The 282,592-nt window shown below is 43.3% G+C and overlaps 4 protein-coding genes across 5 annotated transcripts; 3 read left to right on the top strand and 1 right to left on the bottom strand.

The window, feature by feature from the left end:
• The first annotated feature begins 16,127 nt into the window (after window positions 1–16,127).
• LOC132589873 (vitamin D 25-hydroxylase) lies at window positions 16,128–34,963 on the top strand. Of its 2 annotated transcripts, XM_060262657.1 has the most exons (5): window positions 16,128–16,405; window positions 24,322–24,463; window positions 27,627–28,259; window positions 31,774–32,103; window positions 34,283–34,963. In XM_060262657.1, exons 1-5 carry the CDS (start codon window positions 16,172–16,174, stop codon window positions 34,459–34,461), a joined length of 1,518 nt encoding a protein of 505 aa, XP_060118640.1. In that variant the 5' UTR covers window positions 16,128–16,171; the 3' UTR covers window positions 34,462–34,963. The 2 variants fall into 2 exon arrangements, with proteins under 2 accessions (XP_060118640.1, XP_060118641.1); XM_060262658.1 differs by lacking the exon at window positions 16,128–16,405 and having other exon boundaries at window positions 24,387–24,464; window positions 28,037–28,259.
• Window positions 34,964–62,919: 27,956 nt separating this feature from the next.
• On the bottom strand, window positions 62,920–200,564 carry PDE3B (phosphodiesterase 3B). The gene is made up of 16 exons (XM_060261334.1): window positions 199,611–200,564; window positions 190,268–190,318; window positions 169,894–170,142; window positions 164,595–164,737; window positions 147,569–147,675; window positions 143,500–143,704; window positions 141,719–141,795; window positions 132,987–133,108; window positions 125,294–125,431; window positions 123,657–123,768; window positions 119,935–120,048; window positions 105,623–105,813; window positions 87,693–87,896; window positions 83,812–83,973; window positions 67,951–68,200; window positions 62,920–63,325 (listed from the first exon to the last, which is right to left on the bottom strand). Exons 1-16 carry the CDS (start codon window positions 200,562–200,564, stop codon window positions 63,105–63,107), a joined length of 3,300 nt encoding a protein of 1,099 aa, XP_060117317.1. The 3' UTR covers window positions 62,920–63,104.
• Window positions 200,565–237,158: 36,594 nt separating this feature from the next.
• Window positions 237,159–248,447, top strand: PSMA1 (proteasome 20S subunit alpha 1). The gene is made up of 10 exons (XM_060262947.1): window positions 237,159–237,387; window positions 239,476–239,520; window positions 241,649–241,750; window positions 242,399–242,502; window positions 243,551–243,639; window positions 244,477–244,547; window positions 244,857–244,986; window positions 245,375–245,454; window positions 246,739–246,843; window positions 248,092–248,447. The coding sequence occupies exons 1-10, from the start codon at window positions 237,385–237,387 to the stop codon at window positions 248,146–248,148; spliced, it is 786 nt and encodes a 261-aa protein (XP_060118930.1). The 5' UTR covers window positions 237,159–237,384; the 3' UTR covers window positions 248,149–248,447.
• Window positions 248,448–254,658: 6,211 nt separating this feature from the next.
• Window positions 254,659–278,192, top strand: COPB1 (COPI coat complex subunit beta 1). The gene is made up of 21 exons (XM_060261257.1): window positions 254,659–254,829; window positions 256,117–256,346; window positions 260,103–260,272; window positions 262,749–262,863; window positions 263,043–263,135; window positions 264,502–264,639; window positions 266,584–266,703; window positions 267,322–267,429; window positions 267,701–267,847; window positions 268,500–268,645; window positions 269,579–269,675; window positions 270,299–270,459; window positions 272,743–272,863; window positions 273,168–273,395; window positions 273,635–273,814; window positions 274,544–274,688; window positions 274,786–274,905; window positions 275,149–275,294; window positions 275,943–276,032; window positions 276,361–276,516; window positions 277,852–278,192. The coding sequence occupies exons 1-21, from the start codon at window positions 254,739–254,741 to the stop codon at window positions 277,909–277,911; spliced, it is 2,862 nt and encodes a 953-aa protein (XP_060117240.1). The 5' UTR covers window positions 254,659–254,738; the 3' UTR covers window positions 277,912–278,192.
• Window positions 278,193–282,592: the final 4,400 nt, after the last annotated feature.

Raw genomic sequence — 282,592 nt, 5'->3', positions numbered from 1 at the left:
GAGAGAGAGAGACAAGGCAGTATGCCTGGGCACCAATCAGAAAGGTAATCCCAACCTCTTTTCACAAAACCAAGTTATACTGATATATCAATCTAGTGATATTCCATTGCCCTGGTTTTTGTTTTTAACATGACATTTTTGAGAACTTCAATGGGATTATTGTATGGCAGGATGCTTTCACTGCTGTGAAGTTCCTTCATTTATTATGCTCAATGTACCATTGTGCAAATTGTGGATGGCTTTGGACATCTAGGCTTCCCTCACTGCATCAGTGCCATTGATAGAATATACCTCCTTATATGACTACAAGGAGGGAGGACAGATCAGTATGGGAACCACAAGCTATTTTGCTCCACCCTGCTACAGGGAGCAGGGCTTTTTTTGAGCAGGAACACACAGGAACGCAGTTCCAGATGACTTGGCATCTGGGGGTGTGGCCTAATAAGCAAATGAGTTCCTGCTGGGCTTTTTCTGTAAAAAAACAAACAAACCCTGCACAGGAGATTCATTAATGCAAAAGTAGGATGGAGTGAGAGAAATTATAATGCATTTGTGCTTTACAGTTCTTTAAGCTGCACTGCAATAGACACTGAGGTCTTTGTTCCAGGCAAACCTATGATAACGTGGGAAGGTGTGTCACTATCAACACTGATAGTTTCAGATAGTGCTACCGCACAACGCAGTGACTGTTTAAGCTCTTTGTGAAATCCAGGGACAAACACAAAAGAGTTTTTGATTATGCACTGTGTAGAGCAGGGGTGTCAAACTCATTTGCTATGAGGGCTGGATCTGGCATAAATGAGACCTTGTCAGGCCGGAACATGTGTGTCATAAAATGTAATGCCAGGTAGTGGAGATAAAAACTTTATAAAGAACACAAACAAACACAACTAAAGATTTTAAAATAAAATATGCTTTAAAATTAGCACTTTTGCAATATTTTGTTTATTAACAGTTTCTGATAACTGACACTTCTTGCTCTGAATTATTGCATCAAAATCTGGAGATAAAGTCTGTGCTGTAGCAGTCTTGAGTATGCTGTTCAGGTGTTGTTCAGGTGTGTGTCTGTAAGTTGCAAACCAACTTTTGATTTATTGACATTCATTACAGAAATCTCATGGTCAGTGCTTTGAGCCTAAGACCCAGAGGAAAACATGAAATGGCTGAGCATTGCAAGCTTTTGTACATAAGTTGCTTCATGTGCTGGTTAGCCAATGGAGAAAACAGTGGCTTTGCTCTGTAGCTCCTGTGCAATTAAGTAAGCCTGTCAAAGCAAGCTGTTATGCAGAAGGAAGCAAAAGAGAATGAGAAGGAAGCAGATGACAATGAGTTGCTTGTGGGCCTGATAGGAACCCTCTGGGGGCCTGATCCAGCCCTCAGGCCACATGTTTAACACCCCTGGTGAAGGGCCTGCAATGTAGAGGAGTGCGACTTTGGCAGGCCTAAGGCTCATTGGAGGTGCTCTTCAGCTAGGGTTTGGGATATATGTGGAGAAATGGAAAGGTATGGGTTTGCATTTGTTCATTGCAACCATAATCTATATAGCAAATTCAAACTAGCAATTTGCTGGAGATGGGAAGAACCTTTTTTTTGTGGGGGGGGGCCTCTCAATTTGCAGGAAAGGGCCAGGGCAGACTTAAACTGAAGTAAACATTCAAAAGCAGTTGGCTGGTTGTATAGGTTTCCGGGCTCATGCTTTAGGTTCATATAGCATTCAAAATGCCAACAAGAAGGAGAAGTAGTACTTTTTTGGCAACACAATGAAGTAACACTTTTATTAGAAATTATTTTGGAGATGGACCATGCAGAAGATCTGATAGCTAGCATCCATCTCGAAAAACCATTCAATGTACCAAAAGATGTCTGATTGGCTCTCTTGATGTGGTTTCAAGTAAACCCCAGAGGAGTGCCACTCAAAGCATTTATGGCTACTCTGGGAATCTGGCAAGGCATTCCTTGGGAGAGCAGAAGAACATTTCACCTCAACATGTCATGAATGCAAGGTACTCTACTTCATGTTATGTGTTCCCTGAAAACCTATACTGCTTTGTTGTTCTAGAAGTGAGTTCCTGCCCCCAGACCTTTATACAGCAGTCCATTTGCCTGTATCTTGACTATAATGCTAGTACTGTTGTGTTGTTTCTTTCTTACACTTTCAATACATGGTATATTTAAAAGCCTAAAACAGGGTGGGGAACCTCTGTCCCAAGGGCCATATATGGCCCTCAAGGTCACTTGGTGTGGCCTTCGGGGAATCCTGGACCGAACCAAGCCATGCGGCAGCCCCCCTGGGTCCTGGCTGGCCAGCGAGGATCATGGGGCCCAGCTTTGCTGTGCAGCAGCATTCCCAGGGCTAGGCAAGGATCACAGGGCCCAGATGTACTGTGCAGCAGCCTCCCTGGGGCCTGGCTGGCTGGCCAGAATTGCTGCAGGAATTGCTGGAAAAGTTATTATCACAGTTCAGCTTGCACTTGATTATCCCAGATGGTGTGGCCTGATATGCTAATGAGTATGTGACCTAATAAGCTAATATTAGGGGATGTGATCTAATATGCTACTGAGTTCCTGCTGGGCTTTTTCTACAAGAAAGCCCTGGACCTATGCATTTGCCTAGAGTGGCAGGCCATGTATGTGTGTGTGTGTGTGCGCGCGGGCGCGCGCCAGATTAGACTCTCCCCACATGACTTTAAACAGAAAAACAATTATTTGCATTAATTTTGCTGGCCTGAACCATTCTCCCTCGGCGGAGCACTGTTTTTTAAGTAGATAATTTTTTTATGGCCTGCAAATGATGTTATAAATATCCGTATGACCCTTGGCAGAAAAAAGGTTCCCCACCCTTGGCCTAAAACATTAAAACAGGAATATTGTCAGTTTAGTACTCTTGGATTCTAGCATATATGTTGTTCAAAGGCAAAATTTAAAGGAATATACATGATATATTGAATGCTATGAAACTGCTAAGAGATTGATGTTTTTCATATTGATAGCCTGCCCTGGTCTAACAGTTTTGTACTGGAGAGATTTTCCTCAGTTTCCTGTTTGTGCACAGGAAATGAAGACAAGTACTATTAGTCTCTAAACGGCATCAATATGTTGATGGCCATAGGAAGGAGCAACAGTGCTGTAGCAGGAAGAGGGAGGGGGTAGAGAAGGCATCTCCTTCAAGAGAGGAAATGGATGATCCTGGATCATCCAAAGAAATGAAAGAAGATCCTTCTGCTGTTGAACTTAGTAATGACACACAACCTGCAGTAAATCCTACTTACTTAAAGAGTAATAATGTTATTGAAACTAAGTTTTAAAATACGACATACAGGTCCTTCTTGGGCACTATCCTCCCCATCCAGTCCTCTCCCCTGAGAGTGTATAGCAGGCACCAGCAAAGATAACCGCTCCACTTGCTACTTCCACCATAACCAGGGAGCATCTTTTAAGTACTGTCCAGTTTGTGGAAGGAAAGAGGCCCAGTGACATGTAAGTACCCTGCTGTTGTGCCTTTCACAGCATAGCTAAGCATATTCAAATGCAGGACATCATGTAACTACATTTACCAGTTCCTTCTGCCAAAGTTAAAAAATTAATGAAAAACTATCATTAGGGAGCAGAGGAACTTGGGAAAACAAGAAGCCATGCGGAGAAGAATATGTGCCTTAGAAAAAGATGATAAAACATTGTGGGAGGGCATGAAAAGTGTTCCCTCATGTTCATAACCTGTGCTGAGAAACATAAGTAGATAGTTGTGGTCTGTTTGTTTAGTTGTGTTCTTTGTGTGTGTTCCAATTGTGTTGATGTGCTTGTTTTGTAAATATATATATTTAAATAAACAACTTTTTCTGGAAATACTAACTTATAATCATTGAAGTGAGCCAAAGGTTATCATGTCAGAAAGACAGAGTAGAAAAGTGTAAGAAGTGTATTTTAAAACCAGATAAACACTAGCAACTGAATTGTGCACATGTACATGAATTGTGCACATGTGCCTAAGGGAGGAAGTGCCCCCTTTTATGCCCCGCATTGGAATGTTTACATGCAACGGCTCTAGCAACTTTTTCTGGGTGGCACTATGGTTGCATGGGATGGCCATCTGTGATGCTTGTTCTTCATGATGTGGTGTGTTAATAGATTGGGATGTTTCTTATAAATTGCCTCATTGCTGCTTCCCCACCAATAAATCACAGTGTTTTCAGAGCATTGACGGCTCTTAGTATAACATTTATGATTTGCTGCACTGTTTCTTGAAATATTTGTCAGTCACGTCTGCCTTCCTCAAGCATCTCAGTGTGCAGCATTTTTCTTCTTCCATTATCTCTGCATGGCAGCAACTGGCTTCCTTGTGCTTGGCTGCACACTGTGTCAGCATTTGCTCAGTGACATCATGCAATACCGCAATGCATCTCTTCCTGTGTCTATCATTAGCCAACCATGTGGCAAGTGACAACTCAGCAACATTCTTCCCCTCATCAGTGCCTGGAAGTGCAGTTGGAAGCACACACACACACAATCCCACAATTATGCTTTTGGCAGTGTAGCTATAGTGCAGTAGCTACCAGACAGAAGTGCACATGGTGACATATCATCATTATGCTGTGATTTTTCAGAGTACCCAGAACAAATAAAGATTTAAGATGGGGTGAGGGATTTCTTGGAGGAATGATTCATCAATTGCTATACATGGTAAGTTCACAGAGCCTTTAAAGAAGAGGCTTGGCTTCTGAGAAACCCACTAGAAAGTACTGCAGTTGGGAGTTCGCTTCGATACTCCATTTGGCCTCCCTACCCACCACCGCTAGTACTTGCAGTCTGTGTGAGTCTGGGTGGGAAATCAATATTTTCATTAAATTTGAATGTGAAAACAGTGAAAATGCAATACCACATTATGTAATCAAGTGCTATGAAAAATCAATGTTAATCCTGGCGATTGCTTAATAGCGAAATATAGCAACAATGGTACACCTTTATAAGGCAAGTTTTAATCAACCATGTGAACATCTTAAATGGGGGGGGGGATACAAAAATTGCATGCTTACAAGAGTGGAGAGGAGGTGAAAATCAAGACAGAAAGAACAGAGTGAGCACTGTGCAATCTATGCCAAGTACAAGGAAACTGCTGGGGAAGTGCAGTGATCATCCCCTTGAGGGGGTAGACACTGCCCAGGCTCAATGCACCCCATGATTCTAGTCTCATACAAATATCTACAGGCACAGGGAAATAATTACTGCTTTTAACTCAGGGAAATAATTACTGCTTTTCTCAAAGGCTTCTGGAGGGTACAAATGTGAAGAAAGAAGAATACAGCAACACTTACCTATATCTGCAGGAATGGAACAATGGATATGGCCTGGCCTAGTGGTCAGTAAGTCATAGGAAAGCCTTGAAGAATGGACACATTATGGGGGAATGACCAGAGTAGTAGTTGTTGACTACCATACATTTATACTCCTGTCACAAAGTTTTGGTCACTCTTCACCAAGTACTTCACCACTGAACACTTGTGTCCACAACTTGCCACCTATTCTGTAATATCAAAGATTTCAGGTTTTCACGGCTGGTAACATCATTAGGGTTTGTAGAATCTTTCGGGATCAAGTGCTGTGTTCTACTGGAGAAAGTTTTCCTTCCAGACGTTTCGTTCTCAGCTGCGGAGAACATCCTCAGTGGCGTTGCAGCCGGAGCAGGCGCTCAGACCTTCTTGGCTGCTGTGCATTGAGTGCTGCTGCTCAATGCACAGCAGCCAAGAAGGTCTGAGCGCCTGCTCCGGCTGCAACGCCACTGAGGATGTTCTCCGCAGCTGAGAACGAAACGTCTGGAAGGAAAACTTTCTCCAGTAGAACACAGCACTTGATCCCGAAAGATTCTACAAACCCTATTCTGTAATACTTTCAAAAATGTTGTTGTTCCTGTGTGAATTTACCAGCATTTACTGAACATTCCCTTCACCTCAAAAAGAAAGGAGATCTTTGAACAGACATATCTGATCTAAGGTCTTCCCTTCACACCAGGATACACTGCGCACACGTTAGTCTTGTTCTATACTGACATTTTGCAGCTGCTCAGTCAGAAGGAAAAAAATGACAATTCTTGGCAGTGTACTAAAGGTGCTTTTCCTGTGTTCAGAGTTATGCTCACAACATGAGGTGTTTTGATTGGTTAGTACAGTTCATGCTTGCCAGAAATTGGTTGCATTGCCATGATGGTGATTATTTGATTGGCTGTAGAAATGAAAAATGTGCATGCATGATGACTGCTATTTGTCTCCACCAAAACCAGAAAGTAACAAGGGCATATGTGAGAACAGCCATTCAATCACACAAAATAGAAAATGATAAATAACAAATTCTGAATAAACCACAATAGGCATAATAATGAACATAATGTTTTAAAGAAAGGAGGGAGGGTTACTACCAGGCCCTCAGACACATCTCCTATCAATATACTGCACTATTGCCCGAATGGATGTGAACCGTTACCTGGTGTGACAAACTAATTTCCAGGGACTGATTAATAAGTTGCTTCATGTGCTGGTCAGCCAATGGAGAAAAGATAGGCTTTGCTCTGTAGCTCCTGTGCCCTGCATTGTGCAAGTTGGCATCTGTTCTGCCTGTGCATAAAGTAAGTTTATATTACCTAGTGGGTGCTGCCCCTGGTTGTGGCAGGGGTTCAGCTGGTAGGGGGAGTTAATGGATGCTGGGCATGGTGCTCATCAGCATTATGTGGTTCTCAGGCCACTGGGGGGCAATGGCTCTTGCGGGGCTAAGTCATGTGTTTGCTAGTGTAACCTTCCACTTGGTTTAGGGGGCATTCCCTAGGCTGGAGCAGTTTAGGGAACCAACTAACTGCAACCACACCGTGGGATTTTCTCCCTCCTCCACTGGTGCAGGAGGCTATGCAGCAGTGCTTTGGCAAGGGGCAACCATTGCCTTGCTGACAGTGAGTACTGGTGTAATGACACTGAGGTGCTGCACCAGCATATGTTCAAGTTATGCAGTGTTTCTCTGGGATATGGCTGTGTAGTAACTGGATGTCACCCTGAGTGCTGTTGCACTCCAGATTGTGGTATTGCTTTAAGCACGAATGCTTGAAATGTTTATCAGTTTAGAATTCAGATCATTAGCCTTTTTTTAGTATAACAGCTACAGTGGCAGGAATTGGGCCATAGTACAAAATAATATCTTAGAACATAATTGTATTATGCAATCTAAAATGAGCGACAAGTACATGCACTAGGTAAAAGTGTAACTTCATTCCCAATCCTACAGTGGAGCCTTGATATGTCATCTTTCTTTTACCCAGTCCTTCGTTTTCTGCCTTTTTCTTGTCTGTGTTTAGGCTAAAGATCTTTTGAAAAACAGCCTTTAGCTCTGTGAAAAGTGTAAGTCCATGCTGTTCTTACTGTATTCAAGTGGTCTGCAGCAATGTTCCCTCTAAGCCTTGGAGTCTTGTGAGCAAAAATTCTACTTTGTGAGCTACTGGCATTAAAGTTGTGAGCTACTGACATTAAAGTTGTGAGCTACTGCATAAATTATTGTGCTCTGGAGCCATTTTTCCTGAGCTATGACAAAAATGTGTTAGCTGGAGGCTAAAAATCTGTGAGCTAGCTCACACTAACTCAGCTTAGAGGGAACACTGGTCTTCAGTATATGACCACTTGCATGATCCCTGGAAATTGTTTTCTTCAATTTATATTAAAAACAACAACAAGAAATTGCGTGCAAAAAGCTAACCATCTCATGAAAAAAAAACTCTAGCAAATAACCCCTTAGGATTGTAAATCTTGCATCCAGAGTCCATTTCCACATGTTCCCAAAGTAGAAAGGCAATTAAAAGAAAGAAAATATGACACCAGTGTTTTGACAGCTACTGTTCACAAGTTCTGGCAATGACTGCCAAGAATTTTTAATTAAGAGAAATATTTCTGATAGTATCAGTGCATGTTATTTAATCTTCCAGATAAAATCTAGCTGTAATCTCATTTGGTAAAATATATTATTAAACAGTTTCTCATACAATGAATGAAAAATTAGCATGCTTTTAAAATGTAGTTTTCCCTTCAAAAAAGAAAAACTTTTCCAATTAGTACCATTTATTTTTCATTTCCCAGTACCTATGCACTGATATTTGTGCTTTTTATTTGTTAGATTTTATTTATTTATTAGATTTTTTTGTTTCTACAGACCAAAAGGGCAATTTAGAACATAAAAATAATTAAGGTAGAAACAACACAAAAACAAATAACAAAATATTAATATTAAAATATTAAACCATTAAAATATGTAGCTATCACCATACCACTAATAAAAACAGCACAAACATTGGAGGTTACCATCCAAAGGCCTGTCTAAACAATTTTGCCTTGCATGTCATATGTACACTAAGCAAGTCTGGCAGGGCACAGGTGCCATCCAAGAGTGCATTCTACAGGGTAGGGGCCACTAATGAGCTCCACCACCTATTTTTCTACAAAAACGACCCCTGATGATGATGATGATGATGATAATAATAATAATAATAATAATAATAATAATAATAATAATAATAATAATAATAATAATAATAATAATAATAATAATAATAATAGATTTTATTTCTACCCCGCCCTCCCCGCCGAGGCGGCTCAGGGCGGCTCACAACAATTCATACATTAACATAAATGATAAAACATTAAATTTAACAATTAAAATTAAACATATAAAAACCAGTTAGTTAAGTTAAAATACATAATTTAGTTATATTATATATATATCTGGCAGCAATAAAACTGTTCTGGCGCTGGTTCTGACAGTTAAGGTAATATTAAAGATGGCGGTTCTTTGTTCCTAGCAACTCAGCAGTCGGTATCGTTATAAGCTTGTCTAAAAAGGGCGGTCTTGCAGGCCCTGCGGAACTGGTCGAGGTTCCGCAGGGCCCGCACTTCCTCCGGAAGCTGGTTCCACAGTGCAGGTGCCGCAACTGAAAAGGCCCGTGCTCTGGTGTTTTGGAGTTTGACCTCTCTCAGCCCAGGGATCGTCATTTTATTTTTGCCCGTTGACCTCAGTGCCCTCTGGGGTTCATATGGGGAGAGACGGTCCCTTAGGTAGGCTGGTCCTTGGCCATATAGGGCTTTAAAGGTAATAACCAACACTTTGTACTGGACTCGGTAGGTAATTGGCAGCCAGTGCAGTCCGCGCAGCCCTGGCCGTATGTGCTCCCACTTCGAGAGCCCCAATAATAGCCTGGCCAACGTGTTCTGCACCAGCTGCAGCTTCCGGGTCCGGCACAGAGGTAGCCCCAAGTAGAGGGCATTACAGTAGTCCAATCTTGAGGTGACCGTTGCATGGATCACTGTTGCGAGGTCGCGGCGTTCCAGGAAGGGGGCCAACTGCCTTGCCCGCTTCAGATGGAAGAATGCTGACTTGGCAGTGGCTGCTATCTGGGCCTCCATAGATAATGAAGGCTCCAGTAAAACACCCAAACTCTTTACCTGGCGCGCTGATTTCAATGGTGCGCCATCGAAAGATGGGGGAGCTATTTCCCCTCCCAGGGCACCGCGACCCACACAAAGGACCTCAATCTTCGCTGGGTTCAACTTCAACCCACTCAATCTGAGCCACGTCACTACAGCCTGCAAGGCCCGATCTAGGTTCCCTGGGGCGGAGCCAGGCCGGCTGTCCATTAGTAAATAGAGCTGGGTGTCATCTGCATATTGATGGCAACCCAGCCCAAACCTCCGGGCAATCTGGGCAAGGGGGCGCATATAAATGTTAAACAGCATTGGGAAGAGAACTGCTCCCTGAGGCACCCCACAATCAAGTGTGTGCCTTTGGGATCGTTCACCCCCAATAGCCACCCTTTGTCCTCGATCAGAGAGGAAGGAGGAGAGCCATTGCAAGGCCAACCCCCCAACCCCTATGTCGGCGAGGCGGCGCTTTAGCAACTGATGGTCGACTGTGTCAAATGCCACAGACAGGTCTAATAACATCAGTACCGCAGCGCCGCCCCGATCCAGGTGCCGCTGGAGGTCATCCACCAAGGCGACCAGCACTGTCTCCGTCCCATGGCCCGGTCGAAATCCAGACTGGCACGGGTCAAGAATGGAAGCGTCATCTAGGAACCTCTGTAGCTGCAACGCCACTGCCCTCTCAATGATTTTACCTAAAAATGGTAAATTAGACACCGGACGGTAATTCGCCAATTCGGCCGGGTCTGCTGTACTTTTTTTTAAGAGAGGGCGAACCAACGCCTCTTTCAAAGGTGTTGGGAAATGCCCCTCTGCGAGGGATCTATTTATGATGTCCCGTAGAGGACATCTAAGCTCCCTCTGGCAAGATTTAATCAGCCAAGAGGGGCAAGGATCCAAATCACATGTTGTTGGGCCAGCAGCAGAGAGGATAAGAAGGCTGCTTGATGCTTACTTGGAGTGCTGTTGCTGAACAGCTCTGAAGACTTTCACAGCCTGAAGTGTTATTAGTCTGCCTCTTTATTTTGTTTCTCTTCCCAACCTTCAGTTTCAGCCCAGTTTGTTTGTAGGCTCACATTCTAGCCCAGGTTGTCTTTAGTGTTTGTAGAATTTTCTTAGTATTTTCACATTATTTAGATCTGCTTCCAGGATCTTCATGCACCAAACTTTTTTCTGATTTCACATCCCATCCTTCTGTGTTTTAGGACAATGTTTTGTTTTGGGTTTTTCCTGTTGTCTAGAGCACTTTCAACCTTTCTTTCTAGTATTTTGAGGAAAATCCTGAAATTGTTCTTTTGCCCTGTCTGTGTGGGCATTTTTTTAATCTGTATTTTCCAGTTTCAAGATCTTATTTTCTGGTACATTGTACTTCAGTTCTATGACTTTCCTGTTGCTCTGAGTAGGCAGAAGCAGTGTACTGCTACAAGTTACTAACAGTGGAAGTTGGGAACAGTTACATTTTTTTCAATTGAAGCCCCCCCCCCCCCCAAAAAAACCCCAGCATAATGTCCAAACACTTTGTTTGACCTATCCACCAGAGTTTCCTCCAAAAATGCACTAGCCATTTCAAAAGTGAGTGCCTAAAGGAGATCACACTTAAATGAATCCTTCTTACCTTTGACAGCTTCCATTAATTTGTTTTATTAAGCATGTAGGCCTTTTTCTATACTGATCTGTGCCTTTCCAAACCTGCAGTATATGTTATCTGAGCTTCTAGGATTGTAGTTTTAAATAGTCTCTAAGCTTCCCCAACAGTTTGACCCTTTTTACCTTTCCTTTTAGTTTCATCTTCACATGCCTCCTCATCTCAGAGAAGTTACCCCTCTTAAAGTTAAAAGTGGTTGTGTTGGTCCCTATTTATACAAATGCTGAATTCAATAACATTTTAGTCACTGTTTTGAAGTGGTGCAATCACTTTTACATCTCTCACCAGGTCTTGTGCATTACTTAGGAGTAGGACCAAGTCCAGGATCGCCTCTCCCCTGGTAGGTTCTGTGACCATCTTTGCATATCTAACAATAATATGTGGGGTCTGCATGTGAATTTGCTTTCTACCTGTTATGTATTGAACATAAGTTACCCGGCCACATGGCGATCGCTACTGAAGGCGACCCCCTGGGTCCCCGGATGGAGCTCGCCATTCGCCCCGCCCATCAAAATCTGTGGCGGGAAGTTTGACCGACCAGGATTGGCCTGGTCGAATGAGGGGGCTGTTCCGGGTACTGTATATAAGCAGGGCCCGGCCCACGTGTTCTCTCTCTTGTAATGTGCTACGGAATAAACTATGTTGCCTTCAAACCGTCTCGGTTCTCAGTACATTAAACTACCTTTCCAATATTTTCTCGACATTCACATATTTGACATAGAAAGACCACTCTGGTGATCTTTTGTGACAAGTATTTTCCTGTGTTGCACCATCTCTGAGGCCTCCTGTGGTAGCAGCAGGGCTGGCGCATCCATTAGGCGACCATAGGGGGTCATCTACGGGCACAGTCCTGGGGGGTGCTGAATTGGGTGCCCTCCTGAGAATGGGTGGTAGGAAAAAATGAGTGAGGAAGGGAGAGCCACTGCCCTTCCCACTGAAAAATAAAGGCTCCACCAATCAGCTGATCAGTGGGCCCTTCCGGCACCCTCCAGCATGTTTTAAATCATGCAGGAGGGAGGAGGCAGCAGAGGTGGAGCCAGAGCCAGGTGTCCAGACGTGCATGTGATCAGCATTCCAGCTGGTAGGGTGGTTGTGGTGACACTGGCTGGGTGCCTGGGGGGAAAGACCAGGGGTGGAGGTGTGCCTTGCTTTGTGGGGGGTGGGAGGGCACCTTGCCTGGGGGAACAGGCATGGTGGGGCACCCTAGTGCCAGCACTGGGTAGCAGTTGCTTTTTATTTGTTCCTTTCTTCTGAAAAATATGGTATTATCAACAGATCTAACAAGATCAACAGTGCTGGGAAGAGATTAGCCTCTTGAATCACTAACAATGAGCTCCCAATTGTTAATGGTTGCTCACAGGTCAACACCAAGAGGGATTTTACAAGTATTAATTAGTGTGGCTCCAGTGTTATTATTTTATTCTATGTGGCTCTTATATTAAGCAAGTTTGGCCACCCCTGTTTTATATACTGCACAATGCATTTCTTTTCAATCTGCTATCCTTCTTCAGTTAAGCCAGAATCCTAATAGACTTAGACCAGTGCATTGGAACAATGATATTACAAAGAACGTAAACTGCTTAAAAAGTCACCTTAAAGACTGTCAGCTTAAGGCTAAAGTTTTCACTTATTCTTCTCTGGAAAGGAAATGATTTTGTAATGAGTGAACTGATAAAACAGTTCCAACCATTATATACATCTTATGGCACAGTCAAGGATCTGCATAGCGTGGGGCGAGGTCAGACGCACATAAACTGACAAGATGGGCATGGATGAAAGCCAGATGCATGTCGGATTTTATGCAGTTGTCCAAACATCAGCATCTGGCAATGGTCGTTGGCTCGTTCGTGTCCCGAACTGCCACGACTGAGACGCGGACTTTTTTGATAGTACATTAAATCTGGAATAAGAATGCTTCTGATGACTCCCATGCGTACTTTCTATGTTTGAACGCTCCATTGTAGCCGACTCGTCACAAGCGACATCCGCTTCCCTGCGAAAGCCCACTCCAAATGATATCATTGCGCCAGCAATTGTTGACTCAGCCTTCCATCCTTCCGAGGTCGGTAAAATGAGTACCCAGCTTGCTGGGGGGGGGGGGAGTGTAATGACTGGGGAAGGCAATGGCAAACCACCCCATAAAAGGTCTGCCGTGAAAACTTTGTGAAAGCAGTGTCACCCCAGAGTCGAAAACGACTGGTGCTTGCACAGGGGACCTTTCCTAAATTGGGGGGGGGGGCAGATCACCCACATTTGCTGTCTCCCTGCCAGGGGAGGAGGATGACCCACCTTTGCCGTTTCTCCACCAGGTGGAGAGACAGCAAAGAGAGTTGCCGTGCGCCCCCCATTTAAACACCACAGCGGGGTGTTTAAATGGGGGGGGAGGAAGATCCTGCATCTTTGCTATCTCCCCGCCACGCGGAGAGACAGCAAAGAGAGTTGCCATGTGTCCCCCCCCCCATTTAAACACCACGGCGCGATGTTTTAATGGGGGGGGAAGGAAGATCCCTCACCTTTGCTATCTCCCTGCCAGGCGGAGAGATAGCAAAGAGAACTCCTGGGCTTCCCTTTCCTTTCCGGGTGTTTAAATGGGGGGGGGGGGGCAGATCACCCACCTTTTCTGGCACCTTTTTTTAAAAAAGCCAAGCACGATATCCCATGGTACTGTGCTTGTGCAAGTGTGAAATGCCATCTCAAAAAATGAGGTCCGGTTGAGCACTCTGATCGACCAGCGACGGGACCCACATGGGATAGAACGGTAGCCTTGCTGTTGTCTGATCGGGAAATTGGTTGTGCGGATTATAATAGAGGCGCGTTGCAGATGGATTTAATGGTGAGTGTGACCGCACCCCTGAGCAGGCAGGATGACTGGTTTGATACTGATTGTAGGGCATCTTAAAAAGCAATTCACTACAGACCTTGGCAGTTCAAATTATGCAATGCAAAAGGTGTTCTCAAACAGATATTCTTATTGAAAGGTGAATTGAACATATTTTTTTACTTAAAATACAAACATGCTTAAAACTCTTGTGATATTCTATTTAAAATGGAAGGTGGGGAATAATTGGATTTGGCAATGCAATTTTAAAAATAAAACATCAAGAAAAAGCACAAGGATCACAGCAGAAACTAAAAATATAAACTAAAGATATACAAGTATTTGAGTTTAGGAAAACGTGAAATGGCTGGACATTCTCCCCCCCCCCCCACACACACACCAGGTCTACTCAGAGTAGCAGTAGCTCTCCAGTGTGATGTCCCTCTTTGGCTGTGGGTTAGAGTACTCACTCAGGCATCCATTTTCAGGTCCATTCAACAGAGAAAAGCTGGCTCAAAATGTCAACTGTTGATTGACAAGGATACATCTCCAGCAAGCAGCAGCTTGAGCTCCACTCCACTGAAATACATTGTAGCACAAACAAAGTTGCAAAGTAAATGTAGAATGGGTTTTCCATTAAGGTATCTGAGCCCAGATACTCTGGGGCTGGAATGACAGTCCCCAAAGTGAAGTGACAGTCCCTGGGAGTAGCAGAAGAATTCTGGGATTGGAATGAGGGTCCCCAGAGAGGAGTTGTCCTTTTATTCTGTGTCATTCCAGTCTCAAAACACAGATTCTATTGCTAGGGACCATCATTCTTCTCTGGGATCTATCATTCCAGTCCCAGAGTACTGTTTCCATTGCTAGAAACAATCCCAGAGTAGTCTATCTGGGTTCAGAGACCTTAATGGAAAATCCATTCCACATTTTCTTTACAACTGTGCAAGCCCAGAAGAGTTTCCTGCTGAAGCAGGCAAAAACAAGGCCAAGGGAGCTGGGAACTTCGGCAGCCTAGAGCTTCAAAGGGTGAGGACAGGCAGGGAAGGAGGAGTGGAGGGAGAAAAAAAAGAGCTGCAGAATGGATTAAAACCATGGGCAGGCCATTTCTGGCCCATGGACCGTAAGTTTGACATCAGTTTCATCCTCACAACACCCCCATGGGATAGGTTGGGCTGAAAGCGTGCCTGGCCAAGGTCACCTAAATAAATTTGTGACAGTGTGGGAATTGCAATTTGATCTCCCAGATGTTAGTCAACCATAGTGACTTTTTAGGTTTGTAGGTTTATGCAATATACAATATGATTGCCCAGAACTGATGCCCAAAAATACATGCTGACAGAAAATGCTATAGTTTTGTCCTTTAGTCTAAACTGATGTCTCAGGATTGTGTATGTGCTAAACTCTGCATTAGAGGAAACAATTATCATCCACCTGTTCCAGTTTGGGGGTTGATTCAAATAAGTGTGTTCACACAAATGATTCACACATGGTTGCAGTATCAGTTGCTTAACTGTGACTACATTGACAGAACTTTCATATTATATTACCTCAAACACAGCTCACAAGTTCAGCTGCTAATAATCAAGTGTACAAATGTGTACAAGAACACGATGTAAATTCAAGGTCTGTAATAAGACATATTTCAAAACCAGGAACTTCTCCAAATTTTAAAAGTTTATTAATATTTTTGTTGTATTTTAAAGTTTGGTTTTAAACTTTTGCATAAACTTTATTGTGGAGCTGAAAGTGTTGGGGACGTCAGAAGAATTGAAAGATACTGATTTTTTTTAAATAGGGAATTTTCTAGACTTCTACATTCAAGCAAGATTTCAGAAATTCAAAGGAGTATCTCGATTTTTGATCAACATTTTCCCTTTCCTCCGCCCCATTCAAATGTTATGCAAGAGCCAAAGACTCACGTGGTTACTTATTGGGCAGGCTTGTGAGAAGTAAATAAGTTTGACTAGGGGTGGGGCTAGCTGGACGTGCCTCCCTAGACTAGAATAGACAGTTCAGTGCGAACTTAGGGCTAGCCGCGAAGTTTATTCAAAGACAAGTTCCCAGAACCACCATTAGCAAATTGGAACTGCGGCGCGAGAGGAGGAGGCGGAGAAAAGTGGCGGTCTGCCTGCACGCCTGACCAATCATCCTCTTTGCCAAATGACGGGCCTTGCCACCGTCCTATGAGGAGATGCCTGGTGATGGGCAAAGGAGGGTGGCAGGGCGAGGGCGGAGGTTGTGCCGGGAACTGGCGCTCAAGGTGAACCAGGGATGTGGTTCGAGAGCCAGGCGGGAGCAGGAACAGCGGCGGCCGTAGGGACAGGCGCCGTCGCTTTCCTGTTGCTGCTGGTGCTGTCACTGGTGGTAAAGCAGTTGCTGAAGCAGAGGCGGCCAGTTGGTTTCCCTCCTGGCCCAGCGAGGCTGCCGCTCATCGGTAATATCCATTCCTTGGCGTCGGAGCAGCCTCACGTTTACATGAAGAGACAGAGCGAGCTCCACGGGCAGGTATTTCAGCGTCTCGGAGGGACCACTGGGTAGGGGGCGTTGGAAAGAGGGCGGGGAAAAGCCAGCGCCGCACAGCAGCGAAAAAGGTTGAAGACTTGTCCCGGGGGAGCGGCTTCAGCTTTGCTGCTGCCAGACACGGAATCGTGGGGCGGCTTGACGCTGGCAAGGGTTTCTTGAGTAATGATTACATAGCTCGTTGTTGGAACAGCTCGAGGCTTGAAGCGGAATCTTTCCGGTCGTCTTGGTTTTGTACTTGGCTCTCGGTTCAAGTTCCACTGTCTGATGGTTTCGTCAGTGTTTCGGGCACAGGATGCCTAAGGCATGTAAAGTGGAAATAGTAAAGACCTATCTTATAGTGTTGATGTCAAGGCAACCTAGAATTTTTCCCATCCTTTATCCGTAAACTAGAGGTCACACGCCATCCTAGGCATCCTTAGTTAAGAATGTACTTCCTCTGAAGTGAGTAGGGTTTCTCAGGGAATCGTTTTAGAATTGAGGATGTTAAAGACTTACTACTTCAGACATGAATGTGAATTGTTTTCACTATTTCAGCATGAACTTTGCTATTTTGGCACATAATTCTTAAAATACATAGTACCTAAAATACAAACCTGATGGTTGCATAATAGTTACAAACTTGTGATCAATAAGAAATTTTTACCCAGCTCCTCTCTCAAAGCTCCTACCCTCTGTTGACAGCAGAGGATAGGACTCACAACAGTGGGTTTAAGTCAAGGGTGGGAAGGTACTGGCTGGATATTAGGAAAAAACATTTTTACAGTAAGACTGATTTAACAGTGGAATCAGCTATCTAGGGAGGTGATGAACTTCCCCTCATTAGCTGCCTTTAAGCAGCGGCTGGGCAAACACTTGTCAGGAGTGCTCTAGGCTGATTCTGTATTGAGCAAGGGGTTGGACTAGATGGCCTGTATGGCCCCTTCCAACTCTGGGATTCTATGATCTTTCCTTTCAGGCTTCTCTAGACTTTCTGGGATTTAAGCAATCTGGAAAGTAGGGGAGGAAAGACTTTATGTAAGGAGTTGGGTTAGCACTTTTTCCACTCTTAAAAGAGTGGATTTACTTCTCAGCCTAGGCAGGCTCGAATCATAAGATGAACACTAGGGGGCTGCAACTAGTTCTGTTTTGGATATTTGAGGGACACATGTCTATCTTTCACATTCTTAAGGTTGCCAGCACAGCAAATTAATGATATATTAATGGTAGTAAGCCATTTTTACAATAAATGTTTTAGAGGTATTCTGGGTATAAGCTTTCATGTGCATGTTGGCCTTAAAGTTACTTCTGGATTAAAACTTTGATCTCTTGATTAACAAATATACTACTGTATAGGCACTGTGTTTGGTACCACAGGCCCTTCTGTATATCCCCCAGAAGGGTAGCCACAAGAAATAGAACCTTTCTGGTGATTGTTTCCCAAATTTAGAATGCCCTCTCCCTTTCTCTTCACATAGTATCTTCTCTGGACATTTTTGACATCAGACAGACACTTTTCATTTCAATAGATTTTAGTTAATCTTTATCCATGTTAGATTTTATTTGCTGTTTTATGATTAATTTGATTTAGCTGTTCTTTAGGTTTGCTTTGTTCTATACTTGGTTCTGTCTGCTGTCATCTTTTATTGGTGCTGATTTACATTTTATTCTTTTTAAGTTTTTATATTGTGCTTATATTTTTAGTTGTTATAGATAGCTTCAGATGCTATTGAAAGTGAAGGGATCTATAAATATTTAAAATAAATCCAATCCAATCACACCTTTATTGGCATAATGAAAAGAGATATACAGAGACTTGTCAACCAGACAACAATCAGATTTGTCTGTCCAAAGCATAAAAGGCTAAACTAAGATTAAGGTCACAATAAAACCTGCTTAAAATAATTGTTAAAAATTTCAGCCAAGAATTTGGCAACAGCTTTTGTGATATCGATTATGTTGTAATTTAGTAGGAAACGGCAATCAAGCCTATTTTCTTGAATGTAGGATGGTAATGAAAGACTATCTAACAGAACCTTCCAGAGATTAGTATATAGTTGGCAGTTCAATAAAATATGCTGGATGGAATCCGGTGAACTTGACCCGCATAGACAATGTCTCTCACTAAAGGGGACTTGAAGAAATCTCCCATAGAGTACATTGGAGGGAAATGCATTCATCCTAGCCAGCATAAAAGCTCTCCGATGTTGCGGATTTTCTAGTTCAGATAAATATTTGGCCATTTTCCTGGCCGTCTGATCAAGTCCAAGTGAGGCAGGGGAGCAAGTATAAAATTGGACAGGACACAGTTTGAGATTCTAGATCTAAGATTCTCTGTTTGATAAATATAAAATTATAATATTCATCAGATGAAAATAGATCATCAGTTGCAATTCCCATGTGTTTAAAATAAATCAATAAATAATACAGTAATTTTGGAGGGGTTTATCTAGTGGATCAGTGATTTATCAGCAGTTTGATCCAGGTGGGTAACCGTGTTGATCTGAAGCAATGTGACAGAGTCCAATGGCACCTGTAAAACAAATAAAATTTTATTGAGGCTGTGAGCATTCATGTGCATGCATTCCATCTTGTTTGACGGTGTGCATGCACATGAAAGCTCGCAGCCTGAATAAAACTTTGTTGGACTTAAAGGTGCTATTGGACTCTAACTTTGTTAGCAGTTTTTGACAATTATTCACTGTGCAATAAGATTTTTGTATATGTAAAATTGATGACCCTGGAAGTAACTCTTTAAAAATTGTAAGGGTATGAGTTGTTGAAATTCAGTTTATCTTTAAAAAGTTAAAAGTAGTCCCCTATGCAAGCACCAGTCATTTCTGACTCTGGGGTGATGTCGCATCAAGATATTTTCACGTAGGCTTCCCAACCCTCCCGCCCTGGCTGGGGACTCCCGAATTTTCAGCCTCCTCCCCCGCTCTTAAAAAGTCTGGGGGCGGGGGAGAGAGAACATACCTGCAAGCATCATGTTTTACAGCTTGGGATCCATTTTTAAGGCTGCACAGGAAACAGGAACGGCCCCTCCCTTTCTTTTCCTGTGCAGCCTTACTTTCGTTTTCACAGCCAGCAAATTCTGCTGGAAGAAGACCAAGTAAGGTAAGTGTTTGTGTGTGTGAGAGAGAGAGAGGGAGGGGGCAGGGAGGGGGGAATTCCCTGGTGTGGAGGCCCACCCCCCCTTTAGAAAGCGTGGGGGGGGGGAAGGAAATGTCTACTAGGCACTCTATTATTCCCTATGGAGAACGATTCCCATAGAGAATAATAGGGAATTGATCCATGGGTATTGGGGGCTCTGGGGGGGGGCTATTTTTTGAGGTAGAGGCACCAGATTTTTAGTATAGCAGCTAGTGCCTCTCCCCAAAATACCCCCCAAGTTTCAAAAAGATTGGACCAGGGGGTCCAATTCTATGAGCCCCAAAAGATGGTGCCCCTATCCTTAATTATTTCCTATGGAAGAAAGGCATTTAAAAAGGCGTGCTGTCCCTTTAAATGTGATGGCCAGAACTCCCTTGTTCAATTATACTTGTCACATCCTTGTTCCTGGCTCCACCCCCAATGTCTCCTGGCTCCGCCCCCAAAGTCTCCTGGCTCCACCCCCAAATTCCCTAGATTTTTCTTTAATTGGACTTGGCAACCCTATTTTCACGGCAGACTTTTTACGGGGTGGTTTGCCATTGTCAATGTATCTTTAGAAGACTATAAAATCATGGCTAATATTGGTTTTATATTAGTTGATGAAGTTGTAGTTGATCATAGTTGTGTCTGCTTTACAGCAGTTTTTATTTTCTGCTAAGGATGGCTACAGATAGGTCAAAGTAGAAAAGTTAACTTTTAGCTAGAATACCAATATTTAACTACAACAGAAAAGTTTATTTTCAATTACAAGATTTCTTGCATTTTCCATGACTAATTTCCTTCATGCTGCAGAAGCTTTCTGCTTATTACACAATTTCCTATATAGAAATAAGTAAAAAATACAGAGAGCTGTAAGGGACCATATTATAGATCTAGTATGAAGAGCTGGGGGCTTGCGAAAAATTACAGGATGTAAGAACAATTTAGAGGCCCCCTATTCCCTAAATCTCCTCCTCTTGGGGTTCTGTGAGATCTTAGTGCCACTAAATCAACCACCTCTTGCTCTGTTCTTTTAGGTGACTGCTTTCAACTGCTTTCAGTATTTTCTAGACTTTATATTTTGGTTAATTTATAGAATCACATTTTCAGCACACCTAAGTAGGCCTCTGAGTATGTAGAGACTTTTCTGTGAGTGGCATAGTTTTGCTGCTCAAGGGAGCCAACCACTTTAGTATCAGACATAGTTCCCCACAGGACTAGTTCAACCTGTCTCACTGTGCCACCCCTCTCCATGGAGTTAAGCGGCATATGTCTCTTTCTGTGTTTGCATGGGCTCCAAGGGCATCTTGGAGCCTTGCAGTGGCAGCAGCAGTGAGGGAGACAGGCCTCCTGTCATATCATTCTTGCCAGGTCCAAGACAGGCTACAGCACCTCAGTTGTCTTTTTAGAACCCAGGCAGCAGTGGCACAGTTTTTCCTCCCCCTCTTCCTCTATTCAAGTCTAATTAGAAGAGGCTGTGTCTGATGTCTTTGGCAAGCATTGTCACTACTAACTGGGATAAGGCTGACCTTGCAATAAAGATCAAAGTTCTTTGAGTTATAGCTGAAGGGAGCAGAGAGAGAGGATGATCCGAGAAAGGTTAGGCAGGAAGACATTCCTAGTCTGCTTCAGCCATTTTTATCCCTCCAGCTGTAAGTGGCAGGACTTTGATTTCTTTGGCAAAGACTGTTGTTATCCCAGGTGTTGGGGGTGACAATTGCTGACGATATTGAAAACAGTCTGTTTGGATTGCAGTGAGAGGGAGACAGACAACCAGGGAAGGGACAAGCCAAGCAAACCAGTGAGCCACTGGGGCAAAAATACTATCCTCATTGGCATAGCCTTCAAATGGCTGCTTATGTCATGACCCACCCTGAGTACATAAGATTGTATATTAACATAGATTTATGCTCGCCTGCAAAGACTGATGGATCCCATTAGATTCCAAAATGCTCTGTGAGAACTGATGTCCTCCAGTGATTCCTTAGATGAGCGGATAGAGGACTTGAATTCCCAGTTCTCTGAAGCCATTGACGAAACTGCCCCCAACGTCCTCTTCATTCCTGGCAGAAAACATTACTCTGTTGTATGATGGAACTCAGGGGGATGAAACAGGAACTCAGACAACTGGAGTGAATTTGGCAATGAGTTAATGATGAAGCCACAAGAGCATCTTGTAGGATGCTTATGAAATCCTATAAGATGGTGGTGAAGGCCACTAAAAGAAATTTTTATGTGGCCTCCATCACCTCTGCTAGCTCTTGCCTGGCTCAGTTATTTAGGGTAATTTGGTCTCTTATGTCCCTCTCAGAGAGGACCCTGAAAAATAGTAATCTGATCATAAGCTTTGAGGCATTTGCAGGCTTTTTTACAGAAAAAACTAACGTTGATAAAATATGTGAACTGAAGGCCCTTTGACCATCTGTATTCAGTCTTTGATACCTGCAGCCAGCTCTCCCAAGCCAATGTTGACAGATTTGTGGGTGATGTTAGGCCAACCACATACATCCTTGATCCATGCCCCTCATGGCTGGTGAAAGCCAGTGGTGAGGGGCTATGAGGTCCCCTGGAAGATATTATCAACTTGTCCCTGGGCTCAGAAACCTTTCCAGGAGGGCTGAAGTAGGTGCTGGTTACCCTTTTCTTAATACAATCAAACTTAGATGCTATGGATCTGACCAATTACCACCCCAATTCTAATCTTCTGTTTCTGAGTAAGGTAACTGAGAGAGCAGTGACTGAACAGCTCCAGAACTTTCTGAATGACTCATTGGTGTTGGATCCATTCTAGTCTGGTTTTCACCCCAGCCACAGGACAGAAACAATGCTGATTGCCCTCACGGATGATCTCTGCAGGCAGCTGGATCAAGATGGGTCAGCAGTGTTGATACTGCTCAGCCTCACAGCAGCATTTAGACTAATCAACCATTAATTTTTGACTCACCGCCTTGCCAATGATGGGATTCATAGAGTAGCCCTGCAATGGCTTATCTCATTTCTCCATGGTCAGGGACAGAGGGTGGCGTTGGGAGAGTTAGTGTCTCTGAGGTCTCCACTAGAATGCAGGGTGCCCCAGGGTGCACTTCTCTCTCCAATGTTATTTAATGTCTATATGCACCCCTGTGCCCAGCTGGTGTGGAGCTTTGAGCTAGGATGTCACCAATATGCTGATGGCACCCAGCTATTTCTGTGGATGGGCAGCTGACCAGACACCGTTCCTGTGAATTTAGCCAAGGGTTTGGAGGTTGTGGTTGGATGGTTAAAGCAGAGTCAGCTGAAACTGAAGACGGAGGTTCTCTGGCTGGGGGGGCGGGGAGCTAAGGTTGGGTCGCCAACTCCTGACTCTTGATGATGTGACCCTGTCGTCAACTTCTACCATCAGAAACCTGGGCATGATCCTGGATGCCACCTTGTCTATCGAGGCCCATGTCACAAAAGTTGTTTTTTCAACTGTGCCAGGTTACACCTAAACCACCATAATCCACACATATGTCACCTCCAGGATAGATTACTGTAATTTGTTCTATGTGTGTCTACCCTTGTGCCTGACCTGGAAATTCCAACTGATCCAGAATGCAGCTGCATGGATCCTTACAGAGACCCCTTGGTCTGCACACATTCATCTTGTGTTGTGTGAACTGCACTAGTTCCCATTGGAGCACTGGTTCTGGTTCAAGGTTTTGGTTTTAGCCTTTGTCCTTAATAGCCAGGGACCCACACACCTTTAGGACTGCCTCTCTCAACATACTCCTGGAAGAGCGCTACACTCTAGAAATAAAAAACCTTTTGGTGGTCCCTAGCTCAAGAGAGGACTGACTGTCCTCAATTAGGGCTAGGGCCTTTTTAGCCCTAGCCCCCATTTGGTAGAACACATTGTCTGAGAACATCCATGCCCTACAGGAGTTGCTGTCTTTCCATAGGGCTTTCAAGGCAGAGATGTTCTGCCAGGCATTCGGTTGAGAACAGCAACTCTCATATCCCCCCACCTCCCTCTTTATTCTTCCATATCCCTGCCACCTAGTGGTTCATAGGTATAATCCCCCCCCCATCTAGATATTATACTGATTTACTGGCAATATTTAATTATTTTAATGTTGTTATTTTAACTCATTGTCAATTCTATATATTTATGATGTATGCTGGTCTGAACTTTATTTTTTAGGAAAGGGCAGCTAACAAATTGAATTTAATAAAATAATACATAAATAGCACTGTATCAGTGAATAAATACAAATCTTATTACCAGGTAATAATCTTTATATATCAGTGTGTTTCATGTGGTTTACCCAGTATTTGGGATAAATATGATTCAGCATTACAAAAAACAATATTGTATATGTACAACCCAAGAAACTAGGCAATGCAAGGGGCTACATATAGCAGCCACAGGGGGGCGCTGGCCAGGGCAGACTCTTGCAGGGAGGAACTGCCAGCTGGAAGAAGCCCAGCAGCACAGGAATCCTGGCTGGTTAAATCCAAGCAACAGCACCAGGGGCTGAGGAGTGAGTCAGGGAGTAGCATGACTTGACTTGTAAGGCAAGTGCCTGGAGTGCTGCAAGTGGGCAGCGGCAGGGGGGAGGAGGAAGGGACTGAGCGGGAGCAGCATGGCAGGCATGGGCGGGGGTGCCGAAAAACCTGGCACCACAACTGTGAACACTATGCAGTGTTATGTGGCACAGTGGACATACTGATGAGCTGAAGAAGAAACCATAGCATTTAGAATTATATATATCTTTATCTTAGCTTTATTCGTGTAACTGACATTAAAATATCATTTATTCTTTTTGAAGATCTTTAGTCTTGATCTTGGAGGTATATCAGCTATTGTCCTGAATGGCTATGATGCAGTAAAAGAATGCCTTGTTCAACAAAGCGACATTTTTGCAGACAGGCCACCTCTTCCTTTGTTCAAGAAGCTGACAAAAATGGGAGGTATGTACAGTTTTAACAGATGTGATTTATAGCTTATTGTTGCATTAGACCTTTACTGCAAAATATCTGTCTCTAAATTTCATATTTTGGGTTAAGGGAATAACCTTAAAATAACATTTTTTCTTTATCTGTGCTTCCTGACTTGGCCTTCCAAACTCTACTACTTTCAAGTGCAGAAGTGATAAATCAAGGATAACACTGTCTCTTCATATTGATGGAGACAAGTGGAAAGAATGGCTGTGTTCATATGTCACAACAAACCTGTGAGTTCACAACTGCCACAAATGTGCTTGTTTACTGTGTTTACATTCACCTTCCTTCTGGGCTTACATTCACCCTTCGTCACTTGCAGATTTTGAATGTAAGCTTCATTGTTTGGGAATCAAGCCCCAATCTACCATGATGTCTGACTGCATATGCCTGGGCAAATGGCTTAAACATATTTCAAAATCCTAGTTATTGGGAAATAGTCTGAAGTTTACTGAGGTGCCTGTGTTCAGATGTCCCTGCAAGTTGAAGTTTCATAAAAGGCTTTTCAAACTCATGCCTCTTTCATATTTTTATATGCCTACTTCAGTTTTTTCCCCTTTCTTGACTTGTATTTGTGATATAACATAATTTGAATCGCTTTGTCATTGCTTCCATTTGCAGGTAGTTTACATACTCTTTCAGGCATGTGCTTAGGTTCTGTGGGTCAGAGCTTAGCAAGCAAGAGATGAATCTAGCACTAGATGACAAAAAGTTGGCTTGTTTGTAGAGCTGTATTGAATGTGTTGTTTCCTTTGGAGACAAATACTGTGTCAAAGGCTATAGGGGCAAAAACCAAACAAATATTTTAGTCATATCCTCTGGGATTTTTTATTCTCTTTCTTTAAACATCACTTTTAAGACTATCACAAAAACAGCTTTCTGTGTAGGATGATGGATGAGGCATGTTGTTGTTTAAGAAACATGTACTAAAAGAAATTTTGGACATGTTTCTAAAGTCATTCTTTGTAGCTAACCTAATACTGTCTGCCTAGGTGTCTTCTCCAACTTATGTTTGTAAACAAAAAGTTACTGCAAAATAATATATATCTCCAGTGCTTTGTTCTGGAAGTTCAGGAAGGGATGGGATTTGCACTCTGCTGCGCAGGATGTATTTTTATTTGGTTTGAAACGGCTTTTAATCTCTTTTATCTCTTCTTATTGGCTTACAGTATCTTTACATTTGTTTCTTTGTATCGGTTCTTCAGTTTCAGAGGGTTTATTTCAGGGATTTTTTTTTAGCAGGAACGCACAGGAACACAGTTCCAGCTGGCTTGATGTCAGGGGGTGTGGCCTAATAGACAAATAAGTTCCTGCTGGGCCTTTTCTACAAAAAGCCGTGTGTAAAACAATGGTGGTGTCAGGGTGTGTGACCTAATATACAAATGAGTTCCTGCTGGGCTTTTTCTACAAAAAAAGCTCTGGTTTATTTTATGTATTTATCTATTTTATCAGACTATTGGTTGGGTTGGGTGGTATTCCAGCTGAGCATTAGGCTTGCCAATCCCCAGGTCTCAGTGGGGGTTCTTCCACTTTCCCAGGCTCCTTCCCGCCCCCAGTCAACTGGCCGGCGGGGGGAAGCCCCCCAGAGGACCATGTGCATTTCCACCTCTGGAGGCTTCAGTCTCCGATTGAAAGGCTTCCTCTTGGGATGATGTGTCTGTGTTACTTTGAAGAAGTTGGCAGCAACTCGTGAGTAGAGAGGCCAATCCCTCGCTTCAGAGTCGCCAGAAACGGGGGGGGGGGGAACGTCTGCTGAGCACTTCATTATTCCCTATGTGGAGATCGATTCTCATAGGGTATAATGGGGAATTGATCTGGAGGTTTAAGGGGCTCTGGGGGAGCTGTTTTTGAGGTAGAGGCACCAAATTTTAAGTATAGTATCTAGTGCCTCTCCCCAAAGCACCCCCCAAGTTTCAAAACGATTGGACCAGGGGGTCCAATTCTATGAGCTTCAAAAGAAGGTGCCCCTATCCATTATTTCCTGTGGGAGGAAGACATTTAAGAAGGTGTGCTGTCCCTTTAAATGTGATGACCAGAACTCCCTTGGAGTTCAATTATGCTTGTCACACCCTTGTTCCTGGCTCCGCCCCCAATGTCTCCTGTCTCCACCCCCAAAGTCCCCAGATATTTCTTGAATTGGACTTGGCAACCCTACTGAGCATAGTTGCTCTCTGTGGAGATGATTTAATGTTTAGTTTCAACTTACTCTTATTTGTTTTTGTTGTTTTTATCTTTTTGACAGGTCTTGGCAGCTTGATATTTAGCTTAGTTTAGTCTTAGCTTGTGTTGGTTGGGTGGGGTTGGTTGGTTAAGCTGCAAGCAGCTCCACTCTGAGGAGATTTAATTCTGTTGATTTGCTCTAACTTGTAAGCTCTTTCTCTTTTCTCTTTTTCTTTTCTTTCATCTTTCCAGTTGATTTATCTTGGCTGGGGTAAGGCTGACCTTGGCTAATTTAGCATAGATAGTCTTTCCCCCCATCTTCTTTTGAGAAAGCTGAGCTGTCTGGGCTTAGAGGGGTTGAAGTCGTTCCCTATTGTTTACATTTAATTTTAATTTCTTTTTGCGTGGCTCCTTTGGAGAGTGGGTGCAGTTTTGTTTAATAGTTTTTCTCCTCACTAGTTTTAACTGCATCTTAGATCATTTATTATCTGTTTATCTGCCTATTGCCAGCATGTTAATAAGCTTTGCTTAGTGGTTGACTGTATTCTTGAATGAAGGGAAACTCAGCCTTATGAGTTTTAATCTTAAAACAAACCATAAATAAATTATTATATTGGTATTTTATTTGTTAGGGTTTACCATATCTGTACTCCATGTTTTTCACCATATATTAGCTCTTGATTTCTTTCTTTCACATGAGTCAATATCTGTTTAATAAATTTATTAGAATCCAGGGCTTTTTTTGAGCAGGAACACAGTTCCAGCTAGCTTGGCATCAGGGGGTGTGGCCTAATATGCAGATGAGTTCCTGCTTATTTTTTAATTTAATTTAATTTCACTCTGACTCTTCTGAGGTAGATTAATTTTATCAACTTGACTTTGCATATAGGTATAGCTGCAAAAACACGGAACTATTATAAAGAGAAACTTAATGAAATCCGTCATTAAGCATGCTGATGCTTGTTTGTTTCAGGTTTATTAAACTCAAGATATGGCAGAGGTTGGACAGAGCATCGCAAATTAGCCGTTACCAGCTTTCGGATCTTTGGATATGGTCAAAAATCCTTTGAATCCAAAATATCAGAAGAATCAATTATTTTTCTTGAGGCAATAGATACCTATAAAGGCAAGCCTTTTGATCTTAAGCACTTGATAACAAGTGCAGTTTCAAATATTACCAATTTAATTATTTTTGGAGAACGATTTACATATGAAGACACTGAATTTCAACATATGATTGAAATATTTAGTGAAAACATTGAGTTGGCTGCTAGTGCTGCAGCTTTTTTGTATAATGCTTTTCCATGGATTGGTGCTTTCCCTTTTGGAAAACACCAGCAGCTTTTTAAAAATGCAGCTGAAGTCTATACATTTCTTCTTCATCTTATTCAACGTGCTTCACAGAACAGGAAACCTCAGTCACCTCAACATTTCATAGATGCATATTTAGATGAGATGGTTAGAAATAAAAATGATCCGGAGTCCACCTTTTCAACAGAAAACTTAATTTTCTCTGTTGGAGAAATCATGATTGCTGGAACAGAAACTACAACCAATGTTCTAAGATGGGCAGTATTATTCATGGCTCTTTATCCGAACATTCAAGGTAAGATTTTATATATTCATGGTGACATTTTTGTTTGTTTGAAGAAAGGTGGTTGTCAAGCAATGTTTTCTGAAACATATAAGATGTGATGGTGGTATACTGAAAATAATTTAATGCTGAAATGTTACACATTGATGGGGAGAGGCACTATGTGGTTGGAAAAATTAGACTCGGATGTTCAAGAAATAACTGATCCCTGCTTGAGTGATTTGGGTAGAAACAGAAAACCCTGATGATAATTTTTCTTGTTCTTATATGTAATGTGAAGCTTGGCTTACTTACCTTTATGTGAAACTCCTTAATATATTTGTACCTGGAGTGGAGACCAGCCAGGTGGGAAGGATAATAGAACACCAGAGTGGGGAAAGAAGGCAATAACTTTATTGATTACAGATTCCTCATGTTCTGGTGCAGCTGGTACCTCTGCCAGTTCAAGTGTTAACAGTGAACTCCCCAACCTGCCTAGAATGGTGATCAGGGAACAAGAACCATTATAGGACAAGCAGTGGTAGACACTGCTATTCAGGCCTGTTGGCAGCCTCTTCGGAGCATAAGTTGGCAAGCTGGCCATCAGGGCTTTTTTTGTAGTAGGAACTCCTTTGTATAGTAGGCCCTGTAAGACAAACCATGTAAGCTCTTGGAGCATTGGCTACATCAGGGGGGTGTAGCCTAATATGCAAAGTAATTCCTGCTACCAAAAAAAGCCCTGCTGGCCTCTGTGCCCCATGCTCCTGAGACCCTTGAGCGGGTCCCTTTTGGATTATGCAGGGAGCCCTCACTACATGCCTAAAGGCCATTCAACTGGTTGTGACGATAAAAGCTTATTTAACATTGCATTCTATAGATCTAGGCAGGGACACCGTTCCAGCTGGCTTGGTGTCAGGGTGTGTGGCCTGATATGCAAATGAATTCCTGCTGGGCTTTTTCTACAAAAAAAGCCCTGGACCTAGGTAAAATCTTCCTTTCAGGGTCCTTGGCCAATTGCAGCTCTGGATAAAATACTTTCCTGGCTCTGTCAGTAATAAGCTACTTAAAAGCAACAGCAATGACCATTAGAAATATTAGCAGCAAAATATTAAACCCAAGGGAGGACGGGTGGGATTGTGGCAAATATATTGAATTGACTTTACCTGTCCTTTTAGGGACTGGCATAGAACAAGGGGAAGCCTCCTGGCCCATCCCCTCCAGCATCCCACAGCCAGGGAGCAAAATGTGGGGTAGAGCCATTTATGGCAGCACAGGACCCTCAATTAAAAACTGCTGAATGTCCAGCATCCTCCTCCAGTTTGGTGTAGTGGTTAAGTGTGCGGACTCTTATCTGGGAGAACCGGGTTTGATTCCCCACTCCTCCACTTGCACCTGCTGAGATGGCCTTGGGTCAGCCATAGCTCTGGCAGAGGTTGTCCTTGAAAGGGCAGCTGCTGTGGGAGCCCTCTCCAGCCCCACCCACCTCACAGGGTGTCTGTTGTGGGGGAGAAAGGTAAAGGAGATTGTGAGCCGCTCTGAGACTCTTTGGAGTGGAGGGCGGGATATAAATCCAATATCTTCTTCTTCATCTTCTTCTTCCTCCTTTTCCCATTCTCCCTGTCCACCCATATGCAAGTGTCACTCCTGTCTAATGGCAGGAAATTAGATAAATTTCTTTCCATATATGTATCTTTGGCGCATATAGAAAAAGGTAACAGACAGATATTTATTGCACTCCACTTATAGCAGACGTTCAAAACAAGTTGTCCTTGTTGTATATGACACCAATAAGCTAGTTATAAATGCCCATAACAAGTTATAAAATAATGTAACATTTATTGGAAGCCCACATTCAAAGCCAGGTGATATATAAATCAGGGCAAAAATGATGTGAGTTTAATGGGTTTAGAAGGGTGTAAGGATGCACTGTTACTATGGTGCTGGGTTTGGCTGCCCAACTCATAGGGCAGATAATTACAATTGGCAGTGCTACAAAATATGTTGGAAATCTATGTCCTGGGCTGGGAGGAAATATTCAAGGATGCTCAAGGCTGTGTACAGTGTCCACAGTTGGACATAAACAGTTAGGCTGGGGAGACAAGTCATCTGTATGTATAGCTGAGGCACTGATCCAAAAAGTAAATTCAGGAAGACTGACAACAGTGTCTGATGCATGTAATACATCAGTGAAATGCTGCGACATGCAAGGTTAAGAGAAACATTTAAAGATTAAAACTGCAGAAACAAGAATAATAGAGGAAAGAAATGAAGCATCAAAATGTTATATATTGACTGTTGATTGTTATCGTATTAGATAATCTGATCTAATTCAAGGTTTATAGATTTAGACACACAAAGAGAATGGTCACAGCAGAATTATTTTGCCTTTTCTGAGAAGTCAGATTATATATATCCTCTATGAATAAGATTTTCCATTAACCTCTGTGTGCTATAAACACTATTTTCAGTGCTAGGGTTTTTTTTTATACATGTTGTGTTCACTGTTGGCCACTTCAGTTGCACACCTCTCCAACTGCAGGGGTAACAGCATGTTCACCTAATGTCAGAACTGACAACAATGGAGGAGAAGGCATTGAGGTGGGCCTGTGTGCTCTGAAAGACCTCCAAGTGGCTTTTTATTAGAAAAAAGATGCCTTCGTGGATTGATCAGATTAATCCCAAAGAAGTAGCCATGTGTCTCTTCTGCAGCAAAAACTAGAATAAGTTTTGTAATGCTTTCAAAATGAAAACATTTAGTGGATCCTTAAACTTAAATCGACCTGAGTTCGATCCCAGTGGAAGCTGGGTTCAGGTAGCCGGCTCCAGGTTGACTCAGCCTTCCATCCTTCCGAGGCCAGTAAAATGAGTACCCAGCTTGCTGGGGGGATAGTGTAGATGACTGGGGAAGGCAATGGCAAACCACCCCATAAAAAGTCCGCCGTGAAAACGTTGTGAAAGCAACGTCACCTCAGTCAGAAATGACTGGTGCTTGTACAGGGGACTACCTTTACCTACCTTAAACTTTGTGGAATTAAACTTATTTTGCCTGATGCAAAATAAGCTAATATAATATAGCTAATTTACTAGCTATAAATAAACATTGATGTGTATTCAGAGAAAAATTGTTGTACACGGTGTAGCCAAAATTCTAATAATGTACAAGCAGGGCCTTCTTGTAGAAAAAGCCCAGCAGGAACACATTTGCATATTAGGCCACACCCCCTCATGTCACCATTGTTTAACACAAGACTTTTTTGTAGAAAAAGCCCAAAAGAACTTACTTGCATATTGAGCCACACCCCTGATGCCAAGTCAGCCGGAACTCTGTTCCTGTATGTTCCTGCTAAAAAAAAAGCCCTGTGTATAAGAAATAGTGGCAGGGCTTTTTACACATCTAAGTAGAAGACAAATTAAAACAAGACATTAGGAAGGGCTTTGGTAATATTGTATACTGAGATTTCATATCTAAATTGTTTAGGCTAAATAATATAACCATACTTCTGTATGAATTGTTTTTCAATAAACTGAAAGCTTTTTTGTCTAACAGGGCAAGTTCATAAAGAAATTGATTTAGTCGTGGGGCCAAACAAAACTCCTTGCCTAGAAGAGAAGTGCAAAATGCCATACACAGAGGCAGTCATCCATGAAATTTTAAGATTCTGTAATATAGTACCACTAGGTATTTTTCATGCAACCTCTAAGGACACAGTTGTGCGTGGTTATTCTATCCCTGAAGGAACTACAGTAATTACTAATCTCTATTCTGTACACTTTGATGAAAAGTATTGGAGTAACCCTGAAGTTTTTTGGCCTGAGAGATTTTTGGACAGCTCAGGACAGTTTGTCAAGAGGGAAGCATTTGTTCCTTTTTCATTAGGTAAGAGTGCACACTTTTCTATTATGCTAGAAGCAATAAAAACTTGGTCACCGTGATATAACGTATCTAACACTAGATATTGTAAATATCCTGTTTGCATCAATTACACTACTTTTTTTTGTAATGGTAGTTATTTAACAAATTACGGCTCACTACAATAGTTTAAATTTTAATGTTCTTATTATTTTTCATATATCTTTCTCTAGAGGGGTATGAGTGAAATGAGGGAAAGAGGTGGGGGTGGCATTTCTCTGTTGGGAGACCTGCTTAGCATCGCCCTGGCTCCCACAGATACTTAGTAGAGCAGTGGGACCAAAATGCGGGAAGGAGTGGCAGGAGGAAACAGGACTGTGTTATACACATGCCATGGTGGTACTTCTGACACAACCTGGGAGTGATGTCATTGCATCAGGGCAGTGCTCTTGGATTCACCCTAAGTGTCACCTCAACACAGTGATGTCACTTCTGGGTTAATGCTGCAAGCACCACTGTGGCATCAATGTGATGCTGATTACATTGTCCCCTCCTCCCAGACTCTCCCACTGGTTGCCAACACTTGGCAACCCTAGAAAGAGGTTCTTTTTCTGAGAACAGCTAACTTGTTCTTTGCCACAGAACCTCAGTGCTTTTCACTACTTGCCCAATGCTTCCCTTGCCTATTTCAAAATAAATATCTGTTTATAAACATGTAAACTTAAAAGTCTATGAGCTACGTCAGTAGTATGTTTCCCTTGTCCCTTGACAAGATGCACAATTCTGAAAACTGCAGCCTTTCCAGTCTCTGTATATAGGTGTTAATAGGGGTGTGCACACAAAAAAACAAGATAGCTTTTTTTTTGTTCAGGTCCATTGGATCAGAAAAATATTGGTATTTCCCAATATTTCCAAATCTAAATATCAGCATGATATTGGGATTCAGATAAAAATTAAAAACCCAAATTTATTCAGCATTTTAAAATGTCTTCCTTCACTTGTGGTATTGTGCTACTTTGGCAGTATGCCTCTACAAGTGAAGGGAGGGCATTTAAAAATGCCTTCCCCTTACTTGTGGAAGCATGCAGCCAAGGTGGCACAACTCCAAGGAGTGAAGAGAAAGCATTTTAAAATGCCTTACCTTCACTTGTTGAGGCCTTCCACCTTGGTGGCACTGCACACCTCCACAAGTGAAAAGAATGGCTTCTCCAAGTTGTGCCGCTTGCAGGGTAGCAATGCAACTCAGCAGTATAGCTGGCCCAAATATAAGAAGATATTGGATTTATATCCCGCCCTCCACTCCGAAGAGTCCCAGAGCAGCTCACAATCTCCTTTACCTTCCTCCCCCACAACAGACATCCTGTGAGGTGGGTGGGGCTGGAGAGGGCTCTCACAGCAGCTGCCCTTTCAAGGACAACCTCTGCCAGAGCTATGGCTGACCCAAGGCCATTCCAGCAGTTGGAAGTGGAGGAGTGGGGAATCAAACCCGGTTATCCCAGATAAGAGTCGGCACACTTAATCACTACACCAAACTGGCTCTCCAAATAAGCCAAATAATATCAGCTTTTATTTGAGCCGGCTGTATCAGTAGCCAAATCAGATTGTCTAATCTGCACTTGGCTGAATAAATGCCCCAAAATACCAATAGGATATTTTTCGGGTATTTATTTGGTTGTTTATACCAAATGCACACCTTTTAGATTCTTAGAATCTTAACTGAGGGAAGGTTATTTAAATCTTCATTCAATGGATACATTTATTTGGAGAGGAATATCTGGATCCTGAACAGTCTCTGTTAGCATAGTGTGTCTAATCATCTCAATAATTTCATTACTTAATGTCTCAGTTTGGTATATGAAAAGTTTTTCCTAAAGTACTCTCTAAAGTACTCCAGATTAATGTACCTATTGTGGGAGAATCCAAATGCCCTTCTCTCAGCTAAGAATGGTAACATTTGTAGATATTCTTTTTATATATAAAAAAATAATAAAAAGCAAATGGAGAGTTCTTCTTGTTCTCATTACAGTGTTTTCCATTTTAGAATGTTATATAAACTTGAGAGAAATCAAAGGCAGATGATGGCTTACCAGCAATACACTTAGTTTTTTAAAATATGTCATAATTATGTCCTTGCTACACAAGCATTTTTGATGAGGGGCACATTGTTAAATATCATTTTCCTTTTTTTTCTTTTTTTATTCTTCAGGAAAAAGACACTGTTTAGGAGAACAGCTGGCCAGAATGGAAATGTTTTTATTTTTTACTTCATTACTTCAACGATTCCATTTGCACTTTCCTAGTGCTTTGATTCCAGACCTTAAGCCAAAATTAGGTATGACATTACAACCTCATCCATACCTTATTTGTGCAGAGAGACGATGCTGAATGCAAAATATCTAAATTTCTGGAATAGTGGCTAGTTATGCATAGGTACAGACAACCTGTTAATATTTATTAATGTTATTTATAAAATACATTGAAAGCTAAGCACTGAAATGAATGAGGTAATACAAACTCTTAACAAAACAAGTTCAAAATAAAAGTGCTAATAGTTTATTCACAATGTGATAATTTCTACCAGCTGATTAGTTTGTATATGTGCTGAAAATTTTCAGACCAGCTGCAGTTGTTCAGGGGCATGAGAGTATGTTGAGGTGATATATATAACCAGCACTCCAGTCCATGGCATTCAAGCTTCTTTCAGGAAAAAGTGAATCAAATCTTGTCATATGTCCTAGATAAATTTCCCAGAAGGTAAAGGAGTTAAGAATGCCGAGCATGGGCTAAAAGATGATCCATACCATTCTCAGGTTTGGTGAACAGGATGTTTTGTAATAGACAACTTTCTAAATCTCTTTAGAATGTGCAGTCCTCTGGAAAGTTCCACACAGTCTCCTAGTACCCAATAAAATTCACTCAGCTTTTGGTTTATTCATTTTCCTGGTCAGAAACTGGTCTCAGCATTGATCAGACTATTTGCTACTTTCCCCTTCTAATTTAATCAATTGAACAAATCCAGGCTGAATACACTACTTTCTATTAGGTTTAATTCTGGTTATGTTTGTGTGCATGCACACCAAAAGTTTATACCAGGAATTAAATTTTGTTGTTGTTAAAACAGGGGTGGCCAAACTGGAGCTTGGGAGCCAAAAGTGGCTTTTTCACAAATATTGTATAGCTCTTGAAGCACCCCACCGCACCCCATTGACTGGCTTGGAGAAGGCATTTCACTCTTCAAATCACTTCTCAAACCAACCAGCAGCTTGGAGAATGCATTTAAAGTTAACGTTGCTTTCTTTTCACCTCTCCCTCCTTTCCTTCCTTCCTTCCTTCCTTCCTTCCTTCCTTCCTTCCTTCCTTCCTTCCTTCCTTCCTTCCTTCCTTCCTTCCTTCCTTCCTTCCTTCCTTCCTTCCTTCCTCTGACATTCATGTCTTGTGAGTCATTTAGTCTGTTTGGGTCTTATGTTAAGTTTGGCCACCCCTGGTCTTAAAGATGCCACTGGACTCAAACTTGGTTATGTTGCTTCAGACCAACCAGCTACCCACCTGAATCTACTGTCCATTTGGTTTGGGGTTTCAGATAGTCCTTAACAGCAGTTGGAGCAGCTTAGACATTTGCTATATCTGAATACCTATAGATTCTGCCATGACATTGTGAAATCACTTTTAGACAATGTTCTGGATTGTGTTCTTGATTATGCTTTGCTTATCAGGCATTCCAGTATGTAGTTCTGCATTTTCCTTTTTAACAAAACTAGGTGAACCAATTGACATTTTGTCAAAGCTGCCTGGAGGTGCTAATTATTATCTGCATAAAGGCCAGTAAACTGAAGCTCAGGAGCCAGCCTGTTTTGGATAGGATTGTACTTTTCCAAACAAAAAGGTTCACACTTAGATCAACTGCTGTAAGTAAACATGCAGTGCAGTTCCTTTAGAGTGCAGTGCTAAGCAGAGTTATGCCTTTTAAAGTCTCTTGATCATGTTAAGTCATTTTACTAACTGCATTACTAGGTGTGCTTTGGGCATGGTCTTCATGCTGATTACTGCAGCATGCCTTACACTGGGTTGCCTTTGAAGACTATACAATTCATTAATGCAAGACTGCTTGTTTATATAGATGCATGGGAATTTATCTCCCCAGCTTTGAACGAGCCACATGGTTTCCAGTTTGCTTCTGAGTATAATTCAGAGTTCTGGTGCTTACTTTTAAGTCCTAAACAGATGTTAGCCAAATTGCCCTCTAAGAGGTTTTGGGGGCAACTAGGCTCTAGCGAGATCAAGATCTATGTATACAGAAGATGTCTCCTTTGGAAGTCACCCAATAATGAGGAGATGTTGGCTAATATAAAAAGGGGGTTTTATTATATAAAAATACATTCAAACATACATACACACCAGAACTAAGAGCGTTTTTGCACTCACCTTCAGCCGGCGCGACGCCCCTCTTCACCGCGCAGGATCTGCGCGGATTTCGCACTTAAAGCCTCGGAGCAGCCGAAAGAGCCGGAAACTCCCGGCGCAAAAGCCGCGCAAACGGAAACTGCTTTTTGGTGGTTTACGTTTGCGCCGCAAAAGCGCCGGGAGTTTCCGGCTCTTCCGGCTGCTCCGAGGCTTTACGTGCGAAATCCGCGCAGATCCTGCGCGGTGAAGAGGGGCGTCGCGCTGGCTGAAGGTGAGTGCGAAAACGCCCTAAGAAAAATAGAGATGAAACATGTAGGGACATTTAGGAATATTGCAGAGGGGAGGGGTGAGTTGATACAACCTGATCCATGGATCCTTTGAAGCAGAAGGCAGGATCGTGGAAAGTGGCCCAAATAGAGTTTGGGGGTGCATGTCTGTGGGATGGGGAAGATAAAAACCAGAGACAGCGAACTGCCATGTGCTTGGCCTTATATTACCTGAGTTGTGCCCTCAGGGAATGGGGTCATGGGGTCTGTGACCAGTAGGTCGTGTGACTAGTGACACTGTGATGTCAGAACATGTGACCAAAAGGGGTGGACAGGGGAAGGCTCCCAGTGTAACTATTGGACATGACATGGGATGAAGGGATTAACACAAGCTACACAAACTTATCTAAAGTGACAATAGAGGGCTGAATTGATATCTAAGGTGGCACCCGATTTACACAATAGCGATGGTTCCGGATTAAGTCTGGACTTCCTCTTCTGGTTGGCCTCATCTTTTGTGTAACGTTCTGTTAACCAAAGCTTGGGTTGTCTGGCAGGATACACGCCTAAGATAAGCATGATTGCCTTATGCAGATGTTGGAAGCAACCCCTGGATACATAGGGCTCCCACTTCTCCCTAGTGGCGTCTGGAAGTGCATGAAGATGATCACTGGTGGTGTTAGCTTTGATAATGGCTTCCATTGCAAGGGAACTGAAAGCCGCTTGACTGGACAGCTCATGGCAACACGATCTCTTTCACTGCAATAGCTGAGATGGTGCACGCAACAGGGAGGCTGGGTTACTTTACTCTGGCTAGTCCTCATATGAAGAAGGACTGCTGTAGAGATGAGGCTGATAGCATTCACACAAGGCCTGTAGTAAAATGGCAGGCCAAGACCTAAGTTTTAGCGCAGATGTGTGCAAGTTGAAACTCCAGGCGTTCTGGTAACCAAGTCAGTGATCACAATGTCCACATATAACATAAATAGGGGGTTCTTGCTCACACAGATTTTTTCAAGTATTTGAGGTTGGTATTGCCCCAAATTAAGTTACATTGCTTATAAATCCTGCCATTTTATCTGCTGTTTCAGGAATTTGTTTTATTTTTCTGCTGCTATTTTAAAATTGTAATTACCGAGGTTTTACTGTGTTGTACATTTTTTTCAGCTACCTGGTTGTGTTTTTTTAACTGATAATGATATTGCAGTGACTTTGCATTGTTGTATACTTCAAAAGCTTTAGGCTATGAGGTGGTATATAAATGATTAAATAATACACATATCTATTACTGTATCAGACTAATTTATGAACATACTGACAGTAGATATGTAATGTAGCTAGTACAGTGTTTATTATTAGTATATCAGATTATAAACGTCCCATTTTGAAACCACAGTTACACAAAAAAATTAAATTATCCTATAAAAGGTCTCCCTAGTCAGTATTTTCTAAACTTACTTCATAATTCTAGAGTGATGTAGATCATTCTCCTAAATAAGATTGCTGTTTTGAATTAATTCAAGAATACAATTCCAAGAGTATCTGGGTTTCCAGAGACTTTATGACCAGCATAAGATTCTCCCTGCTAGTTATGTACACTTTACACAATCCTGGTAAATCAACATAAATCCATAGCAAAATGGGAGCAAACCCTGGTTCTTCAAGTCACTTCCAGCAGCTGCAGCTAACTGGCAATACTGTGTCCAATACTTTGGCTTGGATACATAGTAGTATTTCTGCAGGTGCAAGAATTTTCACCCATGTAGTGTGATTTTTTTTCACCTCCTTTCTTTTGTGGTAGTCCTAACAGTTTGCTGAAGCCTGATCCTCAGAGACGGGGGTCACCCAAGAATGAGATTGTGGCATACATTTGCTGCTCAGGCAGAAATCCTTGTGTATGTAAAAAAGCTAATGAGTGCAAGTCATTAGATAGAGCTAAAAATTAAAGCTTGTTTAAGGCATTATTTAAGGTCCACTGTTCCTCCCAAATCAGGCCACAATGCAATATCACATCAGAAAATAATTATATCAAAAGTTCCAGAAGAAATGGTTTTGTGTACTTTCTGGAAAATTCGGCAACTTTAAAAAGCAGACTGTGCAGACTAGTGGGTATTCAGCTTGGTAGTATGTTTGTCTTATTTTGCAATCAGGATTTCAGAGCAAGCGATTTGTGGAATTTTGTTAAGCAGATTTTTTTTAAGTGTGCTCCCTCTGTTTTTTTCTTAGTTTTTCTCTCATGATAACATTAGGAAATGGCAGGTCTGGTGATGAGAGAAGGAACATTTTGGCTAACATCCAGACTATAATATTACTGTGCCAGCAGTTTTCCTTGAGAAAGCTGGACCCATTAAAATAATGGATCAAGCTAATAGAATAGAATTTAATTCATAGCTAACTATTTCCATGACCTATGCAAAAGATCTAGAGAAAGGATCCCCACCACCCACCATTCTTGGTGTTGTAAAGAAAACTACAGAATTTATCAAGCAGGGCTTCATGTTTGGTAGTAACTGTGCTCAAATAAAGCATTCCCTTCATATTAAACTTACATGAAAAAATTGGAATCTTACATTATCATTCATGAGCAGACAGATAATGTACCAAATGAATGCTTCCTATCCAATATTCTGTGGGAAACTGATAACCAGCTTCCTTGCCCAGCTGAGGACACTGCCCCAAGAAGGGACATCATACTTTGCTTTGTGGTTTCCTTCCTTGGAGGTTTTTAAACAGAGGCTGGATGGCCATCTGATAGCAATGAAGATCTTGTGAATTTAGGGGGTGGTATTTGTGAGTTTCCTTCATTGTGCAGGGAGTTGGGCTAGATGACCCTGGAGGTCCCTTCCAGCTCTATGATTCTATATGAATAATTACAACAGGGAAGACTAATTCATGAATGAAATTCTCTTTCTAAGGGCCCCTGTTCTCAGCTGCTCCAACAGTATAGCATTTTAGTCCAGAATCTCTTATATGGAATTAGGAAAAAGAAAAGAGGATTGGAAATAGATCCATACTTACAAACATTGGAACCTTGCTAGGCTTCCATCATCACTTCCTTAACAGTAAAGGGAAGACTTCATATGGCTTTGTGAGAACTCAAATAATCTGTTTACACAGTACCAGGAAGAATGTGTCTGATCTGTCCCATTTTGTGATGTACTCTCCCATGTTCTGATATTTGAGCCCTCTGCTACTTTCAGGTCTATATCTCGAAGCATGTGTACTTGACACAGCACGAATGATATTTTGTGCAAGGGGCCACTACCACAAAGGGTGAAACAATCCTGTAGATCAGGTGCATGCACAATTCATTCATTTATATGGTGTCATATGGCAAGCCCCATGATCTGGTTCCAGATATCACATGCCCAAAGCGATGCTGTAGGATTGAATGACTCAAGGAGGCCCTGCTTCAGGTATATTAAAGTAACCATCATAATCAAGGATATGCTGCAAAAAAATTTGTCGTCTCTTTTGAGGTGAGTTTAAACCATTAATGTTTATTGAAGTTATTTTCATTTGAGTTGCCATTATTGATGTTGTAGTCCACTCAATTCTTCCTTATTTATTTTCTTTTTCTTCTGAAGTCTTATCTCCATTTGAGTTGTTTCTTCCCCATTCTCTTCAGCATCCTGTTCTGAGTCTGTTGATTCTTCTGAAGTTTGATTTGTATTGTCTTTACTGTCGTTTCTAGGGGGATCTTTAGAATTCTTTCGACTTTTCCCATAGGGTGTAATGGAACTCAATAAATTCAGGTTTCCCGAATAATTAAAAAGGTAAAGGTAGTCCCCTGTGCAAGCACCAGTCATTTCTGACTCTGGGGTGACGTTGCTTTCACAAAGTTTTCATGGCAGACTTTTTACAGGGTGGTTTGCCCGAATAAAAATACAATACTAATATTTGGAAATATTCAGGAATACCAATATTTTGGGGATCCAATAGACTTGAATCAGTAAAAAAATGATTTTTTTTTTGCACACCTCTAGTTATGTTTGATATAGATCAGGGTCATAAGGAGGCTCCCAGGTGGAATCTTTATGCAGAGGCCCATGGTGTCTTTTAAGAACATAAGAGAAACCATGTTGGATCAGGCCAATGGCCCATCCAGTCCAATACTCTGTGTCACAGAGAGGCAAAAAAAAAAAAAACACAAACACATACACACACACACACACACACACACATATATATATACACACTGTGGCTAATAGCCACTGATGGAGCTCTGCTCCATATTTTTATCTAACCCCCTCTTGAAGCTGTCTATGCTTGTAGCCGCCGCCACCTCCTGTGGCAGTGAATTCCACATGTTAATCACCCTTTGGGTAAAGAAGTACTTCCTTTTAAACGTTTTAATCTGACTGCTCAGCAATTTCATCGAATGCCCACGAGTTCTTGTATCGTGAGAAAGGGAGAAAAGGACTTCTTTCTCTACTTTCTCCATCCCATACATTACCTTGTAAACCTCTATCATGTCACCCCGCAGTCGACGTTTCTCCAAGCTAAAGAGCCCCAAGCGTTTTAACCTTTCTTCATAGGGAAAGTGTTCCAACACTTTAATCATTCTAGTTGCCCTTTTCTGGACTTTTTCCAAAGCTATAATATTCTTTTTGAGGTGCGGCGACCGGAATTACACACAGTATTCCAAATGAGACCGCACCATCGATTTATACAGGGGCATTATGATACTGGCTGATTTGTTTTCAATTCCCTTCCTAATAATTCCCAGCATGGCGTTGGCCTTTTTTATTGCAATCACACACTGTCTTGACATTTTCAGTGAGTTATCTACCATGACCCCAAGATCTCTCTCTTGGTCAATCTCTGCCAGTTCACACCCCATCAACTTGTATTTGTAGCTGGGATTCTTGGCCCCAATGTGCATTACTTTGCACTTGGCCACATTGAACATCATCTGCCACGTTGATGCCCACTCACCCAGCCTCAACAGATCCCTTTGGAGTTCCTCACAATCCTCTCTGGTTCTCACCACCCTGAACAATTTAGTGTCATCTGCAAACTTGGTCACTTCACTGCTCACTCCCAACTCCAAATCATTTGTGAACAAGTTAAAGAGAATGGGACCCAGTACCGAGCCCTGTGGCACCCCACTACTTACCTTCTTCCACTGCGAAGACTGCCCATTTATACTCACTCTCTGCTTCCTATTAATCAGCCAGTTTTTGATACACAAGAGGACCTGTCCTTTTACTCCATGACTCTCGAGCAACAGGTTATTGAGGCAAGATCTTCCCTTACAGAACCCATGCTGAGTCTTCCTCAGTAACCCATGTTCATCAATGTGCCTACTCATTCTGTCTTCTTGGCAGCCATGGATATAGCAAATGTCACCCCCATCTTTATAAAGGGTTCCAAAGGAGATCCGGGAAATTACAGGCCAGTAAGTCTGACTTCAATACCAGGAAAGTTGGTAGAAACCATTATCAAGGACAGAATGAGTAGGCACATTGATGAACACGGGTTATTGAGGAAGACTCAGCATGGTTTCTAAGGGAAGATCTTGCCTCACTAACCTGTTGCATTTCTTTGAGGGGGTGAACAAACATGTGGGCAAAGGAGACCCAATAGATGTAACACGCACTATAGCAAACTCAACTTGAAAGAGCAAAATTTAGCATTTATAAAAGAAAACTTAGTGCTTATTAATACTACATTTGTTAAATTAAAAATAATGAACAAGAAAATAGTTGTACATACCAGTTCATTGACTGGTCTTCTATGCCAGCACACATTGGGACTGCATGCACAGGCCACGTTTGAACAGTGGGCACATTCCATTGAGAAAAGTGGTTGAAGAGAAACTGAATGACCCTTCCTAGGACCCCCTTTAGCAGACAAAGAGATGCAGATCTTTGTGGAATTCTTTTGTACACTCTAGATGCTCTTCTAAAATTTAAACTCTGGAACGTGTGGTCTGCTGCTGAGGATTGTGCAGGAAAGAAGACTGGTAGAATCTTGGAAAAGATGAATGCATTGGGTAGAAATTCCAAATTGGAACCACTTTATCCACATGAAAGTTAGTGAAAGGTAAAATGCCAAAACACAACACAGAGAGCAGTTTTTGCTTAAGAAACCACTATAACAACTTACTCAGCTTATTCTGTCATTTTCTCATAATATATTATATTTTTTCCTATTTTGTAAATCTTATCAATTATATAATAAAACACGCATAACTTTACAAAAAATTGTCTATTTTGACAACATTTTTGCTGGAAAAGAGGTTATCTTAAAGGAAAGGGAAGCTCTTACATGCAGCCAGTGGTTCCAACAGTTTATGCATCGATTTAGCAAAAACCAAGGGGCCTCCGCTGATGTTGCAATGGGAAATAGGGAAGGTAGATCTCAAATAATTTTATCTACCTTAAGGAGTTTCACCTGTGAAAAAGCAAACAAACCACTCACTCTGACATTAATTCCCAGTAGTACCTATATGCATCACAGATAATGAGAGCTGAAGAGGATCTGAACCATATAATGGATGTCAAGTTTTCCTTGGATGTGAGTAGAATACATCTATAACTGTCTACTTTTTGCCAACCATAGAGAGAGAAATTCTAAAGCTCTCCAGTGCGTTATATAGTGTGAGAAGCATTCCCCTGTCCTCAACTGTATGCTGGCTGTTTTCCACAAAACCTGCCATATGACCAAGGAAGGGGAGTTCTCCTTCCTTCAGTTCTTCCTTTGTCAGCGTGGAGAAAGGATCAACCTTCAGTTTGCTACCTTTGAGATGGGACATAGGTTGAAGGGGAGTGAGCATATCCATATCTCCGTCTTCCTGCTTGATGCTTTAGTGTGGTAGTAATTCACAGTATTTGGGACACCAACAGTGCAATTATAGCAAACTATTGACTTCAGTAGACTTAGAAGTGTACCAATATCCTTAGAATTGCACAGTAAGTTTTGTTTAGTGAAAGATATGTTTGTTTCCCACAAAATCCAGCATTATGAGATTACTGGTTACTATAGTGACTTAGAGTTAGAGAGAAAGAAACGTAAGTATGCTTCAACAAGAAAGAAGTTTTGTAAGATCAAATAAACCAACATTCTTCTCACTGGGGATTGACATCATAATGCAAATATTTTCTGAAACTACTGTTTACTGTTAATGTGCACGATATATGCAATTCACTAATATATCAGGAAGCTTAACAGTGGGAAATGCTCAACAGAGGGATAGGTCCCCTCCGTTGATAACTGAATGGCTGCATTTCTCCAACTGAAACATATCTTTCCCAAGTCTGAAAAAAGGAAATTAACTTGGTGATTCCAGTTTGAAATTCTTGTACAACTCACATTGATTCAGTCATATTTTAGGCTTCATCAGCCTTTCTGATGACAATGAAGCAGAGCAAATGTACTTCCTGATCTCATCTAGCACAGAGAGTGATTCTGAGGATAGTACTGATCAGAAGAGATGAGTCAAGAGTCTGAGTCACTCTGTCTCTTGGCAGAATCCTTGGAACATAGGGAAATCACAAGGTGAGAAGTAGGGGGACTTTCTAAAGTATACGTTGTACCACAGCATTGGAGTATGTTTGTTTTTTAAACCCTACTGGTCTAATGGCAAATGCAAACAATTATTCCCCTGACAAATTTTCATGATTAGGTAACGTTAAATATTGCCAATTGAATATTTAAATCTGTGATATGATTTCTCATGTACCTTTTGATACAGTATGCTAGAACTGTTGTCCAGTAAAGAAAGGAGCTAAATAAAACAGGGGAAAGTGTTTTTTTTAATGCATAGTTAATGCATAGACAGTTACTGTTTCATTCATGTTATCTACTTTTCTTAGACTGTGAAAAGAGATCAGCAACAGAACCCTCATTTTCTAAAGTATAATCAACTGACAGCTCTAGAGCTTCATGGTATCTATATCCAAAGGTGAAGTTAACACTGAAAGTACCTTCCTTATCTTTTATTGGGAGAATGAGGTGCATCTTGGGGTTCATTGCTTGTTCATTCGCTGTACTATCAGTGCTTCCTTGGGGGGGCTGTATAGGGTTGCCAATCCCCAGATGAGAACTGGGGATCCCCCAGTTTGGACGCCCTCCCTCCACTTCAGGGTTATCAGAAAGTAGGCAGGGAGTGGAGGCAAATTTCTGCTTGGTGCTGCATTATATCCTATGGAGACTGATACCCTTAGGCAGGGCTTTTTTTGTAGAAAAATCCCAGCAGGAACTCATTTGCATATTAGGTCACACCCCCTGACATCACCATTGTTTCACTCAGGACTTTTTTGTAGAAAAGCAGGAACTCATTTGCATATTAGGCTACACACCCCTAGTGCAAAGCCAGCCGGAACTGCGTTCCTGCTCAAAAAAAACCCCAACCCTGTCCTTAGGGTATAATGGAGAATTGATCCATGGGTATCTGGGGCTTTGGGGGAGGCTATTTTTGGAGGTAGTGGCATCAAATTTTCAGTATAGCATCTGGGTCCTCTCCTCAAAGCACCCCCCCCAGTTTCAAAAAGATTGGCTAGCGGGTCCAATTCTATGAGCCCCAAAAGAAGGTGCCCCTATCCTTTAAATGGAGGGAAGGCATGCAGTCCCTTTAAATGTGATGGCCAGAACATTCTTTGGACTTCAGTTGTGATTGCCACACCCTTGCTTCTGGCTCTATGCCTAAAGTCTCCAGATACTTCTTGAGCCAGACCTGGGAAACCCTAGCTGTGTGTCATTTTGTTTTAAATCTACATATGGTATGATTTCCTAGGCATTTACTTCACATAATTTTTTTCAACACTGTTTCAGCTCAGCTGGTTAATTTAAAGAGGAAAGAAAGTAAGAAGTTGATATTGGATTTATATCCCGTCCTATTCTCTGAGTCTCAGAGAGGTCACAATCTCCTTTTACCTCCCACCCCCAACAGACACCTTGTGAGGTAGGTGGGACTGAGAGAGCTCTTACAGCAGCTGTCCTTTCAAACACAACTCCTACGAGAGCTATGGCTGACCCAAGGCCATTCCAGCAGCTGCAAGTAAGAAGTTTTCCATTTGATATCTGCACTGCCCAAAAGTCTACATCTCCTAGCAACAAATGTTTGAGGAGATGGTTGGCACTTCACCTCAAATTGAGTCCATTTTGGCCTCTATCCTGTTGGATGGATGGTTTTAAAGGAATCAAATGAGACACAAAACCAGTAATGATTAATGCTTAGAAGAAATAGCTAGCAGGCTCAAACACTTGGAAGCCAGTATAAAATGCTCTCTCTCTCCCTCTACACATGGTACTTTTACAGGTCTCCTTGCCTTGGGAAAGTCTAAATGGTGGGCTGCATCTGTTCAAGGATATAAGGCAGCCATTGAGACAGTATTTCCCATCTCTTGCAGGGCATTGCATTGGAACTGCATTTGTGTTTTTGTTGGAGATGCTCGGTTCAGTGTGATCTTGCAAGGAGACAGGCATAATAAGAGTCATAGCAAAGACAGACAGTCATGCATACTTAAGTTATAAGATTCAGCTATTTTCCACTCTCTGTCAATAGGCAATAATAGCCAATGGTGGTTGTGGCAGAATGTGCCCACTCTGACCTACAAGCCCCATTCTGCCCTGCCATCCTTGGGGGTTCCCAACTTCCTGGATGGGCTTTTCCTTTTGAGTAGCTGCTACCACCACCTGATCAATATAGGGATTTCCAGCTGAGGTGACCAGGACCCTCAGCTTCCCTTCCCAGCTCAGAGGCCTCACCTCTATGTCTCCTGCTACCTAGCACCTGGGTCCATGGAGACAGTTTCATATCTTGAGTGTTCCTGGAGGAATAGCTGCTTGCCAACTCCTCTGGAGTCCTTTTAAAAATAGCATATTCAAAACAGTGGGGATCTATGTGGTACAGAAAACCACTCCTCACATCAAAAGTTTAAAATATTTATTAAACAGAAGAATGTTTACAAGCATACTTTTAGCACCACACCAGAATGAACCAAGGAAGAACAGAATAAATTGGTAAAATGCAAATTCTCTGTCCCTTCTCTAAACAGCCCTATCTGACGGTAAAATATAGGACAGGCTCTTTAACTTAGCTGTTCTAGTTTCTCTACACAGCTACCATTACCGCCAGGCTAGCTGCATGGTCAAAGATGGCTGCCTGCTAGGATTGTCAGTCCACAGGTCCTGGGAGGGATCCCCTGGTTTTGCAGACTTCTCAGCACCAGCTGGCAGCAGGGAAAGTCCCGCCCCAACAGCCAAGATATGCCTTTCCACCTCAGAAGGCTTAGAAGAAGCTTGGAAACTTGGAAGGGGGGTGTGTGTCTTTAGATCTCAGTAGGAGGAAGGCTGAATGGGGGTGGGACAACCTTTAGCAAGGTTATTAACCCAGTGTGTCCACCCACTTGACCCTGGTTTGCCTAGCACAAGGCTTCTTTTCCTATTGTCTCCAGGACTCTGCTTCCTGAAGACTATCTAGCATTTAAGACCTCCATGTCTATGTTCCCTGCTAGCAGGAGGGGGAGAAGGGGGAGTTTGAGCAGCTCATTGCCTCTTTGTTGTTGTTATTCAGTTGTACAATTGAGTCCAACTCTTTGTGACTCCGTGGACAAAGTCACGCCAGGCCCTCCTGTCTTCCACCATCATTGCCTCTAGCTAGTCTCATTAGCATTTCTATGAAGGTGAGTCTGAAAAGCCATTGATGCACTTCCTCCTTCCTAGAGAACAGAGGGAAAAAACTCTTTAAATGGAAAGAACGGGGGGGGGGGGGGACCTTTTAAAATGCCAAATGAAGGCTTGCTGCTTGCCAGCCTCCTTCCAAGAGAAAAGGCATTCATTCACAGAGCTTTTCAGCTGAATACTAGAACATCAGGCTTTGTGTGATTCTTGCCTTCTCTTAATTCCGTAAGTATCTTCAGATGCTTTGAGCCCCTTACGATCCCTATTCAGATGGCCTCTATCTAAGGAATGTTTCTTGATATCTCTGACACAAAGTTCCTTCCAATCAAGGGATGAGATTGAGTCAAGGCTATGTAAGAACCAACCAGCCTCTTAGCTCAGCATAGACAATGCAATCCATTTGTATGGCTTTTAAAATGTATTTTTATTTATTTATTTTTAAGTATATTTCTATTCTGCCCATTTCCCGTAGGGCTCAAGGTGGAGTACAGCATATGATAAAACAATAAAATACAATAAAAACATTTTAAAAACAGACAGCTCAACAGCAATCAGAGAAGTTTACCATATCACATATTGCCCAGCCTGGCCATCTCACATCATGATATCTCATAGAGATGGCAGCAACTTACAGGGGGGCTTTACTTGAATTTTCTGTAAATATGCATCTATTTTACTTTTCTCAACCTTTTGACCTTGAAATAGCATAGTATTTATAAAATTCCCTTTTAATTCCTTCTTGATTAACAATTTCTTTGCCTCCCGATACAATTTTATTGATAAATTTATTTTCCCTTTTTTTTTCATTTGCCAAGCCAAATATTTTCCAGGCTTATTTGCTCCTTCAAAGGATTTCTGTTGCAGTGTCTTAAGATTCCATTCTACCTCTTTATTTAACAAATGTCTCAGTTGATTCTGCAATATTGTAATCTCCCTTATTATCTTCTTTTTTCACGGTCTTTTTTAAAGTTCCTTTTCTTTTTTCTTGCAACTTACAGATGTGCACACCTGAACAAAACCTGAACAGCATGTTTAAAATTGGAATGGTACATTGGCTGCAGTTTTTGATGTAAAAATTCATAGCAAGAGGTGATATTTATCAGAGATTGTAAAACAAAATATTGCAAGCTTGCAAATGTTTTTTGCATATTTTTTTCTTAAAATAAAATATGCAAAAACATTTGCATGCTTGCAATATTTTGTTTTACAATCTCTGATAAATATCACTTCTTGCTATGAATTTTTACATCAAAAACTGCAGCCAATGTACCATTCCAATCTTAAACATGCTGCTCAGGTTTTGTTGAGGTGTGCACATCTGTAAGTTGCAAACTTACTTTGGATTTATTGACATTCATTGCAGAGATCTCATGGTCAATGCTTTAAGCCAGAGGCCCCCAACCTTCTTGGCACCAGGAATCAGTTTTGTGGAAAATAGTTTTTCCACGGACCGGTGGGGAGGCATGGCATCCCATCCATGGGGGGTCTTTAAATGGGGGGGGGAGACTGGGGCTGTTTCTGCCACCTCCCTGCTAGATGGCCAGACTGCATAAGTCCAATCTGCCTCCTCCTCTCATTTAAAGACCCCCACTGATCAGCTGATCAGCGGGGGCCTATAAATGAGGGGTAGGCTAAGGTCACAGCAGTGCTGACTCTTCTGCCAGCCCAGGACCCAGGTGGACAAAAGAGGTGGTGTGGCCTCGCTCTGTGGCCCGGTTGCTAGCAGACCATGGACCAGTACCAGTCCATGGACTGGTGGTTGGGGACCCCTGCTTTAAGCCTAAGACCCAGAGGAAAACATGAAGGAGCTGGCCATTGTGAGTTTTTGTGCATAAGTTGCTTCATGTACTGGTCAAGAATATGTGAAGGTGCCATGCACAGATTGATGGCTATGTGCTTGTCTACAAAATTATAGTCTTCCCCAGAAAAATAATTACAGTTCTTATGTGGCAGTGCAAGAACAGAGAGACAGCCATGTACAGTAGTCAGTATCAACCTACTATCTGAGAAGATCACCAATCAAAGGAAAATGTGAAAGAAAAATCAAGGGAAATTTGCTGAGCAAACTTGGGCTGGAAACATCCTGGCTTGTTATTGCTCTTCTACATAGTTCACTTGCTTTCCTACTGAGAAAGACTGGAGGGCATGAATACAGTGAAAGGGGGGAACCCAGTTGCACCCATAACAAATCCAACAAAACTCTCCTCTCTATCTGGGTAGCAAGGTAAAAAGTTCATACCTTAAAAGAGCTTTCTTTGTATCTCTTTGAAAGGAGCTCAGGTAGTCTGAAGAAGCAGTTTGGCAGTGCAGTTCTCAGAAAAGTCAAGATAAGCAGAGGGCAAAGGAAACCCTGTTGGCTCTTTCCCTCTTTCCCCAGGGGACAAGGAGAGGGAGGAGCTTCACCACTAGATGGAGGAAGAGCGACTTGGCTTAGTAGCTCTGTGGTGATTGATTGAGCCTGACAAACTTAATTGCCCAGCAGAGCTATAGAGCCAAGCTCTTGCATTGGCTGATGCTCCTCCTTCTCCTTCCTCCTCCTCCCTTTGGGAAAAGGGAGGGGGAAGAGGGAAGGAGAGGAGATGCTGATGTGAGAAACCTGTCAGGGTCAGCTTGGGAGGGTGACCATTAAGAATTTTTCCCCAGTCACCTTCCTTCAGTACCTCAGGCAGACAGACTGAGATCCAGTAAGAAATATATAAAATAGGCACCAAACGTTTTCAAAAACCAAAAAGAATATTTATTGGTTTACAAAAGGCAAGGAAGGGGGTAAAATAATATTGATTAGGTAATTTAAAGGCAAATCAGTTGATAGGCAATTCAAAATCCCTAATCATCAGAGGTTTGTCAGGCTGAGGTAATCTAAACAGGTAGGCTTTAGATAAATACAAAATGTTTTGGACAGGCAGGCCGTGCCTATTTGGCACTAGGAACGCTTTACAGAGATGATGGTATAGCCCTATGCTCAAGCTTCTCAAATAATAAAAATAATAAACTGTCACTCACTCTTTGCCACTCACACTGAGGACTCCTGACTTGTGCCAGATAAATTTTCCCTCACAGACACTAGCATACATGACTCACACCTTTGAGAGCTAATACCTGCCCCTTACTCCTGTGTGTCCCACCCAGCTAGTTTCCTAATCTGACTACTGGGATTCCTTTCTAGTCACAAGAATCCAGTCCTCCTTTCAGAGTGTTTGAGTGTTCTCAGTTTCACTAGAAGTCTGCCCTGTTGTACTGAGAGATCCTCCACAGAGAATTTCTCCTCACAGAAGGTGCCTGGTTTTTACCCCCTTCTGACTTAAAATCTCACATAGACAGAAGCTTAGCTTAGTTCTGTCCACTCAAGGAACTCAGCCACACTGGCTGTTCTCAGCTCCTTCTAGTTGCTTCACAACAATAACTGATTAGTTTCAGTACCCAGTCTTCACTCCACTGTTCAGTACTCAAGCTCCAACTCCCACTGAACTGAAAACTCCAACTCTGAGGCTTCCCCTCCCCTTCTCCAGGCCCCTTCAATTTGCTATATTCTCGTATCCATAGCTGTGGCCCAGCCAATTGTTGCAAGGCTGTTCCCAGCTTCCAGACTAACTTGTCTGAGACTGTTACAGCTGCTTTGCTGGCTGCTTAGTGCAGGGGAGAAACACAAAATGACAAGGAAGCAAGTGAGGGAGAAGGAAGCAGACAATGGCCAGTTGCTGGAGGGCCTGATTGGAGCCCTCTGGGGGCCGGATCCATCCCACGGCCCATATGTTTGACACCCCTGCTGTAGACACAGTTTATCTTGATTTTAGTAAGGCTTTTGATAAGGTTCCACATACTATTCTTGTTGGCAAGTTAGTAAAATGTGGTTTGGATCCTGTTACTGTTAGGTGGATCTGTAACTGGTTGACAGATTACATCCAAAGAGTGCTTGTTAATGGTTCCTCATCCTCTTGGAGAGGTGACATGGAATGTCTCAAGGATCTGTCCTGGGACCTGTTTTGTTCAATATCTTTATAAATTATTTGGATGAAAGAGCCAGACTTTCCTGTGGGTTACATTTTTCTACTTGCCTTCCTCCTATATTGGGTTCTCCTCCATTCATTGAGATATCTTTTCCATTTCCTCTTGTTGTCCTCTCAAGAGCGCTTCATGCATTCTATCTGAAATTCTCACCTTCCTTTATACACTGCTGTTGCTATTTTTGTTTTACAAATTTACCTCTCAAAAATGGCACAGTAGGCAAAGGGAAGGATTAAACAAAAGTTGATTTATTAAAACAAACTGGCAGGGAAGGGGGCTTATATATACATAGGTGTTTGGGCTTTAGCAGATGAAAACAGACAAAACTGCACACAGGTGACTGGCTATACATGTTACAGTGTTTCCCTGAAAGCTGCTTCACTTTCTCTAAAGGTTTCAAGTATCTTTCTGGTTTAACTTTTGATGACTGGACTGTATTTCTAGTTAATGTTTTCATTTCACAATTTCACACAAACTTGAGTGCCCTATGCTTTGTCCCAATGGATAAAAGACCAAGGTCTCTGCACTAGACCTTGTCCTGGTGGCATAATCATTACTATCTGCCCATTCAGACTAGTAACCTGGGCATTTGGCTCCTTTTAGGATCTTGTCGTGTCACCTCAAAATCCCTTTAACAAAGCCTGATCTGCCAGCCTGTCTTTCCTCTCCTTTGGACACTAAGCTTCCTAAAGGGACTGTTTCCCCCCTCAGGATGTGCTTATTTGATTGACAAATACAGAGGCTGTTCTTCACTTCTGAGAGCAGTCTCTCACCAGAGTCTCTAAGATTTAAAACTCCACTTCATGGACTCTGGATTAGACTCTGCCTTGTGATTTTTGCCACACTCTCAAGAGCAGGGCTTGAATTCATCAGAGGCCCACAGGAATGCAGCTCCTGAACCTTTCTGTGGGTTGCTCCTCCCCCTCCCCACTTACCTACCTTGTCCATTGAATAATAGATGCAGCTGCATAAATCCCTGGATGAGCGCCACTACCTATTTTTCTACAAAATGACCCCTGATCAAGAGCATCTCCAAAAGACCTCTGTTCTCTTCTCTAGTCAGTTTTCAACTCTCTTCATCTCCATAACTGACTTTTTCAACTGCCTAACTGCCACTCTCTTTTGACAGTTCAAAGCAGTCCACCAATGAGACTGAATTCTATCAGCTGTCACTCAGTGGTCCCTAGCATGCATATTAAAGAGAGAATTAGTACGCATATGGATGAACAAAAGCTATTGAGGAAGACTCAGCATGGGTTCTGTAAGGGATGATCTTGTCTCACTAACCTAGGATTTAAAAACCATAGAAAAATTGCGGCGGCCATTAAAGGAAGAAGAATGGGACTTTAAAAAATCAGTGGAGCCAGCAGATATTATGATTACAGAGTAAAACATTTTGGATTATATAATTGGAACTAATTTTGGTGGTCTTTTGGAGAAAAAGGGAAAAACTTCCAAAAGGGTCAGAAAAATCGCAGACGCCATTTTGTACATTTAAAAAAATTTAAAAATTAATATCTTGAGTTAGGAAGCCCTGAGAACAGCGATTTTGGGCTCATTGAAAAGAGCATCTCTTAATCTATAAGACCCTGTAGTTTAAGTTTAATTTGGAGAGATCAACTTAAAAGCCTATTTATGTAATGGGAAGACAGTAATGTCTGAACACAAGCTGGGACCGAAATTGACACAAGAAAGGACCAGCTCACTTGAGGAAGGGAAAATGTCTAAAATACAAAATCAACTGGATGCCATGGAGGCAAGACTGGTTAAAGTGATGAAAGACTTAATAACTGATAATGAAGCAATTAATTAAAGAATTAAAAAAAGATACAGAATCAAGTGCAGAAGTGGTGAAGACAGAAATCAAAAAAAAAAATGAGGATCTCAGAAAGGACTCACAAGCAACATTAAATAAAGTACATGTGGTTGAAAATAAAGTGAAAGATCAAGATTCCATTATTAATAAATTGCAGGAGAATAGTTCTGCAAAACTGTAAGTTAATGGAGAACCAGATATGTCTGAGGAGTACCTGAAAATGAAGGATCTGATTTAAGGACATATATAATAAGAATCATTGCTGAGTTTTTGGAGATGGACCCTGATGAATCTAACTATCTTTATGACTATATATATATAGTCAATTCACTGTTTGCCAAGAAAAATAAATTACCAAGAGATATGGTAATAAGGTTTATATCAAGAGATATGGTGGGAAAGATCTTAAGTAAACAATTTGAAAAAACACTGGAAGTTGATGAAAGCAGAGTAAGAATCATGAAAGATTTGCCAAGAAAGGTTATAAATGACAGAAGATTGTATAAAAAAACTAACTGACAAGCTGTGGGAGAATGAAGTGAGATGCAGATGGATATTGCCAGAAGGTCTAAATTTTGAATATGGAGGAAAGAGGATTACAATTACAAATGTACAAGAATTAAGGAGGTTTTTTGAAGAAAATAGGGGGTTTTGGGATGCAGACTAAAAGAAGAACCGCTATGGATTACAAATTAATATCTTGGAACGTAAATGGACTAAATTCACCGCAAAAAAGAAAGGCTACATTTCATTGGATTAAGAAATAAAATGTAGTATAATTTGTTTACAAGAAGTACATATTAAACAAGTGGATTACAAATTTTTATGTAACAAACTATTGGGTAAAGAATTTCTTTCATTGGCTAAGGAGAAAAAAAAAAGGAGCGATTTTCTGCATTAAACAAGAACTAGATCCAAAATTGATTTTTAAAGATGACGATGGAAGATATTTAGCTGTGGAAGTGATGTTGAATGACAAAAAGATGTTATTGGGATTGTATGCCCCTAATGGGGCAAAGGACTTCTTCTTTAAAGATATTGGGCAACAATTAGACCAAGTGACTTATGAACAAATAATGGTAATGGGAGACTTCAATGGAACAATTATAAATACTTTGGATAGATCAGGAAAAAGAAATAATGAGGGGAAATTACCAAAGTCATTTTTTGATTTAGTGAAACAAGAAAGCTTGGAAGATATATGGAGGAAATTTAATCCTAAGGTGTGTGACTATACTTTCTTTTCAGCTAGGCATAACTCTTTCTCAAGAATTGATATGCTATGGACTACAAAAGATCTTGGACTTATGATGAAAAAAAAAATAGAGATTCTTCCTAAAGTTGGGGCTGACCACAACCCATTGATGTGGTCCGCAAAAAATGTGAAAAAGACTAGGAGATGGAGAATAAGTGAAGATTTGCTACAGAAAACAGAAATAGTGGTGTCTCTAGAAAAAGAAACTAAAGCTTTCTTTCAGATAAATGAAAAGGAGGACATGCAATTTCAATGGGATGCATACAAAGCAGTAATGAGAGGCATTTTAATTACAATAAATAACAAAGATAAGAAAAACAAAGAGAAACAAATGCTGGACATTCAAAAAGAGATTGGGAAAAAAGAAAAGGAACTTTAAAAAAAGACCGTGAAAAAAGAAGATAATAAGGGAGATTACAATATTGCAGAATCAACTGAGACATTTGTTAAATAAAGAGGTAGAATGGAATCTTAAGAGACTGCAACAGAAATCCTTTGAAGGAGCAAATAAGCCTGGAAAATATTTGGCTTGGCAAATGAAAAAAAAAAAAGGGGGAAATAAATTTATCAATAACATTGTATCGGGAGGCAAAGAAATTGTTGATCAAGAAGGAATTAAAAGGAAATTTTATAAATACTATGCTATTTCAAGGTCAAAAGGTTGAGAAAAGTAAAATAGATGCATATTTACAGACAATTCAAGTAAAGCCCTTAACAGAAAATATGGAAAAGGTCTTAAATGAACCAGTTGAAAAAATTGAAGTTGAAGCTGCAATAAATTCAATGAAAACAGGAAAGGCACCGGGTCCAGATGGTTTTACAGCAAAATTTTACAAAGTCCTTGTAGAGACATTAGTACCAAAACTCCAGAAGCTGATGAATATTATAAGGATTGATGAGAGAATACCAAATACATGGAAGGAAGCAGTAATTTCATTGATACTGAAAGAAGATAGAGACACTACAAATGTTAAAAACTATAGACCAATTTCATTACTTAACAATGACTATAAAATATATGCTAGGATACTAGCAGAACAACTCAAACAGCATTTGAATACTTTCATCAAAGAGGAGCAAGCAGGATTTCTTCCCAGGAGACAAATTAGAGATTATATTAGAACTGTTATAGATATTGTTGAATATTACAAGAAACACCCTGAAAAAGAAGTAGCATTATTTTTTGCAGATGCACAGAAGGCTTTTGATAATGTGAATTGGGACTTTATGTTTGCAGTGATGGAGAAAATGGGATTAGGAGAAGATTTTATAAGAATGGTTAAGGCAATATATACTGAACAACAAGCAAGACTGTATAAATGCAGATTTGACTGAAAAAATGGTAGTTAGCAAAGGAACAAGACAAGGTTGCCCTCTATCTCCATTGATATTTATAATGACTTTAGATTTTGCTTATGCAAATACAAGAAGATAAGGAAATAGTGGGACTGAAATTAAAAGGTTTTTCTTACGAGTTCGGAGCATTTGCTGATGATGTAATGTTTATCAACAAAAATCCCATATATGTAACACCACTGCTGCTTCGTAAGATACAAGAATATGGGAAACTGGCTGGTTTCTATGTAAATAAAGAAAAATAAAAAAAAATATAAATATGACAAAGAGCCAACAGGAAGAATTACAAAGCGAAACAGAATGTGAAGTTGTGGCGAAAGTAAAATATTTAGGCATGGAAATTACCATGAAAAATATAGACTTGTATAAAAATAATTATGAAAAGCTTTGGCGTAAAATTGATGAAGATTTAATTAATTGGAATAAATTGAACTTGTCTATGCTGGGCAGAATTGCTGCAATCAAGATGAATGTTCTACCAAGAATTATGTTCTTATTTCAAACAATTCCAATTGTGAAGGATAATAAACAATTCAGTAAATGGCAAAGGAAGATCTCAGAATTCGCATGGGCCAAAAAAACCCCAAGAATTAAAATGAAAATTTTAACTGATGGAAAAGAAAGGGGAGGTTTTCAACTGCTGAATTTAAAATTGTACCATGATGCAGTATGTTTGGTGTGGATTAAAAAATGGATAACGTTATTAAATAAGAAATTATTGGTCTTAGGTGACGAAAATGTTTTTGGTTGGCATGCTTATATGTATTATGGGGAAAACAAGATGGATGGTTTTTTTCACATCACTATATAAGAAGAAACTTGTTAAATACCTGGTCAAAATATAAAAAATATGGAGATGAGAGGAAGCCACTATGGATTGTGCCAACGGAAGTAATAAAGTTATCATTAGATACTGAAGACGAGATGCGATTAACATTTAAACAATTATTAAAAATAAATGGAGGAAATGTGAAACTAAAATCGGCTGAAGAACTACAGTATAAATATAATTGGTTTCAAATGCAACAAATTAAAAGTTTGATAGAATAGGATATCAAAAATGAAGGTATAAGATTAGAACAAACAGAATTGGAAAGAATGCTGTTGGGGGACAATGAAAAGTTTATTTAGAAATTACAAATTATTATTGAAATGGTCTACAGAAGATGAAGTAGTGAAATCTCAAATGATAAAATGGGCAATTAACTTTAGCAAAGAAATAAAGATGGAATCATGGGAGTATCTATGGAAGAACTCTATGAGAATATCGACATGTTATAATATCAAAGAAAATTGCTTTAAAATACTATATAGGTGGTATATGACACCTATGAAATTGGCAAAAATGAATAATCAGGTGTCAGATAGATGTTGGAAATGTAAAAAATATGAAGGTTCTTTCTACCATATGTGGTGGATGTGAAAAGGCAAAACAATTTTGGCAAATGATTCAGAAAGAAATGTCAATAATTTTAGGCTATGACGTTAAAAGGTCTTCAGACATTTGCTTGTTGGGATTACAAATGGAAAATTTTCCGAAACATGACAGAACGATTATGTGGTACCTGCTTTCAGCTGCAAGTTATGTGCAGTTATGGAAGCAAGATAAAATACCAGAAAAATGAGATTGGATTTTGAAAGTTTTATCTTGACGTGAAATGGACAAACTCACAAGAATCTTAAAAGATTATTTATTTATTTATTTATTTATTTATTTATTTATTTATAGTTTGATTTATATCCCGCCCTTCCCACCGAGGTGGCTCAGGGCGGCTTACAACATATAAAACTTACATAGGTTTGGCTTAAAAACAATTACATGGCAACAGTTAAAACAATAAATTAATAAAACATAGGACATAAAAACCAGCGGTCTGTCAGAATGCACTCTAGCTCCATCCAAAAATTCTCAGTGTCAATTAGTTATAGGCCAGCCGGAAGAGGACTGTCTTGCAGGCCCTGCGGAACTGCCCTAGGTCCCGCAGGGCCCTCACCTCTTCCGGCAGCTGGTTCCACCAGTAAGGCGCCATTACCAAGAAGGCCCGAACCCTGGTGGATTTCAGACGGGCCTCCTTTGGCCCGGGGATTACTAGCAGGTTTTGCGAACCCGATCTCAGTACTCTCTGGGGAACGTGTGGGGAGAGACGGTCCCTAAGGTAGGCAGGTCCTAGGCCATATAGGGCTTTAAAGGTAATGACCAGCACCTTGTACCGGACTTGGAATATTATTGGCATCCAGTGCAGATCCCGAAGCCTCGGCCGAATGTGCTCCCATCTTGGGAGCCCTAATAACAGCCGGGCAGCAGCATTCTGCACTAACTGCAATTTCCAAGTTTGGCACAAGGGCAGCCCCATGTAGAGGGCATTACAGTAGTCCAACCTCGAGGTGATTGTAGCATGAATCACTGTTGCTAGGTCGTCGTGCTCCAGGAAAAGAGCCAGCTGCCTTGCCTGCCTAAGATGAAAAAATGCAGACTTGGCAGTGGCTGCTATCTGAGCCTCCATTGTCAGTGAAGGCTCCAATAGTACCCCCAGACTCTTGACCCTGTGCGCGGCTGTCAACGGCGCCCCGTCGAAGACTGGCAGGGGGATTTCCCCTCCCAGGCCACGACGACCCAAGCAAAGGACCTCTGTCTTCGCTGGATGCAGCTTCAGCCCACTCAGCCTAAGCCACCTAGCCACCACCTGTAACGCCCGGTCCAAGTTTTCTGGGCGCAGGCAGGCCGTCCGTCCATAAGTAGATAGAGCTGGGTGTCATCAGCATACTGATGACAACCCAACCCATACCTTCGGGCAATCTGGGCAAGGGGGCGCATATAGATGTTAAACATCGGGGAAAGCACCGCCCCTTGAGGCACTTCGCAATCAAGCGTGTGTCTCCGGGACAGTTCGTCCCCAATCACAACCCTTTGTCCCTGACCGTCAAGGAAAGAGGAAAGCCATTGTAAGGCCAGCCCCTGAATCCCCGCGTCGGCAAGGCGGCAAGCCAGCAACCGATGGTTGACCGTATCAAACGCTGCCGATAGGTCTAACAACATCAGCACCGCCGAGCCGCCTTGATCCAGATGCCAGATTATAATGTGGAGAAATGATCCAGATTATAATTTGGAGGAATTTAAAAGGGAATGGAAGAAATTTCAAATATATGTGGAAGCATACTGGAAGGTAAAGGGACATTTAGTGATTTTTGACAGTAGTTGAAATCCTGTGGACTAATGGACTAAAAATACAAAGGAACATTTTTTTTTGGGGGGGGGGGGTTCTTTTTACTATGTTATTTGTATTTTTTTATATATTCTTTGATAAGGGTTAAAAGATAAGAGTAAGGATGGACTATAATTATTTTATAGAGTTTGTTTTTTCCTTTAGTTTCTATTTCTTTCATGTTGGTTATAAGGTTTTCAATATGAAGATTCTAGGACTAGAATTACCTTGGTTTTTTTCAGCAAATTAAGTAAACACCGGCAGGGGTCTTGAAAGGATGGGAGGAGAGGAGGGAAAGGAAAATAATGTAATGTGTTGGTGTCAATTTCATACTAATTTTTAAGAGTATTGTAGCAATATATTGCAAAAATAAAATTGTTTTACACAAAACAGTGTGATGCGGTGGCTAAAAAGGCAAATGCAATTTTGGGCTGTGTTAACAGAAGTGTGGTGTCCAGATCACATGAAGTGATGGTATGGCTTTACTCTGCTCTGGTAAGAACTCACCTGGAGTATTATGTTGTTTTGGGCAACACATTTTTAAGAAGGATACAGATAAGCTAGAACAAGTTCAGAGGAGGGCAACGAAAATGGTTAGTGGTCTGGAGACCATCCTATAAAGAAAGGTTTAGGGGGCTGGGCATGTTTAGCCTGGAGAGGAGGCGGCTAAGAGGTGATATGATCACCATCTTCAAGTATTTGAAAGGCTGTCATCTAGAGGATGGTGTGGAATTGTTTTCTGTGGCCCCAGAAGGTGGGACCAGAACCAGTGGGTTGAAATTAAATCAGAAGAGTTTTCGGCTCGATATTAAGAACTTTCCTTTCAGAGCAGTTCCTCAGTGGAACAGGCTTCCTTGGGAGGTGGTGGGCTCTCCTTCCTTGGAGGCTTTTAAAGAGAGCCTAGATGGCCATCTGACAGCAATGTGGATCCTGTGAATTTAGGGGGAGGTATTTGTGAATTTCCTGTATTATGCAGGGGGTTGCACTTGATGACTTTGGAGGTCCCTTCCAACTTTATTATGCTATGATTCTGTGGTCTCTGCACCCACTTCTCATGTGCCATCTATGACCATGTGGCTGGTCTTGATTGCCACTTGAGATCTCTCCACTGCTGCCCAAGCTGTGGTGCCAAGGTCTGTGTGGGAGGAAGGAAAATAGGTGCTGGTGATAGTGGTGTGGGCCGTGATGCATCCTCCTGTTCTACAGTCAGAGATTTCCATTCATGAATCTCTATTGGTCCCCATTCCATTGATATACCCCCTCAATCATTCTAGAACCTAACTAGCCAGCAATTGTGCCTACAACCTGCCCAAACCATGGGCACGGGGGCATGTCTCCACTCTGCAGTGTGGAAGTACTTCCTTATGCTGCCCAATGATGCCTGTGTGGTGGAGTGCCAGGTGTATCAGGGGTGCATTTGGAGGGAGTGGGACCTGCAGTACTTGACCACCGCTGTTCTACAGAGGGACTTGAAAAGGTCGTACCCCAGTTTGCCTCTGCCAGAGGAAGGAGTACTGGAGTCTACCACCAGGTGCAGGGAGCAGACCCCTACTGGAGGGGGTGGGAGGAGGAATGGGCCACTCCAATGGGGACTCCTGCCGCTATTGTGGGGTCCCTGAGGCAAACTACCCTCCAAGAGATCATGCTCATGGAGTCCTCTCCAGTTCCAGGAAGGAGAATGAGGGGTCAGGCTCATGAGGCGATCACTCAACACAAGAGCAGCATCACTCTCTAAGACAAATACCTCACACAGTGGAAGCATGAACTCTGCAGAAAGGTGTGAAGGTTCAAGAGGTATGTGAGTCCTGATGCAATGGTAGGTGAAGAGAGGGAAGATGAAGAGGGGAGTAAAAACCAGGGGGCCAGGTCAAAAAGGAGGTGGGTGAGCATGAATCAGGAGTTCTGGTTGTCTGTTGTGAGGCCGGTCAGCAGCACTGCTGGTGGAGCCAGGTATGTGATGGTTGAGGATTCTGTGGATGTGGTCAGGGAGTTCCTAGCAAAGCCCCCAGAGCCCACCGATTCTCACCCACTTGTGTACTGGGCATGCAAGGTCACCATATGGCCTGACCTCACCTGTGTGGCCATAAATCTACTTCCTGCCCTCTAACTTGCCTCCAGAGCTAGCAGGTGTTTTCCCATCTGGGTGATACCCTCAGCCCACATAGATCCTGCAAAGACTCAGCCAGGGTGAGTGAACTGTCTTTTCTGAAGGTCAATCTCACCTGCTGGACCACCTGCTCTGAACTGGGTGGAGTGAGACCACATCTGTTTGTCTTCCCATATCTCCCCTTTTCCTCTCAGGATGACCCTGGTATGTGGCCCATTAGTTGTGCCCCAGGTGCTTGGGTGGGAGGATGGCTGCCTCGGCCAGATGTGGTTGGGTTTGCCCCACAGCAAACACCCATGACATTGACCATGCCTTGAAGAACTGCTATTCTCCTCCTCATGGAGTGTTCTCATTGAAACCATTGAATTGTGATGGATAAAGTAAATAAATACCTTCATAGCCTCAATTAAAACAATGCTTAACATACAGTCCCATGATAATCTGGCTTGGGTGTAGGGAGATTTTACCACTGTTTCTCTATATTGCTGACTGGAGTTCATTGACTTAGTGTCATGTATTTTAATGAGAACCATTAACTCAGGTATGACAAACTGTGGATGAAATCAGAGTCATAATTAAGGGACAAGCAAAACCTTACCACCTGCTACTCACCACTACAATGTGTATTTTATAAATTTAATCTGAAATAGGCAAAACAGTGTGGGACTTGTGACAGATTTAAAGGTGATATAGTAATGCATAATTTTTTTCAGTCTAAAAAAATGAAAGCCAGTGTAGTGTGAGAGTGAGCATGGAATAGTGAATTGAGTGTTGGACTAGGATGTAGGAAACAGGTTTGAATCTCCACGCTGCCACTGAAGCTTACTGGCTGACCTTGAGCAGTCAAATATTCTCAGCCTAGCCTGCCATACAGGGTTATTGTGAGAATAAAACAGAGAGGAGAACAAAATAGCTGCTTTGGGTCCTTGTTGGCATGGCAAACAAACAAACAAATACATACATACTGTCTGGGAAGTTACCACTATATGAATTTTTATATGCAGAATGTTTTGTGAAGAGAAGAAAAATGTGCTTGATTTTTTAAAAACAAGTCATTTACAGAAAATAATCTTTTAATTTTTTAAAAGTTTATGTACAAAGAGTAAATGGGTTATCTTTTTTTACATGAACTATCTAACATTAGCACAGTATTGGAAATACAAAATTCGTTGTCATGTTTCTAAACATGAATCCTGAGTAAGAACAGAACATGTCTATTATTATTACTAAAATAACAGAATCCCTTCATTATCAAAAAATGTTGAAATAGCTTTAATGTTATATTACAGAACAGGAAAAAGGCAACGTGAATACTTACCAGAAACCTGAACATTTTTAGAAAATAAAATGGCAGGTTATGCACAACAGTTAAAAGCATCAAACAGATGCACATGGGATTCAGTTTTAACCACAAAGCCCAGTTATTCTGGTCGCAGTCATCAAATGGTTAAATTAATTGAAGATAACTGCATTAAGACCAAACAAGTTTGAACTGCAACATTCATACTAATCGATAGGCACAGTGAATTTGAAATTCATATTGAAAGTAAAATACGAATTCCAGAACACTGAAGGTGTTTAACTACATAGCTCCATAAGCAAAATGTTCTGGTGACTTTGGTAGCTGAGGTCCCCCCAAACTCCCCCCCCTAAATACCACTAGTGATAAACAGCTGTTTTCAACAAGGCAACTAAACAGTATTTAAACATCAAGTTGTATATAAAATCTTTGCATTGTGGAACACAGTGTTCAGTAAATATATTTCTTTTTAATTTTTTTTAAAAAACATTCATTGAGTGTAAATTCCCAAATAAAGTTTTTGAATTCCATGTGATGGAAGTGCATAGGAGTGGAATACTGCCAGAGAAATAAATGTCTGCTCACAGTAATCAGATCTTTTTTTAGTTTTATCAACTGTGTCATTCTTTAGTCAGTGTTGTGAAAATATGTTCTTTCTGAAACCATCCTATATACCATTCTGAAAACGCCTCAGACTGTTTTTACTTCTTGGTGTCGCTCTTCTTCTTCATCTGCTTCCTCAATAACTTGAATTTCATCTGTATTGCAAAACAATGTGTTCTCTGACTGTTTACTCTCTCCAGATTTATTTAGCTCTTCTTCTTCAAGCGTTTTCTTCCATATTTTGTGATTTTCATTCAAATGGTACATTAGCTGACAAAATATTCGCTGTCTATTTTTAAATTGTGGTTCTGAAAAAAGGGAAGCAGAATATCAACTTTTAAAACCTAGTCCCAAATTTTAATAATTCTATTTCATGATGTGGTAAAATAATGTTCAGCATAAAACAAGTATTCCTTTTAATTTAAATCCAAACATCCACTAATGTGCTACTACTTAATCCATCTGAATGAGACTATGAATATGAATACACTTTCAGTTATTATTTTAGTTAAGTGGGAAACAGGATAGGCTAAGAAAAGGGAGGAACAGCCAATAAGTTTGAACTGAAAAATGATAAGCCTTCTGGTAAAGCTGGAATGAGAAAAATGAGGTTGCACTTACCTGTAACTGTTGTTCATCAAGTGGCTTTCTGTGCAGGTACACATAGGGAACTGCAAGATTGCAGGCCTGCTGTGGTGAAGAGCTTCCAAGCTTTTAAAGGAGTTTCTAGGCTCTAGGAATGCCACCTCCCTGTCTGCAGGGATCCCTTTTCTGCCCAAAATGTGACAGAGGGGGGCAGGGCCAGTGCCAGGGTTCCTGGTCCCTAGGCCCCACCTCCCAGGCAGATCTGGGAAGTCGAGGGCAGGGTGGGGCGTAGCCTGTGTGTTCCTCAGCCCACCAAAGGTGGGCTCTGAGGCGCATACACACCACCACCACACCGTTCTCACCTTCCTGGGTCTGTACAGACCCAGGAAAGTGAGAGCAGCGGGGTGGCACGTGCTCTCTAGGAGCCCACTTTTGCTTGCAAGGAAAGTGGGCTCCGAGGAGAACACATGCCACTGTGCCACTCTTGCCTTCCCAGGTCTGCACAGACCTGGGAAGGCAGCAGTGGCACAGTGGCATGTGCTCTCCTCGGAGCCCACTTTCCTTGCAAGCAAAAGTGAGCTCCAAGAGAGCACAGACCTGGGAAGGTGAGAGTGGCAGGGTGGGGGGAAGGGGACCCAGTGGCGCCCCTGTAGGCCAGGTGGCACCCTAGGCAGCCATCTATCTGGCCTACTCCCACACTGGCCCTGGAGGTGGGACAAGCACTCCTTCCTCAGTTCCCTTCACTGCCATGAGGAGACCTTTACTTGGTCGGCAGCCCACAGCAGGAAAAGGTGGGAGGGATGTGTTCCGGTTGCCTAAGCCAGTATTCTGGCTCAGCTTCTCAGATGGCTGGCAGGGCTTAGAGGGCTGAGCAGCATTTGTTGGGCAGCCTCCCAACGTCATGCGCACTGGCAAAACTCTGGGGACCCAGCCGCGTCTGCGCAGGGCATCCAAAGGTGTGCGCGCCTGCAGGACTCTGGGGGCCCAGCCCCGCTTGCGCGGGGGCCTCCCAATGTCGTGCACGCCGGCAGGACTCCACGGGGTTTCCTGAGAGTCAGCAGTTTTACAGGTGAGCTGCTCCCATTCTCTGTCTCTTTTTTTCTTTTCCATTTGTTCTCTTTTTTCTTCCTTTCCCCCCTCCTTTCTTTTACTTCTTCCCTCCCTTCTCCTTCCTTCCTATTTCATTTCTCTTTCTTTCTTTATCTCTATTTGTTTCCAACTCTCCCCCTTCTTTCTTCTTTCTTTTTCCCTGTCTATTTGCTTTATTTTCCACTCTCTCTCTCTTTTTCCAACTCTCTCCCCCCTTTCATTCATTTTTCTTTGTCAGACGTTCTTTTTCTCTGTCTATTCGTTTTATTTTCCACTCTCCCACTCTTTTTTTCTGTCAATATTTCTTTTTCCCTGCTTGTCTTTTCCTTTCTTTCTTTCTTTCTTTCTTTCTTTCTTTCTTTCTTTCTTTCTTTCTTTCTTTCTTTCTTTCTTTCTTTCTTTCTTTCTTTCCTGCATCATGCTGGCTCTTGTGACTGAGTATTGTCATACCACTGAGTACAGTCATACCAATTGTCATTGTCATACCACTGAAAGAGACAGTTCCATGCACACTGAAGGCTGTACACATAAAGTTGTCCTGTCATCACCCTGGCAGCCATGTTGGTCTGAAGCAGTAGAACAAATTTTGAGTCCATTGGCACCTTTTAAGACCAACACAGTTTTATTCAAGGTATGAGCTTTTGTGTGCACTTTGTTGGTCTTAAAGGTATCTTCATCATCCTGTCACCTCCTATTTTACCCTCTTTTACACCTGCAGTATCACTATTAATGGATCCATCTCCTTAACATTGTCCACCTTCAGCCTGTACTTGATAACATGCTACTTCTGTGGTCTTAACAGGACAAAAGGCAGACCCTCACAGAGCTGGAGTGGATTTGCACAGAGTTTCAGTCTTGAAACTAAAAAAAAAAAATTGTTGAAACACTAGGAAGTCTTAGCAGATGATGAAACAGAATCTGTTGGGAACCGTATCTCTTGTATAAAATCTGGCTGCATTTGTTCAACATACTGGCTGCATGGCAGTACACAGTACTACTCTGGTTACCACACCTCAAAAAAGATATTATAGCACTTTTGGTGATGTCAGAGGTGTGGCCTAATATGGTGATGGTGATGTCAGACGTGTGGCCTCACTTACTAATGAGTTCCTGCTGGGCTTTTTCTACAAAAAAGCCCTGGTTACAGGTAAGTGCTACCCTGTTTTCATCATCATGGCTTCTGTGCTATCCCACATCAGAGAACAGCAAGCTGACTTTGATGGCTCTCAATTCTAATAGATATGATGGGCAGACTCTTTCCTAGTCCATAACCCCTTTGCTATTAGTTCCTGAGGGTGTGGGCTGATCAATGAAACATCACCTGTAACACTGCCTTTCCACTGCAGCTTCATTTCTGCAGTCCATAACCATCAAATAGTGTTTGACAAATGTTGAAGGAGCGAACCATGCTGCTGCTTTGCAAATGTCCTCCTGAGCAAGTCTGGCTCAGAACACTGCAGAAGAAGCCTGTGCCTTTGTGGAGTGAGCTTTCAGAGGAATGGGGCAAGACACCTTAGCTTCAGCATAAGCTGTTCTGATTGCCAGAATCACCCATCTAGAGAGAGACTGTGTCAACATGGCTCTCCCTTTATTTGACCACCTGAAACATATAAGTTTCTCTTTCCTGTATTTCTGGTCCTTTTTAAATAAAAAAGTGCCCTCCACACATCTAAAGTATGTAATGTTTGTTCCGATGGGGACACTGGGGATGGGAGGAACACTGGAAGGTTGATGTCTTGGTTAAGGTCTTGCCAGTCCGATTGGTTATGTCTTGCCAGTCCGGCTTTCGTCCGGGTCATGGGACGGAGACAGTGCTGGTCGCCTTGGTAGATGACCTCCAGCGGCATCTGGACCGAGGCGGCATGGCGGTGCTGATGCTATTAGATCTGTCAGCCGCATTCGACATGGTCGACCATCAGCTACTGACCCGCCGCCTCGCCGACATAGGGGTTGGGGGGCTAGCCCTACAATGGCTTTCCTCCTTCCTCGAGGGTCGGGGACAAAGGGTGGCAATTGGGGGTGAGCTGTCCCAGAGGCACACACTTGATTGTGGGGTGCCGCAGGGAGCAGTTCTCTCCCCGATACTATTTAATATCTATATGTGCCCCCTTGACCAGATTGCCCGGAGGTATGGGCTTGGGTGTCACCAATATGCAGACGACACCCAGCTCTATCTGCTAATGGATGGCCGGCCTGACTGCGTTCCAGGGAATTTGGACCTGGCATTGCAGGCCGTGGCAACTTGGCTTAAGCTGAGTGGGCTGAAGCTGAACCCGACGAAGACAGAGGTCCTTTGAGTGGGTCGCGGCGCCTTGGGGAGGGAAATGCCTCTCCCAGTTTTTGACGGTGTGCCTCTGAAAGCGGCGCACTGGGTCAAGAGCTTGGGAGTTCTACTGGAGCCTTCACTATCAATAGAGGCCCAGATAGCAGCCACTGCTAAGTCGGCGTTTTTCCATCTGAAGCGGGCAAAGCAGTTGGCTCCCTTCCTGGAGCGCCGGGACCTAGCAACAGTGATCCATGCAATGGTCACCTCAAGATTGGATTATTGTAATGCCCTTTACATGGGGCTACCTCTGTGCCGAACCCGGAGGTTACAGCTGGTGCAGAACGCGGCGGCTAGGCTGATATTGGGGCTCCCGAAGTGGGAGCACATACAGCCGGGGCTACACGAACTGCACTGGTTGCCAGTTACCTACCGGGTTCGTTACAAAGTGCTGGCTATTACCTTTAAAGCCCTATATGGCCGAGGACCTGCCTACCTGAGGGACCTGCCTACCTGAGGGACCCAACCTGAAAAGATCTCAGGTTATCCCCTCTGGCTTAACAAAATCCCCCAAATCAAGCAATGAATTAATTACCAGACTATTTTGGGTAACAGCATAGAAGCCATAACGATGAACAGTGGTAGGGACAGTGGTAGTGGGAGAGGGGGAAATTTTCATAGAAATATTTTCTACAATGAGCAACTGCCAAACATACTCAAAATACTAACAGAAGCCAGTGTGGTGCAGTGCTAAGAGTAGATGGGAGGCATGGATTCAAATACCCACTTGTGCCATGGAAGCTTGCTAGGTGACCTTGGGCCAATCACACTCTCTCCACCTACCTTACTTCACAGGGTTGTTGTGAGGATAAAGCAGAGAACCATGCAAGCTGCTTTAGGTCACCATTGGAGAGAAAGGAAGGCTACAAATGAATTAAATAAACAAATATACAAGAAACTGAATCCAAATCTAGTTCAAACAAATATTCATCTTACTTGTGCCAATATCTTCTAGTTCATCATATTCACTATCTAATTCTTCTGCATCATAATATTCATCAGTGCTTTCCATGTTATCTTCTTTTTTGTCAATCCACTGGCCTGGGAGCAAGCCAGCTGCATGATAAGAATTACATAAGGGACCAACAATGTGAGTAATAAAAGATTCTTGCAATTTTGCCAGTTGAGGAGAATGGCGGTCCATAAAAGGGCTAATAGGTAACCCTAAGCTTGCTTCTTCATCTCCCTGTAGAACACACAGAAAAGTCTTTAAAATAACTAAAATTATTATTAGTTCTGTATGGCCTCATGTCAGCATAGATCAACAGAGATTTCCTTTCAAATCTGAATTGCTACTCAGTACTTTCCAAGAGACTGTGATTAAGTACAAAATGCTGATCTGCGCTACATTCACCATGTGGCATCTCGCTTGCCATGGGCTGCTTGCCATGGTCTGAAGCAGGCATACATTGAGCCACTACCCATTGAGTGGTTATGACAAAACACATCCATTATCTTTCATAGATAATCATTTCACAGGATGATCCAGTGTTGGTCGTGTTGGTCTGAAGCAGTAGAACAAAGATCGAGTCCAGTGGCATCTTTATATTACATTACATTACAGTGATTGTAAAAGGTATAGGTAGTCTCCTGTGCAAGCACCAGTCGTTTCCAACTCTGGGGTGACTGCATCATGTTTTCATGACAGACTTTTTGTGGGGTGGTTTGCCATTGCCTTCCCCAGTCATCTACACTTTCCCCCCAGCAAGCTGGGTACTTGTTTTTCTGACTTCAGAAGGATGGAAGGCTGAGTCAACCATGAGCCAGCTACCTGAACCCAGCTTCTGCTGGGATCGAACTCAGGTCATGAGCAGAGTTTGGACTGCAGTACTGCAACTTACCACTCTGCGCCTCAGGGCTCCTACGGTGATTGTAATGCAATGCAATTACTATTGGAATGGTATATTGGCATTTATCTGGTCTGGTAACAGAGGAGACATAACACTGCACTATAGATCACCCCACCTCAAAGAAAAAAATGCTATTAGTTATGTCCATGCCTCGCCGACATAGGGGTTGGGGGGTTGGCCCTACAATGGCTTTCCTCCTTCCTCTCTGATCGGGGACAAAGGGTGGCCATTGGGGGTGAGCGATCCCAGAGGCGCACACTTGATTGTGGGGTGCCTCAGGGAGCAGTTCTCTCCCCAATGTTGTTCAACATTTATATGCGCCCCCTTGCCCAGATTGTCCGGAGGTTCGGGCTGGGTTGCCATCAATATGCAGATGACACCCAGCTCTATCTACTAATGGATGGCCGGCCTGGCTCCGCCCCAGGGAACCTGGATCGGGCCTTACAGGCTGTGGCGACGTGGCTCAGATTGAGTGGGTTGAAGTTGAATCCAGCGAAGACAGAGGTCCTTTGTGTGGGTCGCGGTGCTCTGAGAGGGGAAATAGCTCTCCCAACTTTCGACGGCGCACCATTGGAACCAGCGCGCCAGGTAAAAAGTTTGGGTGTTTTACTGGAGCCTTCATTATCAATGGAGGCCCAGATAGCAGCCACTGCCAAGTCAGCATTCTTCCATCTGAAGCGGGCAAGGCAGTTGGCCCCCTTCCTGGAACGCCGCGACCTCGCAACAGTGATCCGTGCAACGGTCACCTCAAGATTGGACTACTGTAATGCCCTCTACTTGGGGCTACCTCTGTGCCGGACCCGGAAGTTACAGCTGGTGCAGAACGCGTCGGCCAGGCTACTATTGGGGCTCTCGAAATGGGAGCACATACGGCCGGGGCTGCGCGGACTGCACTGGCTACCAATTATCTACCGAGTCCAGTACAAAGTGTTGGTTATCACCTTTAAAGCCCTATATGGCCGAGGACCAGCCTACCTAAGGGACCGTCTCTCCTCATATGAACCCCAGAGGGCACTGAGGTCAGTGGGTAAAAACAAAATGACCATCCCTGGGCCGAGAGAGGCCAAACTCCAAAACACCAGAGTACAGGCCTTTTCAGTTGTGGCACCTGCACTGTGGAACCAGCTCCCGGAGGAAGTGCGGGCCCTGCAGAACCTCGACCAGTTCCGCAGGGCCTGCAAGACCGCCCTTTTTAGACAAGCCTATAATAACACTGACTGCTGAGTTGCCTGGTACAAAGAACCACCATCTATAAGATTATCTAAACTGGCAGAACCAGTGCCATAACAGTTTTATTGCTGCCAGATATATTTATATATATATAGTGTAACGTAAATTATGTATTTTAACTTAACTGACTGGTTTTTATATGCTTAATTTTAATTGTTAAATTCAAAGTTTTATTATTTATGTTAACGTGTAAGTTGTTGTTAGCCGCCCTGAGCCGCCTAGGCGGGGAGGGCGGGATAGAAATAAAAGTTATTATTATTATTATTATTAGAGGAGACAGATGGAACATAACAACAAGGTCTCAATCAATTACTCTTAGAACTCCACAATTAAGAATGATATATTTACACATCTATCTCCAATTCTGACATATTTATTTGCTTCACTTTTTCCCCTGGAATTAAATCCAAACACTGGTGACCTTATAAACTTAGCTTATTATTCCTGTTTGCATCTGTTAAAACATCTTCATTATGTGGTATGTTAATTTGCTGTTCAATCTTTGCCTTAAATGTATGGATTGCTAAATTCCATTTCGTTATATCTGAGGAAGTATGCATGGACATGAAAGCTCATATCATGAATAAAACTTTGTTGATCTTAAAGGTGCCACTGGATTCAAACTCCTTTTTTCAGGTTATATGTGATATATCTCTAACATATGAAGCTGCCTTATACTGAATCAGACCCTTGGTCAATAAAAGTCAGTATTGTCTACTCAGACTGGCAGCAACTCTCCAGGGTCTCAAGCTGAGGTTTTTCACACCTGTTTGCCTGGACCCTTTTTAGTTGGAGATGCCAGGGATTGAACCTGAGACCTTCTGCTTATCAAGCAGATGCTCTACCACTGAGCCACCATCCCTCCCCAAATTATGTTTGCTAAACATAATTTAGTAAACAAGGACATCTATACAGTGTAAACACATTACTTGAAAATAAAAAAAAAGTTTAAGACAAGCCTAATATTACTTCATATAGAATGCTATGGTTATAATAGTGCTGCTCCACACAGGACTAGTATTGAGAAACCATGAAAAACTAACGTTTCGCTCTTGCTCTGTGTGGGTTAGGAGTATCATGATGTTAATTGTATAAAAATTATATCAGGTTAAACATAGAGCCACAGCAAGACACTCAGGGAGACTGAAAATGAGGGCAGTCCATTTAACCAATTTAATATGTTCATTTATTCATTAGCATTAAGAAAATCCTGGAAGGTACAAATATTTACACTGGGAGAAAATTATATTCACAAAAGCATATGTTGTAGTCTGCTCTAGTTGTAAAAATATTCATAATGAAAATGTTTACCAGGATTGTTTTATATATATTGCTAGTATGCAATATATCACAAGAGGATCTTCCACCAGAGAAAGAAATCTTTAAATGTAATGGCCATAGAAGAGCCTCTTGTGTCAGAGCAAAGTGCCTTACACTGAAAGAACATTTCAGAGAGTTCTGAGAGAGAGCAGAGAATAAGTGATATAAGGTTTGGCTAAGCAGCTGGGGAAGTTTCTGAGAATTTCTGAGTTTGTGTGACTGCTGAAAATTCTGAGTTTGTGGTTGCTGGGGAACTGCTATCTGTTCGGTTTGAGTGGGCTGAAGGTGAAGGTGATTGAAGGTCATTGTTGCTGATTGATTAGGAGTGGCTGTGTTCCCCACCTTCTTTGCATTATTAAGCTGAGCCTTGCCAGAGGCGCAAGCCTTTGGTGCGAGCTAATGGGCTCTTGGCCTGTGGCTCTTAGCCTGGGGGCTGTGTAAGGACCAGGAACCCAGATCCCTAATTTCCTTGTGTTCCCAATAAGGTAAGTTGACCTTCCAGAAGGGGAGCCAAATAAGCAAACAGGATTTAAAGGGGTCTGTATATTTTTTTAAAAAGCTATCATGAAGGTAGAATGCCAGAAGGGGGGTGGGGGCTTTCCATTGTTTTGCACTGAGTGTCACATGTATGACTATCTGCCCACAGGACAGAAGTCTTGGGTGTGTTCTTGATACAAGGAGCTTCTGGTCCTCAGGGAACGAGTTCGTACCCTTGAGGCTGAGGTGACTGACCTGGATAAGCAGAGACAGTCAGTTAGGCACTCGGGGAAGACTCTCGGGGATGTATTAGATGAGCCCTGCTCTGAACGTGGCATCCCCGTTGCTGCCAGGGAGCATGAGGGTCGAGAGGGAACACAGCACCGTGCTGAGGATATGAGGAATGCGCCCTCAGAAGAAAACTCTTCTTCAGCTGGTGAGCGGGAATCCTTTCGCGCCAAGGAATCATCTCTGGGCAGGGAGGGAGGAGGGGGTCTTGGTAGTTGGTGATTCGATCCTTAGGCAAGTAGACAGCTGGGTGGCAAAACCGCGTACTGACCATATGGTTACTTGCCTGCCTGGAGCAAAGGTAGCAGACATTACGCGTGTAGTAGATAGGCTGATAGACAGTGCTGTGGAGAAGCCAGTGGTCATGGTGCATGTTGGCACCATCGATGTGGGGAAATGCAGTCGTGAGGTCCTGGAGGAAAAATTTAGGCTGCTAGGTGGGAGACTTAAGGCCAGGAACTCCAAGGTAGCCTTTTCAGAAGTGCTACCTGTTCCACGTGCAGGGCTGGAGAAACAGGCACAAATTAGAAGTCTTAATGTGTGGATGAGACGATGGTGTAAGGAAGAAGGGTTTAAGTTCGTTAGGCACTGGGATGCTTTCTGGAACAAGCGGGAGCTGTACAAAAGAGATGGTATTCACTTATCCCCAGACGGAACCAGGCTGCTGGCGCTTAAAATCAAAAAGGTGGCAGAGCAGTTTTTAAACTAAATCTTGGGGGAAAGCTGACAGGAGATGAAATGTCTCTGGTTTGGGAGGACTCAAAGGTTAGCTATTACTTTTCTACCGGGTAATGGATCAGAGTTGTCCACTGAGATGGTGACAAACAGTATGGAATGTTTGCCAAAGTCTCGAGGCGGCAGGAGGAAGGTTGCGGGCCTAGCTTGCCTGGGAAATTATAGATGTTTGTATACAAATGCTAGAAGTGTTCAAAGTAAAATTGGTGAGTTGGAATGTTTAGTGTTGAGGGAAAACATAGACATTGTGGGAGTTTCAGAAACTTGGTGGAATGAGGAGAATCAGTGGGACACGGTGATTCCTGGATATGTTATATCAGAAGGATAGGGAAGGAAGGATTGGTGGTGGGGTGGGTCTGTATGTCAGAGAGGGTATACAGTCCATTAAGACTGAGGAAAAAAAATTGGATTCCCTTCTAGAAATGCTTTGTGTCGAAATAGAAGGCCCAAAAGGAAATTCAACTATGGGAGTTTGTTATCGTCCACCAAATCAAAAGACAGAGGACGATTATAATATGATGGAAGGATTAAAGATAGCGGCTAAATGTAAAAACTGTGTCATAATAGGTGATTTTAACTACCTGCAGACTGATTGGGTCAATATGTGTTCAGGTCGAGAGAAAGAGATTGAGTTTCTAGATGCTCTCAATGACTGTGCTATGGAGCATATGGTCTCAGAACCTACCAGGGGTGGGGCGATCCTGGATTTGGTCCTAAGTCATGCCCAAGACTTGGTGAGAGATGTAAAAGTGATCGCACCACTTGGGAGCAGTGACCATAACGTTATTGATTTCACCATTTGTATAAATAGAGAGTTGCCCCAAAAGACTGCCACAACCACGTTTAACTTTAAAAGGGGTAAATTCTCTGAGATGGGGAAGCATGTAAAGAGGAAACTGAAAGGAAAGGTAAATACAGTCAAAACCCTTGGGGAAGCTTGGAGGCTATTTAAAACTACAATCCAAGAAGCTCAGATAAAATATATACCACAAGTTAGGAAAGGCACAAACAGGTATAAGAAAGGGCCTGCATGGTTAACAAACAAAGTAATGGAAGCTGTAAAAGGTAAGAAGGACTCCTTTAAGCGGTGGAAAGCTAGTCCAAGTGAGATTAATAAAAGGGAACACAGGCTGTTGCAAATCAAATGCGAGACTGTGATCAGGCAGGCAAAAAGGGACTATGAGGAGCATATTGCAAAAATCATAAAGACCAACAATAAACATTTCTTCAAATATATTAGAAGCAGGAAACCAGCCAGGGAGGCAGTGGGGCACTTGGATGACCAAGGCGTAAAAGGATTACTGAAGGAGGACAGGGAAATGGCTGAGAAGCTGAATGCATTTTTTGCCTCCATCTTCACTGTGGAAGATGAGAAGTGTTTGCCTGCTCCAGAACCGCTTATTTTGGAAGGGGTGTTGAAAGACCTGAGTCAGTTTATAAATTAATGGGTAAAACAAAAAAAGGATTAGCAGGCATCCTATACAGGAGCATGAATTTAGGTAACGAAGGAGCAATAAGCTACCTTCAACGGTCATGGAGTTTAGAAGGCCAAATAACGAAACGAACAGGGGAGAAGATAATGGAAGGTTTAAAAAAAGTTAAGATACATAAGGTTAGAGAAATGGAATTGAAATTTTTCACCTAATGGTATAGAACTCCGGCTACTTTAGCCAATATGTTTCCTGGGTTGAGCCCTAAGTGTTGGCACTGTAAGAAAGAAAAGGGATGGTATTCCCACATGTGGTGGGAGTGTCCTGAGGCCAAGAAAAAACAGGTTGCTTACCTGTAACTGATGATCTTCGAGTGGTCATCTGTGCAGTCACACACATGGGTCTTGCCGCAGGCAACGGATCCGTACCTCGGAGCTCCAATAGCTCGTTTATAACGTCTTTTGGCGCGCTTTCCTCCCGCCCTGGGGAGCAGGCAGCGACTGCGCATGCCTGGAGCGGGGGGAGAGCGCCTATTCCACTCAGTTTCTTCCAGCCGCCACTGGCAGAGAGACTAGAAAGGTAAGACAAGAAGTACCAAAAGCCAGCAGCGGGGAAGGCTGGGTGGGCGTGTGTGACTGCACAGATGACCACTCGAAGATCATCAGTTACAGGTAAGCAACCTGTTTATCTTCTTCGTGGTCTCTGTGCAGTCCCACACATGGGTGACTAGCCAGCTAAGTGTCCTGGAGGAGGGTGCTGGAGAAGAAAAAGGTTAGTCACATGGCCTAAGGCAAAGATTGTATGACATAGAGACATAAGCGGATACACTCACCCCATTTCAGTGAAAGATGGATCTGAGGACCGCTTGGCCGAAGGAGGCGTCACGTCTTGCACGAACGTCCAACGCATAATGGGAGACGAACGTGGAGGGAGAGGACCACGATGCAGCAGCACAGATGTCCTCTAGGGAGACGCCGTGCAAAAAAGCCGAAGACGTCGAGACCGCTCTGGTAGAGTGAGCCTTAAGGCCTTCGGGCAGAGGCTGCTTAGCCAGTTCGTAGCACAGCCTAATGGCGCTAACTACCCATTTAGATAGTCTCTGGGTAGAGATTTTGAGTCCCCTGCAGGGGTTTCCGTATGCCACAAATAGATTAGGGTCCTTACGGAAAGGCCGTGTACGATCAAGGTAGAAGGATAAAGCCCTTCTTGCATCCAGCGAATGCAGGGCCCGTTGTCCGTGATCTGTTGGGTTTGGAAAAAAGGTCGGCAGAGAGGTCGCAGTCGATAAGTGGAACTGGGAGACAACCTTAGGAAGGAACGCAGGGTCCGGTCTGAGGACAACCTTTTCCTTGTGAAAAATGGTGTAGGGAGGGTCGTGGCGGAAGGCGCATAAGTCACTTGCCCGTTTTCCAGAGGTAAGGGCAATCAGCAATGCTGTCTTCCAGGAGAGGAGACTGAGGTCTATGGTAGCCATAGGTTCAAATGGTGCTTTCATAAGCGAGGAAAGAACTAGGGATAAACTCCAAGTTGGGACAAGGGGTTTAACGGGTGGATTGAGGTGCAACATGCCCTTGAGAAAAGACTTGGACAAGGAATGAGAAAAAACTGTTTTGCCGTCTACCGGGTTGTGGAACGCAGAGATGGCAGAGAGATGAACTTTCAAGGATGAGTAACAGAGTCCTGATTTCTGTAGGGAAAGTAAATACTCCAGGATCATATTGAGAGGTACTGATTCTGGGAGTAGATGGTTAGCAGTCGCGAATGAACAGAAGCGTTTCCATTTCCTTTGGTACGAAAGCCTTGTGGAGGGCTTCCTAGCGTTTAGAATAACGTGGGCTACCTCTGCGGAGAGGTGGGAGGTCGAATTCTCCAGGCCGTTAGGGCCAGTACTTGAGGATTGTGGTGCAATATCTGACCATTGGCTTGGGACAAGAGGTCGCTCACGAGAGGAAGGCGACGGTAGGTGTGATGAGATAACTGGAGAAGTCTCGTGAACCATGGTTGCCGTGGCCACCAGGGGGCTACCAGGATGCAGTCCGTGCCGTCTCGTGTGATCTTCGTCAGAACCCGAGTCAGTAGGGGGGTTGGTGGGAAGATGTAGTGGAGGGGGCCCGTCCATCTGTGTAGGAAGGCGTCGTTCTCCCTTCTGGAGAAATAGCGTGGGCATTTGGCATTGTCCCGTGAAGCAAAGGCATCCACCTTGGGTGTTCCGAAGCATCTGAAAATGCGTCGGAGGTAGGTTGGATTGAGGGACCACTCGTGGTCGTCCAGACGAAACCTGCTCAGAGAGTCGGCCAGAACATTGTCTACGCCTGGGAGGTGAACGGCGGTCAAATGGATGTTGTGCTCCAGACACCATTCCCAGAGCACGATGGCTATACGGCAAAGTCTGAGAGACTTGGTTCCCCCTTGCTTGTTGATGTAATAGACAGTTGCCATGTTGTCCGTTGAGATCTGGACATGGCTCCCGTTGATCAGGGGAAGAAAGGATAAGAGGGCCCTGTGTACGGCAATCAGTTCTAAGCAGTTTATGTGCATGGCCCTCTCGGAGGGCGTCCAAAGGCCTCTGACGGTCTTGTCCTGTAAGTGGGCTCCCCATCCCCACTTTGAGGCATCTGTTGTCACAACAGCTACTGGAGGCATCGGTAGGAACGGCATGCCCGCGAGAAGATTGCTGGGTACCGTCCACCAGGTAAGGGATGAGAGAGCTCTCTGGGGAACCGTGAGTAGGGTGCTCTGCGGTTGCAACAGAGGATGGTAGGCTCTCACAAACCAGAGCTGTAGATGTCGCATCCGTAGCTTGGCAAAGTGGATGACAGAAGTCGTGGCGGCCATGAGGCCCAGCAGGCGTTGTATTGTGAATGCAGACTGGCAGGGCTGTCGTTGAATTGACCTGGCTAAGGTGATGATGGTGATTGCTCGATCCTCTGGAAGGAAAGCACGGTGGAGAGAGGTGCGAAGGAGAGCTCCTATAAACTTGATGTCCTGCGTGGGCTCGAGATGGGATTTGGATGTGTTCACACGAAGGCCCAGGGAATCGAGGAGGGAGAGCGTTGTGCTGATATTGGTCTGCAAACGATGCTGAGTCGGTGCTATGAGAAGCCAGTCGTCTATATATGGGAAGACTGTGATGTCTCGGAGTCTGAGAGCCGCTGCCACCACCGCCATACACTTGGTGAATACCCTTGGTGCGGTGGAGAGGCCAAAGGGCAGGGATACGTACTGGAAGTGGTCTTGCCCCATAGCGAATCTTAAATACTTCCGATGATGAGGTCGGATAGTCACGTGGAAGTAAGCGTCCTGAAGATCTAGGGAAGCCATCCAGGAGTTCCTGGGAATAAGAGGCAGGATGGTGTGTAGGGAGATCATTCTGAACTTCCTGCATTCGATGAAATTGTTCAGCTTCCGAAGATCTAGGATAGGGCGCTTTCCTCCATCGCGTTTGGGGACCAGGAAGTATCTTGAGTAGAATCCCGTGCCTCGATGTTGAGGAGGAACGGGTTCTATGGCATTCTTCTGGAGCAAGTCCAGAATTTCCTGCTGCAAGAGAGCAGATGGAGGTGTGGCTATGAAGTGGTGGTGGTGTGGTGGCGAAACGAACTCTATTGCGTAACCTAGACGCACGATGGTGAGGACCCAAGAGTCGGTGGTGATGGAACTCCAACTCGGGTAAAAAGGGGATAGTCTGGTATGCCTGATGGGAGAGTCAAAGAGACTGCTTGCCTGTCTGAGATTGTTTCTTAGAAGGTTGGGCCCGTGGCCTCTGATGAAAAGGTTGCTTTGGGAGAGGTTTCCTTTTCCAGAAATCTTGAGACTTGGGAGACCGCTGGCGGCGTTGGAAGGATGGCTTCCACGGTCTCTGCCTATTAGAGGGCAGTGAGGTTGGTTGTGTGACACCAAGTCGTTTGGCTCTTTTGCGGCCGTCATCGACGGATGCAAGGACCTCGTCCGTGGACGCATGGAAGAGTCCCAGACCGTCGAAGGGAAGGTCTTCTATACGCTGTTTGATGTCCGGCTGCAAGTTGGTAGAGCGCAGCCAGGCGTGGCGACGTAAAGCCACCGAAGTTGCAAAAATTCGAGAAGAACAGGAGACCGCATGGCGGATAGAGTTGATTTGTTGTTTATTGACACGGGAGAGCTCAGAGACGAGAGACGACACAGTCTTCTGAGATGAGTCAGGCATGGATGCAATATGAGGGGTAATCTGGTTAGCCAAGTTGAAGGAGTAAGCCGCAAAGTAGGCTAAATAATTGTTCAACTTGGAGTTGGTTGAAGAAAAACTGTAGATTTTCTTAGCCAGAGTGTCCAATTTTCGACCCTCCCGGTCCGGAGGAACGGGGTGGCGAGATTGTTTGGTCTTGGTGGCGGAATGAACAACGACAGAGTTGGGTGCCGGGTGAGATGCGAGGAATTTGCAGTCAGCTACGTGCACCCTATAAAGAGAATCCAGGCGGCGAGAAAGTGTAGGGATCGAAGCCGGCTTCTCCCAGGCTTCCTGGAGGCCTTCAAGGTGTACAGGGAGCATAGGAAGCGTGGAGCTATCTGGAAAATCTGCGCGGACTAGGTCGTGGACCACGTCCGAAACTTTTGGTGAGTCGGAGGACATAGGGATGTTTAGTGCGGAAGCCATGGTTGTAATGAGATTCAGGTAGGCCTTAGAACTGTCGGATGGTGAAAGCCTAGGAGGCTGGTCGGATGAGGGTGAGGCAGGGGCCTCCTCGGAGTCGGAATGATCAGAAGTGTCTCTATCCGAAGCCGAGAGGGGACGTTGTGGAGACTTGGGTTCAACAGGTGAAGGGTCCCGGGGACGCTTGAGTGGCGAAGCCGGTGGCTTGGAAACCGATGCGGATGCTGTTCTGGAAGAATCTCGGTTTCGAGGAATCACGGGAGGCTGCACAGGTGCAGTCTGGGAGTCGAAGACGTCTCGGGTCCGAAGGGCTGCCGCATCATCTCGGGTGCGAGGGTTTGGTTCTTCTCGGGGAGAGTAGTAGTGTTGGTAATCATCGTAGCAATCTGGTGACAGGTGGCGGTAATAAGGAGATCGTTGGTCGCGTGAACGGTAGTAGTCGCGGGTTCCGGGTGAATAATAATCCCTGAGTCGAGGCATATAAACATCTCTGGGGAGAGGCTCGGGATCGAAGTCGGAGAGATGCCTATAGCTGTGGTGCGATGGTGAACGCAGGTACCGATGGTAGCGCGAGTGAAGTCGAGGTGATGGAGACCGAGAAGGAGAACGGTCTCGTGGGTAGTCACGGTGGTAGTCACCATACCGGGACCGGGAGCGATCACGGCGAGGGTCCTGGTAGTCGTGACGACGCGGAGATCGATGCGGAGAGTAGGGACGATCTCTGAACGGAGATCTCGGACGAAGCGGAGACCGCGAGCGAGAGCGGGCCCGTGGGGATCCAGGTCGGAGCCGATGAGAGGAAACTTGTGTCGAGGACTCCTTTAGCAGTGGTGCTGCCGTGTCTTTAAGCAATGGAGTCGTAATGTCCTTCTGCACTGGCGTTGTGACGTCGAGGAAGGATTCGGGTCCGAGAAGTGGAGCCTCGGTGTCGAGGATATCATCAGGAGGAAGGCTGTGAACCGAGGGCGATCTCGAGCCAATCGGAATCACTTCGATAGAGGGTTGAGTGAGGCGAGGCATTTCCGAGATAACATCGGAAGGAGCCGAGAGTTCAATAGGTAGAATCGGATTCGATTGCGCGGAGGCCGTTTGGGCGGTCGATGCGGACGATTGCGCAGCCGTAGCAAAGGCGGAAGTATGCACGGAGGTAGAAGCCGACGGGTCGTGATGCTTCTTAGGCGCCGAAGTGGTCGGGCTGGAGGTTTTCGGGCCCGAGTGGTGTGGCTTCGACAGGCTCGATTCGCCGTGACGAGTCTGTTTGGGCGCCTTGTGACCCTCAGAGTGCTTAGAAGCCTTTTTATCGGACTTATGCTTCCTAGGTACGGTAGGAAGGGCCGAAGTTGCCGAATCTCCCGCTCTCAGTGGGGGAGGCGGCGGATCTGAAGTAGACACTGCGCGTAGAGAGGATTCCATGAGGAAACTACGAAGGCGGGCTGCTCTGTTCTTGCGCGCCTGCTTGCCGAAGCAAGCACAGTGGTGGCAGTTATCGGTTCTGTGGGATTCCCCCAAGCAAAAAAGGCAGAGTGAATGACCGTCCGAGGACGGAATTTTAGAACCACACTGCCTGCACCTTTTAAAGGTGATTTTCCCTTCCATTCGTTCCGGACAGGGGAAGGAGGGAAGGGAGAGACGAGAAGAGGGGGGGGGGTAGAAAGAAAAAAGGCTGAAGCGCAGAATCGGGTAACCTTTTTTTTTTTTTTTTTTTTTTATATTAATGGGACGAAGAAGGAAAAAATAGAGTAAATAGTGAAGAAAAGGGAGGAGTAGTACGATACCAAGAGACGAGCCAGAGGAGGAACGCAACGAGGTAGGTGTTGTCCGGGCGGCGGAAGGGAAGAAACTGAGTGGAATAGGCGCTCTCCCCCCGCTCCAGGCATGCGCAGTCGCTGCCTGCTCCCCAGGGCGGGAGGAAAGCGCGCCAAAAGACGTTATAAACGAGCTATTGGAGCTCCGAGGTACGGATCCGTTGCCTGCGGCAAGACCCATGTGTGGGACTGCACAGAGACCACGAAGAAGATCTATGGGATATGGTAGTGGGAATGATAAAGAAATTCTTTCAGGTAGAGCCGAGAATTAACTTTGAACTAATGCAGATGAGTTTATTAGGAAATGAAAAAATAGGGAAGAACAACCAACATTTACTAAAAGCAATGATATCAGCGGGTAAAGCGGTAATAGCGGCAGGATGGAAGGATAAAAGTAAATGGAAGGAAAGTACTTGGCATAACTACCTCTTTGATTTTGTCCAGTCAGATATAGCCGCTATAATGGTGCAAGAAGAATCATGGGAAGAAAGAAGATCAAGAATTAAAGAAAAGTGGCTGACGTATCTGAAATGGGCGAAGGAAGAAAGGAGAGTGGACATTCAGTGGAAGCTTCGAGTCCTTTGTCCCTGGCTGGAAGAAGAAAAGGATGCATAGACTAAGGGGGGTGGGTTGGGGGTAAATGTAAAATGGATATCAGAAACCATGTAGAGAAATGGATAATGTATTAATAATAAAAATATACATATTAAAAAAGAAAGACCTGAGTCAGATTGAGGTGACAAGAGAGGAGGTCCTACAACTAATAGACGAATTAAAAACTAATAAGTCACCACGTCCGGATGGCATACATCCTAGAGTTCTGAAAGAACTCAAAGTTGAACTTGTGGATCTTCTAACAAAAATCTGTAATCTTTCATTGAAATCTGCCTCCATTCCTGAGGACTGGAAGGTAGCAAATGTCACCCCCATCTTTAAAAAGGGTTCCAGAGGAGATCCGGGAAATTACAGGCCAGTCAGTCTGACTTCAATACCAGGAAAGTTGGTAGAAACCATAATCAAGGACAGAATGAGTAGGCACATTGATGATGAGTAGAACATGAGATTGAGGAAGACTCAGTATGGGTTCTGTAAGGGAAGATCTTACCTTACTAACCTGTTACATTTCTTTGAGGGGGTGAACAAACATGTGCACAAAGGAGACCCAATAGATGTTGTTTACCTTGACTTCCAGAAAGCTTTTGATAAAGTTCCTCATCAAAGGCTCCTTAGGAAGCTTGAGAGTAATGGAGTAAAAGGACAGGTCCTCTTGTGGATCAAAAACTGGCTAATTAATAGGAAGCAGAGAGTATAAATGGGCAGTCTTCACAGTGGAGGAAGGTAAGCAATGAGGTGCCCCAGGGCTCAGTACTGGCTCCCATGCTCTTTAACTTGTTCAAATGATTTGGAGTTAGGAGTAAGCAGTGAAGTGGTCAAGTTTGCAGATGACACTAAATTGTTCAGGGTGGTGAGAACCAGAGAGGATTGTGAGGCACTCCAAATGGATCTGTTGAGGCTGGGTGAGTGGGCGTCAACGTGGCAGATGAGGTTCAACGTGGCCAAGCCCAAAGTAATGCACATTGGGGCCAAAAATCCCAGCTACAAATACAAGTTGATGGGGTGTGAAATGGCAGAGATTGACCAAGAGAGAGATCTTGGGGTCGTGGTAGATAACTCACTTAAAATGTTAAGACAGTGTGCGATTGCAATAAAAAAGGCCAACGCCATGCTGGGAATTATTAGGAGGGAATTGAAAATAAATCAGCCAGTACTATAATGCCCCTGTATAAATCGATGGTGCGATCTAATTTGGAATACTGTGTACAATTCTGGTCACTGCACCTCAAAAAGGATATTATAGCATTGGAAAAAGTGCAGAAAAGGGCAACTAGAATGATTAAAGGGTTGGAACACTTTCCCTGTGAAGAAAGGTTAAAACGCTTGGGGCTCTTTAGCTTGGAGAAATGTCGAGGTGACATGATAGAGGTTTACAAGATTATGCATGGGATGAAGAAAGTAGAGAAAGAAGTCCTTTTCTCCCTTTCTCACAATACAAGAACTCATGGCCATTCAATGAAATTGCTGAGCAGTCGGGTTAAAACGGATAAAAGAAAGTACTTCTTCACCCAAAGGGTGATTAACATGTGGAATTCACTGCCACAGGAGATGGTGGCGGCTACAAGCATAGCCAGGTTCAAGAGGGGGTTAGATAAAAATATGGAGCAGAGCTATTAGCCACTATTAGCAAAAATATGGAGCAAAGCTATTAGTGGCTATTAGCCTGTGTGTGTGTGTTCAATGAAATTGCTGAGCAGTCGGGTTAAAACGGATAAAAGAAAGTACTTCTTCACCCAAAGGGTGATTAACATGTGGAATTCACTGCCACAGGAGATGGTGACGGCTACAAGCATAGCCAGGTTTTGGCCACTGTGTGACACAGAGTGTTGGACTGAATGGGCCATTGGCCTGATCCAACATGGCTTCTCTTATGTTCTTATGTTGTGTGGATCTTTTGTATAATGAATATATACTATTGTTTAGTACATACCAACAATGATGCTCCTCCTTTAGCAGTCTGAGTGACATTATGTCATTCCCCATTTCCATCATCTTTGTTGTTACATGTTTGGCAGGAAAAGAACCATCTTTAACAACATTCCTAAACAGCTGGAAGAATATTGGGCTGGATCTCACAGATACACTTGTGCAAAAAAGAGGGGGGCATTTTGTTTGCCCCTTCTTGCAGCAGCTACATGTGCTGCATGGTGTTTTGCTCATAATGGTCACCTGAACCCTAGGCAGTGGGGTTACTGGATCATAAAAGGGGCTTCTGAGAAAAGGAAAAGAGGGGGAAATTCTTTAATGAGCTCTTCATATTCTCACATCCATGGAATATAGCCATGGTCTTCTGAAAGAGTCTTGTAACTGTGGAGACACAGTAGGCTTGAAGCAAGAGCCTTGCCTTTCATGAAATAACTGGTTTCTTTATAAACAACTATAAATAGAGACTCTTTTAAGAGCTGATCTTCCAAGCCTACCTGCTCATAAAATTCATTAACAATGCCTTCTGTCCATTTCAAGTGCAAATCTCTTGCTTTTGCTGGGCCATTGATATCTGCCAGTTTGATGCACATCTGACACACTAATAGACGATCACTTTCATTGTTCCATTCAATACCATGATTGTTTAAATCACTGATCTGTTTGAAGGGAAAAACAGCTTTGAAAATTCTGGTGCATTCTACTATTATTTATTTTTCAAATATTAATCCTTGGCATTATTCCCTTAAAGCAGGGGTAGAATTCTGGTTGGGGCTGCTTTGCATATTAGGCCACACCTCCTTTGAGGCAGTCAATTCTCCAAGAGCTTACAAGGCTCTTTTTTGTAAGCTCTTGGAAGACTGGCTACATCAGGGGTGTGGCCTAATATGCAAAGGAGCTCCTGCTAGAATTCCACCCCCACCTTAAAGGCTAACAACATTAATTTCAATTTGAGTTTTCCTGTGTGAGGAAGTGAAATGTGATACAAAAACTCATATTGAAATAAATGTTAATCTATAAGGTGAAACTGGACTTTTGTTTTACTTTGCTATAACAGACTAACACCTTTGCTATAACAGACTAACACATTGTAATTATTTGTTTCTTAACATTAATAAACAGATTATAAAACATTTTAATCCCTACTTAGTAAAATAAAAATTTATTTAAAAGATATTTGTTTTCTTTTTCATATAATTAAAGGCTTTATCTTGGGGCTTCTGTTCCAATGGGAGCAATGGGGCATTCTAGAAATACATACAGTTGGCCACATCTCTCTGAAAGGGCAGGTAAGCCTAAGCACATTATGTTGAAAAGACTGCCATTTCCTTTTTACTTAGTTTTCAAATTTTGTACCATGCCAGCATCAGTCAATATAGCTAATTCTCAATATGGCCCATCTGTGGATACTTAAAATCAGATATTTGACCCTTGGACCAAGCCTGAGAAAGGCCCTAGGTTTGCAGAAAAAGCTGACTTTATAAAAAAAAAAAATGGGGGATATCTCCCCCAAATAATAAAAACAGCACCTATTGCTTTAAGAAGCTAATGCTTTCAGTAGTACTTGATAGCAGGGCTGGTGCCAGGCTTGTTGGCTCCCTATGTGAGGCTACCTATTTGTGTCCCACCCAACCAATGCTCAAGGCAGTCTCTTATGAGAAAAAATTACCCTTGACCCCATCAAAGCACAGAACAAGCAAAACCAGATACAGTGAAAATAATGCACAAAATATTACAAGGTGTGTTGATCATTTGGAGACTGCTTTTCATGATTAAAAAAAACCCCAAAAGAGATGAATCACAGAATGTTGGTTTACCTAGTGTGGTGCTACTTCCTTCTCCCCCACCTAAAAATTTTCTCCTCAGGCACCAAACTGTCTGGACACCCCACCCCCCTGCCTGCCCCAAGCTTGCAGCTGCCTTCACAACAGAACTGAGGGGAAAGTATCTCAGAAGGGCTGCCACCCAGCCTTGTCCCCAGGCAGCCTGCGGAAGGAGATTTCCCAGCAATGTCCAGGCCCCCGAGAGAGATTTCCCTAATATCAGAAAAGGAGTCAGCCTCTCCTTAACTGTTTTACATTTCTTGGTGCAGAAGGACTGAGGTGGGATTTATACCCAGACCCTGGCTCTGCCCTGGCTGGCTCCAAGCAGTCACAGGGGCCAGTGGTGGGGTGGTAGAGGCACCGCAGGAAGATGAGCTGCCTGGGGTAAGGCAGGTGAGCAGAGGAGGGCCGGGGAGGCTTTAGGCTGGGAGGGCAGGCTGGACCCAATGGGATATCACAGGAGCTGGTTGGCTCACTGGGGAACTGGTGGGGAGGGGGTAGCTGAGGTCCACATAGCGGGGGGGGGCATCTAGTCTGCCTGCAACAGCCAGCTGGCTCCTTTCCCCCACCACCCCTGCAGCTCTTTTGGGCACTGGTCCTGGCTGGGTCCCCTAAGGTGCTTCCCCCCTCAGCGCCGCCCACCCTGATAGCTGGCAGCACTTTTTGGATGATGGCAGTCCTCCCAAGGAGGAGGTCTGGATGGAGAGAGAGCCATGTGTGCCTCACAGCCACTCATGCCAGGCCAGCCCTAGCCTCACTGAATGTTGCCACCTGGCTGCCCATCCAGGGATTGGAGCTTGGTGGCAGCTGCTGCCTCTGCCTGCGCTTCCTCCTTCTGGCTTGCAGTACCCTCACCCTGCTAGCAGATGATACCCTAGGCAGCAACCTAATTGGCTGACTCCCTAACACTGGCCCTGCTTGCTAGGCAATCACAACAGTACTGCCAGCCTTGTTTTCTCTCAGTAAAAGGTAGGGGGAGTGGGCAAGGCCCTTTCAGGGCTACTTTGGCCTTATGAAGGAAGACTCGTCAAGGCCATACCTGGTAACAACCCTAAGCAACCTCCTACCATGTGACTTGCATGGCTTATCTAGGCTTGGCTGCTTGCTATTGTTCAACAGCAGTCATCCTTTGAAAGTCTGTGCGGTGTAGTAGTTACAGATTAAGATCTGGGAGACTCAGGTTTGAATCTTCAGTGTGCCATGGAAGCTTGCTGCATGACTTTGGGTTAGAATGGAGCACAGAATAATGATGCCCCTTGTGTCCCCGTTATTGAAAAAGTGGGATATAAATGAAGCAAATTAAATATAGTTGATCAAAAGGTTGATTGTTAGATGGAAAATAAAGACAAAACATGACAGGTAGAGAGAAATAGTGCAGACAGGGGAATACAGGAGAAAATAATGTGTTCCCCACAAGTTCTCACAGGTTCCCCACCATGGTGCCCAGCAGCTGGGCTGCCACTGTGCAACTGGACAAGACCTTTCCTGGGGAGAGTCTGCCAGGAAGATAGAAAGCTGAAGACAAAGCAGATGAAGGTAGGTGGAAAGGAGAGAAGGAAACAAGAAAAGGGGAGAGGTTATGGGGGCTTTCAGGGAATCAAAAGAAGAAATAGTGGTGTAAGGGAAAATGAGATCCTCTTGCAACTCTTTGGGCGTTTTCGCACTCACGTTCAGCCGGCGCGACCCCCCTCTTCGCACTAAATGCCGCGGAGCAGCCTTTTGTGCCAGAAACTCCCGGCACAAAAGCCGCTCAAATGTAAACCGCCAAAAAGCAGTTTCCGTTTGCGCGGCTTTTGCGACGGGAGTTTCCGGCTCTTCCGGCTGCTCCGCGGCATTTAGTGCGAAATCCACGCAGATCCTGCGTGGTGAAGAGGGGGGTTGCGCCGGCTGAACGTGAGTGCGAAAACGCCCTTTGTGTCTTTAAAAGATTGGTCCTGGACGCAATCCAGTCCCTGGGTTTTTTGGTAAATTGGGCTTACAGAACTAAAAATAATAAAGCAAACAACAATGAAACTTCAAGCAACAGTATCACAATAATAGTCCACCCTACAGATACCATCTGCCAGTCACCTCTTGGGTTAGCCACGCTTATTATAAACAAAGTGTTAACTAGAGTAGGATTATTTCAGAGAGCAGAAAGGCTCACAAGGGAGAAAGGATATCCTAAGCTGCTTCGGATCCGAGCTGTTTAGGGCTGTAAAGCAAAAAACAGTGCTTTAAGGATGTGTCTGGGAGCCAGTGAAGTTCTCTTGGCATGGTTGTATATGCCGCTTTTTGCATATGACAGGCATGAAAGCATAAAATGTTAAGTAATTTTTGAGAAAGGCAGTATGTTTAGAATATAAAGGAGTTCATTCTAACCTTATAAATGTAGTCTTTTAATATGTGTAGGGGCTTTTAAATCACATATGAGCACTCACACAAGATAGATTAGTACATATAAAGTAGGTTAACTAAAACTATTGTTTTAATAAAGTAAATGTCACCTGTTATCATTGAGAGATAATGCTAATATTATAATTCTTCAAATGCAGAGATAAATTTGTGCAACAAACCTTAGCATTAAATTCAGCAAGGAAGTCAAAATGTTTTTTGAGATCTGTGGCAAGGATTGCTTCAATCACTAAAAGTCTGAATCGTTTGAATTGTATATTATCCAGACAAGGCAGAAAGTTGTACTCTGGAAGAGATAAGAAAAGACTCCATGCAGAAGCAGAGTGATGGTTTTCTAGAACAGATCTGTCGTTGTACAGCACAGCCTACAGGACAATTAAACACAAAAGTTTTAAGACAAATCTCACAGAAATATGACTCTATAAAGTATTTTACTTTTAGCTAAATGTAAATTTACTTTACCTAAACATTTGAATATTGGTCTGCTTAACTAAGTATTAACTATTTTGTTTAGTAACAGCTCTCTATATTCTCAAGCAAAGTAAGATGTTTCTCAACACCTGCTACTAGATCCTCCTTACTGGAAAATGTCAGGGAATGAACCTGGGACCTTATAAATACAAAAGAGGTGCTTTGCCACTAAACCCTTTTGGATTTTGTGAACTCTGACATATCCATTTTCTGGCTTTAGTACAGAATTGGAAATAGTGTATGTCTCCTGTTTCAAGTATCATGTTGTTTTCTGTGTTAAGCACCTTACGGGTTGGATTCTGGCTAAATTGTCCATCTGTAGAATAAAACTTTCTTGTCTCCTCACTCCCATTGATATCCACTGCTGCTCCTGGGGGATAGGGGAGCCTGATATGAGGGTAGTGTGCAGTGGGAAGAGGAATTGGTGGGCATTTTCAATTTGGTCTAGGTCCAACTGTTGCCAATGACCATCATCCTGGATGTGTGCTGTTTGTCCTGACTACATCTTGACTAATTTCATCTTGGCAGTCATTTGTGGTGAGTCAAAAGGAGTCATCTGGACGTAAGGAAGCTGATGCAGCTTGTGGGGCAGGGGAGAAATCAGGCAGAGTCAGAGACCAAAACCTGGGTGAAGGAGAAGAAGGGCTGGCAGAGAAGAGCTGGTGGTGCGTAGCATCTGTCTGTCTTGGGGGGGGGGGGGGGCGATCTTGCACTTCCACTCTCTTGATTTGTGCCAAGTTTGCATTTGCTGGAAGGGATCATATCTTCTTTGGGGAGTTGGGAAGCACTAGTCTGATCTATGCAGCTAGTGGAACAAGGGGCACTTCCATGGGACCTGTTCTAAAATTCTGCTGCTCTTCCTTTGTCCAGCGTCCCTAGTGCTCCACAAGCCTGCTTATCTGTAACTAATGGTCTTTAAGTGGTCATCTGCTGCCCCGCTCCCCACAATGAGTGAAGCAATGGATGCATTTAAATAAAATAAACCCTCATGGACTTTATTTCTCCCCCTCCAGATCCAAATGCTTCCCAAACAGAGGCTCATGAACTTAACTTCTCCTCCTCCAGCCTTTGGTATAGGCTTGCTGTTACAGGACGTCTTCCTGCTTCTGCAGCTGATTGGCTGCAGAAGCAGAAAGACCTCCCATCCCCCGTGCCTCTCCGACAACCATGAGGTTCACAGTGAGGGTGAAGTAGGAGGAGGGCTGCCAACAGGCTCATCTTTCCACTTCCCAGGCTCTTGGTAGGGATCAGGAAGGAAAAAGGGGGACCTCTGAGGGAGGGAGAGTGGAGGCAGGGCAAATTTGAAAGGGGGCAGAGCCTCATGAGCCCCCCCTCCGCCACTGGCTACAGGCCTGCTGAGAACCACCCCCCCCCCCCAGCTCAGTCACAGCCAGGAAATAAACAGATTGCTTACCTGTAACTAATGATCTTCAAGGGATCATCTATGCCTTTACACATTTGGGTACTATGCCCACACAGAAGCTTACATTGGAGTTTGAAATGTTCCGATGCTGGATTTTTGGGGTGCTTTCCTTGGCTTTGGAGAGCAGGCAGTGAGTGTGCATGCTTGGAACTTAGGGAAAGTGCCATCCTGCTCAGTTCTGTCTGCCTGTGGTGGTAAGTCCCATCAACAAGGTTAGTAGATGAGAAATGCCAACAGTAGGGATGGCTGGGTGTGTGTGTGACTGCACTGATGACCACTTAAAAACCATTAGTTACAGATAAGCAACTTGTTTATCTTCTTTGTGATCTCTGTACAGTCCCACACCTGGGTGACTAGTGACCTAATGTAGACAGGATGGTGGATGCTGGTATATATAGTAAAGTAACCATGCACCAAGTTTATATCTACTGAAAAAGGCAGCAGATTCAAACATATTCATAGACCTGAATTGCAATGACAGTCAGTCAACAGAGTAACATACACAAATAAGAAAATAGTCAGGAAAATATGGATGGAACCACCACCTGTCCAAACAATGCAGCTTGGCATGCTCTCAGCTCAAAAGCATGGTGTGAGATGAAAGTCACTTGGAAGCACCATGTGGCAGCAGCACAGATGTCAGCAGTGGAAGTGTCACCAAAGAGAGTGGCCAATGTTGATATAGCCCTGGTGGGATGGGTGTTCAGGTAAGTGGGCAGAGATTGTTTTGCTAACTCATAACAGAGACAAGTAGTAGTAGTACTAGAAGAAGAAGATGGTGATTATTATTATATTGGATACCTCTCCCTACACTCTGAATCTCAGTGTCTCAGAATGGCTTACAATCTCACCCCCCCCCCCCACAATGGAGGTAGGTGGGGCTGAGAGGGTACTCGCAGAAGTTGCCCTTTCAAGGACAGCTCTGTGAGAGCTATGGCTGACCCAAGGACATTCCAGCAGCTGCAAATGGAGGAGTGAGGAATCAAACCCAGTTCTCCCAGATAAGAGTCCATGCACTTAACCACTACATCAAACTGGTTAGTGTCTGGGAGGAAATTTTGGAACTCTTGTTAGGTTTGCCATAGGCAATGAACATGTTAGTATCGCTGTGGAGGAATCATGTATGGTGACAAGGTAGAAAGACAAGGCTGTATGGATGTCCAAGGCATGAAGAGATTGTTGGGCATCATCCGTAGGTTCAGAAGGAACGTAGGCAGGACTGTAGATTGCAAAAGGAAGGTGCCACCTTTGGCAGGAAGTTGGCATTCAGGCAGAGCACTACCTTATCCTTCTATATATACTATATACAGAGGGCCAGCATGGAAGGCAGAAAAGTCACTGGCTCCTTAGCAAAAATGAGAGACACAAGAAAGGATGTCTTCCAGGATAGAAGATGAAGAGCTAACATGCCCATAGGTTCAAAGGGTTTTTCCATGAGTTTGGAAAGAATGAGAAGACGACTCCATGCAGGAACAATGGATTTAACTGGAGAGTGGACTTGTAGGAGGCTTTAAGCAAAGTCTTAGTCAATCTATGGGAGAAGAAAATGCCACGGTCCACTGGATTATGGAAGGCAGAAATTTCCACAAAGTGTACTTTCAGCGATGAAAAACCAAGTCCTGAACTCTGAAGAGAAACTGAGTAGGAGAAAATGAAGGGCAGAAAGGTAGCTTCCAGCAAAAGACCTTTACTGTGGGTGAAAATAGAAAACGGCTTCCAGTTACCCTCATATGTGCATCTGGTAGTCCAGTCAGCAGGTAGTAAGGAAGGAACTGATGTGGGGGTGGGGTTTCCCTTCGTTCCAGGCATACACAACCTATGCCTACTCCCCAGAGCTGAAGGAAAGCCTGCCAAATATCTAAAGTTCAGGGGTGTCGAACTCATTTGTTATGAGGGCAGGATTTGACATAAATGAGACCTTGTTGGGCCAGGCCATGTGTGTCATAAAATGTAGTGCCAGGTAGCGAACATATAAACTTCATAAAGGGCAGAGACAAATACAATTAAAGATTTTTTAAACGTAAAATAAAACATGCTTAGAACATTAGCACACTTGCAATATTTTGTTTTACAGTCTCTGATAAATGTCACCTCTTGCTATGAATTATTGCATCAAAAATGCAGGCAATGTCTGTGCTGTACCAATCTTGAATATGCTGTTCAGGTGTTGTTCAGGTGTGCACATCTGTAAATTGCAAATCCACTTTTGATTTATTGACATTCATTACAGAGATCTCATAGTCAATGCTTTGAGCCTAAGACCAGAGGAAAACATGAAGCAATTGGGCATTGTGAGCTTTTGTATATAAGTTGCTTCATGTGCTGGTCAAGAACATGTGAAAGCACTATGACACAGACTGAGGGCTATGTGCTTGTCTACAAAACTATAATCTTCCCCAGAAAAAATACAACTCCTATGTGGCAGTGCACAGAGACAGCCATGTACAGTGGTCAATATCAGCCTACTATCTGGGAAGCCTAAGTTCAAGATCCCCAATCAAAGGAAAATATGAAAGAAAATCAAGGGAAATTTGCTGAGTAAACCTGGGCTTGACACACTCTCATCCTAATCCTGGCTTGTTGTTATTGCTCTTCTAAATAGTTCACATGCTTTCCTATTGAGAAAGACAGGAAGGCATGAATACAGTGAAAAAGAGGAGGGAAATCCAGTTGCACCCATAACAAACCCAACCGAACTCTCTCTCTCTGCAGCAAGGCAAAAAGCTCATACCTTCAATAAAATGTCGCTATTCTTAAAAGTGCTTTCTTTGTATCTCTCCCAATAGTGGGGACTGGGTAAAGGAAGTTCTGGCTCCTTCCTTCCTTCCCCAAGGGACAATGAGAGGGAGGAGCTTCAGCCATTATAAGGAAGAGAGGCTTGGCTCAGTAGCTCTGTAGTGTAATTGATTGAGCCTGGCAAATTTAATCAACGCAGCAGAGCTATAGAGCCAAGCTACTTCATTGGCTGAAGCTCCTTCTCCCTTTGAGAAAAGGGAGGGGAAAGAGGGGAAGAGTGAGGAAAGGTTGCTTTGCTGGCTGGCTGCAGAATAGAAACACAAAATGGCGACCGAAAAAAGCAGGCATGGGAGAAGGAAGCAGACAATGGTCAGTTGCTGGTGGGCCTGATTGGAGCCCTCTGGAGACCAGATCAGGCCCGGGGACCATATGTTTGACACCCCTGCCTTAGGCTTATTGTTTATTCAGAAAGTCCCTGGACTTCACCAGTTATTTTAGTTCAAAAGCTGGATAATATAGTAAGATTTTATGTTGATTATCAAAGGTTAAACAAGGTCACAGTCCAAAATGTATCTTTTATACCAAGGGTAGATGAACTGGTAGAAACCATTGGGGCTCCACATTTCATTTCCACTATAGACTTAACAAAAGGATACTGGCAGGTGGTCATGGATCCTAAGGACCATCCGAAAACTGACTAGAAAGGGACTGTTAGAGGTCATGGTCTTAGCAAAGTTCCAGCCATGCTCAAAAGGCTGGTAGGTAAACTGTTAATGCAGTTAAAGGTTTTACTCTTGATTATATTGATGGATTGAGGTTCCTTGTGGCTGGTGAAGGCTAGTGGTCAGAGAATACGGGGCCCTCTAGTAAACATTATCAATCTGTCACTGGATTCAGGGGTCTATGAAAAGGAAACATGGGTGGAAGACAGTTTTAGACTGATGGATTTTAAAAAATTTTAATCTCCCTGCTTATAGAACACATTCTAAAGGTCGCCATAAAGCAGGCCTCGCTGCTTTGGTGAAATCCAACTTACCATTTAAGGTGGTCCTCTTGGATCCTTGCCCGCCATTTGCCCAGGCTTTATTGCTGTCCTCTCCAGCACTGACTCTAATCATGATTAATGTTTATTTAGCCCCTTCTAATGGAGAGCTGGAGTTTAATGCTGTCTGGGAGAAATTTTCTGATTATGTGATGTCTTTATCTAGGAAATTCCATACTGCTCAGCTCATGATTTTTGGTGCTTTTAATGCTCGGATAGGCAGTAATAATCAGAAACAGATCTCTCATTTTGGCTTTGAAGCGGCTGAATCCCTTCCACTACAATTATGTTTGCCCTGCTGTTCTAAAGATACTTTAACCAATAAGGCGGGTCTTAGATTAATTGAATTCTGCATAGCATACAATGCTATAATATTTAATGGTCTCTCCAAATTTCCGGCTGCAACTGAGTTTACTTTTTTTCCCCAAATGGGGTTGCAGTGTGATAGATTTTTGTTTGGGTTCATCCAACCTTCTGTCATCTATTGATAACTTTTACATTGATTCACGCATGGAAAGTGACCACTTGCCCCTAATTCTATCTTTAAGATTGGATCTGGAGGTTAATATGGTATCATCTTCCCAATCTGTGAAGGTCTCTGAGAATGTTCTAAAAAAAATCCAGTGGTCCCTGGCCCTAGAAAGGGAGTTTTCTTCCCTCTTTGGCTCTGAAGCACTGTGCAGATTAAGGGATTCAATCATAAATTCCAATTCAGATGATACAATCCTTTCAGGATTCTCATTATTAATTGATTACAGTAATACTAAAGCTAAACCTGTGATCTTGTCTAGGTCCAGTTTCTCTAGCTGGTTCGATACAGATTGTTTAGCTTGGAAACAAGAACTGAGAGCACTATTTAAAGAGGCCTGTCACTCCAAAGACCCAGCAAAAATTAAAGCCTATATTGCTTGTAAGACAGCCTTCCTGGAGCTTATTACATCCAAAAAGAAAGGGTTTTTTCAGAATAAATGGAACCAACTTTACCACGATAAAATCTAATGATAATATGGCTTTATGGAGAATCATTTTGGGTAATCTAAAAAACAATTATGTTACTGACCCAAATATTTCTGCGCAAACATGGGTTGATTACTTCTCTAACATTTTTGCTGCTCCATGTGTATCCCCTCCTATCTTAGCAAACCCCACAATTACTGATATGCCAGTCTGGCCTCCAGTAACTCTAGAGGAAATCAGTGACTTATTGAAGGATTTAAAAGCAGGTAAAGCACCAGGCCCTGATGGCCTTTCCGTTGAGGTATTCACGAAGTTTGCTGATTGGTGGCTCTTGCCCCTTGCAAAATTGTTCTCTTTCATTGATCTGCATGGCTCCATCCCAGACTCGGCTTGATTCTATAATTATCCCAATTTACAAAAAGGGGGGGTTGGAGTTACCAGAAAATTTCCACCCCATTAATTTATTATCTTGTCCCGCCCAGCCCGGGCGGGGACTGCACGGAGGAGACCCCCCGGCGCCTGCCAGCCGTTCTAAGCCCTCGTTGTCGCCCCAAGAGCCTTCCCCACCTCTCCAAGCCCCCGTGGCCCCACCCCTCACCTCGACTGACGGGGCGCCAGCAGTCACCCGAGCGACGCCTCCCAGATGACGAGCCCGGCTCCGAGTCCACGAAGTCTGGCCAGGGCAAGACGCCGGGGAGCAAGAGGGAGAAGCTGAGCCCAGCACCGGGCCAGGAGGAGGAGGAGAGCCGTTTGTCTCATCGCAGCGCGAGACGCCCCATCGCAGCACGCAGCCGAGGGCTAGGACGCCCGAGGCATGCCCAGTCAGCCCAGCCCTGGCTCGTCTGGGGCTTTGAAGGGGGGAGGAGCCAGAGAGGGGCAGGACCCGGGAAGGGGGAAGGTTGGGTCGGGAAGCATAAAAGGAGGGAGGGAGGAGGTCGCTGAGGAAGCTGGCTGACGCTCAAAGAGGCTGCCTCGCGAGAGAGAGGGACAGGAGCCACAGCACAGCCAGGAGGGGAACGGGGGCCTGCGGTGAAGTAACCCAGCGCCCACCCCCCTGTTTCTGAGACCTCCGGGGAACGCCCCAGAGTGCCCGGGAGGGGCAACGGCGATGCCGGGAGACCGAAGACCCGACATATCTATAGTGGGCAAATTGTATGCTAAACATTTAGAACTCTGATTAACTGACTGGATGCACCTAGGCAACATCATAGGTCCTGAACAAATTGGCTTCTCCAAAGGCAAATCTGCTATGGACCATTGCTGCACTCTGGCCTTCCTTGCTGAAAAATATATGCATATCGATACAAAAAAATTATATGCTGCTTTCATTGACATGAAGGGCGCATTTGATTCAATAGATAGCACCCAACTATGGATTAAGCTAGGTTACCTGGGAATGGACCCTCGTCTGCTGTTTCTCTTGAGAAAACTTCATTCTAATACTTTTTGCCAAGTGAAATTTTCTTCTAGTGGCAACTTGACTAGCAAAATCCCAGTGTTAAAGCTGGTTAAACAAGGTTGCGTGCTGGCCCCGCATCTTTTTAATTTATTTTTAACTGACCTGGTACATTTTTTGAACCCTATTAATGGTCATCTGATTAAATTGGCAGGCCGAGCGGTCCCCTTATTACTTTATGCCGATGATACTACCATCCTCTCTTGCACAAGTGTGGGCCTGCAAAGGTATTTGAATGCCTTCCATGACTACTGTAATTGTAATTCACTCTCTATCAATTATGCCAAATCTAAAGTAGTTTTCTTTGCAAATTGCTGGCGCCCACAGAGATGGTTTATTGGCAAAGCAACAATTGAGCAAACAAATTTTTTTAAATACTTGGGGATCACTTTTAATCACAAGTTAAGCTGGGTTTCACATCGTAACAACACTGTCAACTTGGCTAAATGTTCGGTTGCTCAAATTAAACAATTTTTCTTTACAAGGGGCAACCAATTAGTTGCGGCAGCAATTCAGGTGTTCAAAGGTAAAACGCTAGCCCAAATTCTCTATGGTATCCCTATATGGATCTCAGCATTTACCAGGAAAGTGGAGGGCATCCAAGCCTCATTCTTTAGACAAATTCTTGGTATGCCAAAATGTGTGTCCTACTTTGCTCTCTGCTCTGAAGTGGGTCAGTCTTTGGTGAAGACAAAAGCCTGGATTGCAGTGTTTAAATTCTGGCTCAAAATTCACTTTAGAACGGATCCTAACAGCCTTCTTGATTGTATGAAAAGAGACCCATATATTTCATCCTGGTCAGCAGTGCTTATGTCCAAACTTAACCAGTTGGCGTTAGAGGTTGATGATTTTTTTACTTCTGACGAGTCATATATCTTCAGATGTATTAAACTGAGATTGTTGAAGTTGGAGGAAACGAAACTACGTCCAACAGACTCTTATATTTGCTCCCCAGCTTCCTTAGGTCTTTATGCTTTCTGCAGCAAAATGCCCCATTATCTATCAGACTTAACCATTCCAAGTAATAACAGGGCATTTATGTTGGCTAGACTAAATGTGTTTCCCTCCAAAGTTTTACAAGGGAGATATCATCGAGTCCCTTTAGGTTACAGACTCTGTTCCTGTGGAGCGAATATTCCTGACTCAATTCAGCATATATTGCTTGATTGTTCCTTTTATCATAATCTCCGTAAAGATTTATTTTGCAAGCTTTTTTTCTCCCCAGATTTGTCTATTCTGCCAACCTGTTATCATTTATTGAATGATACTGAGGGGGAGGTTAGCGACGCTGTGGCAAAATTTTTGGCTGACATCCTTAAATTTAAATCTGACCATGTATGAATGCATCTGTAAGCTCAGTTTCATTTTGATTTTATCTCCAATGTTTAAATTTTTATATTTTGTGTATTTTTATTTGCAACTGTTATGCCATTAAAGGTTTGGTATGGTACAGAAAGCCTCCATGATTCGTAGAATCATAGAGTTGGAAGGGACCTCCAGGGTGAAGATTCCTTCTGTCCCTCTAATTGGGTGGCAAGGTTCTGGAGGGAAACTAGTCCAGAGAAGGGCAAGACCTTGGAGGAAAGCATAAAAGGGCCAAGCACAGTCAGGGTGTGTTCTTTCCTGAAGAGGCTGCAGGCAGGGAAGTTCTCTCTGGAAGGCTGAGCTGGAGGTATGTTGTAGTCTAGGGAGCCTACAGATGGGAAGAGATCCTTCACCCAAAGGAGGTGGTGAGTTTGGTATTAGTAGGAGGGAATGTCTAGTTAGTTGCACCAGGGCTTCTATTTATTTGCACCAACCTTTATTGTTTTCATATTCACTATAGCACTAAATCTTTATCACCTACTTATTGTTTTAGAGCACTAATAATAAACTTCTTTTTGTTGTTATACTGTTTGGGTCTTCATGTCTCCTTGGTCACAGTTAAGAGGCATTTGCTAATAAGGAAGACAGGGGTGGTTGGGTGCTCTGGGCCCTCCCATGAAGACCCTTACCAGCGTGGTGCCAGCCAGTAGAAGGCCCTCCTAGGTCCCTGCTGTGTGACAGGCCCTTAATGGTCTGTGACTTATGTATTTTTGGGACCCCCTCTCCTGGTATATTTCCTGGAGCGTACAATGATCTGCTGTTAAGAACTTAGTTGTGGTCCCCGGACTGAGAGATTTCCGGCTGTCCTCAACCAGGGCTTTTAGTGCCCTGGCCCCAACCTGGTGGAACTCTCTGCCAAGTAACATCAGTGCCCTGCAGGACTTGATGCAGTTCTGCAGCGCCTGTAAGGCAGACATGTTCCACCAGACATTTGGTTGAGGACTGTAACAGCGTCCATCTGGCTGTCACTTTTACCCCTCCCACCTGCAAGGTGTTAGTCTGACTGATACTGAAATTTTATTGTAATTTTAATGTTCTTAAGTAGTATAATATAGTTGTTTCTATCTATTGTTGTATACTGCCCTGAGCCCTGTTACACGGAATTGGGCAGTAAAAAAAATGAATTTAATAAATCATAAATAAATGACACTATGCACATAAAAGGGAAGGAGAACATCATTGTGGATGCACTATCCAGAACCACCTAAGGGAGAGGTTGTTGATGCATTTGAATGTTGTATGTATGTTGGTATAAGATGTTTAACTATTGATATTAAACAAAAATGTAATATGCACCCACATGCTTCACCCATTGTACAGAAGCTTGTGAGAGCCTCACCTGAAGCAATGAACTCAAAGGAGGGACATGTGATGAACTGCACTTTAAGAAGCTTAGAAGTGCTGTACAAACAACTAAAGGACTGTGAATGGTTATTTCTTCACAGAAACAAAAAGCTTTGAGTGAGAGGCTGCTCCAAGCAATCAGATCAGTTAGCATCAGTTGAGCAGAGAAGTCTTGAGACAGCTGCATGCTGAGAAGAGATTCAGTCAGATTAATGTCTTGACTGAATTGAGTACTGACAGAATGGTTTCAGTTTCAGCTGAGAGCAGTTTAAGACAGGCAGGAGAACTGGAAGAAAATTGACAAGGAAGTTTGAGAAGTACACAAAGCCATTCAGTTCAAGGAAAGGGACAGATCTTCTACCCAGTCAAACAGGGCGTTAGCTCTAAAGAGTGCAGAGATCCTAGGTCTGGTGTGGTTAGAAACTGCCTTTTGATATCTTAAGAGTCAGTGAAAAACTCAAGACGAGTACTAGTGTTTCAAGAGAAAGGGTTTGGGTACTAGAAATAGTCTACCAGCCTTCTAGAAACCAAAAGAGCCAGAGAATACTCAAAGAAAGTGTACTGGAGTGTTTGGGAAAACATTGAAACAAAAGTCTCTCAACATGAAGATTTAAGTAACTGTGAATAGCTTAAGAAACTCTCATGAGCCTGAAAATAAGAACTAAAGTCTATGCATGTACTGGCTTTATCTCAGAAATCTCAACCCCTTTCACCTGATCTTTTCCCTGTGTTAAATAAAACATTTTGTTATTTTTGAATTCCAAAATGCCTCAAATGTATTTTAAATTGTTTAAGAGGATTCCTGATTCTTCTCTCAAGATCCTAGGCTGAGCCAACAGCCAAAATATCATAATAAGGTAGAACAGCTAGAGTTCAGCAAAGAAAAATGGAGGGAAAATCTTGCCTCTGAGGGAAGGAAGCAGACAGGGCTGTCATAGCAAGCAAGCAAAGGGGGGAGGATGGGACCCACTTGTTATCTCATATTTTTGTCATCTGAATCCATATGTATATTTGTTGCTGTGTCAAACTACGTTGTATAGCTTTGACAGTAGTGGAAGCATCCACAGATAAAGGTATAATGAAGAGAAAGAATGCTGAAAGTTGCGTTGAAAGGAAAAATAGACAATATAATATGCTTATGATCCCAGGTTCTGTCAAAAGGCACTCAGTGTAGACGTGAGGAATGTTTACATTAACTAGCTGTTTGAGTATCAGCTGTTGAATGCTACAAATAAAAACAGGTTGCCTACCTGTAACTGATGATCTTCGAGTTGTCATCTGTGCATTCACACTCATGGGATGAAGCGCCAATGCCAATCCTCTATCGGTAGCTCCAAAGTCCGGGATTTTTCGCTGCCCGACCCCGGTAGACATACGCGACAGCCCCAGTGTGCATGTCCACCTGGTGGGCGTGAATATCCCTCCAGTTCCTTCCTGCCGCCACCTATCAAAAGTACCATGACTGGCAGCAGAGGAGAAGGAGGGCAGGTAGTGTGAATGCACAGATGACCACTCGAAGATCATCAGTTACAGGTAGGCAACCTGTTTATCTTCTTTGTGGTCTCTGTACTTCACACTCATGGGAGATTAGCAAGCTAGGCTTACCTGGAGGAGGGAGATGGCAGTTATGCAGAAGTAGCGGCTTGAAGGACCAGGGTACCCAGCTGTGCTCTGCGACGCTTCCGGACATCCAGAGCATAATGTCGCACGAAGACATAAGGAGATGCCCAGGTTGCAGCCAAACAGATGTCCACCAAGGAAGCACCCTTCAGAAACGCTGTGAACGTAGCCATAGCCCTAGTGGAATGCGCATGGAGCGGCCCTGGCAAGGGATGCTAAGCCAACAGGGAGCAGAGTTTAATGGCTTCTGTGATCCACCTGTGCAGAGATCTTGAAATCCAACCTAGGGGCCACATAGGAGACAAATAAATTGGGATCCTTCCTAAATGGCTTGGTGCGATGCACAAAAAACAATGCCCTCTTAACATCTAAGGCATGCAGACGTCTTTCTTCCGCAGAAGAAGGAGAAGGGTAAAAAGTAGGCAGAAACACTTCCAAATTGAGGTGGAAACCAGACACCACATTAGGGAGGAACGAGATGTCTGGGGCCAAGGACACCCCATCGTCCTGAAAAGAAATGTATGAAGCATCACACCGCAGAGCCACTAGCTCACCTGCCCTCCTGGCCGTAGTGATGGCCACTAAGAAGGCAGTCTTCCAGGCTAGAAGATGCAGCAGGCAGGTAGCCAAGGGTTCAAAGAGCTGCCTCGAGAGCCAGTCAAGGACCAGCGTCAGATCCCAAGCAGGAGGAAGAACCTTAGACGGCGGGTGAAGCCACAGAAGACCCTTCAAAAAACGTTTTGTATGCTGGTGTGTAAAAACCGATGCGCCATCCACAGGGTCGTGATGAGCCGAGATGGCAGCCAGATATATTCGAATCAAGGAATGATTAAGTCCAGCATCAACAAGAGATAGTAAAAACTCAAACACAAACTCAAGACCAGCAGAACGTGCATTAATACCCTTGTCCCGCAAAAAGGACAGGAACTTAGACCACTTTCCCGCATAGGAGTGGCGAGATGACAGCTTTCTTTTGTTCAACAAGACATGTTGCACTCTGTCAGAGAATTCTAGAAGCTGACCCTCCAAGCTGTCAATCTGAGGTGAGGGATGTCGTGGAGAAACAGGCGGCCGCCTTGAGCCAAAAGGAGGTCCAGTTCCGACGAAAACTTGTGGTGACAACCCCTGCCATGGCTAGGAGAACAGGAAACCAAGTCTGCCGAGGACACCCCGGAGCAACTAGGATGCCCTCCGGATGCTCCTGGGCCAATTTGTGAAGCACTCTGATGAGAAGAGGCAATGGTGGAAACAGATATAGGAACTTGCCCATCCACGGAAGTAGAAGACCGTTCCCTAGGGAGCTTGGATCCATCCCTCCTCTGGAGCAGAACTGTTTGCACTTCTGATTGTTTGCCTTGGCTAAGACGTCTATTCTGGGATGACCCCACTCCCGGAACAGAGGTTCGAGGTGTCTCCAGTTCATCTCCCATTTGTGATGGGAGATGTCTCCCCTGCTCAGGGAGTCCGCTTGAACATGGAGCTCCCCGGGCAGGTGAGTGGCTACAATGAAGGTCTGAGAAGCTATGCAGGTCTCCCAAAGCTGCATTGCCAACGCACACAGCCTTCTGGACACAGTCCCCCCTTGATTTATATAACTGACAGCTGTCATGTTGTCCGACATCACAGCTACGGTCTGACCGTAGATTAGGGGTAGAAACAACTGCAAGGCCAGATGGACTGCCATGAGCTCTAAGAAACTGATATGATGGTCAGCCATTGGCGGGGGCCATGGGCCGCCTATGCAGAGATCTCTGAGGTGCGCTCCCCATCCCCACAGCGAGGCATCTGTTGTTATTGTGAGCAAGGCGAGGGAGAGATGCAATGGAGCTCCTCTGCAAAGATTGGACTTCATCCTCCACCAATCCAGAGAGTGAAGCACCAGCAAAGGAACTTGCAGAATCTTGGACGGGAGGTCTCTCACCAGATTGTAATTCCTGATGAACCAGAGCTGAAGGATTCGCATCCTCAACCTTGTGAAGCGCAGAACATTGGTAGTAGCCGCCATGAGGCCCAAGACACGTTGGATCTGCAGAACAGAAGCGCATCTCACCGCCTGAAGGAGTTGAACCAGGGAGATGATATTCAACGCTCGGTAATCTGGAAGAAATGCTAGGTGCTGGCTGGTGTCCAAAATCGCTCCTATAAACTGAACTCTTTGCGCTGGGATCAGGTGAGACTTCTTCTCGTTCACCAGAAGTCCTAGTGCACTCAAAAGGTTGAGAACCACTTGCAGATGCGCTCTGAGAGAAGCTTCGGACACAGCAACCACCAACCAATCGTCTATGTAGGGAAGAAGGATGATACCCTGGAAACGAAGGGAAGCCATAAGAACAACCATGGTCTTTGTGAAGACCCTGGGGGCCGTAGAGAGCCCAAAAGGGAGCACTTGGTATTGAAAATGGTGCGTCCCAATGGCAAACTAAAGAAACCTCCTGTGACTGGGGAGGATGCTAATGTGGAAATAGGCATCCTTGAAGTCCAGGGTAGCCATCCAATCTCCCTTGTTGATGAGTGAAAGGATGCTTTGTAGAGTCAGCATTCTGAACTTCTGATAAGCGATGAATTCGTTCACGCCCCTCAGATCCATGATCGGACAAAGACCACCGTCCCGCTTGGGAACCGTGAAGTACCTGGAGTAGAACCCCTGACCCTTGAGATGATCGGGAACAGGTTCTATTGCTCGCTTGCTGAGCAGATTTTGAACTTCCTCCAGTAAAACCGCTGTAGGGTGTGTGATCACCAATCTGGGATAAGAAGGGGGCTGAACAAATTCTATTGCATAACCCTCCTGTATGATGGACAAGACCCACTTGTCAGTGGTGATCTGCCGCCATGATTGCAGAAATCTGTAGAGGCGGGTAGACCCAGAGGAGGGGGGGGAAGAAGGGGGGATGCCAAAGTCAAAGTCCCTGCTTGGGATTCCTGCCAGTCTTAGACTTTCCCATGCGAGAGGAAAAAGAAGAAAACTTGGTTTTCCCTCCTGCAGCGAAGGAACTCTTGGCCTCATGCTGTCCCATACATGGCTTCCACGAACTCTTAGGGGATTTGGTGTGGTAGGGCTTCTTAGGTCATTGCTTGGACCATGGACGAGACTTGCCAGGGTGAGAGGAAGATGAAGGTACTCCCAGATTACGAGACGTCTTAATGCTCTTGTCCATTTCTTGTAGGACTGCATCCGTAGTAGAGCTGAAGAGACCCTCACCTTCAAAAGGGAGATCCTCGACCCAGGATCTTGTGTCAAACTGGAGAGCGGAGGCCCAAAGCCAAGAATGACGATTCAACATAATGGCTGAGGTAAGTGTCTTAGCTGCAGTGTCCACCATATGTTTTGAAGCCTACAGCTGTTGTTTTGCCAGGAGCATTCCCTCCCTCTGGGTCTTTTTGGCCAAAGTGCACTTATCCTCAGGCAGAGGAGCTAGGAGCGGTGAGAGCTGTTCCTAGAGGGAATACTGGTATCTCGCCATGCAGGCAGAATAATTAGAAATTTTAATACCAAGAGTGCCCCCAGAATAAAAGAGCCTGCCAAAAGTATCAATCCTCTTCCCCTCTTTATCTGGAGGTGAGATGTGGGTCTTCTTAGCCTTGGATGAGGACGACACTACTACAGAGTTGGGGCATGGGTGGTTAAAGAGAAACTCTGCGCCCTGTTCCTGGCAAGCGTATGTGATCCATATGCTTGGACGAGGTAGGGGTTGAGGCAGGCTTGGACCAAGGATATTTGATGGCTTGCAAGATGACCTTAGTAATGGGAAGGGCTACTGCTGTCGAAGTGTCCTTCTGCATAATGTCAAAGACTGTGTCATCAATGACCGGTTGAGGCTGGACCACAGGCAAAGACAAGGAATGAACCATTCTTTTAATGAGCTCCCCATAGGACTTCAAATCTTCAGAAGGAGAGATTGGAAGATCCTCAGCTATTCTGGATTCTGGGAACGATCCCTCCTGCTGATGGCCCGACTGTTCTTCCCCATTGTCATCTGAGGTCAATGGCGATGAAGATACACTCTCAACCGATGGTAAACCTGGGGCGTCAATGGCAATCCTAGTTGAGGAGGTTTTCTCGACGTCGGGACCACTGGAGCGTGCTGGCTTCCTGACCAACTGCGAGGTCGAAGTCAGCCTCAACGAATCTCGGCGACCTGGTGGAGAGTGTGCCGAGACTCTAGAGTGGTGTGAGGCCTCCGAGTGTTGATCCTAGTCTGGGTTCTGAGGAGGGTACCAAGGGTATGGCGAATGATAGGGATAGCCCCCAAACGGATAAGCCCACGGTCGCGGGTCCCAGTTAGGCCGAGGATGAGGACATCTAAAAAGATCCGAAGGCTCCCCAAATCTCTCAGGCTGGATCAAGGGCATCTTTGGTGTCGAGCAATCCCTTGGCTGTGAAACTTCTAAGTCCGATGCCAAGCTAGGATCGCTGCCCTCCTTTGAGTCTGCCAACCGTTCTACAGGGTCAACCTCCTGGTCGGAGCTGAAAAGGGAGGTCTGCGGAACATCCGTCGGGCCCGAGGGGCTCTTCGGTCGAATCAGTGAAGCGAGGATTTTCTTCGAAGGCTCCCCCGAAATGATCGCCGGGTCCTTCGGTGGTGGAGAAGAGGTCTGCCTGTCAGCACTTCTTTTTCTCCTTATGCTTCCTGGGCTCAGCTGAGCGAGAGACCCGGGCCCCTTTGGCCTTCTTGGCCGGGGTCGATGGTTTCGACTGGAATGCAGAGCCCGCACACTTGTGGAGGCGGTCGGTTCCTTGGAATGGTTGGCTCGGTTGGCTTGGCAACGAGACCAGAACCGGTATTGATGCGGGGTGGTCACTGAAGTGCTGGTCGACGCCGATGTCGACATCTGCGGTGTGAGAGCCGATTTTACTAGCGCCGCTGAAAGTCTTTCCGCTTGGTTTTTCTTCATCTGCTTGGAAAATTTCGAGCAGTGATGACAGGGTTCCACCCGATGACTTTCCCCAAGGCACAGCAGACAAAGAGAATGTCCGTCCAGAGGAGGGATCTTGTTCTCACACTTAAAGCACCGCTTGAAACCCCCCCCCCCCCCAGCGCTTTTCCATGGACAGGGATGGCGGGAGAAGGGCGGGGGGAAAACCCCCAAAGGGTTGAAACAACTAATAGTCTCTAATTTTTTTAAAATAACAGGAATGAAGAAAAACAAAGAGAAACCCGGAGAAGGAAAAGGTAAATAACTACTGACTGGAGTGACGAAAAACAAGTCTATCCGACGCGGCAGTAAAGAAGGAACTGGCGGGATATTTGTGCCCACTGGGTGGGCATGCGCATTGCGGCTGTCACGCATGTCTACTGGGGTTGGGCAGCAAAAAATCCTGGACTTTGGAGTTACCGATCAGGGATCGGTGCTGGCGCTTCATCCCATGAGTGTGAAGTACAGAGACCACGAAGAAGATCTCCTGTTTCTATATTTCCATCATATACTAGAGACTGAAAAGGTGGGTGATGATTAAATTTCTTAAAAGTTAAGGTTTAAAGTTTCAGAATCCAATTGATTATGATTAAAATTTCTGAAATCTCAATTGTAGCTATGATGCAAAGCCCTCCCTACCTGTATACTTAGTCTATGGTTGCATGAAATATATATATATGCATATATCAAACACTTTTTTTGTCAAATAGAATAAATATACTAGGTGTACTGGAAGCATTGCAGTTGAGAAAAATCATACCTGAGGAGCATTTGTAGCTACCAGAAAAGCATTTGTACGACCAGGATGATCATAATCATGCATAGTGGCTGCTACATACAGAGCCATTAATTCTAAAGCTGGAATATTTGAGGCTAAGCATCCGTAATTTTCATCAACAATACAGCTCTTAGAGGAAACATAAGCAACTTGACTGGGCTGCCTATCTGCATCTAGGAGGAAAACATAAAATATTAATATTTAATAATTATTTAAGCAAGTATTTTCAAATTATATCCAATAACCACATTTTGTGCCTGAAATTAAGAAAGTAATTAGAAGTTAAGAAAGTAACTAAGAACAAAAAATACATTACCATTGCTGGATTTTCCTAAAGCCACAGCTTACACCAAGCAGCAAAACAAAGAATCGCATCTCCTCTTTCATTCTATTTTTAAACTGTAAAATAGGGTTTCATTTAACTGTCTGTTGTTCATTGATGTCTTCTGTGGAGATATACATTGGGATTGCGCCTGCACAGGTTGGCTTCAGAACACTTTTTTCTAGCATAAAAGCTCCTAAAGGGAGTGCCCTTTCCCCTTCTGGAGCTGATATGTGTGAGTTTTTCTGCACAAAGGATCACATGCTCTGGCAACAGATACCTCCTTCCCTAAGTTCCTGCAGGGCTGCCACAACCACCCACACAAGAAGGAATCATGAGAGTTCACAGCAGGGCAAGAGGGAGGAAATGTGTTGTCTGTACAAAAGACATTGATAAACAACAATTACAAGTAAGTGCAACCCTGTTTTCATCTTCCATCTTTGGCACAGCCCCACATTGGGACCATTAGCAAATTATTCACTAGAGGAGCTGGGGTGAAGCTCTCACTGAAACAGAGTTTGCATGACTGCTTTCCCCATGCCTGCATCCCTTCTGGCTTGTAGGTCCAAGGCATAGTGCTTTATTGCAGGTCTAAGGCACAGTGCTTCACAAATGTATCCTCTGCAGACCAGGTCACAGCCTTGCACGTGTCCACCAGGGGGACCCTCCCATGGAATATAGCTGATGACTCTTGCACATGAGTGGAGTCCACAGTCACCTCCAGTGGAAAAGATCCCTACCATCTCATAGCAGGAGCAGATGGTGGCAACTACCCACCGGGACAAGGACTGGGACGAGGCACCTTCCCCTTCTTAGGGCCCCAGTAGCACACAAAAAGTGTTCTATTCCAATGGAATGACTTGGTCCTGTCAATGTAGTATAGCAGAGACATCCTAACATCTAGTATATGAAGGGCTTTCTCAGCCTCAGACCCAGGGGATGGGAAGAAAACTGGAAGGGCAATTTCTTGTGCCAGGTGAAACCTGAAAACTTTCTTAGGGAGAATGTCTAATCTAGGATGAAGTACCAGTTTATGTCATTAAAAACCTTCAAAATAATAATAATAATAATTTTTTTATTTATACCCCACCCTCCCCGCTGAGGCATCTAAAAAGGGGGCATCTATTCTGAGGGCCGCCAGCTCTCTCACCCTCCTTGCTAAGGTAAATGCCACCAAAAAGACTTTCTCAAAAGCAATGCTAAAGGCAATGTGGCCAGGGGTTCAAACAGTAGTTTCATCAGCCTGGCCAGAACCAGTGGAAAAGATGACCAAAGAACAATTGGGAGGGGGAGGGAAAGAATTTGACAGCCCTTTAAGGAAACATGAGGAGTAGATGGTGGCTCCCTTTTTTCTGATGGTTCAAGCCATCAGAGAAAGGAAGCCAGCATCTACCCCCTTGTGAAACGCCAAGATGGCTGTGAAATGGATCTTAACCAAGGAGACAGCTAACCCTTCCTGTGCTAATACAAGCAAATATTTCAGAAAACAGGGCTTCACTTACCTGTAACTGCTACTCATCAAGTGGTCTTCTGTGCAAGCACACATGAAACTACAATTTTGCAGGCCTGCCCCAGAGAGGGTTAGTGGGCTATAAAAATGATTTTTTCCAGTCACCCCTCCCAGCTCAGTGTGGTTTTCTCACCCCAAAATCTCATGACCTGGGAGGGGAAAGCACTGTTCCCTCAGATCTCCACCGCCATGTAAGGCCTTTCTCTTGGCTTGGCTTCGCGAACGAAGATTTAAGAAGGGTGCAATAGTCCACGTCTGCTGCAGGCTCGCTGGTGGCTGACAAGACCAATGCGGGACAGGCAGGTCCGGCCACAGTGGCTGCAGGGAAAAGTCTGATTTAGGGTTGGTGCTGTAGCAGTGCGATTCTTCCTCAATCTCCTTTTGTCCTCAAGACCAGCTATGCGTGCGTTCTCAAAAGAAGAGACAGACTGGTGGATGGTGTGCCTCCATGCTTTGCGATCTGAGGCTAGGTCAGACCACTGGTGATGGTTGATGCGACAGGTGCCAAGGGATTTCTTCAAGGAGTCATGTAAGGCAATATGTAGTGAAATAGCCCACAGCAGGGAAAGGAGGGAGGAGTGTGCCTGCACAGAAGACCACTAGATGAACAACAGTTACAGGTTAAGGACAACCCTATTTTCATCTTTTGTGGCTTCTGTGCAGTCCCACATCAGAGAATCACTTACAGTGAGAGGAGGCAGGTGTGGACATAGTCAATGGAACACTGATTGCAGTACTGCCTTCCCCATAGCAGCCTTTTGCCAAGAACGGATGTCCACTGAGTTGTGTTTCATGAACATCGAGGGCACAGACCATGTCGCAGCTTTACAGATGTCTGAGGGACAGTCTAGCCATGAAAGCAGCTGAGGAATGTGCTGATATAGCTAGAGGACAATAATAGCCTGAGTCTTTGTAGGCTAATCTAATGGTCGCTACTATCCATCTGGATAGAGTTTGAGTGGAGGCTGATTTGCCTCTATTATGCTCTTGGTAACAAATAAATAAATTCCTGTCTTTTCTAAAATGTTGTTTAAAACTCAAGTAAAATAAAAGACCTGACACCTAAAGAATGTAGTTGTCATTCAGTGGGAGAATGAGGGTTTTGGGGAAAAGGTGGGCAGCATAATGTCCTCAGACATATGAAATTTGGGCAAAAAAAAAATCCAATTTGGGTCTCAGGACAACCTTGTCCATAAGAAATTTCAGAAAAGGGGGGGAGTCACGGTAAGAGCACTCAGTTCCCCCACCCATCTGGCGAAAGTGATGACCACAAGGAAAGCGGTCTTGAAAGACACACAGGTTCAAATGGTTTATGATTCAGTTTAGATAGAACAAGTGACAATGAGCACTGGGAATGGTGTGTACATGTGGGGATATAAATTACATAATCCCTTCAAAAATGCTTGGCTTCTGAATATGAAAACAGGGGAACATCATTTACAAGATTGTGGTTGAAAAAATGGCTGCCAAATAAACTTTAAAGGATGATAGGCTTAGCCCCTTACCCCTTAATTGGCAATCTTTTAGAATAGAGCAGGATTTGGGCTGGATGCCCTCAACAGAAGCCCAATCACAGAACCGAGTCCATTTAAGGCTGTAAGACTTTCTGGTAGTAGTGGTAGTAGTAGTAGTAGATGGGTTCTGTACTGCCTCTAAGACTTCTTGGACTCCCTGATCTAAATGTCTGGTGGAGCTATCCACCAGGCTGTGAGACAAAATGCCCAGAGATTCAGGTGTCTGGAGGTCCAGCCCATGGTCAGGAGGTCCAGTTCCAGCAGCAGAGGTCAGTGAACCCCTTGAGTCATTGTCCAAAGAAGAGGAAACCAAACCCTGTGGGGTAGTAGGCTAACATAATGCAAGTAGCCTTATTTACTCTTAACTTTGTGATCACCTTGTGCAAGAGGACAAAATGGGGGAAAGCATAAAAAAAGAATGGAAAACATTTCCAAGAGAGTGGTGTTCTATGCCAGCCTTGGAACAGTAATTTGCACATTTTTGTTGGTGTTGGAGGCAAACAGGTCTACATTGGAAACCCCCATTGCTGAAAAATGGGAATTAGGAACTGGTCCTTTATGGCCCATTTGTGACAACTTTCGTATGTTCCTGCTCAGGTGGCCCACTGATGAGTTTTATGCTGTACACAGCTGTAAGGCTTATGTCATGCTGTACTGCATACTGCCAGATGTTTATGGCCTTTGTGCATAACCTCATGGAGCCTGTGTCTCCTTGTTTGTTTACAAAATACATGGCTGTGATGCTGTCGGTAGTCAATAGCACTTTGTCCCTCCAGGTGGCCTGTAAAAGAACAAAGAGCATGCTTTATTGCCAATAGCTCCAGCAGGCTAATGTGAAGAGAAGGTTCGCTAGTGGACCAGAATCCTTGGGTGGTATGGGACCAGCAGTATGCTCCCCATCCTGTAAGAGAGGCATCCATGAAAAGCTGGGTGTCATAAGGATGTGTCCCCAAGCTTATCCCTACAGAGAGATGTGCTGTTGATGTCCACCAGGTCAGGGAGTGCATCACTGCTCTGGAAACAGAAAAATGTGTCCTTATAAAGTGTGTGTATGAATAGGCATGCATAGGGAGTTATAGCTGTTGTGGAGGCCATGTAACCAAGCAACCGCTGGATGTTCCTGACAGTATGGAACCTACAGGCTGAAAGTCTGGATGCTAGGGAAACCAGGCATTCTGCCCTGTGCAAAGGGAGGAACACCCTACTGCAGACAGAGTTCAAGAGAACCCCTATAAATTCAATGGATTGGGTGGGGACCAAATGAGATTTCTCTTTATTAATCAGCAGGCCCAAAGCTTCAGAAACTGATAGAGCAGTCAAAATTTTCCAAAAGTGCTGAAAAACCAAAAAAAAAAAGACATTATTTTCATTTTGTTATCTATTGCAAAAACTGAAATTGCCATAAAGTGAAAATACAAACATCCTCCATCTCTTCAATTTAGAAGAAAAGAATTTGGGACTATTTTATTTTAGCCAAATTGGCATACTCTTCTTCACAGGTCTCTCCACAAACTTGTTAAAAGATGGCTGAATTCTGATATCTGGTTATCACTTACTTTATTCAAGAAGACGTTTTACCACAGAATCCTGTGTATTCAAGTTTGATCTATTTCTTATTGTCTGAGATACAGCTGTACTGTTTGAATTGTTGTTTTTCAATACAAATTTTAAAAGGGAAAAAAATATTTTTCAAAAGAGTATCTGGAGAGTTGGCCACAAAGAGCCAGTCATCAAAAAATGGGTAGAGTACATAACTCCATAACCTTAAATAAGCAACCATTTCTGACATGCATTTAGTAAATATTCTGGGGCCTGATGCCAACTCGAAAGGTAAGACTATATATTCATACGACTTCTCATTATAACAGAATCTGAGATACTTCTGGCAAGATGCATGTATGGATACATGAAAATATTCATCTTTGGGCTTTATAATGGCAAGCCATATTCCTGGAGTAATGGAAGGATCTCTTATAAGGATAACATATGGAATTTTGGGACTCACAAGTGTTTATTTAGTCCCCTAAGGTCCAGGATGGGTCTTTTGCCTCCATCCTTTTTACCAATGGCAAAATATCTTGAGTAGAACTCTAGAGTTGTCATTAATGAGTACCTCTCTAATAGCACCTTTTTAAAACAAGGTCTGTATCTCCGTCAAGAGGAGTTCCGAAGCAAGGATTGAAATGTCAAATAATAAACTTTTATTACTGACAGAACCCAAGAACTGTTTGTAGCATGCAAAAAAGAAAGAACCTGTTCAGAAAAACAGGCAACCTTTCTAGTCAAAGGGCAGCCAAGAATTTAGGCAGCTGATCCCTCAGAGAAGAGCCAGCATTTTTGCCTCTGGATTTAGACTAGCACCTCTTCTGGCCTTGATTTTGGTATAAAGGCTTAGTACGCTCCTAGAGATTCTGAGAGACTTAGCTATTAACCTGTATTTCCTCAGTCTCTCGATGATGTCATCTGTTTGGTCACTAAACAATTCATTTCCCTCAAAGGGAAAGTCCTGCAGCTCTAAGCCAGGAATATTGTCTCATAAGGAGACCTGATGCCATCACCCTACCACAGCAGTCAATATCATGGCATGAGACACTGAGTTGTTGCTTCCCAAGCTTTTTCCCTTCAGAGACCAGGGCTTTAGCCAATGGCTTTTTGTCATCTGGAAGCACCTCTATAAACTGGACCAGAGGTATCAAACTCATTTGCTACAAGGACCAGATCTGACATAAATGTCACTTTGTTGGACCAGGCTGGGCCATGTGTGCCATAAATGCAACACCAGGTATCAGAGATATAAACTTGATAAAGGTGATTTCAGATACTGAATGGCAATAGCAGGTGATTGACAATAGCAGCTGGATTAGATTAGGTGTGATATGTAGAGGGGTAATAAACATGAAGATATCCGCATTAGTAATGAGACAGGAGGCAGTGGCAACCCCAGACAATCATAGAATCATAGAGTTGGAATTGACCTTCAGGGTAATCTAGTCCAGCCCCCTGCACAATACAGGAAATTCACAAATACCTCCCCCCCCCATTATCATTGCCCCTGCTCCATGCCCAGAAGATGGCAAAAAAACCTCCAGGATCCCTGGCCACAATGGCCTGGAGAAAATTGGTTCCTGACCCCAAAGTGGCAATCAGCATTTCCCTCGGTGTCTAGGAAAGGACTTCAAGAACCAAGTACTGATACAGAGAGAGAAGCAGGAGAGAATTTTACCCCACCCCACACTCAACCAAATGCAAATCTACTTGATTTCCTTTTATAGAAACCTAGTGTCATGACCCCAGTAACTCAAGTAACGCAAACAGTTCACTTTAGTAAACGGCAGTTTCATTCAGTCACCGATGCTACTGGTAGCAAAACGAGTTTTGCTAAGACTAGTGAGCTAGGGCAATAGCCCCCTTATATATACTTTAGAATAACAGTTACATTTTCAAAGCAAGGCAGGAAGTGAAGGGCGGGCAAACATAACCCCTCCCCAGTTGTCCAGTCCCTTCTTCAAACAGATACCATGTTATCAGTAGCTTGGCCTTGAGGTTCTTTCTCAGGTCAGGGGAAAGGAATCTTGTTACTTGTTACAGAGATAAAGAAGCAAAAGCGACGGTGCAAAGCATAGCATAATTAACAATTGATACTGAAGCATAATTATACAATTAGGAAGATGTAGCAGATTGAATAAAGCTGAGAAAGAAATTTAGAGTTTAAGAAGACCTCTAAAAATGATGACGTCTGCTTAAGAGCATACGAAAGCTTACATTCTGAATAAAACTTAGTTGGTCTTAAAGGTGACTTGTCTACTGCTTTGTTCTATTGCTTCAGACCAACACGGCTGCCTACTGGGATCTATCTAAAAATGGCTGTCACTGCTGGAGACGGCTTCTATATCTTATTTGTTGGTCTTCACCAAAAATGATTTAGACTATAAGGAAAAACAGTGAAGAAAATAAAGTATATAAAGGTAGTTATGAGGGAAAATATGTAAGTTTGAATAAAGCTAAGTAAGAAAAATCTAGAGTTTAAGAGTTAAATAAAGGCAAGGCCTGATCTAAGCTGTTCTCCCTATAGAGGCAGAAAAAGAACTGAAGGGGGTGGCTTCCACAGGCAAGAGACAGGAAGTTGAAAAAAACTGTTTCTGTCTCCCTGATTGGACAGTGGGAAACATCCATTAAGATGTCCTCAGCCTCAGAAAGACAACTAACCTAACGTGATCCCTCAAGAGGTCCCTACTGGGAGGTACAATAAGCCAATCAAGTAAGGGAAAATAGTACAATCTCTTGTGTTCTGGTAGGCTACTATTACAGCAATACATTTGGTAAAAATCCTTGGTGCAGTATCAAGGCCAAACAGGAGAGCAGCATATTGGAATACCTCAGGACCCTGTCTGAATCACAGACATTTCCTATGTGGGGAGTAAATTACCAGGTGAAAGTAAGTGTCCTTTAGTTCTAGGACAACAAACCGCAAACCAGGAGAAAGGAACTCAATAACAGAAGACAGAGAGACCATTCTAAACTTTGAAACTTTCAATAACTTATATAATTCTTTCAGGTCAAGGATGAGTCTATGCCCTCCAACCTTCTAGTTAACAAGGAAGAATCTCAAATGGAAACCATATGCCTGGAGGCCACCTAGGACCATCTCAACTGCCGCTTTCTGAAGAAGTTCACTGAGCTGAGCATGGAGATCAGAATATGGATTATCTACTGCAATAAAGGCAGGGCAACAAGGAGGAAAGGGACAGAAACTCTAGCTGGTAACATTCAAAAACTACAGATAAAACCCAAGCATCTGCACATATGGAATACCAAGTTTCAATGAACTGTACTAACCTATTTCTAAAACTGGAGTTATCTGAACTAACGAGGATGGATAGTCAAAACTTTGGGGTTTTGGTGACTGGCTCACCTGTGCTGTGCCACAAAAGGGGGAAGACTGGTAAGGATACGAATAGGGCACTTGAGCCTGCTGATGCTTCTATCCTTTATAGAGCAGGGTGGCAAATCCATGTTGCCTCTGGGTAAAATGCTGACGGAGCAGGAATAGATATGAAGACACTCAGGGATCTGGCTGATTACTCCTTTTCCATTGTGGAAAGGAATGCATCAGTGCTCTAGAAGAAAGCAGTTGGCCCTTCAAAGAGAAGGTCCTCCTCCTTACACCACATCTCCAACAGAAGAGCTGTAGTACAAAACCAGAAGTGCCTTCTGAGGACTATTGCAGAGGCCATAGATCTGGATGAGACATCTGCCTACTTTGATCTCCTGTTTGGATAGTTTGATCACTTCAGACTGGATCAGCTTGGCCAGAAAATTCAGACTTTTGGCGCAACATCTAAACACTGAGGGAAACTTGCCCAGAAGAACAGTTGATATCTACCCATAATAGTTTGGTAGTCCGTGACCTGGAAATTGAGGGCAGATGAAGAATAACATTTTTGAAACCTAGGTATTTAGCTGGCAACTCTCCCTATCCACTAGGGAGGAATGGTGGTCAGGTGTACCTGCATGCCTAAAGATGATGGAGGAGGATGCATGGTAAGGAACTCACAAGAGTCCTGCTTAACCCTATATAGATTTTTTTTATCTTGTGGGGAGTGGCTGGAACAGAGGCCAGTTTATGCCAAATTGGGACGATAAGATCTGTGAGGCCTTCCAGGACAGGAAACACTACTATGCCCAGGGAATCAGAGTAAAGGTGATTCAGGATTCTGTCTTTCGGTCTGTTGTCCAAAGCAATATCAATATTGAAAGCCTTGGCAATTCTCAACATTTGCTTTTCATAGAGATGCAGATCCTCTCTAGGAGATACTGGGTTGGATCCCCTACAGAATCATCATGTGATGGGGGCGATGCCCTCTCAGAGCTATAACAAGATGCTACTGAGAACTCTTCTTTGAGTATGTGGTATGGAGATTGGAATAGAGTGAAGCTAGAACAGGCTCCAGTAAATCTAAGATTGCTCAGGTCAGGCTCAGAACCTAGTGGATGAGGCTGGTGGGCTTTCCATCTCTTAAAATATGCATGTGACATGTAGTATTGGGGCATGCATGCCTGCTGCCATGACAGTGAAGGAGCTGGTTCTGATGTCAAGATCTGCCATGATGCTCAACTGATCCTCATCTACATCTGCAAGGGATCTACCAGGACAGACAAAGTGTGGTAACCGTGTGAGAGCACATCAGAATGATGTCTTGGTCATCAGTGGACCTCTTATGGGTTAATGATGTCTAGTATGCATTGCTAGCCCTATCCTTATGTTTGGACTTCTTCTTTTTCTTTACTGGAGGTTCTGACTGGGAATGTGCTGGAACCAATGCATCTGGAGAAGGCGACCAAGGCTGCTGAGATGCCAAAGCAGAAACTACAGAGTCCAGAATAGCCAGAAACAATCGAGCAGACAGTGGTCTGGAATGGGTCTCCAGTGTCAGATCAGAGGTTAGATGACTTGAAGTGGAAGGATCCAAGCTTGGAGCAGACTTTGGAGGAACTGAGGTGGACAACGCCTTCTCCCAGAGTGTGGCCTTCCGTTGGGAAGCTCTATCTGATTAAGCAGTAAAGCACTGGGAAATGGCACAAGCACCAACATTATGGGACTCTCCAAGACATATGAGACAAAGTTCATGCTCATTGCTGTGCATCATCTTGGTCCCACATTGAGAACACTTTTTGAACAGGGATCACAAGCAGTCGCACCAAAAGAAAACAATTCAAGGTAGGCCAGTTGGTATTGCCTCGTCCTGCGAAAAACATTTGCCAAAGCCACTCAGAAACACAATATGAGAAATCTTACAGATGATGACAAGAACTAGCCAGCAAGAAGAGCATGCTAGAAAAGTTTCCTATCCTTGTGGCAGCAAAAAAGGAACTGAGGGAAGGGGGTCCCTGTTGCTGCAGCACATGATGCTTTAGGCAGGAAAACCCATGTGCATTAACTCTGGAAGGGGTGGGGGTGCCCCTTAAGCTTTTATGCTAGAAAAAAGTGCTCTGCATTTGGCCTGCACAGGCAGAATCCCAATGTGGGGCTGCACTGAATATGGAAGATGAAAAAAATATTCTTATATTCTTGAAAGACTGCCTCCACTTATACAGTTCCAGCCCACCAGTGAAGATTCCTTTCTCAAGCCCTAGGTGGAGAGAGAGAGGGCTTTGTTTTGGTGATGTAGCCTTAACTTTGGTATGCCCTTTGAGGGTCACCTGGTTCTTAGGAGGTTGTGGTGGAAAATGCTGTCAAGTTGCAGCTAACGTATGGTGACACCATAGGGCAGGGGTGTCAAACTCATTTGTTAGGAGGGCTGGATCTGACATAAATGGGACTTTGTGGGGCCAAACCATGCGTGTCCTAAAATGTAATGCCAGATAGTAGAGATATAAACAAACGCAATTAAATATATTATTTTAACTTAAAATACAAACATACTTAAAACTCTTGCAATATTTTGTTTAAAATGGAAAGTGAGGGGAATAGTGGGATTTTGCAATGCAATTTTAAAAATAAAACATCAAGAAATAGCACAAGGATTACACAGCAGAAAACTAAAAATATAAAATGCTCTCAGCCTGGAAAAACATGGTATGTTTTCAAGCTTCTTCTCGGCCCCCTCCCCCGGGTCTGCTCAGATTAGCAATGGCTCTCCAGTGTAATATCCCCCTTGGCTGTGGGTTCCCAAGTTAAGAGTACTCACTAGGCATTAGTTCTTATGTCCACTGAGAAGAGACAAAGCTGGCTCAAAGCATCAGTGCTTGATTTTTAAGGACACAATTCCAGGAAGCTTCAGCTGGCCATAGGAACACTGAGAAGATAAGCTCAGCTCCACTCCAGTGAAACAAAGTTGCAAGGAAAATATGGAGTGGATTTTGAATTCTGGTCTGCTCTGCCTATAGGCCTGAACAGGAAATCCATTCTTTGCAGCTTTGTTTTGTGCTTTAGCCTCTGCAAAGAGAAGGCAGGAGCTGGCAACATTGTCACAACCTTGGAGCTTCACAGGGTGAGGACAGGAGGGGGGAGAAGGAAGAAGAGAGTTCGCGGGCTTGAGTAAAGCCCTCAAGGGATGGTGGTTTGGCTCGCGGGCTGGATGTTTGACACCCCCGCCATAGGGTTTTCAAGGCAAAAGGCATTCAGAAGTTATTTGCTACTGCCCGTCTCTGCATAGTAACCCTGGTCTTCCTTGGTGGTCTTCCATCCAAATACTAACCAGGGCCAACCCTGCTTAGTTTCTGAGATCTAACAACATCAGGCTAGCCTGGGTCATCCAGGTCAGGATTCCTTTAGATACCAGGCCAGAACATTTCTCATTACCCCAGGTTTTTAAATAAGGGGTTCCATCTTTTTAGTAGTTTTATGGTCTGATCTCGCCTGAGGGATGTTTTTATCAATATCATTTTTGACTGCTCTATTTGTTTTACAGCTTGTTTTACTGGGTTGAGTAGTTTTATTATCTTGTCATTATTGACAAGATTAGTTTTTATTATCTTGGTTGGTTAATGGATCAACTGCAGATTATGGTTTAACTAGCTATAGTAACTGTAATGGTTGGCATTTAGAAAATCTATTAAGTAGATTAGTTAAATTAAACCATGGTTTTGTATTACATCTGAACTGAGCCATCATATTTGTTCCATTGCTATATTTTAACTGAAAGTTTATCTTTTAATAGAGCGATTTTATTTTTGGTACTGTAACTATTGAATTCTTGGGAGGGAAGGCAACATGGTATAGCCCAGTCTCATCAGATCTCAGAAGCTAATCAGTGTCAGTAATGAGAAAGGAGACCACCAAGGAACACTCTGTAGAGGAAGGCAATGGCAAATCACCTCTGCTTCTCACTTGCCTTGAAAGCCCCTTTCTGGGATCACTAGAAGTCAGCTGTGACTTGATGGCACTTTACAAACAAAAATATTAAATTGCTCTTTTGTAACTCTCTTCACATATTTCTTTCAACAAAAAGTTGTTCACACTCAATAGATTAATATGCTTCATTTCCAGGTCATAAACAGGATGGTTGTTTATTTCTTGTCCTGTTTGCTGAAATTTATAGACATTCCAAGAAAGAAATGTGAACGTTTAAAGCATGCTTTTGCATTTGTGTAACCTCCAATACTTCAGTTAAAGATGATGCCGTATTGCTGTATTAGAAAGATATTACGTTCCAGAAAAACTAACACAGATCCACAGAAGTCTGACGGTGTCAATACCCATCCCATCTAAGAGAACAGCCTATGAGAGCTTTCCTTATGCCTTTTGATTGGCTCATCTAATGATAGTAATGAGCTTCAATTTCTAATACAAATTTAGCTAGTGGGATGCCATTGTACAAAACAATCTATAAAAAGAGACAGCAAAGATGTTGTCTTTTCTTGTGTTCCCAAATGCTGCTGAAAGACTGATGTGTGGACCTTGGTGTTCATCACACAAACTATAAAATATCTTAAATTGTTAGGTACTGTAAACTAGTTAGTTGATGTGTTCCACATTTTTATTCTTTTTTTTGTAGATTCCACCTGATATGGGATTGAATTCTAATTAGTTCTGTACAGGATTTTTTTTCTGGGGGCACATGGCAGGATGGAGTTCTGGAACCTTTTTGTAGAAACAAAATTTTCAAAAAATATTGTTTAAAAGTTCATGAAGGGCACTCATGTGTTTCTCCTTCATTCCACTTGTGAGAGTTCCAGCACCTTTCAGGAAAAAGGCCCTAGTGTGTGTTTATTCTACTCATTTCCCATTCTGTGTTTATTCTACTCATTTCCCATCCTTTCTTATTTGGTAAGCTGTAAACATTTTTTGTTTTATTTGTAATACATGGTATTACTTTCTTATTTTAAACTCAGCCATGGCTCACAGACTTTAAGCCTAAATGCCATAAAAATGTAATGAAAGAGTTAACCTTTTTCAGAGACAGTCATTTTCTTTTATTTTCTCAGCGTTCCACAGACCACTGACCAAGGTCTTGGAGGCAGATAATCTCATTCAAAGCAATTCCCCAGCTGGTGGCAGGAGCATCCTCTCCCCACCCCCCCACCCTCATTGGTTTCTGTGAGTTTCCAGCTCTTTTTACCCCAAAGCCCATAATGAGGGCAGATTTCCTAGGTCATCACAGAAGGTTTCAGAGTTGAAAGATAAAATGTATAGTTGATGTCATTTACAAGCACTGTGTATCTGGTTTTACCATAATTGACTGAATCATTGCTGACATGCTTGGCTTCCTAGCCCAGGAAACTGTTTAACTTAGATCTCTTTTCCAGAATGAGACTTATATCTTCCTGCAGTCATCAGCATATTTCTTGCAACTAAAATACATTAGGGTAATATTTCTTTATTTAATTAGGAAATGAAACCTCTCAGACTAAAAATACCTATGGTTAAACTATTTAACTTAATTAGAACTTTTCTTAATTATTCCAATGTAGAAGTGTAGTCCTGAACATTCATGATCTTGTCTTAATTAATATATACACATCTTAAAATGTTAAGTTTAGCCCACTACAACTTGTTTGAAATTGCTTAGGATTATATCCAAGGCATTCTTAAAGGGATTTGCAATGCCATTCTAAGTGAAGTTAGACCCTTCTAATTCCATTGAAGTCAATGCGCTTAGAAAACTAACTCTGTGCTTAGAGTGACACAGTAAAGCTGGAGTAGAAGTAAGGCTGAGTACTCACTTTCTTTTTTTTATCACTTACATTTTTAAAGAATAAAATCATCACGGTGCCCTTGTGATAAATCCCTATTTAACATGCAAGGTACCTGTATCTCTCCCACGAAGCCTTCCTGCAAATGACAGTGCTAGGTTTTTGGTTAAACAGGGAAATCATTTCATCTCAGTATTGGAGGAAAAGGAGTTTGGGGAGAGGTCAGCTTGTTAGCCCACCCTCAAATAAGAAAATAAATTCTAGAAGACTTCTCTATGTAAAAACTTTTCATGCGAAACAAAAAAATCCATACCAATGTCACTTCCTGCTGTAGGATTAGAATGCATTTGCTGAAATCCAGGAATCGGTCGTGTTGTAAGATACCACACAGCATGAAGAACATCTGTTGCATGTATTCGATTGTGATCTAAAAATAAGAATTATTGTATTTAAATATTACTATCTTACATATATTAAGATAAATAAGACTATCTGCGTGTTGTCCCATGTAAGTCACTGGCTGAGTGGCTTTGGTATCACAGAATGTTCCTGAACATTCATTCTGCTGTGGCAGAATGGCTGGTCATACAATGTTTACAAAAACTGTGGCTTCTATGAAGTGGCTGCATCTGTATGGATGCCATGATACCTGCAGGTACTTCCTTTAGCACCTGCTGAGCTTTTGAAGAAGTGAGGTGAAACCATCGTAAGGCAGGGAATGTTACTGGCTTCCCTCATTAAAAAAAAAAAGTTTTCCCCTGGAGAAATACGACTGGTAGAAAAATGGGCTTTCTTTAGTCAGTGTGCAGCTCTATTCTATTCCTCTTGAGGATTTCTTTTTTTTTCAAGAGGTATGAGAGAGGTATTTGGTTTGGCTCCACTTCCTGAGGCAGGCATTTTGAGTTTGGCTCCACTTTCTGTAGAAGCTTTTTTGGGGGTACCACTCATATACCCTGTCAAAATTTCTAAGGAGCCTACAGCCTCAAAAAGGTTGGGGATCCCTGGCCTAGAGCCTTAAAGAGATATGTACTGTTGACAGGATGGGATGAATAGAAGCAGAAAGATTTAAAAAGAGGAAACTGAGACTCACAAATGGCAAAATAGGCAGGGGTCAAAGAAGAGTGGATGAACAAGGAAAAGATACCAATTAAGAACTGGGCTGAGAAGCACACACTAAAGAAAGAAAGGGTAGAGGAAATAACTGAGTAGGAGAAAGTAACAGCACCAAAGCAAGTGAAGAAATCTGGAAACACTTTTACTGGATCTAGGGAGAGGAGTGACTGCATGTTGATCCTACCACACGGAGAGGAGAGCAACAGGGTTTGTTTTTTTGTTGTTGAGGGGGGGCTTGGCAAAGAACTCAAGCTCCTAGATATTTTACGCATTCGTCCTGTAACTCTTCCCGGTCTATGGTATTCTTGAGATAGTAGCAACCATAATTTACCTTGAGTGTCAGCAAGGAAGGTGGACAATAAAGAAACTATGCAATAGTACATATATGGGTATGGCACATTGTTTAGGTTCAAGGATCAGGATCTTTCCATTGTTCCCCCTTTCCCAAAAGTCCTTTCTGATCCTGGGAAAAAGGATTTCTGGCAGCCCAGGACTCACATGGACTAATAACAATGTGGGTCAGAATCTGTACTGAGGAGGAATACAGCTGTGCTGTTGGAAAAAGAATTAGATTAAGAGCCACATCCATTAGTGCCTTCTGCTAATGGGATCACTGGTTCCTACACATTGATTTATATGAAGACATTATAACATATATAACTATAACATTATAGCATTATGTACAGCGTTACTGATGTAACAAACACGAATTTGAGCAGACTTCGGAGGATGGTGGAAGACAGGAGGGCCTGGCGTGACTTTGTCCATGGGGTCGCAAAGAGTCGGACTCGACTGTGTGACTGAACAACAGCAACATTATAACATTAGCCATTTTGTTGTCATAGAATCATAGAGTTGGAAGAGACCTCTAGGGTCATCTAGTCCAACCCCTGCACAATGCAGGAAGCTCACAAACACCTCCCCCTAAATTCACAGGATCTTCACTGCTGTCAGACGGCCATCTAACCTCTGTTTAAAAACCTCCAAGGAAGAAGAGCCCACCACCTTCCAAGGAAGTCTGTTCCACTGAGGAATCGCTCTAACAGTCAGGAAGTTCTTCCTAATGTTGAGTCGGAAACTCTTTTGATTTAATTTCAACCCATTGGTTCTGGTCCTACTTTCCAGGGCCACAGAAAACAATTCCACACCATCGTCTATATGACAGCCCTTCAAGTACTTGAAGATGGTGATCATATCACCTCTCTCGCCTCCTCTCCAGGCTAAACATCCCCAGCTCCTTCAACCTTTCCTCATAGGACTTGGTCTCCTCATAGACTTGTCAACTAGTTTCCCACAAATTCTTAACAAAGAATCTGATTTTTACTCCCAAATTCCCCCTTGACAGACAGAAATTTATTCATGAAGGTGGTCAAGGCCAGCATTTAACATTTAAGGTACTACAAATCAATAAGTAGTAAAACAACTATAAGATGAAGGTAAAAAAAAATTCCTACATTAAAATGTATTTTAAAAATTCTTAAAAGGCAAACAATAATAAAATGGTTAGTATTTACCTAGCTGAGTTATTATAGATTTTCTAATTCTTAAAGCAAGCCATCCATATCTAGCCACTTGATATGTTACCTCTGACCGCCTATTCACAAGGAGGTTTTGCATAATACAAACTCTGTCTGCTAGTGGGAGGTAGAGACTTGCAGAGCAGAAGAGATTTACAGAGGTTATTATAGACCTTACAGTTGAACATGACATGTTCTAAGGTTTCAATGCCTTCGTTACAACAGGGACCTATTAATTCCTCAAATGGAATTTTCTTATACTTTCCCGCTATAGCTGCTAAAGGAAGAGCATCCCAACACATAAGAGTAAACTTTCTTCAATATTCATGATTTGAGAGATGGTAAAAGTAGGACATAGGATTTACCCTGTTGATGGGAACAAGAAAAGAATACCATATCTCTGTTCTACCTATATAATGTTGCCTGGCAATGTCCATAATCCTCTGGTTTGCCAGATCTCTAGCTTTGTCATAGGTAAGGGAACGCAGGTATTGTTTTGTGAAACCCAAGTAGGAGAGTTTCTCCTCTATGGCCTTAAGCCATGGTGTTACAAAGGTGTCTTGTGAGGGCAATCTGGCTGCGACATCTGTCACCCCACTGATTGCCAGGGTTCCCCCTTGACTTGTTTTCCTCACTCTGCCACACCCTGCAGTAATTTAAAATGATGACAGGCTGGTGCATGTTTGTACAAAATGAAGGGGGGAAAGGTGAGCTTCTAAAACACGTATCCATATATTTTAAAGGTACTGCAATCTAAGTATTCAACCTTATGGGAGCATATGAACTCTTGTACAAGAGCAATTCCACAAAGTATATTATCACATTAATGTTTCAAAAAGCTGCAACAATGTTGTAGACAAACATAATCAAATAGAGAATGGATGACAAAAGGAACCAGAACTTAGGTTTGAAAATTAAACTTGACTGAAACAGCAGAAGATTAACTGTAGTTTGTTGCAGATTCTCTTAGTGCTCCTCTGATTCACACACAGAACTAGTTCCAAGAACTCCTTGGTTAGAAAAAATAAGGCTAATTAAACCTGTGGTATGTTAAGATGCCGCAGAAGAAAGAAAAGTCAAAATTAGAATTAGGTTAAAAAATCACATTCAATACTATGAACTCTACAGATCTCATACATTTCTTTGTAATATATTTTCCAGGCTAGCAGTACTCTGTACAAACTTCATTTATTTGTTTTAACCAATTTACTAAGATTACTATTAGCATTTTAACTTTATTATTATTCCATAATGCATAAGAAACACCTTTACTAAAAGAAATACAATCTCCACTCATACAATACTGATTTGTCATAATAGTGCTTTGTAAATATATGATCAACAATATAAACATATATTGTGGCTCAGCAGAAGAAAGGGCCTAATATTATAAAACCATACTCACAGGGAATGTCTCGGTAACCATTTTCTAGAGCTTGAAAGTACTTCATGAATTGCCAAGTTGGAATTTTGAAAATTTCAAATAATCCAGTGTCTTGAAACAATGCATATGCAACCTAAATAAACAATGCATTTTTTCAATTTAAGGAGTATTAAAGCATAATAATTTATATTTTAATTGTTTCAAGATTCGTAATTCAAAACATATATTTCAACAATTTAAATCTAATGTATATTTGCTATTAATACATTATTAATGAGGTTTCTTGAATTTTCTTCTAACCCCAGAGACTTAATTATCAATTTATCAAATATGTTATCAATTTAGTCAAATATTTATTTAAGAGTTCAGTACAAAACCATATGTTTTATTTATTATGCCAATTTTAAAAGCACAAAGTTTTAAATATCGACTAAGTAGAATGTGCTTTTCATATACCATCTAAATAAAATGTACTAGTCAGAACCCCTAAATAAGCATATTTAAACCTTTCTATAAAATCACACCTAAATTTCACAACAGCTGCACTCCTCTGAAATACTACCTCTGGCGGTTAGAAGAACCATACAAACAGCATGAGGGGCAAAGTGGGCCTTTGCAGCAGGAAAGGGGAATCACTGAAAATTATCCCCAGATAATTTCTGCTGACAGAAAGCAGCAGTTGGATGCCACTAGTTATTAGCAAACTGGAAGCGAGCTTGGAGATATGTACGCCCTTCTCCCTTATATAATAATGCAAGTCTCATAGTTCCTTTCCTTGTTGGTCTTTAGAGCAGGGGTGGGGAACCTTTTTTCTGCCAAGGGCCATATGGATACTTATAACATCATTCGCGGGCCATAAAAAAATTAACTTAAAAAACAGTGCTCCGCTGAGGGAGAATGATTCAGGCCAGCAAAATTAATGCAAATAATTGTTTTTCTATTTGAAGTCATGTGGGGAGAGCCTAATCTGGCACACACACACACACGGTCCACTGCCCTAGGCAAATGCAAAGGTCCAACAAGAACTCAGTAGCATATTAGACCACATCCCCTAATATTAGCATATTAGGTCACACCCTCATTAGTATATTAGGCCACACCATCTGGGATAATCAAATGCAAACTGAACTGTGACAGTAACTTTTCCAGGTCCTGCAGCAATTCTGGCAGCCAGCCAGGCCCCAGGGAGGCTGCCACACAGTACATCCGGGCCCTGTGATCCCTGCCTGGCCTTGGGCAGGCTGCTGCACAGCATGGCTGGGCCCCACGATCCTTGCTGGCCAGCCAGGCCCCAGAGAGGCTGCCACATGGCTCAGTTCGGCCTAGTAATCCCCGAGGGCCACACCAAGTGACTGAGGTTCCCCACCCCTGCTTTAGAGGATAAATTATATCTGTTTCAGTAGTACCCATGATTCATGCTAACCAAGTTCACTCTTAATCAGCATTTAAAAGTCAATTTTAAACCTTACTACACCTTCAAAAATGGAAGTAATTAATACCAAAACAACATTTCCATAGTAAAAACTTTTCAACTTTTATAAATTAAGATATAACAGTGTTCAAACCATAACTGTATGTGTATCTCTAAACTGTTTGGCACAAGCTTACATGTGTTGAACATACACATTGAACATAATATATTCACAGGAACAACGAACCTGACTAAGGATTCTTCCAGATTTAGCTCCCATTTTTTGAACAAGATCAAATATTTGGAAGTTCCAGTTGGTCATTTTTTCCATTAATGAATCATAGTCTTCAATTACCATCAGGTCTAATGGAGGATCTTCCTCCAACTGTGTAAGTGAAAGTGTAATACATATATTAAAATAAATACAATATTTTGTATCTCTAATATAATAATTTCCATAGATGTAAGCATTATGGATGTGAATTTGGGTATAACCAAGCCAAAAACATACCCAAAGAGTACCAGGTATATTCTTGGGTATATTCAGCTCTCCCAACTATATCTATGATTTTTTGGGATATCAAAATATGGATGCCAAAAAATCCTGGAAGTATTTGGGATTAACCAGGAGCATCATAAACCAGCATTTCAGGCTCCCAGGATGATTTTCATCTCCCCCTCCTTTTCTTCCCCTATGTTTCCTCATGAGATTCTTGTGTTTCACATAGGTTGAAATTTGTGCATTTTACATAGTTGTAAATCTATCGGGTGTTACATAGTGCCAGAGCCTTGGTGTTACACTGGTTAGACTTGGCATAACAACAGCTTCAGCTGTGTTTTTATTGTGTGGGGGATTCCTGGGTTTTACATTTTTTGCAGGTTCTCCTCTCCAAAGGAAACAATAGATGGCCAGGTGCATCTGATTCAGGGTCCCATAGAATTGGAACCCTTGGTCTAATTCACTTGAAATTTGGGGTTATTTTAAAGGACAGGCATCAGCAGCTCCTCTGAAACTTTAGTGATAGTACCTTTAAAAACACTTCCCCAGCCCTCCCCAGAAAGATTTCCCATATGGAACAGTGAAGCTGAAATATATCAGAAACCTGAATCAAACTAGATTCGAATACCATAGTGCAGGGGTCCCCAACCCCCGGACCAGTACCAGTCCGTGGCATGTTGACAACCAGGCCACACAGCCCCTCCCTCTGCAGCGACATGCAGCCTTGTCGCCCCACCCGCCCCCGCGGCACCTCCTCTTCCCTCCGTCTGTAGACGTTTAAGGCAGGGGAAGGTGGTAGTGAAGCGCCTCCCCAGCTCTTTAAAGGCCGAAGCCTACCCCTGCCAATCAGGTGATCAGTAGGGAAACCGCAAAAGCAGCGTGAGCGACTGGCTGAAAAAGCTGTGCTGCCCTTGTGTCCTTCCCATGCCCAGGAAGGAAGTGGGAAGTAGGCAAGGGCAGTGTTGTTTTTCAGCAGGTCATTCGCACTGCTGCTACTGTTTCCCTGCCAATCACCTGATTGATGTGGGGGGGGAGGTGTCGGCCTTTAAAGAGCTGGGGAGGCACTTGGCGGGGGAGCCCGCCTTGGCGGGGGAGGGCGGGATATAAAAATAAAGTTTATTATTATTATTATTATTATTATTATTACTTCACCGCCGCCTTCCCGGCCTTAAACTTGTACAAACGAAGGGAGGAGGAGGAGGCGTCGTGGGGGGGCAGGGAGGCGGAGGCGCCAAAGGGGAGCAGGGAGGAGGAGGCACCATGGGGGGTGGGGAGGAGGAGGCGCCATGGGGGTCCAAATTCGGTGTCCCCACCCTGCCGGCCCTGGGGCCAAAAAGGTTGGGGACCACTGCCATAGTGGTATTCGTAACCCTTGAACCCGGGAATACCAGTATTTTTTTTTTTGTAACAATATAGCTGGATCTGAAAAATATGGCACTGACTTACCAATCACCATCAATTGCAAATCAGGAGAGGGGCGAAGAAGAGGAAGCATGGTAATGAGCCTCATGCTGCATGCAGGAACTATGCGCATGTCTGGCTACAAGGGCTGGAGGAACTGTCAGCAGAGGTGACCTGGAGTAGTGTAGGGATGCCCCCTTTGGTTATATAAGCCCTACACCACGGCCAGCTCATCCTCTGTCCTGCCTCACTGGCTTGAGTTGAAACATAACTAGATCTACACAAGGTGTGACCACATGCTCCAATTCATTGAAAGGGACAGAGAGCAATCTTCTTTTCAGAGCTTTGTAGCCAGGGGTCATTTTGTAGAAAAATAGGTGGTGGAGCTCATCCAGGGATTGTTATGCAGCTGTACCTACTATTCAATGGACAAGGGAGGGAGGGAGGAAGGGGGAACCCTCAAAAAGGTTCAGGAGCTGTGCTCCTGTGAGCTCCTGCTGAATTCAAGGCCTGTTTGTAGCTGCAGGAAGATCATCTTTGACCACAACTGAGATTTAAAGAGGACTAAAGCTGACTGGTAGGCCAAGTGCTTGTGTGTACCAGCTGTTCAACAGCAAGCTGGCTAGCCTTTTAAATCTAACAGAGCTCACTACTCCTGCCTATGGCCCAGCTTCATTGGTTTTCGGATATACAGCCTCATCTTCATTTCAGAGTCCAGTCTGGGGGAGTCTTCTGTCCTTTCATTGATGGGATTCCAGCAGTTGGGGAACCTGCATCAGCAGGGCCTGATGGGACTGGGGTTTCAGTGAGGGTTGCTGGGCCTGTGGGGTTAAGCTTCTTTCTGTTAACACTTATTGCTAGCAGATATTAGCTGCACATGGGCTGAGCCTGAAAGGCTTTTTTAGGTGAGCATACATCAGACTGAGGCACTGCACCTGCCAACTCTTGCTGTGGGATACCTCTAGCTTTTCTTTAATGCACCCCTGACAGGCAGCTGGTTTTTAAACAAAGTGCAGGACAGCTACACTCCCCCACCCTCAAACTGGCCAGCACCAAGTGGGTTTCCATGCCTGTTACATGGTTTTTAATTGCACTGTCAGAGTTATATGAAGTGTGTGTTATTTATTGTAATTTAGTAATTATGTTTGTTGGCGAGAAAGTAAGGGTTAAGTACTATTAATTGTTTGCATTAATACTATAAATGTGATTATATAGTGGTAGCTTTTGGTTGTGCAGTGATACAAAGCCAGCATTTTATCCAATGTTCATTTCTTTTGCTGTTATTTCATATATAGAAGTAGGGGTGTACTGCTATGGCTTTTCTTCAGTTTGCTACTACAGGTGCATTTGTGTCTCCACCATGCCTCCAAAGAAGTACACTGCTGCTGAGAAGGTCAAGGCTGGGTCCCAAACCCTGGGAGCCAAATGCAGGTATATCACAAATGCTGGTACAGTTATCAGAGAGGATTCACCACCTCACTGGAATTTCCCACTGCTCCTGCCCCCTAGGGGAGAAGGAAACCTTGTTCCCTAGCAAAGAACATTATTCTAGGTGCCAGTTCTGGGCTGGGGATCTCAGTAATCCAGGGCAGAGGGAGGTATGGTGGTGGGAGAAGGTCTTGGTATGGAAGGGGGTGGAGATATGGCTATGCTCGGTCCCCTTAGACAATGATGTTATGTAATGCCAGGATCATAAATAATAAGACCAAGACACTGCAGGACTATCTTGCAGCCCAGTCCATGGAGCTGGCTTGCGTGATTGAGACCTGGGTTCGGGAGGGTGAGACAGTCACCTTGGAAGAACTTGCCCCGCTAGGTTTCTTAGTCTTACAATCAGTCCCAAACTCGGGGGTGGGGGAGTGGCTTTGCTTATCTAGAGAGATGCAGGAGGGCTGTGGATCTCGCAGAGCATTCTGGAACCTGATAGGATCCATTAGACATGCCCTGCTGTTAGGTTTAAATGGCTAGCAGCCATTTAAGCCTAACAGTGGGGTGGATGTGCCCATGCACTGTTAGGCTGAAATGGCTGAGGCCCATTTCACACACACACACCTTTTGCAAGAATCTTCAGCCAACTTTGTCAAGAGGGAGACATACATGCTCTTTACAAAGTTTAGAAGTGGCTGGGATATAATAACTACAATTTTTTTGGTTCCAGTTTATTTGAGGATGTGCTATTGAAGGCTACACAGTCTGATGAAGAAATTTCACAATGAGAAAGTGACCTTGTCTTCTTGTCAGTGAACAGTATTTGGCACACATTCAATTTGTAATAAATGGAGCTGTACAGTGAATAGTACTTGGCACATATTCAACTTGTGATAAATGGAGTAATATGGACTTTGTATAATGTTATATATTTGATCATTGTAAAGTAGAGCTGATCAGTTTGTATGCATCAAACTCTCATTTTTTGTATGTCTGGTTTGGTGTTAAACATAATATATATATTGTATGTAAAGTGGTATTGATTTGCTATTGGAAATAAGTAAGACTGAAGAAAATACATACAAAAATTGTTTGAAATAAATAGTAATGATTTAGTAGCATACTTTCAAACATCAAACTCTCATTTTATGTATGTCTGGTTTGGTGTTAAACATAATATATATATTGTATGTAAAGTGGTATTGATTTGCTATTGGAAATAAGTAAGACTGAAGAAAATACATACAAAAATTGTTTGAAATAAATAGTAATGATTTAGTAGCATACTTTCAAACATAGGCATAACAGGCAAGCTAGACAGTATAGTTTTTCTGTCACAGTCTTATACTGTCTCTCCTGTTCTAGGTTTAAGTGGCTGGCAGCCATTTCAGCTTAATAGCAGGGTACATGTGTCTGTCCTCTGTTAGGTTGAAATGGATGATAGGCATTTCAGCAGTCTGTTTCACTTTGCTCAGCTTCCAAGTGGGGGGAACAAAATAGGAGTCGATTGCACCTTTAAGACCAACTTAGTTTTATTCAGAATGTAAGGTTTCATGTGCTCTTAAGCATACTTCATCAGACGAGGAATCCCCACCAGTGAAATGGCTGACAGCCATTTAAATCTAACAGGACAGCTGTAGTCCCAACCCACTCAGATGTTATGTTTAAATAACTTGAGCAGCTGAACCGGACAAAAGCCCAGTAAACATCTGAAGAAGGTGCCTAATGTTCAGGGGCTCCAAAATGAGCCAAATTTGTGCTAAATATTGGGTCATGAACTGCTTCATGCCCATCCCTAATTGGTGATAGAAAAGGGACACCCAGCATGATAACAGTCAAAACAAAAGCAAAAAACTGCTGTTTAATGGAATCTGATTTCACAAATATGTAAGGCACAGCTCAAAACGATTCCACTGTGATTTTGAACTGTGCCTTACATATTTGTGAAATCAGGTTCCATTAAACAGCCTTTATTGAGGAAGAGATGTTTTGAAATGCCAAGAAAGATACCCTTGAAGGGCATTTTTGGCTGCTACTATCTTGGGAATGTCCTCAGACATATACTACAAACTACTGAGGTCTTTTGGACACTGCCAATTGTAGAAGGAATTCCCCACTGATCTTATATCTTTATTCATATTTGTGGACTTTCTCACTTCTTGCACTAATGGAGACTTTATTGTGATACATTAGTGTCTGGTATTGTGATGACCAATCCAGTTACTGTATTGTATATCTGTACTTTGCAAATAATTTATTTATAAATATTAGAAAGAGCATTCACATTGTTGATGGTCAACACGTGCGTTTTTTACTTTTGTTTTGACTATCCCTAATTGGTAGCACTTCTTTCCCTGAAGGAAGCCTAAAGTTTGTAGAGTCTTTCGGGATCAAGTGCCGTGTTCTACTGGAGAAAGTTTTCCTTCCAGACGTTTCGTTCTCAGCTGCGGAGAACATCCTCAGTGGCGTTGCAGCCGGAGCAGGCGCTCAGACCTTCTTGACTGCTGTGCATTGAGTGGGGCCAGGGCTGCTAGAGAGCTGCTATTTCCAGGCTGGAGGGGGTGTGATGAAAGGGCAATTGGTTTGTGGATGTGCCCATTGTTTGGTGGGGCTTCCTGGAAGGGTAGTGATAAGAAAACTGGCTGTTGAACAGTGGCGTCACTGGGGTGGGTTGCACCCTGGGGCCAAGTGCGTGGGTTGCACCCTGGGGCCAAGTCGGTTGCACCCTGGGGCCAAGTGTGCCGGACTCGGAGGGAAGAGCAGCAGTCCTCGTGCGCTGCCCAGAGGTGCTAAATGCCTCGCGTTCGAACAAAGGAAGCCTCCGCCTGGAGAAGCCGAAAGATTTGGGGACGGTAACCGTCCCGAAACTTGAGGAGAGGCGCTGCTCGTCCTGCAAACTACTTCTTCCATCAGTCCGTCCCTCCCAAGGCGCTGGCGGCGGCGCGGGCTTGTGCAAGACCAGTTGCTAGCCGAGAGCGGCGGCTGGGGGAGCTCAGCGCACCTGGCGAGAACCAGCGAGAAAGAAGCCCGCTTCGGGTCCTCGTCGCCTGCCCCCTCCTCCCCCGCCGCCAGCAGCAGCGCCTGCGGTGCGGAGTCTTCAGCACTGGCGCTCATGCGCACTGCCGGCAATGCTCCTGCGCTACCCCTCACCCGCTCCTCCTCTTGCTGCTGCGAGCGCGGCCGATGCCGCCTGTTTTCCTCCTGCGTGAGGGACTCCCTCGCTCTCTGCCTGCCTGCCCCCTTCCCTTCCCTCCTGCGCCCCGCGCGTCTAAAGCCTCCTTTCCCTCGCTGGTTGGCTCGCAACGTCCTCCCTTCCCTGGTTTGCCTGCTCGCCCTCTGATGCCTGCCTGCGGAGAGCTGCGCTTTCCTCTTCCCTCCCGGCCTTCTCTCGCTTCGCCACTGCCTTGAAAGAGCCTCCCCGCGTCTCCCGCCAATAAAGACTGTGATTGCTTGCCGCCTGCTGCCTTCAAAGAGCCCTAGGGGGCCAATGAGAATGCTCTAGGGGGGGGGCCAATGGCCCCCTTGGCCCTGCCCTAGTGACGCCTCTGCTGTTGAATGTGACCATTGTTCTGTGTTAATTGCTGGGAGGGTTGGAAGGGGTTTGAAGATAAGGAAGATGGTTGTTGACTGCGCTGATTGTTCTGTGGAATTTGCTGGTTGTTCTGAGACTTTCTGCAATTTCTCACATTATCATACCCGCCTGAACAGAGAAGCTATTGAGATTTACAAACACCAGCACAATTTTAACAGAAAGGAAGAAGGCATTTTCATCCACCAATCTTGGTACCCAGCTCTGCAAAACACCCTACAGACTACTTTGGGTCTTCTTTTGGAGAAAGTTAGGGTAAAATAATACATCCATGGCTGTTCAAGAATCTGTGAATTGAATAGTCTATACCCTAGCTTTTATACCCTAGCTTTTTCCTCCTCCTTTCTTTTGCTCTATCTTCATGCTAATATTGCAAATCCAGACATCAGAGCTAAGTGAGGGAAAGCGCATATAATAATTCATTGTGTATATGTGATAATGCAATTAGTGATAATGTCAGAAAATCTGCATTGTTTATAGATGGTGAAAAAGTTGTGAGTGCAAAACTAATTAAAAAAACAGAAGAACCTGCCACTTTAGCAACATTCAGAAGAGTAGAAAGAAGCAGCAGTTACAACAGAATTTGCTAGCCTAACATATTATTTCTTAAGGTTGGATCCAGCAGTCCCTAGACTTTGCCAGCAGAAGAGGCTGGAAAGGCGGCTTTGTCTCCCTCCACCTCTACATTGCAGTTCCCAACACACATGGCTATTAATTAGCTTGACTATCAGAATAATCTTTCCTAGGGTTGGAAAGGACTGCTGGGGATGGGGAACATAGGAAATGTCTGCATTTGCTAGCACCTTGTGCTGAATGATTGGTGGATTTAACTTTGTTTTTCAGCTTAAATATAAAATTCCAAATATTTGTTACTCTTACTAATGTATCAGATACATTAGCAAAACTCATTGAAATATTACTCTGTCAGAATGTTCTGCAACAAACTAAACATGCATGCAACTTATGATTTACAATAAAATATGAAATACATCATTGTAGCTGTAATCACTGCAATATGCTTACATTAAGTTGTTTGTTTTCAGTCTGATCCAGTTGATGATTGTGAACTTCTAATTCTCCTGTTCCATCCTGTTTCTCTGTATGGTGAGTCAGGTCTTCTGGAATTTCATTATTTCCATCTTCACCTTAAAAGTTCAGATAAAGCTAACATTTTAAATCAAAACCTGTTTTCAAAACACTTGACAAGTATTTAAACAAAGAGCAGGAATATGGAAATTAGCTTAGGGGTCATGAATTTCCCTTCAATATATCTTGAAGCCACATTATCTTGTGTACTCATAACAAACACTATATTTGACTGTATCACTGATTTATAAGACATTTCTGATTAGAAAAAGAATGCCAAAACTGCATTTTATCCTTTGTTTTCTATATTCCTATAAACCCCCGCTAGCAATAACAGTGGCATGGCCCTTTTCCCATTACCATTTTAAATCAGACGTTATTCGCTGTTGGCCCTATTTTAATTAAAGTGATACAGGGATGGGGGTTTCATACGGCAAATTTCCTACCATTAATGAGCAGTCTCTGAAGCGTTACAGTCATTTCAAACATTGCCACTTTCCCCCCTCACCCTTTTTTGCTGCACAATCTTCCTTGGACTTTTTTTGTTATTTAAATTTTGAGTATTTTATTAATAGTATAGACATCAAACAATAAAGACAAACAAATAATACATACAAAGAAAAAATAATTACAATATTTACAATATAAATTGGAGAATAAGGGTTAGATTAGGTTAATTACAATATGTTTCACCATTATTCTTATTCCATATTCTAATTTATTGTAATCCTACTTCATATTATTACCATCTCTTTCCTATTTCCTATTACAATTCATCTCTGTTTTTTAAACTATTGTAACATTTTCAGCCAATCATATAAAGGTTGACATGTGTCTTTACATTCTTGTATGTTTCCTTCTTTCAGTTCCACTGAAAGAAAATCCATTTCTGCTGTTTCAAACAGTTTTTGAATTAACTCTTCTGTCTAGGTATCTGTTTTGTTTTCCAATATCTTGCATAAGTTATTCTTGCTGCCGTTACTGCATGTACTAGAAATCTTGGCTTAGGAAGAGGACTCTGACATATATTTAATAAATACATCTCGGGTAAATGCTTTATATTTATTTTTAATACTTTTTGAAGCCAACTGTAAATTTGGCCCCAATATGCTTTTGTTTTAGGACATTGCTACCAAATATGATAAAAAGAACCATTTACCCTCTGACACTTCCAACACCTATTAGGAGTGTTCTGATATATCTTTGACAATTTCTCTGGCAAAACATACCATCTATACACCATCTTATATAAGTTCTCCTTAAAGGTGGATGATCTTGTAATTTTTATGTTTCCTCTCCACAATCTTTCCCAATTGGAGAATTCTATAACATGCCCAATATTTTGCATCCGTTTAATCATGCTTTCTTTAATAATTCCATTTTGCATTTTCATCTCTAACAATAGATTATAAAATGTTTTAATAAGTTTCTCATCAGTGCCAGTCAAAATAGCATCCAATTCATTCATCTTTTTAGCAAACCCTAACTCCTTATCTTTCCTAAACCTAGACTTTACTTGCATCTTAGTCCACCAATGTAGTTGGATATTTTCTTCAGTCTTAAAGTTCCCTTGATATCTAGCAAAGTCTCATAAGTATTTCCTCCCATTTAATAGATTGAGGAGTACTGATGTTTCTACTGGTGACAACCACTTTGGTGTATACTTGTATATTTGTGGTCTGATCCAAACCCAAGTTCTATAAATTGCCTTTCTGATTTCATGCCCTACCATTAATGAGCAGTCTCTGAAGTGCTATAGTCATTTCAAACACTGCCACTTTTTCCCATCACCCTTTTTTGCTGCACAATCTTCCTTGGACTTTTTTTGAATGTTTTGAATAAGAACATTCAAAAAAAGTTCAAGGAAGATTACTCAGCAAAAATGGGCAAGGGAAAAAGCAGCATTGTAGGAGGTGCTATGGGCATTTTAAATAGTACACCACAATGATTCAGAAGCACAACAAAGGAGTTGAAAATGGGAAAAGACAGTTTCCCTCAAAAGCAGCTCAGCCATGCTCTTTACTAACCTAACATCAACGGCTTTGGATGAACAGGTAAATAAATTCTGCTAGCAGCTGCTAACTGAAATGGGTCTGTCTGAAATGACAGAAAAAATCCATTAGCAACCAGTTACTAAAACAATACAAAAACATTTGAAAGGGGTCACCATCTCATCACACTTGTACAACTGTACTGCAGATAACAACACAACAACGGATTGGTTATTTGGGGAAATAACTTCATGGTCCCAAATATTATATTTTCAATACTAAGAGTATGAGATTTTAGCAAATCAGAAATACAGTCTTAAGAGTATAAAATGGGTTACAACAAATTCAGTAAGAACTGCACACTTATTGTGCAAAGAACTGATTGTGTAGAAAGGCCATAATTCTGTGTTCCCTAGGCAGGGAACATGTGACTTCTGTATACTACTTAACACACTGTAAGAGCCTTGTGCTCTTCAGACCGATATCATCTGGCAATTGCCGGTCCAAAACATACTTGCCTTACCTCAACCAGGGCCAAGGCCTTTTCAGTCCTCGTGTCAGCCTGCTAGAACATGCTCCCAATTTAGATCAGGGTCATGTGGGATTTCTTCCAATTCCATAGGGCCTGAAAAATTGAGCTGTTCTGCCAGGTCTTTGGTTGAGGCAGCAGACATTAATTAACATCTGACCTCCCCTGCTGAACCAACCAGAGCTCTACTTATATCTTGGGTGCCTGGTCTCAGTGATCTGTTTAGTTAGAACGCACCCTGCCATCCTTGGCAAGAAGACAGCAGATTTATACCCTGCTAGGCTTGCCAACCCCCAGGTGGGGGCGGGAGATCTCCTGGGTTGGAGGCCCTCCCCCCACTTCAAGGTCATCAGAAAGCAGGGGGGAGGGAAATGTCTGCTGGGCACCCCATTAGTCCCTAGGGAGACCAGTTCCCGTAGGGTATAATAGAGAATTGATCCGTGGGTATCTGGAGCTGTTGGGGGGGGGTCTGTTTTTTTGAAGTAGAGGCACCAAATTTTCAGCATAGCATCTGGTGCCTCTCCTCAAAACACCCTCCAAGTTTCAAAAGGATTGGACCAGGGGGAACAATTCTGTGAGCCCCCAAAGATGGTGCCTCTATCCTTCATGATTTCCAGTGGAGGGAAGGCACTGAAAAGGTGTGCAGTGGTCCCTTTCAATGGGATGGGCAGTACTCCCCCTTTGGAGTTCAGTTCTGCTTGTTACAACCTTGCTCCTGGCTCCACCCCCAGAGTCTCCTGGCTCCACCCCCAGTCTCCTGGCTCCACCCCAAAAGTCTGCTGGCTCCACCCACAAAGTCCCCAGATATTTCTTGAATTAGACTTGGCAACCTTATACCCTGCCCTTCTCTCTGAATCAGAGACTCAGAGCGGTTTACAATCTCCTATATCTTCTCCCCCACAACAGACACCCTATGAGGTGGGTGGGGCTGAGAGGGCTCTCACAGCAGCTGCCCTTTCAGGGACAACTCCTGAGATCGCTATAGCTAACCCAAGGCCATTCCAGCAGCTGTAAGTGAAGGAGTGGGTAATCAAACCCGATTCTCCCAGAGTCTGCACACTTAACCACTACACCAAACTGAATTCAGCAGACATTGAAGAAGAAGAAATTACACACTGTGCTGTTTTGTAGCTACTGAAATTAGTTGAGTAAAGTTTGGTTGTTTGTATTCATGTTTTAATTAGCTACTTTAGTAATGACTGAATGATTGTATTTGACTATATGTTGTAAGCTGCCTTGAGCCTACTTGTGGGATAGGGTGGAATATAAGTCCCAAAAACAAATAAATAAATGTAGCGATAGTGATAGATAGAGATACAGATACAGTTGATGTATCACACAGATACAGTTGATGATTCTGAAGTACATATAACTTTTTCAAATTTAACACAGCCCTCATATTCACATGCCCTGAACCTCAGTGCAAAACTCAGCTCATTAAAAGTGCTCATTAGTAGTTTTTTAAGTGACATGTAATTTCTGATTAAATTACTAGTGTAAGTCTGGAGAGGTTTTGTCTTCAGCACTAAATAATGCCAACAAATTAGGCATGGGCACTAACCGGCTCACAAGCCAAAGTTCACCATGAACTTGACCCAGTTCATAGCTCCCGAACCAATGTTCAGGGAGGGTGCCTTCCCTGAACATTTTCCAAACTTTTGTCCAATTCAGCTGTTTGAGCCATTTAAACCTAACAGCAGACAGGTGCACTGCACTCCGCTTCACTTCCTCCTGCTTGGAAGCGGGGGGAAACGAAACAGATGGGTTAAATGGGTGCCGACCATTTATCCCTTCCTTCGTGATCCTCCCTTTCTCCTGGCTGCACCTTGCTGCTGCCAGGAGAAAAGGAAATTCAAACTGGCCATTTCAGTTTGGGAATTTTTTGCCTGGTTGAGGTTTGGTATGGGAGCCACCCCAAACCCTGAATCAAACCATAATTTTTAGGTTCATGCCCATCCTTATTACAGACAGAGAATATCTACATTAAATACTCATACTACTAAATAAAATTTGCAAACATATACATGGCAAAATTCCTACTCCCCCAAATAGGCCCAAAAGGGGAAATGGAATACTGCACACAGCTTTTTTTGGTTTTACACCAAAATTCTTGGCTTGATTGTGACGATTATATATACAAATATCTAATTTTTACATTTTCCCAATAAACAGAGTTTCTGAACGATGTAACTAATTATACTTAATGCTGAAGTACCTAAATTAATTGGGGGTACATTTCAACCTTCCACACTCATTTCAAGGAGGGATATATACAGCAAACTTGTGGTTGTTTTTTAAATACTTTTATGACACCTTCGTTCTGAACAAGGTCTCAGTACTGCAGCCTTGCTGAAGTTAAGAAGATATAGATCTGTACAGGAGATCTCCCGTGTAAACCATCTTGAGCTCCTTGATGGAACAAGATCAGGTATAAAAATAATAAATATTTCCCTTCAAATTTCTCAGTATCTTGATCTTACACTGAATTTTACCTTGCTGGGGGCAAGATCTATCAATACTATTTTGAAGATGTTTCATTGCATCCTTTCATAGGTATATTAATGTTGGGTTTTCAGATTTTCCATTAATCAACAATTTAGGAATATTCAAATTCCAGAATATCAAATTTAAGAATATTACATTCTTAGTCTTGTTAAAGTACAGTAACAATGATAATGGTCCCCATACACACATTTATATGCAATACAGAAAATATGGACAAACTGAAAACATGAACAAGGGATTTCAAAAACTACCTGAACTATATGCATAGCAGAATGTGAGCTACTAGATATTGTCATCAATCAGATAACCAGCCAGTCCATCTACATATTCTCTGCTTAGACACCATGTACTTATAAGGCAGCATATTTCCTATTTGTAAAACAGGGTTGACTTTACCTATAGCTATTGCCCATCAAGTGGTCTGTCAGGCACAAATTGGGACTGTGCATGTGCAGACCAGCCATGGAAAAGATTCTCAGAGCTTTCTAGAACAGTGGCCCCCAACTTTTTTGGCCCCAGGGACCGGCCCCAAAGTCGGCAGGGTGGGGGCACCCAATTGCTCAATCACACAGGAGCAAAGTCTCTATTTTCTCTATTGGCTGAGACTCCTCCCTTGGGGGGAGGGAGAGCTTGCTTTGCCAGGCTCTCTCAACTACACAGCAGAGCTACTGAGCCAAGCCTCTCTTCCTTCTATTGGCGGAGGCTCCTCCCCTCCTGGTCCCCTGGGTAAGGAAGCAAAGAGCCAGAGCTTCCTTTGCCCAGTTCCCTGGATCCCATGGGAGAAATACAATGGATCCCATGGGGAAAATACAAAGAAAGTACCTTTAAGATCAACTAATGTTTTAAGCATACTTTAGATTTTTAAAAAAATCTTTTATTGTGTTTGTGTCCTTTATAAAGTTTGTATCTCGGCTACCTAATCTTAAATAGGAACACACACGACCCAGACCAACATGGCCCGGCCCAACAAGGTCTCATTTATGTCAGATTCGGCCCTCATAACAAAATGAGTTTGACACCCCTGGTCTAGGAGGATGGGATGATTATGAGATGCCATATAGATCATCTTCCACCTTACACAGAGAGTCAGGAAGCCCTAGATGCTCCTGCAGCATTACTAGGGCAGACTAAGTTCCTGAATGCTGAAGAGTAGTAGAGAAAATGATATACCTGAGATGGATTCTTCCACAGACATCATAGCTGAAATTATATCAGAGTCCCCATGATGGTTGTGAATTCTCTGTGTGATGGCCCTCAATTTTCTGACCCTGCAACAGATCCAGTACTATCTATAACACTGATATCAAGTGCTGCTTTCACCCTGCAGATCAACAAGACTCAGGAAATGACTTGTGAGAATGGACCTGTAGATAGTACTGGCCTGGGAAGCCTGGGCAGAATAATGGCATCACTTGTTGATCACTGACATCAGACAATCTACCCCCGGGGTGTCAAACATAAAGCCCAGGGGCTGAAGCAGACCCCCGGAGGGCTCCTATCAGGCCCCCGGGGAAACTGGCTGTCATCTGCTTCCTTCTTCCTCTCTCTTGCTTCCTTCTGCATCACAGATTACTTTGCAAGGCTTGCTCAATCATGCAGGAGCTACAGAGCAAAACCTCTATTTTCTCCATTGGCTGAGGTTCCTCCCTTGGGCAGAGCTTGTTTTTCTAGGCGCTCTCAATCACACTGCAGAGCTAGTGAGCCAAGCCTCTCTTTCTTCTATTGGCTTAGGCTCCTCTCCCTCTCCCCCTGGGGAAGGAAGACAAGAGCAAGAGCTTTCTTTGCCCAAGTCCCTGGATCCCATGAGAGAAATACAAAGAAATATATATATATAATTGTGTCTGTCTGTGTCCTTTATAAAGTTTATATCTCTCTGCTACCTAATCTTAAATAGGTACACACATGGCCTGGCCCAACCCGACATGGCCCGGCCCAACAAGGTCTCATTTATGTCCGATCTGGCCCTCATAAGAAATGAGTTCGACACCCCTGGTCTACCCTGTACCTCTAGTTAGTTGTTCATTTTCTTTTTTCAAATAATTTGACTTACTGATAGAAGAGAAGATTTTTATATGCTGCTTTTCTCTACCCTAAGCTTACGACCACATTTTTTCCCTCTCCCCACAACAGGCACATTATGTGATAGGTGAGGCCAAGAGAGTTCTGAGAAAACTATTACTGGCCCTGGGTCACTTAGCAGGATTCACGTGAAGTAGGGAATCAAACCTGGTTCTCCATATTAGAGTCTGCCGCCCTTAACACTATACCATGCTGGCTCTCAGACAGACCTTGGAGGGGGGGCGGGATGTAGTAACATAAAGGAAATGTACTAGACTGTTGAAGGCAGGGTTAAAACATTATTAAAACATAAAACTTGGTTCCTTTCAGAAGTTGTCTAGTATCTGTTCTAGATATTGTAAGCTAGGCCCAGTTTACAACATTGAATTTTCCTATAACTTTTCACAAATATAGTTATAGATCAAAAGAAAGAATGGTAAAAACCTGGCAAAATTTTGGCACTTCCCATGTTCTGTGTAAATATATCGGTATTCGAGATGGACACACAAAAAAGTTATGTACCACAATTCATACACGAATTAGGCTGATTCATGATCCATTCCAAACTGATTCAGTGATTGTGCCATTCCTGAACTGAAAAAAGAACCACCTTTTTCTTTTGGTGTTTCATTTGGTTCATTTTTGCAGTTTGTTTTCCCATACAGCCTGGTACTGATTCAATCAATTCCAAAGCAACACTGAGGGATGGACTTCTAGGAGCTTTAGAAATACCCATAGCAGTTGTCCATAGCTTGATTGGCAACTCTGGAAGACAATCATGAAGCTCCCATTCTGCTCTATGGGAGCAGACACCCTGATGCCACTGCTTCCACTTTGCAGCACAAAGACAGGAGTTAACTGTTATAAGAGCTGAAGCTGAGTTTTCCTGGGGGCACCTACTTGGGGGGGTCTGTAACTCGGACATTCCAAATCCAATCTTCGCCAAATTTAGAGGGCGGCTCTCAAACATCTGAAGTTTATTCTATGTGGCTCTTACATTAAGCAAGTTTGGCCACCTCTGAGCTAGACTCACCTTTCTGCATGGCTGAAGCAAACTTGCCTAACCAATCATGCTAAATCCACAGCATTGGAGCAAGACAAGCCAGCACGGCTGACAACTACAACAGTAATTAGCAGCCTTCAGCCTGCTAACATAATCATTGTCCCCAACAGTCTAGAATTTTCTTCTTCCTTTCCTTGCATCCAGCTCAACTGAATCTTGCAGAGTTGTAGTTAGTGTGTTGCAGCAAGATTAAGCAGCTTTCCCCTCTCTTTTTCTTCTCTCCTTCTTTTCCATTTCTCTTTCCCAATTTTGAGTCTCCTAGCTTTATTCTCTGATGAATTATGCCAGTCAGAAATGGACAAATGGACAGAGAGGTCAATTTTTTATTACTACAGATTCATGGTAACTGCAAGCAAAATGATTTTTAAAATTATGTTTGGTTTGGGTCAGGGCTGGTGTGGGGTGTGTGTGTGGTGGAATCTTTGTCCAGGGGCCCGTGGTGGGTCTCAGTAGCCCTATATTCAGTTTCAATCTGGTTACCAAAGCAAAGGATTTCAGATATTTATGCAGTTCAAAATCCTACCTGATTTTTTGCTATGATATTTTGAAGCAGATTCAGATAATGAGGCTGTAGCAGGCTTGAATATCTGACGTCCACAACTTATCAAAAACAAAACAAGATACAATAGTCATTTATCTTAATTCAAACTTTTAAAAATAAAGGTTATAGCAGTAACAACAGGGGCATATCACTATATAACTCCTATTCACATTTTCCATGATCATGCAATTTTAGTTGCACCCAAGTAAGAGTCTACAACAGGGCTGGTGAGTGGTAGCTCTCCAGATGTTTTTTGCCTACAACTCCCATCAGCCCCAGCCATTGGCCATGCTGGCTGGGGCTGATGGGACTTGTAGGCAAAAAAACATCTGGAGAGCTACTGTTCGCCACCCCTGATCTACAAGCAAGGCCGGAGAAGAATGTGGTTTTACACCATGGAGCCAGTTCAAGCAAAGTTTGCTAAAGGGGTGTGTGTGCGTGAATCATGTCCCTTTAATAGAGGCTTAATGTGTGGAAATGATCAGCTAGAACTTTCATGAAGTGGAGATAAATAATGTCACTTGGTACTTGCTGCAAATCAATTAAAGGGTCAGAAAGAGTCCACTTTCAAAGCTGACCACCCTTGTTCCAGGAGAACTGTTCCTGGGAATAGTTGATGGAGCACAGCTTTCCCCATCTTCCCTTTTCCTGAACAGTCTGCTGTTTGTTCCAAAATCCTTTCTAAGGGTTAAAGGGACTTTGCCAACAAAATGCACCACAGGACAGTGTATTTCAGCTAAGGTTACCATATTTTGAAAAGCAAAAAAGAGGACATATTTCTCAACTGACTACTTCAAATAAGTGATCACTATATCAAATCTCATTTTAAATTAGTGATGACATAGCTTGTGTGTAATGCCATTGCATCTGGGATGTCCCTGCCCCCTCCTAGTCCACCTCCAAAGCCCCCCATTGATGAGCAGTAAGGACCAGGCAACCCTATAGGACACTGACTACTGGACCTTTGGTTTGGGCAGGGAAAGGAGTTTGGGGGTAGGGAGTGCCATACCTTGTATGCGGGGCTCTTTTAGAGCAGAAACACACAGGAATGCAGTTCCGGCTTGGTGTTGGGGTGGGTGGCCTAATATGCAAACGAGTTCCTGCTGGTTTTTTTCTACCAAAAAAACCCTGCGCAAAAGCATGATGATGTCAAGGGTGTGTGGCCTAATATTCAAATGAGTTCCTGCTGGGCTTTTCCTACAAAAAAGTCCTGCTTGTATGCAAAATTGCATTTTCCCTGTTGTAATAGTTACTTTGCCTAAGACAAGGTGTGTGAATGGGAAGGCATCTTTAAGAAAAAAGGCCTTACGCCTTGAACTTTCTCTTATTTCCAACACTTGGGTTACACTTGAAAAAAACTTTGTTGGTTTTAAAGGTGCCACTAGACTCAAACTTTGTTCTCCGTGGGGATTTTTGTGAAAAATTGTAAACTGCTTGGGAAAGACTAAGAAAAACCCACTCTGCTAACTCCTGCAAGCATTTCCATTGTACCCAATCCAATTTTATGTGATAAGAGTCACATACTATTTGCAGGACCTTCCAATAAAGAAAAGAATATTTTCTGATGGTATGATAGTTTACTGCTAGAATACAGAATCCATAAAATGGAGCAAAAGGAAAAGCCACAGAACACTATGCAAACCAAGTTGTAAAGTAAGATGAACACTGAAAAAGTGGGCAGAGGAGGGAGGTGTCTACTCCTAGTCTCCAGGAGAATATTAAAATATTATTAAAATGTTAGATTGAAATAAAAAGAACATTACCTACTACATGTATAATATGAAGATGTTCTAAATGGTTGCTGAGAATCTGAAGAATTAAACGTGCATCCCAGAGGTTTATGTAAAGTAACACTTGGTTTAGTAAGGAAGTCTGCAGTATCAGGAAATTCTACAGGTGACCGGTGGAGCTCACTGGATATAAATCCATTAGTAGGTGAACTCACATGACTTAAATTTGAGGAAGTACCTAAAGGAAAAAAGTCAAAGAAATAAAACTTTAGAAACTCACCATGTAAAGCACCCTCATTGATACCATATGTTCACAAATCAAATAAAATGCATACAAGAGATGATAAACTCAAGGATATGCCTAGGAAAAAAATCATGCCTGTTCTGGAGTTTTGGAAACTTCAACTAGTTCAAAATGTGGTAGCCAGACTATTGCCAGGGACTAGTTACAGAGTTCATGTCACCCTTTTTTGAATGATCTGCACTGATTACCCATCTGTTTCCTGGCACAACTCCTAAATGCTGGTTCTTACTTTTTGGGCTCTAAATAGCTTGAAGCCAGGGTACCTGAAGAACAGTTTTCCAGATTATCCAGCCAACCAGTTAAGATCTGCCTCTTAAGCCCTGCTCTCTGTGTCTTCTCCTTCAGAGGTGAGGTGGGTAGTGACTAAAGCCAGGGTATTGACTATGGGTATTGACTAAAGCCAGGGGATTGACTAAAGACTGGTAGTGACTAAAGACAGGTGTTGTCACCCCCTGGAACACCTTCCCCCTTGAGGCTCACTTGGCACATACTTTACTGTCTTTGGCACCAGGCCAAAAGATACCTTTTTACTCAGGACTTTTACCTTATTTTATCTTTTTCTGTTTATGAATATTTTTATGCTGTTTATATCCAATGGTGCTTGCACAGGGGACTACCTTTACCTTGTTATTTTTATATTGCTATGTGTTTTAAATTGTAAACCATCTCAAGCAGAACTCTGAATAGGAGGCAAAGAAATATCCTAAATAAATACGTGCATCACAAGATGACTGAAGATCTGAGTAACTAGCTCAGCGTATGATGTTTAGCAGAAAAGCATCTTGCTTTAGAAATGTGTGTGAGTTCCAAAATGCATACAGTTCAAAGTTTTCACTGAAATACAACCCTTCAACAGTAGTTTTTAGCAGAGCTCTTTTTCTAGCAGGAGCAACTCTGCATATTAGGCCACGCCCCCCCCCCGATGTAGCCAATCCTCCAAGAGCTTAGAGGGCTCTTAGTATAGGGCCTACTGTAGGCTCCAGGAGGATTGGCTACATCAGAGGGGCGTGGCCTAATAAGCAGAGGAGCTCCTGCTAAGAGCCCTGGTTTATAGGATTATGTGATGAAAGTGTCTGGTTGGACAAATATTTCAGAGAATTTTTTTTTGAAAAATCAAACAGAATTTTTGACATATTGAAGAAAATGAGTATGAAATATATTGTTTGTAAGTATCTCTATTACACTGTTTTGTACATTTTTCACTCTACTGCATGTTTTATATCAGGAGTGGCCAACGGTAGCTCTCCAGATGTTTTTTGCCTACAACTCCCATCAGCCCCAGCCATTGGCCATGCTGGCTGGGGCTGATGGGAGTTGTAGGCAAAAAAACATCTTGAGAACTACCGTTGGCCACCTGTTTTATATTATTATTGTTATTATTTGTATAACAAAGAAAAATATATTGTTTGAGAACTTTGGTCCCTTTCACAGAGATATAGCTTACAAGATAAATGGATGTTTCAATCTATAGTATACATACATCCTTATTTATAAATTATTTGTGTGCAAACTAAGACTGGCATATACTTAAATCCCATATATTTTGGCCACAGTTCAGAGACTTCTTTATGCTCACATCTTCAGTTGGAATCTTGCTCTTTCTCTCCTTTTAAAAGTACGCTCCTAGTGGTATCAAAATAGCTTTCAGCCTCTGCTGGTTTCCAAAGCACCTTGTATATATAATTGACAATTGCTGTGGGGAACAGAAAGGTGGGAGGACTGTGTGCCATGCAAAGTTAATCACAAAGTTCTCTGGATGACAGACATACAGTATGTCACAGAAGTGAGTACACCCCCTCATATTTGTAAATATTTAAGTATATCTTTTCATGTGACAACAATGAAGAAATGACACTTGGCTACAATGTAAAGTAGCGAGGCTACAGCTTGTATAACAGTGTAAATGTGCTGTCCCCTCAAAATTACGCAACACACAGTCATTAATGTCTAAACTGCTGGCAACAAAAGTGAGTACAGCCCTAAGTGATAATGTCCAAATGGGGCCCAAAGTGTCAATATTTTGTGTGGCCACCATTATTTTCCAGCACTGCCTTAACCCTCTTGGGCACAGAGTTCACCAGAGCTTCACAGGTTGCCACTGGAGACCTCTTCCACTCCTTCATGACGATGTCACATAGCTGGTGGATATTAGAGACCTTGCGCACCTCCACCTTCCATTTCAGGATGCCCCACAGATGCTCAATAGGGTTTAGGTCTGGAGACATGTTTGGCCAGTCCAAAATTTACCATCAGCTTCTTTAGCAAGGCAGTGGTCGTTTTGGAGGTGTGTTTGGGGTCATTATCATGTTGGAATACTGCCCAGTCTGCCTGCCTGCGGCCCAGTCTCCAAAGGCAGGGGATAATGCTCTGCTTCAGTATGTCACAGTACATGTTGGCATTCATGGTTCCCTCAATGAGCTGTAGCTCCCCAGTGCCGGCAGCATTCATGCAGCCCCAGACCATGACATTCCCACCACCATGCTTGACTGTAGGCAAGACACACTTGTCTTTGTACTCCTCACCTGGTTGCCGCCACACACGCTTGACACCATCTGAACCAAATAAGTTTATCTTGGTCTCATTGGACCACAGGATAGGGTTCCAGAAATCCATGTCCCTAGTTTGCTTGTCTGCAGCAAAGCGTTTGCCGGCTTTCTTGTGCATCATCTTTAAAAGAGGCTTCCTTCTGGGACGACAGCCCTGCAGACCAATTTGATGCAGTGTGCGGTGTGTGGTCTGAGCACTGACAGGCTGACACCCCCACCCCTTCAACCTCTGTAGCAATGCTGGAAGCACTCATATGTCTATTTCCCAAAGTCAACCTCGGGATGTGACGCTGAGCACGGGCACTCAGCTTCTTTGGTCAACCATGGCGAAGCCTGTTCTGAGTGGAACCTGTCCTGTTAAGCCACTGTATGGTCTTGGCCACTGTGCTGCAGCTCAGTTTCAGAGTCTTGGCAATCTTCTTATAGCCTAGGCCATCTTTATGTAGAGCAACAATCCGTTTTTTCAGATCCTCAGAGAGTTCACTGCCATGAGGTGCCATGTGGAACTTCCAGTGACCAGTATGAGGGAGTGAGAGGATAACCTGCTCCCCCTTCACACCTGATACCTTGTACCACTAACGAGTCACATGACACCAGGGAGGGAAAACGGCTACTTGGGCCCCATTTGGACATTATCACTTAGGGGTGTACTCACTTTTGTTGCCAGCAGTTTAGACATTAATGGCTGTGTGTTGCGTAATTTTGAGGGGACAACACATTTACACTGTTATACAAGCTGTAGACTCACTACTTTACATTGTAGCCAAGTGTCATTTCTTCAGTGTTGTCACATGAAAAGATATACTTAAATATTTACAAAAATGTGAGGGAGTGTACTCACTTCTGTGACATACTGTAACATTTATAGTGCACTATCAGTCCAACCCACCAATTGTATATAACTTTTCTATTGATTGATTGATTGATTTCCTTTTGTTGAAGAAGCAGGGGATGCTCCTACAATACAAATATCAAGCAGAGACCAAATCACATTGGAAACCAGGGGCTTAGATTACTCTATTGTTTCTTAACAAACTATGTCTCATTTTGTTTTTTGTGTTACAATGCAACAGAGTTTTTCAGTTTTCTAAGAATTCTACAATTTTATATTTTATAGACAACAACAAATAGTCAGCTGTGAAAGTCTCAACAAGTGCAAAAATAATTCAATTTGCTATACTATGCTTGTATAAAAATACCACTGAATAAATACTTCTACAGCCAAGTTATTAAAAAGTGACACATATCCTACCAGCTTGTCTGGGGCCTATATTATGAGCCAAGGTCACTGAAGATGATCTTTGTTTTGGTATTGTCAACAGGTTTGTGTTAAAAGGCCCATTTGGATAGGATCCTTGACTAAATGTAAGACATGAAAGAAAAAGGGTTGTTCATCTTATATTATTCTACTAAACAGAATATAATACAGATAAGATCATTTTAATCTTATGGATAAAGATAAACAATCAAAATGGAACCATGATAACTGCTAAAAATGTATCCTATTTACAAATGTATCTTGGCATAAACACATAATTAATAGAAAGAAAAATTACTGATAAAGTTGCACACAATTCCATAGTTCTTTTACCAGCTTTTCCCATTTTTACACAATACAGTTTCTGACACTATGATGTGACGGAAGACGTGGTCACAGAAGGAGATGGCTATTTATCTATTCTGGGGATAATAAGGCTGCACTTTTCAGTCATAAAACGGGGCAAAAAAAGCATTAAGTACTGTTATTTCCCCACAGTTTCCCACTTCGAACCACAGTTTCAGTGACATTTTATATTTTTAAAAGTCAGCAAGAAACAAGGAGTCATGGAAATGAAAATATCATGTAGTTTTGCTCTTTGAATCAACATTATAATATGCCCATTGGCCACAGACCAGACTTATTTTCCCTTGTTCCACATAAGAGGCGATATAAAGCACTATGTTCTGTACTTTATTCTGTACCAGTAAACACTCATTGTACCATTTAAATGGAAAACAGGAATCACAATAGAGCATTTGTACCATTTTGTTTAGTTCACTGCTCAAATAGATAGCAAGTCTTCTGTGATCACTATAGTCAGATTACATTTATTTTTTTATTTTATTTATTGATATCCTTCCTTTCTCCCCAGTAGGAACCCAAAGCAGCTTATATAATTCTCTTCTCCTCCATTTTATCTTACAAAAACCAGTGAGGCAGGTCAGGATGGAGTGACTGGCCAAAGGACATCCTTGCAAGCTTCCATGGCAGAGTCGAGATTCAAACCTGGATTTTCCAGATCGGAGTTATCCACAGTTACTTTAAAACACTTTCAAATAATCTCTGACTTCACCTGTTATGTCACTAATAACATAGTTATGTTATTCATTACTTACTAATAATATATTATTCATTAATAACTACCAGGCCTTTCTTTGTAGAAAAAGTCCAGCAGGAACTTATTTGCATATTAAGCCATACCCCTGACATCACCATTGTTTCCCATAGGGCTTTTTGTAAAAAAGGCTCAACAGGACCTCACTTGCATATTAGGCCACACCCCCTGGCACCAAGCCAGCCAGAACTGTGTTCCTGTGCATTCCTGCTAAAAAAAAAAAAGCCCTGATAACTACTAACAATGAAGGTTGAAAAGATAAAGTCCTTTCCTTACTTTTTATTTAAAACAGATTGGTTTTACTTGAAATGCTTAATTATAATCACACCTGCTTCCAGAACTTGTGTTTCAGTGCCAACAGTTAATCCTCAGGACATTTGAAATATCTCTGGATGACAGAAATTAATTTTACACTGGCTGCTGGCTGCTTACAATGCTACTGTTGTGAGGCAATTTAACTGTAAAAATTATTTATGAAAATATTTGTACTCTGCATTTCTTTTGTTGCTCAAATTGGCTTACAATTCCAAAATTAAAACTGTACAAAATACAGCAAAAACCTATAAGCCCCCCACAAGAATATGTGTACAATTTAAACTCCATTAAAAGCCCTTGCAGCATCTTGTAAACGCTTCTAAAGTTGGTGCCCATTCATTTCCTCAAGACATCTTGATCCACAAGGAGGAAAGCACTATTGCTGATGGCAACTGGAAAAGTGTAATTGGTCTATGAGGGTACTTGGGAGGGAGGCATTTCTTTAGATATATGGAACCTGGGCCATAACCAGATCCTTGAATTGAGCTCTGAAACAAACTGGCCAATGTAACGGTTTAAAAATAGATTAGATGTATTACTGTCACCTAGCTCTTGTAAATAATTGGGTTGCCACTTTCTGAATGAGTTGTAAATTTGGGGGGTTTTTTCATGAAGTGTGTTATAGCAATCTAAGTATGAGGTTACAAAAAGCAGATTAGTATGGCCAGTTCAGTTAAGTCTAAGAAAGGGGTGAGTTGCTGAAATACTCATGGTTTACAGAAGGCACTCTTGGCTATTACACCAACAGTGAAACATAAACACTCCTAGGCTCTTAAACCTGTTTTACAAATGCCAACTCCACTCTATTTAAAAACAGTAGATCCAGCTCCTTCTCAGCCCCAAAGTACTGGTTCAGAGCCCAATCAAATGAATGTAGAATGCATGTCTGCCTAAATTAGGGAGGTGAGGCCAGGAGACTTTGGTGGTAGAGTCAGAAGCAAGGTTGTGACAAGCACAATTGAACTCCAGAGGAAGTTCTGGCCAACACATTTAAAGGGACCGCACTTCTTTTCTGTTCAATCGTGCTTGCCACAACCTTGCTTCTGACTCTACCACCAAAGTCTCCTGTCCTCACCTTCCTAATTTAGGCAGACATGCATTCCACATCTCAGAGAGGTCTGAGGGAGAGCAGAGCAGAACAGCTCTGAGATAAGCTGAGACAGCTGAGTTGTCGTAGCTGGGGAACTGCTGTTTGTTTGGTTGAGTGGGCTGAAGGTGAAGGTGATTGAAAGTGATTGTTGCTGATTGCTGCTGATTGCGTAGGAGTGGCAGTGCTCCCCACCCTCTTTGCATTTTAAGCTGCGCGTTGCCAAAGGCGCGAGTCGAAGGGCGAGAGCTAAAGGGCTCTTGGCCTGGGGGCTTTGTAAGGACCAGGAACCCAGATCCCTAATTTCCTTGTTCTTCCAATAAGGTAAGTTGACCCTCCAGAAGGGGAGCCACTTAAACAAACAGGATTTAAAGAGGACTGTATAATAATAATAATTTAAAAAAGCTATCATGAAGGTAGAATGCCAGCAGGGGGGTGGGGGCTTTCCAGTGTTTTGCATTGAGTGTCACATATATGACTATCTGCCCACAGGACAGAAGTCTTCGGTGTGTGCTTGATGCAAGGAGCTCCTGGTCCTCAGGGAACGAGTTCGTACCCTTGAGGCTGAGGTGACTGCCCTGGAGAAGCAGAGACGGACACTTAGGCACTCGGGGAAGACTCTCGGGAGCGTATTAGATGAGCCCCGATCTGAACGTGGCAGCCCCATTGCTGCCAGGGAGACTGAGGGTCGAGAGGGAACAGGGCACTATGCTGAGGATAAGGGGAATGCGCCCTCAGAAGGGACGTCTTCTTCAGTTGGTGAGCGGGAATCCTTTTGCGTCAAGGAACCATCCCTGGGCAGGGAGAGAGGGGGGGTCTTGGTAGTTGGTGATTCGATCCTTAGGCAAGTAGACAGCTGGATGGCAAAACCGCGTACTGACCGTATGGTGACTTGCCTGCCTGGTGTGAAGGTAGCGGACATTACGCGTGTAGTAGATAAGCTGATAGACAGTGCTGGGGTGGAGCCAATGGTTGTTGGCACCAACGATGTGGGGAAATGCAGTCATGAGGTCCTGGAGGAAAAATTTAGGCTGCTAAGCGGGAGACTTATGGCCAGGACCTCCAAGGTAGACTTCTCAGAAGTGCTACCTGTTCCGCTTGCAGAGCAGGAGAGACAGGCACAAATCAGAAGTCTCAATGTGTGGATGAGACGATGGTGTAAGGAGGAAGGGTTTAAGTTTGTTAGGCACTGGGATGCTTTCTGGAACAAGCAGGAGTTGTACAAAAGAGACGGTCTCCACTTGTCCCCAGATGGAAACAGGCTGCAGGCACTTAAGGGAGCTTGAATGTCCTTTACGGGACATCATAAATAGATCCCTCTCGGAGGGGCGCTTTCCATCATCTCTAAAAGAGGCTTTGGTCCGTCCCCTCTTGAAAAAAAGTACAGCGGATCTGGCCGAATTGGCAAACTACCGACCGGTCTCTAATTTACCATTTTTAGGTAAAATTATAGAGAGGGCAGTGGCGTCACAGTTGCAGAGCTTTCTGGATGACGCTTCCATCCTAGACCCTTGCCAGTCCGGCTTTCGCCCGGGTTACGGGACGGAGACAGTACTGTTCGCCCTGGTAGATGATCTCCAACGGCACCTGGATCGGGGCGGTGTGGCGGTGCTGATGTTGTTGGACCTGTCGGCTGCGTTCGACACGGTCGACCATCGGCTACTGACCCGCCGCCTCGCCGATGTAGGGGTGAGGGGGTCTGCCTTACAATGGCTTGCCTCCTTCCTCGAGGATCGGGGACAAAGGGTGGCAATTGGGGGCGAGCTGTCCCAGAGGCGCACACTGGATTGTGGAGTGCCTCAGGGGGCAGTTCTCTCACCAATGCTATTTAATATCTACATGCGCCCCCTTGCCCAGATTGCCAGGAGACATGGACTTGGGTGCCATCAATATGCAGATGACACCCAACTCTATCTGCTAATGGACGGCCGGCCTGACTGCGTCCCAGAGAATTTAGACCGGGCCCTGCAGGATTTGGCAACCTGGTTGAGGAAGAGCGGGCTGAAACTGAATCCAGCGAAGACAGAAGTCCTTTGTCTGGGTCGGGGCGCTCGGGGAGGGGAAATACCTCTCCCGGTCTTCGACGGGGCGCCGTTGAAAGCGGCGCACCGAGTTAAGAGCCTGGGAGTTTTACTGGAGCCTGCATTATCAATGGAGGCCCAGATTGCAGCCACTGCCAAGTCAGCCTTTTTCCATCTAAGGCGGGCAAAGCAGTTGGCTCCCTTCCTAGAGCGCCAAGATCTGGCAATGGTGCTTCATGCAACGGTCACCTCGAGACTGGATTACTGTAATGCCCTCTACATGGGGCTGCCTCTGTGCCGAACCCGGAAGCTGCAGCTGGTGCAGAACGCAGCGGCTAGACTGTTGCTGGGACTCCCTAAATGGGAGCACATACAGCCTGGGCTGCGCGAACTGCACTGGCTGCCAGTTACATACCGGGTTCGTTACAAAGTGCTGGTCATTACCTTTAAAGCCCTATATGGTCGAGGACCTGTCTACCTTAGGGACCGTCTCTCCTCATATGAACCCCAGAGAGCACTGAGGTCAGCCGGGAAAAACCTGCTGACTATCCCCGGACCGAGAGAGGTGAAGCTGCAAAGCACCCGTAACCGGGCCTTCTCCTCTATAGCCCCGAGCCTATGGAACCAACTTCCAGAGGAAATGCGGGCCCTGCGGGACCTAGAACAGTTCCGCAGGGCCTGCAAGACCTTCCTCTTCAGACTGGCCTTCCCTGATGAAAATGGAAATTGCGAAGGAAACCGCCATCAGAAAAAGTAAACATAGCACTAGCACTTTTAAAAATTAACTAATTTAATTTTAAAGCTTAACCAGATTTTAACTAAATGCTGATAATGTTTAATGTAGTTTTATTTACTTGTATAATTTAACTCTGAACCATGTTGTTAGCCGCCCTGAGCCTGCTCCGGCGGGGAGGGCGGGATACAAATAAAATTTGTTGTTGTTGTTGTTGTTGTTAAAATCAGAAAGGTGGCAGAGCAGTTTTTAAACCAAATCTTGGGGGAAAGCCGACAGGAGATGAAATGTCTCTGGTTTGGGAGGACTCATCTCAAAGAGATGAAGGGTTAGGTGTTACTTTTCTACCGGGTAATGGATCAGAGTTCTCCACTGTGATGGTGACAAACAGTATGGACTGTCTGCCAAAGTCTCAAGGCGGCAGGAGGAAGGTGGCGGACCTAGCTTGCCTGGGAAATTATAGATGCAAATGCTAGAAGTGTTCAAAGTAAAATTGGTGAATTGGAATGTTTAGTGTTGGGAGAAAATATAGACATTGTGAGAATTTCAGAAACTTGGTGGAATGAGGAGAATCAGTGGGACACGGTGATTCCTGGATATAAGTTATATTGGAAGGATAGGGAGGGAAGGGTTGTAGGTGGGGTGGCTCTGTATGTCAGAGAGAATATACAGTCCGGTAAGACTGAGGTCAGAGAATTAGATTCCCTTCTAGAAATGCTTTGGGTTGAAATAGAGGGCCCAAAAGAAAATTTAACTATGGGAGTAAGTTATCGCCTACCAAATCAAAAGATAGAGGATGTTTATAATATGATGGAATTATTAAAGATAGCGGCTAAATGTAAAAACTGTGTCGTAATAGGTGATTTTAACTACCTGCAGATTGATTGGGTCAATATGTGTTCTGGTCGAGAGAAAGAGATTGAGTTTCTTGATGCTCTCAATCACTGTGCTATGGAGCAGATGGTCTCAGAACCTACCAGCGGTGGGGCGATCCTGGATTTGGTCCTAAGTAATGCCCAAAACTTGGTGAGAGATGTAAAAGTGATTGCACCGCTTGGGAGCAGTGACCATAACGTTATTGATTTCACCATTTGTATAAATAGGGAGTTGCCCCAAAAGACCGCAACAACCACATTTAACTTTAAAAGGAATAAATTCTCTGAGATGAGGAGGCATGTGAAGAGGAAACTGAAAGGAAAAGTAAATACAGTCAAAACCCCTGGGGAAGCTTGGAGGCTATTTAAAACTACAATCCTAGCTCAGATAAAATATATACCACAAGTTAGGAAAGGCACAAACAGGTATAAGAAAAGGCCTGCATGGTTAACAAACAAAGTAATGGAAGCTGTAGAAAGGTCTCACATTATCATACCCACCTGAACAGAGAAGCTATTGAGATTTACAAACACCAGCACAATTTTAACAGAAAGGAAGAAGGCATTTTCATCCACCAATCTTGGTACCCAGCTCTGCAAAACACCCTACAGACTATAAATTGCAGAAAGTCTCAGAACAACCAGCAAATTCCACAGAACAATCAGCACAGTCAACAACCATCTTCCTTATCTTCACACCCCTTCCAACCCTCCCAGCAATTAACACAGAACAATGGTCACATTCAACAGCCGGTTTCCTTATCACTACCCTTCCAGGAAGCCCCACCAAACAATGGACACATCCACAAACCAATTGCCCTTTCACCACACCCCCTCCAGCCTAGAAATAGCAGCTCTCCAGCAGCCCTGGCCCCACTCAATGCACAGCAGCCAAGAAGGTCAGAGCGCCTGCTCCGGCTGCAACGCCACTGAGGATGTTCTCCGCAGCTGAGAATGAAACGTCTGGAAGAAAAACTTTCTCCAGTAGAACATGGCACTTGAGCCCGAAAGATTCTACAAACCCTAAAGTCCTGCTGTTAACAACACCCTGTCAAGAGAGGGGAACTGGCAAGCTGTTCCAACACCCCCACTCCCACCCCACGCAGCCATAGGACCTTCATCTTTCTTGGATTAGTTGCAGCCTGCTCTGTTTTAACCAATCAACCATGGCCGCTAAACCAGGGCCAGATGTTCTGGGGTGGCCTCCAACCAGCCACTCAACAACAGATAGAGCTGGGTGTTATCAGCATATTTGTGGCACCTCAGTCCATGATTTTTGTGCCAGCTGGGCAAGTGGGCTCATAAAGATGTTGAATAACATTGAAGAGAGGATAGCCCCTTGGGGACTCCATACAGCAATGGGTATAATTGTGAAATCCTCTCCCCTAGCACCACCCACTGTCCCCAACCTTGGAGAAAGTAGGTAAATCACTTGAAGACTGTCCACCAAATCCCCATGTTGATGAGACAGTGAGTCAAAACATCATAGTCAACCATGTCAAACACTGCTGATAAGCCAAGCAATATCAGTAGCTCTGACCCACCTTGATCCAGCTGCCTTCAGAGATCATCTGTGAGAGTGATTTGTTATTGTAAAGGGTCACATGGGATGCCACTGGTATTTGTTTGCTTGATCAGGAGTGAGGCTGGTCTTGCACACACACACACACCCCTTCCCAATCATAATACAACTAGGGTAGGCCCAAGCAGAATGGCACAGCAGACAGGCTACAGGAATGGCTCCTAAGAAATAATCTACCTAGTGTCTTAACTGGGGCTGAGTCTCTAAAATAAGAAGCAACCCTGCAGGCAATTGGTGTGGAAAGCATCTGGCATAAAGCCAGATACATGGAAGTAAGGAGGAACCTTCCCAGGGCATTGAGAACATTGAGAATACAAGGTTGGAATGGCACTGGTAAAGAGAGCATGGCATCCCAATGGTAATTTAAAGAGAGCCCAGAACCAGCCCAAAGATTTTGTAGCTGACCTTCTGGGAGTGCTGAGGAGCAGAGGTTAGTGAAGAAAAGGAAGATCAATGTTGCAAGCCCATTCCTTCTCCTCACTGAGGCCTAGCAGGACCTCTAGCAGAAACAGCAGTTGCAACGGGAGGCAAGCAGTGGACCAGAGGAACCCACATATGAAATATTTGTTGTCATATTTACAAGAAAAAGGCACAAATTATTTTTAAAATCTCTTTTTTTCTTACTTGTAAAACTCTAAAATGTAATTTACCTAGTTTGTTCCTAAATCTAATTCAATTTTTCGTTTTTGGTAACAGTAAACAGGCAGCTATATTGCTAAACCATGCCATCTGCTGGTTGAAAGTTTGAAAATATATACACAGCTCAAATTTTAATATACATGTTACAGCATCCCAGGTTTTCTTAAAAATCAGGTGTTTTATTTTCTAGGTTAAGAAAACAAATGTTAACATACATAATAAGCTAATATTTAAAATCCCTAAATTTATTTATTTATTTGGAATTTAAGGCTGCCCTTCCCTGCAACCAGGGCTCAGGACGGCTCACATCAGAATAAAACCACAATAACGTAAATCAAATTAAATTATCAATATCAAACACACTATAGTTCCAATAAAAACACAATTACAATGTGGCAAATAATTTTAGTTAAAAATTGAAACTCTCCAAGTGTTTTCCAACATCACACTACCCCTGTGTAGTCAAATACCTACAGTATATTATACAAGGAACCCAGAAAAAACAGAGAACCCCTGCTCTCAGAAAGAAAGAAAAAACTTGCAGGGAAACAACACAGCACAATGATCCATCTGAACCTGGAAAGATCTTTAGCAAATTGTCCATATATGGAAGCTGCCCCATGACAAAGAGTGGGTATGACTGACCCACTCTAGGACCATGAGAAAGAAGCTTCACAGTAAGTGAAAACAAAGCTTCTGTTCTCTGATGGTCCTGGTAGTGGGTCAGTCCTCACTACTAGGACATAACAAACCAATGCACCCAGGGTGGGTTTAGCAGCTTTCCCTGGTTAGACGGAATGCTGCAGAACCCTCATACTGAAAGCAACCTCTGCTTAAGCCAGCTCATTTATCCTGTAATACCTGGTAAAGGAATGAATTGATTTCCAGGTGGCTGCTTTAAAAATAACTTCCAGTGAAGGAAAAGAGTTATAGACTGCTGAAGTGGCTCTCCCCTCAAAGGGTGAGCTTTAATACTTTGGGGAGGACCTAAACTTTCAACTTTATAGGCCTCAAAGATAAAGCCCCTCAACCACCGATGTAAAGTGGAAGTAAAAAACTACTTTCCTAAAGATGCCCTCCTACAGGAAACAAACAAGGCATCAGTGGATCTGAGTAGTTTAGTTCTGTCTAGGTAGAAACATAGAGCCCCACTGACATCCAAACAGTGATGGTCTTTCTTCCTGTCATGTTTTGGGTTAGAACTGAATAAAGGTAAAATGATGTCTTCTAATTTATGAAAAAGAGAACTAACTTTAGGAATAAATGCCACATCTGGACGTAACACAACCTTGTCATTATGAAAAAGATATAATTTCTTGTTCTCAGACAAGGCCCTCAGCTCCAAAATCTCCTAGCTGACTTAATTCCCAGTAGAAAGATTGTTTTTATATGTCAGGTCCTTCAGACCACAAGAAGCATCAGTTCAAAGGGCTTCTTACGCAGAGCTTTTAGTACCACATTTCGATTCCAAGTGGGAAACTGATGTGCTTGTGGGGAATTAAAAAGTGCTGCCTGTGACGGAACCGGCCCGATTCTGCCTTCAGGCCCGGTCCCGTCAGCTCCCTATTGAGTCGCCAACTCCTGGAGGGAGCTATTTCTCCTCCTGCCCCTTGGGCGCGCTGCCACCACCTGCTCAGTCCCGGGGTTCAGATTGAGAGGAACAGGACTCCCAATCCCCCTCTCCAGCTGTGAGGCTAGGCCTCCAGGTCCTCTGCCACCCTGTACTTGGGTTTCACAGAGACCTCAGCACTTCTTTGGGGCACCCCTGGAGGATTGGCACCTTATCCAACAGCATGCCTTCCCCCTTTCCTGGGGCCCCCTTCCTAAAAACAGCGTGGTCTAAAGCGGTCTGGGGATCTATGTGGTACAGAGATTGACTGCCAGCATTTAAACAGTAAAAATATATTTATTTAAAAAGAGAAACAGATAGGAAAAGAAAAACAAAACAAAAACAGTTGCATTTAAAAAGTTAGCACAGCACAGCACACGCACAGCAAACAGCCTGACAAACAAAATGTGTTATAAACGCGTCCTGCTGGCCCTGATCTAAACTTGCCCTGTCTTGTGAATTACTTACTTTGTCTTACTGCCTGGAGGCCTCATTCTCTTTTGAATAGGCCGCATGCACAGGCAGGAGCTCTCCCACTGGCAACCTCTTCCTTCGAGCTGCAGCTGAGAACTGAACTCTCTTCCTGCCTAACACATGGCAAGAACAAAAGCACTTCCTGCCTCTCTAGGAGATTTTCCCCCTAGCGTTGTTGGTTTGGTTCTGGAAGGGAGGGGGGAGAGTGAGAGGAAGGCTACAAAGCCTGCTGAGGGATTTACTGATCCCTGCCAATGAAGCACCAACACTCTAAGATGGTGTTTCTCCACACTGCCCATCTAAGGAACCTCTTAACCTGTGGGTGTAAGACCAAGGACTTTCCTTTCTTCATCTCACTGAGAGCTGAAATATCCACCACCTGTCTTATCAGGGGTACTGGTACAAATGCCTTTCTCTAGGCCTGTCTAAAAAAAGACCACCACATAACCCATGGTGCTGTCAGTGGATCTAACCTTTTAATCTGCACACCATGGCTGAAAAACTGTTTGCAGAGACTCTGTGGGGGGCTAACATAGGTGTACTACCACTTGCTGGTAACCAATGATATCTAGTTGTCACCTCTCAATCTCCAGGTAGTGCGGTTGAACATTTCTGGCCGGGGATGATACACTGCCCCCTGCACTAGCGGCTCTCCCTCATCAGGAGTCTCCAAGGATCTATAAAGATGGCCTTTTAGTTTCTGAATCATGTCCATCTTAGCAAGAAGGGGCCAATTACCATGATCTCTGCTCCCTGTTCTATTATCTTCTGGAGGAGTTTCTGGATAATCTGAAGTGGTAGGAAAGCATACAGAAGACCCCTTGACCAGTCTTCATTTAACGCTTCTGTGCTATTGCTTTTTGATTTTCCAGTCTGGACATAAATAGTGTCAGGTGATGATCATCCTTTGTAACCAAAATGTCCACTTTCACCTTCTCAAGTCTCTGACACACCCATAGGAAGAGTTCCCTATTGAACAACCATTCTGTTTAATTGACTGTTACCAAGTTGTTTTGACCTGCCACATGGATAGCTTTTAGGGACTGAAGGTGATTCTCTGCCCATCAGATCAGTGGCCCCATTTCCTTGTGTAAAGTCTGGAAACAAGTTCCCCTCTGCTTGTTGATATAAGCTTTGGCCATAATATTGTCCATCTGGACCAAAACATGATGACCCTTCAGGATGTCCTTGAACTGCATCAAGTGTCAGCCTGATAGCTCTCAGTTCCAGGAAGTTTATGCTTTTCTGCAACTCCAGGGGAGACTAGATCTCCTTATTTATCTGACCTTGGGAATGCACTCCTCAACCCAACAGACTTGCATCCATTGTCACCACCAGCCTCTTTGGACTTTCAGTGGTTGCCTCTTGAGGAAAACAACATGAATTATTGTTGTCTATCTTGTGAAATGAAGCCTTTGTCCTAAGCAATGTCAATCTGAACCTCTAGGTGAACAGTCAACTGGGTTGGAATCAGAGTACTTTTATTCATGTTGGGCTCTCAGGACCCCCATAGCTCACCTGTAAGGATTTCAGAATCAGATCCTTGGAGCTTGCCTTGACTAGGATGTTGTTGAGAATAAACAGATCCACTCCCTGCAGCCTCAGAAAAGCTACCTGAGAAACTAGAGACTTAGTGAAAAAAATTCCCATGGGGAGGACTGAAGGAAATTTGTGATGGCCCAGAGTTATAGGAATGTGGGGAATTCCTCAGATAGATCTATGGAGGCCATGAAGTCCCCCTGCTGGAAAGCAGCCATGATGGACTTCACGGTCTCCATTATGAATTTCTTCATGACCATTCCTTGTTGGTCCATTTTAAATCCAGGATGACCCTTTTGGGAACTATGAAGAACACTGAATACATGCCTTGTGTCTGTTCCTGAAACGACACAGGCTCTATACCTCTCCTATGTCCAGTGGATGTAGGAAGACCATCTGGACCACCTGTCAGTGACAGACTTGCACCACCAGAATGCAAACCTCTGCCAGTAACCTCCAATTCCAATGCTGTGTGTGGTTGTGACACAGTAATGCTGAATTTTGTTTCTTAGTTCCTTTGGAAGCTTGACCCAGTTTGCCAGAGAAGGAAGACAACCCGTTCTCTTTGGATTTGAATCGCCACTTTTGTTACAAACTCATTTGTTATGAGGGCCGAATCTGACATAAATGAGACCTTGTCAGACCGGGCCATGTGTGTCATAAAAGGTAATGCCAGGTAGCAGAGATATAAACTGATTCAGCCCCTGGGCTGCAGGTCTGACATCCCTGCTTTAAAGGGTTTGTTGCAGCCTGGCTTGGGATCACATCAAAAAGGCATGAAACATTTCTTATTCTTGATATCCCTCTTTTTTGATGGCAATGCTTTCTTCTTATCTTTATCTTTGATAAGGTACCTGTCAAGACTTTCACCAAAAGGGTTAGCACTATTGAAAAGGACTGCTGCCACTTTAGCTCTTGCTGATGAGTCCGCATCCCAGTTTCTTAACCGTATGTTCCGTCTTGCCGAAATGCTAGAAGCCATGGCTCTAGCTGACTTCAAGGTGGTGTCTGCAGCCAAAGCAGTGGTCAATGCAATCTTCTTTAGCTCATCTTTCAGTTCCTTTCAGATGGTGCTGTCTGCCATGGCCAGGTCAGAAGTCCAGGAGCAGGCCTCTAACTACAGTGGGACCCAGAGGGGGGCCAGGCCACTCCATTCAACCCTTCCCCTTCCATCTGTGTGGCCCCTCCATTGGAGGGCCTCCAATCTGCCCCAGTTACTCACTGCCACTCGCTGCCACTCTGAACAAGTGCAGCATTGCTACTGTAGCATAGCTGCCAGTCTCCTCTCTGCCACGTCACTTGAAAAAGCAGAAGCAGCCACTGCTGTTGCTCCGATTGAGCAGCATTTTCTTCCTGGCTTCCACGCTGGACATGCTCCGACCAGGCCCCTGTGGCTGCTGTAGCACTCATGCCCCAGGGATGGGACTCACTCCTAGAATCACCTTGCCATGCTGGCACAAAAGAATGCCGGGAAAGAGAGAGACCCTCCAAGTGCTGGGGTGCTGAGGGAGGAAGCCTTCCTTGGAACAGAAACAAGCCCCTGCTAGCTGAATCCTCAGTGGCCAGAGACAGTGGGGGCCTTGGAATCTGAGGGGGAGCAGTTTCCTCTGGGAGGGCGGGATGGAGGCTTTGCTTTTGTCTGGCCAGAGAGACCAGCAGGGAGGGGCTTCAGATTGGCATCAGGGGTGGGGAAGCCTACTTACAGTCAGATCCCCCTGGAATGTTTACTGAGTTAGACAAATGGGTGGGAACTGTCAAGAAGCAGAGAAAGTGTTTAGGGCTAAATCAGGTTGCCCCCTGTCCACCCCAACAAAAATGCTTCTGTGGGCCCCCTCAAAAGAACTCCTGGCTATGGCCCTGCCAAGGAGTAGGCTGCTCTAATGAAGGGAAAACCTGTAACCAAAGCTCTAAGGGAATTGGCAGAGGCCTCAAGGTCCCTCTGAAAGGCCCGTTCAGTGCGTATATCACTGTTGTCCTTTGGCATATCATCTGCATCCGTGGGGAGCACTGAAGGGGATGCTAAACAACTGATATGATCATCCACTGCTGGAAGTCTGAAACTCTTGGGAGCTTCGGGTATGAGAAAATAAAACTTAGCAAAATTAGAAGACTTAGCCTTAAGTTTCACAGGCTGTTCCCATTTGGCTTTCATCACTGCGTAAAAACCCAGCTGGTAAAGGAACAAAGGTGGGTTTAGTCCTTGACTTTGGCAATGATTTTATCAGAGCCTTTGGGAAATTCAGTGTCCCCATCTATTCTGGGTATAAGAGAGTCCAGAGTTCCCAAGACTTTTGGTAAGAATCTAATATGGAGCTCCTAGGGAAACAGCCTGGCTAGGCTAGTAGGTACAATCGCTGCCTCTTCCTTAACAGAAGAAGAGGCTGAGAATCTCCTTCTTCATCACTTAACAGAGGAATGTGATCCCTGGGGAACTTATAGTCTGTTTGTTCTAATTTTTTTAATTTAAAATGGTTTAAAGGATTTAGTCACACCCTCGTCTCTGCCCCATTTCTTGGACTTAACATATCTATCTCTGTCTTGGAGCTCTCTTTACAAAGGTCTCTCTCTACACTCCTTCCTGATTGCAGCCTACAGCCATGAAAATATATTGGCTTTGGCATCTTCTCCTGAAAGACCCATCCATGATTTCACTCTCAGACTGAGTGTTATTATTGGATGAAGGGGAATTTGGAAGTTTGAATGAACATGTTGAGTCTTCCATGTTGAATCCCTGGTCTGCCAATGAAATAGAAAGTAGTCACTCAGCATATTGTAGTTAATCCCTCTAGAACCCAGGGTCTGATTCAGTATAAGCGGGGCTTTTTTTGAGCATGAACGCAGTTCCAGCTGGTTTGGTGTCAGAGGATGTGGTCTAATATGCAAATGAGTTCCTGCTGGGCCTTTTCTACAATAAAGCCCTTTGTGAAACAATGGTGCTGTCAGGGTGTGTGGCCTAATATGCAAATGAATTCCTGCTGGGCTTTTTCTACAAAAAGCTCTTTGTGAAACAATGGTGATTTCAGGGGGTGTGGCCTAATATGCAAATGGACTTTTTCTTTAAAAAAAAAAAAGCCCTGAGTATAAGCCAGCTCCTAAGATGGCCACCCTTCCCACTCTTTTCTGGCCTGAAGGCCTTCTAGCCTGAGGGAAACAAAGGGGCTTTACTACCCAAGGTAAGTAGAAGTCTCTGACTCCCAGCCACACCAGAGGGAAGGGAGGGGGGAATTTTTCTGGCTGTTTATCCACCAGGTTTCCTTTACAAATGAGTAAAAACCAGGGCCAAGTTAGAAGGAAATGAAAAACACTGGACGGGTGCCCAGCCACACAACCCTACCTTACCCGCAGGGTGCAACCAGCTCGGACCTCCACCGGCTTCAAAGAAACTGTCTACACTGGGAGTGAAGAGGTCCTCAGTCTTCTGGGCTACTACCTAGGCAGTGCTGCTCCAGAGACTGCTGTCAACTCTACCGCTGCCCTAGGAGTCTCTGCAAGTATAGGATCACAAAGGAACCAGCTGGGAGGGATGTTGGCAGTGAGAGCAGGAGTTGGCAAAGCCCCAAGACTGCCCAGGAATCAGCCTGCGGTCTCAGCAGCAAAGGGACCATGTGGCCAGCCACCACAGTGAAAAGAGAGATACCAGAGAGGTGTAGGTAGCTAGCTACCATCCTCTGTTTGGTTCCCTGGTCGCCTCAACATCTTTCATATTATCAGTATCTTCATGCTCAGAAAAGCTCAAGCCAACTCATCCTGCTTCAAGGGCAGGGCCAGTAAGGCTGGGAAACAAGGGGATAAGCCCCTCTACTCCAGGATCAAGTCTAAGCTGGCCCTGTCCTCAGAGAAGAGAGCAATGTTCCCAATAGTGAGGACTGACCCACTACCAGGATCACTGGAGAATAACGCAAAACCAGTCTCAGAAAACAAAAAATCACAACAAACTGAGACTTCTGCATGTTAGCTGTTGATTGTAAGGGGCTATTTTGTAGAAAAAGAGATGCTGGAGCTCATTAGCACAACTCATTTGCATAACTCATTTGCCACAAACCCCTGACATCACTGGAAGATGTACTGAATTATATCAGCTCAGCATCTACCTTAAATGCTTTTTGAATTATAATTGTCATAATAAAACCTTATTCCCATCATACTTTTTAAATTACTTTCTCCTATGAGGCCAAAGTGACATGATGAAGATTTCCATTTGTCTGCTTTATATGCTTTGGATATTCCCCTTTTTGCTAGGGAAAATATTAGAAAGCTTGTCAAATCATAAAGAGTTCAACAAAATTCTCACAGAGGGTTGAACAATGGAGCCCAGAAACTGTCGGGGGGGGGGGAGGGGAGAGAAAGAATGAGCACAGTAAAATTTAGAGGTTCCGGAGCTCCACTCCTGTGAGCTCCTGCCCAAAATGAGGCCTGATTGTAATCATGGGCAATGTCACTCAGTCCTTGAAAGAAAAATGTTCTTATCTCTTAGCTTCTTCTCTGCTGGACTTTCTGTGTTCAGATGAACAATGATTGCTTATAGTGTAGCCAATGCCACTACATAATATGGTTCCATAGTAGGTCTTCTTAAACAATTCTGACTTCATAATATACTTTCATTTAATCAATAAGTCAATGATTAGAATTTTCTCTATTAATCCCACTATTGATAAATTCTGCAGAGTAATATTTTACTTATAATTGAAAAGACGCACCTAGCTGAGTGTGCTCACTGATGCTGGACTTACCTCGTAAGTACTGACTATAATGAGAACGATTTACAATCTTAATAACAATTTCCTTCAAAATTTGTGATTCATTATTAATGACAGACACAATTAAGATTTTCTATCATTATTCATTACATTATTTCTATCATTATTCATTACATAACAAAGTATCACATTCTGGATGTACAAAGGTACATATACATTAGTGATCAATTCATCTGAAAACACATCATCTAAAATAATTTCACCAAATAATTTCACCTAAAATAAATTCAATCTTTAATTTGGGTGGAATACCATTCTGTTAAGATATTTACCTTGAAGAATTATATTCATGATGTGGTCTTTTGCCATTATGGCGTTCCCATCGAGAGGATGACTGCTCAACGGGAGGAAAACCTGAGGTGCCTGAACTCCGCCTTAACTGTGGAGTTGGTAAGCTATTTCGGCTATTTAGTCCCTGTTGAACAAATTAATAGCAGTTATATAGTTTTCCTAGATGCCTAAAATAAGATACAGTCTTTCTTGATATTTGTATTATTTACTTCAAATTATATTCACTAACCTATATTAAAAGTGTCTAATCTTATTAACCTTAAGCAGATATATCAACTCAAAAGCCTTTACTGGCGTATATCAGATTATAAAGAAACAAATAAACAGCTAGAGAAATAACAAAAACAGTCATATGCAGCTATACATTGGACAATCAATCCTTGATTACCAGACTCAAGAATAAAGCAACCTTTTCAGTTATTTCAGATGACAAATCATTCAGAAGACAGCAAACCTTTACAGCATCTGAGCAGCCTGTCATATTGAACAGAACTGGATCTAGAAACCTAAGGTGTATAGTATCATAAAGGGAACAATAGAGAAGAATATGGGACAACGAGTCAACTTGTTTTAAATTACATATACAAAGTCTTAATGAAAGTGGGATTTCATAATATCTACCATAGGTAACTGCTGATGGGATGTACTGTATCTGGCAAGGGTAAATGCTCTACGCAATTTTGGAACATGGAGAGTAGATAAATAAGAAGGCAAATGACCAATAGTTGGGGAAATCCCAAAATTCAGAGGAGAACAAGATTTATTCACAGCACTCAGTTTTTGTAATTCAATATCTAAAATCCTGCATTTAATTACATAATATGCATTTGTAAGAGGAAGCATATAAAGAGAGTCCATAGACAAACCTAAGGTGATTATTTTCCTCTCTATGCAGGAAATCCATTTGGACGAGGAGGATTCAGACAGCATTTGATATAAATAACTCCCACAGTTAGCGGAATAGTGCACACGCAGTCAGTATTTGATTGATATAAGCCATGCTCTAGTTTCTAACATATTGAGGCCTGTTTCTAGACAAAGAGTGGCATATGAGACACAGCATGCATGGTAAGCCCATGATTTTCCTAACAAATTTGGACTGAACTCTTTCGATAGCGGACTCAAAGGCACTAATCCAAGTTGGAATACCATACAATAACTGAGGAATTACTTTGGCCTTATAGATTTTTTAAGCCGCTGGAACAAACTGGTTGCCTCTATTAAAGAAAAACCGGGAAATGGCTGATGCAGTAATGGCTGCTAAATTAACTAGATTTATGGTGACATGACCAGGACATATTGTAACTAAAATGGAGACTTAGGTATTTAAAATGCCTGACCTGTTCGATTTCTTTCCCATCGAATAACCATTTGTGGATGTTACAAGACTTAGCAAAAACAAGAATCTTAGATTTTTCATAGTTCAGATGCAATTTGTTTTCTTGACAAAAACTGAGACATCTATTCAACAGTCGTCTGAGCCCAACCTTTGTACGAGAAAGGAGTACTGTGTCATCTGCATATAACAAGATGGGTACACGCATAGAGCCCAATTCTGTTAGTACAGGAGCCTTAAGCAGATATATAAATAAACATATGGAACTTTCAGCTATTTATAATGGTGCACTAAGCTGTTTACGGGCATGACATAAAGATAATAATAAATCTACATTGTCTTATACCTGTGATGTTAAAGTCTCTGAAACTGATCAGCTAAAGTGTTGTGTGGGCATAGATTGTTCAGATTCTCAAGGAAGTGAACAGATTGAAGCTGTCCTGTATTCTGTTGTCAGTTCTCCTTGAACGGTACCAGACCCTTGACCCTCTAGGACTGGCTAGGCCAGGGAAGCTGGAAACAGTTTATGCCTGGTGGGCTGGTTGATCCAAAAAGCTTCTCCTTCTCAGCTGGAGAAGCAGCAACTGGGACATCTATGGGCATTGACTATGCAGGGGTCTCCTGGACCTCCAGGCCATGTTTCTGGCTTCTCCTCTAAGGCTTCTGAGTCACAGTCCAGAGCCAGCTCAGTGGGAGTCATCACAGCAGCATAGCTTCTATGAAGCAAAGGAAGTTGCTTGTTTGGCTGAGATTAAAAACTCATTCTGAGGCAGGATGATCATTGAGTAAAGGTCCTGGCATATGAGAAAGTTAAGAGACCAGGGGCACAGAGGCAAAGAGGGTGAAGAGAAGGGTGCAAATTAGACAACAGTAAAAGGAACAGAAACTGGTAAAAACTGTTGGAGGAAGAAGGCAAAAGAGCCCGGGAATTGATACAAGAAGGGATTAATCAGAGAGGTGACTATGAAGATGCTTCACAATGTATAGAGACCGGCAGTTATAGAAGAAAGAGCTAGATCAGCTAGTCAAGAGTTAGGTTCACTGAATAACGGGGAAACTAGGGGTCCCAACCCTCCCGCCCTGGCGGGGGACCCCAGGATTTCCACCCTCTTCCCCCGCTCCCCCAAAAAACAGAAGCGGGGGGAGGGGGGAAAATGGCGAGCTGCTGCCACCCCCTCCCCGCCCAGTGAACCCGTAGGCGGCGGGCCCGCCGGCGCCCAGCAGCAGGAGGAGGTGGCGGCAGCGGAGGAGCTGTCGGCCGAGGGCCTCGCTGTCGGCGTTGGCGCAGCAGAGGGGCAGCAGGAGCGCGGCGAGGAGATCGGGCGCGCAGGAGCAGCGGAGGCGGCGGAGCCAGGCGCGGCCCAGGGCGGTGAGGGAGCTCTTGAAGGGGTGCAGCACAGCCCCGCCAGCACCAGTGCGGCAGCGCCGGAGGCCGAGGAGGAGGCCCCGAGCCCCTGGCCCTGCTCTCCATGCCTGCACCACCACCCTGCTTCACCCAGGCCTCGAGCCTCAGGCGGCCGCAGAGGGGCGGGGAGGATGAGCGGGAGGAGGAGGGAGGGACAGCTGCTAGTGCGGCGCTTGTCACAGCCTTGATATTGGCTCCACCCCTAACATCTCCTGGCTCCACCCCCAAAGTCCCCAGCTATTTCTTTAATTGGACTTGGCAACCCTAGGGGAAACCATTCATTGAACCACTAAACAGCCAAGGAGAAAGTAAAACTGGAGCATATCTGGAAAGTATTAATTAAGACGTGTGCCTTTAGGAAGTAGGGAAGCAAAGGAAGTTTGCACAACTGAGGAACGAGGGAGTCCAGAGCTGACAAAGAAAATCTGCCATATGTGGGTTTTGCAGTCACTGCAACATTGTGGCCTGGAAACCATAAGAAAGCAACAAGGATAAAAAAGCAGAAGTATCAGGATAAAGCTCACATACTGATTTGAATTAACAAGCCAATGATGAAGTTGCAAACTTCTAAATATTAAATTGAGAGAGAAAAAGATTACACTGTAATTTATGGCAGGTCAGGATTACATGATAGCTGACAGTGAGATCCTAGGAACACTTTCCTGGGAGTAAGCCATATTGAATAGACCTGAGTAGGACTGTCAGTACACCTGCTTAGGATGGTATTGAAAGTGTGTATACATTAATTATACCAACAATTTCTGGAAGCTTTGTAGGATGTTTTATACCTGTACCATCTTTTTAAAAAGTGTAAAACTGTACATTTCAAACATATGAAGTCAGCACAATTGCAAAAAAAAAAGATAATTATGTCAATATGTACATGTGTGCATAGATTACACTTATTTTTTAAAGTCTCGGGACCTACTGTTATAAAAAAATACTTTCAAATATTTTCAAAAATTGTCAAATACAGAACATCACATATTTTGTGTATATTCTCACCAGCATAGTGCTCCTCAAACAAAACTTCTGTATCCCTTTGCTCTTCTGTTCTCAAATTCTCTCTCAGGCTTTGAAAACATGCAAATTACTAAGCAATAACTAAAGTAACAAGATTGTTCCAGCTTGTAAAACCTTTCATACTTCAATTTTTATGAAGTTCAGTCAGAAATTGAAATTAGAAACACATTGTAGAAAGCTACAGATGTTCCAAATATTGCTTCTGATTTACTGAATTATGTCATTTTCAAAGAAATACTGTAATGAGTAGAGCAAATTATAAATGCATTACATATTTTACACTGCTAAAATAAGTTTAGGTTTGACAAGCAGGGAACCCACAATTACTTGTGGAGAGCATCTCATTTTTTCCCTCCACCACTGTTTCTTCTTTCCCTTTCCTGAAAACTCCAAGACGGGTTTCCTTGAAAACCATGTTCCTGCATCTTTCTCTCCTTCCCCCCCAAAACCAAGTTATATTTATCTTTGTCCCACTTTCTTCAGCTTCTCCCCCTTTCCCTCCTGCTGACAACCTCTCTACTCGTCAAGTTGCACAGTGCCAGCTGAGCCTGGCCAGTTGCATGATGGGGAACCTAGCAGGGGATGCCTCATCTTCCCCCGTGTCCTTCACACACTATTTCTTCTTTCCTTCTACCTGGCAAACTCTTTCTCTGTGTCCTTCTCACAGTCCTTATGCCCCAAGCAGAAGTTAAACTCCCTTACTGGGGTATTCAGTAATATTTTGTGCCAAAACGACAGGTGTGTAAGAGAACATGCATTTATTGGCGATAAGCAACTATTATCCCAGGTGTTCAATCCAATCCAATCTCTAAAATAATACTTAATCCAATTATGTGCCTTGGTTACTTTCTCCTACCTACCTCTACACATTAAAGAACTAACTTTTAAAATCATCTCTCTGGAATGAACAACAGAAGCCCTATCCAAATTTTTCCCTATGATAGTGGCCAACTCCTGTTCACATACCAAGACACAGGCAAACGGAAACAAGAAGCTCACATGAATAAGAGGGATGGGACAGAGCTCTAAGATTAACAGTTACAGAAGCAGTGAGATAACCATCTTAATAACATTTTTTAAAAAGCTCCGTAACATACCAGGAAGTAATGGAATTATGTACACACATGTATATTAAAATTATACAGTCCTAAATTCTATTCCTAATCCAAGAACCTGCAGAAGACTGCACACATAGCATAGCATTTGAAGCAGACATCAAGGCAGGTACACAAGTTAGAAGGATGCTTCCTTCAATCTGTACTATGTAGGAGGGTAGCAGAAGGGCCAACTTTCCATATTTCTTTCTGCCAGTCAACTCCTCATAATAGTCACAGGATGGTACTGAATAGCATGCAATATATATACAATTCTGCTTTTGTTAATTTTTGCCTTTTATCCTAACCAGAAATATGTGAAAAAGTACAAATATAGGAAAAACATAGCAGCTACAAATATCAAAATATTCTTGAAGATATTTTAATGTGTGCCGCATTTCTTATAATTATAATATTTTGACCTTGTGTGGCTTATGATCTCCTTTGTCAGATGAGGCCTCCACTTCTAGACACGGATAAAAGCCCGGAAATGGTGTAAACAGGTTAGCTTTTTGCCTGCATGATCCTGAGAAAGCACTCATCAAGCTATTAATGCTCTGAAGGGAAGAAATCACATGAGGGGGAAGGCCTGGCTCATTCAGGAGGTCAGACACAATGTTGCGGGTTTCATTTAGCACAGAAAGATCAATTCCAGTTCCACTGCAAGCATTCTGAAAGACAGAAAAATATTGTTAGCTAACAATTATATTTGTTACAGAAAACATATCGCCCACATTTCTATTCAATCAATGCACAAAGTGGTTACAAAGTAAAAATGCAGCACTAATTAAAAATAGTGACTAATCCTCTGTGGGGAGAAAAGCAGAACAGAAATACTAAATAAAATCACAACAAAAACATAATTCAGTCATAAACTTCAGGCAGGAAATAAAACACGTACAAATACTGTCCAAAGCTTTCTGGAATAAACATATCCTTAATTTTCTTTAGAAAGGCCCACAGGAATTAAGATAAATGCATCTCCTTCATGAAGGCATCCCACAACTTAAAAGAAGCAGCAGAGAAAATTCTTCAGCAAGTCCCCACCAATTAAACCTCTGAAAAATCAAGTTACAGCAGGTCACCCACCACCATATTACCCAAACTAGCATACATGTGAACATCCTGTAATAAGCAAAGATATCACTTTGCTAGCATGTAAAAAACAAATGTATTCTGGGTACTTTATTTCTATATGGCACAAACCGAATTACAAACTGAAATTCATCACGAATAGGGCCCGGTTCATAGTTCATGAACCAGAGATGGCTCAACAACACAGCTGCAGGAGTAGGGTTGCCAAGTCCAAATCAAGAAATATCTGGGGACTTTGGGGGTGAAGCCAGGAGATGTTGGGGGCGGAGCCAGGAACAAGGGTGTGACAAGCATAATTGAAGTCCAAGGGAGTTCTGGCCATCACATTTAAAGGGACAGCACACCTTTTTAAACGCCTTCCTTCCACAGGAAATAATGAAGGATAGGGACACCTTCTTTTGGGGCTCATAGAATTGGACCCCCTGGTCCAATCCTTTTGAAACTTGGATGGTATTTTGGGGAGAGGCACTAGATGCTATACTGAAAATTTGGCACCTCTATCTCAAAAAACAGCCCCCCTAGAGCCCCCGATACCCATGGATCAATTCCCCATCATTTCCTATGGGAATCGTTCATGGAGGTGCATGATCGCTGTGGGGGAAGGGGCTTCCCCCGCCAGCCAGCTGGCTGGGGGAGGCGGGGAGTCTGTAAAACCGGGGGATCCCCCTCTGGGACCTGGGGATTGGGAAGCCTATGCAGGAGGCTGGACCTCTGACAGACAAAGGGATGGGAAGAATTAGGCCTGGCCCAATGGAGGGAGTCCTAGGATGATGGGCAGAGACCTCACCATCAAGGTAAACAGGAGGTGGGTCAAGCTGAGAGATGGAGGGGATACGAGGAAGCTCTGAGAACGAGGCAAAGAAGGAAAAAGCCACAGCCAGGAAGTACAGGTAGTGTAACAAGTGACAGTCCAGCTGGGAGGGGGAGGACTGGGTAAGTCTAACCCCCTCCCCTTCACTTTCTGAGGCCTCAGGAGCATCCCAGTGAACAGGTCAAAACAGCGGAGGGAGGCATGCCCCCAGGTGTGCAAGTGGGGCATGACTGTACACTAGGTGGCCACATTTGTATTAGGTGAAATTTCTGAATTGTCTCCAAAAATGGTTCCACATAGAGCATTTAGCAGTAACAGAATCTGGTTGCTATCAAAGCAAGAATGGCATTATGCAGAAAAGACCACAGATGACAAATCAACCTAGTAAAAAGCACACCAAGCCAATTCCATTGCTTGTTTGTTGAGACAGAAATTGCCACTAAATGACAAACCTGATCTTTCAGGGAGAATACAGTGCCATCCAGAACAGGATCAACAATTACGGTATTTCTATAATCCTACATTCTCCCAGTTCTCAACACTTCCCTCTAGTCTGGATTAAGTTCCAGTTTGTTTGCCACGATCCAAGCCATTATGGCATCCAAGCATGAGTTCAGCACTTCCACCACTTGTTTGAATGTAGATAGAAAGGAAAAATGAAACAAAAAGCACTAGAGACTTCTTAAAAATAAAAGCTGGCAATTCAGAGAACTTGGAATATTGTTATAATTTTGTGACACTATAACAATAGGTTAATTACCATTTAAAGGAAACAAAAAAAGCTTCCTGGTGGCATGGGAGAATAGTTTTAGCAGGGGACTGGAGAAGGAAAATGCTGGGAAGCCTGCCATGCAGAAGTCCCATTGTTGCTGCATTGTACTGGCAGCTGCAACAACAACAAGGAAACAAAAGCCTTTACCGTGTGGAAAATATTCTTCTTATAGAAGGAATGTATAGTAATAGGTGGGATGTAAACTGCTTTGTGAGGAAGTTTAGTTTACATATACTGGAAAATAGAATAAAAGCATGTATTGTTGAGTAGAATAAAATCTTTGTCCTATTACTGACACTTAGTCTTCCTTGATGAGTCAACACAAGCAAGGAGGGCTTGGAGAGGAGACGAAGACAGGGAAACAGGTTTTGTCCTGAGAAAGCACCATTCATAACTGAATGCAGATGGAAAGGTTAGGGTTTTCTGCTGTACTGTTTTTTATGAGAGATGCTGAATGGGGCAGGGCTACTGAACGTCTTAGAATTTCTGCATTCAAAAGTACTGACAGACAGTAATACAAATTACAGTTAACAACCAGTGGCTTAGAATCCCAACCAGCCATTTAAAAATCAGAGTTTCTTGGGCACTTATTCTCAGTCATCATGACAGCAATTTACAGCTGGATTCTGTTGTAACATCTGAAAACTGCACTTTTTGGATATGTCCACAACACTTTTTGGATATGTCCACAAGGTCACCATATGTCTCTTAATCTGTATTTCTAAATACATGGGCAAATTCCTGGCTCCTCTTCCCTTCATGCCCTTGTAAACATAGATAAAGAGAAACAAATCAGTTTGTACAGACAAACCCCAAAATTAGGGAAGGCAAAATTTTGATTTTACTGAGCATAGTTATTGATTATAAGGAAACATGTTAAGAAAGCACATTTCTATTAGAAGCAACTGACAAAAGAAATAAATAAAACTATAGAAAAAAACACTGATTTTCCCTGATCTCAAATTTACCCCTACAGATGGAAAAATCAGAGATAAGAATTTTTGGGTTATAGAAGCATATACTCTCAGCTACTGAAATCTCAAGAAAAATGTAAGAAAAACAGGTTGCTTACCTGTAACTGATGATCTCTGAGTGGTCATCTGTGCATTCACACCCTTGGGATATTGACAGTGCCTGTGCCAACTTCATTGGTGATTGCAAGCTCCTGAAAGGTCTTTTCTGTGCCCAGTATCTGGGCATGCTTGGGAACTCCTCCACACATGCCCAGAGGAGGGCACCAGAACCCTGCCAGTTTCCTTCTGGCTGCCGAGCAAGTGACAAATATAGCAACTATGGTGACAACAGAGGGGAAGGATGGGTGGGTGGTGAGGATGCACAAATGACCACTTGAGGATCATCAGTTACAGGTAAGCAATCTGTTTATATTCTTTGTGGTCTCCGTGCTTCACACTCTTGGGGAATTAATAAGTCCTACCTGGAAGTGGGGGTTGGCAAGAATTAATTGCAGGCAGAGTTCCAACAGACACTCTGTCTCTCTCTTATGTCTAGTGCATAGTGCTTGACAAATGTGCTAGGAGTGGCCCATGTAGCAGTCCAACAGATGTCCTGGAGCGGGACGCCTTTCAGGAAGGCCATAGACATGGCCATCACTCTAGTAGAGTGAGCTTTTACTGAACCTGGGAGAGGACGTTTAGCCAGCATGTAGCATAGTTTGATGGTCTCTACCAGCTGCTTAGATAATCTTTGCAACGACAATGCTGAGCTTAGCTTATGACCAGCATAGGAGACAAACAGGTGAGGAGTTGAGCGAAATGCGCATGTTCTGTCAGTATAGAACAACAGGGCTCATCTTACATCTAGCAGATGCCACCTGCATTCATCATTCGAAGTGAGGTTAGGTAAGAAAGCAGGCAAGAACAGATTAGATTGGGTACAGAACTCAGAGACAACCTTCGGAAGGAAATTAATGTCTGAAGTTAAAGTGACCCCTTTGGTGTGAAAGTGAAGAAAGGGAAAGTTGCATCTCAGAGCCCTCAGATCACTGACACGTTTTGCCAAGGTGATAGAGACTAAGAAAGTCATCTTCCATGGAGCTCACACTTTGCTAACGGTTCGAACAGCCTCCTCATAAGGGAGGCCAGCATAAGTTGTACGTCCCAAACAGGTACTGGTGCTTTTGTTAGGAGATGTCTGTGAAGAAGACTCTTGAGAAGGCATTTGTTGTCTGGGTGAGAGAAGGCAGAAAACTACCAATCAATTGGTGAGATCACAATGAGGTAGATTTATAGTGATGAATGACACATACCAGCATCCAAGAGTGATAAAAGAAATGAGAAAACAGAAGAGAGAGGTGAGGTGTGTGCCTGCACTCCCAATTCTGCTACAAATGCCACAAATTTATCCCACTTGTAAAGAGTAGGCATATCTGGTGGAAAGCTTCCTGCTGTTCTCCCAAGACTTCTCGTGCCTGAGGGGAAAATGAGTCTAATTTGAGGGTGTCAAACTCATTTGTTATAAGGGACAGATGTGACATAAATGGAACTTTGTCAGGCTTGGCCACCAGGGAAAAACATGAAAGGGCTGGGCACTGTGAACTCTGCAAACCCGCACAACCTCTCTGAAAAAACAGGTTGCTTACCTGTAACTAACAATCTTCGAGTGGTCATCTGTGCAGTTACATTGTTGGAATATACGGTGCCTGCACCAACTCCAACGATGCTTCTTAAAGCTTCAGCAAGGATCTTCATGCCCTTCCACTGGACATGCCCAGGAACCCCACTGGGGCGCCCAGATCACGCCAGTTCCTTCTGACCGCTGAACAACCCAGCAAAGTTCATAGGTTGTCAGCAGTGGGGAAGGAGGGCGGGTAGTGTGACTGCACAGATGACCTCTCAAAGATCATCAGTTACAGGTAAGCAACCTGTTTATCTTCTTCATGGTCTCTGTGCATCACACTGTTGGGAGATTAACAGGCTCAGTCTTACCTGGAGGAGGGTGCTGCATGACCTCAATTCTGACTTGATCGCAGAACCGTCTATCCCACTCTGGCACAGTCACGCTGCTGCACATCAGGGGCATAGTGCTTCATGAAGGTGAGCAGGGAAGCCCAGGTAACAGCTCTGCAAATATCTGACAAGGGCACCCCTTTGAGAAACACGGTGGACATAGCCATGGCCCTTGTGGAGTGGGCACGTATGGGTCCAGAAAGAGGTCTCTTGGTTAGCATGTAGCAGAGCAGTATGGTCTCCACAATCCATCTCGAAAGCCTCTGAGAGGAGAGTTTAAGCCCCCTGCTATGTTCAACATAAGCAACAAAAAGGTGTGGGGACTTGCGGAACACACATGAATGGTGTCAGTAGAATGAGAGAGCTATACGTACATCTAAAGAGTGTAGACGGCGTTCCTCATCCAACGTTGGGTTCAGGAGGAAAGTGGGTAGGAACACCACTGAGTGGATATGGAACTCAGAGATTACCTTGGGCAAAAAGGAGATGTCAGGACTCCCTCCGTAGAGAATGTAGTATATGAAGGGTTCGCTCAGAGTGCAACCAGTTCACTTGGAATGTGGATGTAACGGCCACTAGGAAGGCTGTTTTCCAGGACAATAACTTGAGTTTGCATTTCGCCATGGGTTCGAAAGGTTTCCTCGTCAACGTGTTCAGAACTAACTGCAGATCCCAGGCCGATGCAGGGTCTCTGGCATAGAGACATAGATGTTTGAGGCCCCTTAGAAACCTTTTGCTGTCTCTAAGTGAAAAAACAGAGACTCCTTGTATGTCATCATGGAAGGCTGAGATTGCTGCCAAGTAGACCTTTAGGGAGGAGTAGCTCAGGCCCCTGTCCCGCAAAGTAAGAAGAAACAAGAAAACAGTCTCCAAGGGAGCAGATTCTTGGGGGGGGGGGGGGTGACCCTGCCAGGAAAATGCAGAATTTTACCCACTTTAACGCATAGGAGTGTCTGGTAGAGGGTTTCCTGCTATTGTCCATGACTTCCTGGATTCTTACTGGGAATCGTCCTATGTGAGTAGCCATGCTGTCAGTTTCAAATGCGGAACATCATGGTATAGAATCGAACCCTCATGATAGACCAGGAGATCTCAAGCTGGTGGGAAATGGTGGAATCTGTGTCGGCTGAGGAGCAGAAGCATTGAAAGCCATGGTTGGGGGGAGTGGCTTTGACCAACATCCGGTCAAGAGCCTTTGCCTAACGCTCACCCAGCTAGCTCCAAAGTTATATTCTTTTTACCCCTTCAACTATATTTTTTGAATCTTTGAGTGATGTCTCCAAAAGGGGTGAAGAAAGCTAAACAAAAGGAAAAAAGTGTTCAGCTTTTAACTGACTTCTTGAAATTACCATCCACCTCCCACACAAGGTTGGAGAGATACGAGGAACCAGCAGGAGAATGTCCTCTCACATTGAATTTATTGACGCAGGAAATGTCTAAATTAAGACAAGAAATACGAGAGGACAACCTATGTTACAACCATTGTGTCAGCGTCTGGATGAACTAGAGGATTCTCATAAACAAGTTACCCAGACAGCACAAGAAGCTTTAAAAAGAGCTCAAGAGTGTGAAGGGAGAATATCTGAAATAACATCAGTTGCATGGACGAGGGAACGGGTTTTAACAAAGGACTTTCGTAACCGGGAGCGGTGTTCAAAGTTTAGAGGTTTTAAATCTGATGTGGAAGCTGAAATGGACTTATATGTATTTATGGCAAATTGGCTTGCTGAAGCAACTCACCTGGAGGCCGAAGTTCTCCCACTCATTCAAAAAGTATATCTTGTTGGCAAGGTATGTGAAGACAATTTGTCTTATACTAGAGATATTTTGGTGCAGTTTAAGGACTATCGAATGAGGCAAAGAGTCTTTGCAGAAGCCAGGGAGAGGGAAGGCTTGAACTATCAGGGGTTAAAGATTCAGGTCTTTCTGTATCTCGCTCCTGAATTTTTAAGAATCAGAAGAGACCTCAAGGATACAACTGCCAAACTGCGGGACTTAAAAATTAAATATAAATGGCTACAATCAGGCAAATTATACGTCCAAAAAGGCTCCACTTCATATACACCATATGACACAGCCTCCGGTGAATTATTACTCTCCAAGTTAATTCCCTCCTCCCCTGCATCGAGAGTAAACAAGAGAAAGGAATGCTCTCCTCTCGTCTCTTTAAGAACCCATGCTTGTACTGAGGAAGTTCATATAAACTTGGAAGAAAGTATGGATTCTATCTAAAAAGAAACTGAAGCAACAAGAAAATGGAAAAGTTGACAAAATGTATAATTTATATCTAAAGACTTTTCTTTCGGAATTTATGGTTGAGTGGGGTCAGCTGGCGCGAGCATTTGGGTAATTTCCCTCCATAAGCTAATTCAGTCCAGGTGGAAGGAGGGAAGTATCTCTTCTAGACCTTAACCCTTGAGGTCCCCAGGGACTGAGATATTTTGTTAGAATTTAATTTTATTGATTTTTTTTTGAGAGTAGAAGGAATAATGAAGTTATAAAAGAAGAAGGAAATATTGAATTGATTATGGTATTAAACTTTTAAAATGTGTTAGGGAAGATAGTATTGTTAAGCTTAATTATTCCTCTACTAAAAAAAATAATAACAAATATAAATAGACATACATATATACATATTAAGAAGTGTGGAATGGTAACATATGAAGTAATCTCCAAAGAGATAGATCAACTTTAGTTTATGTTAACTCAGGTGAGATATTATTGTGTTGTTTTTTATTTGTTATTGTTGTACACTTTTCTGTTGGAATAGGTATGAATTATAATGAGTCTATAATAAAAAAAAAAGAAAACCATGGTTGATGGGGCCACCAAGGAGTTATCAGTATGCAGGTGGGTCCTTCCCGTCACAGTTTGATGAGGACCCTCAGTATCAGGGGTATCGGGGGGAAGGTGCAGATGAACTGGTTCAACCAGTTGAGTAGCAGATCATCCCCCAGAGACTGTTTGTCCATTCCTCCTCGACAACAGAATAGCGGGCATTTCCTGTTGAGTCGGGTCGCGAAAACATCTATCGAAGGTTGGCCCCATAGCTGGAAAACTGGTGTGAGAAAGGTTTCGTTGATTTTCCACTCATGGAGGACTGCTCCCCCTCTGCACCAATCCCACAGAGCGGTGGCTAACTGACAAAGACTGCAAGATGTGATGCCCCCTTGTTAATGTATGCCAGTGTGGTGGTGTTGTCATGATGATTACCGCCTTGCCCCGAAGTAGCAGACAGAACGACTGTAGGGCGAAGTAGATTGCTTTCAGCTCCAACACACTGATGTGACGCTGGCAATGGGAATGGTCCCACCTGGCCCCCATGGACAGATCTCTGAGATGCGCTCCCCACCCCCACAGGGAGGCATCTGTAGTGAGAGTCTCTGACGGTGCTGGAGTGTTGAATGGGGATCCTCCTGTCAGGTGTTGATTTACTGTCCACCACAACAGGGTTTGAGCAACGTGGTCCGGGAGCCTCAGCAACTTGCTTTGCGGGTGACACATTGGGTAGAAACAGGTAAAGAACCATAACTGTAAGAGGTGCATTCTCAGCTTTGCTAAACGAATGACAGATGTTGTGGCTGCCATGAGTCCTAGCAAACGCTGGATCGTGAATGCAGAAGTTAGGCGATCTCGCTGAACGTTTTGTGCCAGCTGCTTGATGGTGAGTGCCCTGTCCAGAGGGAGGAAGGCTCTGGTTTGGACAGAGTCCAGAACCGCCCTATGAACTGGACCTTTTGTAACGGTTGTAGGTTCGACTTACGAAGGTTTACTTGGAGACCCAGCTCCTTTAGTAGTGACAGGGTTGTGTGAATGTCCTGATTGAGTCTGGATTCAGAGTTGGCCACCAGGAGCCAGTTGTCTATGTACTGGAAGATTATAATGTTCTGGAGCCTGAGGTATGCCGCCGCCGCCACCACCACCATGGTCTTGGTGAACACTCTGGGGGCAGTGAAAATGCCGAATGGCAGTACCTTGTATTGGTAATGCTGTTGTCCCACCACAAATCTCAGGAAGGGCCTGTGGTCTTCCCTGATGGTTAGGTGGAAGTATGCATCCTGAAGGTCCAGTGTCGCCATCCAACAAGACTGTTGTAGTAGGGGTAGGATCTGTGCTAGTGTAGTCATGCAGAATTTCCTGTATGGGATGTATGCGTTTAGGCCTCTGAGGTCCATGATGTATTGGGTATTCTGAAATTTGGACTTGGAGGTGTATGAGGACCTCTGCGAACTGTTGTCACTAACTATCTAAACTAACAAACTACCTAACAAGAACAATTTTTTTTTTTTAAGCTTAGGATGAAGAAAAAGGGAAATTACCGACCGGAGCGATGATGGAGAACTTCCTCTCATGAGCACGGTCAGAAGAGAACTGGCAGGATCCGGGCGCCCCCCCTCTGGACATGCACAGTGGGGTTCCTGGGCGTGTCCAGTGGAAGGCGCAAAGATCCTCACTGAAACTTAAAGAAACACCGTCGGAGTCAGCGCAGGCGCCATATATCCCAACAGTGTGATGCACAGAGACCATGAAGAAGATCAAAAACTTGCTTTTCCTTCCAGCCAGGGCTCTGGCAGCCAATGCCAGCCAGGTGGGGTGTTTGGAATCAGCTGGAAAGCACAGGTGCCATTCCAGCTATAGAGCACAGATTCTGTTTCCAGGAGCTCTCATTCCATTATAGGGGCCTGTCATTTCAGTCCCAGAATCCTTCTGCTACTCTCAAAGACTGCCATTCCACTCCCAGAGCACAGATTTTCTTCCTAGGGACTGTCATTCCAGTCTCAGAATGCTTCTGTTACTCTCAGGGATTGTCATTCCACTCTATGACCTGCCATTCTAGTCCCAAAGCAAAGAGCATGGCTTTAGGGGACAGACAGACAGACACACACAAACACACAATGCAGCCCAAATGAAACAATTAATCCCAGCTACAAAAGCCCAAACAACTTCTCTGAAATGGGAGGGACAGTGGCTCAGTGGTAGAGCATCTGCTTGGTAAGCAGAAGGTCCCAGGTTCAATCCCTGGCATCTCCAACTAAAAAGGGTCCAGGCAAATAGGCATGAAAAACCTCAGCTTGAGACCCTAAAGAGCTGCTGCCAGTCTGAGTAGACGATACTGACTTTGATGGACTGAGGGTCTGCTTTAGTATAAGGCAGCTTCATATGTTCAACAAATGCCTGCTTTCCCTTCCATCTGGGGCTCTGGCAGCCCCACTGAGATACAAACTTAGAGCCAATACAGACATGCAAAAATACAGGCATGCAAAAACCTGACAATCAGAAAGCGGGGACAGGGCCATAGCCAGGATTAGTAAATTCAGGGGCAGGGGCTCAATTTTTCAGGGGGCCCCCAATGGAAGGGGGGAGGAGACAGCAGCCGTGGCTCTTAAGCAGCCATTCTCTCGGCTGCTGTCCCCTCTGCTGCACCCTCCCCCATGATTCATATCATGCAGGAAGGGCGGTGGAGCCGCCCCTCGTACACGATTTCAATTGCAGGGGAAGGCTGTTGCAGCCGCCGCCGGTGTCCTGCGCTATTTAAAGGGGCCGCCGATCAGCTGATCAATGGGAGCACGGGAGGCCGATGGCTGCTCCACTGCCCTTCCCATGCGATTTCAATCACAGGGAAGGAGAATGGGGAAGTTTGCAGTGGACCAGGAAAAGACCACCATGGTACTCCAACCACAGCAGCAGCAGCCAGAGTCAGGGGACAGGGCCCCTACAGGCCCCCCTTGTGGCTGTGGGCTAGGGTGGGGAGTGTTTGGAATCCACTGGAAAGCACAGGCATCAGTATGCTCAGCACCTCCAGCCACCTGCAGCCAGCAGCAAGAGGCAAATAGAGGCACTTTCCAGAGCATGCAGAAGAGGAGCAACTAGGTGGGCAGGCAGGCAGCCTCTGACTGATACTGAAAGAGAGTGGGGAGAGGCAAGTGTCTGAGTCTCCCTCAGAAAAGTTTCCCAAGAAGCCAGTTAATGATAAAACACAGAAGGGAGGCAGCAGGGCTGAGATTAAAGATGTGTGCCTGGCTGGGCAGGAAAGCGACTTTTCTGTCTTCCTGGTGTGTGTGCGCGCACACATACACAGAACGAACCATGTGGCTCCGAGCCTATTCACTCCCTCCACCTCCGCACCACTCTCAATACATAAATTACCTGGCTATACAGTTCACTGTATCGTCATTTCTTCCACTACTGCAGAACAAAGTGATTGCAAGTTTCATGGACAACACTACTGCAGTCAGCTATACCAATAGCCAAGGTGGTGGTGGGGAGACTGTCTCCAAAAGGCTGTGCAACCTAGCCATCACACTTTGGGACTGGTGCATCCTGCATGGCATTACCCTGATCGCCTCCCACCTGGGGGAACTGAATTTCCAGGCAGACTTTCTCAGTCCCCACAAATGGGAACTCAACAATCTTTACCTGAATCCAGTCTTCTTCAAATGGGGTCACCTTAGCAGATGTCTTTGTAACCAGGGGGAAACAAGAAATGCAAGGGTTGTTGCTCAAGGAACGGCATGGACCCCTTTTACCTCGGAGACAGCCTTCTACTTCTGTGCTCAAACCTGTTCCTCTACATGTTCCCACCAATACCTCTTCTCACAAATGTACTGCACAAGATCCTCCAGGACTCCCCATGCTGCACTCTTGTGACCCTCTCATGGCCAAGGCAGTCTTGGTTCCCTATTGCTCTCTCTGTGCAGAAAATGTTTCCATCACTTCCCAGTGGCACTGGATCTGCTACAAGTTCACAGGGGATCAGTATTTTACCACAATATTCTTCATCTGAAACTCACAGCTTGGACGATCAATTAGACCAGAGGTATCAAATATATGACCTGCAGGCCAGAACCACCCTGCTGAGGACTTTAATCCAGCCCATCAGGGGGGAGCAGCAGGTGTGGAGTCACATGGCTCTTCCTGGTGTGTGGGTATGTGTAGCAGTGAGCAAGAGCAGCTGCCTTACCGGTAGGGCCTAGTAGAGCCGGCACACTTCAACGTGACCCTCACAACTTGTCCTCACCACCTCGTCCTCGAGATCCACCTCTAACACCAAGATCTGATCTGTATGGACCACAGTACCTATCGATGCCTGATCCAACCTACCAATGGCCATCTCATCTCAGAGTTCTACCATGGGACCAGAGACAATGGCATTATTTGTACAGCAATACTCCCTCGAAGCTGTGGAGACTTGTAACCTGCCCAGCCACGTATGCCTTTTAATCTTGGCACTGCTGCCTCCCACCTGTGAGATTAATCAATTTTGTGGGAGCCTTTTTGGAGGGAGACTCAGGCACATGTCCTTCCCCCTCTCTTTTGGTATCTGTCGGAGGCTGCCTGCCTAATTGCCCCTCTTCTGTCTGCTCTTGGAAGTTCTTCTTTTTTGCCCCTTGCTCCTGGCTGTATGAGACCGGAGGTGCTTAGCGCCTACTGGTGCTTTCCAGCAATTTCCAAACATCACCCCACCCACCTCTAGCTCACAATTTTTTAGCCTCCAGCTCACACATTTTTGTCTTAACTCAGGAGCAAACTAATTCATGCAGTATTATTCATTTATTTCTTATCAGTTCAATTTATACCCTGCCCTTCCCATCAAGTCAAGCTCAAGGAGGCTTACAAGAACTGAACCAGCATAGGCATAGCTCACAACTTTAGGTAGTAGCTCACAAAGTAGGTCTTTTGCTGACAAGCCTCCACAGCTTTGAGGGAGTATTGCTGTACAAATAATGTCATGTCTCTGGTCCCATGGTAGAACTCTGAGATGAGATGGCCATTGGTAGGTTGGATCAGGCATTGGCAGGTACTGTGATCCATACAGATCAGGTCTTGGTGTCAGAGGTGGATCTTGAGGATGAGGTGGTGAGGACAAGTTGTAAGGGTCACGCTGAGGTGTGCTGGCTCTACTCGCCTTCCCTTCTGCCACTCTTCCCCACCCCAGCTCACCATGATGATGCTAGGCTCCACCGGTGAGGCAGCCATACATTTCTTGGGCAGCGCTGCAGGAGGCTTCTCCCAACTCCTTTCCAGAACCAGAAATGAGGGGGAGTGAAGCGTCCTGCAGTGCTGCCTTCAAAAAACATGCGACTGCCTCACCGGTAGGGTCTAGCATTGTCGTGGTCAGCTGGGGTGGGGAAGAGCGGCGGAAGGGAAGGGTGGGGGCTGGCGGCAGTGGGAGGGAAGGTAGGCAGGCAGGGTCCAGCATTGTCACAGCAAGTGGGGGGGAGGAGGAGGAGGGCAGCGGCCAAGGGAGGCATGCGTGCGAGATGGAGTGGGGTGGGGGGTGCCGGGCAGGAAGCCTGCCTTGGGTGCCATGTGCCCTAGAGCCAGCACTGTCTGGGAGGACCATTTTTCTGCATTATATGCAGCAGAAAAAAAAACATAACCACTTTTAAAACCACTTTACAGATTCACGCAATAAAACCTTCCATAATCAGATTATGTTTAGTTTTCTTATTTTTTAATTCATATCAATATTCTCATATATCCAAAGTGAAACAAAAAAAAGGTATACAAAAATCCCAAATAGCAAATTATCTGAAATCTACAAGTATGTTGGTCTCACTCCTGCAAAATATCCTCTTCAATCAATATCTATACTTCCAAAGTTCCTTAAGGAGACCATTGTTCATACAAGGTTCCAAAAGACAAAAGTTGATGCATTTCCAGGTATTGTATCGTGTTTCAATTGAATCTTTATCCACATTATATTGGCTTCTAAGTGGGACCCCATTCTCAACAGCATTTCAATTAGACAAAAGTTCATGACCTAAGGTGAGAGGTCCTAGTGAATGAAATATGTGCCAAGCTGTCAGTTTGAAAAACAGGTTGTGATGCAGTATCTTTCCATCCTGCTGAGACAGTAAGTCTTTGGACAGGGGTGGGGGACACAATGAAATGTCCCTCTGGATAGTTGAAAAAAATAGCGGGAAGCAAAGTTGATGTGTCCATCATGGTGTTATTAGAATGGCCAAGGTATTATCCTGACAGATTTTGTGAAGGACTCCTGCTATGAGAGAGTAACATGTAGTGGAGGGCCCCTGACCAGGTCTGAAGGAAAGCATCCCCTGAGGAATCCTTCATCAGACGGGCCCTTGTGTAAAATAAAGGGCATTTGGTATTCGCTTCTATGGCAAAGTCATCTATCATAGGTGTGCAATCAACAGAATACAGGATGCAGTTAGGTTGGGTTTATTGACCACTTGTGCTCTACCAGACATCCTGCTGAGATCATTTGCCTTGGATTTTTCTACACCAGATATGTGTATCCCTATTTGTGATACACTGTAGCAGATACACCACTTCCAGAGAAGCACTGCCAACTTGCATAGTTTGTGAGAAGCGGTTCCATTCTGCTTGTTCACATAGTACATGGTTGCCACATTGTCTGTGGCAACCTGTACTACCTTGTCCCGCAGAATGAACTGGAAGGAGGTGAACATGTTCTGAACTGCCAAGAGTTCCAGGGAACTGATATGCATGCATTGCTGTACTGGAGTTCAATGCCCTTGGACATGGAGGTCCCCATAGTGGGCTCCCCAACCTCACATTGAGGCATTCGTGTATATGGTGAAATCTGGTAGAGATGCAAATGGTAGACCCTTGGTAAGATTGTCTATACAAACACACCACTCTGTGGGCTGAAGGACATCCATCGATAGTTCAAATCTGGTGGATTGAGGTTGAGGGGGATGGTTGAAACTCCGTAAGAACCACAGCTGGGGTTGTCTCATTCTGAGCTGTGCAAATGGTGTCACCATTGTAGTAGAGACCATAAGGCCTAGCAGTCTCTGAACTGAGTGAGCTGTCTGAGTATAGCATGCTATGAAACGCAGAGAGAGAGGTCTATCAGTGTGAGGACTGTCCAAAGGAAGAAATGCTCTCTGTTGGATTGTGTTCAACTGTGCTTCAATGAACTGAAGAACCTGTGTTGGAACAAGTTCAGAATTTATACACAGACATAGATCTTACAACAGAGCAATCGTAGTTTGAGCATTGCCCACAAATTGGTTCTGGAATTGTGCCACTAGAAGCCAGTTGTCTATGTATGGGAAAACCTGAACAACTAGAGTTCATAGATGGGCTATCACTAATGCCATACATTTTGTGAATGCATGGGATGCCATGGACAATCCAATGGGGAGGAGCCGGTACTGATAGCTCATTATCCCAACAGTAAAATAAAGATATCTGTGATGTTGTGATTTGGAGTTGGGAGTAAGCAGTGAAGTGGTCAAGCTTGCAGATGACACTAAATTGTTCAGGGTGGTGAGAACCAGAGAGGATTGTGAGGCACTCCAAAGGGATCTGTTGAGGCTGGGTGAGTGGGCATCAACGTGGCAGATGAGGTTCAATGTGGCCAAGTGTAAAGTAATGCACATTGGGGCAAAAAATCCCAGCTACAAATACAAGTTCATGGGGTATGAACTGGCAGAGACTGACCAAGAGAGAGATCTTGGGGTCGTGGTAGATAACTCACTGAAAATGTCAAGACAGTGTGCGATTGCAATAAAAAAGGCCAATGCCATGCTGGGAATTATTAGGAAGGGAAGTGAAAACAAATCAGCCAGTATAATAATGCCCATCTATAAATCAATGGTGCGGTCTCATTTGGAATACTGTGTACAATTCTTGTCACCGCACCTCAAAAAGGATATTATTGTCAGTATTTGAGTCTGTATAAGGTATGATGCAATGCTTAGATTGTGAGCATCTGAGAGTGACAGTCCGTGACAGATGAGATCATGTTAACTGAGTCAGGTGTGCAGTTTTTTTCTCCTTTGTACAAGGACATGTGGGAGTGGATAAATGACTTGACACTATGTTACTATTGGCTGGCTGTAGTATAAATGCACATAGGTGACTTAGTGTTCTTCCCTTGGGATTTATCTGATGCTTGGTGAAGCACTTTGGCACTCTGAGCAAGCTCTTGTATATATTCACCTTGTAAATACTTGTAGAACACACACTACTTTATTTCAAGTCTTTCTGTGTGTTTTCTTGCTGAGTCTACCTGAACAATCAGTTGCGAGCATAACTCAGCCACAGACCAAGAGGGTTATGGGCCCAGCTTTGGTAGCTACTTCTGACTGGTGAGACTCGGAGCAAGTGAGACCAGCTGTGGCGGAGGAGCTTGAGGCTGTTGACGGTGCTGGCATTGCGCAGCTGAGTGAACAGTTTTGGCATTCGTCTGCGAGTGATTCAGAGTCTGACGGTGAGGACGTGCTCCAAGGCGCAGTTGGTGTCGAGGTCATGGCACAGACGACCACGCTTCTGGTGGAGAAATTAACCTCTGGTAACTATGCCATGTGGGCGCTAAGCAAGGAACATTTTCTCAAGTGGGAGGGCTTGTGGAAGTATGTTGACTCCGCCCCGGCTGCTCCTACTCCAAATGACGCTGTGCAGGAGCAGAAAGCCCTTGCAGCGACAGTGCTGAGTTTGGGAGATGACCAGCTGTTGTATGTCCAGGGAAAGGCTACTTCTAAGGAGGCGTGGAATGCGCTCAAAGGAATTTATGTGCAGAGCCCTGCCGGCTCTCTAATGGCGCTGACGAGAAAGATGTATAGGACCCTTTTATTACCAAGCGGGTCCATGAGAGCTCATCTGGACTGTTTGACAAGCTGTTTCCAGGAACTACAGTCCAGGGGCAAGGATGTCTCTCAGGAGGACCAGGTTTATACTTTGCCGAGCTCTCTTCCCCCCAGATTATAATTTTTTGATAACGTCGTTGGAGTCAGCTCCCCCTGCTTCACTAACTCTGGCTTACATCACTACGAGGCTTCTTGACCGAGGAAAGGAGATTGCTGGCTGATAGAAAGGAAGCTGTTGCCTCTAGGAGCGGTGTCAAGTGGCAGGCTGCCAGAGGCTTTTCTACGGAGACCGGTCGTAAAGCTGTCATCTGTAGAGAAGAGAATGTCCAGTCGTTCGCTTTGCATCTCCGGAAGTGTTTCTTTTGTGGCTCTCAAGCGAATTTGAAGAAATCTTGCCCGGAGTTAAGAAGAGGAAAAGCAAGAAGGCTTCATCCCAGCAGCCTGCTGGGAACGAGCAGGCAAGACTTGTCACAACTGTGGCCCCACAGAGGGCTATTTCATGGCTGCTTGACTCAGGGGCTTCATCTCATATATGTAACCAGAAAGCCCTGCTGGAGGACACCAAGCAGTGCAGCCTGCAGCATGTGCATCTGGCAGATGGTTCTGCATCTGAAATTCTGTGCGAGGGGAATGTTAATGTTCCTGTGTTGGGTTGTGCGTTACCACATGTACTCTGCATTCCCTCTCTTTCTCAGAATTTGCTTAGTGTAAGTGCTCTCACAAAAGAGGGCTACATTGTGTCATTTAATGACAAGGAGTGCAATGTGGCCAAGCAGGGGAAGATTTTGGCTACTGGTAAATGCGTAAAAAATGTCTATGTGCTGGAGAGTATGTCAGCTCAGGTTAGCAAGGTAACAAATGTGTGTCCTCATAAGGATTGTGTACATCTCCTGCACAGGATGCTGGCTCATGTGAGCTTCAATACCATCAGCAAGACCTTGGCACTTTTGTCTAAAGAGAAGGTAAAGCAATGTATTTGTTTCCTTGATTGTCAGGTTTGTAAAAAGGTTAAAAGCAAGGCTTATCCTGTGGCTAAAGAGAGTGATAGGATGTCAGAGCGGCCCTTGGCTCTGATACATGCTGATGTGATTGGCCCTCATCCTAACAGCCATTCAGGTTCTAGAGTTGCTCTCACCTTGACCGAAGACCATTCACGATATGGATGGGTATTTCCCCTTAAGCACAAGTCCCAGGTGTTCCAAACATTCAAACAATGGGCCAAACGTACTCAAAAGCAGTTAGGGGTACAGAGTCTCGCTGTTCAAACTGATCAAGGGGGCGAGTTCATGTCTGATGCTTTTGAAGGTTGGTACAGAAGTAATGGGGTGGAACACAGGGTGGCGAATACATGTGTGCCAGAGGAGAACGGGGTTGCTGAGAGACACAATGGGGTACTCCAAACCATGGTACATGCTATGCTAGAGGATGCTGGGTTGCCAATGTCCTACTGGGCAGAAGGGATCTGTGTTGCCTCCTTCCTAGTCAATAGGATCTGGAGCAGATCTATTGACAACATACCCTATCGTGTGCTCTTTAAGAGAGATCCTAGCTTTGGGTTCCTAAGGGTATTTGGGACCAAGGCCTGGGTCAATGTGCCTCTAAAACAGAGGAAAAAAGGTGCTGCCAGGTCTAAAAAGTTGGTGTTCCTGGGTTACCAAACAAACATGAAGGCCTACAGGTTTGCTGACGAGGGTAAGAAGCTGACATACAGCAGATCAGCCAGCTTCAGTGAGCATGCCAACTGCCCAAAACTTCATGGCACTGAATCTGATCCTCAGGTGGTGCTGCATTTTGAAAATGGTGGTCAATAGTCTGGTTCACCAGAACCTCAAGTGGTTAAACAGGAGGCTAGTACGCCTGAAGGTCGTAGCTCAGCCAGCACACACAGTCCTGAACAAGGTGTAAGGGTGTCTGCTAGGCTGAACAAGGGGGTGCCTCCAGTGAGACTTGGGTTTGAGCAAGGGGTGCACCTTGTCTATGCAACTGAGCCAGAGAGCTATGCTCAGGTAATGGCTTTGGGTGGCACAGAAAAAGAGGCTTGGTTAAAAGCTATGGATCAGGAGTACCAGTCTTTGGTCAAGAACGAGGTTTTCTCTGAAACTAAAGTACCTGCAGGAAGAAATGTGGGGTCTTGCAGGTGGGTATACAAGATCAAACATTTGCCTGATGGAACTCTGCAGAGAAAAGCCAGGCTGGTGGCCAGGGGTTTCTCACAGGTACCTGGAACGGGCTATGACCAAACATTTGCTCCAACAATGAGAGCTGAGACTTTCAGGGTAGCCTTGTGCAAGGGTGGTATGGAAAATAGAAGGGTTCACCATTATGATTTTCAGACAGCATATCTCAATGCAAAATTGTCTGAAGAGCTGTATATGTGTGAGGTGCCAGGCTATGAAAGCAACAAAGAAAATGTTGTTTTAAGACTAAATAAATCGCTTTACGGTTTGAAACAGTCAGCGCGCTGTTGGTATGAACGTTTAAGCAAAGCTTTGCTGGATAAAGGGTTCAGGCAAGGAATTGCACCCTTGTTTGCTAAACAAGTGGGTGGGTCTGAAATCCAGGTGGTGGTGTTTGTCGATGACATGCTAGTCACGTTCCATTCTGACTCACAACTGGAGTGGTTTCATGCTACTGTGCAAAAACTATTTGTTGTACAACACCTAGGGCCCATCAAACACTACTTGGGTATTGACATCACCAGAAATTCAGAGGGTCAGTATGAACTGTGCCAAAAGAAAAAAATAGTCAAACTGCTGGAAAGGTTTGGGATGACAAATGCAAACTATGTCTCAATACCTATGGTCTCTGGCTACATCAAAGAGCCAGAAGATGTGCTGTTTAAGAAGGTGTCCTTGTATCAATCCTTAGTAGGCTCCCTGCCGTACTTAGCATGCCGGGTAAGGCCAGATATTTGCTTTGCTGTGCACATGCTTTGTCAGAAAAATGCAAAACCTTACCAGAAGGATTGGATCGCAGCAAAGAGAATATTAAGGTTTCTGAAGGGCACAGCTGAATACAAGCTGGTACTGAAGGTTGACAATGAGCCACAAATAAAGATCTTTTGTGATGCAAGTTGGGGTGATAGACCAGATGGCAGGTCAACAACTGGTTTTGTGCTGTACATTGCAAGTGCCTTGGTCATGTGGAAGGCTGTAAAACAAGTCGCTGGTGGCAATGAGCACTTGCGAGGCTGAATTCAGTGCTCTAAGCCAGTGCATTGTAGGTGTGGAATGGTTTTGCCAACTGATTAAAGACATGGGCATTGAGTGCAAATTACCTGTGCCAATCTTCTGTGATAAACAAGCTGCCCAGCAGCTAGCTGACAGTGTTGGTGGTAGAGCCAGAAGTAAACATGTACTTATCAGGTACCAAAATGTTAAACAGTCTGTATGTAGTGGATTAATACGGTTGTTCAGATGTACCACTGCTGATAACATTGCAGATATGTTTACAAAGTGTCTTTACACTGAGAGGTTTAAATCTCTGAGAGAAAAACTTAGCATCAATCCTTTTAGTAACATTATTGAATCTGTTTCTTCTTTTGCTTGAGATTTAAGACATACTGACCTGATAATGAGGTTTATACCATTGTTTTAAGTCCCAGTCCCAAAGAATCATCTGTAAGACAACAAAATACAGTAAGCAAATACTGAATAATTCTGAAGTCTTAGTGAATAGTCATGAATTAGATCTATACAAGTTTTCTAACTGCACTCATTATGAAAATAAAAATCTTTTACTGCACTAAATTCAATAGCCAAAATTACACACCAATTAAATTTTAATTTAAAATAAAACAGATCATATCATTACCAAATTCTTATAAAATGGCCTTGTTACTATAATAATCTGCCCTGCCTTGGATAGCCCAGGCTAGCCTGATCTCATCAAATCTCTGAACCAATGGAGTAACTGCAGAATAGGGCAGGCCCATGTAGAATACACTGCAGTAGTCTAGCTTCAAGGTAATTGTGGCATGGCTTCATGTCACCAGATTGGCTGTGTCGAGACTATTATGAATATGGAAGAAAACATTATCTGCAGCTGCATTCTCTAGCAATAATATTAACCCTAAGTTTTTTACTGACTTGGCAAAGTCATATTATTGTTGTTAACCACTGAGCCACGTCTGACTCTTGTTGATCCTATGGGCCAGCTCTCTCCATGTTTTCCAATCTTGTACTGTTTCTTTGAGTTGTTCCATGTTCAGGCTGGTGTCAACTTTTATGGTGTCTAGCCACTGTGTTCTCTGGCAGCCTGGTTTCCTTTTGCCGCTAACCCATCCAATCATAATTATCAAATGAGGGAAGCACAGTAACCTTTAATGCCTGAGTTCCAAAACCAGTATCATCTCCAACTTGTACACTCTTAGCCACTTAATGGAAGTCAGGCAAAGGAAGTGGCTCAGGACTTTTACAGCGTCAGCATATTATGATAGCTAACACCAAAACTATGAATGATTTCTCCTAAGGGCTTTATATAGAAATATAGAAAGGGGGATAAGACTGAGCCTTGTGGAACACAGTAAATCCAATGCTCATGACAACTGGTCTTCTTTACCCTTTGAGTCTTGACCATAAGGACCAATTTACATCAATCCAAAGCATAATACCTAGGGCTACCCCTTGTCACTTCCAATAAGAACATGAGGCTGCCTTTTTAAAAGATCTCCCATGAAGCTGCACCCCACAACCTTCCCCAATCCTAAGGGAGGTATCCATTTAGTATCTTATTATATATTTATTAATTTTTTTAAAAAAAATGGTTGTGCCATCTCTCCAGGAACCTGCCCAAGGCAGCTTACAAAATAAAGAATAATTTAAAAGATTAAAAATTATTAATTATAATACAGCATTAAAAACCTAGCCCAGCATAAAAACACAGACCATAAAGACAGATCACTGAAGTCTAAAGTAGTTTCCAAATTATGACAGAGCCTTGTGTAATTATTTCTTAAGATATATTGTCATCATAAAAAAGGTTTTGAAATTCTGATACATTATAGTTTACCCACAGAGAGGAACTTCCAAGTTCTCCATCATTAAAATTCCTAACCATCACAGCTAAGGGAGATATACCAGTACTGAGCATTCTCTTACATGAGATAATGATAACTAAATAGGGATTAATTTAATATTTAAGTTACTTCTTCTATTCCTGTTCAGCTAGATAAACTTTTATTCCTGCAGCCCCATCTCAAATAACTGATATAACTGAACTCTTTCATCATAATATATAACACACCCACTAAAAATGACCGATGGGTATATACCATGATGGGTCCTTCTCCTCTGAGGACAGGAGGACATCTTGTGGCTGATTCCTAACCTTCTTGCAGGGAGGCAGGACTTGAAGTTTTTTTGTAGTTCCTGTTCCGGTTAGGAGTCACTCAGTTCAGGTACTCCCAGAAGCAGTAAATTATTGGAAAAAACTTGTATAAAATTATTAATAACACCCATCAGGTAAAGAAATATTCCAGAACAGGAAAAAAGAAACAGAACAGCTTCACAAGGAACCTGAAAGAATCCAATAATTGTTATTAGCAGGACATTTTTTGAGCAGGAACGCAGTTCCGGCTGGCTTGGTGTCAGGGGTATGGCCTAATATGCAAATGAGTTCCTGTTGTGCTTTTTCTACCAAACAGCCTGTGTGAAACCATGGTGATGTTAGGGGTGTGGCCTAATATGCAAATGAATCCCTGCTGGGCTTTTTCTACAAAAAAAAGCCCTGGTTATTAGTACTATGCTATCCCTGGACTAAGGGTACCCAACACTAGCATTACGAAAACTAGTTATAAAGTCAAATTTTGGAATCCCCCCGCGCTCTGCTGTCTATATATATCATCTTAAACGGAGTGAAAAAACAGAGACATTTGGTACAGATAACTGGAGGAGGAAAACAAACTCTGGGTGGGCCAAAATGTCCTCCTGTCCTCAGAGGAGAAGGAACCCTCAAGGTAAGTACCCAATGGTTGTTCTCCCTCTGAGGCAGGAGGACATCTTGTGGGACATCCCAAAGCAGTACCAACTTAGGGTGTGGAATTGTTGTCCTCCTCCTCTAGTATCTGTTGCAGCACTCCGTGGCCAAAGGCTGCATCCACTGATGAGTAGGTATTTATCTTATAATGTTTTATGAATGTGAACAGGGACAACCAGGTGGCAGTCCTACAGACTTCTTGTACAGAAGCTCTTCTAGCAAAAGCAGCATTGGTGGCTGTGCTATGAATAGAGTGAGCTATTATACCCCAGGGAACTGGGACATTCTGGATTTTATATGCTTCAGTAATGCAAAGTCTGATAGTTTTACTGATAGTGGCATTAGACATCTTCTTCCCCATGTAAGGTGGTGGAGCTCATCCAGGGATTATTATGCAGCTGCACATACTATTCAATGGACAAGGAGGTGGAACTCTCAGAAAGGTTCAGGAGTTGTGCTCCTGTGAGCTCCCACTGAATCTGAGACCTGCTAACACTAAATATATTCAAATTGTTTACTCAGTATATCCTTGAATCCTGAGACTTGTCTGAAAATGGAATCAGTGGTGCACAATTGTATTTCATTCCTTTAGATAGTATTGTAAACACAAGAAGTAGGAAACAAATACTATATATACCAACTTGGATATGAGTATATATATGACTAATATCGGCCTCTGTAGTGGAGGACTGGAAGTTGCAAATGTTGCAGTAATTTTTTAAAAAAGAGGTCCAGAGGGGATGCAGGAAATTACAGATCAATTTGATTTATCTCTCTTCTGGGTAATTTAGTAGAGACTGTTGGGTTCTGAACCGGCCAAGACTGGGAGGGAAATAGATCTTGAGGTTATAGTTGACAACTCCATTGAAGTGTCGATTCCGTATGTGACAGTGGTTGGTGGGGGGGGGGAGTAAAATTCTATGCTTTGGAAAGGGACTGAAAATATATTGGCCAATATTGTAATACCACTTGTGTATAAATGTACTCCATTTTGGGCTACATCATGTGGGGTAGTATCCCTTCCTGGGAGGGACAGCAAGATAATTGACTCACTATAGAGCAGGAAGACAGAGGTGTTAAATTCAGCAGACACGAGGGGAATGAGATCCATTTTGGAGGGTTAATTTGTTGAGGTCTGTCTTAGGTGATTCCATCTTAATGGTCACCATTACCACATAGAGCTAACAAAGGGCAAACTGCCCCCCCAAAGACTCAGGGTAATGGTGAGTGATAGAAAGCTGTAACTTTAAGAATAATGACCCTGTTCTATAATAACAACAGTCAAGATATGTTTGGAGAAGGGATAGTGGAATTAGGTATGCCAGTCTCCAGGTCCTGGTGGGGGATTCCCTGGTTTTCAGGATCCTCACTACTGCCAGCCAGATGGCTGGTGGGAGGAAGCCCTGCCTCAACAACCACCATGCACCTTTAGATCTCAGGTTCAAAAGCTTGCAACTGCTTCTGTTTCAGAAGGTGTGTGTGTGTGTGTGCTTTTAAATCTCAGTGAAACTGAAGCTGCGGGGGTGGGGGGAAGCAGGAAGAGCCAGGTGGGTGAGAGAGGAAGCTAGAGAGTCAATTCCTCTGTTCATTTTGCATTACTTTCCGAAGCCATTTTAGTTGTAAAAGGAATAGTAAAGAGTTAGTTAGAACCTTAGTATGAGTGCAAAAAAGAGGAGGATGAAGTGAAGACTTTATTCAGGGGAACTGCACTGTTGTATTTTTATTTCTTTTTAGGGAATTGAAAAGTCTCCTAGATCCACCCCCAAGTCCCCAGATATTCCTGAGTTGCACCTGGCAACACTACGTGGAATGTGTGTTCACCTTTACTTTGTAGCTTTCTTGATCTAATGCTATTTAGAGTATGTGTTGTGGACATTTTTTAAAAAATGATTAAAAATATATTTTTATTAAACCCTTCAAACATATGCAACAAAAATAAAACAGTTCAAAACAAGTCCAATTCACTACATTCCCTCTAGTAACTATGATACAATTACAAAAGTGCTATAAATTTACTGATTCTATTGTTTTCATATCAATTTGAATTCTCTGGATCAATGCATTTTTCTAAAAAGGGTGTCATTTCTACAGGTAGTCGGAATTAGCCAAACGGTTTTCAGATCTTCAAATACCTTCTGTTATTTTATCCATTATAGCATAATCTCAAACTTTAACAAATCACAAATCTATTGAAGGGAGAGTTGACGCTTTCCAATACATTGCAATTACATTTTTTTGCAGCTAATACAAGTATAGAAATGAGCTCACAGCATATTTTGGGAATATTCAGGTCTTGCCAAAGGTTTAATAAAACTGATTGAGGGTTTTCTGGTATTATATAAACTATTATAGTTTTATATGTGCTAAAACTTGCTTCCCAATACGTTTGAATTTTTTTACAGGTCCACCAACAGTGGATATATGAACTGGTCTCACTTAGCAATGGTTTCAAGCTCATTTGTTATGAGGGCCGGATCTGACATAAATGAGACCTTGTCGGCCCAGGCAATGTGTGTACGTGTACCTATTTAAGATTCGGTAGCAACCAACAGAAGGAAGAAAGGCTTGGCTCAGTAGCTCTGCTGTGCGATTGAGAGATCCTGGCAAAGCAAACTCTGCTTCCCCACTTCCTCCCCAAGGGTGGAGCCTCAGCCAATGGAGAAAATAGAGACTTTGCTCTGTAGTTCCTGTGTGATTGAGCAAGCCTAGCAAAGCAAGCTGTGATGCAGAAGGAAGCAAGACAGAGGGAGAAGGGATCAGATGACAACCAGTTTTTCGGGGCCTGATAGGAAACCTCTGGGGGCCTGATTCAGCCCCCAGGCTGCATGTTTGACACCCCTGCACTACAGGTTTTCCAGCATAATGGTGAATAATCAGAATTTACGTGATGTAGTTTTGCTGGAGTTATATATCATCATGCTACAAATTCAAATGACTATAAAAAGTTTTAAGGAATTAGACATAAACATGGAAGGGTGCCAGGTATAACTACATTGGTCTTCTGAAAAATCAGTTTGACAACCTGCACGCCAGGTTTTTATATATGATAGGTGTCTACGATGTGTTTCAGAAAGTACCATATATTAGAAATTAGTCCTTTATTGGACTAATTATTCTTTTTTTCAGTAGTGTTCAGAAACAGTTTTTCATAATCTGAATATGCCCTGTCATATTCTTTTTAACATAGGTGAAGAACACAAATGTTTTCGCTGAAAATATTTGAACCATATCAATCGATGGTGAGTTAGGTTCTCTAGGTCAGATTTACTCTTAATTTGTCCTTTTTTCAGTGTATCACAAAATCTAGTTAATTTGGCATTTTTCCAATTTTTAAAAAGATGTTTTAGCAAAGGCTGTTGGGAACCAGTATTGTCCTGCAAAGTTTGTAATAGGGGAAATTAGAGTGGAATTTTTAATTATTATTATTCCAAATGCTTAATGTATGTGTGAGGAAAGGATTATTTTGGATGTTCTTGGGTTGATCACTTGATTTATGCCAAATTAATTCTTGAAAATTCTTTTGAATAATTTTTGTGTTGTTTTGAAAACTGGAAGTTTGTTCTCTGTAACCATCATAAACCTCATTCAAACATGTTACAGAAAAGGTGTCAGGGAAAGGGAGGCAGTTGATCAGTAGATCTCAGTGCAATAAGCTGGGTCTGTGAAGTCTAGTCAGAATGAGAGCAGAAGATGCAGGCAGTAGGCAGAGCTTGTGAACAGCAACATGGATGGAGTTAGGAGTGCTGGCCCTCTAACTGGTGGGAGCAGTGGTACCAGAGAGAACCAAGGAACCCCCCTGGAAGTTGGGTGGGCTGGGGAGAGTGGTTCATCACCAGGCGGAGATCAAAGACAGCTGCTGATTGTCTTCACTTCTCAGAGTACATGAAGCAGAATGGCTCTTGCAGGCTAGCAGGGTGTTTTGTGACACGCTTCCCCCCCAATAAATTCACGTTGTGGCCTCATTTGGAACAATATGTATAAGTCTGGTTGCCAATTCGGGGGGAAAAATTACAGAGCTGGAAAAACTTCAGAACAGCACTACCAAGATGTTGGGGCACATTTCTTGTGATGAAAGGTTAAGGAGTCTAGGACTTTTCTGTTTAGAAAAAAGATGGTTATACATGGGTTGGAGAAAGTAGCTGGCAAATTTTCTCTCCCTCTCCCATAATATTTGGACCCAGGAGTACACATTGAAGTTGATGGGACCCAGGGGGGCGGCGCAGCGGCCCGCTGAAGCAGCTTGTCGGTCACTTCCGGGTTCCTGTCCTGCATCTTGACCTGTGTTATTAGTGACAGGCTGCTTCGGTGGGTCGCTGCGCCGCCCCCCTGGGTCCCACAACGATGGGACCGATGCCACAGGGACAGGCTCGAAACACTCTATAACCCCTCAAAAGAACAGCAGTCTAGCTCGCTTCCCCCGAGCCCTGCCGCCATAAGCCTCAAGGGGGCTCATTTTGCGGCATCTCCCGGCGGGAGGGTGGCACCCGCACGGGACACATATCAAATGAAAGAGGGGGCGCAGGGCTATCAGAAACAGCCGGCGGAGGGTGTCGAGAGCCCACCCCACTGGGGGATCCACACCCCGAAAGTGATGAAGGTGGCGCAGATAGAGCCAACAGAGCCAACAGGACAAAATAAATAGGCTGCATTATGCAGCACAGTTGAGAAAGTGCCTTATCCCATATACTGATGAAGTATATACAGGATTTGAGAACAAAATTGTTTCCGGCGGTGATATTTGGGGGATTTTTGGGGATGTCACAGGAAGTGCTGTGAAGTCACTTCCTGTTTCCGGCAGTGGCATTTGGGGGAAATGATGTCATTTGGGGGAAGTGATGCCACAGGAAGTGATGTCACTTCCTGCTTCCGGCAGGTGGCGCGGGGGGGGGAATGATGTCACAGGAAGCGATGTCACTTCCCGTTTCCGGCAGGTGGCGCGGGGGAAAATGATGTCACAGGAAGTGATGTCACTTCCTGTTTCCGGCGGTGGCATGACGTCACTTGAAGTGACGTCACTTCCTGTTTCCGGCGGCGTGCACGCACGTAGGGGGGCCCACATAAATCTTGGGCCCCGGGCCCCGAAAGCCCTAACTACGCCCCTGTATACCAGAATGCAGTTTGTGTCAAAAGAAGGGCAATCTACTGTGATTTCTATGTGGATATTAGCACATAAGAACATAAGAGAAGCCATGTTGGATCAGGCCAATGGCCCATCCAGTCCAACCCTCTGTGTCACACAGTGGCAAAAAACAACAACAACAACAAGTGCCATCAGAAGGTTCTCAAGTGGGTCTAGAAGCCCTTCCACTTTGCCCCTCCCCCAAGCACCAAGAATACAGAGCATCACTGCCCCAGATAGTTCCAATAATATACTGTGGCTAATAGCCACTGATGGACCTCTGCTCCATATTTTTATCCGATCTCCTCTTGAAGCTGTCTAGCTAACCCTTGAGATGAGTCCTCCCGAACCAGAGACATTTCATCTCCTGTCAGCTTTCCCCCAAGATTTAGTTTAAAAACTGCTCTGCCACCTTTTTGATTTTAAGCACCAGCAGCCTAGTTCCATCTGGGGACACTTCAGCTTCTGGAAATTCTGGAGATTAAAACTGCCAGTTGTCCCTATGTAACTCAAAAATCCACAAACAGTAACAAAAAGCAGCTCATTCCACTATTTTTGAATTATTTTATTATATAAATGGGAACTCTAATATTAATGTTCTGTTATTATTACAAAGTTAATAGTATGTTGATATTTTTTGTCTCTGAGTGATCAGACACAGAAGGTGGAACCAGGACTGTAGTCACAGGGTTCCAACAAAGGGGGCCTTTGAGGGGGGTCTGCTCCCTAACTTCTTGTCAGGGTGCCCCTATTTAGGGCCCCCGACCTTTCCTCCCTCCCCCTGCCACTCCTGAGATCACTTGAGGGACCACAGGGTGAAAATTGTGCAGAAGGGTGTGCAGAAGCAGTCACTGCCCTTCCTGTGCCATTTAAAAGGCCAACTGATCAGCTGATTGGTGGAGCCTTTAAATCCTGCCAGAGGCCAGCAGCTGCTCCTGCCACCCCTCCAGCACAAGAGGGTGAGGGCCACCTCCTCCCTCCTGTGTGATTTAAATTGCATGGGTGGGATAACCAGAAGCAGCCTCCAGTCTCCTATGTGATTTAAAGGGCCTGCTGATCAGCTGATTGGTGGGGCCTTTAAGTGGTGTAGGAGGGGCAGTGGCTGCTCCTGGGCACTCCTCCCACACAATTTAAATTGCAGGTGAGGGAGAAGGTGGGCCCCACCCACTCAGCTTTCACCCCCATGGCCCCTCAGGAGGAGGCAGGGACCATGGTGCCAACACTGGCGGCGGGGTGGGGGGGCTTTTTCAATACCACAGGGTGGCAGGAGCAGCTGCCTGCCCCCAGCGCCACTTAAACAAGGGGAAGAATGTGTGCTCTGAATAGCACACCCTGAGTCAGAGATGGCGGCAGCAGGGAGCAGCAGCAGTGGGCAGCCTGATAAGTGCTCCCAACTATTCTTCATGAACCCTGATCTTGGAAATCCTGGCTATAGGCCTAGTTGGAACAGGCAGTTTGGAAAAGCTATGCTAAAGTAACATATCAGGAAACACTCCAGGAGTTTGGTAGCATGATACAGACCCATCTCTGTGGCTTCAGTATGCTGTTACTACATCTATGGGTTACATTTAGAAAGTACACAGCAAAGAACTAATGAAATGTATACAACACCTGCTCAGTTCAAAGAAGATCCTCAATAACTGTAGGAATAAAATTTAAATATAAATATAAGCATTTGCTGGCTACATATAAACACACATAAATTGTGGAATATATCTAATACTATACCAGTTTTTCACGAAGCTCTAGAGGGGTACATGCAAGAGCATCGCTTGTTGGTGTTACCTTTTGACACCCTGGCCAAAGAAGTCTTACCTGTTCTTTGGAAATGCAAGGCAAAGACGGTCTCCTGAACATTTTAAAGCTGCCATAGTAGCTGGTTGAAGTCTCTCCCAAGGACACGCAGCTGGATCTCCTCCTGAGTCTAATCACAGGTACTTTTTCCTCTGCGTTGCTGGGCAGTCTGGGGTGACTGTGGTGGGGGCGTCGCTGCGGCCCTCGGCCCGGCGAGTCACAAGAGGAGAAGATGCCCCGCTCTGCGCCCAGCAGCGCCAGCAGGCAGCCAGTCACCCCGACCAAACCAGAGAGTAGCGGCCGAAGGGCCGGGGGCAGAGATCCCAGGCTGGTGAGCGACACTAGCCACATCAGGCTCGAGAAGACCAAAACCAGGAGGCTCCTGCTCAGCTTGAGGCTGCGTTGCAAGAGGGTGAGCCCCGCCACGGCGCTCAGCGCGGTCAGCAGCCGCCCTGCCACCATCTGCAGTTCAGCCGGCGCAGCCTGGGAGGCGCCCTCCTTCGCTAGGTCCGGGCAGGGCAGCAGCAGCCACTGCAGCGCCACCCAGTCCCCGGAATAGCAGCACAGCGGCAGCGCCAGGAGCCACCCGAGGCCGCCGGGCTCGTCCCGAGCCAGGTAGCAGGTGAGGAAGAAGAAGGCGCAGGCGAGGCTGAAGAGGGGGCTGAGGCTGCGGCACAGCCCGAGCAGCAGCAGCCCCGCCTCGCCCTCCTGCCAGCGGAGCCCGCAGAGCAGAGCGACAGCAACCGCGGCGCCCACCGTGCAGAGAGCCCGCCGAGAAGCAGCCGGCAGAAGCCAGAGGAGACCCAGCGGGGGGCTCTGAGGCAAAGCGGTCGCGCAGCCCTTCACGTAGCCGTTCCTCGGGCTGCTGGCGAGGGGAGGGCCACTATCCGGAGGGGGCAGGCTGGCAAGTCGGTGGTGTCCCCGGGGAAGGGCGGAGGCGCAGAGGGCAGCAGCACCTTCTTTCCTGTCCCTCATGGTGGTCGCGCGGAGCGAGAGAGGGAGTTCGTCACCTCCTCCCGCCCACGTCCCTCATCTTACCCGAGGGGAAACAGGCCCTTGGCCACTCGTGGCGCTCTCCGTGGAGCGGCGGTGGTGAAGAGTCCGCTCTCGGAGCATGGTGGGTAAACGGGGGGAGAGAGAGGGAGGGGAGAACGAGAAAGGTAGCTCCTGTCTTGGTCTGCCGTTCAGCTCCCGCAGAGGACTCGCTGTCGCCTCCCAGAGCTCAACGACTGCAACGGCCTTTCCCGCGCTCAGGCACAAGGGGCGGCGGGGGGGGGGGGGGGCACGCAGCATGCAGGGAAGGACCGGCAGTCATTGAAATCCGGTTGGATTCCAACGGTCGCCGTGTAGTGGGCGCTGGGAGTGAAGGGAAAGAAAGAAAGAGTTAAATGCTCGGGTGGGGAGGGGAGTTCTGAAACGGAGCCTCGTTATCACTGGGAAGTGGGCATGGCATGGGGGAAAGGACGGACAGATCCGTGGGTTGTCAAGCTCTTCTGTGTCACCGGGAGGGTCTTCACAACCTTTCGCAAGTCCCCTGGTGTCTGTCTGGCCAGAACATCGCAGCCGCTTCTCTCATTTAAAAGTCATAGCAAAAGTACCTTTGGTTACTTACCTGCTCAGATTAGTTTCTGAGTTTCTTCCTAGAAACTTTTTAAAAGTAATCTCCCATTGCAACTTCATTTCTATTGAAATAGCAATTGATACATATAAAACTGATCCTAGAGTTTTGTTTTGTTTTTTGCAAACAAATATTAAAAGAACTAAAACTTCTTGTTAATAGAAATGGATGTTATTTTTATACACCACTAAAACAACACATTTGCCATAACAAATAAGAAACTCTTACTTTCATTAACCAAATCTATCTCTGTAGCTGATTCAAAGATTTAGAATGCCTTAGAATGGGTCATACCTAAGTGCCATTTGCAAGATGCTTTATGAACACAATATTATACCTCTCCAAACTGTACAATCCACTGTCACGGACAATTGTGTTTTATTAAGTAAGTGGCTGAGCATATAACAGCAGCCTCACTTGTGTTTCTAGATTCTTCCCTTTTATTTATTTAAAACATCTCTCCTGTACTTAGATTGTGAGCCAACTTTTAAAAATTTAATATGAGCAGCAATGTAGTTTATTTTCTGTAGTAGGCAAATAGTGTGAGCAACCCAGTCCAATTCTGTTGCACAATCCTTGAGGATCTTGGTGGAAAAAACTGCCACTGAAGCACCAGGCACAACCTAACTTTGTCATAGGGAGCTGCAAATTTTCTACAAGCAGCAACTTGCCACAGAATTCCTCTTCAGAACCTCCAGTTAATTGCCACAGGAGACCATGCAGTAACTCTCCAACAACTCAAGAATCCTGTGACTTGACTCAAAGGCCAGGTAAGGAAAAACTAATAGGAAACTATCCAAAAGACATTAAAAATGTTTTCATTAAGTGTAAATGTTAGCCAACTACTAAAAAAAAGTGTGATAATAAGATCTGAGTTTTTGCTCAGCATTGGACCTAGGGCGCCACCTCGCTGTGGGAGTGGGCGCCCCGTCCCCACTGGTGCTGACCCTGATACCCTGTGGCATTCTTTCTTTGCTCTGATCACCCAGAATGAAGAAAGAACAATGCAGCCTCTGCTCAGCTCCCTACAAAGTGGGAGAGGGCTGGGTAGAGGGCGTGTGGAGTGTACTTTCTTCACTCCGAGCAATCGCGATCGGAGCGTAGAAAGAAGGATGCAGCCCTTGTTCAGCTTCTTCTGAAGCGGTAGAGGGCTGGGCAGGGGCGCTCGGAGCATTCTTTCTTTGCTTCAATTGCTCAGAGTGGATGCAGCCTTTGTTCAGCTCCCTCCAAAGTGGGAGAGGATTGGGCAAGGGCACGCAGCATTCTTTCTTCACTTCGATTGCTTGGAGTGAAGAAAGGATGCAGCCCCTGCTCAGCTCCTCTCAGAGGGCTGGGCAGGGGGTGTGCCACGTACTGGCCCAATGATGTCACTTCCCTCTTCCTCAAGCACAGCGACCTGGCAACTGCGATCCATGCTACAGTTACCTCAAGACAGGACTACAGTAATGCCTTTGGGAACCTTTCCCAAATACATGGGGCTGCCCTTGTCTCAAATCCAGAAGCTGCAGTTGGTGCAGAATGTGGCAGCTCGACTGCTGCTAGGATTCTCCATGCGGGAGCATATACTACCTGCACTGGCTGCCTGTTGCTTACTGGATTCACTACAAGATGCTGGTTATTACCTTTAAAGCCCTATATGGCCCGGGACCTGTCTACCATAGGGACCGCCTTTCTCCACATGTTCCCCAGAGGGTACGGTGTTCAGGAACCCCCAAGGTTTCAAAAAGTTTGGACTGTGGAGTCCAGTTTTATGAGCCCAAAAAGAAGGTGCCCCTATCCATCATTTCCAATGAAGGGAAGGCACTGAAAAGGTGTGCAGTCCCTTTAAATGTGATGGCCAGAACTCCCTTTGGAGCTCAATTGTGTTTGTCACAACCTTGCTTCTGGCTTCATCACAATGTCTTCTGGCTCCACTCCAAAGTCTCCTGGCTCCACCCCCAAAGTCCCCAGATATTTCCTGAACTGGACTTGGCAACCCTATCTAGGTAGCTACAACTAAAATGAACTGGTTCCTTATCATATAACAATATTATTGTGGCTTACTTTACATGGTGGTTTTTTTTAATATAAAGTTATAAAACACTTTGACAAATTTGAAAGGCTATTATAGCAATTTAAAAGCTGCAGGGATTACATGATTAACATGGCACCTGCAAGTGAATGTCCAGGGAAACTTATAAAATGTTCCCCTAAAGCTTTTCTGTATTTCCTTTTACTGTCAAATTTGTGACCGTTGGTTTGTCCTATGCACATGATATGTATATTTGCAGATCTTAAAGTGACTATTCTAAAAGTGAATTTCAAAAATAGGACACAGCAAGAGACCTCTGAGATACCACTATAACCACTGGCAAACTCCCACCTTTTCCTGTATTGGCCCAGTCCATGGGCATTGTTGGGGGGTGCTCCCTAAATTTATGGGGAGGGAGCTTCTCTATAAATTCATAGGTAGTGATAATGGAGGCCCCTCCCTGTTATGTCACTGGCTCCTCCCTATGATGTCACTGGATCAAATGCCTCTGGTTGGGCCCCAGCCAACCCCCCCCCCCCGGGAAATTGAAAAGTCTACGCCCCTGACTGGTGTTGCAAGCTGTGGTAGGATGGCTTAGGCTGAGTTGACTGAAGCTGAAGCTGACAAAGACAGAGGTCCTTTGCTTGAGTTGCGGCGGTCCAGGTAAGGAAATCCCCAGTGATATACCGGATTCTCTGCAAGGTGCTGGTCATTACCTTTAAAGCCCTATATGGCTAAGGACCTGTCTCCCTTAGGGACAGTCTCTCCCCACGTCTTCCCCAGAGGGTACTTAGATCTGGAATGCAAAATCTTCTATCGATCCCCAGGAGAAGGGAGGCAAGATTGAAAACTACTAGGGAAAGAGCCTTCTCAGTTGCCACCCCTCATTGGTGGAACCAACTGCTGGAGGAGGTTAGAGCCATGTGGGATCTTGCCCAGTTCCACAAAGCCTGCAAGACAACATTATTTTGGCTAGTTTATAACTGAATTGCTGATACAGTAGCATAAAAGGATACCTAAGAGTATGGAAACTAAATGATATTAGCACCAAATTATTTTAACTGTTTAATTGTTGAACTGATGCATTGTTTAAATGCTTAATTAATGTTTGATTGAATTGAACTGTTTTATTTGTAATGTATTGCTTTTATTGTTTGTGAGTTGCCCTGAGCTTGCTTCGGCAGGGAGGGTGGGATATAATCCAATAAATCAAATCAAATCCCTTGCGGAGGAAGGGGGGGAGGCAGAGCTTGCTTTGCCACACTCTTTCAATCACACAGCAGAGCTACTGAGCCAAGCCTCTCTTCCTTCTATTGGCTGTGACTCCTCCCCCTCCTGGTCCCTTCAGGAACGAAGGAAAGAGCCAGAGCTTCCTTTTCCCAGTTGCCTGGATCCTATGGGAGAAATACAAAGAAAGCACCTTTAAGACCAACAAGTGCTAATGTTTTAAGCATGCCTTAAGTGTTTTTTTTAATCTTTGTGTTTGTCTGTGTCCTTTATAAAGTTTATATCTCTGCTACATAATCTTAAATAGGTACACGCATGGTCTGGCCCGACAATGTCAGATCCGGCCTTCATAACAAATGAATTCAACACCTCTGATTTAACCATCTCTGATAACTGACACATCTTGCTTTGAATTATTGCATCAGAAACTGAAGACAATGTCTGTGATGTAGCAATCTTGAGTATACTGTTCAGGTGTTTATCTGTAAACTGCAAACTTACTTTTGATTTATTGACATTAATTACAGAAATATGGTCAATGCTTTGAGCCTTAGGAAAAGATGAAATGGGTGGACATTGTGAGCTTTTGTACATAAATTGCTTTTTGTGCTGGTCAAGAACATATGAAGGCACCATGTCAGAGACTGAGGACTATTGGTTTCTCTACAAAACTATGGTCTTCACCAGAGAAATAACTACAACTCCTACAAGGCAGTTCAAGAATAGAGAGACAGCCATGTATAGTGGTCATTATCAGCCTACAATCTGGGAAGTCTAAGTTCAAAATCCCCAGTCTGTTAAGGAAATGTGCTGAGTGAACTTGGTATGGACACACACTCTCAGCCTAAGCCGCCTCACTGGTTTGTGGTTATTCCTCATCTAAATAGTTCACATTGCTTTCCTATTGAGAAAGACTGGATCATGAGGGTATGAATACAGTGAAAAAGAGAACTGGAACCCAATTCATCCCAGGAGAGCCCTGGGATAGCAGCCCCAAAAACTACTTCTCTCTCCCTCTCTCTGTAGCAAGGCAAAAAGCTCATAGCTTGAATAAAACTTAATTGGTCTTAAAGATGCTTTCTTTGTCTCTCTTCCATTCGACTGAGGGAACTGGGCAAAGTAAGCTCTCCCTCTTTCCCTCTCTCCTCAGGGGAGAAGGAGAAGCCTCAGCCAATGGAGGGCAGAGAGACTTGGCTCAGTAGCTCTGCTGTGCAGCTGAAAGAGCCTGACAAAACAAGCACTCTTGCTCTGTAAATCCGGTGTAATGGAGAGAGGCTGGCCAAGCAAGCTGTGATGAAAGCAAGAGAGAGGGAGAGGGAAGCAGATGACATTGAGTTGCTTGCGGGCCACATACAAGACCTGTGGAGGCCAGGTATGTCCTGCGGACCACATGTTTGAACAGAAAGCAGGGGTTTAACTGGGAGCCATTCAACTACCTGCTTTTTGCGCACTGCCACTTTCAGTGGGGAACAGAAAGTGGAGGGTTAAAAGGCTCAAAGCAATTTAAACTTCTACTTTCTGCTGTCTGTGAAAAGAAGTCGGTAGCAGTAAGCAAGGGTCATTAACTGATACAAATCAATTCAGTTCATGAACCAACTGCCCAGTTTGTAGGTCAGTTTGTGCCTCAGCCATGAACTGAACTGCAAAAATGTGGTTCATGCCCATCCCTAAATAAGTCTCTGAGAAACCTGCCTGGTAGAACTCTCTGCTGTAGATTATCCATGCCCTGCAGGATTTATTACCTTCTGCAGGGCCTATAAGAAAATATGTTTCGCCAGGCCTTTGGGTGAGGAGAGCAAAAGGACAGTAAGCAGTCCGGCATTCTCAGGTTTTCCACCCTCCCTCACCTACCCTTTTAGAGATCTTGAAGAGTTTCAGTTTTTAACTCCAATTATTTGCCACCTTGGAACTGTGTTTTTATTGCAACTGTACTATGTTTTGATATTTTTAATTTAATTTAGATTATTGTGCTTTTATTCTGTTTTAAGATGCCCTGAGCCCTGCTTGCAGGGAAGGGTGGTCTAAAAGACAAAATAAAAAAATAACTTGGCTTGTTTAATTTATTTCTCATTGCTTTCAATAGGATGTATAGTGCAATCTTATGCAGTGCTTAAATTAAAGAGGGGGTAAATGGGGTTGCCAATTATCTGGAGAGAAAAAATGTCCAGCCTCTTTAACAGATACTTTGATGGGATGTTATTTACCATGTTGTTTACTTCCATGCCATGAAAAGCTTCATCTGCCTCTGTTAAAGGAGCAAAACATCAGGCCTCTTGGCAACCTAGGGGTAAGGAAATTCAGGCCCTCTCTCTTGTGTTGAACCCACGGCCTTTTGTTTCAAAAGGCTGCAAGGAGTTGTGATCTAGGTTCCACTGTCACAAATACTAACTGCAGGAACTTTCCAACCAAGTGAAAAGTGACTTATTGCATAAAAACTTCTTAAAAACTGGTTAATTTGAGCAATAATCCAGAATGTCATTGTTAAATACTGAGTTCAGTGGTAAGGATGAGAATGCTAAGCAGGGGCGTAGACTTTTCAATTTCGGGGGGGGGGGGAGGGCTGGGGCCCAACCAGAGACATTTGATCCAGTGACATCATAAGGAGGAGCCAGTGACATAACAGGGAGGGGCCTCCATTATCACTACCTATGAATTTATGGAGAAGCTCCCTCCCCATAAATTTAGGGAGCACCCCCCCAACAATGCCCATGGACCGGGCCAAACCCAGAAAAATGTGGGAGTTGGCCAGTGGTTGGTTATAGTGGTATCTCAGAGGTCTCTTGCTATGTCCTGTTTTTGAATTTCACTTTTAGAATAGTCACTTTAAGATCTGCAAATATACATATCATGCGCATAGGACAAACTAATGGTCACAAATTTAACAGTAAAAGGCAATACAGAAAAGCTTTAGGGGAACATTTCCCTTCCCCCCGCTGTTTTCTGATGACCCTGAAGCACAATCTCCTTTACCTCCCCCCCACAGACACCCTGTGAGGTAGGTTGGGCTAAGAGAGCTCTTACAGCAGCTGCCCTTTCAAGGACAACTCCTACAAAAGTGATGATTGATCCAAGGCCATTCCAGCAGCTGCAAGTGGAGGAGTGGGGAAACAAACCCGGTTCTCCCAGATAAGAGTCCGCACACTTAACCACTACACCAAACTGGCTGTCATCAACTATATGTTGGGTTCAGTATATGCTACAGTTTACAGCTGCTGCTGATACCGGGGCTTGACATCTAAATCATTCAGTTTTCACATACTCAGAAATCAAACTTTCATTTCATTTCATGTATTCAACATATCCTGCCCTACCCACAAAATGGGCTCAGGATGGCTCACATCATAAAACCAACAGCAGCAAAACAATAAATAAGATCAGTAATTAATAGCAAAAAAAAGGCTCATGTCAGATAAAATAAGTGTGTGTGCAATCTAAATAAAACAGTGTACATGCACACAAAAGCTGATGCCCAGAATAAAACTTGGTTATTAAAGGTGCCACTGGCCTCAAATTTTGTTCTTAAAGGTCTCTGATCTTCATGGCCACACTCAATCTCACTTTCCCCCCAAATGTAAATTGGAACCAAGCAAGTATTTTGAATCCACCAAATAAAGCCTGTAGTCTGACTGTTGGTGCATTAAAAGTGGAGGGGGAAGAAGTGTCACTATTATCTTGACAATTGCTGCCCTATCCAAGGCTGATTGGTTCATCGTCTTTTCCACCTCATGAGACTTTCAAGGCAAGAAACAAGCAGAAGTGGTTTCCCACTGTCTTCCTCTGCACAGCAACCTCAGTTTTTCTCCATGCACTAACCATGGCCATTCCTGTGTAGGTTCCAAACTGATGAGATCTCGCTAGTTTGGGATATGAGGGCTGTGACTTCTTTTTTGTACTGAAGGATGTCTGTAGCTTGATTGACACCTAGCCTCTGATGTGGGGGAAGCTCAATTAGCATTTCCAAGGAGCTGAGCTTGGGTTAGTCATTAAGACATTCATAAAGTCATTCACGGACTTTGAAGCTCAGAGGGAAAATCACACACAGCCTTTACCACCCCATTCATGCCTTTGAAGCCCCAAGTCCTATACGAACATAAGACAAACCATGTTGGATCAGGCCAATGGCCAATCCAGTCCAACACTCTATGTCACACAGTGGCCACGATATGTGTGCATATGTACGTATGTGTGTGTACATATATACACACATACATACACACACACACACTATGGTTAATAGCCACTGATAGACCTCTGCTCCATATTTTTATCCAATCCCCTCTTAAAGCTGGCTATACTTGTAGCCGCCACCACCTCCTGTGGCAGTGAATTCCACATGTTAATCACCCTTTGAGTAAAAAGTACTTCCTTTTATCCATTTTAACCTGACTGCTCAGCAATTTCATTGAATGCCCATGAGTTCTTCTATTGTGAGAAACGGAGAAAAGTACTTCTTTCTCTACTTTCTCCATCCCATGCATAATCTTGTAAACCTCTTATCATGTCACCCCGCAGTCGACGTTTCTCCAAGCTAAAGAGCCCCAAGAGTTTTAACCTTTCTTCACAGGGAAAGTGTTCCAAACCTTTTAACCATTCTAGTTGCCCTTTTCTGCATTTTTTCCAATGCTATAATATCCTTATTGAGGTGTGGTGACCAGAATTGTCCACAGTATTCCAAATGAGACCGCACCATCGATTTATACAGGGGCATTATGATACTGGTTGATTTGTTTTCAATTCCCTTCCTAATAATTCCCAGCATGGTGTTGGCCTTTTTTATTGCAATTGCACACTGTCTTGACATTTTCAGTGAGTTATGTACCACGACCCCAAGATCTCTCTCTTAGTCAGTTTCTGCCAGTTCACAACCCATCAACTTGTATTTGTAGCTGAGTTTCTTGGCCCCAATGTGCATTACTTTGCACTTGGCCACATTGAACCTCATCTGCCACATTGACGCCCACTCACCCAGCCTCAACAGATCCCTTTGGAGTTCCTCACAATCCTCTCTGGTTCTCACCACCCTGAACAATTTAGTGTCATCCACAAACTTGACCACTTCACTGCTTACTCCCAACTCCAAGTCATTTATGAACAAGTTAAAGAGCATGGGACCCAGTACTGAGCCCTGTGGCACCCCACTGCTTACCATCCTCCATTGTGAAGACTGCCCATTTATACTCACTCTCTGGTTCCTATTAATTAGCCAGTTTTTGATCCACTAGAGGACCTGTCCTTTTAATCCATGACTCTCGAGCTTACTAAGGAGCCTTTGATGAGGAACTTTATCAAAAGCTTTCTGGAAGTCAAGGTAAACAACATCTATTGGGTCCCCTTTGTCCACATGTTTGTTCACCCCCTCAAAGAACTCTAACAGGTTAGTGAGGCAAGATCTTCCCTTACAGAACCCATGCTGAGTCTTCCTCGATAACTTGTGTTCATCCATGTGCCTACTCATTCTGTTCTTGATAATGCTTTCTACCAACTTTCCCGGTATTGAAGTCAGACTGACTGGCCTGTAATTTCCTGGATCTCCTCTGGAACCCTTTTTAAAGATGTGGTGACATTTGCTACCTTCCTCAGGAATGGAGGCAGATTTCAATGAAAGATTACATATTTTTGTCAGGAGATCCACAAGTTCAACTTTGAGTTCTTTCAGAACTTATATCCAGGAATCACCGTGTCCCACTGATTCTCCTCATTCCACCAAGTTTCTGAAATTCCCACAATGTCTACGTTTTCCCCCAACACTCAACATTCCAACTCACCAATTTTACTTCGAACACTTCTAGCATTTGTATACAAACATCTATAATTTTCCTGGCAAGTTAGGCCCGCCACCTTCCTCCTGCTGCTTCGAGACTTTGGCAGACATTCCATACTGTTTGTCACCATCTCAGTGGACAACTCTGATCCATTACCCGGTAGAAAAGTAACACCTAACCCTTCATCTCTTTGAGATGAGTCCTTCTGAACCAGAGACATTTCATCTCCTGTCGGCTTTCCCCCAAGATTTAGTTTAAAAATTGCTCTGCCACCCTTTGATTTTAAGCGCCAGCAGCTTGGTTCCATCTGGGGACAAGTGGAGACCGTCTCTTTTGTACAGCTCCCGCTTGTTCCAGAAAGCATCCCAGTCCCTAACAAACTTAAACCCTTCCTCCTTACACCATCATCTCATCCACACATTGAGACTTCTAATTTGCGCCTGTCTCTCTAGCCCTGCACGTGGAACAGGTAGCACTTCTGAGAAGGCTACCTTGGAGGTCCCGGCCTTAAGTCTCCTGCCTAGCAGCCTAAATTTTTCCTCCAGGACCTCACGACTGCATTTCGCCATATCGTTGGTGCCAACATGCACCACGACCACTGGCTTCTCCCCAGCACTATCAGCAACACGCGTAATGGCCGCTACCTTTGCACCAGGAAGGCAAGTCACCATACGGCCAGTACGCAGTTTTGCCACCCAGCTGTCTACTTGCCTAAGGATCGAATCACCAACTACCAAGACCCCCCCCTCCCTGCCCAGGGATGGTTCCTTGGCGCGAAAGAATACCCGCTCACCAACTGAAGAAGAGGTCCCTTCTGAGGGCGCATTCCCCTTATCCTCAGCACCGTGCCCTGTTCCTTCTTGACCCTCATGCTCCCTCGCAGCGACATTCAGAGTGGGGCTCTGAATGCCACGTTCAGAGTGGGGCTCACGTAATACGTCCCCGAGAGTTTTCTCCGAGTGCCTAACGGACTGTCTCTGCTTCTCCAGGTCAGTCACCTCGGCCCCAAGGGTACGAACTCATTCCCTGAGCACCAGGAGCTCCTTGCATCGAGCACACACTCAAGACTTCTGTCCTGTGGGCAGATAGTCATACATGTGACACTAAGAGCAAAACACTTGAAAGCCCCCACTCCCCCTGCTGGCATTCTACCTTCATGATAGCTTTTTTAAAATATACAGTCCCCTTTTAAATCCTGTTTATATATGTGGCTCTCCTTCTGGAGGGTCTACTTACCTTATTGGGAACACAAGGAAAATAGGGATCTGGGTTCCTGGTCCTTACACAGCCTCCAGGCTAAGAGCCACAGGCCAAAAGCCCTTTAGCTCTCGCCATTCGGCTTGTGCCTCTCGCAAGGCGCAGCTTAATAATGCAAAGAGGGTGGGGCCTCAGTCTGCCCCAGGAAGACAGCCACTCCTAATCAATCAGCAACAATCACCTTCAGCCCACTCAAACCAAACAAACAGCAGTTCCCCAGCGACCACAAACTCAGAATTTTCAGCAACCACACAGTCACACAAACTCAGAAATTCTCAGCAACTCCGCCAGCTGTTTAGAAAGCCAAACCTCACCCTTATAGCACTTCCTATCTGCTCTCTCTCACAGCTCTCTGAAATGTGTTGATTGCCCGGAAGGGGCTTAGCCCCAGATGGGAAAATCAGCCCCCCAGCCCCCACGTACTTTACTCCTATGATGGCAAGCATAGTGATCAGCTCATTTTATTGTGATTCCAGCAAAACTAACTTGGAACACACAGGCCTTAGCCTGGTTATATACACTAAAACTCCACCCACTCCCCAAACTATTGGAAGGTTTAAACTTACCCCAAGTACCCTAATGGCTGCCTGTAGCAGCCTGTCCAATCAGCCTGCAGATTCCACAATCCTGGTGGTCTACTGCTCTAAACTCCAAGCTCCCACTGGGCTTTGGAGAACAAGTCCAGGCCTGCCCGCACGCCCCCCCGGTCAATAGCTATTCAGCAAGGTATAAGAAAACAAGCCCAGACTTAACAGTCATACACCATCACCTGTTATTCTACATTGGCTTTCCATGACCTGCAAATTTTCAATAATCTGGTCGAGACTTTAAAAAGACTTACAATCAGTATCCCTAGTTAGAATTACCTACTAAATAAATATATACTTCATTGGATGGGCTTCTAGATCTGCCTTCTCCCGTATTAAACGGGGCGTCCACATGATTGTGATGGTGGGATGATTTTCTTTTCATCTCCAAGAGAGAAGTGGAAATAGAAACTCCCCACTCAGGCCTATAATCAATCACCTCAACTCCAGTCTGTGGATTATTTAGGACGGTTTTATGGATGCTCTGTATTGTCACTGACCACCTCACTCCCAGGAGAGTCCCCTAAGTAATTTTGATATGATTTCATGCCTCTGCTTCATTCACCCCAAGATGCTAACATAACTTTCTTATTTTCTACTCAGGGTTGTCAATAGGCTTCCCAACCCTCCCGCCCTGGCGGGGGACCCTCTTCCCCCGCTCCCCCAAAAAACAGAAGTGGGGGGAGGGGGGAAACGGCACTGGGGAACATGGCGAGCCGCCCCATCCCGGAGCGGGCAAGGCCGCCGCTGCCGCCCCCTCCCCGCCCACCGCAGCTGCTCCTCCGAGATGGTCCCAGGCTCAGCCCATCTCGGAGGAGCAGCCAAGAGGCGGCAGCAGCTCAGGCAAAACCAGAGAATGGAAGGGCAGAGGCAGGCCAGGAGCATGGCGAGCCGCGAATCCGGGCCCTTCTAGGACCCGGACTCGCGGCTCACCACGCCCCCAGCCCGCCTCCACCCCCACCCTCTGATTCCACCCCAGAGGCGGAGCGGGCAAGGCCGCCACGCCGCTTCCGCCCCCCCCCCCGCCCCACCGCAGCTGCTCCTCCGAGATGGGCTCAGCCTGAGCCCATCTCGGAGGAGCAGCCATGGCAAGCGGAGAAGAGGCGGCAGCTGCGCAGCGGCGTCGCCCGCTCCGAGACAGAGCAGCTCGCCACCTCTCCGGCGCCGTTTCCCCCCTCCCCCTAGCTCCACCCCAGTGTTTCCTGGCTCCACCCCCAAAGTCCCCAGATATTTCTGGGATTGGACTTGGCAACCCTAGGTGTCAAACATGCAGCCTGGGGGCCGAATCAGGCCCCTGGAGATCTCCTATCAGGCCCTAAAGCAACTGGCTGTCATCTGCTTCCTTCTCGTTTCCTTTTGCATAACAGCTTGCTTTGCAAGGCTTCCTGGATTGCATAGGAGCTACAGAGCAAAGCCTCTACCATACCATACCATACCAAACCTTTAATGGCATAATAGATTCAGATAAAAATACACAGAATATAAAAATTTAAACATTGGAGATAAAATCAAAATAAAACCGAGCTTACAGATACATTCAAACATGCTCAGAATTAAATTTAAGGATGTCAGCCAGAAATTTTGCCACAGCCTCACTAACCACCCCCTCAGTATCACTCAATAAATAATAACAGGGTGGCAGAATAGACAAATCTGGAGAAAAAGAAAGCTTGCCAAATAAATCTTTACGGAGGTTATGGTAAAAAGAACAATCAAGCAATATATGCTGGATTGAGTCAGGGGTATTCGCTCCACAGGAGCAAAGTCTGTCGGCTAAAGGGACTCGCTGATATCTCCCTTGTAAAACTTTGGAGGGAAACGCGTTTAGTCTGGCCAACATAAATGCCCTGCGATGACTTGGAGTGGTTAGGTCTGATAGATAATTGGGCATTTTGCCACAAAAAGCATAAAGACCTAAGGAAGCTGGAGAGCAAGTATAAGGGAGAGTTGGCCGTAATTTCGTTTCCTCCAATTCCCACAGTCTCAGTTTAATACATCTGAAGATATATGACTCTTCAGAGGTAGAAAAATCATCTACCTCTAACCCCAATTGATTGAGTTTAGACAGAAGCACTGCTGTCCAGGACGAAATATATGGGTCTCTTTTCATACAATCAAGAAGGCTGTTGGGATCTGTTCTAAAATGAATTTTGAGCCAGAATTTAAACACTGCAATCCAGGCTTTTGTCTCCACCAAAGACTGACCCACTTCAGAGCAGAGAGCAAAGTAGGACACACATTTTGGCAAACCAAGAATTTGTCTAAAGAATGAGGCTTGAATGCCCTCCACTTTCCTGGTAAAAGCTGAGATCCATATAGGGATACCATAGAGGATTTGGGCAAGCGTTTTGGCTTTGAATACTTTAATAGCTGCTGGAACTAATTGGTTGCCCCTTGCAAAGAAAAACTGTTTAATTTGAGCAGCTGAACACTTAGCCAAGTTGATGGTGTTGTTACGATGTGAAACCCAGCTTAACTTGTGGTTAAAAGTGATCCCCAAGTATTTAAAATTTTTTGTTTGCTCGATTGTTGAATTGCCAATAAACCATCTCTGTGGGCCCCAGCAATTTGAAAAGACAACTACTTTAGATTTGGTATAATTGATAGTAAGTGAATTACAATTACAGTAGTCATAAAAGGCGTTCAAATACCTTTGCAGGCCCACTCTTGTACAAGAGAGGATGGTAGTGTCATCGGCATAAAGTAATAAGGGGACCGCTCGGCCTGCAAGTTTAGGCGGATGACCATTGATAGGGGTCAAAAATTGTGCCAGGTCAGTTAAAAATAAATTAAAAAGATGTGGGGCCAGCACACAACCTTGTTTTACCCCCTTTAACACTGGGATTTTACTAGTCAAGTCACCGCTAGAAGAAAATTTCACTTGGCAAAAGGTATTAGAATGAAGTTTCCTCAAGAGAAACAGCAAACGAGGGTCCATTCCCAGGTAACCAAGCTTGATCCATAGTTGGGCTCTATCTATTGAATCAAAAGCACCCTTCAAATCGATGAAGGCAGCATATAATTTTTTTGACCCGGTATGCATATATTTTTCAGCAAGGAAGGCCAGAGTGCAGCAGTGATCCATAGCAGATTTGCCTTTGGAGAAGCCAATCTGTTCAGGACCTATGATGTTGCCTAGGCGCATCCAGTCAGTTAATCGGAGTTCTAAATGTTTTGCATACAATTTGCCCACTATAGATAATAAACTAATGGGGCGGAAGTTTTCTGGTAACTCCAACCCCCCCTTTTTGTATATTGGGATAATTATAGAGTCAAGCCAAGAGTCAGCAAAGCCTCTAGTTTTCTGCATTGGCTGAGGCTCCTCCCTTGGGGAGGAAGGGGGGAGGCAGAGGTTTCTTTGCCAGGTTCTTTCAATCACACAGCAGAGCTGCTGAGCCAAGCCTCTCTTCCTTCTATTGGTTGAGGCTGCTCCCTCTCCTGGTTCTCTGGGGAAGGAAGGAAAGAGCCAGAGCTTCCTTTGCCCAGTTCCCTGGATCACATGGGAGAAATTCAAAGAAAGTACCTTTAAGGCCAAGTGATAATGTTTTAAGGATGTCTTTAAGAAAAAATATTTTTAAACTTTCTGCTTGTCTGTATCCTTTATAAAGTTTATATCTCTGCTACATAATCTTAAATAGGTGCACACATGGCCTGACCCGACAAAGTCTCATTTATGACACATCCAGCCCTCATAACAAATAAGTTCGACACCCCTGACTTGAGTATTCCATGGAACTTGTTTTCCAATAAAAACACATAAGAGCTACCCATATGCTTCCCCATAGTTCTGACTGAGACTGTACTTGGTAAATTGGCATATATTCCCAAACAAGTTATTCAGGCTAGAGACCACCAAGCCAGGCAGAGGTACTGTTCCTTTTTTTTGTAACTCCAAGCCAGAGAAATAAACCACCAAGAGCAGCAGCAGGAATCTTTGAAGAGTTTACAAGGAAGGAGCTTTTCACTGCTTTAACATTTTAGACTTGCTATTTCATCTGTGTTACTGAACACCATTTGTTAGGACTTGCCTTTGTTCAAAGTACTCTTTCTGAAGAGCACTAATGATCCTGTCTTTGCAAATCTTGCTGAGTTCATAGTAATTATGATTCATTTATACATGTGATTGTAAAGTTGCTGAGTGTATGGTAAATCTTTGCTATTTGAAAGCTTTAATGCCATGAATGTTTTCATTCATTTTTCATCCATTCATTTATTACCTTAAATGTTTTCATAGCTGTTTGTCAAGCCACAAGGATGCTGTCATTTATTGATCTGAATTCCACTCCCCACCCCTGGGTTTGGAAAAGATAATTTAGGAGAGGAATCTTTGTAGCCACGGTTCTTCTGGTTCACATTTAAATTACTGCACTATAGTTTGCTTAACCAACATAATAGTCTGATATGGCATTTTATGCAAGGATAGGGTCTTTTCAGTGCTGCCATTGCTTATTCTGCTACTAAGTGTGAATTACAGCTTTAATTATTATTTACTTAATGCAGTATTTTAATTATACCTTTGCTTAATGTATATGCAATAGGCAGCCCTGGCCAGAAAGTAATCTTTTCTGTCTTTCATATCTTGTTTGCTAGTTATGTTTACTCATCCATTTTCCCTTTAGTTGTCAAGCAACAACCACCCAAACTCTATCCTTTGTACCAGCAACCATCTAAGAAGGGACAACAGATGGTCTAGCTTTTGAAACAAAGAGTTGCTTTCAGTCTTCATTTTGTTTCCTCAGCCCTTTTAATTCGAAAACTCTGTAATGGAACATTTGACCTTTACAAAGACCAAAAGTAAATAAGGTTCTTTACATAGTCCTCTTAACTCTTATTATTTAGCTTTAAAATGGCTGCTGAAATCCTTTTTTACTTTTAAAAAGTTTTTTTCCTGCCAAAATATCTTTTGTGTTTTCTTTCAGGATCTTTTATTATATATTTTGTTCAGAACACAGAAAAAAGGGGGGGGGGGAAGGAAATAGAATAGAAAGAGAAAAGTCTCAATACAAAACTGGCTGGCTGAGCTTAACCATATTGAAAGCACAGACTAACTTGTTAGTTTAACAATATCATTAAAATAAGCATATAAAATTCATGTCTTTATCCTTAACAAGTAGGGTGGCCAGACCGTCCCGGTCTCCCGGGACTTTCCCGGTTCTGGCCACCAATTCCCGCATCCCGCCCTGGCTATACCGGGACCATTAAAAAGTCCCGGTTTAGCCGGCGGGCCGTTGGCCGGCCGCGCGGGCGGGCGGGGAAGGCGGGGAGTGAGGGACCCAGCGTCCCTGCACATGCGCACAGCGGTGTGGCGGGCTCTGCGCATGCGTAGGGCCCGCCACACAGCCGTGCGCGCGGCGCCGAGGCCCTCCCTCCCCTTCCCCCGGCTCACCTTCTGGGTCGCTGGGCTGGCGCGGCGCCGGCCCAGCGATCCCAGGCCCTCCCCCCCCCTTCCCGGCTCACCTTCTGGGTCGCTGGGCTGGCGCGGCGCCGGCCCAGCGATCCCAGGCCCTCCCTCCCCTTCCCCCGGCTCACCTTCTGGGTCGCTGGGCTGGCGCGGCGCCGGCCCAGCGATCCCAGGCCCTCCCCCCCTTCCCCCGGCTCACCCCCCCTTCCCCCGGCTCACCTTCTGGGTCGCTGGGCTGGCGCGGCGCCGGCCCAGCGATCCCAGGCCCTCCCCCCTTCCCCCGGCTCACCTTCTGGGTCGCTGGGCTGGCGCGGCGCCGGCCCAGCGATCCCAGGCCCTCCCCCCCGTTCCCGGTTCACCTTCTGGGTCGCTGGGCTGGCGCGGCGCCGGCCCAGCGATCCCAGGCCCTCCCCCCCCTTCCCCCGGCTCACCCCCCCTTCCCCCGGCTCACCTTCTGGGTCGCTGGGCTGGCGCGGCGCCGGCCCAGCGATCCCAGGCCCTCCCCCCTTCCCCCGGCTCACCTTGTGGGTCGCTGGGCTGGCGCGGCGCCGGCCCAGCGATCCCAGGCCCTCCCTCCCCTTCCCCCGGCTCACCTTGTGGGTCGCTGGGCTGGCGCGGCGCCGGCCCAGCGATCCCAGGCCCTCCCCCCCTTCCCGGTTCACCTTCTGGGTCGCTGGGCTGGCGCGGCGCCGGCCCAGCGATCCCAGGCCCTCCCCCCCCTTCCCCCGGCTCACCCCCCCTTCCCCCGGCTCACCTTCTGGGTCGCTGGGCTGGCGCGGCGCTGGCCCAGCGATCCCAGGCCCTCCCCCCCTTCCCCCGGCTCACCTTGTGGGTCGCTGGGCTGGCGCGGCGCCGGCCCAGCGATCCCAGGCCCTCCCCCCCTTCCCCCGGCTCACCCCCCCTTCCCCCGGCTCACCTTGTGGGTCGCTGGGCTGGCGCGGCGCCGGCCCAGCGATCCCAGGCCCTCCCCCCCCCTTCCCGGTTCACCTTCTGGGTCGCTGGGCTGGCGCGGCGCCGGCCCAGCGATCCCAGGCCCTCCCCCCCCTTCCCCCGGCTCACCCCCCCTTCCCCCGGCTCACCTTGTGGGTCGCTGGGCTGGCGCGGCGCCGGCCCAGCGATCCCAGGCCCTCCCCCCCCCTTCCCGGTTCACCTTCTGGGTCGCTGGGCTGGCGCGGCGCCGGCCCAGCGATCCCAGGCCCTCCCCCCCCTTCCCCCGGCTCACCCCCCCTTCCCCCGGCTCACCTTGTGGGTCGCTGGGCTGGCGCGGCGCCGGCCCAGCGATCCCAGGCCCTCCCCCCCTTCCCCCGGCTCACCTTGTGGGTCGCTGGGCTGGCGCGGCGCCGGCCCAGCGATCCCAGGCCCTCCCCCCCCTTCCCCCGGCTCACCCCCCCTTCCCCCGGCTCACCTTGTGGGTCGCTGGGCTGGCGCGGCGCCGGCCCAGCGATCCCAGGCCCTCCCCCCCCCTTCCCCCGGCTCACCCCCCCTTCCCCCGGCTCACCTTGTGGGTCGCTGGGCTGGCGCGGCGCCGGCCCAGCGATCCCAGGCCCTCCCCCCCCCTTCCCGGTTCACCTTCTGGGTCGCTGCCCGCCCCTGTCCCACTCACCTGCTCGGTGGCTGAGCCCTCTGGCCCTGGCACCGAGCAAGCCCGCCGGAGCTGGCCTGGCTGCGCTGCCCGCCCGGCCCCGCTTCCTGCTGGGTGGCTGGGCGTGGCGGCGCTGGGCCCGGCGGCGCAGGCCGCCCAGCGATCCCCGGCCTGGCCTGGCTGCGTTCCCCGCGCTGCCCTGCTCACCTGCTGGGACCTTCCATTGAGCCAGCCACACATCAAATAGGTAAGTCTTGCTTCTTATTATGTTCTTATTATGGGACACAGAGTGTTGGACTGGAGGGGCCACTGGCCTGATCCAACAGGGCTTCTCTTATGTTCTTATGTGACAGAGTGTTGGACTGGATGGGCCACTGGCCTGATCCAACAGGGCTTCTCTTATGTTCTTATGTGACACAGAGTGTTGGACTGGATGGGCCACTGGCCTGATCCAACAGGGCTTCTCTTATGTTCTTATGTGACACAGAGTGTTGGACTGGATGGGCCACTGGCCTGATCCAACAGGGCTTCTCTTATGTTCTTATGTGACACAGAGTGTTGGACTGGAAGGGCCACTGGCCTGATCCAACAGGGCTTCTCTTATGTTCTTATGGGACACAGAGTGTTGGACTGGATGGGCCACTGGCCTGATCCAACAGGGCTTCTCTTATGTTCTTATGTGACACAGAGTGTTGGACTGGATGGGCCACTGGCCTGATCCAACAGGGCTTCTCTTATGTTCTTATGTGACACAGAGTGTTGGACTGGAAGGGCCACTGGCCTGATCCAACAGGGCTTCTCTTATGTTCTTATGTGACACAGAGTGTTGGACTGGATGGGCCACTGGCCTGATCCAACAGGGCTTCTCTTATGTTCTTATGGGACACAGAGTGTTGGACTGGATGGGCCATTGGCCTGATCCAACAGGGCTTCTCTTATGTTCTTATGGGACACAGAGTGTTGGACTGGAAGGGCCACTGGCCTGATCCAACAGGGCTTCTCTTATGTTCTTATGTGACACAGAGTGTTGGACTGGATGGGCCACTGGCCTGATCCAACAGGGCTTCTCTTATGTTCTTATGTGACACAGAGTGTTGGACTGGAAGGGCCACTGGCCTGATCCAACAGGGCTTCTCTTATGTTCTTATGTGACACAGAGTGTTGGACTGGATGGGCCACTGGCCTGATCCAACAGGGCTTCTCTTATGTTCTTATGGGACACAGAGTGTTGGACTGGATGGGCCATTGGCCTGATCCAACAGGGCTTCTCTTATGTTCTTATGGGACACAGAGTGTTGGACTGGATGGGCCACTGGCCTGATCCAACAGGGCTTCTCTTATGTTCTTATGTGACACAGAGTGTTGGACTGGATGGGCCACTGGCCTGATCCAACAGGGCTTCTCTTATGTTCTTATGTGACAATATTGACTTTGGTGGACCCAAGCACTGATTCAGTGTAAGGGAGCTTTGTGTTTGTGTCTTCTGGTGCAATTTTGTTCTCAGATCCTGTATTTACTTCATCAGTATATGGGATAAGGCACTTTCTCAACTGTGCTGCATAATGCAGCCTATTTATTTTGTCCTGTTTGCTCTGTTGGCTCTATCTGCGCCACCTTCATCACTTTCGGGGTGTGGATCCCCCAGTGGGGTGGTCTCCCGACTCCCTCCGCCGGCAGTTTCTGATAGCCCTGCGCCCCCTCTTTCATTTGATATGTGTCCCGTGCAGATGCCACCCTCCCGCCGGGAGATGCCGCAAAATGAGCCCCCTTGAGGCTTATGGCGGCAGGGCTCGGGGGAAGCGAGCTAGACTGCTGTTCTTTTGAGGGGTCATAGAGTGTTTCGAGCCCGTCCCTGTGGCATCGGTACCATCGTTGTGGGGCCCAGGGGGCCGGCGCAGCGGCACGCTGAAGCAGCCTGTCGGTCACTTCCAGGTTCCTGTCCTGCATCTCGACCTGTGACAGGCTGCTTCGGTGTGCTGCTGCGCCGCCCCCCTGGGTCCCACAACGATGGGACTGATGCCACAGGGACGGGCTCGAAACACTCTATAACCCTTCAAAAGAACAGCAGTCTAGCTCGCTTCCCCCGAGCCCTGCCGCCATAAGCCTCAAGGGGGCTCATTTTGCGGCATCTCCTGGCGGGAGGGTGGCACCCGCACGGGACACATATCAAATGAAAGAGGGCGCGCAGGGCTATGAGAAACAGCCGGCGGAGGGAGTCGGGAGACCACCCCACTGGGGGATCCACACCCCGAAAGTGATGAAGGTGGCGCAGATAGAGCCAACAGAGCAAACAGGACAAAATAAATAGGCTGCATTATGCAGCACAGTTGAGAAAGTGCCTTATCCCATATACTGATGAAGTATATACAGGATTTGAGAACAAAATTGTTTCCGGCGGTGATATTTGGGGGATTTTTGGGGACGTCACAGGAAGTGCTGTGACATCACTTCCTGTTTCCGGCAGTGGCATTTGGGGGAAATGATGTCATTTGGGGGAAGTGATGTCACAGGAAGTGATGTCACTTCCCGTTTCCGGCAGGTGACGCGGGGGAAATGATGTCACAGGAAGTGGTGTCACTTCCTGTTTCCGGCAGTGGCATGACATCACCGGAAGTGACGTCACTTCCTGATTCCGGCGGCGCGCGCGCACTTCGCGCGCGCGCACACCCCTACCTTCCCCCCCCCCCCAAGGTGTCCCTGGCTGGCCTTCAGACATTATGGTCACCCTATTAACAAGCTACAAAAAATACAACATAGTAATTTCTCTCAGTATAGACAGTTTCTCCAGAGAAGCGTACTAAAAGCAGATCTGCCAGATTACAAAGTAATTGTGCCGTCTGCCTTCTTAACAATTGATCCAACTCTTATATCCCTGTTGCTCTAGGAAAGCAACTTAATATAACCCAAAAATCTCACTTAGCCTTTAAAAGTCACATATCAGTTCTTATTAAGAGTTCCATATCCAACTACCCACAAAGAGAGAGAGAGACAATTTAAAAACCTTTCTTCCTGAAAAAATTTTATCTCCTAATTTATGGCTAAGATGCACCTTCTCTCTCCTTAATACAATCTAAGACAAATATTTTTATCCTTACCAAGCTAAAAAAAGAACACAATAATTTATCTATTATAGACAATTTCTCCAAATAAACATACTAGAAGCAGATCTACTAAATTACAAAATAATTGTGGTGTCTGCCTTAACAATTGATCCAAATTAACTATATATTTATATAACATTTTTGTAAAACTTTTCCATCTTTAAAATGTCTCTTACCCTTTTGAAGTCGCATATCAGTTCTTATTAATAAATTTTGTATCTAATTGTGTACAGTGGGAATAACAATTCAAAAATCTTTCTTCCTCAAAGATTTCCACATCTTAGTTTTGCTGCTTAATTCAACCATATTAAAAATACAGACTAGCTTGTTAGTTTCCCCATATCGTCATTATAATAAGCATAAGAAGCAAATATCTTTATCTATTAAAAGCAAGTTTACCAAATTACAAAATAATTATGCTGTCTGCCTTCTTAAAAGTTAATCTAAATTAACTATTTTTACATAAAATTCTTTCCAAAACTTTTCAGTCCTTTAGCTTTTATGTCCATATTACTCTAGGCAAAACAACTTACTATAGCCCAAAAAAATCTCACTTTGCCTTTTAATAACGCATATCAGTTCTTATTACAAGTTCCATATCTGAGTATCCATGGAGAGAGAGCTAGTTTAAAAACCTTTCTTCCTGAAAAATTTCCACATCATGATTTTCTGGCTGAAATGCACCTTCTTTCTCCTTAATACAATCATCCCTCTCAGAAAAAGTGGGAAAAATTCCACAGCCTTTGTTCCTCTCGACATAACAGTCAGTCTCCATTTCTGGTTTTCCTTTTTAATTGCAACGTAGGGTTCCATTTTGGTTTTCTTTTGTTCATTTTCCAACGGATCACTCTCCCTTTTCAATTCCACAGATGTCACCAGGTTCTCTTTAACACTCTGCTCGTATAGATTTGAGATTTCGCTAGCTTTCAGCACAAAAGCTCCCATTTGTTTCTTAATCAACTCTGTTAATGAACCAAGATCCTGCTTCAGAAAATTTAAACTGCTCAAAATGTCTTTTTTATAAAAAGATTTCACTTGGCAAAGCCATTTTTCTCTGTCAACAATTCAGTCTATTAATCCAAGTTGAAAAGTAGCTCAGAGATCCAGATAGCCCGTCCTTCCTAATCTCCTCCAGCTGGAATTTTGAGTGTTAGCATTTCAATTTCAATCAGACGACAAAGAGAAATCTCTCTAAAATATATCTCGTTTTGTTCAGACCATATTACAGCCAAATAATAGTCTCTTTAACAAATATCCAATTATAGTCCAGGTCAATTTAAGTATCTATATTCAGATTAATTCAGATTATTTCCAATATTTAAAAGTGTTCTTTAATTTTTTGAAGCCTCATTTACAGGAAAAGTGGAGATGCAATCGGCCTCTTTCCTTTCCTTTGAACTGTCCCACTTGTTGTTATGCAAAATGACCCATTAGCCAGTGGTATTGAAAGCACACTTACTTGCCATGTAGAATTGTCATGCTTGAGGTAGAGAAGTGATAGATCAGAAGCTTATTGAAAGAAAGAGAAGCAAGCAGTTGGGCGTTCACCTCTTTCTGCTGTACTGGCTATCAAGGCGGGGGGAGCTTCGGGGCATACAAAAAGAACAGGAACAGCCACTGCTGCGCCCCTGTCTTGCTGTAAAAGTCTCATGCTGAAAGAAGACCCCTTCAGGGTCTCTTTGGGGATGTCACATTCGTGGCACCCCTCCACCAGCCTGATTCAGAGGGGCCACAGGCAAGACAACCTGTGGACCCTGCTGAGCTCAAAGTGACATAACCCAGAAAAACCTAAACATTCTCTCATAGGGTCCCATTCCCAGGCGGGGGTTCCTCCGATTTCAGGGCCTCTAACCCACCAACATGAATAGGGTTGCCAAGTCTAATTCAAGAAATATCTGGGGACTTTGGGGGTGGCGCCAATAGCAAGGTTGTGACAGGCATAATTGTACTCCAAAGGGAGTTCAAGTAGGGTTGCTAAGTCTGTCTCAGAAAATATCTGCGGACTTTGGGGGCGGAGCCAGGAGACTTTCACATTCCCTAAAATAAATAAGTAAAAAAAAAATCAGTGCAGTTCCCCAGAATACAGTGTTCATTTCCTCACCCAAAATCAGCTGCAACCCCTCTCTCTCTCACACACACACAGTGAGAGAGAAAGAGAGAGCGAGCACAGCCAAAATAAACAGTTTGCAATTCCACACTTGTGTGGTCTCACTAGGTCAATTTCCTCATGAGTTACTGAAGTTCCAAGTTCTAAAGAATAACCCAAGGAAACGAAAGATTCTAGTTTACCCTTTCTTGTGCAACGGCCTCTGTGACGATTATAAAAAAAAAGCAGTTTCTGGACTCCTTCCCTTCCACCAGGCACGTTGTTCTGCAGGCTTGCCCCGCCTGCAGCCTGGTCTAAGATTTAAAGGCACAAAGCACCTTTCTAGGAAAAAAGCTATTCCCAGGGTCTTCTTAAGCCTTCAAGGTTTGAAGGCACATGGGGGCTGTTGGGGCGGGGCTTCCCCCCACTGGCCAGCTGGCTGGGGGCAGGAAGGAGCCTGCAAAAGAGGGGGAACCTCCACTGGGATCTGGGGACTGGCAAGCCTAGACATGAAGATTGTAAGTGCCCACCCCCAAAGAGCTCCATCGTCACTCAATGTGCCCAGAAGGGACATCATTGCGCTGGGCACATTGCACAGGGGACACACTAGCATTTCGGTAAAAAAACTCTATGATGCCACTGGCGGGCAGGTAAGACCTGGTAACCCTATTCTCAATATACATGTATCACACTGTGTTATTTGTAAGGTAGTATTTAGAAGCAAAATGATAAAAATATACTGTATATATCCACAGCAATTAGACTACAAGAGTTATTTGTGATGATGGCAATTAATACTTAGAATGCAATCCTAAATACACTTTACTGGGTATAGGCCCTATTGAATTAGACCATAGCAGGATTCTGGGTACATCTGCCTAGGATTGCTCTCTTAGAATGCAACACACCCAAGCTACTACACTGATATTTCTAGGACTTTTCCAGAGTTGTAAAATAGTAAGTGAGATGCAGTTAATAAAATAAACTGTGGATACATTGAATATAATCTCAAAACTCATAAAAAAATAGGCAAGAAGTACAGTGATCAGCCCATCGTTTCTAAATACTAAAATGATTTTGAAAGCATTTGCAGACTTAGGGTTGCCAACAGCTTGCAGAAAAAAATGTTATGCCCTGTATAATAGCGACTAGGGATGGGCACAGACAAAACCTCAAACCTCAGTTCAGGAGAACTTGCCTCCCATAAACCCTCTCCAAATGCCATGAACCTCCATTGAGGTACGGGCTTCAAAGGCATTTAAATACCTTTGGAGCCTGACCAGAAGTGAGCTCCAAAAGTAATTTAAATGCCATCAGAGCCTACCACCAGCCCTGTGGCCCAATCTGAGTGAGGTTCAAAGGCATTTAAAGGGAGTAACTCCAAGTTGGGCCAGCCAGCTGAGTTCCAAGAATGAGCTCTGAAGGCCTTTAAAAGTTTCAGAACTCACTTTTGAAGCTCAGTCAAGTCAGCTGGCCTGACTCGACTGAGCTCTCAGAGTTACCTCTGAAGGCTTTATTGGCTTTCAGAGTTCACCTCTGGGTGGAGTCTGCCAATATAAGGGCATATAAGGCCTATAAAAGCCTTCAGAATTCACTTCAGCCTTCGGAGCTCACTCGGGGCCAAACTGGATAAACTACAAACCAGTTTGCCCAATGGAAAAGTTTGCTGGAGGTTCGGGATTCGTAAAAACCCTGAACTCTGAACATCCAGCAAACCTCCATTTTCCTGGTTCGTGCCCATCTGTAATAGAAATTTAATGGAATGTTATTTACCAAGTAAAATAATCCATGCTGTTACCTCCCTCAAAGATACCTGAAGTAAGCTTACTCTCCCCATGACATGGTAGGACCTAGCAACCAGAAAGGCAGTAAGACCAGGCCTCCCATCTCACAGTGGTCTGTCAAAGTCAGGCTATGTGGAGCCAGCACAGACTCCATCTTTGAACTACCCTAACAGACCCAAGGGAAGGTGAGCCAGAAAGGACTATTGAAAGCAAGAACACACACAGGATCCCACGACTGATGAAATCAACAGAGGTAGCCAGCCTTGTCTCTTTACTAATCCATAATCCCATCACCTCTGACTCTAGCAAACCGTACTGTCTCCTTTGAATTAATTTCAGAGGTCTAGCACCTCTTCCCACTCAACATTGAGTCACTGACACACAGAAACACAAACATTGGCTAAGTTCCTGAATTCAGAAGCTCAAGCCAAGCATCCTACACATACCCAGTTTTAATCCGGCTACTCATTACACCTGGGCCAGCCCACCCCTGGCTCCCCTGGATATACTTAAACTGGCACTCTGTATCCTAAATTTTGTACATCTCTTGAGGCGCCCACAAGAGTGTACCCTCAGACTCTGTCTGAGCCTTTGATATGAACCACTGGTTGGTCATGTCTACCCCCCCCCCTCGATGTGGATTCCAGATTTCAGGGTCAGGTAAATATCTCCCTAACCTAAACCAACCCCTTCTTGTCACTATCAATCATCCTTTATTGCTTAGTTCCGAGTTTGATTCTCTATTTTTATTATTTTCTTGAATGCTGTTTGTGTGCTTACTTCTATACCCAATAAAGATACCATTGATTTTATTCAAATGCCTCTTGCCTTCCCGCTAGTAAGCTCTCTGACAAGCTCTTACTGCTAGTAAGCTCTCTGACATAGCAGTAAAGGAACTTTATCTACACACAGGGTGGAATTCTAGCAGGAGCTCCTTTGCATATTAGGTCACATACCCCTGATGTAGCCAATGCTCCAAGAGCTTACAAAAAAGAGCCTTGTAAGGTCTTGGAGGAATGGCTACATCAGGGAGGTGTGACCTAATATGCAATGGAGCTCCTGCTAGAATTCCACCCTGACTACACGGGTGCTCCTTGCATGTCTTGCAGCAGGCAGCGATATTTTGGGTAACAACGCCATGAAAAGCTTAACCTGCTCATTTTCCCATATTAGTTTTCTATTAATCAATATATTTATTACGATCATAGAACAGAATAAAACAAAGAGGTCAATCAAGAGAGATAATATAAAACTAGATAAAAATTCTATTTTGCCCTAAAATAAAACAACACAACTTATTGCTGTGGATCTCTGGTGTATTCTATAAGCAGCTGCGAAGAATTTTGCAGTTAATAGTTGTTTGAGAGTTAGTTCCTTTCAAAAGACTCTGTGATTTCTTTACCTGAATGTCCGGAGTAAGATTGAGGCAAAGGGGCAATGAACTTCACACCGATATCCACGTAAGGATTACAGTGTAATAGGATATGCTCAACTGATTCAATCACATTAGATCCACAGATACATAGTCTTTGTTCCAAGGGAATCTTTTTGAATTTTCCATCAAGGACTGCAGAAGGAAGAACCTGTCATCTTGCCCATTTTAAAGTTTTATTAAGTTTCATACAAACAGAAATAAGGGGCAAAGAGAAAAGATGGGTATGGAAAACAAACAATACACAGATAATCAGAAAGCAGCCCATTCTGCACGACAATGTATCATTCATCATACAAAAGGCCATAACATTTTCATATTTTCAACATAAAAATCTCACTGTTCATTGTTATATAGGTATCATTGATACTCACTCAAACTTTCCTAATTTGGATCCTAGTATCAAAATACATGCAATGATGAATAGCAATGATAGGTAAAAAAATAGTTAGATTTCACATCAGTCACTCTTAGTCAGAAAGTTACCTAAGAGTGTCAAACCAAACGTATAATGGTTCCAAGATTTTTCTTGCTTCTGCTTCAATAATAATAAGTTTTATTTATATCCCACCTTCCCCGCCGGAGCAGGCTCAGGGCGGCTAACAGGACATGGTATATACCATGATCAGTTATACAATTCATAAAATATACAGTTAAAATACAGTTTAAAAGTTACATAAAAATTATAAAACCATAGTAAATTAAAGGTGCTACATTCAGTGGGATGTCTATCCAGATGGCTAGATGTCACATTCAGAGTTCCCTATAAGCTTGTTGGAAGAGGGTAGTTTTGCAAGCCCTGCGGAATTGGTTAAGGTCCCGCAGGGCTCGCACTTCCTCCGGTAGCTGATTCCACCAGTGGGGAGCCATTACTGAGAAGGCCTGCTCCCTCGTTACTTTCGGTGTGGCCTCCTTTGGTCCAGAGATTTTTAGAAGACTTTGGGAGCTGGATCTCAGTGCTCTCTGGGGAACATATGGAGAGAGGCGGTCTTTAAAGGTAATAACCAGCACCTTGTAGCAGACTCGGAATACAATTGGCAGCCAGTGCAGTTCCCTCAGCCTAGGCCGCGCGTGTTCCCACCGGGGCAGTCCCACTAGCAGCCTGGCCGCCGCGTTCTGCACTAGCTGCAGTTTCCGAGTTCGGCACAAGGGCAGCCCCATGTAGAGGGCATTACAGTAGTCTAATCTCGAGGTGACCGTTGCATGGATCACTGTTGCTAGGTCGCTACGTTCTAGGAAGGGAGCCAACTGTCTCGCCCTTCTGAGGTGGAAGAAGGCGGATTTAGCAGTGGCTGCTATTGTGCCTCCATTGTCAGGGAGGACTCCAGTAGCACCCCCAGGCTTTTGACTGTGCACACTGGTATCAGTGATGCACCGTCAAAGGCCGGTAGGGAGATCTCCCCCCCCCCAGCTCGCCGCGACCCACGCAAAGGACCTCTGTCTTCGCTGGATTCAGCTTCAGCCCACTCAGCTTAATCCAGTCCGCCACGGCTTGCAACGCCCGGTCCAAATCTATAGGGGTGTCGGCGGCCCGGCCGCCCATCAATAGATAGAGCTGGGTGTCATCAGCGTACTGATGGCAACCCAGCCCATGTCTCCGAGCGATCTGGGCAAGGGGGCGCATAAAGATGTTAAACAACATTGGGGAGAGAACTGCCCCTTGAGGCACCCCACAATTAAGTGGGTGTCTCTGGGACATCTCTCCTCCAACCGCCACCCTTTGTCCCCGACCCTCAAGGAAGGAGGAAAGCCATTGTAAGGCTAGCCCCCGAATTCCTGCGTCGGCGAGGCGGCGGGTCAGCAGCCGCTGATCGACCATATCGAACGCGGCCGATAGGTCTAACAGCAGCAGTACTGCCGAGCCGCCTCGATCCAGATGTTTGCCACCTAATATTGAAGATAAATAATCCATCTCAGCTGTCTCTGATATTTTCCCAATTAGCTCTTGCTTTGTAGGCATTTGTTGTAATTTCCATTTCTGTGCAAAGAGAATTCTGGCAGTTGTATTAAAATGTGCCATGTAATGCTTTAGGGTCCTCCTAAACCATTGGTAAGTTTGATCTCAGGGTGCGTAAAGTTTGGGCCAAAGCCTTTGGTGATCTAAGTTGTAACTCAGACCTAAGGATCTGGAGACTCAGTGGTTATGTAACTAAAGAGTTGGTATGCAATTGTGGCAAGACGGGTCAGCTGTGGGTAGGTATCATGAAGAGAGAGCCTCTTAATTAGGAGAGAACATTCCACAGCTGGAGGGGCGAAGAATTGTGGCTATTCTAAATCACTCCTTAATTTAGGGAGTGGCTGAACATCCCAGGTGGAATTGATTGCAAGGGCCTGGCAGTTAATGTGACCTGGCTATAAAATGTGGCTATGCCAAGCCCAATTGGAGTCTGACTCCTCTCAGACTTCCTCCACATCTTGTTGCTGATCTGATCCACTTAGAGCTGTGGCTGTACCTTTGTAACCTTGGTGTGCCTAACTGAACCTGAAGAACCTACAGTCCTGTCTGACTGAAGTTGTGGGTAATTATACTAAGTTTTAATAAGGCCGGTTATGCCTAGGTCTGTTGTTTTCATCTCTTCCTATAACTGTTAAATTTTATTCTTTTTCTTTTTACACACAATAAAATATTTCTTATCAGTTACTCTTGTGTGGAATCTTGGTTGCCAAGTCCCAAAGGCTAATTCAGTGTCTTAGACCAGGGCTACCTATTAAGACAAAGAAGTCATTTACTGTTCTTAAAGTTTGCTTGATTGGGTGGTTGCTGTTCTGTAAGTTTACCTTGCAGGGTGGTTGCTAATTTCCTGGGAAAGGCTAGATACTCCTCAACTCCAGTTCTTAAGAGACCAGTGGGGTGGTGGCAGCAATAGAGACGTGGGCTGGACTCCTGGGGCTTGTAAGGGACCTGGAGCACTGCAGCCTGGCCCTAATTGGGACTCCTGGCCAGTCAGTAGTGGGAGTTGGCTGCTGTCTGCGGTGGGGTTCCATTACATGCCATTAAATGTCTTGTCTCTTTTGTATATTCATTGGAGTATATGTTCAATAAAAATAGTTCTGGTTTAAATTGGATCTGTATTTTCAATATGCTCTGTAATAGTTCGTGCACCATCTTCCAATATGGGTCAAACATTTCCAACACTTATTTGACATATTAACATACATTTTTACTCATTTTTTTAGGGGTTACATACCATTTATAAAACATTTTATACATGTTTTCTTTAAAGGCAGTTGCCTTAGTCAGTTTGATATTAAATTTCCATACTGCCTCCAATTTGTCTAAAGTAGGGTTGCCAAGCTCCAATTCAAGAAATATCTGGGGACTTTGGGGGTGGAGCCAGGAGACATTACGGGCGGAGTCAGGAACAAGGGTGTGACAAGCATAACTGAACTCCAAGGGAGTTCTGGCCATCACATTTAAAGGGACAGCATACCTTTTAAAATGTCTTCCTTCCATAGGAAATAATGAAGGATAGGGGCACCTTCTTTTGGGGCTCATAGAATTGGACCCCTTGGTCCAATCATTTTGAAACTTGGGGGGTATTTTGGGGAGAGGTACTAGATACTATACTGAAAATTTGGTGCCTCTACCTCAAAAAACAGCTCCCCCAGAGCCCCTGAACCCTCCAGATAAATTCCCCATTATACCCTATGAGAATCGATCTCCACATAGGGAATAATGAAGTGCTCAGCTGACATTACCCCACCCCACCCCCATTTCTGGTGACTCTGAAGCGAGGGATTGGCCTCTCTACTCACGAGTTGCTGCAAACTTCTTCAAAGTAACACAGATACACCATCCCAAGAGGAAGCCTTTCCAATCGGGGACTGACGCCTCTGGAGGTGGAAAGGCACATTGTCCTCTGGGGGTGGGACTTCTCCCCGCCGGCCAGCTGACTGGGGGTGGGAAGGAGCCTGGGAAAGAGAAGAAGAAGATATTGGATTTATATCCCGCCCTCCACTCCGAAGAGTCTCGGAGCGGCTCACAATCTCCTTTACCTTCCTCCCCCACAACAGACACCCTGTGAGGTGGGTGGGGCTGGAGAGGGCTCTCACAGCAGCTGCCCTTTCAAGGGCAACCTCTGTCAGAGCTATGGCTGACCCAAGGCCATGCTAGCAGGTGAAAGTGGAGGAGTGGGGAATCAAACCCGGTTCTCCCAGATAAGAGTCCGCACACTTAACCACTACACCAAACTGGCTCTCCTGGAAGAACCCCTGCTGGGACCTGGGGATTGGCAAGCCTAGTTTAAAGTAATATTACAACCAATATTCTTAGCCCATTGTATCATACAATCTTTTACAGTCTCATCTTCATCTGCAGTAAGTATGAGTATAGTTTCGCAATCAATTTCTCCTGGGGTCCCAGAAGAATTTTGTCAGATGCATATTGTTGCACACTTAAGCCTATTGCCAATGTATAGGCTCTTTTATATTTGCGTACCACCAAGGGGTCGTTTTGCAAAGAAAGAGGTGGTGGAGCTCATTAGCATAACTCATTAGCATATGCCCCCCAACCAAAAGCAACCCCATGCAAGAAAGGAGAGCCCCAAGCGAGCAAGTCCTGCATGGGATGACAAGAGATCCAGCCAGCCCAAGCAGACCTCGCTCACCTGGGGCTGTCCTTGGCTGCCTCCCCCAGTCAAAATGCCAGCAAGCCACCTGCCACCCAAAATCACATAAGAAGTGGAGAAAGGGGCTGCTGGGGGTATGGCAAAGCTCCTGGTGGCTGGCTGACTGCTTGCCCGCTCTCCTAATCCAGGGATTGTTATGCAGCTGCACCTACTATTCAAAAGACAAGATAGGTGGGGAGGAAGAGGGGGAACCCTCAAAAAGGTTCAAGAGCTGTGCTCCTGTGAGCTCCTGCTGAATCTGAGGCTTGGGTACCACCAATAAGGTCCTAACATAGAGCCATAGAGCAATTGTGGCAGAACGTTTGCCTTATAAAGGCAAAGGGGTGCTGGAAGAAAATGGCCACCATTAGTATGATAAAATTTGAGGATACCTTGAGTAGATTTCTGTCCTACTGTGGCCACATACTCATGGTGCGTTGTACTCTTTCCAGAGGCATGAAACATTACCCCAGGTACTTGGTACAGGAAACTTGCTCTAATTTGTGGCCCTCTAGTTTCCAAGACCTAATTTTCCTGTTGTTGCCAAAAGAAATAATCTTGGTTTTATCTAAATTGATCATGAGACTATTAGTAACACAGTATTGATCAAAAGTCCTAAGAGCCCTCTTCAGGCCCACTGGAGTCCTGAACAGCAATACAGTGCCATCAGCAAATAGAAGAGCTAGAATACACCTATCAGCCAGTTGAGGTGGATGAAGATCTGTGGAACTTAGATGTTCAATCAAATTGTTGACATAGAGATTAAAAAGAGTTGGAGCCAAAACACAACCCTGTTTGACTCCTTTTGCTGGAGAGCCAGTTTGGTGTAGCGGTTAAGTGTGTGGACTCTTATCTGGGAGAACTGGGTTTGATTCCCCACTCCTCCACTTGCACCAGCTAGCATGGCCTTGGGTCAGCCATAGCTCTGGCAGAGGTTGTCCTTGAAAGGGCAGCTGCTGTGAGAGCCCTCTGCAGCCCCACCCACCTCACAGGGTGTCTATTGTGGGGGAGGAAGGTAAAGGAGATTGTGAGCCGCTCTGAGACTCTTCTGAGTGGAGGGCGGGATATAAATCCAGTATCTTCATCTTCTTCTTCTGTCTGAATTATGTTGGAAAGATGACCAGCTTGGTTACATCTAACTCTCAAGGAGGTATTAGTTCAAAGGGTTTGAACTAAGAAGAGAAGTCTGGCATCTATATTCATAGCTTTCAACTTGTTTCATAGTAATTCTCTAGATATGGAATCAAATGCAGATCTTAAGTCCAAGAAGGGAGCATATAGTGAAACTGGCCCTTTTGATTTATATTTCTGTAGTAGATGGTATAGTATAATGATTAATCATAGACATGCCTTCTCTGAAGCCAGCTTGTTCCATGACAAGGATCTCTTCTTGTAAAACTCAGGTTGTCAATTTATCTAAGAGATGACTGGCATACAACTTACCAATTACACTAAGAAGTTGATGGGATGGTAATTGGCAGGGTCATCTCTCTCTCCTCTCTTGTAAAAGGGTACAATTATTGCTTGGCTCCAGTCTTCTGGTATATGACCCGTGGAGTCTATGTAGATAAATAAAGAAGCTAAGGGTGGTGCCCACCAATCTACGTTGTTAAAAGGATCACAATATTTTCCTCCAAACCGGAGAAGTGCATCCTCTGAAAATAAGTGAAGGTTCTAACAGTTGGCATATAAAAGGGATTCCTATTCAGTTTTTTATAAACACAGCCAAAACTCCACTTATTTTGATTTTCTTGCTCATTCTGATCCAGACCTATAATTTACTTAACTTTTTCCATTCCCCTCTCTTTCCCTTCCTCTACCGCAGGGGTCCCCAACTTTTTTGATCCAGTAGGCCACTTTTGAAATCTGACACAAGGTAATGAGCTCAACCACAAAATGGCCCCCTTAGGGGGCAGAGCCAACCACAAAATGACAGTAGAAAAGAGCAAGAGTTAAGTAGCACCTCAAATACTAACAAAATTTGCTCATACCCTGCCACAAATTTTGTTAGTCTTTAAGATGATACTGGACTCTTGCTCTTTTCTACTGCTACAGACAGACCAACTATATTACCCATCTTGATCTATCACAAAATGACAGAGAGTGAGATTATACATAACTGGTTGTAGCTTTTCATCATTTCAGGCACAAATTTTGTTTAAAAGGATGCTTTTAAAAACATATTGTTCAGAAATATTTTCTTGCATACATGCAAATATAAATATTGAGCTAGCTAAGAAACTGTCATCTGGCAGTATCATTAAGCTCTCCAATGGCCAATCAGAAGCTCTGCTGGCCCCATCCACTTTCTAAAAGCATGTGGCAGGCACCAGGAAAGGTGTCACTGGGCACCATAGCACCCACTGGCACCCTATTGGGAACCCCTGCCCTACCATATCAACAGTGTCATCCTAAGCAGAATTCCACTGTTCTAAATCAACTGATGCCAATGGGCTTAAAAGTGTGTAATCTGCTTAGGTTTTCACTGTAAAATGTGTTTCCTTGATTTTCACATGTAATTAATTATCAAAGAATAATTTGAATGATTCCATGGTAAGTGGATAAAGTGAGGTGAAGCAGTAAAGGCATAAATCATCCTTGCCTTTAACCCAGTATTACCTTCTTATTAAGCAACAAAACCAGCCACAATTATTCTGAGACTGGGTTAAAGTCTATTCCTGGAGCTGCCAAAGGACAAGTGTTATATAATAATTATTCTGAAACAGGATTAAAATCCATTCCGTCCTAACAAGACAGAATGCAAAACATCCAGGAAGGCTTGCATCCCAGCTACAAGAATACAACTTCAATATAATCCATCCAGAGTAAATTTTGCTCCATACTGACCAGTATCTAGGTAAGCGGTGGCCAAAGTTGCTTAATGTAAGAGCCACATAGAACAAGTATCAGATGTTTGAGAGCCACAAGACGTGAACATCAGATATTTGAGAGAGGAAGGAAGGAAAACAAATGGAGGTGGAGGAAGTAGAAAGAAAGCAACTTTAACTTAAAATGCATTCTCCAAGCCTCTGGCTGGCTTGGGTTGGAGAAGTGATTTAAAGAGATAAATGCCTTCTCCAAGTTGGCCAACATGGCGGTGAGGCTTGGAGAGCCACACAATGCGTGTGAAAGAGCCACATGTGGCCCCCCAAACCACAGTTTGGCCACTGCTGATCTAGGTAAACAGGGCCTATAAAACATCCTTATATCTATGTCAGCTGCTCAGAAACTGGAATCCCTGTGACATAAGAACATAAGAGAAGCCATGTTAGATCAGGCCAATGGCTCATCCAGTTCAACACTCTGTGTCACATAGTGGCAAAAAATTTATATATATATATATATATATATATATATATATATACATACACACACACACATACACACACTGTGGCTAATAGCCACTGATGGACCTCTGCACCATATTTTTATCTAAACCCCTCTTGAAGGTGGCTATGCTTGTGGTCGCCACCACCTCCTGTGGCAGTGAATTCCACATGTTAATCACCCTTTGGGTGAAGAAGTACTTCCTTTTATCCGTTTTAACCTGTCTGCTCAGCAATTTCATCGAATGCCCACGAGTTCTTGTATTGTGAGAAAGGGAGAAAAGTACTTCATGGGCAGCTCCAGCCCCCTCCTTGAAGCCTTAAAGGACCACATATATATCACTAGTTTCTGAGATCAGAGCTCCATAGGCAGACAAACAAGAGGGGAGGGGGTGGATTTTGTATTGGGTACAAAAATTGTATTAGGGTACCAGCTCTCATCACACACCAGTATTTGGGGTGGCCACAAATGCTTTGCTTCTCAACAATTTCTGCAGTATTTATTCATTTCTACTCAAGATAGTTGACTGCAGAGTGAAGGGTGAGGAGCCTTGGAGTGATCCTGGATGCTTCACTTTTGATGAAAGTCCAATTCGGCTGTTGCCAGATGGCCTTTTTATCACTTTTGGGTGGTCAGGCAACTGGTTCCCTATCTCACCTCCTTGGACTTACCTACACTGATCCATGCAATGGTCACTTCCAGGATTGCCCTTGAATCTGATCTGGAAACTGCAGCTACTGCAGAATGCTGATGGCAATATGTGTGGGTGTGCATTCAGCCAGTGCTACACCAACTGCACTGGCTGCCAATTGAGTACCAGATCCGGTTCAAGGTAATGGTGTTGACCTTTAAAGCCCTATGTGGCCTGAGACCAGTGTACTTATGGGATCATGTCTCCCCATAAGTGCCCCGCAGAGCCTCCCCCTCTGCTGATCAACTACTGGTAGTCCCTGGCCTGAAAATTGTCTGCTTAGCCTCAACCAGGCCTTTCTCTATCCTTGTCCCAGCCTGGTGGAACACACTCCCATTTGAGACTTGTTAACAGTTTCACAAAGCCTGTTAACGGAGCTGTTCCATCAGACCTTTGGCTGAGGTGGCGGACATTCAATCCATGTAGGCCTCCATTAATTACAGAAATACATTATCTGACTAGCATCTTGTGGGAGGCACAATGGACTGCTCTGGGAGCTGTCATCTTTGTTTTCTGCCATCTTTTCTTGATCTGTTTTATATTTGTTGTGAGCTGCCCTGAGCCCATTTTGGGATAGGGCAGGATATAAGCTTAATAAATAAATATTAAAATATTACCCTCTGCTTCTTAAAGTTTGCAGAATCACTGAAGTTAAATTAAATTGCTGCCTTGTTCCCTGCTGTTTCCAAACTGAAAATCAGTAGCTTTCTCTTATTGTCACACGCTGTTTTAAAATCCTTTTCAAATTGAAGGAACGGTTCAGGCGGGTAGCAGTGTTGGCGTCAGCCAGAACAAAGTTTGAGTCCAGTGGCACCTTTAAGACCAACGAAGTTTTATGCAAGGTATAAGCTGTTGTGTGCGCACTTTTTGACAGTATATGAAGAAGTGTGCTTCTGGTGATGCACTTCTTGACAGGATCTGAAAAAGTGTGCACAGACTTTACGAAAGTTTATACTTTGAATAAAAAACTGTGTTGGTCTTAAAGATGCCACTTGACCAGCTGCACTATGCGTCTGATTCAACACGGCTCTTCTTACTATCACTCCGCCGCAAAGTCTTCTACGAAAGCCGTTAAAACCCCAATACGCATGCGCGTGTGGGTGGTTCTATTGGGTGGAGCGTCACTTGCGATTTTTGCGTGGCCATCCCTTTGTCAGCGAACGTCGCTTATCTCGCCAAGTTTCAATCAGCGACTCGGGAATCGGCTTCGTTGCCTTAGCAGGGTCAGAAGGAAGTGTCCAAGTCCAAACTCAGTGCTTGCCGAACTATTCTTTTCTCGTTCGGTGGTCGGGCGTTCACGCCGGTGTTGGAGAGTCGCCGACATGGTGAGGGCAATGAAAATCGGGGGCGAGTAGACAGAGGGAGAACTAGAGGGAGCGGGAGGAGGGGGGTGGGGCTCTGCTCCTTCCTACCCGGAGTGGCGGAGGTGAGTCAGCACATGTCGGCTGCTCGTCTGCGGCCCAAGCAGCGCTGCTTCTGCTACCTAAAGACTTACTGCTTCTGAATGGTTTTGCACCTTCCGAATCTCCCAAGACGCTCTTTGTAAAACCACGCCGCCTTTTCATGCGCACTGTTTCTTCTTCCGAAAAATCTGGCGTGTTTACTAATACAGAGGAATTTTGTGTTTTTTGCTGTTTTGCCAAATAGCAGCTGACTCATCAAATACAGTTTTGTAGTAGGCGAAGCTCCCCCCCCCTCCGAGTTTTTGTTGTTCCTGATCCTGAACCAAAATCTCTTAAATTCTCTCATTTTCATTCCCCACCGTATTAAATCCAACTGTCTGATTTATATATGAACCTAATCTCTCCCCAGTCCTTAACTGTTCTGCTTCCTACCCCACTGTTTGCTCCACCACTTTTGGGAAAAGGGGGAAAAAAGCACCTGATTTCTTTTAGTGTAGGAGTCTAATAATGTATAGATGTATCAAACAACTTTTGAATACTGGTGATGCAAGTTTAAAAACCTTTAAAATAGTGTTATTCTGAATTAAATGTAACTAGTCCGGTTTTTATGAAACTATTTAAGTAAGAAATAAAATGTTTAAAATGTAGAGGTGCCTTAATTTCTTACAACCTATTTGAAGCTAAGATCCAATGAAATGAAAAGGACTTACTTATGAGTAATTGTTATTTGGGTTGTACTGTTAAACCTTGTTATTTAGTCACACGGTTGAGTCTGAATCTTTGCGACCCCATTGACAAAGTCACGCTAGGCCCTCCTGTCTTCCGTCATCCTTCAAAGTCTGCTATTAAACCTTGTACCCTGAATTAATTATTTATTTTGCCATTCTCTAGCTCAGGGGTGTCAAACATGCAGTTCGGGGGCCAAATCAGGCCCCCGGAAGGCTCCTATCAGACCCGCAAGCAACTCACTGTCATCTGCTTTCTTCTCCCCCTCTCTTGCTTCCTTCTACATAACATCATGCGTTGCAAGGCTTGGTCAATTGCACAGAGGCTACAGTGCAAACCACTTTTCTCCACTGGCTGAAGCTTCTCTCTCCCCCCCCCCCCAGCCCCAGTCCCCTGGGGAAGGAAGGAAAGAGCCAGAGCTTCCTTTGCGCAGTTCTCTGGATCCCATGGGAGAAATACAAAGAAAGCATCCTTAAGACTAATGAGTGCTAATGTTTTAAGCATGTTTTGAGTTTTTTAAAAAATATATATTTGTGTTTGCCTGTGTTCTTTATAAAATGTCTATCTCTGCTACCTAATCTTAAATAGGTACACACATAGCCTGGCCTGACATGGCTTGGCCCGACCCGACATGGCCTGGGTCAACAAGGTCTCATTTTATGTCAGATTCGGCCCTCATAACAAACTAGTTCGACACCTCTGCTCTAGCTGATTCATTCTTACACTTTTATCCTGATCAGTCAATATAGGTAGTTAGAAAGAAATCTTGTTCCAGTTAAAACTGAAAGCAGAACTCCTCTTGAATTTCAATAAAGGCGGCTTGCCAGGTTTAAAGCCTCAATACTCAGACTGGAAATAAATCCCAGAGAGTTCAGCGGGACATGTTTCTGGGTCAACCTGCTTAGGATATGTAGATTGAAGGGCATACTGAAGCTCTTTTCCTCAAAACTCATAATAATTTTGATACATAATAATGCAACTCAGTGAGTTTTCATATTAGTGCATTTATATACCATGTATAGTTTGGTGATTCTGTGCATCTTAGCACAGGAGTTGTCTTAATCATAAAACTTTTTGTAATCACTGACATAAAAGAAACTACCTTATTTTTAAAATAAAATCCTTGCACCTGTGTTTTTATATAAATGCTCTTTAAAGCCTCAAGCATTTAGGAGTAGCTTTGGGGAGATTATATTAATATAAATATTTATTGTAAAGACAGTACTTTGGTTTTTCCTTCTGAATGTGCTGTTCTCATTAATGGTGTCCTTTTATTCACTTTAGTTTCGCAACCAGTATGATAATGATGTGACCGTTTGGAGCCCACAGGTATTTCTGGATTTTGTCAGTTTTGTTATATATTTCACTTTTACTTATCTCATTGCTGTAATAAGAAAGGTTTGTACCTAGTTCTTTTTTTGGGGGGGGAGCGGTAAGAGGAATGTGTCATGTAGCAAAAGAAGAAGAGGAGACTGGATTTATACCCCACCCTTCAGTAACCAAAGGAGTCTTAGAGCAGCTTACAATCTTCTTCCCCTCCCCACAACAAACACCCTGTGACTGGGCTGAGAGAGCTCTGGCAGAAATTGCTCTTGAGAGGAATGCCTCTGAGAGAGTTGTGACTGACCCAAAGTCAGTCAGCAGGTGTATGTGGAGGAGTGGGGAATCAAACTCGGTTCTCCCAAATAAGAATCACTACACTAAACTGGCTCTTTTAATAATAACACAATAATGCAACTCAGTAATGTTTCATACATTACTCTGATCAAATATAAAAGTTGTTGTGGAAATGCTATAGGTGTGGTAAAGATAAAAAGTCCATTGACAGCATAAAGACCCCCCCCTCATCAAGTCACAGCTGACTTAGGGGAACCTCATAGGGTTTTCAAGGCAAGGGACATTCAGAGGTAGTTTGCCATTGTATGCTGCCACATCACAACCCTGGTATTCCTTGGAAATACTTGCCAGGGTCAACAGCTGCTTAGCTTCCAGGGTCTAATGAGATTGGGCTAGCCTGGCCTATCCAGGTTGGGGCTTACTTAAAGGCTAAAACTAACAATATTTAGTTCAAGAGGAGTTTTTTTGAGTTTCACAACCAGTGTGGTAATGATGTGACCGTTTGGAGCCCAGAGGTATTTCTGGCTTCCAGCCATGAAGAGAAGAAATAGTTTTGGGAATATTTATAGGGAATATTACAGAAGGGGGAAAAGAGGAGCTGAGGCACAAAGAGACTGATATAGCTTTCATGTTTAAAAGAAAAGTATGTGCCTGTAGTGTAATGTAAAACAGTGGTGGCTTTGTATGCAGGTAGGATATGAACTAAAGGTATTCATCTCAAAAAACAACTTTTCATTTGCAAATATATCTTTATCAGTCTTTGAGTTAGTTGGGAATATGCAGTTCAAAGGATTAGCATAGGATGGCTATGATAGCATAGGGTAATCGGTATAATATGACGCTAAAATGCTTAACCTGAGATAAAGAGGAATGGCTTGCCTTGAATTATAATACAGTGTTCATGATATTATGGGATGTACTGTTTTGGAATAATAAGAGGCACCTACTTAGAATTAAGATTTCTGGCAACTCAGAATGGAATGACCTGGGGAAACTGTAATGGTGAGAGAAGCTGAATGCAAACCAGTCTGCAGTAATGGGCCATTATCAGTTGGAGCTTCTTAAACTTTTATGAAGAAAACAGTGTTGTTAGTAGATTGCATATGGTCACATCTGTTAGCATTGCAGAAAAAAAGCTAGCAAAGGGTTTTGGTGTTAATAATTGGTGGTAATAATTTTGCACATTGGATTTTTGTGTGTGATAATAAAAATGGAGAATTTGTTATTAGATAAATATATAGGGAAAGGAGTAAGGGACAAACATTGTAGCAACTGATCCTCAGCTGCCATTACTTAGTACCTAATCTAAGACCAAGCTGCTTCACCTACTTCAGGCCAGGGAAAAGATCAGCAGACCTGCAATGGAAGAGAATAAGAAGCATACTGCCCAGCAATTGACCTTCCAGCTGTTAGCAGTCAGGGGAGTGAGACAGGATGAAAGAGGATGGGAACAATCAGAATGGCTTAATGAGAACTGGGAACCAGCTTGCCTCCCCAGAACTTTGCTATGTCAGATGAAGTAGACATATTGCCAAATTAATTTTGTATTCTAATTCTGTGGAAGCCAGCATTGGGATTCTTTTGGAAAATGATTTAAAATATTTGGCAGCAAGATACATTAGTTGCTGTTGGGATCACAGCAAATAAAATTAAAAGGTAACTTCCGATGGAGGAGTTCTGTTTCAAATAAACACTACAAAAACAGCAAGAGATTGGTTTTATTAATTCGAAAAGTCCTGTTCTTCAGCATTCTGCCAGAGTTGACTCAGGTTGCGCAGATCTCTTACAGAGAGTGCATGCTTATAAGGCTATACATTTTAAACTATATTCTGTTATTTAGGGCCGAATTCATCAAATTGAATATGCAATGGAGGCTGTCAAGCAAGGCTCAGCAACTGTTGGGCTGAAATCAAAAGTCCATGCTGTTTTGGTTGCTTTGAAGGTAAACTTTGGAGTAAAATTTGAAATGACTTCTTTGTGTTAATGGAAACACAATATAGAATGCTTTTATAATGCGATGTCAGATGGTAAAAGCAATAGTGTAGTCTGGTGGATAAATTATTTTGCACAGTATTTGTAAGCACATAGGATTTTTGCATGTGATAATAAAAATGGATAATTTGTTCTTAGATTTGATACTGTTGTTAATTTTAAAATGCTTAGAATGCATTATGTACACTAGAAATAATCATGTCATCTCTTGTGCCAACTAAATTGCTGGCCATTATCTATAACTTGAGCTTCATCCATGGGATGAAAATTCAGAAAAATTGTATAGAAGTTATTCAACTGAATATGAATTTTAATAAAATACTACCTGAGATGCCAGTGACTGGACCTGGTATTTGCCTGCATGTCACACACATGTTCAACCACTGGTCTCTTCCCCACATTTGTCTTTATCACTGTAAACTTAGTTGATGATAGTACTGATTAGGCTATCCTTTTGTTTGCAATACTTAAATGTACTCTATTCCCCCTGCAGACACTTTTAGTTCCTTTGTGAATCTATGCTAAACTTTTATTGTAGAAGTTTACAGATTTGTGAATTAACTATATTTCTCATAAATGTTCTTTTTTGTATGTGTAGAGGGCACAGTCTGAGCTGGCTGCCCATCAGAAAAAAATCCTGTATGTTGACAACCATATTGGTATTTCTATTGCTGGACTTACAGCTGATGCGAGACTTCTATGGTAAATTGGCATGCTGATTTGTAATATCATGCATATGGCACTAGGGTATTGATTTACACACAGTTTTAATTTATGCAACAACTGGAATGTGGCATTATAGCTAATTAGGAGAATGTCCGTGGACTAGTTCAACATCTTGATTCCTTGAGCAGATACTATGAGGAATATACATTACTGTTGTTAACATTAGTATGTATTTTCTGCTGCCTATTGTGCCAGGTGGTATATAGAATCCAAAGTAACACACTTTTAAGAGTTCACTGAAGTTCTAAATTCACAAGAGGTAGGTCCTACTGAATTTAATGAGGTTTACCTTTGAGTAAATATGTTTGGGATCATGCAGTGAGCCCTTTTACACTTAGTGTGTTCCCAGAATCTGTAATTAGTATATTAAATTAGATATGCTGTTTGCAGTATTCCACTGAGATAGACAAGTCAGGATTTATTGGTCTTGTACATGGCCAAGAAGGATAGATAAAGCTGCAAAACATATACAATTGTACTGGGCCATTTATCTCAGATTCATATCAGATACAGTTTGCTTTTTAATTGTTTCTCAAAATGCATTTTCCAAGACTTCAGATATTTGTTTGATTTTTCAACCACCCACGCTGGCAAAACCAGGCTGAGGGCAGTGCACAAGATATCATATAAAACATCAATTTGACATCTCTAAAGCAAATTTTCATCTTCAACGCACTTTATACACATTATCTCAGTGGTCCGATATTATAAATTGGGTGTTTATGTGTGTCTATATGCTAAGAGTAAGGTAATAGTAATAGGGAAGGCCATCAGGGTCTTGCAGTGTAATTCTATGAAGAGTACGTTTGCAGTGTTAGTAGCTGAAGTCGTATTTTAACAAGGAACTATTTGGCTGACAACCCTAGCTATTATATCATACCAGCTCAATAGTAGTATTTAAATTGTATGGTCATGGTTCTTCTTCTTCATAAACAATAGGCCTAGACAGGACTGAAGCAATAAATGAAAGGAAACCCATACGTAACAGGCCACATTCTGCCTCTTTTGTGTTTTAACCTTACAGTAACTTCATGCGTCAGGAGTGTCTGGATTCAAGATTTGTATTTGATAGGCCTCTTCCAGTATCTCGATTAGTATCTCTAATTGGAAGCAGTATCCTTTTTCTCTTGTTATCTTGGAACATTCAAGAGCATTAATGTGATGTCACATTGTCAGGTCTTACTTTTCTTTGTTTTATTTAGAATATTTCTGGGTGATCTTTTCAGTCCTGCTTGAAGTGGCTTGTCATTTTAAAAGAAAAACCAGCAGCATAAAAACTATAAATAAAACACAAGCAGACGATTAAAAAGCTGAAAGGCTAAATGCCTAATTAAAAGCTTGGGTAAAAAGATACGGTTTAGTCTAACACCAACAAGAGTGTAAAATAGGTACCAGGCAATCCTCAATGGGGTGTTCATAAAAAGGTGAGGTGCCATCCCAGAAAACCTCCTCTCTCGTTGCCTCCCACCTCATATCTGAAGACCGGTGTACAGAAAGCAGCACAGCTTGAGAGGCAGATTTCTACTGGTGAGCTATTGTGGGCCAGGGTAAAAATTGTACTTTGATACTTTGCTCTTAACAGAAGTAAACTAGGAGTATCCCTTTACTCTGTAAGTGAAGATTTCAGACCTATTGATTGGGGGGTGGGGGCAGTAATAGTAACTACAAAATAGAATGCAAATTCACTAGTAGATTTTGGATGTTTTAAAAGTTTCTGTATTTTAAAGAAAAACAATCTGCTTTCTCTTTGCATTCAAAAGTGTATGTTTATTACTTAACATTGAGTGATAATTTGCCTGAACAAACAGCTATTGCTAATCAAATATAAGACAATTTGTGTATTGCTTGACAGTCTGAAACATTTTCTGCAGCAAGTCACTAAATGAAGAAATGTTACATATTTACATGTATGAGCCAGCAATTTGAGATGCATTCCTTAGCACATTCAAGAAACACAAATACCAACACAGCGTTATGGAAGAAGACCGTATGGTGTTGGACTTCTCATTGCAGGCTACGATGTAAGTGCATTGGGTGTTTTTAAATTGTAAAAAAAAAATGTACCGATGTGTCATTTATCCCTGGAGATCATACTATTTGTAATCTTTTGAGAAATTTCCTTTCCTGAAATATGCATGACAATTCACTTGACTCCAAAGCAAAGTGGTTAAAATACTAGTCTAGGTCATTCAGTACATGTACAATTATAGATTAATTGCTGATTTTATCTGTGTAATATAAACACAAAAAATAAACATTGAAGATTCTTATGTGTTCTCTGATGATTTGTTTCCTTTGAAAATGAAACAAATTACCCTTTGTTTTGTTAGGACATGGGTCCACATATCTTCCAGACCTGTCCTTCTGCAAATTATTTTGATTGCAAAGCAATGTCTATTGGTGCAAGATCCCAGTCAGCTCGAACTTACTTGGAACGACACATGACCGAATTTGCTGACTGTAAGTGCAGAGGTTCTTCTATCTGGTTTTATTTTGCTAATATATTTATATTGCTGTATCCCTTTTTCTCTTGCATGTGGGGTGACTTTCTTGGTTTATTGAGAATTATATGGTCACCGAATCTACATGTTTTTTGAGGGGGGGCAAAATTTAAAAATGACGCCCCCTTATGGGCCATTCTATCTTATGGTCCCATAGAATACAATGGACTCCATACCCAATTTGGCGCCCCCCCTGTTGGCGCCCGAGGCAAGCACCCCTCCCCCCCCCCGATCTGGCCCTGCAGTTATGTGTTTGGGGAAAGTAGTTCATTTTAAATATCTCCACTTCAGGAAACAGCTCTAGAAATACTGTTTCTAAACAGGTTTTAAGTGTATATGTTTTGCAGGTAATCTGAATGAACTGGTAAAACATGGGCTGCGTGCTTTAAGAGAGACACTTCCTGCAGAACAAGACCTGACCACTAAGGCAAGTACAATTTCTTATTTGAGGTTTGTCCCATGATTGTGGAACAGGATGATAGGATGTCCAAGCCAAAATTCACAGTCAATCATTTTCAGAATAATGAAGGTAAACCAGGAAATGCATGAATGAATGAATTCTAGAGGCATGCCACCTTGGACAGGGCAGACACAGAGCCCTAAAAAAGAAGGCTCAAACCCTCTCTGCTGTCAAGCTGGATAAAATACCAACCTAGGCTGTACTCTTGTGCACTGTTGCTTTGCAGTAATTTGGTGGCCTCATTCCTAAATAGGCTTACTCAGAAGTAAGTAGACTTGCACTGGCTTAATAGTGCAACCAGAATTCCTACTTTCTGCAGTAGTGCAATTAATTTTTGTGGCCTATCTAAATACACAGTTGCCAAGATTGAAAACAGCCACAGATAAGAATGTTAAGAAGAGCTTGTTGGATCAGACTAATGATCCATCTGGTCCAATGTACTGTTACACACAGCAGCCAACCAATTGCCCTGGAGAGCAAAACAAACAACGCAGAATATAAAGGCCAAAGCTGCCTACTAGCCGTGGTATTTAGCACCTTGCTACCTCTGCAGGTGGAGACTCCCTTTAGTCACCATTGCTAGTAACTATTAATGGACCTCTCCTCTATGTTTAGCCCCCTATTAAAACTCTATATTCTGGTAGCCATCACTACTAGCCTGGCAGTGAATTCCACAGTTTAATCAGTTGAGTAAAGCAATATTTTCTTTAATCTGTCCTGAATTTATTTTCCAACACTTTCATTTTAAGTTTTAGTATTATGGGAGAAGGAGACAAAGCTCCCATTATCCAGTTATCCACTTTCTCTATGCCAAGCATAATTTTACAAACCTCTGATCATGTCTCCCCTTAGCTGTCTTTCTTGTAGACTGAAAATATTGAAAGAATCTAATTTCATCCTTTCGGCCAACATAATCTCTTGGTTCCTAGAAAATTCGTAAAAGCATTTTGTTTCCACAGTTCAGTTGAATGATCTTTGTCCAGATTATTGTCTGCGACTTTGTACTTCCTTTTGTATTTGTTTTTGAAGCATATTTATTCTTAAGCCACTTGGAGTAATGTTCTTTATGAATTGATTCTGGGATCTAGAAAGTATAGTGATATTTTTTACATGAATTGACCTAGTCTAATTCCTCCTTACTGCTGTTTGAAAGATGCACAGTCCTGTATGTAATCTGTATCATTTTCTTGGCAGTTATACTATTGAATACAACTAGACATTGAGAATCTAATTTAAATTATTATTTAACAGAATGTTTCCATTGGGATTGTTGGTAAAGATATGGAATTCACTATTTATGATGATGATGATGTAGCATCATTTCTGGAAGGTCTTGAAGAAAGACCACAGAGAAAGGTATGCAAGTGTAATAAGAGACAGTTGTGTTTTGTTAGAATGTCTGATTTGCTGTGACTATAGACTGTTTCAGAAGCAAAATAGAAGTCCAGTGGTACCTTAAAGATCAAGAACATTGATTTGAGCATGAGCATTTGTTTTTCAGAGCTTACTTTTTCATAAGAAATAAATCTGAAGGAGTTTCAGTTTTGCTCATGCAACCCTTTTTCTCTGCATGCACCATCAGCTAATTAGTCACTTCTGTAACAAACCATAGCTTGCTGTTGCATCCAGATTGGCAAAGTGCGGTTTGTGCTTTTTCTACGAACCAGGATTGTGAATAGGAAACAAATCACAATTTGCAATCCTTGTTTGCAGTAGAAGTGCCAGTTGCATTGGTCACAGATAGAAAGGCAAACTGGTTTGACATGAAAGCAGTAGTTGCTAATCAGCTTAAGGGGAGGAAGGACTGCATAAGCCTCCTCATTTAAGGCTTGTTCACATAGTCCTGGCTAAGGTCTGAATCAAACTGTAGTTTCATTTTGATTGTTTTCCTTCAAATCAAAAGTCTTTGAATTATTATTTTGAGTTATAAATTACATATTAAAGTAAACCAGTAAGAAATTAATCTGGGCTGCCTACAGTGGATTTTTTAATGCACAAAAACATACCTCTCTGTCTGAAGTTTCTTGAAGACAAGTAACTATATAAAAGTTCTGGTACCAGTTACTTTATAAAATTAAGCTTTCATGGTTGTAAGGGAAAGAAGGAAAAGACAATGGCTGAGATCCAGAGAGCTACTTTAGGTGTGCCCAAGGGCTTGTGTGTGCCTAGTGGGATTTTTAATTGGATTTCCATTAAACAACAGACTCTGTTCCCATATCACAAATTGATTTTGAAGGTCGTCTCAGTTTCATCATTCCTTTGCAGTGTGTCATGGGAAGCTGGTTTGAGAAATATGCTCCTTAGGTGGAACTATTTTAATGGTTCTTTGAATCTTGGCCAGTGTGACACTGATCCTTGGGCTTGGTAACTAGATATAAAATACATAAAAGTAAGAGATACATTGGGGTAAAATACTTCAGAGCATCCTTTTGCTTTAATGACAATTATTAGCATGAAAAGTTAAATATTTGAATATCACATATTGTACTTCTGTATCCTCTAAATTAAATATTGGTGGGGTTGTATGTTTCTTTCTAGAACTTTGCTCTATAATTTTTCCTCACTTGCAAGAATCTACTTAAGACTTTCTTTTTTCTTTTCAAGCCTGCTCAACCAGCTGAGGATTCTGCAGAAAAGGCAGATGAACCAATGGAGCACTAAGTACTATACATGAACAAATGCATAGGTTACTTAATATGCAATAATGCTGGAGCATTCATCTGTATCCTGGTAATTAAATTGTAAACTAAATGCATATAGTAATGATACATCTTGGTGAGTCAGTCTTTAAAACACATGGCAAAAAAATAGTGCTGCCAGCAGAACTCATCATAACTGACCACTTCTTTTGAGAAGATGTTTTCTAAACAAGAAAACTATGGAATTCCATTTTATATGAGAAATGTGTTACTTTTATCTCAAAAAAGCATCTGTGAAATAAACTAATTTCTTTCTTGAAACCACTTGCTCAGACTTATTTTTACCTTGTCAAAGTGTTTGATTCTGCTATTCTACTTGCTCAGATGCTTGCTACAGGTTTTTTTTTATACTGTAAATGCTTTGTTATCCAGCACCTGTACCCAAGACCCAAAGTTATCTGGCGTTGTTCAGAGGACAAGCTCCTTCCCTCAACCACCACGTTCAGGCATTCATGCCCCCGTCTCCAGCTGTAGTACAAGTCAGAACCACTGTGTAACACAGTAACAAATCGTTTGTATTAGAGGTATCATAACAATTTATCAGCAACCGTTAAAGGTACAGTACATATCAACCAGACAAATTCACTGATAAAAATTACTACTCAAGTTCTTGAACATAAGTCTCTAAAGTTCCAAACGTAATTCTACAAGGTAGTCCTCACAAAGCGTCAGTCACCAGAGAAAAGCCTCAGACAGAACAGAGACTGGTTTCGGCTGTGCGCCTTTATCAATCATGATTCTTTTAGCAATTGAATGCTTCACGGCTCCTCCTAACGCAACATAAGATGAACTAATAAATCAAGCAATAATTATCACACATCACTCTTGTTTCTTTTCTATGACATCAGTAACCCAAAATGCTACTCAGTTTTTCAATAGCAGAGATTATCATAATTTGGTTTTTTGCATATGTGAAGACAACTTTTTGAGGAGAGAGATCCAGCCTGAGCTATGGGACCAGCTGCTCTGACTGCCCTCCACTGTTTCTGAGATACTGGGAAAAACCTCTGCCTGGGGAAAGGAATTGTGATTACCCCTCCTGAGATGTTACCTGAGAGATACTTGGAGTTCTATTGTACTACTGTTTAGTGAGACTTTTATTGTACCCTAGGACATGCCCTGCAAGAGAAATGTACAGTAAAGGCATTTAGCAGATGATTAAATAATAACAAAATCAAATGGGATGGTTAACTCTGAACTTTTTAAGAAAGTCTGCAAATCTGAGATTCAAGAGTTGGCAGAAATCTATACTTTGGCCTTGAGGATTTTTAAAGCCCGGTTATGTGCCATGTTTTGCTATGAGATAACTGCTACTGGAGTACCTATGAGAGCACATAGGCCCGGGAAATAGCATTCTTCTCTGTTCTGCCATTTAATGTCCCTTTGCTGTGAAAGCCTACCTGTCAGGTGATTGGTGGCTTGGGACTGAAAGTAGGTCCCATGTGCAAGCCCCTGGTAAAGACTCCACTTGCCAGTTTACTGGAGGTGTAGGGTTGAAAGACACAGGATGTGCTCAACTCAAGCTGCTGCCACCACATCCCCTCCTGCTGTGAGTTTGAATTCAACCAAGTTGCTAGCTTCCCTGCCCTTGCCAACCCACCTAATCCCTGTGAGGCCCTTTATGTGGGTTCTCCCATTACTCCTGCCATGTAACCAGTGAGTTACCTGATTTCACACATCTTCACTCATCGAGGCAGGTTCCCCTGATACCCCCTTCCCCTGCTGCCTTTTGTAGAGCACCCTGAGCTGCTTGGGGTACCCACTGAGATTTCTGGGTGGGGGTGAAGATTAACCCCTAATTTTTTTTTAAAGGCTCAGCTCCCACTTCCAAAAAACCCTACAGGTTCTTCCAGGTTTGCAGAAGTATATGCCACAGCCAGTCCTAAACATATTCAGGCAAGAGACCCTTCACATTCACAAAGGGTTTAGTTCCTAGTGACTAATGTAGGCTTGAGCCTTTAATTTTAGAGTGAATTCCGTTAAGCTGCTAAGGACTTCATAGTCGACAGATCTGGGAACTCAAAGTGCCTACAACACACACAATTTATAGATGCACTTAATGTACATTAATTTGGAAATAAATCCCATTGTTTATAATGTTGCGTGCGACTAAGCATCACGGACCACAGCCCATCAAAAGTAAATGTATATCTGGGATGCGATTGGTTCATACATTTCATAATTAACGGGAAAGCCAACAGACGCTGTATTGGTTTAAATCTATACCAGGGGTGACAACGGTAGCTCTCCAGAAGTTTTTTGCCTACAACTTCCATCAGCCCCAGCCATTGGCCATGCTGGCTGGGGCTGACGGGAGTTGTAGGCAAAAAACCTCTGGAGAGCTACCATTGGCCATCCCTGATCTATACACATTTGAGGGAAGCGGGGAGGTGCACGAGGCTGCAGCGTCAAAGGTTCTTTTCATTCATTGTGGGCGGGTGGCGGAAGAGGCCGAACTTTCTCTCTTACGGAAGACTCAGTCCTACGTACAGCGGAAGCTTGTCTCGACAGGGCCACCGTACTATCGATGTGGCCTGTGCTCGGAGTGCTTCCACGTCAGCTGCAGTGAACGAACAGGAGCAGGAAGGGGGGAGACCCGCTACGGTGCGCTTAAGGGGCGGCTACGCGGACCGTTTCCTGGTGAGGTAGGAGCGCTTGCAATCCACTTGCGCGCAAGGTTCTTTCGGGATAGGGAACAAAGTGGGGCCCAGTAGACGCTGGGTGAGGAGGGAATGGCCGAGCTTGTTCTCGGGGTTTCTCTTGGATGAGAGGCCCTGGGTCCCGGATGACAGTGAGGTGTGAAGGAGCTCTAGCCGTGACTTGTATCAAACAGTGTCTCTTGACCCAGCTCAGATTCAAGATGTCGTAGCAGGAAATAAAAAACGAGGGGTTTTGTGGCACCTTAACGCAGCTTTTCTGAAGTAAAGCCCACTTCGTCAGATGTTGTGCAGGGATCTTCAGTGTACGGTCATGGGGCGGGGAGGCGGGGCGCAAGCAGAGTCAAGGAGCCACGACGTGCAGGACGAAATGTAATTAAGAAAACTACAGAGACCATTCATTAGTTTTTCTAAATTAGCTAGCGTCTGGGGAACCCATGGTTTGCCAAGATGCATAACAGCTATAGTGGGTTAGAAATCTGAAATCCTTTGGTGTGAGGGAGGGGGCAGAACAGTGCTTCCACGCTTTGTGTTGCAGAAGAATTGTAATTTTTAGGTCACCAACAGACTATTTAGCTTAAGGACTGACTAGTCTGCCCTGTATACAGAGCAGAAGGATGTTGTTGACACGTGGTGGCATTTATCACATTGAAGTTTTAAGTTAATGGATGGGCCCAAGATGCTAATGTTATTGAGTCCTGTAATAGTATTGTGTAAACATATACACAAAAAAGTTTGGTTTGTTGCATGGTCTTGTGTCAAAGTCTCTCTTTAGCCCAATATTGGTGGTGAGGAGCTGTTTAAAATTAGGAGGCCTTCTGTAGGCAAGGAAAGTCTACCACTCATGGCATCTGTGAGAGAAATATAAATATCCAGGGTGGGCATTAGTGGATTCAGGAGCATGGATGAGGTATTGAACTATTTTGAGCTGGGAGATGTAGGTGACAACAACTATCTGCAGTCGTTTTGTAGTAGACTGTGTACCAGTCTAGCTTCATCAGTCTGTTTCTTCCCTTCATTGAGTTGATACTGTAATCTCAGGAATTACTGTTATAAATCCTCCCGATGTGGAGTCCCTGAATAAAGAGCTGTGTGAGAGGCAGTTTATAGCAGGTACAGAAGATACATGTTGCAGTCAGTGGATTTTCAATATAAGGTTGTACTTATGTGACAACAGCATCCAAAAACTTGACTTGTTGCAGGAACTGATCAGACTCAGGTTGAGCTTTATTGCTGTAGCCTACTTCATGAGATGTATGAAGTGAAACTTTGATCAAAGATGTCCTGGTTTTATTGATCCTGTATTGATCCTCAATAACATTAGCATTATGAAAAATCTGTTCGTTGTTAAGGTGCCACAAGACTGTTTGCTGTGTTTGCTGCAATATGGATTTTTTGCTGCTATTGAATTTTTTAAACATGGAGTAGCTATCTTCTAATAGCCATCAACCACTTTGTTGTGGTGGAATTGTATGGCTGTGTTGGAATAGGCATTTAATAGGTATGCATTTGTCAGTCCTTTATGATATGCTTATTCAGCTCTACTTTGGTTTAGGCAGGATGGGTACATAGATACTGGTAAGATAATGACTGCCATTTAAAATAAAGTGTAAGATTTCCACTGTTCAATTAAGTGTCTGACTAGGAGGGGAGGGGGAGGGACCTAAGTGCAAAGCTCCATTTGGGCATTAAGCTAACTGAGGGACTTTAGGCTAATCAGTCTCTCCCCACTTTCTCAGCCTAACCTAGATTGCTGTGAGAATAAACTGGAAGAGTGGAGAACCATATACTCTAGCCTCAGCATTTTTGAGGATGAGTGGGATAAAAATTAGCATTTGTGCAGGAGAGAGAAATGTATGTATATAAAAATTTGTATGTCCTACCACCTTTCTGTAAGTGCTCAATGCTGCTTATGTAAAAATACCCTTAATATAGGGAATTTTCTTAGATTATGAGTCTTAGATTAGACTTTGAACACCACCTTGGCATCTGAAGTATAAAGTTGGTGATGCTAAGGCAGGCCTCCCTGGAGAGGGTATTCCAGAGATGAAATGCTGCCCCCCAGAATGGTTTACTTCAGTCAACACTTCCCTCCCCTGAAGACAGTGTCTAAGCAGAGTCTACAATGATGATCTAAGTGGATGGTTCATATATTGTAAATATGTTGAATTGGAGCAAATAAGTCTGAGAAAAACTCTTCTTCAAACATTTATTTTTAATCTCTTTCTGGGTATCTATACTGAAAAAATGGATAGGTTGGAAGTTTGATTTAAAACCGGTCCAGTAAATTGCCGCTCATGCCTCATTTCCTATTCTGGTATAAATTGGGTTGCATTAATAATATGTGAAAATGACTTTAATATTAGGAACTACATGTATTATTTTACTGGTTCCAGTATTTGCTGTCTAAATGGACAGAAGGGTAAACTCACATTGATTTCATGCCTCATGCAATTGACAGGGACCAGCGCAAGCTGTAATGTTTCCCTAGCTGACTGCCAGTGGTATATGTAAGAGGAATATGTTTACACATTTCCCATGGTCTTTGTTGTATACTCAGTATCCAGCTAAGATTGTGAAAAATAACAGACTAGGTGTGTCCCAATATTCTGTTCTCCATATTGTTCTTGCAGTAGGAGCCCTACAGTTAATACATCAAGTTGGTAGAGAAAGTCCACAGTATTGATATGGATTTATCTTGGTATTAGTGGATTTTGAAGTCTTACTGGGCCATATGGGAAAGGAAAAGAAGGAAAATATAAAGGAAATCTGACTTGTGTTCATGGACATCAATTGGTTACTATTGCATTGGATGCATTGTCTTGTTGATTACTTGGATCAACAAGTGTGAATACTTAACACTGACACTGTATCATTAACTTTGTGTTTTAAGAGTACAGAGGGTATAAGCTCACACAACTGCTCTCTTTTGTTTTATTATCTTTTGAGATAAACTTTATGTATAAATATATTCTTCTACCATGTCTTCTGCCCACATTGGGACCCCTGTATTAGAACATAATTCCAAGTAAATACTTCCAGGATAAGGACAGATTTTTAATTTTGACTCCATCCTTATCTTGAAGGGATTTATTTAGAGTTATGCTCTAAAATACAGAGGTCTCCAATGTGATGCATGTGTGCACCATGGTACTTGCTGAGACCTTACATGGTGCCCACCAGCTGTTTTCAGAAAGTGGGCTAAGCCAAGTGGGGCACTTGCCCAGCATATCTCCTGATCAACCACTGAATATCTGATTGGCTGTTCAAATAAAAGTAATGTTGCCTCAGTGGCAGCTACCATTTCCTCCTTTTTCCTAGTGTTACATCAATTACTGTGTCAGATTTCCGAAGGAACCCACAGGCTCAAAATGTGGAGAACCCCTGCTGTAATATACATGAAACTGTCAAGCATTTAAAGTGAAATGTGTACACTCTCATTTGAATCTCCCATTGAGATCATTGAGTCTTAAAATGATTAACTGTAGCTGACCATACTGATTTATTTCAGGGAGGAATGTAGACAGGTGTGTCTGCTTAGGCCATACACCCCCAGATGTAGCCAATTCTCCAAGAACTTACAAGGCTCTTATTATAGGGCCTACTGTAAACTCTTGGAGGATTGGCTACATCTAGGGTGAGTGGCCTAAAATGCAAAGGAGTTCCTGCTACAAAAAAAGTTCTGCTTGTTGGTAAGGTTTATATGTGTTTGTGAGCCCTTCAGACAATCCTACAGAAAAATTGTTTGCTTTTTTGTCACCAGTTTTGGAAGTTACTCTTAGTTTCCAAGTAAAAGCATGGTTATGAATTGTCTCTGTTAACCAAATATTTTCTAGAGTTCCTGTTGTGTTTTGGAGAAATTCTTCCACTCTTGAAACTCTTAAGAGGAAACACAATGACAGCTGCAGAAAATGTATGTTATACATTAATTAATGTTCCAATGGACTCGGAACCACCATCTGAAATTAGCTTAAAAAATGACTTGGGTAAGTAAAAGTCTCAGATTTCTTTTTTTCTACTTATGTATAGATTTCTAGTATTTTATGCACTATCAACATGATGTTCAGAATGTATGTGAAAAGATGGTGAAGTAACCTGAAAAATAAGTATATAAAATACTTAAAATATTAAGATAAAAAATTATACAATTGCAGCTAAAAAAACATTAAGTTCAGTATACAGTTAATCAAAGCAAAGCCTCTTTCAAAACTAAAGTCAGCACTGGTTACAAAGAATGTTTAAGAGAGATCCAAATAGATGTCCCAAGGAAGTACATTTACAATTGCCGAGTCTTTACCCCTTACAGAGTTGTCTTCAGTAATCATTATGTCAAGTGACGTGAAGGGTGTGCAATTCAAACAGTGCCTGCTCACTATCCAGTGATTTTGGATTGAATTGGGGACACCCAAATGATGCCAAAACTCCCAAAATTTTAGGACTAATGAAAATTGATCTCCTGGAATCTTGGGAGTGTTTGGGGAGGTTCAGGAGTGATGAGAAAGAGAGGAAGCCAGCCTGGAAAACAGTCAGGAAAAGAGACACTGACTAATGGTCTGGCCTCTAATCATGGCCCTTTTAATTTTAAAAGGGATGAGAATGAACTGATCCCAGATATATCATGCCGGCATTGTCTCTTTTGAAAGCTACTCCTGTCTATCATCATTGGAGGTAGCAGAACCTACCTCTGCAGCTGGAAAATAGCGTGCAGGCTGGCTCCTAGACTTCCATGAGGCTTGGATGTTGCAGTGAATGTTTCCTCCACTGCCATAAGAGGATTATTATTTTTAATAGGCAATTCAATAGTGTTGTATCATTATAACAGTACAGCAATATATGTACTGGATCCTCTGCATTTCCAGGTTTCATTTAAAAAAATTAAGTCTATCTCCTTTTGTTACAGAGGTACACTTTTTTGTGTCTGCAATGAAAGGAGCTAGATAATTGCTTTTTAAAAATGAAAGCTGGGGATTCAGAGAACCTGTTACCCATATTGCCATACTTTTATATTGATTTTTGAAGTGTCCATCCCTATCAGCAACACTTTCACTTTCCTTTCATTCTGTAGCATATGTACCCAGTATATCTGCATTAGAATGCAGAAGAAACTCAGCTTTAGTTTGAAGCCTTTCAAGGAACCTTCCACATAGTAATAATAATGTAAGTGATTGTGGTGGACTTCAAAAAGTAAGGAAGTTGGAACAGTGGTCTGCAATGCTGCAAAGTTTTGATATATGTGCTTCATCTTATATTGAGCTGCTGCTTTTCTTTAACAGAAAAAGGTGATGTGAAGTCCAAGACTGAGGCCTTGAAGAAAGTAATCATAATGATTTTAAATGGTGAAAAGCTGCCTGGACTTCTGATGACTATTATTCGGTTTGTGCTGCCACTTCAAGACCACACCATCAAAAAACTGCTTTTAGTTTTTTGGGAGATAGTTCCCAAGACTACTCCAGATGGAAGACTGTTGCAAGAAATGATCCTTGTTTGTGATGCTTACAGAAAGGTTAATCTCTTACTTGCGTATTCATATCATAAAATATGTGACAAAACACTATCATACCTAAAATTTCATGATGCAAAAAGAAGTTTACACTTGAACAGGCTAGTATTTGTATGTGTAAGTGGGAGTTGTTAGGCAGAAGACCAGTTGTCAAATATTACCTATATTTTCAGTCAACAAAATCATATATTTGTATGTTACATGCTTCTTAGAATACATTTTGGAGATTCTTATTGTAAAGGTAGCCACTTTCTGAGTTATGCAGTCTTTTCTCACAGTCACATTATTACCACTGTACTGAATTGATATGATCAGAATGTTAAGAGCTCCTGTCTGGAACAGGCACTTGGACTTAGATTTTTTCCCCAAAAATTGGGAAATAAATATGTATGAGTAGAACTGCGTATTCAATGAATGTAGATCCAAAATTAGTTACTCCCCACTCCTCCACTTGCACCTGCTGGAATGGCCTTGGGTCAGCCATAGCTTTTGTAGGAGTTGTCCTTAAAAGGGCAGCTTCTGAGAGAGCTCTCTCAGCCCAACCTACCTCACAGGGTGTCTTTTGTGGGGGGAGCAGGTAAAGGAGATTTTGACGGCTCTGAGATTCAGAGTATAGGACGGGATATAAATCAATACCATCATCTTCTTATAAGGTGCTTTAGGTGGTGTACACGGTTTCTTTCCTATCACCTTTTAACTTCACAACAATCCTGAGTTAGGTTAAACTGAAAGGCATTGTCCTAAAGTTGCTTAGTGACCTTGATGACACAGTGAAGTTTTAAACCCTGGTTTAACAGCTATACTATATTAGCTCTGATTAAATGCGATATAAGCTAAGGTAGTTCCATATTTTGCCTCATAATCCAGCAGACATCAGCAGAATCCATACTGGCAGTCATATTCACAAAGGACCAACTGGCAAACAGCTGTAGCCTTAGCAACTGATCAGATTTCTTTAAAAATTCCTTCCCCATGTGCTTTTGAGAACTCTGACTGTAGAATATCTATGCTTTCCACATGCTATTGAGTTATATTGGTTTAATTATTTTCTTATTTCAATGGATTAATATGTTTTAATTGTCCACTAGTTCCCTGGGTCTTTGAATACCAAATGAATTTTAAGCTTCAGAATTTCTCATTTCTTGTACCTGTGGGCTGTTTACAATAAAACTTGCTTTGAGGTGAATGCTGTCCATATATATCTGGGCTACTGAGTTGCACATGGTCTTGTAAAGAAGTCTCATGCAGGATACAGTTTTAACATTCCCACTAAAAAGTCTTAACTGGGCTTGAGTTCAATTATCTGTGACTCAAAATAGCATCAGACAAAACTGTTTTGAGAGCTATGGTGATCCAGTGGTTAGAGCATTGGATTTGGATTCTAATACAAAAGATTGGATCCAACTTCATTCCTCCCCCCCCCCCCGAGGCACTGTTCCAGAGTGTGCTTTTATTGCTATTAGTTGCACCATGATGGTTGTAGTTAGGCTGTAGTTTTTATGTGGAACTATTAGGATTTCAGCCCAAGTTCTTGAAAGAAAGGATTCTGATCCATCCAAGACATCATATTTATTTATTTATTTAATTTATATCCCGCCCTCTCCACCAAAGGCAGGCTCAGGGAAGCTCACAAGGGTCGACACTAACACATTAGTGTGACCGATACAATAAACAACAATAAAAACATAAAAACAATTTAAAACATTTGCATGTGCTACTATCATAATTTCAGGCAGCGATTTAAATTCTGGTGGTTAGCTATACTCAGAGGTCTCAGGATCGCCATAGCGTAGTGCAGTAGGCCATTGGTGGTCTTATGGGCCAGTCCCATATTGTCTTGATTTGTTTTATTTTTGCTTAAAAGGCAGAAAACTCATGTGTATAATAAATATCCTATCAGCTATGAGCAAATCACTTTCTCAGATACATTTTGTAAAATGGAGCCATATAATAAACTGCTTCACAGGGTATGTCATAATACAAGACATTAACTTGGATCCAAAAATCCCTCTACACAAGTGATTTCTCCGGGGTGGGGGGGATCACTGCCCTTCTCCTAGGGTTGCATTACTTGCTGCTCTGGAGGATTCCCTGATACTGTCAAACAGCTTTCATAGCTAGTTGCAGCCTGGAAATAAACTAAGGACCAACCTGCCTCTGCAAGTGGATCCAAACCTGTAAATGAGATTATGGCAATTCACACAAAAAGTGCTAAATAATATCTGTGGTGTGATGGTGAAGAGATGGACTAGGATCTGGGAGACTCCGGTTGAAATCCTTGCTCTGTAATAAAACTTAGTTGAGGAGTTTGGGCACTGTCTCTCAGCCTAACCTACTTTATGGGGTTGTTGACAGGGCAGGATGAGGAAGGAGAACCATATATGCTGCCTTGAGTTCCTTGATGGAAGGGTGGGATAAAAATGTAACATGAATAATTACATAGAGAGCCAGCATAGGATAGTGGTTAGTATGTTTGTTTGGGATCTGGGAGGTCCAGGTTCAAATCTCCAGTCTGCCATAGAGTTGACCTTTGGCTGGTTCTCTCTCTCAGCCAAACCTACTTCACAGGGTTGTTGTGAGGATAAAAATGGAAGGAGGGGGAAATGATGTTGTAAGCCACTTTGGGTCTCCATTGGAGAGAAAACCAGGGTACTGATAATTATATTGACTACGGCTTTTTGGAATTGTTAGAGACACTGTGTAAAATATAAGGACTAGGGATAGGCACAAACCAAACCACAAATCATAATTAGTGCTAAAAATGGCTGATTCGTGGTTCATTCCAAACTGGTTCATATGATCCTGCCACACCCAAACACAAAATAGACTGGTTGTTTTTCATGGCTTGCTGTTTGGTTCATATTTGCTTCATTTCTCCAGACAGCCTGGCACCGGCATGATTCCCCAGCACTTCTTAGATTCCAGTGAAACTGACTAGATGCCACAGCTTTGCTCTCCCGCCTACTATTCTTTTGGTGAGCTTCCACTGAAACTGATTAGATGCTGCAGCTTTGCTCTCCTCAGCCCCCTGCAGCTTCTAGTGAGTTTCACTGAAAACTGAACAGAAGTGCAACGGCCTGGAGATCGGCGCTGCAGTGTCCAGTCAGTTTCCAAGCTTCCTGGGGGTGAAAGCAACTGGAAGCTGCAGGGTGACTTTCTTTTCTTTCCCCAACTTGATATATTCTCCGAGAACAGTTTATGGAGGACACCTGCTTTGGGGGTCTATAGATCAGCCCCCCAAAATCCATTTTGCACCAAACTTGGAAAGCAAGTAGAGGAGAGTCCACTGAAGAGTTTGCTACATGTTTGGCATCTCTAGCCCATTCAGGGACCGTTCTACACCTTCCCAAACTGAATGAACCATGAATTGTTTGGGAAATTGAAAAGAATATAAAACAGAATGAACCACCAATTCAGGCAAACCAACAGATCACAAAACAAACCAACATTTTTGCGTTCTGTTCCCATCCCTAATAAGAATTTTTATTCTCATCCTAATACACAAATCCAAGCTTCTTGAATGTTCTGTTGCATAAAAGGAAGCCAAGAGAGGAGGGTACAGATTTTCCCTAGCCACAACATCTGCATCCTCCTCCTGAAAAACTGCTGTTTTGATCTGTCATATATTTGTTGTAATAAGGGGTGTTAATTTTAGATTGTGTTGTCTCTTCAAATTAGGAGGGTTAATAGCTTTAGCAAAAGTGAAATGCGGTAACATTTAATTTCTGGAAAAACTAAGATGTTGGTTTTGTTGGCCAGGATCTTCAACATCCAAATGAATTTATTCGAGGCTCTACTCTGCGGTTTCTCTGCAAGCTCAAAGAAGCAGAGCTACTGGAACCCTTGATGCCGGCTATTCGTGCATGTCTGGAACATCGTCATAGCTATGTGCGCAGAAATGCAGTCCTTGCAATCTATACCATTTACAGGTAAATTCTGTGAATTCACTGAAGTCTCAAAATCTGAATTCTATATTACATTGGTGAATTCCCAAGTGATAACCTGAAGATGGTCAAGGCAAAATTCATTTTAATGTTTCCATTTGTTCAGTATATTAGGCCTGGTAATTGTGGGCTCTCTTACAATTTAATTTAATGATTCCAGAACTTGATTTTGTAGTACTTGGCATTTAATAACAATCAGTACTGATTTCTAATCATTTTGATTTTTTATCCAAACTATCTGGGGAAAGTGATCAAATATCAAACTCTAATATCAGTACTTAAAATATTAAAATATTTTTTCCATTTATAAACGGAACGTTCTTAATATATAATGTTTTCTGTTACGATTGTATGATCTGAATTGGTTGCTCCTTCTGACAGAGAATGCAGTGATTAAATAATTTCTTCTGTTTCTTTTGCTTGTTAAGCTGACCTGTTACTTGAGAGTGCACTTAATTTAGTTTTGTGCATGTGTGATGGGATTGGTTTTGAAACACAGTGTGGTTATCTGATCCTAATGATGCGTGTTACAATGTCATTGCTGTCTCTTCTGCAAATATCTCTTCACAAATACACATCTGTGGAGCTGGGAGATGAACTTCTTTTGTTAGGACAAAGAATAGATAATTGTCACATTATGAAAGCTGCTTTGTTTTATGTCTGGTGTTGTGAGCCAATATCTTAATACTTCCAATTATCAATCAAAGTACAGTTCCTCTGTATGTAGCTTAGGCCTGCCAAGATATCAACTATTGCCATGTAATTGTGACCACTTGTGTGTATAAGTTTATTTTTGGTCTTCAAGAATGTAGGTTTACCTAAGATTTTAAAAAGAGTGTAATACAAGCATTTTGTTGCATGTTAAGCTTAATGGAAACTATAGCCCAGAGAACCCCTCTGCCTGCTGCTTTTCAGTAACAGTAGCTCATCTTATTGTATTAAAAACTGTTTTTAAAACAACTCCAACAACAGAGCATCACGATGCTTTGAGGCAAGGCTTGGGAGCCCTGCAGATCACAAGGAGTTTTAATTGTGGCCTCTCCATTAGAAATGGGCATGAACTGAACCTTGAACTGGGAGGTTCATTCACAAACTGAGCCAGTTCATGGCCCAGCAAACTTTGTTGAAAGGGACCACAGTTTGCGGAAAACCCAAAACAGGGTTTGCAGAAAACACAAAAACATCTGAATGATGAGGAGCATTTTGCTTCCTGCTGTTCAGCTGGTTTGGGCTGTCTTGCAGTCCCTTTAAACTTTGCTGTTATTGGAAGGATACAAATAATCATTCACAATAACCGTTTACATTGTGTTTCTGACTAACACAATAACATATAGCATATGTATTTTTGTTTGCTTACACTTCTGTGAGGATACACTCATAAAGATCTCAAGATTTCTGGAGTATTCTGCTCAGAAAATTTCACTGTCATTTGTACTGTTTGCCCTTCCCTCCTCACACTTATCTCTTAACATTTCCTCCTTATCCAGACCTATTCCACCCAAACAATCTTACACTCATTGAACTTCTTCAAACTTAGCACTAAAGATATGTGGGGTGAATTCTGTGTGTGTAGATTTGCAGAGGACCAATAGGTCTGAGGTTTCTTAACTCCGTATGTTTGTTTTATAACATTTTTGCTGTGAAGAAGAAGAATGTGATCTGTGCAGACACAAATTCATTTTTGAGAACTGTAAAACCAAGCATCTGTGATATCTTCTAGACAGAGAAACTGTCCAGTAATCTTACAGAAATCTCTGGAAGAGCATGACATTGTGAATGGATCCATGGAATTCATTTACCAAAAAATTTAAACATTGCATGAATATACAACCTCATGCTACACAATTAAAAACGAATCCTTATTTCATGATGAATAACCTTTGGCTATAATGTATCTTAAATAGAAAACTATATTTAGATAGATTTTTCCTCAAAAAGCATTTTAATCTTTAAAATCCCATTTAAAAATTTAAAAAAATCAAATTTAAATTTTTAAAAATTTGATTTTTAATTTTTTTTAAAAAAATCATTGACTTTTTATCCACTCTGGTTTAAAGGGACTCAGAATTCCTTAAAGCCTCTGCTTTCTGATCTATCCATGAGCCACTACAAACTTTTAAAAGTGACAGTAGACAATCATGAACTTTGGTTCACAAACCACAAACAGCAAAATTTGTAACAAGTTTTGTTTTGTGGTCCACTTTGTGCCTATCCCTACTCATCATCATAGCCTTGGTAAAGTTTTATTGCTAAGATTCACCCTATTAATGATCCTCTTCACTTGCTGTTTCAAAGAAGGGTAAATCTGATTCCTTCAGGAGGGGTATATAATAAAATAAGCCTTGCTTCTGTCCAGACACATAAAGAATGAACAGTGAGTGCTGCAGTATTCATATTGTGTACTACTTTAGTTGTGATGGTATTGAGCGTTACCATAGTTACCTTTATCCTCTCTTAAAAGAAACTTTGAGCATCTAATACCTGATGCCCCTGAATTGATCCATGATTTTCTGGTGAACGAGAAGGATGCAAGTTGCAAAAGAAATGCCTTCATGATGCTAATTCATGCAGATCAGGTAAAAACAGTGGCTTACAAATTGTTCCTCATTTTGAATTCTGTTTTACTGGTTTGATAATATAGTAATTGCAAAGATAGACTGAAAAGCCTCTGGTAGACTAAATAGTGATTAAATATTTAAGGATTATGAAATAGCAGAACTCATACTTGGAAATAAGTTTGTGTTTATTTCTGAAGGATCGAGCTTTGGACTACTTGAGTACCTGCATTGATCAAGTCCACACATTTGGTGACATTCTCCAGCTGGTTATTGTGGAACTAATCTACAAGGTACAGGAAACAAAGAAACATGCATTATCTCTGAACGGTGTAGTCTACACCAGACATTTAAGAGAACTTTTGTCCTTCTGGTAGTTTGGTTAACTCCTTGAAAGACTGGAAAAGAGATTGGGACAGAAGCATTAGTGGACTAGAACCCATTAGGCCCAATTTTTTTAAGTGGGTTAGATCATTGTCCTTCCACAAGAGGAATGATTCTTTAGCTTGTGGGGTGAGGGGATATTCACCTATTTTCCTCTCCTACTACCAATCCCCATGTTATGCTCCATGCTGTTTCCAAAGTTTCTTTGGCCCCCAGAAGCCATTTTTCACAGGTTATGGAGGGATGCAGTGCAAAAGAGAAACTGGGGGAAAATAATTGTTCGACAAACAGAACTCTTTTTGCAGAGCTTTGAATCTAACCCATTGTGATCTTCTTCGTGGTCTCTGTGCTTCACACTCATGGGATAGAGTGCCTGCGCCGATCCCCAAATCGGTACCTAAAAAGCCCAGGATTTTTCGCGCTCAGCACCCAGTGAGCGTGCACAGGAGCCCCAGTATGCATGCTTACCAGAGCCAGCACGAGGATCCCGCCAGTTCCTTCTTGACCGCCACGTTGAAAGGATCGGTCTTCAGTGCTCCGGTCGGTACTTACAAATTTTTTTCTTGGCTTTCCTCTTCTTGCCCGTTTTTATTTTTCTTATTTCCTTGTTGTTTGAAGAAGAAAAAAAAAAGATTTTTAGTTGGACTTCGCCCTTCGGGGCAAATTTTTTTTCCTTCCCTTGCCACGTTCCCGCTGCCTATGGGAAAACTTTGGGGGTTCTTCAAGCGCTGCCTGAAGTGTGGTAGTAAGATCGCACCCCCGGACGGTCACTCCCTCTGCTTGTTGTGCCTGGGCGAGGGATACCGTGTCGACTCATGCCTGCATTGCTCGAGGTTTTCCAAACAGACACGGAAAAATCAAGCGGCAAGGCTATCGGCGGGATCCTCGCGCTGGCTCTGGTGAGCATGCATACTAGGGCTCCTACGCATGCTCACTGGGTGCCGAGCGCAAAAAATCCTGGGCTTTTTAGGTACCGATTTGGGGATTGGCGCAGGCACTCTATCCCATGAGTGTGAATGCACAGATGACCACTCAAAGATCTATAGTTATAGGTAAGCAACCTGTCTTTCTCTAATGTGACACATTTTGAAAGAGACATATCGATGATATACTTTGTTTTGTTACTGCTAATATATTTGTGGACTACACTGAACTCTTACATTTCACTGCCTACTGTAGCAGATAGTAATTTAGAGAGCTAAACAGCTTAGCTGGGGTTTTTTCTTTTAAAATTCTCATTCTGCCCCAACTGTTTAACATTGCTTTCTCATCTAGGTTTGTCATGCTAATCCATCAGAAAGAGCACGATTTATTCGTTGTATCTACAATTTACTGCAGTCTTCAAGCCCTGCAGTGAAATATGAAGCTGCAGGAACATTAGTTACACTCTCCAGTGCGCCAACAGCAATCAAGGTACTGAAATGAATTATGACTTTATAAAATATTGTTATGCTATCCTGAACTATAGAATACATTTAGTAGTATGGATTTTATAATTGTAAATTAAATATAGAAACCTGTTAGGACTATCTTCAGAGTTCTGTCTCTTGGTTAGCTAAGGATATGAACATGATATGAACATTATGTAAACTTTAAAATTTTAAATGAATATGCAGATACTTGGATAGGGCTTATTAGAGAGTTATTGACCATTTCTCAGTTGTATGCTAGTGCTCCAGGTCAGGATGCAAGGCAACCAATTTGAATTCTTCAGAGTTCTTCAAAGTTGCCAAGATTCTGTTTCCTGATTGGCAAGTTGATATAAACATTGCGTGAACAATAATTTTATTTTTAATTAATCTGCAAGCACTTGCATAAGGCTTATTAGAGATTCCATAACCATTTGTCTGAGGGTGGTACCCCCACCCCTATACTTATAAGGCAGGGAGAGGACTGCTTGACAGATAGATGAAGATGTGGAGGAGCTCTTCCCCACTGCGCTGGACTTGGGTGGGGAGATGGGAAACCACAGCAGGGAAGGATGGGTGAATGGGAGGCACTGATAGAGGTCTGGAATCAGACTCAGCAGCTCCACCCCATGCCAAGAGTAAAGCCAGGGGGTGGGCCCAGGTGGAAAGGGCTTCACTGGGCACCAGTGCTTCCTGTCAGGCAACCCTTGTGGGAGAGGTGGAGGATTGGAGAATTCTGTGGTGCTCTGCCCCGAGGGGACAGACTTATGCCACTGGCTCAAGGCCAGCAGGAGAGGAAGAGTACAGGGAATACCCAGAGGCATCAGGAGAGCAACAGAGGAATCCATGGTAGGAGAGAGGGACTTGGGTGATTGACAGCCCCCCTTCTCCTGTGTTTTCTGAGGCCATTGCCAAGCTAGCTGGCAAAGAAATTGTTCCTGAGAGTGCTCTGCTGTACCAAGCTTGGATGCAGCAGCCCCGGGATTAAACACCATTTGTCACGAGCTGGGGCCAGGCCAGGCGAAGTCCAGGGGCAGTCCAAGGTCTGTAACCGGTGAGCAAGAGTGTCCAAGGTGCCAAAGCCAAATCGTCGTCCAGGTATCGTAGGTCAGAGGTTCAGAAGCCGTAGTCAGGGGGTCCAGAAGTCAAGCCAAGGTCAGGAGGTCCAAAGTCAAAAGCCGAAGTGGATGCTAGGACGTCAGGTAGGTGACTAGTTGCTTCCACAAAGCCTTCTCTCAAAGCCCACAGCTATATAGCCCTCTGCTGTCTGTTGCCCATTTGGGCTAATTGCTGACTCAGAGGGCAGCCAGGATCCTGCTGGGACTCAAGCACCCTCACTCCTAGAATGGCCAGAATCCTTTCAAAACTCAGGGCTCAGGGAGCGTCTTGCTTGTGAGCGTGCCGCCCTCCTCCGATCCCTGAGGTCCTGACGAAGGCGGTCACGCACACGAGCCACCCGAGAGGGCGAGGCAGGGGGGCTTGGATCTTCTCCATCAGGAGGCAGGGGCACTGGTGCAGGTGGCAGGGGCACAGTTTCTTCTGCAGGCTCGGCTTCTTCTGCAGGGCCCCCAGCACCCATGACACTATTTTTCAGTTGTATTCTAGTGTTCCAGGTTAAAAATACAAGGAAGCCAAATTGAATTGCTGATCAGTTTGTAAAATTTCTACTAGTTAAAAGTGATTGGTGATTCCCCCCTCCCCTCCTCCCCCCCCTGATAAAATTAAGAATCTGCAATGTTTTATAAATTGATTAGGGATGTGTTTAATGCTCTTGCAGTTCTTACTGCATACCCTTAAGTTTAAGTCTGAAATGGGAAACGCAATTGCAACCATTGAAAAAGATATTGCTCTTAACTAATGGAACACTGATTATATCAGCTGATTGTTTTCTCCATTTGGATGCTTTCCATATACTACAAATGAGAATTTTCATCCTTTTTCATTTAAGGCAGCAGCCCAATGCTATATTGACCTGATTATTAAAGAAAGTGACAATAATGTGAAGCTTATTGTCTTGGATCGCTTGATTGAACTCAAGGAACACCCTGCTCACGAAAGAGTTTTGCAGGTAAAGAAACAATAAAATAAGATTGCAACAATATAATGTTATGGTAATGGAACAGTACATATGGTTTTGTTCTAGATTTGGATCTGCAGTTACACGTCTAACTATCTTGGGTCAGACTGAACAGTACAGGAGCCACTACATGTTTCATGAGTCATGAAACATGGTTTTTAATAAATGAAAAATACTTTTGTGAAGGGCTGAAAAGGGGCTTCCTAACCCTCTCTAATGTCTGTTTTTGTTTGTGTGTTTACTGAGCCCTTTTCCCAACTGCTTTTCTTCTGTGGGGGTTCTTGATGTTTGTTTATGCACTTGGAACATTGCAGGAAGAAAAATGGCTTGAAAGAAGAGAGAGTTTGAATGGGAAAACATCCAGCAAGGAAACACAGCCTGTCTCTTGTTCAAAAGCTCCATTTCCAAAGGCTGCTTTTCTTTTTTTAAAAAAATCTTTATTTTGTCACATGCATTTCTGCATCACATAGTTTGCCCCATAGCTGTATGGAAGACAGTTCCCTTTTGCATTATTAGCTCCTTTTAATGTTCAAAAGCTGCCATGTTAATCTTGCAGAAAAATAAATGCCCTTTTAAAAATTATTACAAATAACATGTATTTTATTACAGGATCTGGTAATGGACATACTGAGAGTTTTGAGTACACCAGATCTTGAAGTGCGCAAAAAGACCTTGCAACTGGCGCTCGATCTTGTATCCTCCAGAAACGTAGAAGAGGTAAAATTTCGCTGTCTGAAATCATGATATTAGCACATGTAGATGTTTTAGTAATTGTTCTTATGTTTTATGTTTTTAATTGTTGTTTTATCCTGTTGGTCACGCTAATTTGATTGTGTGACCCTTAATCTGTGAGCCACCCTGAGCCTGCCTTCAGCGGGGAGGGCAGGATATAAACTAAATAAATAAATATTTTTTTTATTTCTTTGCGTTATCAAGGCAAGTAATTGATACTAACTGGTAATTGTTCTTTCCCTCCCCCTTCCCTTAGCTGGTGATAGTATTAAAGAAAGAAGTGATTAAAACAAATAATGTGACGGAGCATGAAGACACAGATAAATACAGACAGTTACTTGTTCGTACATTACATTCTTGTAGCGTTCGGTTCCCTGACATGGCTGCAAATGTCATTCCTGTGGTATGTAAATAATGCAGTCTTTTTCACTATTTCAAAATTCTTCTTACAGTTTGCTTCTATAAACCAACCGTGGATTAATACTGTAGTTCAGGACTAATTTTGAGTAACTCTCTTGGAGAACTTTGCCTTTGTTTAGATACTTGTCTATCAGTCTTTTTTTTCCTAACCCAGATTAATTTAACTGATTTTAAAATTAGCTGTTGTTTCTCATTTATTAAAAAGGGGAAAGAAAAAAACTAAAGCAGCTTATAAAGACTTAATGTTTTGGCTTTAGAAGTTGAATATATAATATGGCTAGACAACTGTATGAATTGTTCAAGTTATAAAAAAAATTGAAGAGATGTTTTACAGATTGGCAAAAGGTTCAGTTTCTTTGGAATTTCTGATATACAGGTCATTTACTTTCTGCATCATGGCACAAGTTTATCTATTTTAATGGGATCTATGCAATGAGAAGATACTGGTGAATGATTCCTAAACATCTCCTTATTCAATTTGCTGTGTCAGAAAATTTTGAGCCCAAAAGAGCAGTGAAGTTTACAGTAGTTCTGACAGGAATCCTGTTTGCTCTTATTTCTTATCTTTCTGTGATGGTTATTGTCTCTTTCAAATTGCATGATGCCACAGTTTGTTCATTTTGCTCTTCTCTTAGTTGATGGAGTTCCTCAGTGATTACAATGAAGCTGCAGCTGCTGATGTGTTGGAGTTTGTGCGTGAAGCCATCCAGCGTTTTGATAATCTCAGATTACTTATTGTAGAGAAGATGCTAGAAGTATTCCATGCTATTAAATCTGTCAAGTATGTTGAACATGCAATTCAATAATGTGCTACAGAGTGATTATATCTCCAGAGACTGATATGGAGTGCTTACTGAGGAAAATTATCTGGGTTCCATTGATTTGGATCAGAATTCTAAAAAATATTAATTCCTTTGAACTATGTTAAGCAGTGTCAGTTTCTGTGCTTATATGTATAATTGTCAACACTATACAGTAGCATTGATGATCAAGTCTTGGTCAAGTTAACCTGTGGCTATTAAAACATCACTGAAGCAGCAGTTGAGTGCTGTTAAATAAAAAATGAACATATTGTGAATCAAGAATGCTTAATGTTAAATGATACAGTTAATGTATACAATGTAACATGGTGCAATCCAGAAATCTGTGCAGATTTGTATTACTGGAAACTAAGAACCTTGCTTTTCAAAATTTAAAAAGAAATTTAAGTTGTTGAAGAAGAAACTGTAAAGGAAATTGAGGTGTGTGCATTGATGTGATTTCTGCTATCATGGTGAGCATGGTGTGGCTTCAAACAAAGTTAAAAAGGTTAACCCAGTTGTGTGTTCTTGTTAATAGTGACTGCTTACCCGTTTGTATAGTCTTGTTTCTGTTTCCTTTCCACTGCTATCAGATTTGCCTTTGTAGAACTCTACTCCTTTAAAAGGCCTGTGATGCATCTCTGAAATTCTTGTAGGTCTTTTTTCTGTTTTGGGCAGAGTGGTGGAAAGAGGACAAAGTTCTGCCTCTCTTCTGCTCACCAGTGGCAAATTGCTTCTCACCCCTAGCAGAAAAAAAAGATGCGATTTGCTGATCACCTTAGTAATATATACTTTCAACAGGCTTTAACTTAGCTCTTCTTGACTGAGCTGACTGCTTTTCTTGTAGTCCTATGGGGTACAGAAGAAATCCTTCCTTTTTGGTAGTTAAGCTGACCTCTCACTTTGCTTTGTAGAATTTATCGAGGAGCGCTTTGGATCCTGGGAGAATACTGCAGTACAAAGGAAGATATACAAAGCGTAATGACAGAAGTTCGTCGATCACTAGGGGAGGTATGTATTGTCCATGAAAGGTATTGTGGTTTTTTGTACAGTTCAAAAAAACAAAAATACATCTGTGAAAGACAGTGTAGCATTTTGAGAACAGTTGTGGTTACTGCTTTCTTGAAGATGCATTTTTATACTATGTACTTTGAAATGAAAAATTATGCCATGCTAATAACAGTTTAGTGAGAAATGCAGACTATAAATAGCATAAATAGATAACAACTCAAAGCATCGCTACTGAAGTAATATTTGATACTCTGTTTAATAAATCATGAAGTTTATGGTAATTTTATGACAAATATTGATAAGACCCACTTCAAATCTTACTCCTCCCTCAAACTCTTAGGAGATTTTAGGCAAGCCAATCTCTCTCAGCCTCACCCCAATCTACAGGGCCAGCATAACAACGGAAACAAGATCATCTGTAGGAAATGCTTTGGACAGGGAAAACACTGTATAAATGTTATGTATTATCTTATTGGCCTGCCTACAATGCAAAATAATTACATTTAGATTTTCTGTGGCAAATCTGAGGAATTCTGGAAAAAACCATGTGTTTACTGTTATCCCAGGTTTATTTAGCAGTTTGCATTATTGATTAAAATGTATTGCTACTTATTAATTATTAGATCCCAATAGTAGAATCTGAAATCAAGAAAGAAGCTGGTGAGCTGAAACCTGAAGAGGAAATCACTGTGGGCCCTGCCCAAAAATTGGTTACTGAAATGGGAACCTATGCTACACAGAGTGCCCTTAGTAGTTCCAGACCTGCCAAAAAGGAAGAAGACAGGTAATTAGCTCACAAATTTGTGTTTGCTTCCAGTGTTTATTTTATGAAGAACAAACATGTTTCACATTCTCTTTTTTTCTTCAAGAATCTGCCTCTTTAAAGCAGAATCATTACCAATGGCACTTTGTTTATATTTCCTTGTGTCTTAGCTGTACCTAATGCTTTAATTTGTGCTCTGTGTTAGTACATCCTCTCTGATCAGATTATCTTCTAGTAATGACACTTTCCTGTACAGACTGCAGCAATTTTTTCTGTGTGAAAACTCAAATCTAGGAATTTGGTGGGGGGGGGGTTAATGCAGCAAAATAAACCCACTGTTGACCAAGTATTAGTGAAGACAAACCCTGGCTTTTTTGACTTTTATCAGACATCAGGAGCCCAAAAGCACACTACTGGCAGCAGACAGTAAGTTCAGGCAGGCTGTCTATGAGTTGGCAGTGAGTTCTGCTGAGTCATTAGAGAAGAGAATCTTGTTTGCAATAGTTCAAGGCATATATTTAGTGCTTCTACAAAGCAAACAGTTGTTTCCAGCTTGAGCAAAGTTGCTTATAAAATGCATGCACTTATGGTCTCAGCTGCTTTTGAAAAACAAACTGTAATTTCCAGCTTGAGGCCAACTAATTCTATTAGGGGTGGGATGACTAATTTTGTGCAGCCAGGCTTGAGATGCTGTTCACCCCTGGGGAAGCATTTTTTTTTAATGTAGCAAAATACTAGCACTGTTGACCAAGTATTAGTGAAGACAAACCCTCATTATACAGTGCCTATGGGTTTTTTTCATGATTTTGTGATTAGTGTCCATTCCCCCCTCCCCCCCCCCAATTCTCTAACACAGTCATTTTGACTGGTCCATACTCAGAAGTTTTCAACTCTCAGATTCATTATGGAAGAAACAAGTGGCTTGATATAATTTTTTCCCTTGAGACTACTTGTTACCTTATACTGCAGAAAAGCAGTGACAGCCTATTTAAGTTATACAAGCATATGAGGAATTTTAGGGACTAGGGATAGTCCACAAGTCTTTGTATAACCTTTTTTTCCACGTGTAATCACCCCTATTAGTATTACTTGGGACCTGTTGCCAAACCACAATAACATGAAACTTGTATTTGTCTAAATTCTCCACTGTAAACCATCGTTCCCAAAGAGAGGTTAAGAGCATATCTGAGCATTTTCACCTGAAATGGCATAGTTCACACATACTGATGAATTTGAATAGGAAATGTGGAGGAAGTTTACATATGAGAAAGGCCTGCCACAACACAATGTAGAAATGTAGTGTAAAAGTTTTAACAGTAATCCACCTCAAGCAGGTTGGGGGAGTGGGTGGCATTTCATGTTCTCAATAAATTAAATACATGTAGCTATCTTAAAAACATTCTCCAGAATGATGATATGCAGAAATGGCTTTACATTGATATTTTTAAAATCTTTAATACAAGTCAGATTATTGTCATTACTTAAATAATACGTGGCTTGCAGAAGTGTTCCTAGGCTTGAAACTATAAAAAGGAATCTTCCCTTAATTTGTCCTTTTTCCCACAATTCTATTCATCAGTAGCTCATGTAGTGCTTCTGTTACACTTTCAGACTTTTTATTTCATTTCAGCTCTTCTATGAGCATCTGCAAAATTGTTTTTTTGAGTTCTGTGTAACAAAAAGCATTGGATTGGATCCCCTGAAAAAAAATTCCAGTAAAAGAAGAGAGAGAGATTTTTACTAATCTCCCCACCACACACACACATAGAATGCTTCCCTCATGCTTGATGGATTTTTCTGGGCTGCAGTGGGGGAGGAAGCAGGGAGGGCAAGAAGTCTCATTCTGCTCATGGAAATCCTTTCTGACAGCAAAGATTTACCAAGCTATCATGCTGAATCCAGAGTCACCTTTCTGCAGACAGAAAGTGTCTTCCACTCATGCAAGAACATTACACAAGAAAAGTGAAACTAAATTCAGAGATGTTTCTGTGATTGCACTGACTCTCACACAAGCATGAGAACTGCTATAGGATCGAAACTTCTTCCATGAATAGTCTCAATCCAAAGAGCACAGGATGGAAGGGAAAAGCTTCTTACTGCTGTTTCAAAAATGCTTGCAGAAGAGTTGGCACAGTGTAATTACTTGATTTATGAAAATCTATTTAGATATGAGAAAAGGAATCCTTTTCCTTTGGAATCTGATCATACTAACTGCTAGAACAAGCAGTATGATGAGCCTGAAGTAGAACTTTTTAGGGATTTAAGGCAGTGTTTTTAAGAATTCTGCAATTGTCTTTTTTGTAGACCTCCATTGAGAGGGTTCTTGTTGGATGGAGACTTCTTTGTTGCAGCTTCCCTTGCCACTACTTTGACCAAGATTGCTTTACGATATGTGACTCTGCTTCAGGATAAGAAGAAACAAAATGCAAGTTACATTTTTTGAATAGTCATCTTAGATTCATGTCATGAAAACTTATGAGTAGCCTATTAATCGAGAACTTCTTGACCATTACTCTGTACCTGAGTCAGCATAAGTTCTTGATGACGAGATTTGCATTGAACCACGTAGTTTGGTTTGAGGATAACAAATCACTGCATATAATTTCAGCTTCAAATGTAATGTTTCATGTGCTTCAGTCTGGTTTTAAATGCCATTTGTGATTATTGGAATTAGGAACATAGAAATTATGGAAATATAGTACTGTCTCTCTCTTTTTTTCCTCATTTAGTCTTTCGTTGCTGAGGCAATGTTGGTCATGGCCACTATTCTCCATTTGGGCAAGTCATCTCTTCCCAAGAAGCCAATCACAGATGATGATGTGGATCGGATTTCTCTGTGCCTGAAAGTGCTCTCAGAATGTTCCCCACTAATGAACAACATTTTCAACAAGGAATGTAGGCAGTCTCTTTCTCACATGTTATCAGCAAAATTGGAAGAGGAAAAGCTCTCTCAAAAGGTGAAATCTTTGATGGCCTGTGTACTTGGCACATTGCTAGGACTTTGAGTCCTGACTAATCCTTGCAGTTCTTTGCAGAATTGTTACAGTTAAACTTACTGATTTCAGTGGGTTTAGGTTAGTGTAACTCTGCATAGAATTGCACTGTAAGTCAGGTAAGAATCCTTGTGAGCTGAATAAAAGATCTGCTTTGTTACTCATATGTAGGAATAACTTATTTTTATTCCTCCTTGCCACAGAAAGAGTCTGAGAAGAGGAATGTGACAGTTCAACCAGATGATCCCATTTCCTTTATGCAACTTACCGCTAAAAATGAAATGAATTCAAAGGAGGATCAGTTTCAGCTGAGTCTTTTAGCAGCAATGGGTAACACACAAAGAAAAGAAGCCACTGATCCACTAGCTTCCAAACTCAATAAGGTTATGTAAAATCTAATTATTCCCTTTGTGTCCAAAACTTGTGCACTGTTTTTGCTTGCCATGTTTTTAAATAGTTAGAACTGACCTATTATTCCTGTATGTCAGGGGTGGCCAACGGTAGCTCTGCAGATGTTTTTTTGCCTACAACTCCCATCAGCCCCAGCCATTGGCCATGCTGGCTGCGGCTGATGTGAGTTGTAAGCAAAAAACATCTGGAGAGCTATCATTGACCACCCCTGCTGTATGTCATAATTTGCTTTCTGTGAGACAAGCCGGTGGCTGTTCGTGTTTCAGTTACTCTTGTATTGTTTGAAGTTTGTTAAAGCACTTAGATTAGTAAATGTAATTGTTACTTTGTAACCAAGCAACCAAAGCCTCAGAAAAAATTCTACAGATGGGATCCATTTCTGTGAATGGGGAAGATAGGTTTAAACTCTTAAAGGTGTTTAACAACAATTGTTTTACTGAATAATACTAATATTAGATCTGTGAAAATTTAGTCCATGGGAGTGCTTTGCATTATATTTTCCCAAAAGGGCTGCTTACAAAATATGACTCTAGAGAAAGTAACTGAATGTTTGAACTGCTACATTAGATGGATCTGAACTGTAGAAGAGTTTGACTAATTAGTTAACAAAAATGAAACAAAGCAACTCCAGCATTTGGTAGCAATCTTTATTTTCAACCACGTCCACTAGTTACTTAACCTTTAATCTCTGTGTTTTTCAGGTCACTCAGTTGACAGGCTTTTCAGATCCAGTCTATGCAGAAGCTTATGTTCATGTCAATCAATACGATATTGTACTGGATGTGTTAGTGGTAAACCAAACTGGTGATACTTTGCAGAATTGTACACTAGAATTAGCTACATTAGGTAAATAACCTAACACAAACACCCACAAACACTCGCCTGTGATCCAGCCTTTTTCTTGTACATTGTTAAGCATTGTTTTTCAAACTGTTTTGAACAGGTGACTTGAAGCTTGTGGAAAAACCTTCTCCTCTAACACTTGCTCCACATGATTTTGCCAATATTAAGGCTAATGTGAAAGTAGCTTCAACAGAGAATGGAATAATTTTTGGTAATATTGGTAAGCATTGTATTTTATTTATTTTAATTCAAGAATATTGTGTGATATATTTAAGTTGTTCTTGTAAGAACCTAATTATAATGATACACTTCACAATTTGAACTATTTTAAATCAGTTTCCATTGCAGTAGGAAATGCTGTTTTCAAAATTATGTTTATGCTCCATATTGGAAGGGTTATAAATGTCATACAATTTCAAAAGTGTAACCTGGTTCAGTGTCTACGGATTTGTTTATTTTTTAGTATATGATGTTTCTGGAGCAGCCAGTGACAGAAACTGTGTTGTCCTCAGTGACATACACATTGACATCATGGATTATATCCAACCAGCTACTTGTACTGATGCAGAGTTCCGTCAGATGTGGGCAGAATTTGAATGGGAAAACAAAGTGAGTTCTGTTTATTGTCTTATTTGGTACATTTAAAAGTTGTTAGCAAACCATGCAGCTGAATATATATGCATGATAGACTCCATTAGTGGTCACCTACACATGGAGTGTACAGTTTACAATTGTGAATGTATAAACTTTGAAGGATGGTGGTAGCTCTAATAAAAGGGAACAGTTGGAGTTAGTTGGGTCTGATACTGTATGTATTGTTGCTCTGTAGCAGAAGATATTTTTTTAAAATAAATTACCGTATTGTATTTAGAATTTTGCTGCTTATAGTCAAAACAACAAAGATTCATAACAGGAATATAGAATCATAAAACCCTCTATTGAAAGGCAGGGCCACTTACCTGTTAGTTTGTATATACACTCCATGCTACTGAGAATGCTCTGTTGCATGCCTGTGGTTGGGCTTTTTTTTGAATTTCAAAATTACCCAGTCTATTCCAATGTACTGGAAATACATAAACTCTTGATTGGATGGCAAGGATATTTATTATACAGTGTACAACATCCAAAGGTTCTAATTCACAGATCACTTTAACCTATGTGGATATTGAGTGAGTTTACTCATGGCAGGCCTGTAAGAAATATTGATTTTTACCAATGCATCTTGATGTGAGTTCTTACATTTCTTCATTTTTAAAGGTTACAGTGAACACGAACATAGTGGATCTGAATGAATACCTACAACATATCCTGAAGTCAACTAATATGAAATGCCTTACTCCTGAGAAGGTAGGAACCCTGCTAATAAATTCTGGCTCTGGTTTCAAATGACATATGTTGCTTCAGTGAATTATCAGTTTTGATACCCTCTATTGTTTGAATAGAGTTGATTAAACTTCTACTGGAGATTATACTAGTTTTTAAACTATTTCATTGTGCTTCCACCCTGGCTTCATATACGTTACTTTTAGAATATACATATTAAAAATGTACAGTTGAAAATACTTGTAACAAACAGGGCTTCAGATTTAAAACTTTAGATGTGTTTAAGGTCCAAAAGGGGGTGGGGGTGGAGATTATCCTTTAAAGGTGTATGAAATGTCTGTTGTTCCTCCAGGCTCTTTCTGGTTATTGTGGCTTTATGGCTGCCAATCTGTATGCACGCTCTATATTTGGAGAAGATGCACTTGCAAATGTTAGCATTGAAAAACCAATCCATCTTGGCCCTGATGCTCCTGTCACAGGACACATTAGAATTCGTGCAAAAAGTCAGGTAACTGTGTATTATATTTAATCTTGCAAGTTTCCAAACCAGTTTTGCAGAATTTGCTTGAACATTACAATATAATATAATGTAATCTGGTTAACTTTGATATGTTACGGACTGAGATTTTAAGCACATTTTCTTGTAAGTGAATACCCAAGGTTGTCTAGGATTGATACTGAGATCTATCATTAGCAAAAGTTATTTGAAATAAAAGGTGTGGTGATATAAAAGGAGGGATCCAGAGAGCATTGTTTGTGGCTTTTGCATGCATAACAGAGCTTCTTACAGCCTCTTCCTACATATGTTCTTGGGAAAGTTGGTTTGTTTCTTCCTTTGCAAACTGGGATTCTAAGCCAGAGTAAAACTGTGATTATGATTCTGTTATGTAAGTCAAGAAACAAATCACAGTTTATTAAAGTCACAGCAAACAACAGTTTCTTTAAAACTAGGCTCACAGTTTACCTGTTCCTCCAGCTGCAGCTGTTTCAAGGTGAAAACCGCCTGCCAACCACAGACCCCACTGAGCAAGGGCCTTGCTCACTTTTCTGAAATATGGAACAGGTTCTACATTGGGGAACAGTGCTCAGAAGAGCCACAAGGTGGCATGTCAAAGAGCCACATGTAGTTCCTGAGCTACTAAATATCATTGTATTAAAATGTCTGAATGTAACCAGTATATCTGATAAAAGGCATTAGGAACAATAGTGGAAGCTGTTCATGATGTATGACAGGGGTGGCCAGACTGGAAGCCCCCATTGGCCTCTTGGAGAAGGCATTTGTCTCTTTGAAACACATTTTCAGCAGCTTGGAGAATGCATTTAAAGTTAAAATTGCTTTCTTTCTGCCCCTCCCCTCTATTTTCCTTCCCTCAAACATCTGACGTTAATGTCTGGTGGCTCTCATACATCTGACATTTATGCTCTGTAGCTCTTATGTTAAGCAAGTTTGGCCACCCCTGCTGTATGTAATGGCAGTTTACAATCCTGAGCTTTGAGGGTCTTCCTCCCCTCCCCCCCCCCCATTCTACAGTGTTCTGCTTTTTGCCTGGCAGCATTTACATTGGGAAGTTGAAAAATTAGATAGTAGCTAGTGTTGATTTAGGCTTTCTTTATAATGAGAGTGTTCTCTGATTAACCTTTTCCATGTTATGCTAAAAAAAACCCTTTGTTATAAGGGGTTAAATATACAAATGGGAATTGGTGGGAAGAGAAAAATTATTTATATTTACATATGAATAGTTCCATTAGGTATTTATTTATCAGATTTATATCCCGCCCTCCCCCAACAGGCTCAAGGTGGCTGGTATGTATAAATAGTGATGACCATTTCATCTCCTTGCAGGGAATGGCTCTAAGTCTTGGAGACAAAATCAATCTCTCTCAGAAGAAAGCCAGTTTGTAAATCTGAGAAGTCTCTTTTGATCATTTACAATTAAATGCTTGGAATGTTGCTTGTTGGATTCAGAACATCTCGTACTTTTCTATGTTATTTTGTTGTAGAAGCTGATCTTCTTGTGCTGAATGCATTCCAGCAAATAATGTGTAGATTACTCACCACTCCAAGATCAGTGTCAAATAAAACTTTAATTTCCCCCCTCACTATTCTTAGATGTCATGTTATGTAATCTCCTATATGTATTCTTTTTAAAAAATAACAATAAACAAATTATCTGTTGGTTTTACTGTCCTGTTGTGTGATTAAATTTTTTTGTTTAGAAAAGATTTATTTCTGGGTGTAGAAAAGTATAGTAAAGGGCTGGGATTGCTGGGAGTGATTTTTTAAAAAAATGCAAATTTAAATCTCTCAAGCCATTCACAACCAGCATTATTATACACACATTCCTAGGGCGATACTAGGCCATATACATACATCTTGCATGTGGAGCATCCACTTAATTAAAATAAATAGGAAAGCAGGTTGGCCTAAATGTGAATGCAGTGCTATATCTCAGGCTTGTAAACTACATTCTGGTTTCCCCACCCCATTTTTTTTCTTGTTAATTTAGATTACAGCTTGGTCCTTTGATCTGATAACAGCTGCCATTGCTAGATATTAATGGAGGCTAGCCTGACCTGATAAGTATAAGGATGGTACCCAAAGCTACCTCATTTCCCCATTTTGGTTGATGACCCCTCCACCCCCTGGTTACAGATCCAGGAAGTGATTTACCACCCAGGTTCTCTTTCTTCTCTTGTATTGCATTCACAAAGCACTACAAAATAAGTATCCTACAGTACATTAACCAGTCACTTAAATGGTCCAAAGTACAGCAGCTAAAGTTTTGAGTAGTAGTAGCAAACACCTACTTTCCCAGTGACACTGTGTCCCAATTGAGGCTCAGTTCAGTACTAGACACGCAAATCAAGCTTTTATGCTCTAGCATTTCTGTTAAACTGACTGATAAAATTGTAGTAAGAAAGTTATCACAGCAAAGATTACTGACTTTTGTGAAAAATCTTTTGAAGAGATGTTACTCTGCATAAAAGATGCAGAGAAACACATCTCTTCAAAAGATTTTTCACAAAAGTGGCATGATCCAGGCTGATCTGGGAAGAAACAGTGGGTTCCATAATTCATTGTAGAAGAGATCTTAGCCAGAAGACCGTAGCAAAGATCGCAGGTTGTCACAGTCATTACACTTCGTATGATATTGGGCACATCACATTTTGGATTTTGGGGAGCTGCATGCACAACATCCTACATTGAATTCTCAGCATCTCCAGTTACATTGTTGGGAGGCAACACTGGAGAGTTTGCTTTCAGTCAAGGTAAGCAGATAGTTATGATCTAATTTAGTAGGAAGTGATGTCAAATATGATAGGAATGATGTATGGAGGGTGGGAAGTATCTCTTTCCCCTTTTCAGTATTATATGAGATAATGGGGGGAGGTGTCAGAAGCCATTACTGGCATACTTTGTATCTTGCCTTTCAGGAGACTTTTATATATACCATGGACCACCAAAAAGATAAATAAGTGGGTTCTAGATTAAATCAAGTCCGAATTCTGCCTAGAAATTAAAATTATTAAACTGGGGCTATTGTACTTTGGTCACATCATGAGATGAGAAGACTCATGAGAAAATAATAAAGCTAGGAAAAGTTGAAGGCAATAGGAGAAAAGTAAGACCCAGCATGAGATAGATTATCACAATCCATGAAGCCATAGCCTTCAAACCTGTGCAAGGCTGTTTTGGAGATTATTAATTCACATGGTGGCCATAAATCAGAAGTAACTTAATGGCACATAACACACACAAAAATTCCAAAGTGGTAGCTGTGTTAGTCTATAATTGCAAAACTATAAAAAATAACTGGGATTTGATGGTAAAGGCCATCAAATGTGTTGTTGTTTAAGCTTATTTATAAAAATACTTCTGTCAAGGTGACTTATAAAATCAATCAAAAATACATCTTCAGCATAAACAGTTACTACAATAAAAATTCAAAGGAGAGACAGAATAGAACATTCAAGTGGCTTCTTGATGTAATAGATGTTAGCACTGAAAGCAGGCCAGGAAGGTGAGCAAATGACTTCCATTGGGAGCATCTTCCAGAGATGGGGGGGTGGGGAGCAGAAAGGGCTATCTTAGCAACCCTCCATGCTTCATTCAAAGGACGGACATAGAGGAGAGCCTGTGATTATTGTCTTTGTGTCTTAATGGCAATATAAGATGAGGTGGTCCTTTTGAATAAATCACTGTGGCTAGATGCTGCCTCTTAAAAAAGGGCAAGAGGTGGGATATCGGTAAAGGCTGGTGAAAGATGTTGCATAGTAGAAAATTTCCTTTTAAAGTAAGACTGGATCTAATCCCTCTCTCAAACTGTGAACCTGTTCCTTCAAGGGGAGTGCTGCCCCAACAACAGTAGACTGTCTGCTGGTCCCTTGATCGGCACTCGCTAATCAACAGCACCCCAGTCTTGTCTGAATTGAGCTTCAGTTTATTGGCTCATCCAGTTTATTACTATGTCCAGGCATTGGTCCAGGACACCTTATAACAAAGACTGTTAGACTTTTCAATTGTCACAAGATTCATTATTTTAATTCTGCATGCTACATTCTGTGTAATTTGGTCTTCAGACAATGTGTCAGAATCTTGTATTAGATTTTGTTGGATCACTACTGCAGATTAAAAATAAACCAGATAAAGCTCTCATGAAGGTATAGAGATACTAGAAAAAACAGGTCTTCTGCCAGCTATATTTGTACATCTTTAGGTCAAGATAATACCTGCCATTTTAAGCATTCTCCAGAAGTTAACTTAAGTTTTAGGTTTCTAAAAATCTTAACTATGCCTATTTTCAGTTAGAAGCATTCACGAGTCCTTGAATAATAAAATGCAAATGTTACCATGGGAATGTTGTCACTTTGGGAGAGGCAATTATGATGTGTTGGAATGCCAAAACTGTTCTATCAGTGTACAGGCATAAGGAGCAGATGAAGACATTCATCTATGAGTCATTGAGGTCCATTTATTTTTGGGAAAATGCAAATTGTGAGAAATTCAACACTATATGATACATTTGTTATGAAGACAGAAAAGAGTTACATTTGAAGTAATATCCACTTGCAAATTTATGTATGGTAAAAAAAACATGTCAAAGCATTTCTGGCATTTACAGACCTTTGAGTTACTAAAGAATATTTAGCACAATAGATTATAGAATATTTAGCACAATTTAGTACATTATGTTGCAAAGGGACCACTTAAAAATTAATTTTTTCGTAATGACTATAAAATAGACTGAACAGGCAGTGATGAAAGGATAGATGTGGAGTACAAGTGGTGTTCATGGTGCTTTCCTTTGCTTGAAAACTGACTAAATATCTCTTGAACTTTGCACTGTTCCACACAATTATTTTTGTTTGTTAGTTCTTTGTCCTTTTATGACAATCATGTGAGATGGTGCTTGAAAGATCCTTTGGCCAACTGTTTTTTATTACAGCATCTGAGTTACTTCTTTGTTTCTCTGTCTGTCCCACCCAATTGTCTTCAACCTGCTCTCCTCTGCTGATGTTGACAGGATCCTGGGTGCTATCAGAACAACCACATGTCTCCCCAACCCATGCCCCTCATGGCTGGTAAAAGCTAGTGATGAGAGGATATAGGGCCGTTTGATAGATATTAATTTATCCCTGAAAAAGGGGCCTCTCCGGAGGGTCTTAATGAGGCTGTGGTTGTGCTGCTCTTTAAAAAACTAACTTTGGATCCTTTAGATCCTGTCAAGTACCGCCCAGTTTTGAATCGATCATTCTTGATTAAGATAATTGAGAGAGCAGTAGCTGAACAGCTCCAGGCTTTCCTGGATGACACATCAACATTGGACACATTCCAATCTGGCTTCCACCCTGGTCATGGTACAGAAATAGTGCTGGTCACTTTGATGGATGATATCCACAGACAGCTGGATCAAGGCGAGTTAGAGCTCTATTGTTACTAGGACTTATGGGAGTGTTTGACATTGTTGATTATGATCTTATAATCCACCGCCTCACTGACATAAGAGTTCACGGGTTGGCCCTTCAATGGTTTCTTTTCTCCATGGTTGGGGACAGAAGGTTGTGCTGGATGAGAGTGTGTCCTCTAGGTGTCCTTCAGGGGGTGCCCCTATCCCTGATGTTGTTTAACATCTTACATGTGACCATGCACCCAGCTGGTGTGAACTTTCAGACTTGGGTGTTACAGTATGCTGATGACACCAAACTGTATGTGTTATTGGACAGCCACCTAGATACTGCCCTACAAAATTTGGTTGTTTTATTTGGAGGCCATGGTTAGGTGGTTGAAACAGTAGGTTGAAACTGAATCCAACTAAGACAGAGGTTCTGGGAGGGGCTTCAAGATTTGGGCATAGGTTACCCACTCTTGATGGGGTGCCACTGACACTGGTGCAGTCTGTTAAGAGCTTAGGAGTGATCTTGTATGCCTCCCTGGGTATAGAGGCCCAAGTCATGCATATTGCCAAGCTGGCATTTTTCCATCTGCGCCAGGCTCAGCAATTGTCCCCTTTTATGTTGTGCCCTGACCTAGCCACAGTAATCCATGCAATGGTCATCTCTGTGCTAGACTACTGTAACTTGTT

The sequence above is a fragment of the Heteronotia binoei genome, chromosome 21 (genome assembly GCF_032191835.1).
Source record: "Heteronotia binoei isolate CCM8104 ecotype False Entrance Well chromosome 21, APGP_CSIRO_Hbin_v1, whole genome shotgun sequence".
Lineage (NCBI taxonomy): Eukaryota > Metazoa > Chordata > Lepidosauria > Squamata > Gekkonidae > Heteronotia > Heteronotia binoei.
This window is presented reverse-complemented; position numbering and strand designations above follow the sequence as displayed.

Excerpts from the sequence above, each read along its gene's own strand:
- PDE3B (XM_060261334.1), bottom strand. The coding sequence starts at position 200,564 with ATGAGGGACAGGAAAGAAGGTGCTGCTGCCCTCTGCGCCTCCGCCCTT. Across the intron at positions 105,814-119,934 it reads TACAGCAGGAAGTGACATTG|ATGCAGATAGGCAGCCCAGT; the intron begins GTATGGATTTTT and ends TTTTCCTCCTAG. Across the intron at positions 83,974-87,692 it reads TTGCTGAATTTAATGCTAAG|ATCAGTGATTTAAACAATCA; the intron begins GTTTGTTGCACA and ends CCCTTCAAACAG.
- LOC132589873 (XM_060262657.1), top strand. The coding sequence starts at position 16,172 with ATGTGGTTCGAGAGCCAGGCGGGAGCAGGAACAGCGGCGGCCGTAGGG. Across the intron at positions 16,406-24,321 it reads AGAGCGAGCTCCACGGGCAG|ATCTTTAGTCTTGATCTTGG; the intron begins GTATTTCAGCGT and ends TTCTTTTTGAAG. Across the intron at positions 28,260-31,773 it reads TCTTTATCCGAACATTCAAG|GGCAAGTTCATAAAGAAATT; the intron begins GTAAGATTTTAT and ends TTTGTCTAACAG.
- COPB1 (XM_060261257.1), top strand. The coding sequence starts at position 254,739 with ATGACAGCTGCAGAAAATGTATGTTATACATTAATTAATGTTCCAATG. Across the intron at positions 272,864-273,167 it reads AGGATAAGAAGAAACAAAAT|TCTTTCGTTGCTGAGGCAAT; the intron begins GCAAGTTACATT and ends TTCCTCATTTAG. Across the intron at positions 274,689-274,785 it reads ACTAGAATTAGCTACATTAG|GTGACTTGAAGCTTGTGGAA; the intron begins GTAAATAACCTA and ends TGTTTTGAACAG.
- PSMA1 (XM_060262947.1), top strand. Across the intron at positions 241,751-242,398 it reads CTGTTTTGGTTGCTTTGAAG|AGGGCACAGTCTGAGCTGGC; the intron begins GTAAACTTTGGA and ends TTGTATGTGTAG. Across the intron at positions 243,640-244,476 it reads AGTATCTCTAATTGGAAGCA|AAACACAAATACCAACACAG; the intron begins GTATCCTTTTTC and ends AGCACATTCAAG.